At 40.8% G+C, this 282,249-nt stretch overlaps 9 protein-coding genes, 3 long non-coding RNA genes and 1 pseudogene across 27 annotated transcripts; 6 read left to right on the top strand and 7 right to left on the bottom strand.

Annotated features, from left to right (window-relative positions):
* Positions 1 to 4,721: 4,721 nt before the first annotated feature.
* Positions 4,722 to 47,060, bottom strand: st3gal3b (ST3 beta-galactoside alpha-2,3-sialyltransferase 3b). Of its 6 annotated transcripts, none has more exons than XM_061838493.1 (13): positions 46,599 to 47,059; positions 41,758 to 41,905; positions 36,803 to 36,865; positions 36,325 to 36,366; positions 33,703 to 33,745; positions 32,310 to 32,402; positions 28,018 to 28,112; positions 24,218 to 24,281; positions 24,047 to 24,142; positions 23,032 to 23,218; positions 13,072 to 13,218; positions 10,673 to 10,819; positions 4,722 to 8,873 (listed from the first exon to the last, which is right to left on the bottom strand). In XM_061838493.1, the coding sequence occupies exons 2-13, from the start codon at positions 41,864 to 41,866 to the stop codon at positions 8,784 to 8,786; spliced, it is 1,176 nt and encodes a 391-aa protein (XP_061694477.1). In that variant the 5' UTR covers positions 41,867 to 41,905; positions 46,599 to 47,059; the 3' UTR covers positions 4,722 to 8,783. The 6 variants fall into 6 exon arrangements, with proteins under 6 accessions (XP_061694477.1, XP_061694481.1, XP_061694478.1 ...); XM_061838497.1 differs by lacking the exon at positions 46,599 to 47,059 and adding an exon at positions 44,074 to 44,211; XM_061838494.1 differs by lacking the exon at positions 46,599 to 47,059 and adding an exon at positions 44,049 to 44,153.
* Positions 47,061 to 64,032: 16,972 nt separating this feature from the next.
* On the bottom strand, positions 64,033 to 87,845 carry kdm4ab (lysine (K)-specific demethylase 4A, genome duplicate b). Of its 3 annotated transcripts, XM_061839451.1 has the most exons (23): positions 87,805 to 87,845; positions 87,623 to 87,735; positions 83,230 to 83,390; positions 82,894 to 83,069; positions 82,665 to 82,779; positions 81,979 to 82,172; positions 81,778 to 81,827; positions 81,588 to 81,691; positions 81,382 to 81,519; positions 81,072 to 81,295; positions 79,472 to 79,635; positions 78,794 to 79,371; positions 77,157 to 77,274; positions 76,774 to 76,955; positions 73,614 to 73,824; positions 73,279 to 73,358; positions 72,249 to 72,304; positions 71,757 to 71,865; positions 69,941 to 70,132; positions 68,444 to 68,614; positions 68,255 to 68,374; positions 65,363 to 65,455; positions 64,033 to 65,276 (listed from the first exon to the last, which is right to left on the bottom strand). In XM_061839451.1, the coding sequence occupies exons 3-23, from the start codon at positions 83,368 to 83,370 to the stop codon at positions 65,139 to 65,141; spliced, it is 3,354 nt and encodes a 1,117-aa protein (XP_061695435.1). In that variant the 5' UTR covers positions 83,371 to 83,390; positions 87,623 to 87,735; positions 87,805 to 87,845; the 3' UTR covers positions 64,033 to 65,138. The 3 variants fall into 3 exon arrangements, with proteins under 3 accessions (XP_061695435.1, XP_061695436.1, XP_061695434.1); XM_061839452.1 differs by lacking the exon at positions 87,623 to 87,735 and having other exon boundaries at positions 87,764 to 87,845; XM_061839450.1 differs by lacking the exon at positions 87,805 to 87,845 and having other exon boundaries at positions 87,623 to 87,793.
* Positions 87,846 to 89,913: 2,068 nt separating this feature from the next.
* abhd8a (abhydrolase domain containing 8a) lies at positions 89,914 to 99,993 on the bottom strand. The gene is made up of 5 exons (XM_061840393.1): positions 99,834 to 99,993; positions 95,356 to 96,167; positions 94,185 to 94,355; positions 93,863 to 94,079; positions 89,914 to 93,074 (listed from the first exon to the last, which is right to left on the bottom strand). The coding sequence occupies exons 2-5, from the start codon at positions 96,156 to 96,158 to the stop codon at positions 92,862 to 92,864; spliced, it is 1,404 nt and encodes a 467-aa protein (XP_061696377.1). The 5' UTR covers positions 96,159 to 96,167; positions 99,834 to 99,993; the 3' UTR covers positions 89,914 to 92,861.
* Positions 99,994 to 101,023: 1,030 nt separating this feature from the next.
* On the top strand, positions 101,024 to 105,000 carry mrpl34 (mitochondrial ribosomal protein L34). Its single transcript, XM_061839801.1, has 6 exons — positions 101,024 to 101,199; positions 101,761 to 103,849; positions 103,988 to 104,053; positions 104,438 to 104,489; positions 104,582 to 104,634; positions 104,817 to 105,000. The coding sequence occupies exons 1-2, from the start codon at positions 101,144 to 101,146 to the stop codon at positions 102,059 to 102,061; spliced, it is 357 nt and encodes a 118-aa protein (XP_061695785.1). The 5' UTR covers positions 101,024 to 101,143; the 3' UTR covers positions 102,062 to 103,849; positions 103,988 to 104,053; positions 104,438 to 104,489; positions 104,582 to 104,634; positions 104,817 to 105,000.
* Positions 105,001 to 105,074: 74 nt separating this feature from the next.
* On the bottom strand, positions 105,075 to 135,329 carry LOC133511138 (anoctamin-8-like). Of its 2 annotated transcripts, XM_061839799.1 has the most exons (21): positions 134,781 to 135,329; positions 132,726 to 132,806; positions 129,856 to 130,037; positions 126,686 to 126,903; positions 125,844 to 125,954; positions 123,628 to 123,760; positions 121,462 to 121,600; positions 121,066 to 121,162; positions 120,573 to 120,689; positions 120,362 to 120,489; positions 119,419 to 119,580; positions 118,137 to 118,289; positions 117,816 to 117,942; positions 117,669 to 117,724; positions 117,505 to 117,579; positions 116,745 to 117,236; positions 115,491 to 115,667; positions 115,124 to 115,315; positions 114,899 to 115,030; positions 110,836 to 110,946; positions 105,075 to 108,335 (listed from the first exon to the last, which is right to left on the bottom strand). In XM_061839799.1, the coding sequence occupies exons 4-21, from the start codon at positions 126,837 to 126,839 to the stop codon at positions 107,712 to 107,714; spliced, it is 3,180 nt and encodes a 1,059-aa protein (XP_061695783.1). In that variant the 5' UTR covers positions 126,840 to 126,903; positions 129,856 to 130,037; positions 132,726 to 132,806; positions 134,781 to 135,329; the 3' UTR covers positions 105,075 to 107,711. The 2 variants fall into 2 exon arrangements, with proteins under 2 accessions (XP_061695783.1, XP_061695784.1); XM_061839800.1 differs by lacking the exons at positions 129,856 to 130,037; positions 132,726 to 132,806; positions 134,781 to 135,329 and having other exon boundaries at positions 126,686 to 127,017.
* Positions 135,330 to 136,551: 1,222 nt separating this feature from the next.
* On the top strand, positions 136,552 to 139,633 carry LOC133511484 (uncharacterized). The gene is made up of 3 exons (XR_009797921.1): positions 136,552 to 136,632; positions 138,070 to 138,153; positions 138,742 to 139,633. It is a non-coding gene; the product is annotated as an uncharacterized LOC133511484 (long non-coding RNA).
* plvapa (plasmalemma vesicle associated protein a) lies at positions 138,236 to 153,325 on the bottom strand. Of its 4 annotated transcripts, none has more exons than XM_061840442.1 (8): positions 153,185 to 153,325; positions 150,203 to 150,327; positions 142,448 to 142,660; positions 141,862 to 141,931; positions 141,010 to 141,740; positions 139,781 to 140,930; positions 139,640 to 139,700; positions 138,236 to 138,590 (listed from the first exon to the last, which is right to left on the bottom strand). In XM_061840442.1, exons 4-8 carry the CDS (start codon positions 141,905 to 141,907, stop codon positions 138,557 to 138,559), a joined length of 2,022 nt encoding a protein of 673 aa, XP_061696426.1. In that variant the 5' UTR covers positions 141,908 to 141,931; positions 142,448 to 142,660; positions 150,203 to 150,327; positions 153,185 to 153,325; the 3' UTR covers positions 138,236 to 138,556. The 4 variants fall into 4 exon arrangements, with proteins under 4 accessions (XP_061696426.1, XP_061696428.1, XP_061696427.1 ...); XM_061840444.1 differs by lacking the exon at positions 153,185 to 153,325 and adding an exon at positions 152,788 to 152,917; XM_061840443.1 differs by lacking the exons at positions 150,203 to 150,327; positions 153,185 to 153,325 and adding an exon at positions 143,472 to 144,449.
* On the top strand, positions 153,247 to 163,215 carry nr2f6a (nuclear receptor subfamily 2, group F, member 6a). 2 transcript variants are annotated; one of them, XM_061840446.1, is made up of 5 exons: positions 153,247 to 153,515; positions 155,332 to 155,426; positions 157,491 to 157,819; positions 159,399 to 159,645; positions 160,726 to 163,215. In XM_061840446.1, exons 1-5 carry the CDS (start codon positions 153,247 to 153,249, stop codon positions 160,995 to 160,997), a joined length of 1,212 nt encoding a protein of 403 aa, XP_061696430.1. In that variant the 3' UTR covers positions 160,998 to 163,215. The 2 variants fall into 2 exon arrangements, with proteins under 2 accessions (XP_061696430.1, XP_061696429.1); XM_061840445.1 differs by having other exon boundaries at positions 157,488 to 157,819.
* Positions 163,216 to 163,347: 132 nt separating this feature from the next.
* Positions 163,348 to 186,372, bottom strand: LOC133511483 (uncharacterized). The gene is given in 14 exon segments (XM_061840447.1): positions 163,348 to 163,769; positions 164,543 to 164,584; positions 164,814 to 164,985; positions 166,002 to 166,244; positions 167,294 to 167,448; positions 171,413 to 171,574; positions 171,774 to 171,977; positions 172,702 to 173,239; positions 177,735 to 177,835; positions 178,034 to 178,084; positions 180,080 to 180,251; positions 180,340 to 180,539; positions 181,685 to 182,735; positions 186,134 to 186,372. Coding segments are annotated over 13 exon segments (3,168 nt in total). The 5' UTR covers positions 182,711 to 182,735; positions 186,134 to 186,372; the 3' UTR covers positions 163,348 to 163,667.
* Positions 186,373 to 187,620: 1,248 nt separating this feature from the next.
* LOC133511444 (uncharacterized) lies at positions 187,621 to 188,932 on the top strand. The gene is made up of 3 exons (XR_009797907.1): positions 187,621 to 187,834; positions 188,102 to 188,340; positions 188,542 to 188,932. It is a non-coding gene; the product is annotated as an uncharacterized LOC133511444 (long non-coding RNA).
* A 3,963-nt stretch (positions 188,933 to 192,895) lies between these two features.
* Positions 192,896 to 262,580, bottom strand: kcnn1a (potassium intermediate/small conductance calcium-activated channel, subfamily N, member 1a). Of its 4 annotated transcripts, none has more exons than XM_061840359.1 (9): positions 261,336 to 262,580; positions 233,953 to 234,426; positions 230,780 to 230,875; positions 228,574 to 228,992; positions 209,968 to 210,109; positions 208,467 to 208,577; positions 208,004 to 208,131; positions 204,634 to 204,703; positions 192,896 to 199,264 (listed from the first exon to the last, which is right to left on the bottom strand). In XM_061840359.1, exons 1-9 carry the CDS (start codon positions 262,530 to 262,532, stop codon positions 198,959 to 198,961), a joined length of 2,943 nt encoding a protein of 980 aa, XP_061696343.1. In that variant the 5' UTR covers positions 262,533 to 262,580; the 3' UTR covers positions 192,896 to 198,958. The 4 variants fall into 4 exon arrangements, with proteins under 4 accessions (XP_061696343.1, XP_061696345.1, XP_061696346.1 ...); XM_061840361.1 differs by lacking the exon at positions 261,336 to 262,580 and adding an exon at positions 253,082 to 253,372; XM_061840362.1 differs by lacking the exon at positions 261,336 to 262,580 and adding an exon at positions 250,049 to 250,137.
* Positions 210,083 to 275,818, top strand: LOC133511445 (uncharacterized). Its single transcript, XR_009797908.1, has 4 exons — positions 210,083 to 210,147; positions 263,411 to 263,472; positions 274,050 to 274,208; positions 275,772 to 275,818. It is a non-coding gene; the product is annotated as an uncharacterized LOC133511445 (long non-coding RNA).
* Positions 251,944 to 252,062, top strand: LOC133511623 (5S ribosomal RNA; annotated as a pseudogene).
* Positions 275,819 to 282,249: the final 6,431 nt, after the last annotated feature.

Raw genomic sequence — 282,249 nt, 5'->3', positions numbered from 1 at the left:
ATAAAATCAAGATAATAGACCGTTGGAAATAAAAGAATACAATTACATGGAACAAATGTTGAAAATAAGTGTAAATGTAAGTCAGTGCATGTGCTAGTGTTTAGGTCAGCAGAGAGAATGTAGCCAGCCCTGAAGGCGCTCCAGCGTTCTCTGCCTTCCACACAACAACGAGGCACTCCCTACACGGCAAACAGTTGAGGCCTGCCCCGCACAAAGGATGGGTAAACAGTTCTCCGGCGAGAGCCCACTCACCACGCAAAAGGCAGACACAAATGCAGGGAGGATCCCCTTTTCCACGTCTCTATTAATAGTAGCCGAGACAACAATGCGCCGGCTTCGTGTGGGTGACGCGCGGGAATGTACAGTCGGATAATAAGATGGCCTCAAAGGGGAGAGAAACAAGTGATTGATGTTTTGTTTGGTTGAGAAAAAGTCACTTGGGACGTCGCACTACATCGTGTGCGACAAGGACCACCTCAAATATGAATGTAACATCATAATCAGCAACGTTGAAATACAGTAACTGGTCAGTCCAAGTGTTCATCAGAAACGAGGCAGAGGCTTTAGTCCCCCCCCCCCATAAAATAATAATAATTATGTAGCTCGATAAATGTTTGAAAACCAAGATCAAATGCAACTTTATTGTACTTAAAATTTTAATACAAAAAAAATGGCACTTAAAGGACATATGTGGTCTAAATGTTCCACATTTCATTAAGTTCATTTCATGTTTGTTTTTTTTGCTCAAGAAAATGAAACTGACAGTCATTTCCAGTCATAATCATTTTTGGAGCAATATGTACATAACTAGTTGCTTTCGAAACGCGCCCCTTTTTTCCAACATTCGAAAAATTAACATGAACCCCCCACCCCACCCCTCATGTGTTGCTGTGAAGTCAGTGGCAGAAGTGGAGACCACATTCACCGCATAGCTGTTGTGGAAAAACGAATGTACTACATTATATCATATTTAGCTGTACTCTCACATGACCCCGAATGTTTTTGAATTGCTGATTTAAAAAAAAATCTGCCCAAAAAAAAAATCTCACTTATTAAGGTGTCATTAAATAAAATTTTACAAACACAGTGCCAGCTATCCATGGTACCCGTTACATGGTGCCACCGGCCTACAGATAGCTTTTAAAAGCAAAGGGCTGTGTCATGTTAACCTTCCAAATTCTTTTTAAATATTTTAGACACATTTGTGATGCAATCAATAAAATCAGTGTATAAAAATGAATCTCCAAGCAATTACCTCTTACCCACGAGTAGGACCTAAATACCCAAGTTTGTGTAAACAGAGCTCAAAAGTAGCGCAAAACTTTTACTCTTAGTGTGCCTCATTCAGCAATTACTACTAGTGATACAAAAGTATACTTAACATCTTACACCTCGTTAGAAGTATTAGTAGTCTGTCAGTCTACCAGTACCAGTTACCAAACGTTCCGAGAGGTCCGCAGGGTGGTGCTCTACGAACTTAAGCGCGGGGCTAAAAATACGCGCAAAGGAATGGAGGAGTTGTCCAGTTGCTGCAGAGGCAACAAGCGAGTGAGTCAACATCATTTGTCAGCGCGAGCTGTGATGAAGTCGCAAAGTGTTGGTTGAGGATTTGGAGCGGGACAATGTTTGGACAAAGCTGATAGAGAATTGGTGCAAGAATGCAAAACTCTTGCATAACCTCAGAAAGAAATTTCAGGATGCACGAGTTAATATTTTTAATATTTTCACTGAAATAAAAAGCATCACGCTATATAAAGAAACCATAAAACTTAAGAGAATGCAAAGAAGTGAACAGCTTTCGCAAAGACTATTTATTGTGTATACAATGTAGTATTTATTAGTTGTGTATTGAAAAACTGTGAAGTGGGACTGTTAGTCACACTGAGCTAAAGTCCGTTTGGTACTTAATAATAATAAAACATCAGAAATTACTCGCCAGTTGCTCCATACTTGATGTATTTTCTATGCCACTTATCCTCACAATGGTCACTGGTGATTATTGATTTACTTTCGGGAGATCAATAATCTGCTTGATTTCTTCAAAATTTCAGTAAATGTGGAAAAAAAAATTTATATATATATATATATATATATATATATATAGACAAAGTGCCACTTTCGGGAACTTTTTCTCTGGGAACCTTTGTCCATTCATCCAGAGGAACGATTGGGGGGTTGGGGTCAGAGGTAAAATGATGTTGGAGCAGATTGGCTCCCAATCCGTGTTGTAGTTCTTCATAAAAGGCGGTGTTGGATGGTAGTGAGGTCAGGGCTCTGAAGCCCTCCCACAGCGAGTCCATCCAGCCGTGCCTCAATAGTGGTCCATGTACTAGTACTCTTTGTCCCGACTACAGTAGATAGATAATTCAACACACTAGAAGGCTAACTTTACCACTACTACCCCCCCCCCCCCGCCCTCACTACTAGTGCTACATATGGCTTTGAAAACGCAATTAAACCTGATACGTAAACTACTAGTAACATTACTCGGCATGTGTCATACGTTAGTAGCCTGCTGGATCCTATGAGTAGGACCTAAATGCCCACTTGTTTTACTTTACTAGTAACATGCAATTGTCATACTAGAATTCCAAAGTTTTTCTACACGTGTGCAGAAATGCTATGTTGAATAAATGGTCAAGCAGCTCGAGCAGTTATTTGATATCCCTGATATCTTTTCAGCCTAAGGTCCAAGTACAAGTACGCTCTTTGTCCTTACAGAGACTAATAAATGGACCTTAAATTGGATATCAAGAATAGTAATAAATGCTCAAAGAGCTTTTTATTCACGTACGCTTTTCAATTCCACAAGGCTATAACTAAATGAAGCTCCTCCCCCATTTCAACATAGTTCCGCAGTGATCAAATGTCACCAAATCACAATTTTTACATTACAAACATCATTCTCTTGAACATAAAAAATGGAATGCAAATAGAGGATAGCTTCCCACAAAAATCACCACAGAAGAAAAAAGGTTACCAATACAATAGCTCAACTAATGCACAACTGAGGACAAAAAGCATACTAATACATTTTAAGATGGATATAAATGTTGTTGAACTAGTACTCATTGCTTTTAAAGAGGGGATAAAAAGCCTAATGATTGATAAATTAATCTATTAAGAGGTGTGTTTTAATACTTTTGTCCAAAGAGGCTCGAAGATCTTTCAGGATTATGATGGATATACTCAAACACGGTACGTGAATGTGGTTCCACACAGTACCAAGGGTAAACTGACTGAATGAGTGACACGAAAGATGACGCACCGTTTTTTTTTCTTCTTCTCCCCCCCCCCCCCCCCTTTCTGGCCATTCCAGCTCTTTTTACACAGAGTTCAGTTTCAGGCCTGGGGGTCACGGCCTCTCCGTTGGAAGTCTTCAGAGAGTAGGCGGGGCCGGGAATCTGTCGCTGAGAATAAAAGGCCCACCGACTGAAGAGGTGCAGGCTCACCGGTGCGGCCGTTCACTGGACTAACAGTTGGCCGGCCGGCCGACCGCCTCCGGGAGATCCCAGGTGGCGAATATCCTGCTGCCGCGCAATCCCACCTAGTGGAGCTCGGAAAGCTCTGGGAAGTCACTAGGTACAAACGCATTATTACTGCAATGGAGTGGGGATTTTTCAGCTATCTGTATTATTTCTATTTTTTTTTTTTAAATGACTTACTTTTACTCCCTAAATTTGAAAACATCTGTACTTTCTGCCCCTTCCTTTGTCTAAATAGAGCAGTTACTTCTTTCAAGACATTGGCTTTCTCAGTAGCAGCATGATGCCTATCCCTTGGTGAAACTTTACATATTTTGTTTCTTTTTCTTCTTTTCTTAGGCTGTTTTGAATCATCTTGGGTAGAGTTGTTCTCAAACCTTTTACAGCACATATGTCAAACAAGGCCCGGGGGGCAGATCTGTCCCGCCACATGATTTTATGTGCCCTGTGAAGCAAAATCTAGTCAATTTCCATAATGCCATGTAAAAAATCTGTTCCAAACCACCACTATGACCAACATACAAAATCTAGCACAAGAGGTTTTATACTTTAATTACCCAGTTTTACCATTAAAACTACGCTTCAGGAAAATAACACTACTAAACATTGCAATGAAAAACATATTGCACATAGAATAAAAAAAATACTTTCAATATACAAAGAGTTAAAAACTAAGTGCAAATGAACGTGAACATTTATTCAGCAGTTGCAACAACTGCTGAGGATTGATAAACGTTTTTCACCAACACTGGCAAACTTTAGTGTACCTGCTGTATTTTAAACTGTAAAACTAGATTTTATGGAATTATAAAAGTGTTACTTTTATGAATTTTGAAACAAATGAATTGAATCCCTTCTAGTTTTAACTTTTTTTTTCCTTAAACATCTGTACTTAAGACTACAGTATTACTCGTCTATTTTCCACACATATCTGTACTTCTTAAGTAGAGCCCCGTTTTAAAAGGCCCCTCGGGGAGTTGTCCTCACCTCTTGGCGCCGCGGCAAACGCTTGCTCGCAGAGACGCTCCTCTGGTTTGTTTTCGATGTCCACGTATGCATGTAAGACAACTCGACTTTCACGAGTGCAGCTGACAAGTTGTGCATTTATGGTGTGTGTTGTGTGCACGTGTGTGTGTCTGTGTGAGAATGGGGAACAGGTCTCAAATAGGTCCCGCCAGGCCACAACCCTGAAACCAGATCTAGCTCATTGGTCACAACAAAACAAGTCAAACTGGGTCCATTACAAACCTTTTAATAGAGTCGCATAAAGCAATTTACATTTGGATTTAAACAGATAAGTAACACCATTTTTGATCACTTGCCATTGATGATGCAGGAAAAAAAGATAAAATAATCAGCATGATTTGATTGAATACATTCGACTTCAAGGAGATTCGGGCCTGGTCCAGCTGAACGAGAACTGCATGGAGAGGAGAAAAAAAAAAAAAAATTCTAAACCCCCCCCCCAAAAAAACAAAACAGCGCGTCAACTGAAAGTCTGTTTAGTGTCAAACAAGCTGACAGCCCAACTTTGATGTGTGACGATGCCAAAGTGGCACAGCACCAAGACGGAGAACTGCAGATGTCAGAAGGGACCAAACAACTTCTTGCTGGTACGTTCAAGGCCACCAGACGAATCACTCAAAGCTTTGATTTGAAATAAAAATTGAAAAGGAAAAATGTACTTGGGACTGGCCACCGTTTTGCTCCCCATGTGACTCAAACATATTGCCAATATTTCACCTACTCCTCTCTCGAGCTTGTGTTTTATAGAAAATTGACTTATCCCTTTTATACAAATAGCTTAACACCAACCAAAGATATTAAACACCCAAATAAATCTGCCTGTTTCTGCAAATGTGGCTCTGAGCACACACTTCTAAATTTTTCAGAAACTTGTTTGGCGGTGTGTCTGCTGCTTTGGTCACATACAGATGAAGTGTAGTCTTTGCTCTACTATCAGATCGTGATGACAACGCCACTCTCCCCTCACACTGATGAGCAACAGCCTGAAGGTCACGCTGACAACAAACGCTTTAAATACTCACTGCATTTTTTTTCCTACACATCGCTTTCAAAAAAGCCTACGAGAAAACGCACGACAGAACCATTTTCCCTGGTCAGTAGATGAAGTGCTACCTCTGTGAGAAAACGCTTCTTGCTGGGCAAAATAAGGTGGCCCAAAAACTTTTTTGCAAGACATGAAATAGGGGTAAGCATCCTTCTTGATAGAATGACAAAATGTAATTACACCTTGTAACTGTTTCATTAAAACAAATGCATCTAAATGACAATCCTATATTTGATTGAATGAAAAAATGAAGTTCACTTAATAAAAGTGAATATTAGGGAATCATGGCAATGACAGAATAGTTTCAAAAAGTTCAAAATATTGGGCGAAATTTTGCGATGAAGCTAAACTCCACGAGATCAATCACAGGTGAACTTCATCTGATCTTGTCTTGACCCTTTCAAAGTAATTTTTCCTGACACTTCAGGAGCGAATATCAAAGTCACAACATTTGAAAGGACATCCACTTCTATGCCTTTCTGTGACTCTTCCAGTCTCTGTCGTAACCTGCTGATGAGCACCATCCTCTGAGAACATCTGGTCTAAAGGACCCGCAAGGATGTTCCCGAGAGGGAGTATTTGACGTCATCAGCGGGTTGATAAGAGACTGGAGGAGTTACAAAAAGGCCTCCAAGTGGACCTTGTAACTTTTTGTAAGATGGGTATTATGTATTTTACAGCAGTAGCAAGTAGAAAGTGACGATGCAAAAAAAAAAAAAAAAAATACATCCAAGACAACCAGTGTCTTCCTATGTTCCTAAATCGCATCTACATACACACGTGCACACACAACACAGCAGATATGAAATGGACCGGACCCAAATCTCCCACATAACATGCAGCTGACGGCTCATAGTGGCTCAGCGGCGCTTCTCCGCTTTCAGTTTCCAGAAGATGAAAATGTAAGACAGTGTGAGCGCCTGCTAAGAGTTCTCTTAAAGTCGCATCTGATGCAACAATTTCAGAGTAACAATCTGGGATCGAAGCGCGGGTGAGTGAGTACTGCCGGGGAGGAAGGGGGGGAGGCACATACACAATTGAGAGTGAAACAAACAAATCCAGAAATTTCCACAACTATCAAACACGTGGATTACAAAACTGATTGTGTCGCTCATAAATTGGCAAGCAAACATATATTTGGACAATTTTTGGACTATTCCTGTTTTGGAACTGTTGATTGTGTTATATTAATACAGTACACATCGCAGAGTGAAAATACAGCAGTGCCTTGTGATAAGAGCTTAATTTATTCCAAAATCAAGCTCATAACTCCTTCCACCTCAAAAACAAATGTTTTAATTAGGAAAATAGCACTCCATTTTAGCATACTTTATAAAAACAGACTGTAATGGCAAATAGCATTAAAAGGAATTAATCCTTTTGTTAGACTGCATCTATAAGCGGGTTTTAGAGCATACGGAGACAATAATTCACTATTTGCCAAACTCCTGCTTATTGTGAAGTGAGTGGAATTGAGTTCACTATCTCAAAAACTCAAATGTCACTCGCATCTCAAGACTGCACTGCACTTGGAACTTTTCTGCCTTGATATTGTTGATTTGTGTTCTACAGAAATAGTACATGTTGCAGTCGTAAAACACGTGGGAGTCAAAGAGTGTCGTGAAAAGAGAGAGAAAGAGAGAAAGAAAAGAGGGATTTTAGAAACAAATGGATACCCGATTCCCGGATTGTAACGCTGCTTTTGCCGCACAAATTGCTGTAATCTCGGACAAACGAAGCACACAATGATCAAGTCAAACGGATTAATGTTTCCTCAGAACGTGACGAGAAAAGAAAGCAGGCCTGCCTGTGATCCAAACGCTGGGTCTCAGTAACTAAATAAATAATGAAAACAATATACCTCTTTTTGTTTTTTCCTTCAACAATCAAAAAGTGTCACAGATTTCTAGAGCACGATGAGATCTGCAGCAACGGGTAGGATGGCTTCAACATTCAGTCCACCGACAACAGAGAGGGGCAGTGCAGACAGTAAGCGGGCCGTTGAAAAATCGAGTGTGCACATGGAAGTGATTGGGATTTACCTTATAGGGATGCCAAGCTGAAGATTGATCCTCCAAAAGAAAAATAATTTGGTTCTCGTTTTCACTCAGAGCAGCGATTACCAATCACTGTTCCATAAGAAAGTCGCTTAATTGGTCTAAAAATAATTTTACCATAAATGACACCGACATGTTGTAGTGACAGCCAGAACAATCTAATGCTCTGTCATTCATGCAACAAGATTTCACGACAAAGTACATTTGTGGGTCAACTGTGGTGTGTTCAATCACTATTTCAGTATAAAGACTTTTTGTAACATTTCTGTTTGGCCGTGTGGCACGAGATTTTTCAAACGTAACAGAGTCGAAATTAAATTGACTTTACCCTGAATTGACTTAGGTGAGAACTATGCTGCCTGTAAAAATGGGATATTTTTGTCTAGTGGTGTGTGACATTTTTATATGTACTTTTCTTAAATTTAGGGAACACTACGTTGCTAAAAAGAATTGAAGTTTACTTGTTTATTTTTTTTTAAAAAGCCTAAAGAAATTTTATTCACCACCGGATGCCAAATAAAGATCTAAGTGTTTAAGGGGCTTTCGAGAGGATCTGTGGGCATGAGTGCAAATTATAGGATAATGTCAACATACTGCATCATCGGCTTGTGTGAGGAAAATGGACCGCAACAAAATGTGGGGAAACGAGGCAGAGGATGGTCAGAATGTTGCTGCAACAGCTTGTTAAAAAGTAAAAATCTTTTGCTATTTACACTGAGGAAGGTGAATACATTCAGGCAGCAAAAAGGAGAGGAGCGCCACCTCTCCTCTATTCGAGGTACATTTGGCACTGCTAATACTCGGCCCGTCCCTGCACAGTCTCCACTTTTGTTCCACTTCGCCCGACTTCTGCAGGTCACTTCATTGGTGTGGTACCGGATATCAAAGTGATAAACTCTGTAAAATTGTCGGCGCATCTGAAAGGAAGTGGGTGGATCCAGTCGCCCTCCTCCCCGTTACCTCGTTCTTCAATCAATCGGCGTCTTTGGTTCAGAAGGCACGCGTGTGTGCACGTCACCATTAAACTTTTTTTTTTTTTTTAAAGCAATCTCCTTTGATATGAAAACCCTCGTATTGTGGAGGCCACCAGGACATTTGGGGGTTCTTTTGCCCTTTCCTGGGTTCCTCTGTGCGGTAGTCCGTGGGGAAGCAGAATAGATGGCTGTATGATCAGATACCATTGGTGAGGTCGGAGATGACATTGGCTTTCACTAACTTGCGCAGGAACTCCTTCTCCTTCGATATGTTGTGCGTCCAGGACTGCGGGGCAATCAGAGAAACAAATAATTGGTTACACAAAATTCACAGATGTGGATTTAAGCATTAGGCCCGCCGCATACCGAGCAAACTGGCCGAAAATCAATGCTATCTGTTAGCCTGTCAATTGTGTTTTACATTATATGTTAGCATTAGCTACCAGATGCATAATTATCTGTTTCATGTTTAGTTTGATAGTAAATGATGAACCTCAATTGAAATTGAGTAAAATTTAAATGACAATCCAATGATTTGCAAATCTTTTGGAACCTATATTCAACTACACTACAAAGATTTATCTATTTATTTATTTATTTTGCCAATTACTCATTTTAAATTTGATGCTTGCAAAACTAAAGACAGGGGCAGGTTTACATCAACTTTCCTTTTAACAACATTCACTAAGCGTTTGGGAACTGAAATTTTGTTGGTGGAATTCTTTCCCATTCTTGCTTGATGTACGTATATCTTCAGTTGCTCAACAGTCCACCGAGTCCGACTTCCATTGCATTTTGTAACCAATAATGCACCATAGATTTTTAATTGGAGACAGTTGGTGGCAGGTTTGTCGAGTTCTCCCCACATTACGTTGAAGCCACGGTGTTGCAACATACAGAACGTAGTTTGGCACAGTCATAATGAAATAAGCAGGGATGTCTTCTATGGCAGCATAGTAGGTTGATGCATTCAAAATGATTAAGTCTTACTAAATGGCCTCATTATTATTAGTTTCTGCACAAAAGTGAATTTGTTCCCGTCTGTGGCACCTTTAGAAACACTCCGTTAACATCAGCGCATCTGCAGAAGTGTCTGCTTATTTCTTATTTTTGTGATAATGAGATTTCTCCTTCGAAGGTCTTTTTGTCAGTGGTAGAACATTACCTTTGTGTCTGACACACTGTGTGTCAAGATTATTGGAGCACCATAGATAGATAGATAGATAGATAGATAATGTGTAGAGTCTGTCATGATTAAAACACCTTTAAGATTTGAAATATCCTTCCGTGTATGACACCCAAGTCAAGGTACCACTGTAAAAGTAAACCCTTCATATGAAGAAAATATTTTGATTAAACAAAAATAATTGAGAAAATTTGCCAAACTGCACAAAAATTAATGGACAGGTGGCAAGAAGTTTCGAAACACATCCACCCAGATGAGAAACTTTAACTTCATTATCTGGTCTCAGAAGGCCACACGACAGCAACAGTCAAGTGCTCCACATGGCCAACAATGAATGGCTGATAATGAACGCATTGATGAACATGATAAATGCCAGCGGCTCACTGGGAGTTTAGAGGAAGGTTATCATCAGTGTTCATGGTTTACACATCAGTGCTCGAGTGACATTGCTGCTTGCAATGGTTTTTAGTGTAAACAGTGAGGACGGGCATAGGTGATTTAAAGAGGCCAGACAATGAGCGATAGTCAAGGGAATTCAATGAGGAAAATGTGGATACGTATATAAACTCACCATCTATTTTTTTTTTCTTCCATTTTTCCAAATGTTCCCAAACATTGACAAAAGAATTTATACTTTACTGACTAATAAGTTAATTGTCAAATGCAGCTTCAAAGCACTCCCAAATGTAATAAACCATGCAGACAAAAACATGGATCATGGAGGATAGAAGGGGAAAAGGCACATGAAGTTTAGTAAATTAACACTAATAAAATGGCGCTGACTTGTAAATGAGCGTATGTGGTTTTTGACCGTTTACTACTGCAATCAATAGGAGGTTCTTGTATGTGAAGGTACCACTGCATTTTGGATGTATGCATTTTAACAAAATGCCACTCACCTCTTTGATGGCAGACATCTTGACGGCCTCGTAATAGTGGAGGGGTGCGTGAGGTGCGTTCATGTCATAGCCAAACCCGGCCACCGCCACCTCGTCACAGTTATGCAGCGCCATTGTTATGGCAACCGTGCCTAAAGTTGGAATGTTCTGTCACAAATGAGATACAGAAGTTCAGGATCAATTTCAACTCATTTTGAATTTTCCTCACTTGTTGTCCAGTCCGACTTCCTTTCCTGCCCTTATCCCCTTCCTTACTTGTCTCCGGCACGACTAACTGACTTTGAAGACTTGGTGATTAACCGTTACCTGGAAGACGTGACCCCTTGTACGACACAGTGATCTGCAGGCTTGAACTGTGCTTCCTAATCGCCTTGGGCTGCATCAGCACGGGGGTGGTTGCGGGTGGGGGTGTATTGATTCTGTGTGTGTTTTGTTTAAAGAAGAAAGAGTGGAAGGGAGGCCCCATTTAAATCATTACTCTGATTTGCAGCCCTCGGGGTACGTGGACCTGAACAAGCAGATGGCCAACCCCCTACTGTGTGCTCTAATACAGATTAATTTACACACACACACACCGGTACAACCAATCAAGCTACTCATTCATTTCCACATACATAAACATACAGTATGATGCTCAAAAAGACATGGTGAAAGAGGGCTGAAGGGCCGAAAAAAAGACCAGAGGATAAAACTGCAGCGTGGGACAACAGCACAATGATACACAGAAATACTAATGTGCTAATACCAAATGAGGAAAAACACTCCCCACCAGATGCCCACATGTTGAACACATGTTGGGTTCATTGAAGAGGTGTTCGGAGAGCCGCAGAGCATTGCACCCGGGTGATGTTCACTTATAGCAGTCCCGTTTTACTTTCTAGCTACACACGTAAACATAAACCAACACACACGCATACAAGCGGCTGATGCAGGGCTCAAAAACACAATTCAATGGGTCAGAGTGACTAGAGAGACGTGGAGATTCATTGCGTCAACACGAGAGAATGGATTTCAATTAAAGTAAAGTGAAGTGAGATTTAAGACATTCATTGTGTAGTGGTGCACACGCCTGACTTTGGTGCAGGCAGTGAGGGATCAATTCCCAAATCCTGCGACTAACTGGCGACCAGTTCAGGGTCTAGTCTGCCTTTCGCCTAAAGTTAGCTTGGATACGGTCCAGGACTCCTTTGTCCCTTGTGATGATAAGCAACTTGGAAAATAGATGGCTGGAAGTAAGATTTGTTCCAAAATACATAAGTTTGACGATAATTGCTGAAAACAAGGACTGCAAGTACTGAGAACTATGTAGTACTGAACTGGGTAGCTCCAGCATTAAACTGTTTCAGCACATTAGTTTGCCTGATTTTTTTTGGGTGTGGCTAAAACAGCGCCAAGTCAGGCACTCTGGAGTCCAGCTTGACTGAGACAGCAAGCAACTGGTCAGGGGCTTCATGCTGGCGTAATTGCTTTTGAATGCCTCGTCCCGGTGGGATCCAGCCACAGGAGATTTTAAGCGGATACAGTATATTTTCACGGGACAAAGGGAGTTATGTAAGTGTAAGAAAGATGCTATATGGAGCAGCATATCTTTTTCAAGTCCAAGTAGGGGTATTTGATTGACATTTGAGCAAGGCATGTATTCAGCGCATTCAAGGGACACGTCCGCATCAGAGCACAGAGAACAGCGTGATTTTTTAAAATTTTTGACGCCACATTTTATATTACTGCCGATCAACTAATACTTCGAATATGGCCGGATTGTTAACACTCTTCTGATGTGTCAAAATTAGACATTTTCACTTGTGAGCTGAAATGTGTTCAAATACGGTATTGATTACTCGCAACTTATCCTTGTTGATAAACTAAAGTGTCATGGGTAAAGTGATGTGCGGTAATTTCTCTTACACTAATTTCTTGTAACAATTAGCTACAATTATGACCTTCTGAGGTGCCTGTAAAAAGTAAAGAGCAAATCACTTAGAGCTGCAAAGGAAAACCAGAAATATTTGGCCATGTGACAAACATTATACCATTTCCATACATGTAAGCAAAGGGGAAATATTGATCTGCAGCTTTCCTGATGAATGAATGAATGAATAAAAACTTGCAGCTTGATTCATTCCCGTCTATTCCTTCCCCTTTTATTTATTTATTTTTTTCCTCTCTTCAAAGATATCTTCCACACCAGGTGGGAGCATTTTGTGTTCTGCTGACTGCCAACTCTCGATCACTTTTAGACGGTGGATACTTTGTCTCTTCTCTGTGATCCTAGACAAATTCCTGATTCTGGCTTTCCCCACAAATTAGGAAATTATAAGGCAATTTCCAATCTTAATGTTGGTAATTCTTGACTGCTGGCTCATCATGAAGCTGCAAGTGTGTGCCTCCATGTGACTTACCCCTTTTCCCATGATGCCATTGTTAAAGGGCAGGCCTATGAACTGGAAGGCAGCCTCCTGGATGAAGTAGGGGTTGAGGATTCTCATCTCACTGGGCTCACGAGGGACATGCTGGGCCACGGACTTCCAAAAACCCTCTGTGCCTCGCTGGGGTGAGCCGGACATAATAAAGAGGGAAAAAAAGACATGTATGTCATGTCAAAGTGAAAGCCTTACAATGAAAACGACTCAAATCCAAGATGTTAAAATAAAATGGAAGCAGAGTAGTTTCCCAGTCTTGAAACATCAAAGTCAACCAGGAAGTGGATTCCTTCAAACACTATGTGAATATGAATATTTATTTTAATGTCTTTGAAGTTAGGTTGAGGGGCTGTACACCAACTTCATTTGTGGGAGAAGGGTATTACTGCATAAATTGTGAGCAAAGCAAAACTCTTATCTGCAGTGCATTTTAAATGTTTCTTGGGGTCCATCCATATACAGCACTGGGGTCTGGCACTTGCAAAACCACATGCTTGCAGGTTTGCACTATTAATATGGGCAACACTTTTTCCATTTCTATCAGCATCACTTTTAACGATGCAGTAAATATTCAGAAATATTTGCGGTCAGACAGTCTCTTACTATGTTAGTTTTTTTTAGTCAAAATTCTCATGAATTGAACGTATTCTAAATTTCAGTGAGCAGAGTAACAACCGTTTAAAAAAACTAATATTCTTTCACCTCAACCATGGAAGTCATTGAAATCCATTTTTTTTTCTTTATATACAGTATAACTTCCTGACTGTAGTTTTCCCCCTTTTTTCTAATCCTCGCACCAAATCGGTAGGTATTTTCCCAAGGATATTAATGTGTTTCTGTAGCATGCATGTTCCAAATCAAAAACTGTTGTGACAAATTCAAATCGATCTGGATATAGTGACTGTAGTCAATGAATAAGGCTGTCTTTTAAACTCCTTCCCATGTATAACATGGAGTGCCAACATATTTATATTGATAAATTTAAATATAAAATCTACCCCCCTGACTTCTCCCGAGATTGCAATCCTGAAACCTGAGCCTGAACTGACATCACAGGTTGAATATGACATTCCAAAGGAAGTAATTCCAATCACATCTTGACTCAAGGGCACTGTAGAGATCAAGACTTTGTTTTTTGTTTTTTTAAACTTCACATAAAAGGAATCATCATTGGGTGCTTGGTAAGCCTGTTGGACAGTCAGCAACACCTAAACTGAATAACTCGACTTAATAAAATGTACTCACTCGGACAAAACAACACGGAAGCTTCCACAAAAATAGTCATTAGCCTTTCCTGACAACAGCTTCATGCCTCCAATGATAATAACCTTCCTTAAGGCCATTACCACGTCAGATGATAAACCAAATACCCAGGAAACAAACCCGCTACGTGTCATTGAATTGGCCAATAGTGTGACTTCCTAAAAGGAATAAAGCCAGCCAGATCAGAAGATGTAAATGGGAATCACCTGTTCAAATAGCGCTTACTTAACTACCTTTGATACATCCAAGCATGACTGTGTGCTTGTCGTGCGTGTGTGCATGTGTGCATTGGCAGAGGCAAACAAGTCTGCTGGATTCAACAACAGTGGCGGCTCTTTTTGAACACAGCCCCAGCTCTGGGCTTTTGGCAAGCTGTAACAGGAACAGCTCATCTCTCCTGTCAACACAGCTTGTGTTTGCCAAAAATCTATTTAGTAATGTGTGGATGTGTATACTTCTTGGGTGCGCTGAATAAAGACGAACCCATATTTTTCTTTACTTTAAGACAGCGACAACCCAAATGACACACAAACACAATACACACCCTCACTTTGCACACTATTCACCCGACATGTACAGAATGAATGGTGACCAAGTGAAGAGCTCTTTGATGAGCTTCACAAACTCTCTCCAAAGTTATTCCCGCGAGCCATTTCTGGCCTGCAACTAGGTTAATGGAAGGTAGGGGTCGCCAACCTTTCTGAAATCGGGACCAATGATGATCAAATCATCCAAATAGACATTATTGTTCTTTTGGAAACTCTTTTATCCCATTTTTTTTTTTTTTTTTTGGTCAGATTATTTGAGTTGTTCGAAATCATTTAAGCTGTCCTTGATATAGAGCTTTGGAAATACTCAGGTGCTTCAAAAAGTAATCTTAAAAAAATAAATTTAAACTGGAAGAAGTAATTCATGTAAACTGAACTGTGCCAAACATTCATCTTCATTTCATAAAATTTAACATTATTATGTAATCTAGAACTATAAAGTAGGAACAAAATGCATTCACTATGGCGCTAGAAATATTCATTAATTTTCTGGACCGCTTATCCTGACGAAAGTGACGGGCACGCTGGACCCGACCCCAGATATCTTTGGGCGAGAGGCGGGGTACAATCCGTATGGTTTGCCAGGTAATTGCAGGGTAGATATACATTTCATAAATTGAAGCTTGAAATATGCCCTTCGACTGACTGGCAACCAGTTCAGCTTGAAGTCCTCCTTTCTCATAAACTTAACTAACTGGGAAAGGCTCCTGCACTCCAGCGACTCTTGTGAGGCTAAGCGGCTTGCGAAATGGGTGGATAGTTTTATGGCGGCGGCATGGTGGACGACTCTTTTGCGCATCTGCCTCATAGTTCTGTTAACCTGGCATCAAATACGGCCCTGCCTGTGTGGATTTTGCATGTCAAGTGAATGCTCAACAGCTCATGAAGTGGTTTTTCAATTTCAGAAGTCACTTAGGCATGACGGATTGTGAAAGTGATTGGTGGGAAACAAGAAAGTGTGTGTGTGTGTGTGTGTACACAAGTAGAAAATGAATGTGGTGAGTGAAGCTCAAGAATTACTGCGGTAGGCTGAAAGAGATTAGTGTTGTGGTAGGTTACGCGGTTGATGGAACTTGTGGTCAGGTAATAAACCTAAAAAGCATCAGTGTCAGTGCACGAATTTGGAGACTTATCTCCCCGCCAAAAAACAGCTGAGTGGTGTTTATGTCATTTGTTCTTTTTCGATGGGAATAAAAGTGGTGGGGTGGGTGTCAATCTTTTCCCTTTTAGAGAGGGACTGTCATTTCGAGTAACTCTCAGAAGGATTTTCCTACACCCAGACAATGAGATGAAACATTTTATGGCGGTGGTGATGGCATTTTTGTCAGTAAACCCCCAAAAAGAAGCCATGTACAATGGAAAGTGAGCCCAACATCACAGAAGTGATTGTATTCTGTTTAAGGTTTTGTGATGGTTTTTTTGTTTTTTTTAAGAGCCCCACATGACTGCCTTTCTCGTGTGAAAATGTGCAGTATAATACAGCATAGTCGTGCCTCGACTTCCAAGTGAGTCAACGTACACGTTGAGATAGGAGCTATCGCTCTGCCAATTATTTGTCTTGGGCTGTAAGCAAAAATTTGAGTGATGAGTACTAAATGGTGGCAGCAAACCTCACGCCAAGCAGCAGAAAGTCAAACAATGTCTAAAAGAGGCCAAGTGCTTACGTCAACCTTTTTATTACCATTCTTAAAAGATTAAACAGAATCGCGTTTAAACGGCAGCTATTTTTAACAAAAATGGCATCGCACCACAACACATAGAAAAAAATGTGACAATACTAACAGGGATATATTCCTTATCCTCTGTGAAAAACAACAATACTACTGCAGCTTACCAAGTCACTAATTGTTAAACACTTTAGAATCCTGCATTATGATTGCCTGTATTACACTGCACCCTGTTGGCCATGGCATAGAGACCAAAAGCAGCACAATGTCAAATGGCATTAAAGCACAAAATCGTCCCGTATAAACTGTTTAAATAATCACATATTTAAAAATAAAAACAAAGAAATAATATAATACAGTACTGCTCCCCTCCTCAAAAACACTTTCGCTGGTGTTTTCTGGGAAGATGGAACAAATTAATGTCATATCCATTAATTTTAATGGAAAAGAGGACTTGAGATACAAGTGCTTTAATTGACAAGCATGGTCCTGGAGCGAATTAAACTTGTAAAGTCAATGGACCACTCTACTATTAAGAGTTCGGTTAGCAACATTGAAAAAGGTTAAATGCGAGCTGTGAGTTAGGGTTAGAATGAATGGAAATAGCGAGGCCAGCAGCAGCAGTCAAAAAGCTTTTGCAAACACCCTCAAGGGAACAGGATGTTGCCTCCACTTGGCCTGACTGCTTACCCATGTGTGAGTGTCAGACAAGAGAAACACTACTGCACCGGTGGCATTTGAAAACAGACAGAACAGGAAGCCGCAGAAGTGGTCCTAGACCACTCAACTCTTAACAGACCAGCTCTAAACATGGACTGCGTAGCTTGAGTCGTTGCTTGGGATGTCATCAAACTTGTGTTTGAGATAAAATTGTTTTCTCTCTTATCCTGCGACTTTTTATTGTTAAATAAGTCGTAGTCCTTGAAAAAGAATAGTATGTGGTGTTTGTCTGCTTTTCAGTGAAGCACCTGTTAAAACAAGCTTTAACTGGGAATTGAAAAATAAGATGCAAAAATTGCAAAATGAGCTCTGCAGAATTACATGGCAAAATTAGCATTATTAAACAACACATATATACAAAGTTGGCTGGCTGTTTAGCTAAGCTGTAACGCTCAAACATTGACGCATTTCCGTGTCTTGGTGATTGTAAAAGTGATATTGTGGTACACATTGCCTTTTATCTTCCTTGTTAAGTGCAAGATAATCCAAAAATTTGGATAGTCTTTTACAGACTCCTCTTGGCTCACAGATGTCACGCAAACTCGTTTCTTCATGGGGTAGTGCGTGCAGTCTATTTGGAAAAATGATTCCTCTGAAGAGCCACAGCAGAAATTCTTTGGGACGATTTATTTATTTATTTTTTAAATTGGAAAAATGAAAACTTATTGGATTAATGATTGCAACCCTAATTTTGGCATTTTAATACTACTCTTCTATTGTATTCAATATTTTAAATGAAAGACGCTTGTCTTTTTTCCTTGTATATAACACATTGGCCACCATCGGATGACTTTAGTTAATTTGTTCTCAGTGGTCGTGGTAGGGTATTAAAAAAACAACAACAAAAAACAGGCATTATAAAGAAAAGTGGACTCGCATCCGTTTCCAATTTGAACTTTCCATACTTGAAATTTAAGCAGCAATGTTACTGAAAAATTAAATAATGTCAACAAAGCTTCTCGTCAGCACAGCATTGTTTGTCCTTGTCAAAGCAACCCTAAATCATCCACTTAATTGGTCCATGTTGGTACTTTAAAATGGCTATTTGTCTAGTCTTAGTTCTTTTTGTCGTTGTGGAAATACAACCTAATTGGACTCAACCCCTCTTTAACACAATTCCAGGCTTCAGTCTTTCCATGCCAACTAGAAAACAGGCTTTACAAATCTCAAGTTTAACTTCTGAGGAAAATCACAGCCATAGAAATCATCACTAAAGATCTTAATGCTCGGGATTAGCGCAAGACACTGACTGTCAAAGGGCAAGGAGACTTCTCATAAGATGAGAGAAACGGGGGATCAAACATGTTATGAGAATGAAGACAAGTGTGTGAGTACTAAAATGGAAAAGGAGCAGCAATGCATAATGGGAAGATGATTCCTTTTGAATTCCACTATAACAAATTCACATTCTACAAAATGTCACATTACCTAACAGTGGCTGTCAAACTTTTTCCTTAAGTACCACCTCAATACAGTCCCACCAAAACGACATTAAAACATTGTAATGATGGAACCCTGTTTATCAAAAACAACTTAAATTCACTGCACATAAGTTAAATAAAAAAAAAAAACTCCACATGAGTACAATTCCCAAAACTGTTTTTAATAATTGAATGCAAATGTACTTAAAGCAAATATAGCTAATCTGTTTTTATGAGCCATGTGCTTGAAATGTCCGTGTGTGTGTGTGCGTGTGGGGTGGGAGTGGGTGTTAAAAGTAAAAGTGTCATTATCATCACAGTTTTCATGTGCAAACATCCAAAGCATCTTGGCCCCAAATACACGAGGGATTTAGAAGTTTTGGAATTCCCCAAATCATTTTACGTATTACCCAATCAACGTTGGGTTAGACCACAGCAGAATGAAAAGTGTATAGACCATTGGAATGCAATGGAAAAATCTGATTGTTTAAAAAAGTGAAAAAAAAATTTAAAAAGCATCATGGATGAGTAATTCTTTATAGTAATTTCTTCTAAATATCCTAATGTATAGTGCATGAATATGATTGTAAGGGTTGGCCAGAGGAGGCCCATTGAATAAAAGATGATAATTGCCTCAGAAACTCTCATTTTGGTCAGCAAACTGAGATAAAGCCACAAAAGCACAGCAAAGTCAAGCCCACTAACCAGCGGCAAAGTGAGATAATAGAGGACGCTGTCTTCTATACACTATCCTTAAAATGAAAGCATAAATGGGCCCTACGTTAGCTTTCATACGCACTGTAGAGATTGAAAAGGCTCAACACATCCCCTCTAGCTGTTATTGTAAAGGTTTTACAAAGAAAATCCTTGATGAAAACCCCCCAGCCTCACCCTTTGAACACTAAGATCTTTTATTGGTATTAATATAAAATAGTCCATAGTATGCCAAGTCCAGTGCAGATCGTGCAATCAGGCCTGAGTGGAACATTGCGAAAAAAGTTAAGTTGGTATACAGTGACCAAACACTAAGCGATTGAGCACTGTAAATTTAACATTGCGCTGCAAAAAAAAAAAAAAAAAAAAGAAAGATCCTGAATCGTGTTTAGAGGTTCCACAAAGAATATACTGTATTGCATTACTATTATTGATAATTTACTATTCAACTGCAAAAACATGGCAACATTAAGGACGCAGCTTGCCATTGGTAAGACTGGGGTTTGCGAACGCTTAAAATCCAGACGTTTAGTAAAAGCTAATACACTTTTGATTGCCTGTTATAACTGAATGTTGCAAAGACACTTGCTGGCGATTCAGAATTAAAGCAAAACCAGCAGCCGCCGGTCAATAACTTCTGAAAACTAGTTGCACAATCCTACACAAACTACATAATTCAGTTTCGGCCACGTTGCTCAGTGTGCAGTGGGCCTAAAGAGTTCTGCATCACTGCTAGAAATGTGTGAATGACAACACACAGGACACGTGCATACAAACTGAAGAATACCCTCGTGTTTATGTTTGCAATGTATTAGCCAGTGCTGGGTGTGAGTAAGATTAAATAAAGCCAGGATAAAAGTCTTTTAACAAAACTACAGTTCTTTTCAAGCTAGGGCTAAGACTGAAAAACAGGTTTTTGTCAAACAGATTGTTGCCTTGGCAACAAGCTTTGTTTTGGAAAGTCACAGTATTTTTTTTCCCCCCCCATTTGTTCCGCTAAAACGTACTTCGCACATGTGACAAAAATTTGAATAAGTTTTATGATTTGACGGGACGCTGTACGTGCAGTTTTAAGAACTGCTGCTCATTAAAAAGGTGAGATGTTAATTTGATTTACATCAGTTAAATAGGTAAGTGATCATTTTAGAATTTGGAAGCACTCACTGCTATGACTCAGAACTACAAATTGAGGTCATTAAATAAATAAAGGAAAAAAAAATACTGCAACCTAACCCTGAAAAAGGGGCTTGAAGTATATTGCACAAGAAACAAAGTTCCATCTCTCAAGTTTTTTTATAATTCCATCATAATCATCGGAAGAGAAACATTGTTCAGCATCAGACTCCAGAGTTGAATGCAAGATGCGGCATTCCCGCTGTCCTACCACAAAAGTCAAAACAACCAACAAAGCTATGTTCTCTGATCTCTCTTAAAGTGCCACTGACACGTAAAGCATGATTTTTAGAATGTTTTAATGAAAAAAAAAAGCAGCCGGAATGGACACATCAGTTTTTTTCGCCACACGTCATGATGTTGTCGTATATGGATTTTTGTATTTCTCACCATGAAAATCCTCTCGAGGTATTCGCTTTGGAGAAGAAGCAGGAAGTGACGTTATTTCCCCCCAGACACCCACACTGGCGGGTTCGTGTGTTTATACCAGTTCACCGACAGGAAAGTAGCTCTTTTTTCTTGCGTGTTAGACAAAATCCCGGCTCGTTCTATTGCTGGATTTTGCTCGAACACTAGGGAGGATGGATTCACTCTTCACACATTTCCAAAAGACCAGGTACGTCGTGAAAAATGGATTAAGGGAGAGAGCTTCGTGTGTTCCAAATGACAGGTAGGTGTGTATAGAGTGGGGAAAAAAAAATAGCTGAGGATGGGGGGCGAGGACGACATAATCCTCTCAGAAGTAACAAAAGATCCGCGTCATAACTCAAAATACGGAAGCTAGCGGTGATAAATGCGTCGGAGTTTGCGGTCGGCGGTGTTGTTCATCGCTCGCTGGCGGCATTCATCATTGCCGTGGAGGTTGATCGGGCGGGGAGGTGGTTTGACCGCGTGTGGGAGGAAAAAGGAGCTCTCCCCTCCACCGGCCAGTTACTTCTCCTGGCATGGGTCCTCCTGTGTACTCTACATGCTGTCATACATATTGTCGAGGAGTCTGTTGTTAGTTAGAAGTGATCCGCTTATCATCTAAATTATCATCTAAATATGGCTTGAAACGATCGGGTAATATTGCCCAGTTACTTCACTAGATTGTGAGATCTTTTCCTCAAAAACGGCTTCTGTGTCAGAAGGGGCGTCGAAAAAAATCCAAAAATCTCTGTTGTTCGTCTCCCATAGCAGGTGGCACAGCATCTTCTCAATGGCGACTGTCCCTGTGTGAGAGCTGTAAATGATGTAGCAGGCAATATGGCTACCACTGGGATGTCAAGTGAGACTTCCACAACTTTGTGCATGAATGACAACTCTCTGCCCATTTTTCCCCCCCGTATAGACATTGAAGTGAATAATTTTATATGTGGTTTTCATAACATTTTAAAATGTATATAGGCATGTTGGTGGCACTTTATCACAATACACTCGAGCGTTCCCCACTATTATCTCGACACTCTTTTTCAGTACAACCCCTTTATTTAACTTCACGTTCAATGCCTTTCCATTTTAGTGGTAATTCTTTTAATGCTACATTTACTGCACATGTATTTTTTGGTCTATTCCTGACTCATGATCATTGTAAGCAACGCTCAAAATCACATTTTTTATGAAGGTGAAATTGTGTTTCTATAAATGTGGCTACCAGAAACAAAGAGGTTCCAGAGTATTCTTTTTGAATGCACATAATTTACATCTGTGGATGAATTAGGTATATATTTTATGCATATGTATATTTATTTGTTACATTAATTCCCAATTATTTTTTTTTCATTGAACAGCATCATTGTTTCAGTCTTTTTGGTGACTCAGTGTGTATATATATTTGAAAAAAGCTTTAATAAACATCTCATTGACCACTGAGGGGCCTTGAAATAATCTCCGTTGTAGAGACATTTGGAATGTTCCTGAGAACTTTTGATTGACCATGAATAGGGAGAAAATAGCGATAAGGACAAAATGGTCAGCCAGACCTTGTTGATTTGGAGCTTTTCACTAGCTCAAATAACTCGCATTTCAGAGAGAATAATAAAGCCAGAGAAAAGCAAAAGACATAGAAGCTAGACAATGCCCTGCCACCTTTCCCCAACCAATCTTCCTTAAGAATTTAAACCATCTCAAACCTCTCCACCTTAAGAGTTGACATTCATGATGTCCTCTTAAGGACTTCCTGGTTAAGGACTGTACAGAATGTAATCAAACGTTAGGCTGCTATATTTAGCTCAAAAAAGAAATAACTCAAATAGTCGAACTTATAATTTTGTGGAATCCCGGTTAAACGTGTGAAATAACCCCAGTGAAAAACAAGCGCTTCATATTTTTCAAGTTAAGTCATCTGGCGTTCAATTCCAATTTAGTTAGGTGTACCTCTGTGTCTAAAGCCCTAATTAATTTGCCCATCTAATGGTGGGACATGGTGATGAAAAGGGGTAAATTTGTTCTTACCAATCTCTCTTTCAAGACCATCTGTCTTAACCACTTGAAGTCCAGTGGTTTAAAAGCTGAAAATACAAAAAGTGAATCCTTTTCGTAGTGTTCAGGCTTCTGAATAGCTCCCTCTGGGTAGGTAATTCTCATTGTAGTTTTGGTCCCAACATCCTTCCCGTAACCAGCTATTGGGGCTTCATTCAACCTAGAAGAAAAAACGAGTGAATGAGCTTCCATTTTTTGCAGCATAATTGCTAAATGCTGCTTCACCATGTTTGCTTTGGACTCTTCACTCCATTATTAGACCTGAGTCAGTTGATCTCAGAGCCCTCTGGTTTGTATTCCATTAGCATTCCTTTCACGCATTCAGGACCTAAACAATTTAGTGAGTGATGGACCAATAGAGGAACTTTAAAATCTATTCTATGTTATATGCTGTGACCGCTTCGTTCTGGTCACAACCCGAGCTGCATCATTCTGAATGAGCAGCAGTTGTTTAATCCTCTTTTTGGGGAGTCCAGTCAGAAGACATTTACAATAGTCAAATCTACTTGAGATAAAACCAAGGATAAGGTTCTCCTGGTCTGCTTGACACATGCAAGGCTTCACTCTACATGTGTTCTTCAGATGGTAAAAACAAGTTTTAGTAATGGTTGATATGACTGTTGAAGGTCTGGTCAAAATCTATCAGAACACAGTTTAGATATTAATCCAGATATTTACAAAAGGTGAATCCAGGTATTTACAAACACCAATCTTTTTTTTATTGCCAAAAACAATTCTCAGTTTTGTTGAAGGAAATTTTGGCTCATCCAGTTATTTATCTGCTTTAGACAGTGGCACAACACCTCAATTGAATTATTGACATCTGGAGACACTGCTTCATATAACTGTGTCATCTGCATGGCTATGATAGTCAAAACTAAAGTTATGGAATATTTGGGCCAGCAGCTCAATTGTTTGCCTATTTCTAAATAAACAGCTTTTTACACAAATTGCAGTGCACTATAGTGACTTAAGATGAATGTCTCACCTGACCACAACATCATAGTCATCTATACGGGATCCCAGAGACTTGTTGGACAAGATACCTCCGTTGCCCACAATGATGCATTTTTTACAGTTGAGACTGAAAGGTAGCAGAAAAGGATTAGTAGAATAAATTAAAGAATACTTCTTTTGTGACATCGGGAGTACCATTTACCTGTCCAGTTCATCTCCTAATCCAAAGTTTTTGGTAGTAGCTAAAATGCTGTCTATGATTCTCTCTGTGGAGGAAAGACATGACTACTATGAATATAAAAACAAAACCTGTATATATCATCTGGGTCAGCATCCACAAGTGTTTTATAGTGAAATTTAGTTAGCTGCTTTAAAGGACCCTGAAAACTGCCAATAGGACTTCACATACTAGTACAGGTAGAGTAAACTACAGTAAGTGGTCTAAAGCTCAGTTGGAGCAGAGAACTCATCTCTCTATTTATTCAGTTAACATAAGGAGTGACCAAATAAATCCTCACAAATAAAGATGGAGCTATTAAGAGTAGTGAACCCAGAAGACAACATGCATGGCTCAGAAAGGTATTTGGGTGCATGGAGAAAGTCTCCAGAAAAGCACTCCGAGAGGAATGCCGTGTTCAAACAAACACGAGTCAAGTGGGCGATATTGAGTTCATCTTCCTGCATGGCAGGAACCCCCGTGATCACAGGGTGAAGAAGCGAGATGTTTAGTCATACCACACATTCCTGCCATGTTCCACAGCGTTTTCAGCAAGTGTCACGCTTTGAGCATTAGACGCTCAATAGATTACTCCTCTCCTGAGCGTGTTTAGGCCACTCATGCTTGAAATTCTTCCACCCGCAATATACATGGATTCAAGTTTAAATTGCAGTATACAATATAAAAGTGCAAGAAAGGATAGCTTGGACGGTACTGCCATAATGGAATTCAACTTTAGCAGTGAAAAAACAAGGAAAATTCAAATGAATACATTGGGCAATTTCCATACTCCAATTTGATCAATGGTGTTTTGTCATATGATTGGGGGCCACAATAAACAGAAAGATTTAAAGTGAGCCTAATATAGCAAGGTAGACAATATACAACCCCATTTGGAAGAGGAGATGAAATGATTAACCTGTTGAAGGAGAGAGAAAAGCAACAGCCCATTGTTTGGATGTGGTGCCGATGTCTGCTGTCAAGCATCACCCTGAGCAGCATAAACACATGGCTCAGGACCACACCTGGATTCAAGCGAGTCAAACTGACAAATCTCAAAGGGTAGGACTCACATTTTTAGATGATGACATGATAGCTAATCATTAAGAGTACCTAAATGTAAATATTTCTGTCGAGTATGTTCTGACACAGACCAAAATCTGTGGGGTCGTAAATGGTCACAACACTACTCTTGAATGACAAAAATGTTAAATGATGACAGAGGAAGGTTGGAAGTATCAGACAACATGTAAACACAGAGTCCTTGCTGGGAATGGTGCAGCCTAAACAGTACAAAGCATTTAGTGAAGAAAGAATGGTATTTTGGCCCACACTTTTGTAAGCCTATGTGATACAACTTGAAAGGCGACAACAGAAATTATTGTTTTATCAATTCATCAATTTTCCAAACCGATCAGCCTCACACAAGGGTCGCGAGAGTGCTGGAACCTATCACAGCTATCTTCGGGCAGGAGGCAAGATACACCCTGAACTGGTTGTCAGCCAATCACAGGGCACACAGAAAACCATTTGCACTCACAATCAGACCAAAAGGCAATTTAGAACCTCCAATTAATGCACGTTTTTGAGATGGAGGAGGAAACCAGTGTGCCTGGAAAAAAACAACGCAGGCATGGGGACAACATGCTACTCACAGGCAGGTCCGGGATTTGAACTCCAGTCCTCAGAACTGTTTAATACCCACATCAATCCATGTTCTATCCTGCTTATCTTCACAAGGATCGGGGGTAAGGTTAACCATATCTCAGCTGATTAAGTGTGAGAGGCAGGATACACCCTTGACTGGTCGCCCACCAAACACAGGTCACAATCAAACCATGTTAGTTATATGGAATGAATTGATATTATATTATATATGATAAAATATCCAATCATAGCTGTTTTCTGCAAGCTCTGCACATCACATTTGTGCTTGCAATTATATACTATAAATAACCTATAATCTCACCTGTTGTGGGGTGATTCTAGGAATTAACAAAGAGTTCAGGTCAGTGATGTATCCAATAAATACAAGCATGACATAATGCTACTGCTACATCCTGCTTTGAGAGCCAAAAACAGCATGCGAGCGAGTGTATTCCATATGGCTAAATTATCCAACACCCATGATAATGCAGCCCCTTTTGTATAAGTAATATGAAATGCAGGTAATTTATTGTTGGAACTGCTTATTTTAACGTCATCAGGAGAATGCCCAGACATTCCGTCAAACTGCATATGTACAAGATGAGGTCATAGACACAAGTGAACCACATTTTGAGGTGTCTTGCACACTCAAAACACAGTAAATTTGGCCCACTTACCACTTCCGCAATAGACTATTTTCTTGAGGATGTGCATGCACGAACTTCCTAGTTGGAAAGTAACGGATGCAACAAATATACGCAAAGCAGTCAAAGAAATGATTTATGCCCCAGTTTTTGAATGATTCGTATTTGTCGTACATTTTGTCCCAGTTTTTGTACAGTTTTTTTTTGTATTCTAAGAAGTCAAATTAATAATGAAAAAGAGGTCCCACTGAACAAAAAACTAAAAATAAATGAAATTAATGTGTCTATGTCATTCATTTTCTCGCATGAGGGAGTGTTCGTCTAAAAAATGTATAAGTTGTGTATAAAGGGTTCAACAAATTCCACAGTGCAAGCTTTGATTAACAACTGAAGGCAATAACTCTTCCAGTCTGCTCTGCAGAACACTCATGCACCCATGTAACACATCCTGTCGAAAGTCAGAACTTCACAAAAAAAAAAAAAAAAAAAAAAAAAAAAAAAAAAGCAGCATGCAGTATAACAGTTTTACCGATCCACGAAAGCTTAAGTCATTCTCTAAACACATTTGGCACACAGACAGTTTGGTGTCAGGAAGGGATTATGTAGATATACGTTATTTTCCAGGCGAAATAATGTTTTCGATTTGATATAATTTGGTTTTCATCAAACTGAATGATAATGACAACTGAGGTTCTACTTTCCAACAAATGGGGGAAATGTATTTTTTTTTGTGCACATTTAAAACAAAGCATCAGATTTTGAGACTAAAGACCATACAGAACATTTTGTTTGCTGTGAATATCTTAACTGATAATAGGCTGACGTCATCTCACAGTGCAAAGAACAGTTGGTAAAGCATCTTGGTGAGATAAAACTATGACTCCCGATTTAGAATACGTGTTGGCATTCTATTCAAGACACATTCACATCCAATCGCCACATACGAGTAAACACTATATAAAAAGGGAATCCTGATGGCCTGGGCGGTCCAGAGGGAAAAGAAAATACAGGTGTAAAGCTTACACAGTATGCACAATTGACAACCAGTGTGACAGTGAGGGCATGTGTGTTGTGTTACAAAAATACCCTGAGAACACAAAGATAACATTCATTGTAACAAAGCTTAGAAGTACAGTAACATCATTGAAGCCCGTATAAAATGTCTCCTACAGTCAGATGTCATTGTAAAGTGGTTTGTATCAGGTTTGTTTCATGTATGTAAAGTCTCATTATCAAACTGCAATCGGTGTGTAGATAGGCAGCGGATGAGCTCAACCCTTCTTTTGAATGTGCAATAGTTAAATTTATCGAGGTCACTGACATGGTTAGGAAAAATAAACAGCAGCACCAACACTGAAGGGGCATGACTACATCATCTGGGACCAGCTCTGAGAACAAACAATTCATGGGCTACACAAAAAAGATGAAAGGTGGTTAAAAAAAAAAAAAAAAAAAAAAATATATATATATATATATATATATATATATCCTTACCTTGTGTTTTGAATCCAAATGGAGGCAAATAATTGCTGACTTTTGCGAGACGTTTGAAGTTTTGGTCAAGAAACATGGGTGCTGCTTTCCTGAACCTTTAAATGAGAAAGGGGATGGAAGGAAAGGACAGGAGAAGTGTTTACTTGTCCAGAAAAACTTAAACTGATTGCATAAAGAAACATTCTACCTGCATAATTGAATAGAAAGAGAGCCATAAAAGTGAACAAATAATTGTAAAACTAAGATACTTGAGGCTGATGTTTTTAATTAACTACGCAAGCTGTAAATTCTAATTCTGCCTTATCTGGTGTCTCTCTATTTGTCCCTCTATGACAAATTGATGTTGGAATATCAAAGAAAGTCATTTCCTGAAAGTCACACCCGAAAAGAGTGCAGAGATATGGGTGACCTCTTTCATTGGGACCGCAGGATAGATGTGTGTTTATTTGACCTACTGCTAGCGTGGGGAAATCAGAAGAGGAAGACACTGAATTTGCTGCAACTCTTTCCAGGTTTTACCACGGATAGCACTCTAATGGTTTTCTTCAACAGTAGAGAAGATATCAAAATGACATTTACAACATATGTTTTTTAAATTTCTGGCTAGTTTTGCATTTTTTTTTCTTTTGCGATAGAAACACTAAGAACACTGATGGAGTCGTACAAATATATTTGCAGTAGTGTATGATTCTGCCAAAACTGTCAGAAAGAAACCACAGACTGTCCAGCTGATTGACGATACAGGAAGGATGAAACGCCCCAGAAGACCCACTGTCATCAGAACCATGCCCAGAGATTGTAGGGACTTTATACAAGTATGTAGAGCTAAAACACACTTATGTGCCAGATGAGTTGTGAGGACATGTATAGATAAATAAGCCAATGAACCTCTAATTTTAAAAAAAAAAAAAAAAAAAAAAAAAATCCTAATCTGTAAAGTGAAAACAAGTAAGTCTTCTAAAGTGTCAAAAATCCTGTTAAATTTGAATAATTAAGAACAAAATTATCAAGTGTATATAATGAGGATTGAATGTATTAAAAAAAGGGGGGGCACTTTAGTTATTTACACCAAGTTTTCTTTTACCATAAGATCACTGTAATATTCAAATTTTCAATTTGAAAACCTAATTAACAAAAAGTTAAATACTTCTTCATTCCAAAGTGACAGTCAACACCAGAGGGATGAAAGTCACATGGCGCTCGCTGTGGAGCCACAGGTGTGAGAACCCTGGTCTAGCATACCATAATGTTAATAACTATCCTATCAATATCACTGTGTGTGCGTTTGTTTTTATCCCATGAACCCCTAAATGTAATTGGTATACTTCAAAGAAATTTTACTCACATTTTTTAAAAAATGATTCAAGTTCTTAAATTTTTCTTGCGTCACAAATTGTGTACCACCTCAGTGGAATGACCCATCTATGATTTTAATCTACAGGGACTTTAAATGTTGCAGTATATACATTAGTTATGCATTGATGTTCACTTTAAAAAAAAAAAAAAAAAAAAGCACCAGGAACCTCATTTGCGTGTGTATAATATTCCATAAAAGATTGGAGATGGCTTTTCTAACAGGAATCTGAATCTGGATAGCTTGTTGTGAGAACACTGGGGTTCAGAAGAACTATGTGGAGCTCAACAGCACAATGACCAAAAATGGTAGAAATTAGGCAAAAGCCTCGTAATGTCTACAAAGTCTATTTTCCATGCACCCTAATCTGTCTTTAGCTAACTTCATTATGTTCCGGCTTCAAAGCGTGCAACCCTGAGAGGTCGACTTGCAGAGGACAAGCAATGGCCCTCTCGACGTTTCCAGACGCCAAGACATTCATGTGAGAATTGTGTCGTAGTACAACAAATGAGGTTTAATGAACCCACAGACCTCTAAATAAAACAGGACCAGCACAAATCACTAAAACAAGGAACAAGCATTCTGTCAGTGACAAGCAGAGACAGGGGGGGCTACTTGTTGTTAAAATGTGAGGGCTCTCAAAACAGTCAAGGGGCTACATCACATTGTCTTCATTTCCTTTGCAGAAGCAATCTCTCATTGGCAATATTTTCATAACCGTGCCATTTCAAGTTTACTGGCATTATTTGATTAAGTTCTCCAGTCCAAACGGTGTGTGAAAAAACTGAGACGAAGAGGGAAGAGCTGAAAAATAATTGGATTGAAGAGGGCATGAGTGTCAGAAGACAAAAATGGAGGAAACAAAAGAAGATTAGACAGAAGCCATGGACCGGCCTATTAGAGGGTATGCTTTATTTTCCCCCCTCTAACATCTAAACTACTCACCACACCTATTTACACAATACACGGGAACGTTAAGACTAATTTCAACACCCCTCTCCCTCAAAAAAAAAAAAAAAAAAGAAAAATTAAACATCATTGTTTTTCTACCTTTCAAATAATACAGTCATCAAAATGCATACATGTAAATTGATCCACGGATAATTCTGCATGGAAATGTAGACAACATGTGGGTTTGGAGTAATTGTGCTAATTGACCCATGTGTAGATCACTTGAATGTTGTAATCAATGAGCTCCCATTGGGGGTTCTGTGCTGTACAGAATTTTGATGCGAATTGGCAGATGGAACCAAGCTATCATTTACCTTCAGCACTGCATCTGATGGAGTCATTTAGCTCCAAATAGGTGAATAATCCCCCCACTATAAGGAGTTTCTGATTGCACATTAATACCAAAAGATGGTGACAGAGCTCTTAAAAAGACAAGCACCAACAACATTAACCACCTTCACAAGTCTCATCACTAGTGTTGGTTATTATACTAGGCTACATAAGACTATCACAAATCAAGGTTGCCAAACATATGCTTACCACCACTTTATAGAAATGTCAGAAATGTACCTTTTGGCATTCAAACATGATTACCATAATTTCCAGACGATAAGGCGCGACTATTTTCACACGCTTTCAACCCTGCGGTTTATGTGGAGATGCGGCTAATTTGTTAATTTTTCTAACGGCCGCAAGGGGGCACTTGAGCGGAAAAGTAAGAGAGACCAGTGGAATATGTGCCGAGGAAGTGACTTTTACCAGTTCGGCCCTGTTAGCGCTGCGTTAAGAGTGTTACTGCCGTGTCTTAGTGATTTTTACCGGTATGTTTTTTTTTTTTTAACTCGCCCTGTTAGCGCGGCGGCGGCGCTAGCGTTAAACTCTGTGTACCATCTTTCTTTGAAAATATCTCGTGTTTCAGTGTGGGCACTTGGGGCTTTTACACAGCTGTGACACATGTATGTACCAAATGGTATTTCCTTTACAAATGTACTGCGTGAGGCTTATAACCAGGTGCGCTCAATACGGCGGGAATTAGGGTAATAGGAAATACAGAAACTAACAGCGTTACAGGCTAAAGTAGCGGCAGTTTAAAGGTAAGCGACACAATCGCACCATTCCACCAGATGTCAAAGTATTATTTAAACTCCTTTGCCTAAGCAAAAAACAATGTAGATGAGAAGTTTTTGCGAATGCTGAAGCAACACCATGCATGGGTACGGCCTGTTAAAATGTGTTGGTAAAGTAAAATACATATCTCACTGAACAACATTGAATCCATAAAACTGAATGGCGTGTCTTGAAAATTGCTCCTGTAGGTGATGTATTGACGTGACGATCCACAAGCCTAGAAAACATGCCGTTTAATAGCCTAGCACCAAGAATCTGAAAGAGACAATGTCCTACAGATTAAACTGTGATGGGCAACAAATAAGACCGCCAAGATATCAAAAGAGCCCAACGACATCACAGAAAGTTGTACTGTAGAGGATTTTCTAGCCTGTGTGGGTAGGATACAAGGAAGCGGGTGATGACTCATGGTACGATAGACAGGAAGTTAGTTAGTGTAGTTCACAGAGAAAGTCTGTGAAGATCCAGGATTTGATAGGGAAAAGATGGGGGACCTTGTGTTAAAATTACAAAGGTTCTTTTGTGTCAAAGAAGGACCGTGAGGACACCAGTAAAGTTCTGTGGTTGGGAACAAGATGATAGAACCATGACTGAAACTGAAGAAGATTGCGGAGGAATGTGGGGGTTTCTCTGTTTTTCTCAAAAGCCTTCAGGCACAGTTGGCGACAAGTGACATCTTACATCATGGCATGCATGAAGACCAATTTTTATAGTTTCACTTCGGTGATATTCAATCATGGTTTATATGGAGAGCTCTTCAAATTTTAATCAGTTGTTACACATTTCTAATGGTCTAGACTTTTCACTTGGTTAAAATAAATTGAAATTGCATGTAAATGAAAAACACAATCCCCCTCACTTTGGATAGATGTTTGTCATTTTGGCTGCTGCATATCCTGGCTTGCACACGCCTTCGCTCAGATTGCCATACTTGTATGCCAACTCCTGTGGCCTGTAAATAAAAAGAGCAGAAGCAAAGATTCATCACTCCTACAATGATCAACCATTATTAATTATAGTGACACATTTCCAACCCTCAAAACCAAACCTGTCAAACAAAACACTTGAATGATGCTTAGGAAGTTGAAAGAATTCCCCAACGGCTCAGCTTGTCACACATATGGCAAGACAAAGCAGAGAAGCCTTGTACAAATAATCACGATGGCAGTGCTAAAAATAAAACCTCCAGATTAGCAGCAGAATCATAACGATGTATTTTGTGAATCCTGTCCAAATAAACGGGGAGAAGCAAGAGGGGCCCAACCTGCCACAGTTGGCCGATGCAGCAGCAACTGTTTGGATAAAAGTCTACAAATCCTCAGTAAAAAAAAATGACTAGAAGGTTCATAATCAACTTGGTAAACATACACCGCCATTATACACTCTATGGAGACATAACTAATTGTCATTATCAATAGGACGTGAGTAACATAATGAGCCCACTTGATAACACTTGATAGTGTGATGAAAAAGTGTTTTTACTACGTGGAGGGTGTTGACAGATATGGTCTCAAAGAGCGATGGTGATAACCGCTTACGATTATAGTTTGTTTGCTCATTGCAACGTAGAGATGGATTATTAAACCTAATGAGGTATATCAGATGAGTGTCTATGTAACAAACAGTGGCACCTTTACAGCCACTCAAATAAAGGTCCAATATAAATCTTTATTTTCAATAGTTTAAACATTTACTGATTGGAATGATAAATACTGTGCCGTGAAAAAGTATTCACGCCCTTCCTAGTTTCTTTTGTTTTTCCTATCACACACAAATGATTCAAATCATCAAACTAATATTAATACTCATAGACAACCCTGGGGGAAGGGTCGTTTCAGCCCCCCAGCCACCTGACTAACTTTCAATCCTCCCCGTTTCCAATTTTCTGCACTATCACCTGCCCCCGGTTTTACCATTTTTAGCCACCGGGCAACAAGCCAACAATTTCAAGCAGCATGGGGGTTTGAAAACTACTACCTTATCCTAAAGTCTAATGTATTTGAATGCAAATGGTGGAAGCAACACATGCAAACGGATACAAAATTCATACAGACAAATTTCCTTTATCTGTGAAAAATGCAGCTTACTGTCAAGCCTACAAGCATCTTAGTATTTCTCTATATTATGCTGGCAAAGGCGTGCATATCAGGAGCAAAACAATTTCCATTGAAACTGAAGGAGGGGTGTGGGGGAGTCCAAAAACTGTTTAATTCTTTACAGTTTATTCATAAATAGTAAAAAGTGGTACTCACAATTTTGTGTCTAACTGCAGCAAAAAGCCCTGCTTGTCATACACTGAAAGAGAAAGACAAAAAGATGGAAAATGTACCTTTTATTAGAGTGAGACAGAGAGTAACATATTGGGTTAGTTAGAACTGGTTCATCTGTGACGGTGCACATAGTCTACCAGCAGTTGTTGTAGTTGGAGACCAACACTGTCTTACACAAAAGCACTAGAATTAAAGGATCGAGACGAATAAGCAAGGTTAGGGAGAAGCCAGCCAAAACAATCTGTTGAGTCCAAAAATAAAGTGAGAAGGGAAAAAAAAAAAGTTTGCGATCACCTATGGACAACCAAATCGGGAGCCAGTAGGTGCCTACTATGGTATTGAGGGGAAAATCCAAATAGAAGACAGAAAACAATGTAAATATAAGGGTGTCCCAAAAATGTATTCAGTCTCAAGTATTCAAACACTGTACAACTCATTTTCAAAATGCAATAGAATCTTCAGAGATTGTTACATTTCAAACAAACTGTTTCAGTTATTTCCAATTTCTGGGATGGCCAACTCTTCTGAACTGACTGTATACGAGTGCATTTATAAACTTCCAGTAGAATTTGAGGATACATTTTGTTTGTTCAAAGCTAAGTCGAGCTGCCATTGCTATTTCACAATGGTTTAAGCCTACAAAAACATTCAGTGCTAAATGGTCTAAGTATGTGCACATTTTCTGGACACCCTATTTTTTAATGATGTGATGAGAACAGATACTGTACATAGACTACAGAGGCAAGGTCTAAAGACTGCAATAAATGGGGTGACGTGGCCGAAAGCGACTGAACTTGACAATGGTGGGGGGGCGGGCTGTCGTCGACTCCCTGACGAACACTAGGCCCTTGCACATCTTGATGCAATGTAAAAATTAAAAGAAACAACATTTTAAAATGGCACATTAACTGTTCCTTTTTCTTTTAGTTTTAATAGACTCAAAAACAGAAGGGCACAGTTGTCCATGAAGGAGCGTATTGTAGTGAACGCTGTCACTACATTCTAATAATAATACTAAGATTCTTTTTGCGACTGGCTGGGTACTATGTGAGGGTGTACCCTCCCTGTCGGCCAAAAGCAGCTAAGAAAGGCAGCAGCTCACCCGTGACCCTCATTAGGATGAACAGTATATTAAAAAAAAAAAATGGGATGGTTGTAAGTTGGTTCCATTGGTTGGTTCCATGCTTCCACTCAGGCAATTCAGCTTGCAGTTTCCATACTGGCAGTTTTCCATCCACAGATATACATGATATTCTAAATAAGAAAGTATTATTGTAAAACATACTGTATTCTTACATCTTGGCTGCAAGAGGCTGGATATCATCTCTACCTGAAAATGTAATTTTTGCTGGACTATATAAATCTCTCTGTCTCTCTCTCTCTCTCTCTCTCTCTCTCTCTCTCATACACACAATTGGTACAGCTTGGCGATCGGTCAGTTGAATTTTGCATATAGACATTTTTCTTAAGGAAGCTCGTGTGATATATATATATATATATATATATATATATATATGCATTTACATGCAATTCAAAATTTTAACCGTAGGAAAACTAATGGCTGACGGTCAGCCACTCGTGAAAACTAGTCACCAAATCCCATATATTGGTTCAGCCGAGTTCGGCCACATTGCTCAGTGTGCGAAGGGCCTTATATACCACAATGTATCCCACCGTGCATTGTTCTGTTTATGATACCGCTTGTGCCACAAAAGAACGTAGTTAAACAATCGGGTTCTATGAATGTCAGCTAAAACAAAACGTCTTCACATGTAATCAAAATCATAATTTCAAGTACTGTTACAAACAAGTAATACAAGTATAACTGTCACCGATGTTTTGCATGTGTGGTGTGGTGATTGACAGATGACTGAAACAAATGAATACGCTGGGTTAACTTCGGTGGGATAAAAATACTATGCAATCATATAATCCTATACAAACTAGGAGTATACTTTCTTGTGACAGTTCTGTAGCATACTGTACTTCTTTTAACCAGATAAGCATTAGTGGAAAGAAGAAAGAGCATAGTATTACGCCTGCGGTTGTGGAGCTCGTCTTCACAGAAAAGCTGAAGGAGAAAGATAAAGACAAGCAAAATGGGAATGCATGACAGCTCATTAGGGAAGGATCCAGGCACTGCCCTGGAGGATGAGGACTTCTACCAATGCAGCCAGGACGACAAGAGTGTGTGTGCGCACAGGGTCAAGTCCCCCGGCCGGATATTACAATGGGGAAAGGTAAAAGCTGTGGAGTTGTACAAAAGAAGTACAATTGTAAACACAATGTACTGAATGAACCGTCATTTAGCAGACTGGATTTTACAGCTTCGTAGGCAAGACAGCAGAGGGCAGTATTTCATTACAATGCAACTCATGAAGGGAAGAAATGCCACACAGCACATTTCCACGATTCACAATTTAATTAAATACTGACAAAAAAAAATCTCTGATTTTGGAAAGTTTGTACTTTTAAATTTGTTTGGGAACATTTTAGGAGGGTATGTGACTGAATTTTTCAATGAGGGTTCTTTCACTGGTATTTAAATGGGGGCAAAAGAAGGAGAAAGGGTAAAAGGTTCACTTGGTAGAGCCACAGATGTACCTGAGCCTACTATTCGTCCCACGGAGATATCAGTTTCCAGCTCTGAAAGACAAAAGGTTCAGTTAGGAGCATTTGAGGCCAGTCTTTGTCAGAAGAATTTGACTTGAAAAGAAAGCTAAGGGAACCGACCAAGCGTACAGGAAAGAGAAATATGGATTAGTAGATTTATTCCCAGGAGGCTAAATTGTGAAAGCCCCATGATTTATTCAAATGCTGGATGAAATGGAAACAGCATTCAATCCCAAAGCACACTCACTGTGCTAAGGATATTATTGCAGATTTATGTTGAGGCGCTCGTGAGGATGGAATGAACACAACACTTTAACTAAGACAAATAAAAGATAGATGAAAGTGAAAGACAGAGCTTCAGCTATTCAGTTAGCATTGATTCGTATTCCATGAAAAATCAACCACCACCACCTAGCAGCCGAAAGGTTGACAGTCACCCAGTATAAATGGGCAGTCCCAGGCCCACTACCTGCAATTCTTTTCACTTCATTGCCGTTAGTGAGGACTACAGTTGTCACTTCAGCACCAAGCTCTGAAAACAAAAGGGGGTTAAAATACTGATAAAAATAATATAAATGCAACTGCTGATCTATGAGCAACTATTGCCATCCAAGTTTATTCACAAGAGGCATGGGGACACTTTAAGGGAGGAGCCTCGCTGGCCGCACACATCTGGTGACTCGCACCCGGACACTAAATGATTAAGCGTCATATCTATCATACACATAAGGTGCAGACTGTATTACAGTTGAACTGCAACCAACCTTACTGCTGTGTAAGCACTAATAAATGACAAAAGGAAAATCCTATTGGAAAATAGGTCAGTTACTGAAAAGGATGAATCTATATTTTAATTCGTCAGAGGAAGTGGAACCACTTGTTTACGGTCTTGACTTGTGTAGAGCCGTTTGACATGCACAGCAGCAATAACAGCACACACACAAGCCACATACGGCACTTGTAAATGTAGTAGTGCAATTTACGTTCATCTTGAGATTGCACCCAGAAGCCAAATATTCTAAAATTTTTCCAACAGACTTATAAACTCGGTATTTAACTTAACACCAGATGTGTGTGGGCTCAACTTAAACTTGGAAAGGGGATAAAGTAAAGAAATTGACAGTTATTAGACCACCACCAATAATTTTGCACTACATACTTCCAGTCCTGTAGCACACCAATAGTTAACACCAGTTTTTAGCAGTGACGCAACAATCTTTGCTTCATTCATTTCTTTACGCTTCGTACCAGCTCTACTATGATTTCAGACCTGAATTAATTGTACAAGCAAACTTTTGCCTGTCAGCCAAAACCATTCTTGGTAACATCAACTAAGAGCATGCATATCCACAAAAAACACTATTATATACAGTATATACACATAGATATATAGTGTATACACATATACACATGCATAAATACTGTATATATAGATATTTATGCAGCATATGTATACTGTACATATATTTCTACTGTACGTGTATTGTAGAAGCCACATGAATGGCAGCAGTCTCAAAATATACAAAATTGGGCAACCACAATAGTTCAGAGTTTTTAAAGTGTTAAGAATGAGAATAAGAAATGTAAACTATACCTTATAAAACAAATGCATTTTATTTATTCATCTTTAAGACGGGGAGTTAAAATAAATGTTTGCACAAGTGTGCACATCCCTAACTGGGATGTGGCTGTGTTCAAATTTAGCAGACCCCATGCAAACTCGTGATGAGTCAGCACACACCTCACAGCGTTTCAAGTGCCTCTGGTTTATCCCAAATAAAGTTCAACTGTTCCTGACATTTTTTTGTATTGCTGCGACGAGCCCAAGTTTTAGCTAAACAGCTTCAAAGCATGACGCAGGCACAACTATTCTTCAATGTAGATGTGTTATAATATATTATTTTGTTGTCTGATGAGTAGTGTTGTGTTTGTAGCAAATATGTCTTTTGGAATTATGGTCAAAGAGTTCAACCTTGGGAGATTTTGTTAAGGTCCTATGAAACCAGAGACTGGCTTGTGTTTGGAAAGCTGGTTGCGGTACCGATCCCAGTGTATACATGCAGTAGAATTTCAAAACAAGGAGACTGCGTGTTAATCTAACCTCGTAAAGTCCAACACTGTCACATTAAGCCTTAACCATTAAAATTCTAATTAAATTCAGTACGTTTTTTTTTTTTTTGGGGGGGGGGGGGGCAAACCTTGAAGAAACAGATTAAACTAATTGAACTAGTGAGCTAAAAAACATATATTCCATCCATCCTTTTCCCTGTGTCGCTTTGCCTCACTGGGGTCACGGGCGTGCTGGAGCCTACCCCAGCTATATTCAGCTGAGAGGCAGGGTACACCCTGAACTCGTCGCCAGCCAATCGCAGTCCACATATAAACGGCCATTCACACTCGCATTTAAAACCTATGGGCAATTTAGTTCATTCAACGTACCTTGCATGTTTTTGAGATGTGGGAGGAAACTGGAGTGCCCGGTGAAAACCCACACAGACACGGGGAGAACACGGGATTTGAATCACTGTCCTTGAAACTGTAACCCTAACCCCAAACAACATCCAGTAACAGGAGATTCAAAAAAGACTCTTAAGCTCATTAAACATGGTATTTGAGTATTAATCAAAATGTACAGGCAAGTTGTCTGCATTAATTACATAACAGTTACTTGACAAGTAAAAGAAAACATGGCAGCACACCCGTGGTGACCATCTGGCTGATCATCATAAAGCAGCTGGCTGATTACATCTTTATCACTGCCAACTACTCTGTTGACTCAACTATCATCATTGCAAGTGTACTGGTATGGATTACAGATCTGATGGATTTTCATAACCTACAGCAAGATAATAAAATAACTAAACATTCAGTCACTCCAACAAGGTGTGAGGACGTCAACAGTCTGATGAGCAGGATATCATCCGCCGTATCTATCCAGAACATTTTCACTGTGATAATTGACGATGGCATTTCAAGTCAATATTGAATAAGTATGATTTTTTTTAGATTCTCAGTCATCTAGCTCATGGCAAAATACATCAAATGAATCAAGACAACTAAACAGTTTTTGGAGAATGTTTTTTTTTTCCGCTTTGTTTTCTTAATTTATTCAAAAATGAACAGTAACTATGCTGTTAGGCGTGCAATATTTTTACTGCTAATACAAAAGATGCCAGAAAACACACGGTGGCAGTTGGGTGGAAAAAAGAATACTCCATTGTATCAGTTGTAGTTATACAGTACACAAATAATCTCTCTCAATTAAAATCTCTCCGCAGAGTTGCACATGAGAACATTTTGACATCATACTACATGTAGCTACATGGAGTAAAGCAATTAATTGAGCCATAATTTTAAAATTCATCCAAAGTCGTACAAATGTGGAGGAAAACTTTGAGTCAATAAGACAAAGGCAAAATCTGATTGAAACGGGCAGTAAAAAAAAAAAAAAAAAAAAATCTATATTTAGAATGCCACATTTTAATAATGGGGTTCAAGAGAAATCCTGTAGCCCCCTCTGGTGGTATGCAATATCGGTACCTTGAGGAAGCTCCCAGGGATCCCGAATCTTGCGTGATTGGACTGGGCTCTACCAGTTGAATCGTCTTTCAAGACGATGTCAATCAACATAGGGGCAAGATAAAGTTGACGTTATGAGTGTCCATTACAAAAACATTTTTCTGATGAATGAAACACAAATCTTTCAAAATGGGCTATGAAGCAAAAATTTCTGAAAATGGCAGAGGCATTATTACCACTGAAAAAACAACTTTTTGAAAATGGTTAACTTGCACATTGATTTATTAATGAACGGCTGGACACAGGACTATTGTTGCACGTACCCAATGCAACCACAGGCTATTTGCTGGCATTTGTTCGTTAAAGTTGTGCAAATGTCCACCAATAAATTTTCACCAGCCGCCACAATGGCCATCAAATAATGTGCTAGTGACTGACATCATGTCTCATTTTAGCGGGCTTTGGGAGGCTCATCCAAGCTTCACATTCATGAAATGCAACTCAACGCTTACAACCACTATACAAATAATTAAACGTTACTATTTTTATTTTGTGTTTTGGTCCACACTTGCTTTCCATGTTTAGCAATTTGTTTTGGTGGTTTTAGGCTTTTGACATTTGTCACATTTTGAAGAGTGTTAACTTTGGAAAAATGCTTTTTTTACCAGTGACAAAAAGTTGCTTTGTGTACTACAGTGGTTTTTAAGATTGTTGAAGCTATCAAAGCCCTCAAGTTTCCTACGTGCATTCACCGAACCCCCATCATTGGAAAGATAAAATGTGATTGTTTAAAATTCAAAACAGAGTAACACTAAATGAACCATGTATCAATGCACCCAAAATCAATGTTCAAAGAACAGAGCCAACAAATCATGGGTTACACCCAAAATTCTAAATCCTAACTAAATGGATATTTACTGCAAATCTGTGTAACTTATGTTATTCCTCACACATGAGTTCAGGAATGCTCAGTTTCACCAATGTAAGTGTTGCTCATATCAATTTCGCAGTAAAGTTCCTTTTCCTTGTTTTTATTTCTACCGTCCTCAAAAACAATTGACCGCAAGAGTCACCGTGAAACATTTGGCAGGGGTTGAACGGAAGAGACATACACGCTGTGTAATGTTTCTTTACCTCCACTCAACCTCTGAAACTGAGTCACAAAACCCCTGAAGTTCAATCCAGCCCAGATTAAGAACCACGAACTGAGCCTTTTATTTTGAAGTCTAAAGTGTCCAAGCATGTTCCCGATCTTTCAATCATTGAAGAGGAAAAAAAAAAAAAAACAGCCTGTCTTCGTCAAATCAAAGGAATATCATGTAACACTACCCTATCATAACCTGAAGTATTAATTCTAATTCTTAGATTCGCAACATATCAATATGTGGTATTGCAAAGATATAATTCTGAATCATAACCAAAGACTCAAACCTACAAGAAGCCCATTTCAGCAGAAAAGCAATTCAGAATCTGGTGTCTGAAAAGTGCATTTTAAACTGGCTAGTTGGCAAGATGCATAAGTATACTTTGAAAGTGGAAATATCAATATGTAATTTCATGGTGGTGGTTTCAGAATTACAGGCAACTCAAATTGTTATCATTCTTGCACAATTTATTGGAGTGGATCTGGTGATTTTAACATGGCAGTGATGGCCACGCACAAGGAGCTCTCATTTCAAGTTTTCTCCACAACATCCACGGCACTGGGCTACAAAACTGACACAGTAATGAGTTGAAAGAAAATGGAATAAATTAAGACGCCACCAGACCGAAACAGACAATTGTGAGAAATCAGCATAGAGTGGAAAATAGAAATGCAAAACAAAATAAAACAGAAGAAAAATGGGGCACAGGTCTCAGTGACAAAGGGGGTAATGAATAAGTCAGACCAGGCTTGTGACTTACGTGGCTTCTGGCCCCATACGTTTAGATGTAGCTTTCCTGATGAGTAGTAAATAAAGCCTAGGACCAGCATGGGGCACAGGACGAACAGCAGCTTGTGTGTGGGCTTCATGGTCTTCAGTCATTCACATGGCACTATCCAGGTCATCACCTGCATAACAAGCAGAGCAGGGTATTTAATTTCTAATACTTGTTGGGAAAGTCATTCAATGGTCGCAGGAAATCTGACGACACGTCAGATACAATTAGTGAGTATTAGGGTCTATTATTACAGGAAGGAGTGAGGAGGGTGCAGGGGTCCTACATGAACGTTTGCACTAATAGCACATTTGATCACATCATTTGTTGAGGAGGTATAAAATGATCATGGCGCGCCAGTTTCATATGTAAACATTGACAGTGACTGGAAATATGATATCTGCAAAATATTTCGCTGTGAATAAATCCATCTGCAACAAGCAGGAGCAGACAAAATTGTTCAATTCAATTTATAAGATCAAACAAATAAAGTCTTTACTTTGATCATATGTCCGACTCACAAAGGCCAGTTCTTGTTATGAGGCTTCCTAACTTTCTTCCTTTGAGAAAACCACGACCATGGTTGACTATAAATTCAAAAATAATTGCATAGGCACTCCGCCACCATATAAAATTATCATTTATGATTATGGATACTATTTTAAAATGTACTTAGAGGCAACAAATCATATCCATGTGTATGCGACAGTGCATAGGCAGGGTTACTGGGTCACCACTTCCATGTATGAATACATCTAAAATGCCTCACTTACGAAAATGCAGCTGATTATTGGCGGAAGCCAGAATAAACCTATAACATATTGACACATCGATTTTGGCCAGTAAACTGAAAATGTGACACAATGTCCCTTGAATAATTGTTAGCTAAAACATAGAAGTGAATTCAGAATAGTTAACACCAGGCTCTTGCCTGGGGGAAAAAAAAAAAAGTATTGCATGATGCAAAATGTACACAAGGTCTAGGTATTGTTTTTGCCCAACTAGGGTAACCATCCTCACATTGTAAATTGTAGTATCTGACTCTGAAAGTGATTGCCTTTGAAGACGGGGCCTGGCCCAGTGAGTGCTGTATGCATCAGCGAATGAGAATGAAGTTGGCTGTTGTTAGCTCAGGTTAGTCAGTTTTAGCGTTCCATGTTTGGGCATCACGTGTGACCAGTGTAGCTTGTCTACGAATGTGTCACTGTTTTTATTGTCTCGTTTGTTCAATACAACAAATACTGTATTGCCAGTGTGACGGTCTGAGCGCTTTCCCGTGCTGAAAAGTCCCCTTGTGATGAATGCGCATGTGTTATTAACAGGGAAACTCTGGGTAGATAGTGGACGCTTACTGGAAAATCCCCCGCTCTCAGTTCCCCTTCTTCTACATAGAGCGAGCTAACATAAGTTATATCCTAACCGTAAAACAAAAGTATATATATATACACACACACACACACACACACATCTGTACGTTTGCTGTGTTCGTCTTTCTCCATAGCGAACATGAACACTCTACGACAAATTGTCGAATGGCACACGTTGAGGCATGGATGCACATGTTTCAGTTTACAAAATATGCGCGCATGCGCATTAATCACAAGAAGGCTTTTCAGCACCGGGAGCGTTCAGACCATCACACCAGCTGGACATATCCTTGATGACTTGGTTACATTATGTTCCAACTCGCGGGAGTAGGCTGTGTTGAATGATCTATCATTGCTAGATAACCTTGTATTATGATCATCGGTGCTGTGGTAAACAAGTTCTGATTTGCAATACACACAAGGCACTTTATTTCTTTTTTTGATGATCCCAAACTTTGAACATATTTGGTTTTGATAGACTCCCCAATGCGTGGTGCATGGATCGCCAATTTGGAAAAACAATCAGTGGGAAGCTTTTGAGGCAGATTTCGCTAGCTTTTTTGATGTTTTGTCTTGGAATAATACATTTTTTTTTCAGCCCTACTCATGATCCATCTAGAATCAATTGGTTATCCAACCTGAAAGTAAGTTGCTTTATGAATAATTTTCTTAGTAGGTTACAGGAAACTGCATCCTAACCCTTTCAGAAAACTGACAGCTATATTTAACAAGTTTGACCCCTCCTATGATTTATAGCTGAATCTACTTACCTTCTTTAAGTAAACAAGACAATTTAATCAAATCCAAACTCACATGGCCTTGACTAGTCATTCAAGCCCTCAAATTAACACATTGACTCAGTTAAATAAGATGCAAGTTAGGCAAGATGTAATTTGACTGCAAACAAACCTGTGTAGCGGAATGGTCAACCCACCGTTTTAAACACCTAAGTCCAGCCTGCATCATAAAAGTGTTTTCCTTGACAGCCTAAATGTCATTGTAACCATTAAAGCGACTGTGATATCAAGACTGACATCGCGGGTGGGGGCAATCATTCTTCTACACATCATGAAAACCGCCTATTCACAACATAATTTTAATCCAAGTGTTGCATTGAGATGAATGATCATTTATTTTAACAAAGACATACTTTTGTTCGCTGCCCCCGTTGGGCACAAGCACATCTTTGTGTATGTGCTTTGTTGGTTTTTGCCGCTTTCTTCTTCACAGCTGGTGGACTCTAGGCTTAGAAACTGGGAATCGAGGTGTTTTTTTTTAATTTGAACAATATGAGGAAAACCAGAATGTTAGTCCCGCTGCCAATCAGTTCTCAATTGTCAATGCCCAACCCTGTGCTTGGCCCGCTGTAAGTTTCTGTTTGCCTTTCATAACAAAACATCTCACATTGGTGGTACACAAAATCTTTTAAATATATTTTTGTATGGCACTTGCAAAAGACTGACAATGTGGCTGCCTGATTTGATAGGTTTCCTCATAGAAGACCTTTGAAATAGCTTACTTTAACTAGGAGCCCTTGTCGTACCTTGGCGAAAGCTACACCCCCTGTTGGTTTTGTGTCGGTCAGTGCCGTAAATACTTGCTGAATGGAACTAGCTTGTTAGCTAGCTGTTGATGCACTGTGATGGACGAACTTTCTCCTATTTAATTTGCTGCGGTCACCTCCTCCAGCGTTGGCTTCTTTGGTTGTGGGAGTGCCATGAATACCCGTGCAGCTTCTAAGACAGGGCTGTCACAGACCTAATTCTGTCGAGACCATGGTCTCGGTGGATGGTTATAGACTTTATCACCATCCCCACTGTGGCCACCGAGGCCAAATGCACAGAAACTGTGTGTAGTAAGTCAAAATGGCCTCTGCCATAAACAACGTGAAAACAGTAACATTTTGTATTTTTTTAACTGAATTTTGAATCAGACTTGTTTACGTTAATTTTTTTAAATACCTGTAATGTCATACATGAAAAAAAATTAAAACAAACGGAGTAGGCCTGAGCCTCAAAAAGGTTGACGACCACTGCTTTAGAGGACACAAAACAAAAACGAATCAAAATTTTCAGTTTTGAATTGCAACATATCAAAGAATAACAACGCTAATACTTTATTCAGACAAGTGCTTCAACGGTTAAGGTAAAGAAAGCCCAGTGATCATAAAAGACTGGATGTGGTAATATCAGAATACAAGATTTTATTGCAGTAGACTGACTTTGTGCCATCATGAAAGACTAAATTTGTTTTGTAGTCTAGTTAACGCCTTACACATTTGTCCCAGACTGCCGCCATGTTTTTTTTTTACCTGTACTGGTTTTCAGATATTTAAACTACTGCATCAAAAGAGACGTAATGAGGCTAAAAGGATTTTTTTTTTTTTTTTAATTCAAAGACGGTGACGCAGAGTAAATGTCTTTGGCGGTGCCGATGAAAAAGGTTATTGACGACTGGCATCTTATGACATTAAAGCCGATCAGCATGAAATCCTAACTATCAGCTGATACTGATCACTTCAATGACAAATGTGTAAAATCTACACTTTGACAGATTACACTTACGATCAATTAGTTGTGAATTTATTAGTTATGAAACCTCTAAAAGACCATGTATTTCGGCTGTGCCGTTTTTTTATTTTTTTTTTTCTTACATATTGCTTTAGAGCAATTTTTACGGGCAGTATTTAACTGCTATAAACCAGATGTGACCCACAATTTACTGAGTTCTTGAGTCGGTTTTTTTTTTCTCTCCAGTGAATACTTATTTGAAGAAGAACTTTTTACATGTACTTGAGTGATATTCTAAAGTAACAGCACTCTCACTTAAGTAAATTTTTTGCCAACACTACCGGCCTCTCTTACTCTCAATTATCCAAATTAGCTTCCCAAACCAGAAGAAACGCGCACAGCTGCTAGCTAAACAAATATAACGGAACTTTGCAGTCCCGAACTATACACGTCAGCCTCGCTCCATACAACGGCTGAATGGGGAAGAATTGTGGCATTAATGGCCCAATACATGACTTGAAAAGCGAATTGACAAACGTCACGGTTATTGGCTCGTTTTAGTCGCAAATGTGAAGGAGCGTCTTGACCACCGAAAACGTTCAAACGTTAGCTTCGCTAAGCTAACGGACCGGGGTATTTAGCATCCGTGTAGTCGCCAGGCCTGCGGTAACAATACGAGACTTGGTCTTGCTAAATGTGGCCGGAACATTTGTCTCACTGACGGGAAGATACACGAAGAAGCGAAATGAGACGAGATTATTAAGATTATAGTAACAAAAGGAGCGCAGTGGCGATGTTCACCTAAGAAGAGCCCCAATATGAACACCCCCCCCCCCCAAAAAAAAAAAATTATATATATATATCCCCATTATCGACTCGTAAAAAGAAGGGACGGTCTGCGATAGTTTCAAAAATAATGAGGAAACAAAACAAAAAAAAATAGTATTACCTTATCTTCTCTCCGGGGCCTCTTGCTTCACTCCTAATTGATGTAATGGATGGAGTGATAAAAGGAGCGTGTTCTTGCTCCCCTCCCGGCCATGACGGCGAAACCCGAGAAAGTAACCCGAGGGCTCGGCAGAACGAAGAAAAAGACGAAGACTGCGTGTTGGTTCCACCGCTCGAACGTGCATACATCAAGCCAGCCAAGAGTGAACGAACTGAGGGGGGGAAACAAGTACGTCCTCCACGCCAGGGGAAGCTGCAAGACTGTCACAGTTGGGTCACATGAGGCGTCTCTGTAAATTAGGAGTTACCAACACTACCACGTCCTGCTCCCCTCCTTCTTCCAACCCCTTCCCCTTCCTTCTCCTTTTCCTCCTCCAATGAATGCGCCTCTTCATCCGTGGAGGGGTGCTCACATGGTTGCAGCCCCCTGCAAGCCAGCTCCCCCTGGATGCTCACATTGACGAGGCCGCTCTACCTTTTACAAGCCGGGTGGGTGCACGTCCTGTGCTAATGAGGCAACTTCAGAAAAATAATAAAAATAAGACAATCCATGCACATAAAACAGTCTATTTGACGCCCCCGCATTTTGCAAATATCTCGTAATGGTATGTGCGTCGTAAGCTTTTTTTCGTTGTTGTTGTTTGTTTTTACGAGTCTGGAACACAGACACACAGGTAAGATACACGCTACCATCTTTAATAAGCACATTCAGAAGATATACAGTACTATGTTGTAAATGTTTCCATACACACGTGTATGGGTTTCCAGTATGTAGCATTAAATCCTCCGTTTATCTGTTTATTCATGTATTTGGCATATATAACGTCAGTAAGTCAATAATGACTTGTTTTTGGCTGAGGCTGCGTGTGATTTCTCGTTTGCAATATCATCTGAGATGAGGACTGAGATGCGTGGCTCTTTAAATATTTTCATAGAAGTGGGTGATGTACAGTGACAATGAGGACATCAAACTATGCGATTAATGCACATTTGTGCTCTGTTATTGTAATAATCAGTTTGAGTACCATTTTAAAAAAGCAGATGGTGACATTGTACATAAGTGTTCAGCGAGTCCTGGTGTTGCAGAAAGTGGTGCTGAACAGGAAAATATCTTTCTGGGAAGGACAGGGCCTTGCAGAATCATACACCCCGATTAGGTTCTAATTATTAAAAAGATATGAAATCTGTGGTGATGATGAGCTATTTGACACACAAGTAAAAGCATTAGGTGACACGTTAAAATGCATTAAAGTGATGTCCTAACTTATTAGTTTTTGTTATTGTTTCCGTGCTTGTATCCCAAACCACTTCTCCCCATGTAAATAAAAGGAAACGCCATTAATGCATTTCAAAACCGTCCAAAAACGGGACCATTTTTTCATTGCGTTTAAAAGGTTGTTAGAGGAAAAAGCATCCAAGGATCAGACTTGGAAATAAATTAATGCGATTTCACGGAACAAATACGAGAATTTATGTTGTGCTGTAAATGTAGGCCAGTGTTTCTGATCATGTTTAGGCCAGCAAAGGAGTCCAAACTGGCCCAGAACTCCCACAATTGATATTGACAGAAAACCTTTACCACTATCAAACCTCTCTGCCTTAAATGCCAATTGAACACGTTACACTTAACACTTTTGTCCGTTGGGCTTTTTACGGTATCGTGTGGCAGATTCCTCCACAGAAGCAAATCCAGACTGCTATTTCTCACACCTTGAATTACTCGCTTAACTCAATTTTTCTCTGTTTAATTCATATTAATGCCTCCGTCATTCAAAGGGCTCACATCCCACGTAAACAGTTTTCAGGCAAAGGACTGAGTTACCAGAGCCCAAGGGGCACGAGGGAGATGGGAGACCGTCTTCCACTTTTGCCATGTGTGTGGGAGGGTATACAAGCTGATCTATAAATATTCAATCAAGCAGGAAACACAATCTGCTCAGCCATTGTTCTCCGTTTGGTGGCCAGTCCATCAGCAGAAGCCAGAAGAACAAGCAGCACATGCAAACACTGATGTACTACATGGACACATGAGTGCTGGGAAGTAACAAATACTTCACTACTGCGCTTAAGTAGATTTTTCAGCTATCTGAACTATTTATTTATTTTTGTGAGGACTTTTTACCTTTACTACGCTTTATAAGATCAGGATTTTTGTGGCTGATCAACGAGATTAAGAAAAACGACAACCGATTACACATCCAATCACAAGATGGAGAAATGTGTCTATTTAAATGACTTGTCTAAACAAGTCAACAACAACATTGTGAGCGGTATCATATTAAAAGTACGTGAACATACAGTGAAGAAAATAAGTACTTGAACATCCTGCTATATTGCAAGTTCTCCCACTTAGAAATCATGGAGGGGTCTGAAATTTTCATCGTAGGTGTATGTCCACTGTGAGAGAGACAATCTAAAAAGAAAAATCCAGAAATCACAATGTATGAAAAATGTTGTGATTTCTGGATTTTTATCCTGAATCAAATGCACCTGTGTGATGTCATTAGCTGCATAAAGACACCTGTCCACCCCATACAATCAGTAAGACCAAAGAGCCGTCCAAAGACACCAGAGACAAAATTGTACAACTCCACACGCTGGAAAGGGCTACGGATAAATTGCCAAGCAGCTTGGTGAATAAAGGTCCACTATTGGAGCTAAACACGATGGGCAATCTCAATCAAAGTGGAGCCCCATACAAGGTATCACCTCGTGGGGTCTCAATGGTCCTTAAAAAGGTGAGGAATCAGCTCAGGAATACACGACAGGACTTGGTCAATGACCTGAAAAGAGCAGGGACCACCATTTCCAAGGTGACTGCTGGTAATACACTAAGACATCATGGTTTGAAATCATGCATGTCATGGAACGTTCCCCTGCTTAAACCAGCACATGTCAAGGCCCGTCTCAAGTTTGGCAATGACCATCTGGATTATACAGAGGAGTCATGGGAGAAAGTTTTGTAATCAGATGAGACCAAAATGGAACTCTTTGGTCGTAATTCCACTAACCGTGTCTGGAGGAAGACGAACTATGAGTTCCATCCCAAGAACACCTTCCCAACTGTGAAGCATGGAGGTGGTAGCATCATGCTTTGGGGGTGTGTCTCTGCACATGGGACAGGACGACTGCACTGTATTAAGGAGAGGATGACCGCAGCCATGTATTGTGAGATTTTGGGCAACCACCACTTTCCCTCAGCCAGAGCATTGAAGGTGGGTCGTGGCTGGGTCTTTCAACATGACAGTAACCCGAAGCACACAGCCTGGAAAACCAAGGAGTGGCTTCGTAAGGAGCATGTCAAGGTTCTGGCGTGGCCTAGCCAGTCTCCAGACCTAAACCCAATAGAAAATCTTTGGAGGGAGTTTAAACTCCGCGTTTGTCAGCGACAACCCAGAAACCTGTCTGATCTAGAGAAGATATGTGTGGAGGAGTAGACCATAATCCCTCCTGCAGATGTTTAAATACTTATTTGCAGCTGTATCACACAAATAAATTGTTAAAAAAAAAAAAGCTTACATTGTGATTTCTGGATTTTTCTTTTTAGATCCTCTCTCACAGTGAACATGCACCTACAATGAACATTTCAGACCCCTCCATAATTTCTAAGTGGGAGAACTTGCAATATAGGAGGGTGATCAAATACTTATTTTCTTCACTGTACCTCAAGCAATAATTGAATCAAAGATGTCTCCCGAGTACCGGTGAACATCAGCATGTTCCCACCCATTTTATTCTTCTAATACGACGCAATCCATTGTTTTTTTTTTTGTCGCCACGGTAAGAAACTAAACGCCGTTGATCGTAAAAGACGGGATGTGGTATCAAAATACAAGATTGCAATCGTGAAAGACCACATTTTTGCTGGTCTCACCCACACATTACATTTTTTGTGTGTAAGTTGTGCTGTCAGTGACTCACCGCCGCCATGTTTTTTTTTTATTTCAGGTTTAATGTTAGGTATTTACAATACGACATCAAAAAATACGTGCAACAGGGCTAGAAATTAGTTTTTGGATTCAAATATACTACACATGATGGCAACGCGGAGGAAATGTCTTTTGTGGAGCTGATCAATGACATTATCGATCGATTGGTGAGTTATGACTACGAATTATGATTTATCCATAAAATGCTATTAATCGTCCGATAACAATGAGGTACTTCCTACATTAGAGTAAGGACCAAGGTCTGCTGCAGATGGTACAAATCCACAGGTAAGCCCTGAAATGTTCATAGTTGTCTATTGATACGTCAAGACAGACTGCCACAAAGAACTATGTTTGTTTAAATGAAACTGCTCAACACACTTCAATATTTCATTGGCACAAACATCCAACAAGGAAGGAATGAAGACAAATCATTACTTTTGTCTAATGAAGCACCTCAACTCTCTTGAATATAGTTCATTTGTACCAAGATGCTACAAGATAGCAGCTAAGCACTATTTATATCTAAATGAAGCGTTTCAACTCACTTCACTTTAGTTTCTTGGCAACAAGATGCCACAGGATGGTGGTGAAGCATTACTTTTGTGTAATTGGAGCTCCTGAACTTGCTTCAACATACAGAAGTTCCTTGGGACAAAGACACCACTAGATGGTGATAAGCACTACTTAGGCCTAAATGAAATTCCTCACCTCACATCACCGTAGTTCCATGGCAACAAAGCAATACATTAATTGCTTTTGCCTGAGCACAAAAACAGTGAATAGGTCAGTTTTTAGGGAATAACGGAGGACACATTTTTCCAAAAATAGAACAATTTGCAAGTGCTGAACCATAAATCTATGGATGTTCACTATACTGTATAAAAGTACAAGTACACAGGCTACCTTGAAATGCTGTTAAGCGCAGAGCCCAAAAGTACTTTTTAAAAATAATACCCATTTTATTTTTAAAAAGTACTTTTGAGCTCTGCGCTTAAAAGCATTTCAAGGTAGCCTGTGGACTTTTTAACTATATTTAGCTACAGGAGTTGAATTACTATTTGTACTTATAGCACAGTAGTAACTACTGTGTGTGTTCTTCTAAATAACTTGGTGTTAGTACATATGATACACATACAAGTTGAAACCTTCATGACCTGTAGCACATCCATCGTTTGTTTACAATAGAGCCCCGCCCCCCGGAACCAATGACATACCTGCGAGGCACAAAGCTACATGCCGTGCCTCGCAGGGAACTGTTTGAGGCACGGCAAGCTCTCTTTCTTTCAATTGTCTTTGCTCAACGGATATCCGAAGTCAAGATGTCGAAAGCAGGCTCGCTTCTGGAAGTCTCACTTCTCTTCAGTTTTCTATGTTCTGTCTGTCTTCTAATATCGTTGCCACTAGAGGCAATTCAGCAGCTGCTTTAAAAACAAATTTGGCCTTCCCGACTTTCTAATACCATGCATTACATCAGTCGAAGTCTTCGAGGAAAAACAAAACATTTTTAAGTGCTTACATATTCATACAAAGTGACTATTCATGTGGATATTTGCGGGAAATTTCAGGGTGAACCTAAAAGGACCTTTAACCTTTACACTGGACTTAATTTGACCTCGAAACTTGCGTGGCTTCAAAATGCGCAGAGGTAAATAGCTACCGAACTTATGATGTCACAAAGTGCCATTAATATGTGCCAACAACGATACAAAGAGACCGAAATGTTCACAGAAAGGGACTGAAGTGGACACTCGGTTCTGTTCCAGCAAACAGGAGCCACTTGCTTGACTGCTTAATCCCATAGCTCCGCCCCCGGTTGTCATGGTAATGAAATCGGTACTGTCCGGTCTCTCACTTGAATGGCACAGGGCTAATTCAAATGGATTGATTTTTCTGTGTGTGCTTGCTCAAAAACTAACAAAACCCAATCCAACACAAACCAAACGTAATTGCTTTAAAATGTTGTGTGTGTGGGTGGGGGGGTGTCTGTTAATTGTAGATAATCCTGTTCTGTAGCTACGACAGAGCTGTACAGACTGTTCAGTCGATTACACGGTAAGTAGTGGCTACTGTAACCGCCATCTACTATCACAAAGGCTGATTAAAGAAAAACATTCCCCTTCACAGCCATGTCGTATATCAGTACGATACTGCACGACATTGAAGAAAACTCCAATGAGTTTATGACAACTGTTCACTTAGCTACTGATGTCAAGTGGTGTTAGTTTTAGCAGGAGGGTATTTGTCCTTGCCTAGCTGTTGTGGCATTTCTGTAATTAGAGGCTAGGTGTGGTCACGTGCGCTGGTGTTTATCTGGAGAAGCCGAGGGGCAGCTGGTTTTTATTCTTGCATCCTTGTTTGTCAGGATAGAAGTGTTTGGTCGAGGCTTAGGGTTACCACTGAAGTAGGCCTGTGTACACGTACAGTTGGAGTCAGAAGTTTACATACACTGTGCTAAAACACAAATTTAATTTTTTTGTCTCAGTCTGAAGTCAAATCAGACTATGCCTCCCCTGTTTCAGGTGACTTAAGATCAGCAAAAGGATTTAAGTTTGTTAAATGCCACAATAATGAGAGAGAATTTCTATTTTCTTTGAGGTCAAAAGTTTACATACACAAAAAAGTACTACCGGTATGTATTTTAAAGAACACGGAGAAGCCCAGATGATGAGCTCATGGCTTTGGAAGCTCCTGATAGGTAAGGTAACAACATGTGAGTTAATTCACGGCACACCTGGGGATGTTTTTTAGGCTACACCTCAAACACTCTACTTCCTTGTTTGAAATCATAGGAAAGTCAATAGATTGGCCAGGAAATCAGAAAAAGAATTGTGGCACTCCACAAGACTGGCTCATCCTTGGGTGCAATTTCCAGATCCTCGAAAGTTCCATGTTCATCTGTTCAAACAATTACAGTATATGCAAGTATAAAAATCATGAAAATGTTAACACCACTCAGGAAGCACACATCCCAAAGATGAACGTATTTCGGTCTGAAATGTGCGAATCAACCCCAGGACAAAAGCTAAGACCTTGTGAAGATACTGGACGAAGCTGATAAGAAGGGTTTGCGAGTGAAATGAGTCCTGCGCTGACTTTGTTTGGGAAAAATAAAAACTGAAAGAGGTTTGAAATTTATAAAAGACCACATCAATGTTCGACAGCGATCCTTGAAAAGTGTTGCATAGCCAGATGAAACCAAACTGGAGTTTTTTGGAAGGAAGATACACCACCATCAATAACTTTATTATCGCTGTGAAGTGTGAAGGAGGTGGCATTTTAGTTTGGAACCGATTTGCGAATTCAGGGCCTGGACATATTACTACTACCAACAGAAAAATGAAGTGTAATGAAGACATTTCGCAGAAGAATTTGAAACTGCCAATTTGAAGCCCCAAAGAAGATGGGTGATTAAACAGGACAACAGTCGGGAATACAGAACAGCAGGATGGGAAAATATAGGCCTTTTATATAAATTTGAACTGAAGCATTGTAGTATTGCGATTCAAAGAGAAAAACGACAACAGCAAAAGCAGTAAAACGGATGCAGTGTATTGTCTTATTGCAACACAATTTGGTTAGCCTTTGCTGATTTGGCAATATCTCAAGCATGAGGAAGTCAAAATGATGATCTTGTTTTAAAATGGAAAGTGAGAGACAATCATGTTCTCAAGAGTCTAAATTGTGCATTTGGCACTATTAATAATTGGAAAATAATCAAACGCAAAATGGGTGCAAGAGTCACATAACCGTGACAGGCCAGGAAGTTAACTTGAAGCTCCCTCAAGGACTTTGATTCATTTGTTGGCTCCAAAATAATTCCTGTTTTTGTTTGAGGACTTTATCTGTGACCCTGGTGATACTGTTTCTTGGCAGACATATTTTTAGGAGCCAAACATTCCCACATTCAACATTCTTGCGCACGTCAATGCTAGCTGAGACTACCGCCTTGGGTTGTTTATTGACCACGTCGAATGAGACGTTCCCTTAAATAAATGTACTCTGGCAATGTTCAAATAAGAGATGTGACTTGTGCATCAAGGTCACGGTTCCTTATCCACACACACACACACACACAAACGAGTCAATTAGTAACAGACAACACAACACAGCATGTACTGTACAGTAATCAAAAACAGTAAGCAGGTTTAAACCTTAGTTCCAGTACATCAGTTACACATTGTAAATTTGTATGGAAGAATGATTACCAGCGGTTATTCATATTCTTGCCCTAACATACAGTGAAGAAAATGAGTATTTGGACACCCTGCTATATTACAAGTTCTCCCTCTTACAAATCATGGAGGGGTCTGAAATTTTCATCGTAGGTGTATGTCCACTGTGAGAGAGACAATCTAAAAAGAAAAATCCAGAAATCACAATGTATGAAAAATGTTGTGATTTCTGGATTTTTCTTTTCACATTATCTCTGTGGACATACACCTACGATGAAACTTGCGGACCCCTCCATGATTTCTAAGTGGGAGAACTTGCAATATAGCAGGGTGTTCAAATACTTATTTTCTTCACTGTAGTTATGCATCGGCAGAAGATAAATGGAGTAGCATCCATTTTCCACATCCTAGTAGAGCTATTTGATTGATAGTTGACAGTTGAGTGGGACCTGGTTTCAGTGCATTTAGTGGCTTGATTTTTTTCAAAATTTTGCATATGTGATTTGTTTTTTAATTCAAATTGGGTAGCCTTGTTAACAGCACACATCTCTGTCTGTCAAATTTATGAAACAATTATTTTCACTTTACAGGGTCTTTCATTTTTACATGTTAAATATTTGTGATATGAACTATAATTCCTCATCGAATTGCACGGGAAATACGTCAACACTGGTAAAATTCGTTTTAAGATGTCTAATTCTGGAGAACCTTATCTGTGCTCCAAGTCAACGCGCGGCTATGAGTTGTGATCTGTTTGCAGAAATATCTGACATTTTGTTCACATTCCTAAGTCCTTGGAGCCAGGCCGAGAGAATTCCATGGCCCGCAAAGCACAGCAGCAACATGTCTAAGGTCAAAGATGTGTTTCATCATCCTCACAGTATCGCCACAAATTATCAGTGCCTGTTGATGTTTTCCTTCAGGTTGATGGGTTTTTTTTTTTTCAGCCAAGCAAAAGCACAAGCTTGTTTTTTGGGGAGGCCAGCGAACGGGAGACATTCTTGCAGACACGAGACGGCTCAGATGATTATGGGCTCGATGCGTCATGTGATGTGTCGACTATAAAGCCTTTGGGGGACCTTTATGTTGCTGCTCTCTGCATCGTAATGAGGTGGCAACAACAGGAAGCCCTGTTTGGATTGGGAGGACTGTTGTTATATACTCCGTCTCACGCTTGTCATTTATGTGTTGTGAGTGGTATTGGGTCAAGTCAAAATTTTCAAGGAGACCTCATAATATGCCAGGTCCACATAACTATCATGTTAACCTCTAATTGCTATGGGGTTTAATATATTTAATATAGCAACCTTAATAGAGTGAAAATTTTACCTTTAGATTTTTTTCTTTGCTCAAAGATGACACCAGATGACTCCAAAAGCCCTGGTTTACATCCCTCCATCCATCCATCCATCCATTTTCCTAGCCGCTTATCCTCACAAGGGTCGCAGGAGTGCTGGAGCCTATGCTGTCAACTGGCAGTAGGCGGGGTACACCCTGAACTGGTTGCCAGCCAATCGCAAGGCACATCGAGACAAACAGCCGCGCTCACAATCACACCTATGGGCAATTTAGAGTGTCGAATTGATGTTGCATGTTTTTGTGAAGTGGGAGGAAAATTGAGTGCCCGGAGAAAACCCCCCATAGGCACGGGGAGAACTTGCAAACTCCACACGGGGAGGGTGGAATTAAACCCAGGTCCTCAGAACTGTAAGGCCAATGCTTTCCGGCTGAGGTACTATGCCGCCCTCTGGTTTATCGTAATTGGTGTAAAGGAAATATTGTCAAAGTGATGCATCTTGATTGAGACATAAGATTTTTGTACGTTAGGGAGGAGCTAAATTTAACCTGGATTTTTAGGAAGCTCGAGAGCCATATGTGCATGTACTATAGATACATATTTATTTTCATTATAAAATCATCTGTAAGGTTTATATTTTTAAGGGAAATGTAATGAGAGTTAGCAATGATATTAAAATACTGGTATTTAAACTATTAATGCAGGCAATTAAAAAGATTAACTTTCCACATGAATACGTAGGGTTTACTGTATTCATTACCTGTGTAATAAAAAGGAAGCAAATTCAACCACTGGGGCCTCCACTCCCTGAGAAGGGTTGCGTCAGGAAGGGCATCCGGCGTAAAAATTGTGCCAAACATATGTGCGTTCATCTGAGATGACACGCTGTGGCGACCCCGAAAGGGACAAGCCGAAAGAAACTTACTTTTACTGTATTCATTGTCGCATGCTGACAAACACTACTTCCACTAACAATGTGACAGCAACGATAGAAAAGCAGTCAGTTGCCAACTTTGCCATTTAGCCGCTAGAATTACTGACTTTTACAACCACTCCGGCAACAAATTAAAAAAAAGAAATATAACTAGCGAATTTATTTACCGCTAAGACACAAAATGTAAGTGGAATCATATTGTTTCATGTTGTTTTCTATTTGCCAAGAAAGGAATCTAGTGGAAGGCAATCATGGAGTCATTTGTGCTGAGCACTGACAAGATTTGGGCATTTATAGACGACAAAAGTATCTATCATTTATCAACGTGATGGAAATTCTTGACCCAAGGTATGTGCGTCCAAGCCACAGATATTTCACATAGCTCACCTCGATAACTTGTACATGAGAAAAATAGTGAGAGATAGCTAGAAATACTGCAAACATGCTAAAATGTCACGTTTACGGATGCCATGTCGAACTCGCAACTCCAGTAGGAAGGGCTATTTAGTATGTTTGGGTTTTAGGTTTTGTTTTTTTTTAACTGATACAACATTGGAACCTCTTGAAATTCATTTTGTGGGCCCTGAAGTTACAGCTCACAAGTGTCTACGTGTCAAGGAAGAACGTCGGCTTAGCAAAGAGACAATTTCCTGCACACCTGCCTCTCCCAGCTTTTGTAACACAAAAAGCAAGAATGCATTTCATTTCCACCCAAAAGAAAAAGGGGAACTCCTGAAATCACCAAAGAACCTCTGAAGTCGAAGACGATCCGTTCTGGAATTCTTTTTTTCTTTCAATTTTCCCCCACAGGACGTAACGTGAAGGCGGGACGATGGTCAAGTGGTGAGCGCAATCGAATCGCAGTTCTGAGTTTTAGGGTTCAAAACTGGGCTCCAGCACTTCCTGTGTGGAGTTTGCATATTTTCCCCAACGCTTGTGTGGGTTCTCTCCAGATATTCTGACTCCCTTTCACTTTCCAAAAACATGCATTTGGTTAATTGATTATTTTGGTTTTTCTATGTGTGCCAGTTATATTTCAAACTCATCCTCAGAGGGCCAATGAACTGGGCCTTGGTGATGTCAGCGTGTTTCCTTCTGATTGGTTCAACGAGCAAAACATGATCTTCACGCAATCCGTTTAATAATCAGCATTTCTGGTGAGATGTGCAGTATTTTATCATATTGTTACATTATTAGATATCGATTGTGAAGTGGTCCCAATAATGTACATACTGTAGCACAACTGCAGGCTGATTAAATATTAAATACTTGTACAGTGTTGATGGTTTCTGTAGTCGCAATGGGCCTGCCACTGAATGAGGGACACACACGCGTATCTTGCGGTTAACGTACAGTAAATTGAACACAGTGGGATTGATACAGTGGTAATGATTGTGAGCTCAAGTCCTCATCTTTATGTGGAAAATCTACGTGGATGCAGGAAGAGTCTTAGTGGTGGTGTATTATTATTTTTTTTTTAAACAAATGATACAAGAACTTTCATTTCCGTCACACAACTACACCACAAGCCTCAGTAAAACATTAGCCTGTAATGAAGCAGCCACAACAGGGATGCTAATGTCCCACTTTGACAGGTGTTAGATTCCCATGTCTGTTAATCCGTCCTTGAGACGATCAAGTTTCCCCAAGGAAGTGTATGTTTCCTGTTTTTCATGCACCAACTTGTCTCGACGTCTGCGTGTGTGTTGAAAAAGATAGCGCCGTGTCTCTACCATGGTAGCACTCGTATCACCCAGAAAGTGCACCAGTAATACATTTTTTATTACACGTTTTTTTTGACAAACGAATGCTATTTTACAGGTATCATATATAATGTACATTGTTGGTTCACCCGTGCTTTGATCGGACAGAACAAAATCTCCCAAGCACATGAAAAATGTATGTTTGGTGCGAAGAACACTGCTCATTACCAAAAGAAAACTGTGCCTATGTGGAAGTATTCATACTGATGACAGTGTCATGTGTTGGCCTCTTTTTTTTTTTCTTTTTTCAAATGGACTTGAAGGTTCATACTCAGTGGAAGCACAAAGTGTTAGAATAAAACCCACAGGCTTCTGTCAGAAAGCAAATATCAGGAAAAGCCCAACATAAGAGCTGCACTTTTGGGGGGTAAATCAAAGGCACTTTCTATGGCTGCGTGGCCGTCCTGACAAGCCATTTAGGATAACTTTGAAGGTGATAAAATATACGCAGACGTATCTGAGTTATAAAAGCATATACCGTAATTTCCAGCCTATAAGCTGCGACTTTTTTTTCCCACACGCTTTTGATTTTGCGGTGATGCATTTTATATGTGCATTTTTTCTAACGGCTGCAAGGGGGCAATCGAGCGGAAAAGGTAAGAGTGACACCGGTCGAATATATGTGCCGAGGAAGTGACTTTTACCGGTCCGGCCCTGTTAGCGCTGCGCCAGCGTGTAACTGCCGTGTCTCGGTGAATTTTACTGGTATGTTTTTTTAACCGGCCCTGTTAGTGCGGCGCTAGCGTTAACCGGGCGTTAATGTTAGCGCTAGCGTTAAACTCTCTATGTACCGTCTTTGTAAATATCTCGTGTTTCAATGTGGGGACTTGCGGCTTTTACACAGCTGGGGCGTGTGTATGTACCAAATGTTATTTCCTTTACAAATGTACTGGGTGAGGCTTATAACCAGGTGCCCGCTGTTGGCCAAGAATTACGGTAACCACATTATTTCAATAACTTTTACTTCTCTGTTCATAAGTGCCACATTAATGGTGCAAACAAGTTTTGAAATTATTTATCTTGGTCTCATTTGCAAAAATATGCCATTTGAACAGGGGTGTGTAGACTTTTTTCGTTTCACAGTACATTTTCTTTCCATATTAGAGAATGTTGGAGCCCATGTTGATTCATTCTTGGAACCAACATCAAAGGCCACAGAAGCATTATCAGACACTCAATATTCTAAACAGGGGAACTTGCGCAGCTGCTTGTGGGTATATAACATTTCATTGTCAAACGTTTGTACCATTGTGTGCTTCGTTCAAAAAAAACAATACTGGAGCCCTTTCAAATCAGGCATTATGAGCACAATGTAACGTGAGCTGTGTAACTCGAGCACCATGCGACTGGCGTCAGACTGTTGCGGACACAGAATGTTAAAAGTGATACGGCGCACCTGTGTTGTCTTTGACAGGCCTGAGGGAATATGCAAGTTTAGATGTGCTGCGTGGACAGGGGCGGCATATTGTACCTACATCCCAGATTATAGTCCATCATGAACCAAGTCCAGTTTGATGGGTAAAACCAAACAAATTGGCACTGCCTCAGGTGACTGTTTTATAATATAATAATAAACCACCGTGTACACCAGGGGTGCTCAATGTGTTGATCGCAATCAACAGGCACTTTTGGTCGATCACGACGGCGTGCCGAGAGAAAAAAAAAAATTCTATTCATTCTATTTCATCCCATCCCCGGTAATGGGGCAAGGCTGGCTGCTTGAAAAGTAGATGTCGGGGTAAAAAAAAAGTCTGGGCATACCTGGTGTAATCAGCTTGGACTAGAACAATTTAGGGTTTTCTACAATGGCTTCCAAGTTATGCAATTGAATTATTATTGAAGTGTAGACTTTCATCTTAACTTTAAAAGATTTTAAAAATACAGTACAGATTGTTCAGACATTATTATACTTCCCTTATCCACGGCAAGTTTTTCCAAAACATGTTCTGTTCTTCACAAACCCAGGAGTGAAAGGCCAGCAGCTACCACCACTGTTGAAAACACCTTGAAGCAGGTGTTCACGCAATGGGTTGTTTTCATGTGATGTAAAGTGTTGAGTTGCCTCGGGCAAATAGCTTACGAAATACCACCAAGACCCCAATTTTCGTTAGCTACAACAACATAACTATAAAAAAATAAGACTGAAGTAAACATTTACAGACAAGTGAAAAATATGGTTAGCCGTTAGCTATTTGCCCGAGTATGTACTACGGGTGACGTCACGTGAAAACAACCCATACTGGACTAGGGAAACCTTTACCATTTCAGGCATATTAGGGACATGTTGTGTTGGGCCATCAGTACAATTTTTGTAAGAATATCATTGTCTTGCCCATAGCTCGCTAAATTAGTCCGTCCCAGACTGCAGTTCACCGCCAGTTTGCAATTTATAGTAGTGAAATTGCTTAGTGCAGTTCATGCTATTCACGGCATGTCTCTCAAAACAAACTATTCTTGACAAACCAGGCAGTGGAAGGTCTGTTACTACGGTCTGTTGGGTCGCTGATGAAAATACCACACTGCTCGACCAGGTGTCAGCGCCTGTTATGGGTTATCTGGAAGCCAACCTGTATATGACAAGTTATCAGTTGATGCAGAGGACCTCTATTTTCAGTAGTCCAAAAATGAATTGCATTTCAATAAATTAAATAAAAATGTTCATTTATTTCAGTTGTTCAATTCAAAAAGTTCAACTCGTAATACACACGCAAATACACTTTTCAGGTGGCCAATTCCTCTCATCTTTATAGTAATAATGTCAGCCACAATCATGTTGAAAGTGCTTAGCGGAAGAATCAGATATAGCTTACTTTTTGAAGTAAACTATCGAACAGTTTTCTAAAAGCGCTTAAAAGCCAAAAGTCTATGATTGAATTACGTTTTGATTGACCTATTTCAAATTGTTTGAGGTGGTGTGTAAAGGCAAACGGAAAAACTCTGGCTATGATGTCAGAATGCTGACGTTGTTGACATTGATGTGAAATTCCGCACCGACAATAGCAGGATTCTTTCAAAAATGTGATTACAAAATGGACTTTATGTGAACATTGAATGTTTACTCTAGATTACGAGCATCCTGCTATTGCCGTAGAGCAACTGTGTGTGCTTTTGTGATGTGTTTTAGTGATAAGTCATCCACATCAGCCACACATTTTCCAGTGCAGAAAACACTGATGCATCACTAAGTAAATATTTAAAAAAAAAAAACATGGGGAAAAAAAAAGGAAATTTCAGTGTTATACACAGTAAAAATATGCAATACAAAATATTAAATGAGGATTAAGGCAAAAGAGGAAGGGCTAGAGGTGTTCTTTTTTTTTTTTAACTGAAAAGATCCACAAACTAGTGGCTGAAGACCCACTCATCCATGGTTTGGAGCGTGGTTCTTTGTGACATTATTGTTCGCTGATGTATTGCGAGATTTTTATGTTCTAAACAAATTGTAATTTTTGCCTTGGCATGATTAAGAATGGGAAACGGTGCTATTGAGGAGCCAGAAAGTTGCGAGGTAATATTTTTAATATTATTTTGATCTTTTTTAAATCTCCAAACATATCGATGTACTCTGATCTATTTTTTTTTTTATGTTATAAGAACACAAGTTTCCAGAAGAATCGATTGAACGTCAACAAATATGTTACGCTCTGGGAAGTGTGATGACATTAAAAGGAAAGCAGACGTTCATGAAAGCCTACACATGGCACCAGTAAAATCAAGCGCCTCACATGGAGCCAATTAGTCATGCTTATGGCACTATTAAAGAAAATAAATCTAGACAGATTGACCACATATCAGAATTATGACACCTTTAGAACTCCGTCCAGGATTGACCAATCAAAGGGGTTGTCACAAACGACATTTTGTGTAAATACGTAGTTTTTTTCCTCATTGTCTTTAATCTCTTCTACAGGAGATTCATGAATTTGTTCTTCTACCTCATCCATTCATCTATTTTCTTTGCCGCTTATCCTCACGAGGAGCTTATCACAGCTGTCAACGGGCAGGAGGCGGGGTACACCCAGAACTGGTCGCCAGCCAATCCCAAGGCACTTGGAGACAGTCGAATTCACAATCACACCTCGGGGCAATTTAGAGTGTCCAATTAATGTTGCATGCTTTTGGGATGTGGGAGGAAACCGGAGTACCCGGAAAAAACCCATGCAGGGACGGGGAGAACATGCAAACTCCACACAGGCGGGGCCGGGATCGAACCCGGGTCCTCAGAACTGAGGCCAACGCTTTACAGGCTGATCCACTGTGCCGCCTGTTTTTCTACCTTTGAAAATAAATTTACTCCATATTAGTTTTTTTCCCCCTGTTAAAGTTTTGACAATTTTTCAGTTCCAAAGACCCACTTTTGGGTAAAGCTCCAATACAATGCTGGACACAATAGTTGGGAAAGGGCTCTGACATCATCCGTCACTGTCACCTCACTTTCAGCAAATTTCCCAACATTACTGGCAATGATGCCCTTGCTCCTCCCCCAGTAGTCGTCATCACGCAAGTTGTAATCGGCGCTTGCATAAGACACAAATATCCTGCCAAAACAATGAATTCAACCAGTGTGAGTCACATCTGTTGCAGTGATCCCTCCATCTTCAAGTTCCCCTTGGCTAAGTTTAGCTTGGGTTATTATGGAGAGTCTCTACAGCATTTCCGTGTCTGGTGATTCTTTTTTTTTTTCAAAATTAAATCACCTGTAAGCCATTTCTTTTTTTAAGGTTAATGTTGACAGATGAGTTCGAAATGTTATGTGTTTTGGAATCACAGTTTGTGGTATATTTTTGTTTGAAACCATTAATACATGCAAATGAACTCACAAATGCTGTGAGGAATTACGGAAAATCCCGTCTTACAAAGCGCACCTGGTTGTAAGCCTCACCCAGTACATTTGTAAAGGAAATACCATTTGGTACATACATACGCCGCGGCTGTGGAATAGCCGCAAGTGACCACATTAAAATCCACATTCAAACACGAGATATTTAAAAAGAAAGATGGTACACAGAGAGTTTAACCGCTAGCGTTGCAGCGCTAACAGTATTGCCGACGTGCTAACGCCAGCACCGCGCTAACAGGACCAGTTAAAAAAAAAAACAATCACTGAGAGACGGCAGTAACGTGCTAGCACATCGCTCACAGGGCTGGACCGGTAAAAGTCACTTCCTCAGCACATATATTCCGCTGGTCTCACTTAACTTTTCCGCTCGAGTGCCCCCTTCCGGCCGTTTAGAAAAAAAATGCACAAATTAGCCGCATCACCGCATAAACGACAGGATTGAAAGTGTGTATTAAAAAAAAAAAAAGGTGCGCTTTATTGGCCGGAAATTACGGTACATAAATCTTTAGCCTCTGTTTTGATAAAATGTCAAAGCTTTTATTAAGACACCTTTTTACATTTGTGTGGGAAAAAATATGCACGGGATAAAAATGAAAAACTGCTGCAACGTTCTGATTTCTAATAAATGATTTCATGAAAATCACTGACATATAAACAGTTTTTCTTATCCCAAACTTTACTCAAACAGTTGAAGGTTTACAAAGACAGACACAATGGTACCTTCACTCAAAGACCTAACAGTGACCAATAGCTACGCGGTAAAGATAATTGTATACTTAAAGTAGTTGACCCTAATTGAAGGTCATCCATGCTGTGTTCGTGAGGGATTAAACTACTACTTTCTTATTTGAATCGTACTCGCAGTCGCCAGACAAAAAGAAGGGAAGCACAGGTCTTGGCCATGTGTCGTCAACGGGGACATTGTTCAGACAGATGCACATCCAACGAAAGAACTGGAAAACTATTAACAGTGTGTCTGAAAACCTGCCATTATAATAAATATAAATACATCTGAAGTTTTCTACAGATTTCAAAAAAGGACAAAAATAGTTTCTTTCCTTCAACATAAGTCACCCACATAAATTATTTCTCAAGATAGTCAAAATAATCCGTAAACTTTACGGGGCTGGGGAAATAAGGCTTGAGCGCTTTTCTTCATTTTTCACAGCATATGGCTGATGGCCAAAAAAATTGTAATTGTGGGATGGGATGGAAATTTCAGGTTTGTTGACACTCTGCCTGGATTGTTAAAATTATTTGGGCAAATGCGACTTGACAGGTCAGTAACTGGAGTGATCTGGGACAAGCTCAGCACCTCCACAGTTCATAGCACTCTCTTTAAAAATGAAAAAATGGTTTCTGAGCTGCATGTAGGTGACATGGAGTAGAACCCACGTTGCCTCCAAAAGTAGTCCAACCTCTGCCCGACTTGATTTCTGGCTAATGGCTTCTTACCGCTTTAAAAAATAAATTAAGGATAAGGAAATCTACAGAGAATGATATGAAAGAGTTATTCAAAGCACATCAAATTCTTTTGAAGTCCCAGCCGTACTTTATAAATATGAAGCCTGGCAGGCCTTGGAAGTGAACGAACCAACCAACGTCACTCCATGATGGCCCGATAAATGACGGGCTCGATGTAGTCCTCTCTGTAACGAGAGTTGATGACGCGTTGTCGTTTGGAGTTCTGTTTGACGTCGTTCTGAGCGAAGAGCTCAAAGCGCATGTCTGACGCCACTGACTGTGGAGGGAAAACAGGGCCGTTGTAGTTGTTGTCTCGTCTGTACGCGAGACGAACGAAGCAGTCCCAAGAGGACTGAAACTTACCAGTCGTGACTTAACCCGTTTTGGAAGATCTTCATCTAAGGTGTACACGTCTTCGCGTTTGACGGAAATTTGAGATTCATCTTCAAATTCCACCTGAAAGGCAGCAGACGGCCATGTAAACGTTTTGAACGACAGTTTGAGAACACTATAACATTCACAAAGTCATGCCTTGAAATTTTGGAATGAATGCTAAAATGTGATTCCGATATTCATCGCCGCTGACAGATTTAGAACTCAAATATGCATGTTAACTGGGAGGGCTGACAGTGAATGAATTTTAATAAGAAAAATAACATTTAACAGTACAATATCGTGCTTTCCAACAACACAATCCAAACATAAATAAAACGTAAAGAATTATACAGTTTGCATATCAATTTGATTTACTTTGTGCTGATCCCTCTGTGAGTCGTCCTTGCCAATTGACCCCTCCGTGGATATTGCGCAATCCGCGTCATTGACCAATCAGAGGCCAGAGATCTGCATAAACCAAAGCCCGTTTTTGTGTCCGCCATTTTCTCAGACAACATTGCATGGTCCAGTATAGGTTTAGTTAGTGTTTTATCGCGTATTTGGGTTATTTAACAAAAAATATGGTTAAGAGGTGTAGTCACGGACTTTGTAATAGTGACGACAGGTATCCTGAAAGGCTGGTTGGTGGAGTTCGATTCGTACCCTTTCCAAAACCGAAGACCCAGTACGAAAAATGCCTTCGATGGATCAAACTTTGTGGAAGACCGCATCATCAACTAAATCCATCTCATATCAACCGGAACACATGTTTGCACGAAGGTATGCCCTATATTTGATTTTCAATAGATGTCTCGTATAAATGAATTCGAAGTTCTTCGCAAGCATAACACTGCTGCGTGTGAACAATTGACACACTTATTCTTTGTTGAGCGATATTTAGCGATCGGACTGCACAAACGTATTGATTTCTTGCTGGCTCGCGGCCGAAGCTTAACCAGACTGTGTTTGCACGAAGATTTGCCCTAAATTTGATTTTTAATACACGTCTCGTATAAATGAATGAGACGTTCTCCGCTAGCATAACACCGCTACGTGTGAACGATTGACACACTTATTCTTTGTTGAGCGATATTTAGCGATGATCGGACTGCACAAACATATTGATTTCTTGCTGGCTCGCGGCCGAAGCTTAACCAGACTGTGTTTGCACGAAGATATGCCCTAAATTTGATTTTTAATACACGTCTCGTATAAATGAACGAGAAGTTCTCCGCTAGTATAACACCCCTACGTGTGAACGATTGACACACTTATTCTTTGTTGAGCGATATTTAGCGATGATCGGACTGCACAAACATATTGATTTCTTGCTGGCTCGCGGCCGAAGCTTAACCAGACTGTGTTTGCACGAAGATTTGCCCTAAATTTGATTTTTAATACACGTCTCGTATAAATGAATGAGACGTTCTCCGCTAGCATAACACCGCTACGTGTGAACGATTGACACACTTATTCTTTGTTGAGCGATATTTAGCGATGATCGGACTGCACAAACATATTGATTTCTTGCTGGCTCGCGGCCGAAGCTTAACCAGACTGTGTTTGCACGAAGATATGCCCTAAATTTGATTTTTAATACACGTCTCGTATAAATGAACGAGAAGTTCTCCGCTAGTATAACACCCCTACGTGTGAACGATTGACACACTTATTCTTTGTTGAGCGATATTTAGCGATGATCGGACTGCATAAACGTATTGATTTCTTGCTGGCTCGCGGCTGAAGCTTAACCAGACTGTTTGCACGAAGATATGCCCTAAATTTGATTTTTAATACACGTCTCGTATAAATGAATGAGACGTTCTCCGCTAGCATAACATTGCTACGTGTGAATGATTGAATGAAATCAGAAGCATGGCGTCTCTCTCAGTTAAGAATGTATTGTATTTAGAATCTATAATATATCGTTGATTTGAATGAAATCAGAAGCATGGAGTCTGTCTCAGTTCAGAATGTATTGTATTGTATTTGCCATTTTTACTGTTTGTCTTACGTCAGCGCATGTGGCGTGACGTCACTTCAGGAGGCGTGGTTAAGTGCCCTGTACGGAGGGGTCAATGGAAAATACGCATTCAGCCATAAGTCACAGTAATACAGGTCATTTTTAACAGAGTATAAAAAATAGATGCCAGTCAGCATCATTATATCATCTCGCTATATATGTTGCTTCACCATTTGTGTTCAAATAACAGTTGCTTAAAAGGCTGATAACTACCACAACAATGATGCATGTATTGTTACTTCATCTCTGGCGTTCTGTGTTAGTATTAAGCAGACATGTGCAAGACCAAGTTGTTTGATTAAATACACAATATGTTTTGTTATGCATTTAATTTTACAGGAATCTTCAACTTGCAGCTTGTTGTGAAGTTTGATGCCACAAAATAAAATAAAAAATTCCAACATTTTGTGGTTGTGCGACTTGTTAGAGCGTTAGCCTCACAGTTCTGAGGACCGGGGTACAAATCCTGGCCCTGCCTTTGTGGAGTTTGCATGTTTTCTCCAGGCACTCCGGTTTCCTCCCACATCCCAAAAACATGCATTAATAGGAGACTGTAAATTGCCCTTGGGTGTGATTTTGTGAATGGTTGTTTGCTTCTATGTGGCCTGTGATTGGCTGGAAACCAGTTCAGGGTGCACCCCACTTCCTGCTCAAAGATTGCTGGGATGTGCTCCAGCACTCCCACAGTCTTTGTGAAGATAAGCGGCTCAGAAAATAAATGGATGGATGCATGCAGATTATCTAAGGCAATGCTAGTGTTTTGTCATTGATATGGGCCAATATCAGCAGTCTTTTGGGCCCCCATTCTGGTCATTCTACGACGTGGTGAGACCAAAAAAGGGATCCTGGTGACCTACCAGGTACATAGGGATGGAGTGGGACGCCACAAACTTGCCCCCGTACAGCAACCCGTCAGTCCATCGCACTGACACAGCAGTGCCCTCCGCAGGGGGCCCCAGTCGAATGCAATCCCGGTTCTGGAGAGATGAGAAGGCCAAGGACTGATGAAACGAGGCCCGGTGGAATAATGTCTGACGGTTACTGACCTCAATATCTTCTGGGAAGAGGTTGTCACTGTACGAGCCATCGTCGAACGCAACCTCGTAGAAGGTGGCCGTGGTCAGTCCCACAACCTCACTGTGGTAGTAACGACCATTTCTGTATTTACAAATCACCCTCTGTCCTACCGCCAGCTCTCTCATGGAGTCCTTATTGCGCTGTGGACCACAATAAGATGTCAGCCTGAAAAAACCGTTCATTTGATCTTGACCACAGTCTTTAACACTTTCACTTAATTGCAGCAAGGCTCATCTTTTAGACGAAAGAAAAAAATATATAGCCCCTGCTCTACGTTGAAGTTATGGATCAGACCCACCTGCAATAAGTCCAAATCCATGAAATAAAAACACCATAGTCACCTGTGATACTGCTTTACCCCCAGAGTAATGTTATGAGACTTGAGATCATAGTAGACAGTACATTTACAGTGTAAACTACTAACATGAAAAGTTTATAGTTTTCAGGAGAGATGTCAAAGCCATGAATATTATTAAGACCAGGGTTATGTACTCCTTTTGAAACGCTATTTTTTCTTTTCTTTGTATTAGAAATATTGTGGCGTCACGGTGGAACAATTGGCTAGAGCGTTGGCGTCACGGTTCAAACCGGGGTTCAAATCCCGGCCAGGCCTGTGTGGAGTTTACATGTTCTCCCCGTGCCTGCGTGGGTTTTCTCCGGGACTCCGGTTTCCTCCCACATCCCAAAAACAGACATTCTAAATTCACGCTAGGTATGATTATGAGTGTGACTAACATGTGCCCTGCAACTGGTTGGCAACCAGTTCCGGTTGTACCCTGCCTCCTGCCCGATGATAGATCGGATAGGCTCCAGCACTTCCACGACACTTGAGGATGCAAGATACTTCGATAATGGATGGAAATCGTTTTCTTGTTTTGATGTGTGAATAACGATACCCGCCTCCCAAGTGAAAATGTGACATGAGTGTTAGGGAGGTGGAGACAAAAGTTGAAGCTTCAGCCTTTTGATTATGGTTATTGTTTTAAACATCCATCCATTTTATTTGCCGCTTATCCTCATGAGGGTCGCGGATGAGTGCTGGAGCCTATCCCTGCTGTCAGGAGGCGGTTACACCCTGAACTGGTTGCCAGCCAATTGCAGGGCACATGGAGACAAACAGCCGCACTCACAATAACACCTAGAGGCAATTTAGAGTGTCCAATTAATGACCGTTTTTGGGATGTGGGAGGAACCCAGAGTGCCCGGAGAAAACCCACGCAGGCACGGGGAGAACATGCATGTTTTTAACTTGTGGGGTGACAAACACACATTATGACTCATCAGCCATACATAATAAGTCTAAAAATGAGCAACAAGTAACCAGAGTTCCGTTTTTACATGAGTTTGACTTAAAATGAACAAATAAAGAGAGGCTTTGAGACTATGTGAGCTTTGGGAAACTTTAGCGTTAACATTCTGGAAAGTATCCACTAATGTTCCCGCTAGTTAGCTAAAGGAGCAGTTACCTCAGCTATGGCAGCCGCTCTATGCCTGTGACAGGTGATGAAGACAATGAATGGCCAGTCATCCGGGTGCATAAGTATGCCAGCGGCCTGAGCGCAGCTCGCGTGGAACGCTGTGGAGCAGCGACCGTGGGAGCACTGGACGCAGCAGCCAGTCGACTCTCTCTTCATCCGTTTCCTGCAGAAAACGCATTTCTGCCACAGACAAAAGAGTCATGTCGAGCAGGGTTGTCGAGAGGAAAGGTTATAAGTGGTGCGATAGAGTAAGGGAAGTGCAACAGGGAAGAGGAAGGAAAGGAGGAGAAAGGAAACAAGTGGGAGAAAGATTAAAAAAAGTTTCAAAGGAAATATTGGACCCAGCCCCGCAAAGGAACACAATATTTTGTGGGACACCGCACAGTTTCCTTCTGAAATGAGACTGACATCATGTGCAATTTTTACTAACGATTGTACCATTTAGAAAGATGACTAAAGCTCCATTGAGATTAAAAACAATGACAATGGAGACAAGGCTGACTATTGAGGCCAAAGTCCAAATTCCTTCCCAGACATTTGTTTGCTAAATGATTCACAGTCATTCAAACATAACCCATCCGTATGAATGAAATTGAGTGTCAGACCCACCTAGGGATGCAATGATTAATCAAATAACTTGAATAATTTCATTCACCCTCAAAAACAAAGCTTCGCAGGCATAATTTTTTACTCAACTTCCTTCAAAAATGCCATCACTTCTTGTTTGTAATACGCAACCCAAAGTTGACCTAAAAATTCAGCAAAACCATTCTCCCCATTTATAATGGATTTTCACACCACTTTATTTTGCTTTGACCCATATGATCAAAATATGAAGTGCCATCTGTATTTTGTTCGTTTTTTTCAGATAATTTCTCTGAAGTTAAGTTTGAACACTTAACACTTTCTATTTTGTTGCTCTTATTTTGAAACTCACACTCCTACCTTTATTTATTTAAATGAGAGAACACACAGATGTGCTCAAATGTTGCATTACCCAGGCAGACTTTGTAAGATGGGTACAATTCAAAGAAATATTGATGGGCCAGGCCACAGACATTTAATTTTATTTTAATGGAATTCAAATTAAACTGTCAAACATTTCAGAAAAGCAGTACCATGAAACAAACATTACCATAAAGAAATTAAGGGCAACTGTTCTCAGTCTTATTTAAAAAAAAAAAAAAAAAAAAAAATTCCACAAATTCTGCCACGGTATGTAAATTTATGAACACAACTGTACATATATGAAGACATACATACCTCTGTCATTTTGAAAGTATAAGCTACACCTCTTACCATAACCTGTAATTGGTGGTGGTGTACGCCTTTCTCATAGCCTCTAAGTGGCTGTGGTATATAAGAATAAAAATGTGCAGCTCTAGATGATGATATATATTTACAGTATAAAATGTGAAAAATTTTAATTCTAGCCAGTTAACAGCTAGCCAATTCAAAATGTTCAATTGCTGACACTCACTTCACACACCAGGCCATGCCTTATCAAGAAATACAACCTATATAATAATCAAATCTAAAAATATTCAATGACTGCAGCGCTAAATCTTAATCACTACTCGACCACATGAAACTCTCAGAGTATCTTCTGGTTAAAGGAAGCCCAATGAAATATTTCAGAGCTTGATAATGTAACAGACAAAATAAACAAAAAAAAAGCACCATCATTTGTACAATAGATTTTAGGTTTAAGAGTGCCATTGTAAGGATCGACAGACACTCCTGTCAACATTTTTCTTGGGACATCACTAATGATCTGTGTGATCTCATGCATTGGGAATCTTACCAGTCTGAAACGAGGCAGTGGGATTGCAGACAGATCGATGGGACGCCGCTCTGTGATGTTTACAAAGCGAGCTTCGAGCACAGTGATGGCGCACAGCACATGGACCCACCTGCCGGAGAGACAAACATGACATTGACTCAAACCAAACAGGACAATGTCCAGGGTGCAAGATACCTACAATATTTAGACAACCCGACAATCCATGAATTCTGTTTTTACTGCAATACCAACTGGAACTTCGACCCAAGTGGGGGAAAAAAATACACTACAGTAAAAAAACGTTATATCCATTTCAAATACAATTGCAGTTCATTTAGCTTTGTGACAACATCCATGTAAACAATGCCGTTTGAAGAAGGGGGTTTGGGGGAGGCATAACTCAAAAGGTAAACTTGACTAATGGCTTGTTACCAAAGAACACTGCAGCGTTAACGACCAGTAGATGTGTGTTGAATGTGCTGTTTCGAGATAGGGATTATTAGGATTACGTACTTGTCATTGTTGGCTCTCTGCAGAGCTCCACCTCGGAGAGAACAAAGACAGCAATCCTGGCACAAGAAAAAGTGTTGAAATATTGATAACAGGATATTTTAAAAAAGTGTATACTATTCTCCTTCTTCTTTTCCTTTCGGCTTGTCCTGTTAGGAGTCGCCACATTGTGTCATCTTTTTCCATCTAAGCCTATCTCGTGCATCTTTCTAACAGCCACTGTCCTCATGTCCTCCCTTCACAACATCCATCAACCTTTTCTTTGGTCAGCTCCATCCTCAGCACCCTTCTTCCAATATACTCACTCTCTCCCCTCACCCCAGTTTTATACACTTTTCCCTTCATCCTAGCAGAGACTCTTCTGTTGCATAGAACACCGGACACCTTCCGCCAGCTGTTCCACCCTGCTTGGACCCGTTTCTTCATTTCCTTACCACACTCACCGTTGCTCTGTATTGTTGACCCCAAGTATTTGAAGTCATCCACTCTTAATATATAATGTTATTAATATAACAAGTAAAATTTAAATAAATGTGAAATTGTTCACCTCACACATTCTAAAAGTGAAAATTCCAGATACCGTAATTGAAAACCTACTCCACTTGCATTGAAAGACATACACGGTACTGCCCACTGGTGGTCATACCTGTTCATTAGTGTGCAAATATTGGGCAATATTCCCAGATTGTTCTACAAAAGTCAAGCAGGAATCCTGATAACAACAGATGCACAAAATGAGAAACAATGTATTCCACAAACAATAACACACAAAGGAAGGGAACAATCCTGGCAGGACTAAAAAGGAGGCACATAGCCAAGAACACTTTTAAAGTGACAAAAATGAAAGTGCTAGGACAAATGCGTCCCATTTAGAGTTGATTACTATTTCTTTTGACAACTTCAGGAGGCAGCAGTTTAAAATATGGTAAGCAGTATGGGTTTCTTTAAAACCTTCATTGTGGAACCTTCCTGTATTTGAGTGAAGCTAATCAACCTACAATAATTGACAAATAATTGAAAATAGCGCACAAACCTCAGAAGTAGCCTCAGCTTTGCAGCGAGCACACAGCCAGTCATCCTGCTCTGCTTCTTCTCTGGTTACACCATAGCAACCTGAGCCAAACAGGAACAAGTTTCTTCCATTACATTTTATTTAGTGGTATTAAAAAAAAAATGAAAAACATTTTTTAAAAAGTCTTTTGTCATCAACAATACCTGTTTTTCTCTGTATAAACAGTATGGTGAGTAGTTCAGTATGCTTTTTGCACATATTACTTACGTTTTAGCATTGCTTACATTTCTTTTCATGATTAAATGTAATATAATTAAGTCATTGACAAAAAGGAAGTGTAGATGAAAAGAGCTTACTGCTGTGGACACGGACGCAGCACTGAGAACAGCTGACCAGCCGGCTAGTCCCGTCCTCTGTGATGTGAGGGTTAGACAGCTGGCCTTCCCCGCTTTCGCTGGCCTTGTTGGTGTGCGTGTTGAAACACATCTCAGGAATGAGAGGTTTGGACCACTGGCAACCTTGGCGGTTCACCAATGTCACGCTGGAATCCCCGTCACTGGCCTCAGACTAAAAGAGAAAAGTCTTCTTTTTAATTTATGAATCCTTTAACATACATGATCAGAATTTTTCCAAAGGCTCACTTCGATCAGGAAAAGGCTCCCCGGAAAATTTTTGTCACTAGTTACAAAAGAAATTCAGGATACAAAAGGAAAAAAAATGGCGCTGGATTCCACCAAACGTAAACATTCTGTACTGTATCTTGGTTTGAAGGGAGAACACTAGAGCTGCTCTCCCATTGGCCACTGCCAGAGCATTTTCCTGGCATCACACTGGCTAGGAGCGATGTCAATCTTTAGCCAAGACGCACACCCTGTGTCTGGTTTGTGTGGCAAAATAAAGCAAAAAATAAATAATTTGGGTGATCTTGACTGACTTGAAACAGGAGAGGTTTTGTTTGATTTGACTTCAGAGAGTGAAACAAAAAATGAAACGTTAGTTTCTGTACAGTGTATGTAACCTTCTGGCTTCAACTGTAATTTCCTCTACAAAAGAAATTTGATTGGGCGCCTAAAGAATGTACAAGTTGATTGGATGAGGTCCTTCACCTCCACGTTGCACACACAGTAATTATAGGACATTCCTGTCGGTCTTTTTTCATCCGCAGTGGTGTGCACAGACCTCTGGGATTCTTTCACTGGGTATGGGACTACTCACTTATTGCAATAAATAACTTATATACACCAGAGGTGCTTACGTATCACCCCACTTGTTCTATAGACTTCTTTAATTCACTAGGCCAGTCCCACCACATTCCAGTTGTATAGGCGCATTCAGAATCCTGGTCTTGCATGCTTCTTCTCCTGTACTTGTCCTATCGTATCTTGTCCTGTTCTTCCTTCACAAGGTGTAGCACTATGGTTTCATGCAACATCCATTGTTACGTTTCTTTATTGTAAATAATGAATAATTTACTTTTCTCATTCTGTTTACACTTGTTGCTTTGTCCTTTTTGTTTTTTTTTTCTCCCACCCATCAAGAATTTCTATTCTGTTCGACTGACAATCAATAAAATTTCAAGACTTAAAAACGAAGAAATCACAGATGAAGCTCAAAAACTGTGACATAGTAAAACTGTTCCGGCACCAAAGGGATGAAGATTCTCCATACTGCTTGATGTCACAGTTGAACAGGACACAAAAAAAACAATTAAAAAAAGGAGGATCCTGTGTTCAAGCATCTAATCTTAATGGAAAGCAGGAATAAATTTCTCGCAGCTCATGAAAGTGACCTGTCTTGACTTACCACGACTGTCAACATCAAGCACATCTGTGTGATAAGGTGGGGTAAAATGTAAAACTAACATTTTGAAACTTTTTTCATATTCATTTACAACATCTTGTACAGTACTGGGCATTTTAGGCCAAAAAGTACAAAACATTTTGTACTGAACAGTAATTTGTTAACATATGGCCACATTAAAAAAAATAAACTCCTTCAATATTACGGATAAGCAATCGAAACCCCCATGCCAACATTTGACCACTAAATCAAGCTTCCACTGTATTTTATTTTGTCTAGGTTTTAATTTTCCAGTATATAAATGAAACTTCTGTCTTCCGACAGCCTATCCTATTTTATTTGACTTTCTTGTAATTAATTCATGCCTGCTGTTTTTTTTTTTTTTTAAATTAGGTGCTCAGTATACAGCAATATTACAGTACAAGAAGGTAAGTACAAAACAGGAAAGTAGCATGGGGTCTAAATTTAGAGTTCCGGTAAACATAGAAAACTCCTTCCTCTTACAGTAAACTATAAATCATGGCTGTTCCCCTGTATGCATATCTTCGTGCTAGACACCGTATCCTAGTTAGGTTCCACTGACCCTGGCAGCGGCTTGGCTGGCAGGAGTCGCGAATGTGAATGTGTTTTTGAATGGGTCAATGTGAGGCTTTGTAATGTGCTTTGGGCACTGTAATAGTGTAGATGAAGCACTATAGAAATTAAGTTCATTTACCATTTAATCCATTCCATATAGTGACATCTAAAAAGGGAAGGCATGTACAATAAAAACACCAAATATCATAATCTATAGGATATTCTATCAAATATGTAGGCTACCCTTACTATACAATCATCCATTTCCTGCACCATTTATCCTTACTAGACAAAGTAATACACTGTGGTACCTCTATTTACAAAACTAATTCGTTCCAGAAGTCGTTTCCTAACGTGATTATTTTGTAAGTTCAAGCTTTTTTTTTTTTAAACATGTAAATAGCCTAATCCATTCCAAGACCACCCTCCCCTAAGCATTCAAAGTACATAATGTAAAGAATATTAACAATTATGTAAATTAACTTTTGACGTTGGGCTACTATGCGAAGAGAAGGGTGAGTAAGAAGCGAAACGCACGGTAAGGGACAGAGGAGGCAGAAGTTTGACAGCTGAGAGAAAACATACGTATGAAAGTATCATTGCACACAACTTAATTCCACTAACGTTTCTTAACGCCCATAGTGAAGAAAGATGCATAAACATGCAATTAACACGAACGAAAAACTCACCAAAAAGTTGTACTTTATCAATGTGCGTGGGACAGAGCGCGTGAAAGCGCTAGCGTGTGATTGGGTGATGCTCGAGTGCCGAAGGGAAACGAAAAGCATCACGGGGAAAGATTGAAGTCCCTCCAAGCCAATGGGATGCCAGGAAGATGCTAGGTGATAGCCAATGGGAGAGCAGCTCTATTGCACCACACAAACCAAGATACAGGATGTTTACGTTCACTGGAATTTGGGGGCTTCGAATAGCTGCGTCTATTTTTGCCTTTCGTATCCTGAATTTTCCTTCTTAACAAAAGGAATATTTTTTCAAAGAGCCATTTCGTAACCTGAATTTTTCATTACTAGAGATGTTCGTAAGTAGAGGTACGACTGTAATCTTATCCCTCCCTTGACATCCCAGGTAACAGTGAGCATTTAATGAGAGACTTGCAAAAAATGAACTCATCTCTCTCACCTGATGGTGGGTGTAGAAAAGTAGGCAGATGGAGCAGTATGGAGCCTGTTCGCCCATTCTCTTATTGTACTCCCACTCTACCTGGGGATTTATTGGCCAACACTGCCACAGCTTCCTTAGTGGCTTAGCCCATTCCTCTTTTTCTTCTTGCTCTACCGTCACCGTCACATTGCCGAACATTTCTAAATAGTGGATTGTAAGACAGTGACAAAAGTGCATAAAAAAACTGTTGATGAGACTGTACGCTCAGCGGTCACGTTCCTTTAAAAACAGCCTGTCTGCAGCTTCCCAGGATGTTTTCAGAGTAAAGTGGCAACTGAGCAGAAGGTGTGTCATCAATAGAGGTCCAGAAGGACTAGAAGCATCACTTATATCAGGCTTACCATCATCGCTGTGTATCTCTCTGAAGAGAGGGTGGTGGCGTGGAAGTTTTCTGAGTTGGTGTTGCTGCTGCTGCTGCCTGGTGGGCACTGACATACAGTAGGACTGCTCTTCTGACACCTGGTGGTAAATATGATTATATCCGTGAATTAAACCATGTATCGTACCATAATTAAGTATTTACAACCCTTCACACGGTTTCCACATTTTGCTATGTTACAAACTTTGTCTAAAGCTGATGTGAGTATAGTTTTCTTTAAAAAAAATAATCTCCATATCCCACATTTACAAAGTAAAACCTTATTTTCAGACATTTGTGCAAAATCTGAACATCATTGAGATGCTTCTTCAAGTTAAACGGAGTCCACCTTTGGTAAATTCAGTCGATTGAACATCATTTGGAATGCCACGCACCTGTCTATATAAGGTCTCATAGCAGTTTATATTAGAGCAGAAGCCAAGCAAAAAATCTAAGCAATTGTCTGCAGATCTCAGAAACAGAATGGTGCCAAGGCATAAACCTGGGAAAGGAAACAAAAGAATTTCAGCAGGACTGAAATTCCCGAAAAGCACCGTGGTCTTGTATAACCGGAAATGCAAGATGTTTGAAACCGCCAGGACGTTTCGTAAGTATAGCTGTCCGACCAAAATGAGTAAGAGGGAAAGATGTGCCTTGGTCAGAAAAGTGACACAAGAACCCTAATGTACTAAGGCAGGCATCTCCGGAAAGACCTAAAAATGGCTGTCCACTGACCACACCCATCCTACTTGACTGATTTTCTGAGGGTCTGTGGAGAAGAATGGGAGAAAATGCCCCAAAACACATGTGCCAAGCTCAATGAAGCATACCCAAGAAGATTTGAGGTTATGATTACCGAATGTGATTCAACAAAATATAAACCCGAGGGCGTGAATGCTAATGTACCCATTATTGTTTAAATGTTTACATTTTCAATACATTTGCACAACTGTCTGAAAATATGTTTTTGTCCTTATGAGATATTTCCTACTGATTTTTTTTTAAACTATGCCCAAATCAAACAAGTTATTGTTTTAATTTTGGCCATGTTTTATTCGGACAAATTTAACCTAAATCAGTCAGTCACGGTGTAATCAAAACAATATTGAGGGCTTGGTACTGGTAATATAATATCCTTAAATACACAATTTTCAGTCCAGTTCTAAGTACATATTAACAATATGGGTGAGAAATACACTTGGATGTTTGACAGAAAAATTGTCTCTTTCATGACGATAATGCCACTAATCCATAGAGGATATTGGCTATTCTGTTTGGAACAGGATGTATACAATTCAATACACTTCTGATTTTAGCAAACTGTTAACGTCACATTTAGTTGGGAATATTGCGTTCCTGTTCTTCCATGTAGTCAATTGGCAACTATTACAAACGCTATAGATGAGCAGAATATTGATAGAGCCAGTACAGAACCACCATTAGTATTCAATATGTCAATCACCAAGACTCGTAGATTAAATTAATTTTCCAGACTTTAAAAAACTGTCTCACATTGGTCTTCCATGCAAGTCCACAGAAAGCATTAGTGTACAAAGAAGACAACTGTTAATCACTATGCATCCCCTACATTGCGATAGGAATTAATTAAAAAAAACAGACCTTTCTTTTGTTTTGGTTCTTGGTGCTCTCCATTTTGATGACCTCGGTGGGCTGTGTAAGGCAGGTGGGCTCAGCAATGGTTGCATTCTGAAAATCATTGGGAATCGAAACACTGGGTGTATGCTCCTGTTCCGCAGAATGTTCTGTTTGACTGAGTACCACTTTGGTGACAGATATTCTAGATTCTACCCTCGATTCAGTGTTTCCACTGGTCGGTGACCGAGATGGTGACACTGTGGCGCTTCCGTGTGGGAGATGACAGGGCTTCTGCTCCCTGGCGTAACTGTGCACCTGCAGCATCGTGTGCGTCTGCGTTTTTTCTCGAGGGTAACTGTGCACTTGTAAGATGTCTTTTTGAGTGAGTGTCCGATGGAAGAGCAAGCTGGCCACGCCCATTTTGCGGGAAGGTGTCCATGCCGGCGTCAATGTAGCAGACAGGTGACCGTTTTGGGACGAAAACGCAGGGGGACGAGTCTTTGTGTAGTGAGGCGTGTGTCCTGAATCACTTGTGTTTAAACCCCTGTGAAATGGATCCAACAATGTGAGCTTCGTCGGTGTGACGACCAACTTTGGCGGACCTGTCAATAAAATGAGTCCTTAATTAGTAAAGGAGATGGAAAAAATAAATTGTTTCTAGATTAAAAAAATACTACGTTTAAGAATTGTCAATAATAATACCTTTATTTCGCTTGCCGTCCTGTGGTGTCATACGTGGTGGTAAAAGATTTAGTCTTGGCCGCTTCGCATACAGCATCATTTCCTCATCTGTATCTTCGGAAACAACCTCTTCCGGCAGCTCCAGGCACACCCGGTGTCTCTTGGTCTCAATTCTTTGAAGTGGACTAAAGACCCCACAAAAAAAGAGAGAGCTGATTATTCTAATCAGAAGGTCAGGCATTTAAAGTAAGGCACTAAGAAAATCGTATCCTCACAATTTGGGATACTCCATATGTAAATTCTAGGTCCTCAAAAAAACATGTTTTGTTCAAGTACAGATGTTTCAAGTCATAGCTCTGTAGACAGTGATACCTTTCCCTCACGTAAGATGTGTTTTACACACAGGTGTCAAGGCTTAATCACAGGTATCAAAGTGGTGGCTCGGCCTGGCCCATTTTAATATTTATTCGTTGAACTATTTTAACTGAAGAAAAATCAGGCATTAAGTCCAACCAAGAACACAAAATGTAAATGAAAATGAGCCCGAGAGATGAAAACTATTTCCTGCTAGCCCACTTTAAATAAATTTGCTACAATCTTCTCAGTGATTGTTGTTTGTCACAGACCACTATCTTAATTATTGCATTATTAAATACACTTCACTTAATGAACTTCTTAAATATTAATTGACCTTGACTATTTTTTCTTTGTTGAAGTAGTTCCAAAATGTTACACCTTTAACTACTGCATTCATTTCCATCACTTTACTTTTAAACCTCCAAATTTGAAAGACATCTCCTCTTTTCAAACTTAAAGTTTCTTACCCCCCCCCAAATATTTTTCAATATGGAATTTGTGATACATTTTTACACGCATCAGCTTCATATCAACTCATGGAATCTCTATCTATAGTTTATAAATACAAACCATAATAAATTAGAATGAAACATTTCTGTAGTTCATTTCACATCATAGCATTATAACAAATTATTGTATGAATGTTATGATTTTTCACTTACATTATACTATCTTCAAGGAATTAGAATGTTACAAGGGAAACAGTCAAACAGATGTGAACATGAAAATTAGGCTGGAATTGGACTTCTAAAGTATTTTCTTGTACTGGATTAATTTGTATAAGTTTCACTCTACGAATGTCAATTCTGAAATAAACTCTTCTAAAGTAATTTATTGAGATGCTCCTGTAATGGGTTGGAGGGATCGCTACAATATTTGATGTGGCCCACCAATGATAAATTCATATTTCTTACTAAAAGGATTATTCTTTTGAATTTGTAAGAAAAAAAACCTGTACCAAAATGTAAGCCTTTAACAGATATTGCATGTATTTTTTTTTTCTTCCACCAAATTTCTTCTAATGAGCAACAGGGCGTACTTAAATATTTGGTTAGCCATATTTTCCATAACTTCTAATTTGATTTCTTTTTAAATATATGCAGTACATGCCAATAATCATTGAAGTTTTATTTTTCCATAAGTAATACCATAACGTGATTTTCACAGAACACGAAATTTTTCCCACAAAAAAAATAAGTTTGATACCCCTGCAGTGTAAGCAAATTTGATTGAATACAATATTCATAAATGGCATGTGACATACCTCTTCCGCCCTAAATCATCCCGATCGCTATCCACAGAGCAGCTGCTACTATTGTAAAAGGTGTTAAAAGAATCGCCCAGGAACTCCTTAGCTTCTGGAGTGGGTCGAGAGTGGTCGATAGGGGCTGTATCTCGCCCAGCCAGCCACTGTTCGTAGCGATCTGGCTGGAATTTTTTGACAAACACATCCATGGAGATTTTTACCATATCCTTGCGGCACGAGCACTGACAGGGAGGAGCACAAGGAGAATATGAATTGAATAATCCACAGTGTCCATTTAGCAACAGCTGTAACGTTTATTAATACTCACCAAAATAGCTTGCTTCCCATACTCAATCCACCGCTGTGTGGCAAAGTTGGTAGATTCAGCACAGTTGAAACCATGGTTGAAGCCAGCATGATAAGCATACGGGAAAGTGACCATGAACTCGCCGGCATATTGGGTTATCTGAGGGGTGAGGTGCAAAAACATAATTTAAAATTGTTTTAGCAAGATGAAATAAGCCCCTCTGATACCTTTTCAAATGGAATGCCGTATTTCTTCAGTATAGAAGGTGATATTAGGGTCATCTTGTGCCGCAAAAAGGCCTCACAAGTTTGAGCACTGCCAGAAAAGAAACCTACAGACGACATGCTGTATGTGAGGACCATACCATGTCAACAGCTTTCATTTTAAATGCGTAATAAGATTCCATTGATCTCAAACCTTGAGCCAGACGCTCAAATCTTCTCCCATGCTCTGGAGGCACGCAGTACCTGCAAAAATTCAAATGTGTCTTGAGTTTCAAATGTAGTTACTACGTTCAATTGTAGTCGTTTCAAGAAGCACGATTTATCTCATTTATGTGTATAATATTTGGAAATATATCTAAACTCCCTTTCTTTCTTTTCTTTTTTTAATAATTACCAGGATTTGGGCTCTCCGAAGTGCAAGTAGTTGATGCTATAGAGGTCCATGTCCTCAGTGTGCCATGCAAAGGTGGTCTTCCACATCCCAAAATACAAGTAGGGTGTATTCACACCCTCAATGGTGATGCCGCTTTCAGATTCCACCGTGTCTAAAATGGTATTTAGATGGCAAATGTTCCACTCTTTCACTTCCTGGAAGAGCGCAGAATATCACAAGATGTAAGGTTAAGATGAACACAGGAAGAATTCTTGAAATGCGTCATGTTAGTATCACACCATCTGATTTGAATCAAAACATATGTAGACATACTTTACAACCAGAAAACCTAACTATACAAACTGTCCCAATTCAATTTTCACTTCCCTTTTTCTACTTTGTTCTAGGTATCATTCAAACGGATCTGAGGCCATCAGCATATGACCTCTTAAACTGCACTTTTTATGTAAAAATATCAACCCCCTTGCTCATGGCTTACCATAGAACATCTCAAACTAACGTTGAATTGTGGTCAGGGAAAAAAACCCATTTTGCCATACGGGAATTTTACAATAACAAAAACTCCAAAGCCAGAGCTGTCAAACCCAAATGGCCTTATGTCTATCAAAATAATGTCTTAAACGAAATAAAAAAGGAAGTGTATTGTACGTAACTTTTTGGAGACTATTATAATAATATTAACTCACCGGATTGTACAGACTGCCACCGACGTCAGCTCCATATATAGGAGGATTAAATGTCACATTTTTCCAGTACTTCCTTTCCAGTTCATCAAAATCATCATAGTGAGGGCTACAGAACCTGCAAAACGGGCAGAAGAAACATAATCTAGTACAAAAAAAAAAGAGATAATCATATTTAAAGCAAGAAAAAATTGGAAAGGTGAAGGGTTTTTTTTGGGGAGGGGGGACTTACTTGTCACTGTTTGCAATCTTACGGAACTCTTTAACAGACATCGATTTCTTCTGAATGTTGTATTGAGTGAAAAGGCCCGACTGGCCTGTCACCACCTGCTGAATGGGTGCAGGGATAACCAAATCGTCAATATCGTCATATGAATGTCTTGGCTTCCATTCTTTTGGTGGGACCACCTTGGAAGGGGAAGGAGGGAAGATTACAGTCTCGTCCTTAAAACTGATTAGCTGGTCATTTTGTTTGGATACTATGTGAAAGTCGAGTTTTTGATTGAAATTCGTCACTGTCACTTTATGAAAAATTGTTGCACAAAGTTAGTCACCATCAAGTACATACTTTGGCCAGGCCTGCTTTGTGTGCTCCCTGTGACTCCATGTAGGCGACATAGCGGCTGAAGTTTTTGAACTCCTCAACAGTGGGATAAAAGGTCATAATCCCTTTGGAGGCATGGCTTTGGGGGGCTATGTCCGACGCCATTCCAAAATCGATGATGATTCCTATGGATTGAAAACAGAGCATTGGTCAAACCCTTAAATGTATGTGAGCGCGCGTGTTTTTGTTTGTGGGGGGAGGGGGGGGGGGGAGGACATGTTTTGTGGTCCCACTACTTTGCAGATTTTGATAACAGCTGTTAAACTATTGATTTATACTATTTTTATAATATTTGTTGTTCATGCTGTCGCTTAATAAATTAGCTGTCTAAATGTGTTTGTATAGCTTTAGTTGTTTATAGGCCTTTCAAAAACATTTAAGTACCACCACACAAAATGCAACAAAAATATGCCTAGGGTGTGAAATTGGGTATTTCTATTTCACTGATTTTGCCTTTTGAGGAAGTGGACTGGAATTGAATTCCCCAATGGAGGGGGATTACTACATGATACACAAAGTGTTTAGAAATTGGCTAACCAGCAAATGAAAAAAATTACCTGGTTGTTCATACATTTACACAAATGACTTTATAAAGGTCAAGTGTCATCCCTATAGACAACTAAAATAGATACTGTACTGAAAAATACACATACCGTTATTCACTTCAATGTCTATACGAAAAAATAAATGAGCGGAGAGCACGTCATCCATGCGCAAAGTTGCAGAAGTCTCATTCGACATCCGAGTGGTCACCATATTGGCTGCATCTTCTTTCTGTGACATCACACTGGGACATTCGCCACTGAAAACATGCTGTGCCACCTTACTATGGGACACGGCCGTTCAGACACGGAAGCTCTTTTCGAAGAAGAGAACATCTCACAACCGACTAAAGTAACTGGGGCAATATTAGCCCATCGTTTCAAGCCATATTTAGATGATATGTGGATCACCGTCAAACCGCCTGCGGCCAAACCACCTCCCTGCCTGATCCACCTCCGGCCAACGGTGATAAAAACAACGCCGCCCACGAGCAACGACGCCGCGGCCAAACCGCCTCCCGTTCGATCTACCTCCGCACAGTGGTGATAAAAACAACCCCGCCCACGAGCGACGACAACGCCTCCCTGCCCCGGCTTGGTGCCACAATAAGCCACCTCAGCTTGGTGCCGGAATGAGCCACCCCGGCCGGAGCCGAGGCATGGCCTGGGCAGCGGCTCGTCCGAAGCTGTGCTTAGCGCCGACGAGTACATCGACACATTTAGCACGCCTGACTTAGGTGCGCGGATCTTTTGTTACATTCTGAGAGGATTATGTCCCCCCCCCCCCCCCCAAACTATAATTTTTTTTAGTAGCTGTATACACACTTACCTGTCATTTGGAACCCACGAAGCTCTCATCTTTTGCACCCGTGCAATCCATTTTTCACGACGAACCCGGTCTTTTCGAAAAGTATGAAGAATGAATCCATCCTCCCGAGTGTTCGAGCAATATCCAGCAATTCAATGAACCGGCATTTTGGCTAACATGAAGGAACAACGAGCCACCTTCCAGCAGATAAAACTAGTGTAAACCGCTTGAGTGAGCTACTGCCCTATACGTCACTTCCTGCTTCTTCTTGAAAACAAATCTCTCGAGAGGATTTTCATGGCGGGAGTTAAAAAAAGCCATGTACGTCAAAATCATGTTTTGTGGTGAAAAAAAACGGATGGGTCCATACCAGCTGCCGTTCTTTTATTAATAACATACTAAAAAAAAATCGTGCATTTCATGACAGTGGCACTTTAAGGAGGGCAGCACTGTGTTGCAACCTGTTAAGCTGTTGCCTTCACACTTCTGAGGACCAGGGTTGAAATTCTGGCCCCACCTGTGGGGGAGTTTGCATGTTCTCCCCATGCCTTTCTGGGTTTTCTCCAGGCACTCCGGTTTCCTCCCACATCGCAAAAACATGCATTAATATTGCCCTTATATGTGATTGTGAGTGCGACTGTCGTCTGTCTCTGTGTACCCTGCAATTGGCTAGCAACCAGTTCATGGTGTAGCCTATCTCCTGCCCAATGACAGCTCGGATAGGCTCCAGCATTCCCACAACCCTTGTGAGGATAAGCAGCTCAGAAAAATGGATTGATGGACTTTAAGGGCTTTATTGAGCTCCGGAGATAAGATAATTCACACTTTTAATTTGATAGTCAACATTAACATTGCAAATTTTGTGTGGTAAGTATTATTTACTACACAGCAGAAGAATGTTATGTACAGTAACTTAAGATGTCAGGTAATTTTAACAATTTTGACCTACTTTACGTACAGTACTCATTTTTGTCCAAATTAAAGTACAATACTAGAGCTCATGTGGCTCTGAAAGGCTGGGTTGGACTGGGTTTGCTTTGGACCACACCACTGTACTTAGCCAGTCCGCTTAACTGTGACAGTGTGATGGATCACTCGCTTGTGCTTTGATCAAGAAGACAACTAACCAGTTAGTTAGCCCGCTAGCCACAGGATGGTTTGGGCACTCCAACCATACTTTGCGGTAATATGTTTCAGTTTGACAACAAGCGGCGACCTGACCTTAATATTCGTAGACCTGCGGCAAGCAAAGGCAGAGTCCCTCAGCCTTGCAGGATTTTCTGTACAGATCGATTGTGAGGCCCATGGTTGCGAGGCTCCCCACGTAACCCACACAAGTGCCCCCCCCAACACCTCAACGCTGTTAAAAAAAAAAAAATTAAAAAACCCTCACGTTTATATAGGGTTAGTCTCTTCAAAAAGAAAAAAGTAAATCATACTTGATGTTTCTGGCCAGAGTCTTATAAGCCATGCACTCTTCTTTTAAAATTGAAATGCCTTGTTTTTCCAGGCTACATATCAGTAACGTGCAGCAAGACTGGTAGGCGACATGCAGTTGAGTGTTAAAATGTCAGTAATGACAAGTTGTTACTCTAAAAGTATTTTATTAGTATGAAAATTATTTCTTGGGCAAAAAAGTATATGTTTGGGGTGTTTATTTTATTGTATATTTTATTTAATCCCAACTGCAACATGTAATGACATTTTCAAGTATCGGTGAGTATTCAAATGTAAGTACTCATACTTCTTCAGGAAAATAAGTGGTCCGTCCTTATTCAAAATACAGGTCTCAACCTAAAGTTTATATGGCCCCAAAAGCAAATGATGAATGTATGGTTTGTTTCTTGCTGAAAACTTTACCAAAACTGCAATCTATTTAGCTTGTAATAGATATTTAAGGTTTTTTTTTAACTAAACCCTTTTTTTTTTTTTCTCGAGTTTAGGGTATATATTGGCCTATTGTAAACTTTTCATTAGTTTTTTTTCTGCATCTATGAAATAGAAAGTCAATCATTCAATAGTAAAATTCAGTTCTTCTGTAGATATTTTCAACAAGCTGTTGAAAACATTTGCTTAGGGAGGTATTCAAATAAAACAGTTTTTTGCTTTTCTCACTGTCTAAAGTCTGTGACTGTATTTTCCCCTTGTGAAAAACTTTGCGAGTTGTGCTACAGGAATAAAAGGTACTTACTAGTGTTTAGCAGTCATAAGTTACAAAAAAAAAAAACAAATACAACAACTCTTGCCTGTTGTAAGAAACTTTTATTTAAATATAACAATATAAATTATATTCGTTATTATTAACTACGTATTAAATATATGCTATCGTAACGATGTTTTATTTTCTATTCAATGCAAAAGTATAAAACAGTGTTGGATTAATAACTATCTGAGGCGGTTTGATTTAAAAATAAGGTTGTTATTATGAGTTTTATTATTATGCAGAGCGTCTCCGATTGGTTAGATCAGTGTCTCTTTAAATCGACCAGTCAGCTAGCGTTAGCACACATCCTAAATTGTCAGAACGCATCCCCTACATATTGCAATAAGATCGTCCTCTGGCGGAAATGAACATTTACTTTCAAGGTTACTTCAGCGTACCACACATTATCATCAGTTATTCATGCACTGAAATAATTCGCAACGCTGTAAAGAAACAGCTAGTAGATTGGACATTGGATACGACTAGTTCCCGCTACTCAATTTACTTCCACTATCATAACATTTAACCAGTAAACTAGGAGGACATGGAAAGCCAATATTTGATGATTCAAACAGAATGTCTTTCCTAATTGTCAAAATACACCTATCCAACTCCCAAAGTGTCGTTTGATGACTTTGGGGCAAGTGTGTATTTCTCAATAAGTCGCAAGTGTTCCAGGAATTATACAGTACCCCATCCGCGACTAAAGCCGTTAGCAGTCGTTGCTAAAGGATTAGCATTTAGACTTCACGAGTGTCACCGATCTGGCGAAGTCAAGACCAGCCGCGACGTTCGCTTGCTCACCTTACTCTCCCGCGGATGAAATGGTCGTCACCTGTGATGTTTATACTCCGATAACCCAAATTACACGCGGTGACAGACATACAGGAAAGTGGCCAGTTTGGCAACAGAGAAGGCTGCGAGAAGAGCACAAGCCTCCATTACCTCAGTTACGCACGCACGACGCATGCACGACGGATGTTTACCGCAGCACGCACGGAGGACGTTCAGCCAATCGGAGCACGAGTCCACGGATTGTCGGCGGAGGGCGCTACGCAGCCTTTTATCTAGAAAATGTATTCATGTTAATGTGTTGTATTTGGTTATCGTCGCTGTCGTAAATATCTGTCCGTCTATCTACAGTGAAGAAAATATGTATTTCAATACCCTGCTATATTGCAAGTTCTCCCACTTAGAAATCATGGAGGGGTCTGAAATTTTCAATGTAGGTGCATGTCAACTGTGAGAGAGATAATTTAAATAGAACAATCTAGAAATCACAAAGTATGCTTTACGATTTATTTGTGTGATAAAGCTGCAAATAAGTATTTGAACACCTGAGAAAACAAATGTTAATATTTGGTACAGTAGCCTTCGTTTACCATTACAATGTCAGTCAAACATTTCCTGTAGTTGTTCACCAGGTTTGCACACACTGCAGGAGGGATTTAGGCCCACTCCTCCACACAGATCTTTTCTAGATCAAACAGGTTTCTGGGGTGTCGCTGAGAAACACGGAGTTTCAGTTCCCTCCAAATATTTTCTATTGGGTTTAGGTCTGGAGACTGGCTAGGCCACGAAAGAACCTTGATATGCTTCTTACGGAGCCACTCCTTGGTTTTCCTGGTTGTGTGCTTCGGGTCATTGTCATGTTTAAAGACCCAGCCAGGACCCATCTTTAATGTTCTGACTGAGGGAAAGAGGTTGGTCCCCAAAATCTCACAATACATGGCATCCTCTCCTTAATACAGTGAAGTCGTCCCGTCCCATGTTCAGAAAAACACCCCCAATGCATGATGCCACCACTATGCTTCACAGTAGGGATGGTGTTTTTGGGATGGAACTCATTATTCGTCTTCCTCCAAACACGATTAGTGGAATTACGACCAAAAAGTTCAATTTTGGTCTCATCTGAACACAAAACTTTCTCCCATGACTCCTCTGTATCATCCAAAGGGTCATTGGCAAACTTAAAACGGGCCTGACATGTACTGGTTTAAGCAGGGGGGGGGGGGACCTCCCGTACCATGCATGATTTAAAACCATGACGTATTATATTACCAACAGTCACCTTGGAAACGGTGGTCCCAGCTCTTTTCAGGTCATTGACCAAGTCCTGTCGTGTAGTCCTGGGTTGATTCCTCACCTTTCTAAGGATCATTGAGACCCCATGAGGTGATATCTTGGATGGGGCTCCACTCCGATTGAGAATGACCGTCATGTTTAGCTTCTTCCATTTTCTAATGATTGCTCCAACAGTGGACATATTTTGTCACCAAGCTACTTGGCAATTTCTCTGTAGCCCTTTCCAGCTGGAGTTGTACAATTTTGTCTCTGGTGTCTTTGGACAGCTCATTGGTCTTGTCCATGTTACAAGTTTGAGTCTTACTGATTGTATGGGGTGGACAGGTGTCTATGCAGCTAACGACCTCACACAGGTGCATCTGATTTAGGATCAAACATGGAGTGGAGGCGGACTTTTAAAGGCGGACTAACAAGTCTTTGAGGGTCAAAATTCTAGCTGATACACAAGTGCTCAAATCCTCATTTGCAGTTGTATCACACAAATAAATCATTGAAAAAAAAATCATACATTGTGATTTCTGGATTTTTCTTTTTAGATTATCTCTCTCACAGTGGACATGCACATATGATGAAAATTTCAGCCCCCTCCAGGATTTCTAAGTGGGAGAACTTGTAATATAGCAGGGGTCTTATTTTGTTCACTCTATCTATCTATCTATCTATCTATCTATCTATCTATCTATCTATCTATCTATCTATCTATCTATCTATCTATCTATCTATCTATCTATCTATCTATCTATCTATCTATCTATCTATCTATCTATCTATATCTATCTATCTATCTATCTATCTATCTATCTATCTATCTATCTATCTATCTATCTATCTATCTATCTATCTATCTATCTATCTATCTATCTATCTATCTATCTATCTATCTATCTATCTATCTATCTATCACCATTCTAGCCACCATTCTAATCACAGCCACACAAAAGCGATGTAACACAAACAGCCCTTACTTTGAATATCACTTTTTATTTCATGCCAGAAAAGGCGCATTCATACAGTGACTCGGACTTGTGTGGAATTGCTATATGCTGTTATATGCATCCACATTCAAGCAGTGCATATCTTATGACTCTCATGAATAAATGCAATAATACCATTGACACATTTTGTTAATCGCAAGAAGATAGCGCACACTGAATCACTTGACAATAAGTATGCACACTTGTAGCAGAGGATGAAATACATGTGCACCCTGTAGTCCATAGAGTTTTACTGACCTTTAACATCAAAATAGACATATAGCACAGAACATTACATGAGTAGCATTGTTGTTTTTGGGGGGAAGTCCATATAGAAATGATGTAATATTTAGAGGCATCAATGCTGGGTTAATTTAGTTCCTCTCAACTCGATTTTACTCTGGTTTTATAAAACTATCCTTGTTGCATCCACTCTCTTTCAAAATACTGCACATATACTGTACTGTACTGTACAACAAAGCAGCATTGTGTTCGTCCATCTTTTAAAGAGAACCAAGTTCTGTTTTGGTTGACTTGGATTTGATCTGAAGCACTGTACAACCAGTTTCAACGCCATCATTTCACACCTTCTGTCATACTGTAACTCTGGTCAGAGATGTTAAAAGACTGTGCTTTAACTCGTACTTAAGTGTCCCACTATGAGACAAAGCAACACCCATGAATGAATGTCTTTGAGTGAGTAAAATGCTGAGATCATTCTTTCTGCTTGCCACCAACTGGGCGGACTGGAGAGTTTGCATTCATGCCCGAAAAGACATAAAAGCTTTAAGCGATCGTTGCGATTACAAATTATTCAACCACGGCATCTTGTGATATTTTAGAATAAATTCAAAAATACAGTGGTGCCTTGAGATGTGACCTTAATATGTTCCGTTAATCCCAAACATGGGTATCTCAAATCACTTTCCACTTGAAATAAATGGAATTATGAGTATTTTTTTCCAGATTATTTGCAATGTGTTCTAAAAAGGAAAACAACAGTCTGCAACATTTTACTTTTTAAAAACATAAACGAATAACGAAACGAATTATAATTTAAAGAATCAAACAGTTTGTATGTCATAACTAATTATTTGCGGCTCAATCATTTTTTGTTTTTTCTTTGCAGAGGATAAAGACTATACTGCATGCCCATGAGTATTGTTATATTGTTCCTCCAGTGTATTCTGAATATTCTCGTAATTTTGGTGCATCGGCCCTGGGGGAATAGGAACATCCCACATTTCTTCAACAATACATACACAGAGACAGTCAGGTACTCTGTAAAATACAGTAATATCAGTTGTTCGGCGCAGAGGATAAAGAATATGTGTCCTTCAGTATCATTATATTGCTGCTCCATTTGGTGTGCACGGCTCGGCCAGATGGCTGCTGCATATTACAAACATACAGATATACATGGAGAAGGTTACAGTCTTTCAGCAAGTCCCAGTAGTATTAGTTGTTCTTCGCAGAGGATAAAGAATATATGTCAATGAGTATTATTTATCTGCCTGTGTGGGTTGATGAACTGTTTGAGTTTAAACACAGTAGCTGATGTGTACAACATTGCAAGAGCATTTATCCTGCTGTCCATTTGTTAAATACCCAACATGTACTTCTCTTTGTTTTGGTTAGTTGGACAGTAAATGGGGGACTGGCATTAAACTGCTTGAAACTTCTTCTTTTTTTTTTTTTTAAGTACTATATAGTGTATCTCCCAAACTTCTGCTTGTGAAGTGAATTGCGTTCACTGCCACCATACAGTGCTCGTATCTCAAATTATTGCTTGTAAGTCAAAGCATAAAAAAAAAGAAAGAAAAAGCAAACAGCTGAAAAACAACAGGTTGTGTCTCGAAAAACTCGGGTCACTCGTTATCTCAAGGCACAACTGTACATTTATACAGAGGGACTCGGTCTGATTCCAGAGGAAACCCACTCTAATCCAGTTATTGTGTTCTGTACTTTCCTTTAGATTCTTTGGATATCCTGTTGTATCATACAAAATACTGAAGAAATTAAGATTTATATTTGTTTATGTATATACAGCATGTTTTGTAGATGCCTGCTAAATATTCATGCAACTTTGTGGTCAATACCATATACACATAGCTTTTTGGTTTTGGCTGTCAGACATAATCCTTGCAAAACCATGTTTTTTTTTCCAGGACATTAAAAAAAAGAGCATATTTTATTTTAATTATTAAACACCATAAGAGAGCACGCTGTTTTCAACACTTTATATTGGTTAATATTTTGTAAAAATAACAGACCCACATGAGGACTGACCAGTAATATCCATTTTTTTGGAAAAATATGAAATTGATCATATTTAGTTTCCACCCAACAGTGTCGATATGTGGAAATAAGACCAATTTAAACAGCAACAGCTGTGAGTCTTGGATTAAAAAATATGATACATTGTTTAGTATATGAGTTATAATATATGTCTGCGTTTGTGTGTACGATAAGTGTTGCATATCTTTCAGTCCCAATCCCAAAATCGTTCATCCAGGAATTTCACTGGACATACTGCAAATGTAAATTTGAGTGAGTCGATAATATTTGCATTTGCAGCATTTCACGCATTATAAAAGATGCAGGCAAGGAAATCCACACATTTCATGACTTTTTGCATGTCGTCGTTCTTTCTGAGGAACACAACACACGTTCATGACTTGCAGTAGTGGTCCTGACCTTTGCTTGTGTGCACAAAAGTAGGAATAAGTAAAAATGCACATCGAGTCCATATTTGCATCGGTTCATCTCAACTTGATGCGCAGTTATGGTTCTCCGGTTGGCAGCGTGCCAGTATTCCAGCTTTTATCTCAGAGCACCAGCGGCCGCCCTCATCCTCGAGACGTGGCCTTTTATGTAACAGCTCTCAGCCCGGAAGCAGCCTGAAGAACATTTTGATGACAGCCACAAAAAAAAAAAAGGCTGTTCTGCTGAATTCTGTGACCAGAACCTCAAATCCTTGCTGGTTATTTGTCCACGGACTTGTTGATTCTCAGCGTGTGAAGTGCGTCACTGAATGCGGTGGACTTCTCGGTCTCTGTCTTGCTGGTGACTTTTGCGGACACGTCGGGCTCCCATAGAAAGAACTCGTGAAGGAGCGTGTTGACAGTGTCGGGACACTCCATCATCACCATGTGACTTCCTTCCTCGATGACTTTGAGGAAGGCAAACAGGAGGATCTAAAAAGGGAGACAAGGTTAATAGTTATCAAGGTTATTTTGCGTGCAAATAATACACTACTCACAAAAAGTTAAAACGATTTTAGAGAAGGTCAAATTAAGTTCACCTGGAAATGTTCCAGTGCATTTTAGATTCATTTTGAAACATCCCATTATCCCAATAACAATATCGCAATAGAGTGAGGAGATCGACAGACGGATGAGTGTAGCGTCTGCAGTGATGGGGACTTTGTATAAGAGGGAGCTAACCCCAAAGGTAAAGCTCTTGATTTACCAGTCGATCTACGTTCCTACGCTCACCTACGGGCACGAGCTGTGCATCGTGACCGAAAGAACAAGATCCCGGATACAAGCGGCTGAAATGAGTTTCCTCCACAGGGTGTCCGGGCTCTCCTTTAGAGATAGCGTGAGAAGCACGGTCATCCGGTAGGGGCTCAGTGTCGAGCCACTGCTCCTCCGCATTGAGAGGAGCCAGATGAGGTGTTTGGGGCATCTGATTCGGATGCTTCCTGGACACCCCCCTGGTGAGGTGTTCCGGGCATGTGCCACTGGAAAGAGACCCCGGGGATGACCCAGGACATGCTGGAGAGACTATGTCTCTCGACTGTCTTGGGAACGCGTCGGGATCCCTCTGGAAGAGCTGGAAGAAGGAGCTGGGGAAAGGGAAGTCTGGGTATCCCTCCTGAAGCTACTTCCCCCGCGACCCGACCCGGAGAAGCGGTAGAAAATGGATTGATGGATGGCTAATATCTCAATAATACTAGTGTACATAGACACAATTTATTTACCTCCGCCATGCGCTGATCCTCGTCCATGGGCACAAACTTGTCGCACATGCCATGCACCAGAAGAATGGGCACGGTGAGCTCAGCGTGGTAAACCTCATCGCCCTCAGGCCAGTATTGGCCGCTCATCATGGCGCGCAGTACAAATGGAGACACGTTGAAGGCGTTGCCCTGCTTCAACAGCTGCTTTTCTTTGGCACCCTGATGGGCAAATCCAGCTCTGGGATTTGAAAAAAAAAATGGAATAACATTTGTTGACTGAAATAATAGACTGAAGCATTCGCTGATTTGCAATCTTGTCCAATGTTGGTGCCTACGGACTTACTTGAGGAAACTCCAGGCCAGACAAGGGGACAGACAGTGGAGGACACATGATGGCAGTTGGAAAATGGAACAGAGGCTGGGCTCCAAGGCTGTAGGACCTCCTCCATTGATCATGACCACCTTGTGGACCAGGTCAGGATATTCGTGGGCCAGAAAGGTGCAAAACGACACTCTGCAGGACAAAGCGTCGAGATGTTAACGACTGAAATCAATCTGCTTTGAAGTGGAGGATAGTGATCACGTTCAGTTGTCAGACGCCTTCACCAAGGTCACATTTCATGGTTCTATTTTCAAACTTTTCCATCACCCTTTATATTTGACTTCATCTTATTAACTCAAGCACAGTGGATGATTGGTTAAAGCAGGGGTGTCAAAGTCATATTTGTCGCGAGCCACATTGTAGTTAGCGTTTCCCTCAAAGGGCCATTAGACTGAAACCATAAAAATCTTTAATCACTTCATCATATTTCCACTTCAAATTTAGGAACTAGTTTTGGCATCACAAATCATGGGTAGTTGGTGATCCAACTATTGTTGATGTTTGGTAACACAAAACTGTTTGCAATATCTCAATGCTTTCATTTATGATATGACAATTAGAAATTCCTGTCCAGATTTTGACAAGACTCATCAAAGTAGACACACATGATTTGCCTTCCCGGGCCACATAAAATCATGTGTCGGGCTGGATGAGGCCCCCAGGCCTTGAGTTTGACACCTGTCGGTCAAAGCGTCTCCCTCACACTTCTGAGAATCGGGGTTCAAATCCCTCCCCCACCTGTGTGGAGTTTGCACATTCTCTCCGTGCCCACGTGGGTTTTCGCGGAGCACTCCAGTTTCCTCCAACTTCCCCAAAACATGCATTCACTGGAGATTTTACTGTAAATTTCCCTTTGGTGTGATTGTGGGTGCGACAGGTTGTTTGTCTCGATGTGCCCTGCGATTGGTTGGCAACCTGTTTAGGGTGTACCCCGCCTCCTGCCCGAAGATTGCTGGCATAGGCTGCAGCACCCTGGCGACCCTCGAGAGGATAAGCGGCTCAGATAAAGGATGGATGGGTATTTACTAATTCACTGTCGTCGATGTTTGTATTCATCAACTGGAGCCAACCATTTACTGCCGACCTTGATTGTTCTTCATTCTACGTTGGTTCAAAATCGTCAATCACTCACCCGTAAGAGTGACCAATGAGAATGTTGCGTTTACGAGCATATCTCTTGAAGATGGCACGCAGGTCCTCTGCCAAGGCGTAAAACGTGTAGGCTGCTGCAATCTGCGGGGCTGTGCTGGCTCCATGCCCCGCCAAGTCCGGTGCGATGACCTCATAGCCCAGTCGAGAGAAGAAGTCCAACTGGCTGCTCCATATGTCCAACGAGCCTCCGACACCGTGCACGAAGAACAGCGCCACGTCCGAGTGGGTCCCCTTGCAGCTGGAGATCACCCTCTTGGAGTCGATCAGCACGGTGCGCTTGGGCTTCCGGCGTCGGCGGCGAGGAGGCGGGGCGGGCTTTTGCTCACCAGGAGTTGGAGGGACAGGAGGGGGAACCGGGTTTGGGTCTGGAGAAGAGGCCAATTCTTTATAGTCAGCTAGCTCCACCTCTACAGTACTGCATGGTTCCAAATCGCCATCCTGACACTGAAGGATTTCAGAGTGCAAAACGTCGCCAAGATTCTCAATCACCAGTTGGCCATTCCGATACACCGTGATCTTTCTTTTGCAGTGGACACCGCCGCCGCTGCTGTCATTTTTATTCTCGTCGTGATCAGCGGCTTTCTGCTCCCCGGCCGCGGTGTGCTCGTCGTCTGCGACAGGCTGGCGCTCGGGGACGATGTGCCGCACTCTCAAGACTCGTCCGGGTTTCACCTCCACAAACTCAAAACCATCGGAGGGCTCTGTCGACTCCAAGGGCAAAACTAGACGGGCGGCTTTCCCGGTTAAGCAACAAAGAATTCCTTCTGTTATGGTGGTCAGCATAGCGACTCCCTGCAAATACGACAAAATACACACGATTCCAGTGAAAAACACTGAATAGAAACTGAAACTAATACAAAGAGTTCATAGAAATAAACTGGTTTTGTTAAGTGCTATTTATGATTGTGTTAGAGTTTTAAATTAATCTCACAGATTTAATTTTGAAGAAAAATGCCCATGCTCCATGTCTACATCCACATCGGGTGAAGATTCTCTCTAACTTCTACTAACAACCCAAGCTAAACTCAGCTCTTCCCAGACAATCAAAGACCTTACAGTCCCAAAATCGAGTCATTACAACAATAATTCCATGACACCAATTACTACAGTCAATCAATAAAAATGAGACTAAATTCAAGTCAAAGAAGAAGAAAAATTTGAGTGTTGCAATACTGCTTTAAAGGGCTCTAAACATTACATAAAGTAATGTCAGACTTGGAAGGATGATGTACAAATTTATTATGGGGAAATAGAACCATGTGAGTTAAAGCTATTTTTAGTGCATTTTTGCATAAATGGTTTTTGACTGGCAGCACGGTGGAGCTGTAAAGTGCCTCACATTTTTGAGGATCCAGGTTCAATCTGGGTCCTGCCTGTGTGGATTTTGCATGTTCTCCCCATGCCTGGATGGGTTTCCTCTGGGTGCTCCGTTTGCTTCCCACTTCACAAAGACACGCAACATTAATTGGACACTCTAAATTGCCCCAAGGTATTATTGTGAGTACGACTGTTGTCCATCTCGATGTGGCCTGCGATTGGCTGGCAACCAGTTCAGGGTCTACCCTGCCTCCTGACCGTTGACAGTTGGGATAAGCTCCAGCACTCCCACGACCCTTGTGAGGATAAACAACTAAGAAAATGGATGGATGCATGGTTTTGAGCCTCCAAAATTCTCCACAAAATGTTGCCCAGCGTCCAAAAGGCTCATTGGGTACCCTCACCATGGGATAAAAATCTTCTCAACTGGCAAAGAAGCAACAGTTCCACACGACTTGTTTGCAGATGCCAAATATCATCAGTGTACTGTATTTACTATTTAGTTTGGGTTGCGTGTCTATTTAGTTGTGCATTCATAACAAGTAAAACTACATAGAGGGAAAAGGATAGACATAGGTTTATTGCTCAATTAACATTTCATTGTTGAGAAACGTTGTAAAGAGATTCTAACAGGCCGTAAAAGATTGTAGGGGTCGAAGCATCTGTTCATGGGCAAACATGTGTGTTTGTTTTCAGGAACAGCATTTAAAGGCGTGGAGGTCACCCAAAGGCACACAAGCTGAGCCAACAAAGATTAAAAAGAAAACAGTCTGAAGATCTTCACCCGAACATGATATGGACTACGCGCTCAAGACCCTCGCCATACCTTAGTCATATACTGTATATTTATATTTTTTAATCTCAGTTAATACATCGAGGACTGAAAATACAAAATCTGACCATACTCCGCAGTCATTACAGTCGTAACGGACACGTGTCGACCCTTCTAAATTTAATGAAAAAGTTACCCTAGCTCTTAGGCGACAACAATGGATTGGATATGCTATTCTTGGACCATGCGTACAGTATGTAGAGGCACACAATAAGACCAGAGTTTCCATAGTTTCGGTTGGTGAAGAGGGATCAATAGCTGACTACAACTCGGTATGTGTAGATGTACACGCATGTAAGGCACGGCTTTCACGTATTACATAAACACTCTTCCGGTCTCTAGGAAACAGCAAGAAGTCACATGTTTTGTTTCCAAGTAACCGAATCAGAGAAGGGAAACTCTAATAGAACACCTTCATTGAAATTGCCATCAGTATAAAACACAAAATAGAATTGTATATTCATTTCCGATACTATACTCATTATGATTGTGCTGAACTGAATTGTAGAAACTATTGAAACAATACAGAAAATGCAGTACAACAGCATGCAATAACACCAAGTACTGTAAATCATCCCGAGTGGTTCACAATCATTTTTTTTCATCCAAGAGTATAACAAAAACAAACAAAACAAGTATTATTATAATCATCATTATTCACTAGATATTCCAATGACATAGCTAACATATTAATGTCTGCAGATCGCTACGGGCATGTTTCGCTAATTAAACTTATCTGTAATTAGTTTTGCTCTGACTAGCCAATCAGAGGGCTAAAAAATTGCTGGAGTCATTGTTGGTCAGATAGTTGGCACTGGGACCAAGGGAAAGCATAAATATGCAATAATTGGAGTTATATTGAGATAAAACAGAATGCAATGATTTGCAAATCATTTTGAACCTATTACCTCTTTGACCGAGAGGATATGATGTCCATGATTTTCAAAAACAATTAGAAATGCGGCGGCACAGTGGCCGACTGGTTAAAACATAGCGTAAGGCAACAAAGGTCAAAGGCATTCAATGTTGTTTTTTGGCCTTGCATCTTGCATGCTGGCAGTTCTCCAGATTCTCTGGATCGTTTGACGATATCGATAAAATCCCTAAAATAGTGCATTCAATTAAATATAGGTTGAAAGGATTTAGAAATCATTAGTGAGGATAAGCGGCATGGTCTGGGTAACCACGGGCCACATAATACAGTCATGCTGTCACAAATGAAACGTTTCAAAACTACTGTTCCTAAATAATCTGCTGTAATATTGGTCATTTTCTCTGAGGATGAAGATTATATCCTCGTGCAAACTTTACTCTATTTAGTTGTATTTTTTACGTTCAGAGACTGGAACAGAAATAATGGGATTTTCATGCATTTCAACAAGGAAAGATGATTGAAGATACATTTGAGTTACGGCTGTGGTCACAGAACATATTAAACTTGTATCTCAAGTCGCCCACGTTTGTAAATGTCACTGCTCATTTGTATTGCGTACCTTTCACTGATCAGTATATGTGTGAGGCTCAATGTGATTCAGGATTATGCAGACTGCCACGAATAATGCATAAGCGACAAAATATGCATGCATTATTGTTTTGTGATTCCACTTCTATTATTTGAGACATGCACAGAAGGAGGTCCTGTTGTCTGCAGTGTGTCACGTCAGATCTCCTTCAAAATGCACCCAAGGGGCAACAAAATGTCATCGAAATGCGACTACCCCGCTGACCTACTCTCAATAATCCCGAATCCCACTCATCAACCCTCAAAACAAACACGACTGATCGATGCGCTGTGCGCACCGCATGATGTCTGCCAGCTGGTACACCGTGTGCTGTTCTCCTTCAACATATAAAAAATGTATCTACGTATACATTATTCCAGCGAGGATGGAATCACACGCTGCAGCGCGGCACATTTCGACGCCAATTTTGTGGACTTCCAGTCGAATGCGTAACCTACTTCTTTGTGGTGCCAGAAATCTTGCAGCAATTGCGTTCAACGTGGACAGCAATGATGACTCAACAACAACAACACCTCCGAGCCGTATCCAACGACCGCGGGCACGCGTTTATTTCTTTCATTTCGCTGCGCTTTGCATGGGAGCGCTGAATTATGAAGATTTAAAGGTAACATTCTTCATCACAGCGTGCAGGCCGTTATTTTACTTTTTACATATGTATTTTTTTTTTTTTTTTTTTGCCACTACAGAGAAAATGTCTGCACTGTTTATTGTTGCAGGAAACATTTACTGCACGAAATTGGAAAATTTTATTATTATACGTGACGATATGATATAATGTGATCTTACCGGCTGCACAGCTTGATGATGGTGTTTACAAGTCAACCAGATGACCGCCGAGGTCCGACAAAACCACGCATTTGACGCTGCAAAACAGTCAAAAAAGCCCCCATCAGCACCTGAGCAAGACTATAAGACGACGAGGAAGAACGAAAGCGCGCCCATGCATAAAAAGGTCCAGTGGGAACTGGGATAAAATGCCCATCACGACCCCCCCCCCAAAAAAAAACAGTAAATATCTATTTATTTATTTATTTTTCGCTCTCAGCATCAGTCACTGCGCACCAAGGCAGAAGAAGTACCACCCAGCCTTGTTGCCCTTCTCGACGCAGGGCCGGCTTCACTCCCGAGTGGCAGCTAAAAGAGCCAATAAAAGCGATAGAGGCGCTCTGCTGCGGCCAATGGGATAGCGTCGTGTCCTTGTTGCCAAGGGCGGCCAAAGCGGCACAGGAACCCTCCTTGCGGGTCTCAGAAAAAGGACTCGGAGGAAATACCAAAGCCGCCATGAGCCTTGTGCTGTGGGAAATGTACAAATGAGCACCCGATCGATTCGAAATGATCATTCTTGTGTCTAATGTATAAATTTTAGTTCAATATCCGTAACACTTAAAGTACCTTAAGCGATAACTTCATACGCTGTCTCAACTCCAACGGAGGGAAGTCATGATGTACAAATACTTTGTTACCGTACTTAACTAGACTTTTCTGGTATTTGTACTTTATCGAGAAACCGCAATAGAATACGTAATATAATACAGGAAAAAGAGACTCGTGAAAGTAGAAGTAGGCCGACTTATTCGACTCCATCAGAGGTAGCAAAAAAGTATTCACGTTTTGTACATAAGTAGAAATACAGGTACTTGCTTAAAGAGGAGAAAGCAAAATTTGACTTTATAAGGTGGCAAAAGACCACAAATACATTGTGCTCACTTGCACAAGGTGGGAAATGTACTCAAATAGAGTACACATAATAATACAGATATTGATAAACATTTTTTAAAGACTACTAAAAGTAGAAGTAACGATTCAAGTCCCTAAACTAAGTAAACTCAAGTGGGACTCAAAGTGAACTCAACGAGTCCTTTTATAATTTTTATGTTTGTACTTGATATATAGCTTCCAATTTATTTATTTATTTACAATAAACAGGTACAGTATTTATTGAGGAGCTGTTGCTACTGCAGGTGCAGTGGTGCATCCGGAACAGCAGGTGTCGCCCTCGTTATCAATAACGTGAATACTCCCTTCCGCAAAGCACAGCCCAAAGTCGAAGAAGAGGAGTGACTTTCAACCTTCTGCACGGCCACAACTTTACCACAATGAATATTATTCTTACGTCTTTTTCCCGCTTGCGCGGAATACATCTCTTAAACAGGTAACTAAACTCTCTTTTCCCCCCTGTAATTGTCGGAGATCAGCGTTTTAACTTGACGAGTCATCTTAGTTTGTGGCTTGCAGCGTGGCTAGTTGCATTTCTGTAACCATTGTGTCTATTATTGTGGTTGGAGTGAAAGCTATTTTTTGGATAAATACATATAAATTAAACGCTTATTAGGATTTACTGTAATACAGTTCTACATTGTTGTACATAATCGAAATTAACTTACATTTTAATCCTGCAAAACCTGATACTGTGTTAATGCAAATGTCATGAAATCTCCCTTTTTTCCCCCAGAATATTATTTTCCCAATCTGTAAATAAAAACTAGCAATAATTAAACAATATACTGTATACATCACCGTTTTTCTAGCATTTCTTGAAATCTTGAAAGTCAACCTCTTGAACAAAGCATTCGGTTTAAATGTGCAAGCTTGCATTATATTTGTATAGTTTGCTTCTCAGTGTATAAACCAAAACAATGATTCCACACAAATGTGACAAAATGGTGTTGACAACAAAGAATATTCATTGATTTTCTTCTTTCGCCACTACTAGAGTCCCAACTGCCAACGCGGCAGTAAATGGGACGTCTCACCTCCGATCCTTTAGCGACTGGCTCGTCTCAAGATCTCCTCCGGATCGTCATATTTCTTCCCAGGCCGAGGGTGCGGGGGTCTTCCGGCAGCTTCCGTGGCAATATCAGCAAGTGCGGACGAGGAAAAGAGGAATTGAGTATCAGCCCAAAAACCTGAAACGTAAGAGGACCCACGGCTGGATCAAGAGGCTCAGCACACGAGGCGGAATTGAAGTGATCTTGCGGCGGATGTTGAAGGGACGCAAATCGCTCTCGCACTGAACATCGTTACTGGAAAGCAAGACTTTGAGGACTTTCTGGATATGAAATCCTAAACTCTTTCAGAAAGCCCTTCAGAACTTGTGTATTGTGTGGAGAAGTGATACTCGCTGTGGAGCTGGGCAGTCATGAGCGATGGGTGGGAGGGTTGAAACTGGCCTTCACAAAACAAGTACTGTGGGCGGGTTCTTTCACCAAGTTATAAGTCTCCCTATATGAATAAACGATTTCTTAAATTACACTCTAAAAACACTCTTTTGTTTTAAAATGAACCATTCATCAATTTTCTTTCGTGCTTATTGACCAGTGGGCCTGTATTGCTCATTGACAATCTCCCTGAAGTCTCTCAAATCTACCTACAACACTGGTGAGGACAAGCAGCACGGAAATTTGATTATCGAGATTAGCTTTGCTTCTTGATTACCACTCAAAATTTCACAAATCCTTTCCAATGGAATTAGATGGGCAACTTTTGTTCTTATCAACTGTGACTGTCAGGAATATATATTTAGTTGAACACAGGGGCTCTAGTTCAACTCACATACCCTTTCATAAATATTTGCTCTTGTACCATATATTCTACTCAGAAAATAAAAAACCAAACAAAAAAACCCCAAGTATAATCTTAAATGTCGACCTAAAAGAATGTTTGCATAGTATTCATGGCCCCTGTGTGGAAGAGTATGTCATTGTGTATCAATTTAACAGTCAGCAAGTTTAGTGTTAGCTGAACACACCTGGGGAGCTCACTGGGTGTCAAATTCAAGGCCTGGGCCCCAGATCTGGCCCACCAAATCAATTTATGTGGCCCAACTCATGCGTATCCACTTCCATGATTCTTGCAATATTAGGTAACCCAAAAATGATCGTATGTAATAAGTAATAACTGAGATATTGGAAGTATTATTTTGTTACCAAATATTCTGGACTTCTGATTTCAAAACGAATTCAGAAATGCATAGTCTAATACCATAACGAGGCAATCAAAATAATTTTTTGGACTCACAGTCACAATATCTCTGAGGGGAAACAACAATGTGGCCGTTACAAAAAATATTTTGGCAGTGTTACGGTAGGTGTTTGTTATTCCTGACTATTGTGTGACATTCAATATCATTATTAGGTGTACATGGGAATATTGTCTGACAATTATATGCATTTATCTAACTGTGCCTATTTAACAATTTGTAGCTGGAAATGTGATAAGATTACTGCATGTATTGTACAGATGTAAGCACATTTGTGTTTGTGCTTGTGTCCTTTTGTTTCCATTGCTACATATGTTTGCTTGTCACTCAAATCATTTTCTTGCTTATAATGTCTTATACGATAATCTTTTCTCATCCAAGTCATCATGGCTGCTCGGTATACAACAACAAAATAGGTCCTACGGATACTATTTAAATATTGAGCGAGAGGATTGAAATATTGGACAATGGGAACAGTCTATTAAACGAATATTAAAAAAAAAAAAAAAAGACTTGTGTGGACCACAATGTGATTTCATAAAAAAGATATGGAAAAGTATATGGACTTGTCACTCGTATTTAGCTGTCGTGGAGGTTTTTGTCTTGAAAAAAAAAAAAAGTTAACGCCTTCGTGATTTACAACACAATGGAAAGAAAGAAAAATAATTTGTTTATGTGAATTAAAAAGACGTCATTTGACGACATTCCGGACAGCCAATGGCGACTTGCTTTACGCGTACTAGTCACTTCAAAGACATGAGCGAGCCTTTCAAATCCTCATCAAACATGTCCAGTAAATTCTGCTCACAAAGAGAAGAACACGGTAGGTTCAATGTGTCCTTTTTTTTATTTCACCCCATTATTTTATTTGATCAAGCCCAAAGTTTCAGCTCGCAAAAAGGCAGCGGAGACTCCCTCGCTTTGGAGTTTGGATTACACGTCTCTTCATTTGTCTTTCCAGATGGACCTCTTGAAGGATCTACCCGTTTTTAACAAAAACAATTTCAGCAGATTTCAAGCAGACTCTGTAAGTAAACACGTTAGCTTGAAGTTCAGCGATTCGAAACCTTTTACTGATTTGACGGATTTTACACGATTGAAATCTAATCTTAACCCTCACCAAACTAAAATGTCACATTAGGTTTGGCTAGCTAGTTGTACCTTCTCCCATGGAGCGGGAAAGCCTGCCACTGTCAATCCTTGCAAAATATATATATATAACAAATATACATTATTTGTACTAAATAAATATACTTATTTATATATATTTCTGAGCAATTAGTGAAACTTTTTTCTTGCCACAACACTGTCGAGAATCACTTAAGCATTTATAAGTCACCTTAAATCTCATTTAAATAATTCTTTATTTAAAAAATGTTTTTTTAATAAGTAAGTATTTTTTGCATTGCAGAATTTTCAGATGGATGTTTATATTCTCACTGAGGACTTTCCATCAGAGCAAAGTAAGTGCTAAGTATCTCATCACACCACCCAAGTTCTGTCACAAAACCTTAGCGTTGCCCGTTGGCTTAATTTTGTTTTCATTTTTCTCTAGTCATTGTTCAGGAGAAGAAAGCTACGCTCTCGCAATTTTGTGAAAACTGCAAGGTAAGAGTTAAATTGTTCACATCAACTTCATTCCTCTTGAAATTGTGGTTCATCATAACTATAACCAATAACTCATCCCCATTCAGAAGCTCAATTTTGAATGGACTGGCTACACTAACATGCAGTTAAATCATTTATTATTATGTATGTATGTGTGTGTGTCTTTTTTTAAAACATCGCAGCACACTTTGAACAGAGGGAACGTGTTCAAGAGCAGGAACATGCGGAAGGAGAGAACGCAGGGCTTCCTTGGAATGGTACCAGGACAGAGAGAGGAATGAAGGGGTTTTTTTTGGTACGGGTTGGGGGAAAAAAAAATGTAATGTAGATTGTAAATCTATTAATAAATAATAACGTTCATGAACACTTGCCGAGTCTTACTTTATAGGAAACCCGTGATTTGTTCATATGGTCAGGACAAATCTAAAATCACTAATCAGCGCAGCGAGATGTTTTTATTTTTTTAAATCTATAATGTTTATCAATTGTGTAAACACAAACACCTTTGACTTGATTCAAGTGTGGTTCATTTGCATTAGGAATACATTCACTAATTCATGTAGTAAAATAATTAATAAAAAAAAAAATCAAATTTGAGAAAAATAGATACTTTTCATGGTCACAGTGACTAGAATGTGGGCTATTGCAGAAGAATACAATGGCTTTTTAAAGTGCTAAATAACACATCATGAACAGGTGACTCGTGCACAATATGCATTCAGTGCAGGCTTGACAAAGAAGAACCAAACCTGGAATGGGACACAACCATGCAATAGTTACATCTCAAGAGAAAAGGATTCATTCAGTCACATTCACAGTACTATACATGTATTTACATGGAAGCTGTGAGAACTTACATAGTTAGTTGCTTTGTGCAAAGTAAGGTGCATTTAACTGTTGACCTTACATGTGGTCTGCCAGTATGGAAACCATTTTGAGGGTTTATTCCATATACTTGATGTCCAGGTAAAAGTCCGTCACATGAACTAGTACATCCTTTGCCGTCACAAATAACAGTAGTCGAAAGCTGTGCTACGTGTATTACATCTGGCGTTAAACTAATGCAGCATTTCATAAAAACTTCCTGCCTACATTCAAATATGTTGGTGGCTGTGCGATGGTCTGGGGATGCTTAGCTTCTTTGGGACCTGGACGACACGCTGGGATTAATGGAACGGTGAATTCTGCTATCTATCATAAAATCCCTGTGCTGCCCATCTAGCCGTCGTTTTGTGCACTCATGCCCACGCGGTCATTAGTTATGCACAAGGATAATGACGCTACAGGTATCAGCAAGTTAAGCCCTCCCACAACTACTGAAAATCCGTAAGTGATCAACACCCACCCAAAATTATTTGTAATTACCTATGGAAGCCATCTGATGGTGCCAAAGCACCTTTTTTCTATTAGACAAGGCTATAGAGCTCGGCACGTGACGTCGCCATTTTCACGGCGCCATATTGTCGGTCTAATAGAGCTGTTCAACTTTGTGGGAGAGGAATTATCCTTCTCGATCTCAAATTACCAAAAAGTATTTATAATTCCAAATTGGCTCATTTGAGAACAATGCGGATTAAAAAAAAACATCAGTCACAGAGGTCTACAGAGGTTAAGTGCAGCCGCAATCGCTTCCATGTACGTTCCACGGAGACGACTCCTTCCTCTTTTTTTTTTTTTTAAAATCATAGTTAATGAATGCAAGTTTGTGTAAAACCAGGGGTCATTTATTTAAATATTGATATTTGTATTGAATACTAGCGGAAAAGTTTGATGGATTCCGGCAAAGGTCAACGTGTCGCTGAACACACTTCTGCATTCACGAGCCTTCAAACCGTCGTCTTTTTTTCAATCAAAGTTAATGAATGCGAGTTTGTGTAAAACAGGGGTCACCAACCCGGTACCCGCGGGCGAATGGTAGCCCGGGAGGAGCATATAAGGCCCCCGCGAGGTATGTTCTAAAAATACCACAGGCCACAAATTGTTACTGTTATTTGTGCTTTAAATTCTGAATCTGACTTGCTTACGTGATTTAAAATTTTAAAATACCTGTAATGTCATTTCCTACAATAAATTAAGACAAAAATATTTTATGTACGTGTAATGAACTGAGTCTGAAATTTGCTGCAAAGAGGTCACGTAGCCCTTCACACGATTGGTGCTCACAAAGTAGCCCTCAGCCTCAAAAAGGTTGCTGATTCCCTGATGTAAAACCAGGGGTTATTTATTTGAATATTGTTATTTGTATTGAATACTAGCGGAAAAGATCACTGGATTATGGCAAAGGTTAACGTGTCACCGAACAGACTTCTGCGTTCACGAGCCGTCATTTATTCCAGATGAGAACAGATCCAGCAACAAAGTATTTGTGTGCGTCCAGACTTTTGTACGCTTTCAAACTCGACGACTTACTCACCAGATCCGTGTGTAGATCCAGTTGTCCAAGAAAAGCAGAAGTGAATTAACAGTCCAATTTCTTCTCGGCGAACACATCGACTTTGCCATTAAATATGGGTCCTCCATGCAGAGTTTATCTAATTTTTCCACGTACCGTCGTTTATTTTCACCTTCTAAATGTCTGACTGTTTCGGACAAGACTCTGGGCGTCGTGCTTCAAGACATATTTCCGTGTCGTCTCCAACCGACTTAGCATTGAGCAATGCCGAGCTTGACCGGCAATGGGCCAAGTAAACAAAAGTCACATGATTTTATGACGTAGGTGCACGAGCTCTATAGCCTGACTAATTGAAGCTCTTCACCTCACTTCAACATAATTCCTCGGCCCCAATATACTACAAGATGGTGCCACTTCCAACAGAACCAAAAAGAATTGGTGACTTTTTCAGCAAAGAACATAGTATCGATTCTGCTCCAAAATTAACTGCGAATGTTCTGTGATGACTGTACCTTACCTTACTCCGGATATCAAGCATATGGAACAAATGCTCAAATGGCTTTCAATATGCCAGACTTCACGTTTGTTCACCACTCTACGGGTGTCTGTCAGGGTTTCACTTGGTCATTACCATTGCAAGTAGTGAGTCTTTTTTGTTGTTGTTTTTTTACACTTGAAATGTGCATTAATTCTTCAAGCCTGAGCTTTCCGAATCCCCGTCTCCTTTATCAGACTCATTTGACGGTAACTCCTCATGAGTTAAGTTGAGGTCAGCCCTGTTGGCATGACAACTCTCCGTCTGGCTGGGCGGCTGTGTCCCGTTAGCACACACCACAGTTCCCTCCGTCTTGCTGAAACTGAACAGCTTACCCGGACTGAATGTCCTGTTGGGAGATTGATTTCGCTCCTGGCCACCAGGCGTGGTCGAAGAGCTCCCCGTCGATCCGGGTGAACCCGCAGCCGTCGCGGGCTCTTTTTTCACCTCTGTTGACTTCAAAAACTTGAGAAATCCCGGCAGCTTGGCCTCTCCCCCGGTGGGCGACTGAGCCGGGGAGCGGGAGCTGCCGGAGGAGAACTTACCCTGAAGTGGGATGATCTGCTTCAGCTTCATCACGTTGTTGTTCCCGAGCAGAGAGCTGGGCCTTTTGGGCTTGCCGCCCGCAGCCTTCTCCTGGTGGTGCTGGTGAGTGGCGTCCGACTTGTGGCACTCGCTCTCCTGCCGTGCCTCGGCCTGACGCTGAAGTTCCTCCTCTTCCCGGCGACGTCTCAGCTGCTGCTGGAAATGTTGCTGCACCTGTAGCTCATGCCTCTGATTGGGGGTGGAAGAAGGGAAGAAGACGTTCAGTTCACCTCCATGTGATGCGTTATGTCAGGCAGTTAGGGCAGCCTATATTCACAATCTAAATTCTACTATTTCCACGGAAATCCATCAATTTATTCCCAAAAGTCTTTATTTTGTAGTTTTTTTCTTGACTGAGCTGCTTCCAGTACCTTTGTGATTTCAGTATCACTTTCATGAGTTGGCATGTAAAGCTAATTTGCACTGATGTTAAACTATATTAGCGTTTTCTGAACCAGTCGATTTTCAAATTTGGTGCTGAGGGCCAGCTAGCCGGTCAACACCAACATTGGCAGTTGTCTGGGAGAAATATGTGTTAGAGCCGAGTCCGACCTTCAAAACAAGTTTGTACCGATCGGCACACTTTAAAGGTGAATATATGCAACCCCCCCCCGCGCCCCCCAATCACTTATCACTTTTCATATTTGTTAAAACAGTCATTACGATTTAACAGCATTATATGTTAAATATAATCTGTTTAAAAAAAATCTGCATTCTCTGGCCCCACCATGTCTTCAATTTGATATAAAAGAAACCGGCAGAGCCGAGGAAAAACAACCAGAGGACAGAAGGCGGGACTTACAACATGTCAATCACTTGTTTGACACCTGTTAATGATTTGACCCCAGAAAAACCCTTTATTCATAATAGAATCTGACTATTTGAGTAAAGGGAGTTCTCTGGTTAAGACCGTCTTGACCTAAGATGTTTCGACTTTACAACGGCCGTCCCCCGTCCGCCATCTTTGATACTTGTCAAGATGGAGAGGAGTGAGGACCAGGTTCCTTCGCAATAGCTAAGCACAACCTCCCCTTCTTCTTCTCCATCCTCCTTTCAGCAGTAATGCTAAGTACATCATCTTGTTTATTTCAATGTATTTGTTTTTTATACAAAGTATTTTGTTGTAAATTCTGACTTTAATGGTGGAATCCGACTTAAGTCGAAATTTGAGTTAAGTCGCTACTATAGGAACGGATCTCAGTCGTACACCGCGGACTCCCTGCATTTGAGTAAATGTTAGCAAACTTCCTCCTGTCCCCACGAAGAGTGCCCCCACATCATCTCTTCTGTCTGTCTCTGATTGGTTGGTTTTCCTTGACACAGTCGGTTCTTGTATATTAAATTGGGGCCAAAGATTTTTTTTCTCCCAACAGATCAAATCTAACATACTACAAAGTCAAGATGGCTGTTTTAACAAATATGACAAAAAGTGATTTACAGTATTTTGAAAATTGCTAATTGCCCTTTACATTTATACATTTGCTGTGATTAATTTAAAAAGTCGAGTATCATATTGGAGTGATTCCCAACCAATGCTTGATATTTAAATCGGGGATGCAATTGGAAATGACTGAATTTGACTTGTTTTTACATAATGTTTGCCAAAAAAAAAATTATTTAAGGTAATTTCCAGCCTATAAGCTGTGACTTTTTTTCACACGCTTTCAACCCTGCAGATTATGCGGTGATGCGGCTAATTTGTGCATTTTTTCTAACGACAACTCGATCAGAAAAGCTAAGAGTGAGACCGGTGGAATAGATGTGCCGGCCCTGTTAGCGCTGCGCTAGCGTGAGTGCTGTGGCTGCATGTTGCTGCTTTGGTTCTGCCAGGTCTCAGAGATTTTTACCGGTATGTTTTTTTTTTTTAACCGTCCCTGTTAGTGCTGTGCTACCGTGATGCTGCTGTGTAGCTGCCGCAGCTGTTTTTTTTTTGTTTGTTTTTTTTTTACTGGTGGTTTTTTTTGTTTTTGTTTTTTTTTTTTTTTTTAACCAGCCCTGTTTGTGCTACCGTTTTGTTGCAATGTTAAGCTAAGCTAAGGTATTAAAACTTTGAAAAGTCTTTCTGTGTACCGCCTTTCTTTGTACATATTTCGTGTTTCAATGAGGATTTCAATGTGGGCACTTGCGGCTTTTACACAGGTGCGGGTTATGTATGTACCAAATGGTATTTCCTTTACAAATGTACTGGGTGAGGCCTTTAATCAGGTGCGCTCTGTAGGCCGTAAATTACAGTGCTACAAATTGGTTCTTTTGATCTGTATGCCAGTGACGACACGCAGAACAATTAAAGGCTCTTCCATAAGATAGCAATTAACCATAAAAGGAATAATAGCTTTGTGTCCAATCAAATAGGCAAGTAAGTAAATTTGTGTGGGTCTATTGAGATATTATTTCAGCATACTCCATGTACTTTTTGTGCCATTTTTGGTCAGTGGTGTGCCATGAGATTTTTCTCATGTAAAATATGTGCTTTGATTCAACAAAGGTTGAGAATCACGGCGCAAACGTAAGCTAATTTTGCACGCTTTTCTTAATGCATCTCCTCTCAAATGTGGAGCTACAAAATGCTCCAGTGGCATCTAAAGCACACCAAGGAAGGACACATTACACAATTATGACATCACATATTTGAAATCAGAAGCAAGCCTTGTGATGGCCGAAGGTCTTTCAAGTTATATCGCAACTATACCTTGAAAGCTTCCCTTCGTCGGTATTCTAGCTTGGCCATCTCTTCTGCTACCCAACCGGGGATATCAGGGATGGCAACATGGATGATGTACTTTAGGAGGATGGCAAAGTGCTGTAAACCACGAGACCACAGAGGGACAGGCACAACACATCACACATCAAGGTCCATATTTTGCATTCTATTCTCTATACTCGTGCAAAACCTCCTGTGAGATTTTGTCTTCACTAAGGCATCATGATGCACAACAACAACAAATAGCAAACCATGCACTTTGAGTATTGAAGTATCTCGTGATGAAACACACATTGGTTTATTCCACTGCTGCTCAGGAATGGCAAATACAGAAAATTTTTCATCCATTCACAGCTTCATCCTTCATCCTTGGTTCGAGGGTTTCTCTGGACCCTGTCAGCCAATTTAGGCAAGAGGAGTGGTACACCCCGGACTGGTCGGAAACTAATCTCAGGAGATACACATCCAAACAAATACGATTGTATTTTATCAATATGAAAAGTCTGAAGTAACTGTCAAGACAACAAGAGATTTATGACCACGAGAGGCTGACATCAAACATTGTATTGCTTCAAATAGTGAATTCTGCAGTAACAGATGCTGAGCCCCTCATTAAAGGGAAATTCTGGTGGTTTGGGTCAACAATGACTCCAGTAGGTCAAGTAATATGTACTGTATCTTGACAATGTCATGTTAATCCTCTCTCATTTGAGGTGTTTTGGCGGGTCACATGACCTACATGATGGATGCGACGTGTGAGGTGCTGCACCAAAGGCTTGATTACATGGGACACCATTAGCTCCATCGAGTGGCAAGTCTGGCGAGGGACGTGAGCGAACTCCCCAAGCCCCAGCGCCAGAGCTTGCTCGTCAGACTCCCCGTCATTCCGCTCGTAGAACCATCCAAATATTCAACATTACTTACAGCCAAAGCTCGCTCCCAGCCCCGCCGCTCGGCAGAGCTCGCTTGTCAGACCCTGCACTCGCCGGAGCTTGCTCGTCAGACCCCGTGTCATTCTGCCCGAAAAACCATCCGAATGTTCAACATTACTTACAGCCAGAGCTCGCTCGAGGCCCTGTTGCTCGGCGGAGCTCACTTGCAGACACCGTGTCATTCCCATCGAAGAACCATCCGAATATTCAACATTATTTACAGCCACAGGTTCAAATCTGTATGGAAGTATTCCTTCGTCTTCCCGATCAACCAATAATGATATTTCTTCATCAGATGAGGATTAATCTGAGAAATCACCGCTAGGCATAATGGTGTCCCGTGTAATCGAGCCTTTGGTGCGGCACCTCATACGTCACATCTGCGCATGTTGGTCTTGTGACTCGCCAAAATGGCGGCGCCCCTGAAAATTCGTAATTGTCGATAAAAATCTTCTCAAAACACCATTAAATGAGAGACGGTTAACATTACATTATCTAGATACAGTACATATTACATGACCTATTGGATACATTGTTGATCCAAACCACCGAAATTTCCCTTTAAATAACAGGTCAGTCATCCAAATGAACAAAATAGATGCCTCTTTTTTTCTCCTATCAGGTAAACAAGAAGGTGTCAATATCCCGTAAACCACCATCAAGAAAATATGGTACTGTATCTGAGGGAATTGATAGCTCACCCTAGCTGAACCTAACGATGAAAAATGCTATATAAAATTGATGGCAGATGCATTGAAATTTTTAGCCTAAAATGAATCCAAGCACTTCTAAAGCTCTGATTTAATATCGCCTCGGTTTGAACCGAGCTACCTCAAGCTTTTTTGATCTGTGTCTGAGTCATTTCACTCTTGACATTTTAAAGATGGATTGGATATTGTAATAATGTGCTAATTTTCAATCCCATTTCTCAGCTACCAACAACAACCTGTCTTAGACTGGATTGAATGGGCGTCTTGTTTTGACACAAAGGAATAATTGATGAAAGTTTCTCAGTTGAATGTTCTATTATTCATAGAGCACATAGAGACAAAAGCAGACAGACGCCAAATGCTATGTAGTCCCAGACAGACTACAATAACTAATTTGGGCCATAAACTCCTAAAATCTGTGAGGCTGCTCCTTTGACTATTAAAACAAACAAATAATAAAATACTCCTTAAGCGCAATGCCTTTACCAGAAGCCTACATAAAGTAATATGAATACACACTCATGCGCACACATATTTTTAGTCACTTACTGTAAAAATATCTTTTTTTTTATAAAGAAAACCACAAGTATGTGGTAGTATATAAATATTAGTATGACGCCCTCCCCCCAAAAAATAAAGAAACAATAAACACGATGTCTGACTGCCCATTGCTCATGTATTTTTTGTTCAGACTATCCTTTGACACCATTAAATCATCTTAAATTGAACATAATTTTCTTTACTTTTACTCATTAGACTTCTATATACAATATGTCAATAAACACCTAAAACAAAATGAGTAACGGTCAGTCAAAGAGTGTTAATTTTTTGGGCCGGATACCTTATTTAGATACAGTGTATATGATCCTGTTCAAAAGTTTGAGGTCAGTTAGCAATGCCTTCATTATTGAAAGAAAAACAGTTATTTTCAATAATTATAATATTAAATTAATCAGCAATAAAGTCCAATAAACTATTCCTAAATTCTTGTATTTTAAAGAAAAGCACTTTTTTCAGATAGTGTAGTCTATGCATGGGTTTTAGTTTACCACATTAATAATGTCGAGGCTTTACACGATCAGGATTTTTGGGCCCGTTCACCCATCAGCGGGTTTAAAAATAATAACTTATCCGAACACAACATGGACCCATTTGTCCATTTAAATAGGATTTGAACGGTCCACAGAACTGTGAGGCCAACGCTCTAATCAATTGCTTCACTGTGCTGCTGGGTCAAACTTACTGTAATTAAATTACTTTATTGTAATTAAATTACTTCACCCACACCGAAACTTTAGACCATGATTCAGCCGAATGGCACCATGTTAACATACAACCACTAGTAAGAGCGCTAGCACTAGCTTGTTAGGCTACATATATTTTGTTGCCTGTTTACAAGTCGTATCGTATTAAAAGTATGTGAACACACCTCAAGCAGACTTTCCACAAATGTCCTCCCCTGTCCAGAGCAGCGATAACCACCAATACACGTTTTTCCTAATTTTGTCCTCATGAAACAGTCAACGCGATCCACTCTTGTCGTTGTCGCGACGGCAAATTAGTCTATCTGGTCGCATCTGAGTTGACAAGATAAAGCCCACTGATCGTAAAAAACAGGATGCCTTGCTATCAGAATAGAAGAAGACTTTATTGCAGTAGTCTGAGTGCAATTGTGAAAGAGCAAATTTGTTTTGTAGTCTGATCTGGGCATTACATGTAGTTTGTCTCAGATGTGTTATCTGTCTGATGGCACTGACATGTTTTTTTTTAAATAACTATCGGCCATCAGATATTTACAGAATTACGTCAAAAGACAAACAAAAGTATAAATACTACTATGTATAAATAAACTAGCTTTTGGATTCAGATATAATGTGCACAATTACAATGCTGAGTAAATGTCTTTTGGGGAGCCGATTAAGGCAAAGTATGACATTAAAACCAATCAGCATAAAATGCCAATTATCTTACGATTCCGATCAGATCGATAAAATTGGCGTGACGTCTAATAATGTCTAGACTCTATTTCATATTAATTTATTATCTATCACATGTTATGTTTTTCCTCCAAAATAAGTAATGAGAAATGGGATTTTTTTCACAAGCTAAAAATAAATTAACCTGAAAATTTTGTCTAGAAAGACATTAAAACACATTAACAATAAATAACCTTTATTTCTGATAAGTTTAATTCTTTACTGAGCGATAAAAGTAATTCTCTCCCCCTAAAAATAGAATAAAAAATAAATCAATCAGAAATAGTTAAGTCTTTTTTTGACCACATTAACAATGTTTAAACTTCATTTTTGATCCTTAATGAACAATATACAAGATTGGCGTTACCATGGAAAACATGAAATTGTTTGGTGTTCAGACTGTATCTCGCGTGACAGTTTTTTTTTTGCTTACCTCCAGCAAAACAATGGAGACGACGGTCATCTCAGGACTCAGCCAGGGGAAAAGGCGCTGCAGTTGACCACACTGACCAATAAGGTAACAGTTAACAATAATGGCTATCAAACCCATGGCCTCCATTGCAGTCTAGGGGTTGAGAGAGAAGTACAGAATTTTTGCACAGGCTAACATGGACCCCAATACAAAACAGTAAACCCTCAAGGCTTTTAAACCACTGACCTGCCATTGCCCAATGTTCTCCACCCTCTGGCCAAAGGGCCTCTGCAGGCCCGTGCAGAGCTTGAGGGCATCGCTGCGGATCTCGATGATATTGTTGATGAGCGCGCACATGGCTGCCAGCGGGAACGCAGAGGAGAAGAGAACCACGTAGCCGAACTGAATGAACATCTCTTGGTAGTCCTGAAGTGTATCCTGTATTGCCCAACAACATTTTGCTCAGCACTTAATGAATGTAAATGATAGCCCTCCTGCATATACACTACTCATGAAAAGTGTGGGATGTTGGGCTTTTAGGTGACACTTCAGGTTGGACCCGCAACGCTCTATAACCTTTACATTTTGTGAGTAATATTTCTGGGTAACCCACCTCATAGGTCTGCATGCAGCTTTCAATTTCAGCCTGCGCGAGAGTGACAGTTTGGGGTTCTTCTGGTGGATCAATCCAGGACTTTTTATCCCCTTTGGCCTCATCCACAGTTTTTCTTCTTTGTCGTAGACCGTTTGATTCTCTTGAGGAGTACCCAGTGGCGTTCTCTTTGACCTCCTGTCAATGCAAATAATTTGCACACTTTGTACAGTTGTAGTATTTTCTGTATGTAGATAATATCATCTTTTACTGCAAAGTAAAAAAAAAAAAAAAACTTGACTAATGAAAATTATTCTTATAACACTTGCAAACGCACTCTTGGAGGAAGCTTTCAGGAAAGGACTTTGATAAAGCCTTGTTACATTTAAATACTGCATAGTGAACCACTGCCTTCTTGCCGTTTGCCACAAGATGGTGCCAAGGGCCAGGCTAATAGGAAAGTAGTAATTGAGCAAGAAGTTTTGCTGAAGTGACATATCTCGAGAGACAGACACCGGGTACTCCAGTTTCCTTCCACATCCCAAGATTATGCATTAACTGGAGACTCTAAATTGCCCCTAGGTGTGATTGTGAGTACAACTGTTGACTGTATGTGCCTTGTCATTAGCTAGCAACCATTCCAGGGTGTACCCTGCCTCCTGCCCGATGATAGCTGGGATAGGCTCCGGCACTCCCATGGCCCTTGTGAGGATAAGCGGCTGAGAAAATGGATGGATAGATATTTATTCAACATCTTCATGAGGCCGTCCATTACTCAGTTATTACCTAGACTCCATTTATCCAATTCCTGTCCCAATTATCCCCACTAGGGTCATGGGTGGGCTGGCGTCTCTCCCAAATGACTTCGGGCGAGAGATGGGGTCCACCCTGAATGATCAATTCGGCCTACGGACAATTTAGAGTCTTCAGTTACATGCCTGCGTGGTTTTTCTCCGGGTACTCCAGTTTCCTCCCACATCCCAAAAACATGCAAAATTAATTGGACACTCTACATTTCCCCTAAGTGTGATTGTGAGTGCGACTGTTGCCTGTCTCGATGTGCCCTGCAATTGGCTGGCAACCAGTTCAGGGTGTACCCCGGCTCCTGCCCATTGACAGCTGGGATAGGCTCCAGCACTCCCTGCGACCCTCGTGAGGATCAGTGGCAAAGAAAATGGATGGAAGGGTGGGTACATTGAAAATAGCAGGGCTTTACTATTTGGAAACAGTAATAAAGCACATGAAAAAAAGAGAATTAATAAGAGGACTATTTACCAGCAATTCAAGATCGCTGTCCTCATCGCAACTATCAAAAATACTAGATGGATCCATTCCGTCCTCTACTAGAGTGGGGCTGTCCTCAGGGAAGTTGTCATCCGCCGTCTGCGTTTCTGCTGCGACATCCTGGTAGTCGACTTTCTCCGTAAAGCTGACTTTCCGTTGCTTCAGGGCACTATCATTCATATCCCACTCTTCTTCCGACAGTCTGAAACCAGCTTTCAAATCCCCTCTTGCCTTTGGCTGTGAGTCCGTGCCTGTGCTGTCACTGGCTGGGAGTCCCCTGGGCCCCAGGAAGGAGTACGCTGTCATTGACGCTTGGGCCTTTCCCAGAGCCAGGCGGCCGTACTTGAGGATGATAGCTTGCAGGAGTTCCCACAGCACCTTGGGGGTGAAGACACCCAGCTTGTTTTGTTCATAGAGGTAAGGCTGGAGGACCTCTTTAATGTTCTGGAGGAACTGACGGAAAATTAGCAGTGTAGCAAGCATCTGCGAAGAAACATGAAACATCTTATCCGAAAAACAAAGCTTGCATGGCTTTGCGCGAAAGTGTCAGAATAAAAGATCATTATTAGATATTGTACAGTAACTGTTTTGCTGTAAAATAGGTTGTTTCTTTGATTTTTTCCCCCGGTTACTTGGCTATTTTTTTTATGTATCTCTATGTATATATATATATATATATATATATATATATATATATTTATATGTGCCATAGTAGCAGCTTTTATTCAGCATGATGGCATTCTTATCTCACCTCCTTTAGTCGCTCCATATCCTTGAGGTAGAATCCAATGTAGAAAAGACTTAGATAAGAATTGATGAATTCAAACTGCGTGACACAAAACCCAAGACTAGTCACACGCCTTCAATGGCCATCATTGCATGACTAAAAGAGAAGTGGAAGGAAGAGTCACTTACGAAAACCATCTTGATAATGAGGTTATTGTCGTAGGCACTCTGAAGTCTGTAGTTTTCTGGAAAAAAAAATTGGTCATCAAGTCATTAAAGCAAATAATGTGTATATGTTTATGTACAAAAAAAGGGTGATTTGTTATTCTTACTTACCCATGTCATTGAGCCAGTAGGCAATCTTCTTATAAACCTCATCACATATGGTTACAGTAATGGCCAGCAGGATTTTGGGAATAAATCTTGTGATCCCAGGTAGCTCCTGAATCTCCATCACCACTTCCTATAACACATATTTAATATGTGCTATTCATTTATATTTTCTCATTCAATCCCTGCAGCGCTACAAAGACCTTGAGCATAAATTATACAGAATATTTGAATCTGTTTAACCTTCGATGGAGCAAGGTATAATTGTCCAAATAGACGACACTATAAATACACACACGGGTTCTAAGTCCGTTTTCTGGTCCAAACCTGCAGTTCCAAACAGAGGAGCATGATCAGGAAGACAAAACAGAGACAGAGGAGGCAGATGGGGAGGCTGACCAGCCATCTGAACACAGCCCTCTTCCATGGAGGATAGTAGAATTCTTCACACCCTGTTATGGGACTGCAGCGTTTTACACCCTGCGTGTAGAACAAGGACAGAAGAATTCCACTGAATGATGAAATGACTACTGATGTCTTGAAAATGTGGATTGCAAATCTTTTATAATGTTGAGTAGGCGAGTTGTCATTTCAAAGTTTGGCTCAACTGCAACCCTTTTATGCACAACATGGATTCTGGCTCGGTTTTATTTCGACATAAGAATGAATCTGTAACCCTTTGTTTTTCATGGTTAATGAGGACCATAATCCCCCCATAAAATGTGAAAAACCGCGAAGTAGGACTTTTTCTTTTTGATGTACTGTTCACTTAGGAATCGATTCTTTTTCCTTTGCCTTGTCTAGGTCATGTTACCTTCAAGGTAGTGGCTGAGTATGAATTCAATAGTGTGTTCTGCACAACACATTTCAGCAATTGGTGCGGGAAAAAAAAGAACTCAATAAAAAAAGTACAGCTAGGTTGAAAAATTTTCAGAATCCATATGAGATAAGTCAGCGGTTCGTAATTTTTCTTTTTTTTTTTTTTGGGACCAAGGAGCACCACCTAAATAGTATTTAGTTCTACAAATATTAAGGGCCACCTCCATGACAACCATTGAAATACAGTCGCAGAGCATGTCTTCATCAAAAATGATACAGAGGTTTTAGTTCTAGAAGCTATATTTAAATTTATTTATTTTTTATTTATATATTCAAAATTGCAATTTAAACTTTTACTACTATGCTTGAATATTTTAAAATGAAAAAAACTGTATTGATGTCATCAGTCAATAAAAATAAAGGATTAAATGCACATGCATTGAACCTAAAAGTTAAATACAGCTAAACTGCACTTAACAAATATACTGTACTGGATTAAAATGAAATATTAAGACACCGTAACAAGAGGGAAGGTGGACCTTGGACTCATGATTCCTGATTTAGTACAAAGAATCAAATTATTAGCCTGAATGACTCAGGAATTTATGAGCTCAAAACGTTTGACCACACTAAATTCTGGCCAGAGACTAATGGTAGTATTGCATTACCTCAAATCATCCCTTGAGCTGAAAGCACGTACAGAAAGATTCATGACACACTTGATAGGCACTTTCACAAATGAATAGAAAAAAATGGGGCGCAGGCTCCCGCATTCATTCGTGACGCCTACCCTGAACTGTGGTCTCGGCTCCTCCAACGACTCTGCTGGGCTGTCAAGGGTTCCCCACCTGTACGCCAGCTCTGCTTCTCGCCTCTTCCAACGCTCGAGAAACAAGGTGGCCCACACAACGTTGAAGAGTGCAAATACCACACAGCATATATCCTGACTGGTCTAGATAAAACACAGACACGCAGATACTATCTTAAAATCCTTCTAAATTAACACACTGCTGTGAATTGGGCTGTTAAAAACCAAGTGAAATTTGAATGATTTAAAAAAAAAAAAATCAGGAAGAAAATAAAATGAGATTTCAAAATTGTGGAAAATCAGTTTTCTGCGCTTTCAAATTTTTGAATTTAAACCATGTCAGCTTTCCTCCATTTTCAACAGTCCATCACCAATTACCAGTACAGTGGATCCCCGTTATTTGAAGGCAATATGAACCAAACTGTGAATAGCAAAACCTTTAACCATTAAAAACAGCACTTTAAGTTGACCTGGGTTATATTTGACAATCTTTCCATTTGTTTCGTGAACTTAAAAAGTAAAGCGGGCAAGCAATGCAAAAACACGAGAAATACTGCAGTAGAGACAACTCATGCCAGATCTCAAATTTCACTTCACGGGGTCTTTAATCTGGATAGCAAGGCTGTGAATAAATGCTCAATGATTCCATAAGAGCATTCTCGCTTCTATATTGCTCTGACACGACCTCCATTTATTACCGGCTGTACATAAGGAGCTGCATACAGCAGAAAGTGTCAATATTCACATCCACATTATTCACACCTCCGGGCAATTTAATCTTCATTTGTCAAAGGACAAAACCCACATAAGCACAAAGAGCACAAGCAAATGCAACGCAGAAAGATTCCTGCACAGACTTGATAGCCCACACTTGCATTCCTAAGCCTACTCTGCCAAGCACATACTCCGCTTTGCTTTAAGGTACCTGATCGGCTTCTGCAAGTATCCATAGAAGAAAGCCGATGACGGCAGGGTAAAGCATGGAGTTGGTGTAGAAACCGAGCCAGGCAAAGTACATGCCAATCTTCACTCCGAAGTAGTCGCAGATATCATCTGCATCACACAGGAAAACAGACTTACCGATTAAAGTTGGAAGCAACCACTGACATTTATCGTCCTAATGACCAGTTCCATACCAAGGGGCTGTCTTTCACAAACAGCCTGGACCCAAGATGTCATCAGCTGATTAAGGATCCTCTGCTCATGGAGAGGAAACATCTGATGGATTACACCACGAGCCACCAATTCTGGAACTAGAAAACATACAGGCATTTAATTTGTGGTGCCTGCATTCAAAAAAAAAAAAAAAAAACCCAGTACATTACAGAAGAGTGCCGAGTAGAAGAACTCTAAACATTTATAATGTATCATAGAATTGATGAAGGTTCCCTCGCGCTCTTGTGTTACATTAATAGTCACCACGCTATAGTGATTTATTGATGGGTTTTTATGTTTATACACAGACATTATAATACATGCAGTATTTGCCGTGCATTTTGTGCTCGCTTTGTGTTCAGTGGTTTTAAAAAGTGTCTCTAAATGTGTAAATATGGGTTCGCTCTATTTCCCAGATGAATACAGGCAATTGGACAGGATGGAAAAAGTGAGAAACAATATAAATGAGTTTACTGATAGGTTGACCCTCCAAAAAGTGAATGTTGTGAAGCGCTTCCCCCTGTTTGGCTCGCAGGTTGTCGAGCCAATACTTGATGATGCTCTGACGTTCCTGAAAAAAAGAATCCTAATATTCAGGTTTTCTTTTCCAAAAGAAACATTTTAGATACCTTTTCAGAGTTTTCCTTACATCACAGATATGGTTAATATATTTGTAAGATATGGTAAGGTATGGTAAAGATATAGTATGCCATAGAAAACCTACATTTTTACTGAATTTAATCCTCTAACAAGCTTCTCAGCAATTAAGATATCACTTTCTTATGAAGAAGATATTACATCCCTATTATCAAAAATGAATCAATACAATAATAAAAAAAGAAGAATATTACCATCAGACCAGCATCTAACCTGTGACGTAAAAAAGCACAGCTCGCTTTCTATGTTCTCATAGATGTTGTCCTCTTCACAGGAGAAGCGTCGCATGCCGCCGCCAAACTGCGGCTTGACGGCCTTGTGCATGCTCATCTGTTCTGCTCCCTGCAGTAAACTGAGGGCAAAAGTTCAGCCGGATTCAAACAGATGAGAAAAAAGAACTGCACGGGAGCTAGACGGTGTCTGCTTTGAGTTAGTGAGTTCATTAAGGGCGTGTACAAAACAAATTTTTCTTCATTACAGAATGTAATCCACAAGACTGGGAGGGTTAAATGTTGTCTTTTCTGTGAAATATATATAATTAATTAACGCTCTTTCACTCCCTAGTCATTTCTCGAAAATAACGTGCAATTTTTTCCCCAAAATATTTTCAAAAAGTCAATAGAGAACATTATATTTAGATATGGATGAAAAATAAAAAATACAATCACATTGTATTGTATACACATTGTATACAGGTACATAGAGTGGTTAAAAAAAGGTATACATATAAATTTTAATATGATATTCGATGTTTTATGTTACAGATTTATATATATTATGGTAATGTGCGCCACCAATCTGAACTCTGACCTCCTGGGCGGGGGGGGCTTTGCATTTTATGATCGTTAGCGTATATTAGTTGCTACTGCACCAAACCGCAGAAACGACTGCACCTGAGTTTGTTTTAACTTAAATGAAGACAAAAAAAAATGTCGACTACAAGGGCTAGTTGTGCAGCCGCTTTTAAAAGAAATGTTTCACTCCGGCCGATGATGCGACCAAACCGGAAGCAAAACAATGTGAGCTGAAACTGTGTAGTATGATTGTACGATAATAAAAAAAAAAAAAATGGGGTAGCGCGCACAATTGAAATGCTCGCTTTTTTTAAGTGCCCATTATGTTCATTTCTACGTAACTTGAGCTTTCGTTTTGATCGTGACCTGACACTATGAAGATTGCAGCCAAACGGGGGCAGGAGGCTGCGCTGGTAGGACGGTGGACCTTCCCCTCAAAGTGTTGACAATAATGAGGAATAAAGGGAACAAGACTCTTAGGATTCAAAACATGTTTCCTCACAAACGCCATGGATGGCATAGAAGATCACATGGTGTGGGAGCAAGATGGGATCACTGTTCATGAATGCAGGAAGCACCAGAACTGAACCAATTCATCAATGATCAGTTTGACAGTGATGCACCAAAGGTAGCTACGATGGATATTTTTCAGATTGGAGATGAGTCAGATGCTTCTTTTGAAGTCTTGGCCAAGGATGTGTAATGTAGAATATAAACTGCGCTATGCACAAATGTTTTATGCACAAATATTTAATGCAATTTTTTTTTATTAAACAGTGCTAAATAGTTCGTTTATTTAAGAATGTAATATATGTTATCAAATGTATTAATAAAAAGTTATGCCATCGTTGAGCATTTACTTGAATTGGTTTAAGGATTCTGTTCTGATAATTGGAGGGACCAGGACAAGTGTGTCCTGTGGCCTGTCCCCAGACATACTATATTTTACCACTCCATCAGTATACGCACAAAGATTATTATTAATAATTGTTGTACAGAGTTGTACAGAGTTTTTTTTTTAAACAATACAAGTAAAAACAATAAAAGTACAACACTAGCAAAATAGAAATACAAGTAAGTCCCAATATTTTGAGCATATAAGTAGCAGCAAATTGGTGGTAACTCATTGTATAGTATCGTACTGATTTTTTAGGTCAACTTTGGGGGTGCGCATTATACTTCAGGACGCATTATATTCGAGAAATTACGGTACCTGTGTATAATGTTGTAGTGGTACACAGTCAGTCAAAAACACTTTTGAATAGAGAAGTGTTTCAAAACCTTTGACTGATAGTTACGTTCTTGGGAATAAAAGGTCTCATATTTGATGAAGACTTTGGACTACAACACTACTGTTTTTTAATGTTGGTCATAACGCTGGTAGATAAAGAGCTAACAAATTTTTGGGGGGTTGTTACTAAGTGCAGAATGTTTGAAAATCAAGAAACCAATGGAAGACAGCTCTTCAGGTAATAAGACATTGTAGTCGTACTAGATGTGCAGCAACACCAAAATATTTTATTCTAGCAACAAACATCCGACTAACCACACACACACACACTGCGTGTTCCGACAGGAGTCTTACTTTTCAAACGTCGTGGTGATGAAGAAGGCATAAGCCTGAGTATGTTTATGCTGCCGAACTTGAATGCTGACTTGTGGAATTCCAACACGGATCTGATTAAGGAGCCACAGCAGAGTGTGGTCATCTATTGAATCTAAAAGGAGAGAGACCAATTATATAATGCCATTGTTTCATCAGTTATAGAAAAAAAAGGGTAAAATTATAAAGGTACAATTCTGGAGTGATCATTCCCACCAAGCGGCCCAGTTTGAGAGCCATTGATGGATTTGTTATATTAGCACTGCGTCCATTTTCGACCGCTTGTCCTGTTTAGGATTACATTTAAGATAGAGCCTTTCCCAGACACAATGAGAGGGAGGATAGAATAATGTATGTCAATAAAAGGGCTTACATAGAGACATGATTTTAAACTCTTTTCACACAAACGGACATGGGCAAGTCTTCCATTAAGATAACATCTGTGATTTTCGACTGTGTTAGTAAGCAAGAGTACCAAGAGATTCCCCATGCGAGAGCAGGAAAAAGCAGATTTGAATTCAGAACCTGTCGGGTTGCAAAGCTAACCAGTCATTTACTTTGATGCCTTTGCAAGTTCAGTCTGAAGAAAATATATCTTGACACTCTTGTTCCCAAAACTGCAGTTTCTTTACAGCAAGGGTTGGCAATCCCAGGTAGTACGCAATTTTAACTCTACTAGACAGATTTGGTCAAAAAAAAAAAAAAAAAGGAAATACAATAAAGGGTTATGTCTGACACTCGTAGCCACAACCATTGGTTTGAAATACTAAGACTGAGAATAGTTTTATATTGCAGATGCGCATCGTTGTGTATATGCTCTACCTTTAAATCTTGAATGTAAGATATTGAGTGTGATGCAAGGTTGTGGAAATCTTTTCAGGACGAGGTGGACAAGGTTGAATAAATTAAGCTACCTTGTTTCATTGCAACAGAAGGACAGCCACTCACTGTGTAGTAGAGACGCACTCCTGCTGCTCCATTTTCAAGTGGAAATATTATGCATTCTTTTTATGGTCGACAACAGTTGGTAGGTATCTGAATAAGATTGTCGTGACATGCTTTCGCGGTTTGCTTGAGTTTATTATGGTTGTTACGGGTATTGTGACAACAATCCCAGTTTATGTGTGCATTGTATGTCGCTGTGTGAGTGAGACGGTACTGCTCAGCAGGAGGGCGAAAATGAAAAAAGGGGAAGAGTGGTTTTACTGTTCCCGCCACCCAGCTCAGGTGTGAAACGATAGAAGGAAGATTTAACCCCGAACAGGACAACCTCGGCACGGAGAATACCTCTCCCCTGCGTTTCCCGACCATGGTCACATGACCGCAGCAGGAACGGTTAGCACGGTATTTTCGCAAAACTGGCTTTCACATTGAATTAAAATAGCTCAAAGTTTCACAGACTAATGGTGATGTTTGGAGAAAATAATCTGTCAATTTTGCTCACGAAATGTCTTGGAAAAATGCACAGTCAGACGAAAATATGTGGATGAACACAGGATGTTTTTAAGAGGGTGGAAGAGCTGTTTTTGTTTTTTGGGTTGAGCCGAAGAGGAAACCACCGTCTGGCCTTTGGATCAGACGTCTATCGCGTTTCACATCTTCAAAGCTTCACTTCAGCTCACTCAATGCTAACATCGACCTGGAATTTCCAAAAGGGACTAAAGTTCTCGGTCACAAGTGGCTCACTTTGAAAAATCTCACAGAAAGCAGATACTGTTTTTAGAAAAAATAAGAATCCAGAGACGAATACTTGCATCAAATCAAGTGGCTTGGAACAGTAGAAGGGCCAAAAAGTAACACATTGAAGGGCAATTTATTTAAAAAAGGCCTCAGTGTTGTTGCTGAAATCATGTATCATGAAAACAAAAATCGTAAACAAATGGTATCAGGCCTTGAACTGTCCCAGCATACTGTTGAACAGAGAATATCGGACATTAGCATGGGTACTGATTCGCAGTTGCACTCAGACCTCCAATCATGTGAGTATTTTAGTGTTGAATTAAATGAGAATTCTGCCATACAAGACAAGACTCGGTTGAACTGGTAGTTTGTCTGTGTGAGAGAGCAGACAATTTACATTTTTTAAAATTACTGGTCTATGGTCTTGTATGATGTGGGTCTTTGCTGTAAAGATGTAAAAAATGTGGCCCTTCATCTCTGACTGGTTGGCCTCCCATGGTCTAGACGGTTTACAATACCTGGGAATGTCATCAGGATATCACAGTTTTCTGTGGGAACCATCTTCAGCCAGGACTTTCGTGACAATATGTAGTGTCTGGCTTGCAGAAGCCTCTTTCCAAATAGTTTATCTAGAGAGGAGACGGTACAATGTTAAGATGCATTTGTTATTATAAGTACTCTATATAAACATCCAATTAAAATTTTAGCAATGAAACAATCTTGCAGTGTATACACTCAGGGAAATGATTTCTTCCCACAAGGTGTTACTGCACTGAATACAGCAATGCGACCACACTGAATCCTCACATTAAATAAGCATCTATGCCATAGATTCTATGGTGAGGGTATATATTTTAATTTTGTGGTTTTTTTTTTCATGTTCAATACTGATTCAGAACTATTCCAGATGATGTTTTGTTTTGTATAGCACTGATGGTATGGAGTGGCAGTATTAAGTCCCCATAAAGACCAAGCAACAAAATGTACAAATGCATGCATAACCACTGTTATTAACTCGCTCTATCTTATTGTCTTGTAAATTTGCAAATAAAAACTAGGGTCTGCACCCCAAATTTCTCCCCATACAATGAGACTATTGCAATGGCTGTTCCTGCATGGGCCCCGTTTGAAGCTTTAACATGTACCAGGTAGCATAACAGCCAACAATATATTCATTAGACCACATCAGGTCCCATTGGGACTCATTCAGTAACGTTAATTGCACCACATTGCAGCCCCCCCCCCCCACCCCCCCTTCATTTTAATCCCCACCTATACATAACCCAGCTTCCTACTCCCATCTCTACTTGACTTAAAGCACGTCTATCCCATTTCAATCGTGTCGCTTTCGTCCATTTACCGAGCACGCCGTGTGCTGCCGAAGAGGGTCCCTGGTGCTGGTCTTCGGTCCGACGCTGCACGTCCACCGCGGGCGTCCTCTCCATCCTCTCCGCTGCACCGTGCTGGTTGTCTGCAGCATCGGCTTCCGCCGCTCCGCCGCACGTCGCATGCATGCTGCTGTTGCCGCTTCACATGTATCCAGGTACGCAGGGATCGGCGGGACGGGGGAGACCTTGGCTGTGCCCACACACGACTAGCATTTAGTGCACGACCATTGCACGAGATGGATAAACCCGCGTGACACGGAGGAGGAGGTGGGGGAGGAAGAAGAACATGGTCATGGAAATGACACGTTCAGGAGTCCCAGTCGTGACTGGTGGCTGACGCCGGAGGAGGGGGAATTGCCTTTACATGCCTGGAAACAAATGCTGCAAATTTAGGAAGCAGAGCAGCAACTCAGCAGCCGTACACCAAATCCATATCACATTGTAAACGCACAGATTTATTTTTTTTTTAATTGCCGAAGCGTGGTTAATCAACTGTTTAATTAGACCTTCTGCCATCTAGTGGCGCATAGGGCATTGAATTGCATACCTATCACTATGTCGCTGGTACAGACAAGTAAATAAAGATACATAGGTGCCATAAATCCAGGCCCCACCCGACCCCTCCCACAAAAAAAAAAAACCGTAATGTGCTTTTAATGAAAATTTAAAAATTACAGTTTTAATTGCCATCTCCTCCAATGCATATTGTGAAGCTCATTCTGGTGTACATGCCTTGGCCAACTGGGGGCAGTATTGGTAAGAAAGACATGGATATAATGATTTTGTTTTGTGTTTTAATCAGGTTAGGGTTGGAAAGGCTTGAAAACAGTTTCTCTTTTACGTTGCCAACCTCGAGGCAATTTAGAGTTCCGTGCCACATGCCAAGGACACTTGGACAGCCGACAGGCAGGCAGTTGGACCTGGAATTGGAACTGCCGATTCCTGTTGTGCCAAATGAGTCAGTCATCCAATGTATAGGTTGTGTTCAGCATGCCGTTTTGGACGCATGGCAGGATTATCAGTCATTCTTCACAGAAAATAAAGAAAAAGTATATGCCTACAAGTATTGTTGTATGTCTTTTCGCCGTTTGTGCAATATCCATCCATTTTCTGAGCTGCTTATCCTCACAAGAGTTGCGTGAGTGCCGGAATCTATGCCAGCTATTATCAGGCAGGAGCCCGGGTACGCTGGTTGCCTGCCAATCGCTGGGCACATGGACGACAGACAACAGTCACACAATCACACCTAAGTTGTAATTTAGAGTTTCCAATGAATGTTTGTTTTTTGGGGATGTGGGAGGAAACCGCAGTGCTCGGACAAAACCAACGCAGGCACGGGGAGGCCAACACTCTTAATCAGTTGCGCCACCGTGCCACTGTTTGTGTGATATTTATTGCTCAAATGGAAACACCACCACCACCACAAATGGCCGTGTGTCTAAGGTGTTTTCCAGTGTATATTGGCTTTGAACGGTCCCCTTCTATTATTTTTTTCGATTCAATTTTATTTGTTCTTGATCTCCCTGTATTGTGTTTGCGTGACAATTTTTTTTATTCCAAATGTCCAAAATATGCTTTTTCAAACTATTGCAGTTTTTTGCCTGCCATTTAACATGGTTGGTTTTCTCATTATTATGCGACACATAAATCAGCTTTATTTTGATTGGATATCTCATCTTCCTCAATCTCTAAATGGAAAAGCGTTTGGATCTGGTCCATATCACAGTGTCTACAAGCATAGACACTTGGGGCATTTATAATGACGTTACGTACCTCGCATGAGTTTGATGAGGGTATTATTTATAAACAATAAGTATGCAGCCACTTCATTTGCACCACATTGATGTGCATGTGAAGGTTTGCTCCAGTTTCCTCCCACTTCCCTAAAACATGCATTGGAGGTCAATTGTAGACACTTAATTGGCCATGGGTGTCAATATAAGAGTGAATGTTTGATTATATGTGCCCTGTGATTGGCTGGCAACCAGTTCCGCGTGTACCCCACCTCTCACCTGAAGATAGGTGGGGTAGGGTCCAGTTTGCCTGTGACCCGACTTGGAAGTGGCATGGAAAATGGATTTGGGCCTTTGTGGCATTTGGCGACTTCTGCATTCAATTGACAATCCCATGTGATAGTCATTTTTACTTATGTATACAACGGTTCAAAAAATTGGATTGTGATGAAAGGGGACCTTTATGATTGTGGAAGTTATGCAGTTGTTGTTTTAAATAGCCATGAAATTCTCTTTGTTTTATCTTTAGTTTGATAGTAATCACTTGATAATGGCAAACAACAGCTTTAAGCCTAAACTTGCAAGTCGGGTCACTAATATGTCGTATTGCAACATACTGTATATCTCTATTATTTGCTGTCAGTTAATAATCATTTAAAGACAAATTAAATGAAATGAGATCATTAGAGGTGGCACAGTGGCTGAGGAAAAACTGGATAAGAGTGACATTTTTCACAACCCATCTGAAGTCTGAAGACATAAAGACATTTTGTTTTGCAGTCCACAGCTCCAAAGTCTTTCTGTGCCTGCAGAAAAATATAAATCAAAATACAGTTATGTTTCCACTTTCATGCTTGAGATGACTTGAAGCCTCAACTTTGGTTTCATCTGACCAACTTCATCTTGCTATATGAATTACTTCTCATCATTGCTGTATTCATCAAATGTATTTTTTTTTAATGAAGTTGCAATCGTAATGTGGCTTGCACTGGGGTAAATTTAGTTTGTTCTACTGCTAGTTTACACATTGCATCAAATCTATATTAAAAAAGGTTGTGTAAATGGGAACGTCAACGAGTCACATTGAACACCAGAGGGCGCAACAATATGACTCAAGGCCAACTTGGAATATGCCTGCAATTACTATGATCCGACATTATGTTGCACAAGTTATTTTATTTAACTTCATAAGCCATTCTGAACGTAAAGCCAAATTGCCATATTATAACCTGTCCAAATTGAATGAGCAAGAATGTACTTGCATACGCTGTCCCATTTCAGAAAAGGAGAGTTGAATTGCTCCAGACTTTTTATTAGCCCCCAGCAAATGAACGCCCTTGAAGATTTCATTTCAATTCTCGCATGAACTAATTGCGATGGAGACTGACAACATACAATGATATACGTACTCTCCTCTGAGACGACTGTGTCTGTCAGGTTGATATAAGCTTTCAGAAGTCAAACCTCATGGCTCCAGTGCAGAAAGTAAGTTTCTTTCGGCTTGTCCCTTTTGGGGTCGCCACAGCGTGTCATCTCAGAAAAACATTTGCTTAGTAAACCTCTGTAGATTTCTGCTTGTGGTGAAAGTTTCCTAGAAAGTGGGGAGTAATCAACGACACAGATAAAAAAAAAGTAGTGTATTAAAGGACCTGACCAGCAGTTTGCACAGTAACAATAAATCACACTGATAATGTACACCTCACTAAAAGCCTTGTGCAGTCCATATTACATTTTAAGAACACATCACCGGATTAGGGAGGCATCTTTACAATGAAATCTCCATTATAGCGAAATACAGTGTGCCGTCGGGTTATGTCTTCGACCTACGACATTCCGACTTTACGGCACCTGTGTCTCATCCGACATTTTGTCCCCAGCAGCAGTTTCTTCTAGTGTTTCTGCTTAGCTAATGTGTATTGCTTAGCTTTGTTTGTCCGGCGGGAGGATAGTTGCCTTTTTTGCCCACCTTTTTACACATTATAGTCCAAAAGTAGAAAGCTGTTATTTTGGTTTTTTTTTTAGCAATGCTGGTCCAGCCAAAAGAAAAGCAATTCCCATGGAAATGAAGCTTAATATCAACTTCATTAGCTACGACGGTAGTAGCTAGCTAATCATGTAATTGGTCCTTTGTCACTCAACAAAATGCATATTCCTGTCATGTCGGTGTACGTATTAAATATTCCAGACATCACATCTCTGTTTGTAATACTGCTTGTCTTTGTAGATTTTCAGTCATCAAGGTCACGGTAATCTGAACTCTTGTCCATTTGAAATGACTTGCACAATATGTTTCACCTGTAATCCAAAAGGCTTCTTTGGCTCTAAAATTTGAGGTATGGACTGTGGAATCTCATTTTGCTTCCATGGGTGTGTTCCTTTTTCTGGGAACGTAGTCTTTCATTTCAACCTTGTTTGTGTGGCCCAGTGAGAAACTGAACTTACTGTTCTAATAGTTTGTCACAACAACCACTGCAGATGCTAAAGTACAGAAGTGAACACTAACGTATTATGATAATAAAAATTTCAAACTGAGGACCAAATTGTTTGCTTGAAATTTACTCTGTGGTGCACAAACTTAAAATCTATATGTAAAATAAGTCTTAGTTGGATAATTTTAATAAAAGAGTTGATTCTCCTTATTCATTATCAACCAATTATATGATGCAATTGAAAAAAATGGAAATAGTATAGTTTCATTTTATTATTTTTTTTTTGTATTTTATGTGCTATTTACAACAATAGCACTTCTGCCTGCCAGTTCTGCGCACCGGAGTTGAAATCTGGTCTCGCCTGTGCTGAGTCAGCATGTTTTCCACTTGCCTGGATGAGCTTCCTCAGGGTACTCCAGTTTCCTCAGACATCCCCAAAAAACATGCGTGTTAGGTTGATTGAAGACTAAATTGCTCTTTGGCATGAATGTGAATGCCACCGGTTGTTTGTCCATATGCGGCCTGTGATTGGGTGACCAGCAGTTGAGCATGTACCCTGCCTCTCGCCACGGCGATTGAGGAACTCCCCAGGTCTAATTTTTTGACCTCAGTAATAGTGTGCATGAACTAATGGCTGAGATAGGCGGCAGCACACCCACATGACGCTAGTTAGGACAAGCGGTATGGAAATCGAATGGATGGATTTGCAATAAACCAAAGTTTTAATGAGATAAATGAGTAAGTATGAAGAAACAGTGGCTAAATTAATGCAACAAATGTTAAACAGCCCAAGTTAGGGTTAAAAGGCAAGTCAGGTGATTTCCAACCTAATAAATAAAAAAAATATTTTTATTCAGATTTTTTTTCCATTTCTGAGTCATCAGTTAGGATTAGGTATTTATTTATTGATTTTTTATTGCCATTACACTTTTGGTATTGACTTGGCATGAAGCCTGCAGTCATAATTAACAGCTGCCTGAAACTTGTCTAGATCATGTTTCTTTCAAGGAGCGTAGGTACTGAGAACACTGAATCAACGTGTTCTACTTGACACATTTCAAAGATTGGTGGTTTAAAAAAATAAAATAAAATCACTGTCCCCAAAAAAGTACAGTAATTTCTGAAAGATAAAATGAAAATCACTTGTCAGGATTCATATGATCTAGGTCAACGGTTCTCAAGCTTTTTACACCAAGGAATACTCTCTAAAAAGTACTTAGCGCTCCAAATATTAAGCATGACTTCAATGACCAACATTAAAATATAGTTGCGGAGCAGGCCCTGTGTTCAACAAAAATGAGGTAGAGGCTTTAGTCCCAAAAATTATATTTAAAATTATTGTAAGCCACTTAACATTATGCAGTCTGAGCATTACCATTTCACTTGAATATAGGAAAATAGAGAACTGTACTTGTGATATGATTTAACAAAAAATTATTTTCAAATAAAAATAAAATTTTCAAAAAGATAAAATGCAAATGTATTGTACTTAAATACACTGTACTGGATTAAAATAAATTCAAGAACATGCAAACTCCACACAGGGGGCTATGGGATCGAACCCGGGACCTCAGAACTGTGAGACTAACGCTTTCCAGCTGTCCCACCGTTCTGCCTGATTTAGTATGAAGAATCCATTTAATAAGCACGGCGATTGAGGAACTCCCCAGGTCTAATCTTTTGACCTCAGTAATAGTGTGCACGCACTAATGGTAGCGTTGCATGACCTCAAATCGTGACTTGAACTGACAGGCAGATACATGACAGTGTTGACAAACACATTCACAGATGAATAGGGGGGAAGAAAAAAAAATATGGCACAGGGTCCTGGACTCAATAGTGACACTTACCCTGAACTGTGATCTCGACTCCTTCAATAACTCTGCAGGGTTGTCGAGGATGCCCCCGCCAGCTCGACTTGTCGCTTCTTCCTCCGCTCGGGAAACAAGAAGGCCCACACAGCATTAAAGAGTGCAAACATCACGCACGCAGTCTGTACACCGATTGGTTGAAATAAAACAGAGGCACACAGATACTGTCTTGAATTCCCTGTAAAATTCAAACAAATGTCTTCTGAATTCGAACAGCATTGAAGAGAGCATAAAGTGAAAAACCGTGCGAAACTTGAATGTTGAAAAAGGTCAAGGTCACTGACTGTGACATAAGAGGAAGCCCACTGCTCGGGGTATATATTTACTTTCCCAGCTCAATGGCTTTACCAGGCTGAGCCTTGAGACGGAGAGACAGTGCAAGCAAAGAGGAAATGCAATTAGAAGTCCCAGTAACGGGGACCATTACCAACCGCAGACAAAAGAGGTCAGAGTCGTACAATCCCAGGTGAGGAAGGACGTTGCAATCAGAAGCATCCATTCCCTTTCCTGTACCAGGAGGGACTAGGGGGTGGTCAGCCAGGTTGCGACACAATGGACAGCGCGATGTTCGTCATGCCGTGTGCCACTGCTGAGGAGCGACATCCCTTTTTCACAGCCGGACACGAGTCAGATGGTTTTGAAATAGTTCTGTCCCTTGGAGGACTGCTGCCCAACCTTTTTTTTTTTTTTTGAGCCAAGGTACATATTTTGGATAAGGGAAATCCCACAGGAGACCACCAAACTGAAATGTCACAAAAAGTATATGTACACTGAAAGAATGATCTCGTCTCAAATTACTGCACACATTTACTCACTCAATAAGAATTCTCAGCCCATTTTGAACACAAAGGTTCTTTTCCGTTCTATGAATGGCAACAGGTGGCTACTCTGGTTAATTGTACCTTCTGTCATGTCGAGTTAGAGCATCCTCAGCACCCTTCCACCAATATACTCACTCTCTCGCCTCTGAACATGTCCAAACCATCCAAGTCTGCTCTCTCGAACCATGTCTCCAAAACATCCAACTTTGGCTGTCCCTCTAATGAACTCATTTCTAATACGAGCCAACCTGCTCACTCCGGGCAAGAACCTCAACATCTTCATTTCTGTTACCTCCAGTTCTGCTTCCTGTTGTTTCTTCAGTGCCACAGTCCCTAATCCATACATCATGGCCGGCCTCACCACTGTTTTATACACTTTACCCTTTATCCTGGCAGATACTCTTCTGTCACATATAACACCAGACACCTTCCGCCAACTGTTCCACCCCGCTTGGAGCCGTTTCTTCACTTCTTTACCACACTCTCGATTGCTCCGTATTGTTGACACCAAGTATTTGAAGTTGTCCACCCTCGCTATCTCTTCTCCCTGAGACGTCACTCTTCCCCCACCGCCCCCCTCATTCATGCACATATACTCTGTTTTACTTCGGCTAATCTTCATTCCTCTCCTTTCCAGTGCGTGCCTCCATCTTTCTAATTGTTCCATCACCTGCTCCCTGCCTTCACTGCAGATCACAATATCATCTGCGAACATCATGGTCCAAGGGGAATCCAGTCTAACCTCGTCTGTCAGCCTATCCATTACTACCGCAAACAGGAAGGGGCTCAGCGCGGAACCCTGATGCAGTCCCACCTCCACCTTAAATTCTTCTGTCACACCAACGGCACATCTCACCGCTGTTCTGCTGCCCTCATACATGTTCTGTACTATTCTAACATATTTACACCAGACTTGCGCATGCAGTACCACAGTTCCTCTCTTGATACGCTGTCATAGGCTTTCTCTAGGTGAAGATATAATGTAGCTCCTTCTGACCTTCTCTGTACTGTACTAGTACTCTGTACTACTCTTTACTTTTAGTACTTTTCTGTACTAATAATGAATGTTTTCAATATTTAATATTTCAATATTAATGACCAAAGCGTTTTATTTGTGTGGGTAAGACCGACTTCTTCTGAGTTGTGACGCAGAAAAGGATGATGTGAAACAATGTAGCCAATTACAGAACTGATGAAAACGGAAATATTTTACCTGATGTCGTATAGAAAAAGTGGCTTCCCCAGATGGGAAGAACTATTTCCCAAAACAAGTTGTTGGTTTTTTCAACAATATCACCATTTTACAAGGCTCTCTCTCTCTCTCATGTTCTGAGTTTTGGTTGGGTTGTATTTGTTTTTCCTGTGTTCCATGTGTTGTGTGCTGATTTGCTGGTTCTGTCCACCTGTTGGTGTTTGCCCTTCTCGCTCGTGTTGACCAGGGTTAGCTCCCTCTAGCCACTTATGTCCTTTCCACGTGTTTGTCATTGTCTCGTTAGTCTCTGTGTATTTAACTCTGTGTTTTCTTTAATTTCTTGTTGGTGCATTGTCCTTGTCATGGGTTGCTTGTCACTTTGTTCCTCATTGCGATTTTGAAAGTCATGCCAAGTTGCTAGTTTAAATTTATACTTTGACTATTTTTGGTTGTTACTTTATGTTGTTTTTAGACATTCCTCTACTCCTGTCTTGCCCCCCCTCCTTCCCTGCATTTTGGTCCTCCACACCTTGCTGTGCTGTCCTTGCTCTTCACTAGCCCCGACCATGACGCGCTCTCTGCTTGGGCAACAATCAGGAAACATCCGTGCATATCGGGAAGTGTTTCTTCTTCTTTGGTTTTGTGAGATTACGTGTGATCATGAGAGACTACGAGATAATCGATGCGACAGAATTATGTTTGTGGTCTGCTGTGTTGGAATTCTAAGACCACACCACACATGATCGCCGAAACTTTTTTTTTTTTTTTTTTAAATCAATCTTTTTATGAAGGGTCTGTAGCAGATCTTAGATCAGGTCAGAGCAGGTCTTAAATTACATGCTTTAACATGTCCCTTGGTGGAAATGAGAATATTCTCTCATACATCATTTATCAATACAGTGGTAGATTTGTTCTGTGACCCTGCTCCCAACTCAAATGATCTTTTTCTATTGAAATGAATGAAGATGCCCTTACGCTTCTCCAGCCTCATCGATGTTTGTTTTTACAAAGGAAAAAACTCTGTAATATTGTATTTAATTAAAAAAAAAAAACTGAATGTAAAGAAATAAAATGGTTGTGGATCAAATGTTTGCTGCAATCCAATTCATTGTGTTTATCCTTCTGGTTTGTCTGCCTAGGGGAATGGGAGGGAGTACAAAACTGAACAGTCATGGTGACACAAAACCTTTCTTTTTCTAAATTACAGTGAATCAGCAAGATGTAAGGAGGTGTGAATGTTCACCTTTTGATTGACCAGGCCAGGGTGACCGGTCCTTGGTTGAAATCATCTCATGGGCACCAGCACACATGTGACCCTTGTGAGGATAAGCAGTTCAGTAAATGAATGAATTATAGAGTGCTATTTTACTTGTTGAAAAACACATTTCACAGTTTTTTGCTGATTTTTTGGGGGCAGGCTACAACAGATCCATGTCAATTCCATTCATTTCAACGGGGGTACAGGATTTGCATGACTAGCATAGTCATGGAACAACTTAAACTCGTCATAAACAAGTGAATTTCTTGGAGTTTTCCGTGCATCTTCTTGCCATTACATAGTAAGTAAGTAAGGAAAGAAGTCTTGAATTTATTGCACATAAACATTGAACTGCTGTGACGATTTGTACACAATTAACACTTAAACAGTGAATATTGCTTTTTCCAGTCTTGCGGACGGCAGGTGTCTGTCATGAGCAAAGCCGTGAGGGGCGTGACCAGGCCATTGCTCTGGGCGGTAACCTCGGACACCTGTCAAACCTGTTTCGCATTCGGCACTCTAATTGACTAGGCATTTAGGTTTAGAATTTGGCACTGGCATTTGCTAGTTCGTCGCGCATGTTTCAATGCATTCTGGGATACTCTGCTACTGTGTGTAAGTTAGAGCAATCCTTAGTCACAGCGATTCTGTGCCCTTTAGTTTGACCACGTCTTGTCACTTGTCACATCGGGGCTCGTTTCATGCTTTTTGGATCCTGCCGAGACTAGCGCTTTTGTGCCTCTGCCTTGTTTTGGAATGCCTTTTGGTTTCAACCGTTTCTTGGAATAGTCACTTTGAATATTATGTCGTTGCCTGGAACTCCTGCATTTGGGTCCCTCCCTGTGCTGCTGGATCATGACAGTGTCTAGCTCCAGGGGCACAAATGGCACATTGAATAAGAGCTCCAGTTGAACTTCACGTTGTGATGAAACATATTTGTTGCCTACAGGAAAATTAATACATCATAACACCCCCCGAGTAAAATACATCCTTTGAGGTTAAAGTCCTTCCATAACATTAGTTAATTTGTTCTTAAGAGGAATATATACTGAGATGAGCTGACAATGCAGGAAAATATTTTGAGATAAGAGTGAATCATGTTTGCACATTGACTATCTTGGTCAACAAATTAGCTGCGACTTTTAAAATCATGACCGCAGACTCTCAGGCTGGGCGCTCTACAGTCTATAAGTGGCAAACTACTTGATATTATACAAAGGAAATCCTTTTGACGAGAGCTCTCTATTCAGCCGCATCCAAGCATTAATTGGCACTACAATACACACTGGGATTTACAGAAGGCTCCAAACATCCTCTCACAGTAGAACAGACAGGATGTTTGTGTGTTCCTATAGTGACGTTTTGCTTGTCTGTGGAAATCCAATTGAAGGCAGATCATTCATTTCATTTGACTGTCTTTACGTGCGCTAAATGTCATGATTCTCGAGCAACAGTCGTGATCCAAGATTTTATTCATGAAAGCTCATCGCACTCATTTGATTCTCACGGTTAACTTAAGAGCATAATTGGCAGTCATTTGTGAATGTTTTGGGGGAAACAAAGCAACATAAAATCAAGGAAATAAGAAAAAAAATGTCAAAATATCATTAAAAAAATCAACGTGCTTGCTAAAAATCTTCTTTGTGTGTATGGATTGATAATGATAATAATCATGGTAATCTGCAAAGGCTGGCTGAAAGCAACTGGATACTTATTTTTTTTTCATTCCCAAAAAAACTTTTAAACATGACATCGGCAATTATGCTGTTGCTAACAATATGTAATATCCTTAGCCAAATAGCACAGGTGCCCAAGTCACATCTGAATATTTCATGCAAACTATCTTAATTTTTTTCCAGCAACAGTCGTGATACCTTTTATTATGAAAGGTCATGACACTCGTTTGATTCAAAAATAGCCAACCCTGTAAACATTTGCTTGATCTATTTGGATTTTGTTTATCTCATGGATTTCCATGTTCTTTTTACAGTCAAGTACAGGGTATTGTTTTGGTTAATAATATTAGAGGCGGTTACTCCCATCTGCTGACAGGTTGGCAGGTGAATGTAAACACGGTGGATGGATTTCATCATGGAGCCAGTAAATGTGTTCTTCATCTTGGGGTGGAGGAGGCAAGTAAGGTGTTGTTTGGAAACCATTAGCGACACAATAGGCGAAGCACACAAGGACAAACAGCTACTTCCGGGTGGGAATGGAATAATATCTCAAGTACATTTGTTTATTAAAAAGAGAGAGGCACAAATAAACAAAGACTTCTGTATTTACAAGTTTAAAAATACCACATAGGCTTCTTCTCATGGTTGTACACACTTCGAGATACATGTGATTAAAATACACATTTCCCATTCTGCGTAAAAAAAAAAAGTGCTTAAGTTTGTATATTCTTTTGAATGTGCATACTTTAGTATTCAGCATCTTCAAGAGAGCATATTATAAAGCACATTTATGAATAGCATGGTAAATTTTATGAGCTGGCATTGATAAATCCATTGCAGTTTTCAGTCTTCTTTGCGATAGACTAACCCATCATTCTGGACAGCTCTTGTCGCTCTCTGAAAAGACACAATAAGAAATTTGATACAAGTTATACTTGTGTGACGTAAATACATTCAACACATCTATCATGACACTTTGAAAAATATATGAGAAATTTTAAGCAACAAAAAAAGATTTTCATTTTTATCCATTTTGATTGTTGGACAGGTTATAGGCCAGTGATTCCTAAACAGTGTGCCGGGGTACATTAGCCTGCCGTGAGCGCTCTTCAGGTGTGACGTGGTAAGTTATACAATTTTATGTAATTGCAAAAAAAAAAAAAAAAAAAAAAATATTTCCAAGAAATAATGTATCTTTATTCATCAGTGAGGCACAATGACAGACAGAACAAAAAAAATCCTCTTCTATTAGATGGCAGGAAGTACATACATTAATTAATCTATCCATTTTTGGTGACATTTACTTTTGTTGGTGTGCCGTGGGATTTTTCAATTGTGAAATATGTGCCTTGGCTCTATAAAGGTTGGAAATCACTGTTATAGGCCATGTTCATGGTGGAAAAATATTTTAAATTGTTTAATTTAGCCTCTTGATACAAGTTATTGTTGTGTGACGTAAATACATTAAACACATCTATCATGACACCTTGAAAAAAATGTGAGAAATTTTAAGCAATAAAAAAAGATTTTCATTTTTTTTCATTTTGATTGTTGGACAGGTTATAAAGCCATGTTCGTGGTGGATAAAGATTTTAAATTGTTTAATTTAGCCTCATATTTTTATACCACAAAAACCTGACATTGAAACGGGTGGCGTAATTATTTTTATTACCACTTATTCTTTTGGCCCTGTAATAAAGTAATAAAACAAATTCTGATTATATCTGACTCTTATAGGGAATAGTTCCTATCAACAGAAATGTCTCTTGTTCTTTGTTGTTGTTACTTTGTTGTTATTTGTTCTGAATCTCAGACCAGGGAAGCACCGACTGCCGGAAAAAAATTCCTTGTGTTTTTACAATACAATGGCCAATAAAGATGATTTTGATATTCTAATAGACTCAAGAGCTTGACTACAAATAACAGCTTTAGTACTTCATACTCACTCATTGGAATAGGAGGGGTTGATGATACGTTGCAGAGCTTCAAGGTGCTGAGCAACGCTGACTGTGGAAGAAGAATAACATAAATTCATCTGCCAACACTCGCTGACACAACGGTGTAATTAATGGAGCATTTTTCCTCACGTGATCCACCTCCCAGACCACCAGTCCGTCCTGTTCCAACTGAAGATCCACTTGATGTTCCTCTTCCTGTTCCACTTCCTGGTTTACTTTGTCCTGTGTTACTGTTGCTTGGCGCAAGCCCGAACCAGGAAAATACAGAACTAGACGACCCACTTGACCCAGGACCAGAGCTTTTAAGACTTGATGTTGATTTATTTGATCCAGTTGAGCTAAGACTTGAAGTGCCCAAACCAGTTGATCCTTGGCTGTTTAATCCTGACCCAGTTGAACCAAGACCAGAGGATCCTAACCCTGTTGAGCTTGGTTTGTTCAGTCCTGACCCAGTTGAGCCAAGGCCAGAAGAACCTAACACTGTTGAACCTGGTTTGTTTAATGCTGACCCAATTGAGCCAAGAGTTGAAGATCCCAAACCAGTTGATCCTAATCGATTTAATCTTGACCCAGTTGTCCCAAGGCTTGAAGAGCCCAACCCCGTTGACCCTGGTTTGGTTAATGCGGTCCCATTTGAGCCAAGACTTGAGGAGCCTAACATAGTTGAGCCTGGTTTATTTATTCCTGACCCAGCTGAGCCAAGACCAGAGGTACCTAAACCTGTTGAGCCTGGTTTATTTATTCCTGACCCAGTGGAGCCAAAACCATAGGAACCTGAAGCTGTTGAGACTGGTTTATTTATTCCTGACCCAGCTGCGCCAAGACCAGAGGAGCCCAACCCTGTTGAACCTGGTTTGTTTAATCCACTTGAGGAACCCAACAATGTTGAGCCTGGTTTGTTTAACCCAAGCCCAGTTGAGCCAGTACCAGAGGAACGTGACACTGGTGAGACTGGTTTGTTTAATCTTGACCCAACTGAACCAAGACTAGAGCCCAACCCCGTTGATCCGTATTTGTTTAATCCCGACCCAGTTGAACTTGGATTTGAGGAGCCCAACCCAGTTGACCCTAACCTATTTAATCCTGAGCCAGTTGAGCCAAGACTTGGATTTAATGCAGTTGACCCAGAATTTGAGGAGCCCAACGCAGTTGATCCTAACCTATTTAATCCTGACCCAGTTGAGCCAAGACTTGGATTTAATGCCGTTGACCCAAAATTTGAGGAACCTCCCCTCCCTAACTGTCCCATGCCAGTTCCTGGTAAACCACCAAGTCCAATCTGAAATAAAATGAAAGTAATGTAACATATGAAAAAAAAAATGTTATGAATACATACAGACACACATACACAAATATACCTTAGCAATGCAGGAAATGTTGAGCTGCCGAAGTTGCTCTGTGAGGTATTGTATGTCTTTATTTTTGTAATTGATGTCCTTTTCCAGGACTTCAATATCTCTGCTGAGCCTGCTTTTTTCCAAAAGAAGCCCCTCATAGTCCTTGTCGTATTTCATCTGAAGCTTCTCTAGGGTTTGTCTGTGCTCTATGATTAGACCAGAGCGGTTTTGACTGCATACACGGTAGTCATCAGACCGTCGCAGGTTCTCAGCCTTCAAGCGGCTGTTCTGAGACTGGATCTCAGACATCTTATCGCCTACATTATTCAGGTACCTCTGGAACCGGTCCTCCACCGCTCTAGACAAACTGGTGCAGTTGGTGCGGATCTGCTCCAAGTGCTCTCTCTGTTTCTCACAGGTGACCTGGAAGGCAATGTGCTCCGGGAAGAGAGATTCAATCTTCAGTAGAAAAGCTCTTGAGACATTGGAGAGACCACTCAGGGACTGAACAAAGTCTTCTTTGCTACTTTGTATGCAAAATTCAATCTCCTTTAGATGGAGGGTCTTCTCTCTTCTTAGACGGATGGCTTCCAGGTTAAAGTTGTCCCTGTCTTTGGTAATCTGGTCCATGTCCATTCTCATCTTCTGTATTGTTTGCGTAAAGTTGGATTCCACAAGTTCGAGTTTTGAAGTCACACGCTCCATCTGCAGGTTACAGTTACAACCTCCAATCTGAGACACTGTTGCCAATTCTTTAAATGAAGAGGATGACACATTTTAGCAAAACTTCAGAGAGTACATCAGGAGAAAAGTCGAGGATACATGTTACATAAAAAGTGATTTGGTGTTTCCACTAAAAAATTTTCTACTTACGAGGTCGTAGGCAGTTTTGTTGCAAACGCGCCTGGTTCCTGCACATCACCAGTTCAAGATTTGTCTCTTGCTGTAAAAAACAAACAAACAAATAAATAAATGAATAAAATTGTGAAAATAATTGACATTGAGTCACTATTAGCAATCTGCCCATGATATTCTTGACTGTGGTTAATGAAAATGTGACAGCCTGGTTTAGAATATGTAACAATACAAATATTACAAAAAAAGTCAATTTTGATTGAATGTAAATTGTATTTTCTGTGGATTACGTTCTGGCACTACATCCTTTTTTTTTTCTTTTTTTTTTTAATTCTACCCGGTAGCTGGACAAAATATTTAGGTATGTTGAGGTGCATTTCTACACCACTGGAAACAATACCCATAATACAATGCACATTATTAAATCGGCAATTTTCTGACAACAACAAAAAAAAAAAGAATCTAATCTGTAGAGGCAGATTTCTGCCTCCATGTTTTCATGAATATAGATTACAGAAATATATCAGTCAAATTGGTATTGTTCTTTTAACTTTTCTCCCCTAAATTTGCATTAGTGAAAAACATTTGCTCTTTAGTTCCTCACCAGTTTCTTGTCCAGGTCTTGAATAAACGTGACAGAGATGTTTGACAACCGTCGAATTCTCAACAGGTCCCAGTCGTTGCGGGTCTTCTCGGTCAGGGTGACGTTGAGTAGTGTTGTCAGGTTCCTCCTCTGCTGCCGGAGAGCGACATTCTCAATGGAGAGCCGACTGAAGCTCTCCTCCAAGTCTTGTATGCGTGTTGTTGAAGCGGAGTCCTGTGTTTTACCATAGACCAAGAAGAGAACCAGGCTCACTATGATGAGTGACTGAATCAGTGAGGAGAAGAAGAAGATGATCCTCAAGTAGTAGCCGCAGCTCTTGCTCTTTGACCGATACTGCATCTTCTTTTGGGCCTGTGGTCTGCCCTTGGACACCTGGGAGTAGCCGCTGCTATACATCACCGCTGGTGGACCAAAGAAAGTCAGAGAGAAAGAAGCACAAGTTCCGCCTACGCACTCTGGAATCCAGATAACATGAGGGCAGCTTGGAGGCTACGCTCACGTATTGTATGGCTGGTGCTCGTTTGTCTGACAAAGCCCAACACACTACAAAAGTGGACCAGACGTTTCCTTTGTATAGCGATGAAAACATAAGAATCGATCAGATTGTGGGTGAGGTGTAAACATGGGTAGGAATTTATAAACTGCTTTGGCCACACACTTCCCATGGTGGGAAGTTAGTTTTTCAGACCCCGCCCACCATCACTCTCAACCTACTCTACAGGGTGGCCCATCTTTCTGGGATGTCAAATGTGGCCTCTATGCAAACATGTGCAGTATGCATAGTGTTAAATCACAAAACAATGTCTATGGGCTTTTAATTTATCTGAATTAACCATACAGTATTTGTTGTGACTGACTAAAGATCTGGAGTCTGCAAACCAGCATTAAAGTTGACATTCCGCAAAAAACAGCCTCGGTTTCTCGTCTCTTCATAAAGCCATCCATCTCACTGTGCGAAACATGCCCTTATCCGTGTGCCAAAAACATTTTTATGGGATCATGAACAGTGTTTTCCGGTGCATACCCGCCAGGAGGACAATGGTTCAGGTTGTTCTCTATGGGAGGCTCTTTGATGCACTGAGTCTCAGTCCAACATGATGACGTGGGTAAGCTGCCCTCTGTCTCACAGGACGTGCACACACACACACACACATTCAAAATGAGAAGTACTGGCTTGACAGTAACAGTCATCACTTTTTTTTTCCTGCCAGGCATTGTTGATCCGCCAGGCCTCATCTTGACAGGAAGCACTAAGTCATAGAGATGTTGATGGCCAAAGGTTTCTAATGTCCTGGCTTGTAGATAGAAAGGCGCCAACAAACGCAGGATATTAGAGAAAATGCAAGACATAAACATAGGGACATTTGGGAGAAATTGAATTTGAAGTGGGTCATTTTTTATTCTCCTGTGAAAACATCGGGACGGGAAGATGTGCAGCGCAACATTCCTCCCTTTTTGAGATCTATTCAAGGATTGTTTGGCTGCACAGTGTAACTCACTTTGAAAGACGTAGTGTTTGTTCCAATGTGTATATTCCAGTATATGAGAGATCAGCAGGCTTTTTCCATTTGTTATATCAAAACCAAGACATTTAAACCATCAGTTAATTTGTAAGTTCTCAGTAATAACCAATAAAATAATTTTAGGTTTCAAGTTGGGGAGTGGGTTTGAACTGTTTATTTGTAAGTCATACGAGGTGCACAGTAACATCCAAATAATTATATGTAATTAATTAAAAGTGGACAGCACGGTTGACGACTGGTAAGCACATCTGCCTGATAGTTTTGAGGAACAAAACCTTAAAACCTTAAACCGACGACTCCCATTAATGTCTTGAAAACCCTTTAGACAAGTGTTATATAATATCGATAATTAGAATCCACTTACCAGGAATATTTCATGCTGTTGAGTTGCAAAACACATGCTGTAATCATATACTTATATGCCTAAATGTGTATTCAGTGTTTGTGCTTGCAATCTTTTTGTCGCCCCCCCCCCAACTAGATATTGCGTAATTCAAAAGATCCATTGTTCCATGATCTGAGCTACTTATCCTCACAAGGGGCACGGGAGTGCCGCAGCCTATCCCAGCTCTCTTTGGGCAGGAGGCGGGGTACCCCCTGAACTGGTTGCCAGCCAATCGCAGGGCGTATATAAAGTAACAACCATTCTCACTCACATTCACATTCATGTCCAATTAATGCATGTTTTTAGGATGTGGGAGGAAACCAGAATGCCCAGAAAACTCCCACGCAGGCACGGGTAGACCATGCAAACGCCACACAGGCGGGTACAGGATTTGAACCACGGTCCTCGGAACTGTGAGCCAGTCTACCACCATGCCATTTAATTCAAAATAATACAATTATATTGAGAACAAATCTGTATTTAGGACAGAACTGCTTGGCTCAAGTCGAATATATAGATTTGTTTGTTCTTCCACTAAGTCTTCTGAACCTAACTGTATACCAGAGAATGGTAATTACAGCCATGTACAACTAAGCAGTCATGACTGCACTGCCACTCAGTGGACAAGTCAGACAATTACAGTTGGACAACATCATAGGCGAGGGAAACGTAAACCAGAACCTTCTGGGTGAGGTAAGTTTTTGGGGAAGAGACTATTAGTAACAGAGAAAACAATAAATGTTATATACTATAATGATGTCAATGTTTTTTTTTATTTATTGTGGGCCATCATTTTTTTGCCCCAAAGAAATGTAGAAAATGCCTTTTCTCACAAATTGTTCCACTAACTGCAACGCGATTACGCTCACATAACTCTCCATAATGAATTTGAAAAGCAATGACGATAAACCTGCGTGTTGGGATCACATGGGGTTCCCTCCATTGGGTTTGGCTAATTGTTAACTTGCTCTGAAAGGTCTGGCTACTAATATCAAAGAAACATTCTGCATCATGTGACTGCCCTGGAGAAAGAGCTCTCTGTACCGAGCACGATAGGGAGAGGGAGCAGGACTGCAGGGGAAGTGATAAATACTTCCCATGCCTCTCTGTTGGCCCACAAATAAACAAAAGAGTGCTAAACAGTTTAATGTGCACTAATAGAGTGTGAAGATATTCTTAATCTGCTGTTTCAAAATAGATTCATAAATCACTCAGTTAAAATAAGACTCACCAAGATTTTAGGAAACTAAAACTTCAAACCATTGAATCATCTTTATTCTTGACCTCAGCATATAGTGGAAGGTGTTACTGACAACATTATCTAAAGCGGGGAAGACGTGCAAATTTTTAAAATGGAAAATATTTGAAATGAAAGAAAATTGGTACGTCTGTGTTTATTGTTTTTGTAGTGTGTGGTCCACTAGAGGTGACAAAACACGGGACAGCATACCCTACACATAATCTCCTCCTCTGACAATTGCAAGCTTCTTCCCCCAAACCATAAATCTGTTGCAGTAAAAAGGGCCGACATGTGAAAGGCATCATGGTGCCACATGGTATCCAAATTGCTGAAATTCCACCCCCACCCAACCAAAAAAAAAATGCAGTAAAAGAAATAGAAGCTGCTCAGCTAGCTTTTAGCTTATCTGGTCCATTATGGTTGCCCTTGTCATTTTATTGTGGTACAAAGACTCAAACGAGTTGCTTCCCTACATGTGGCCGGCAACAACAGAAGCTTTAGGTCACTTCCAAATTGGCTATCATTCTGTTTCTTATCACAATCACAAAGTACTGTATGTGGCTCAACCAAATGCTGTCACCCACATAAGGATTTGTGATTGTAGATATTGAGCACAAAAGCCAGTAAGTCATACAGTTTTTGTTTCCAGTGATGGCTGGACTCCCGTTTGTCTCCAATTCTGTTGAAAACCTTGGTGGACAGAATTTTTAGGCACAGTCGAGGTTCCAATTTAGTGGCTTCAGGATTTTGGCTTTTGCAGATGATGCAGTTCAACTGGCTCTGGCTGGAGCGTTCTCAACGGAATGTGAAATGGTTACGATGAAAAGCATGGTTCAGTAAAATAATAGAAGGTGGCACTTCAAAACACTGTTATTCAATCCTCGCATGGGTCAAATTTGTTTGTTGCAATAAGTTCCTGATTGTCGGTAGTTGTGCAAGGGATTAATAATTTGCTAATTTATCAGTTCACGATTGACCAAGTCATTAAGTAGGAAAGTGTCGTTGAATGTTAAGGCTCAGATACGTTGAACTTCAAATTGCAAGTACAATTAAGACATACAGCAGCAGAAGTCATATTTCAAAGAAATTTTCCCTCAATCGTATTTAAGTTTTTTATTATGTATTTTTGTTCACGCAATACCAAGAAGAACTGCTATGAATTAACAGTAGGTGGGGAAAAAAAGGATTTGTGCGTCAATGGTGTGATGTAACTCTTCTCAGAGTTGGCTTTAAAGACAAAATGTTGAATGGCCAATAGTTGATCCCCTCTTCTATCTCTGTCCTGGGCTCAGCAGATGTTTTCCCTTTGACCTGCACAAAAGGCTTCTGTTTTGGATTTTAGGCTCATCCATTCTTCAAAGGTCACAGGTCACTCTGGTCTCAGGGAGTAGCTGTCACGACAAGTCTAAAAAGTGACGGGCATTGGGGCGTAATGAAAACGGCGTCCGTTTGAGAAGGACGCACAGACGTCTCGTGATTACTTTAAGTAAAGACCGACTTTCCATATGTTGATGTGGTTAAGGCAATGCCGCTCACACCCTGAGATTGAATTACATGTGTGGATGCCTCAGGGAGAGAGCTGGCCTAACTTAAGACATCCAGTCATGTGGTGGGTGGGTGTGATCGCATTTGCTTGGGGGACGGGCTTCCATACGGCCCTTAAAGGTTAACTCAAATGTTAAGTGAATCAATAGCTGACTTGAGAAGGGCTTGGCCTGCCCTGAAATGCCACATGATGAGGTTAAACGTCAAACAATTTTGTAGCTTTGAGCCACCAGACCAGCCCACAAGAAACACGTGAACGCATACATTATATTTACATGGTATATAAAGGCAAACTTGTAAAGGGATGTCTGCGCAACTACTTTAACTAAGACAACAACCGTCTGTTGATCAGAAATTTAATGCAAAGAAAGAAGTATAAAAGACAAACTGCTTTACAGCTTAAAAAAAAAAGATTCAATGTGATATATTGTTATAATACAGAATACACTGCAACTGTCTGTGGTCGCAACATTTATGTCGACAAATATTTTGCTTCTTCAACAGGAGAAGCAAGTTGGTTCAAAGGTCATGTCACTGCTGCCTCCCCCGTGGTATCCATCACAGTCCCACTGGATGGGGGATGACAGACACAGAGAGCATTTCCTTGCTAAAAAGCTGTCCACATTTGATGACTTTGAAATGGTCAAAATATAGACCGTTTGTTCAGGTCTTTGTGTTTCAACTCAGTTGCCACAATATTAGCTAAAGGTTATGGTTGTAAAACTACAGTGGCATCTAAAATGTAACCTGGGCCAAACATTTTGGTTATTTAGTGTCCTTCCTGATTCCAAAATACTGTAGTAATCTCTACCTTTGACAGGGTTGCCACTGGGTCACCAACCTTCTGCGCCAATGTGCCTAAACTGTATAAAAATCGCCTAGCAACATCTGTTCATTTGGCTAAACCAGTCCTCGTTCCTTACAAGCCGATAAGGTTGTAACGATGCGGACTGAATCAAAGCTACCTTGTTATCAATCAGGACTAGGGCTGAATGATTTGGGAATATACAGTAATTCCCGGCCAACAGAGCGCACCTGGTTATAACTCTCACTGAGTACATTTGTAAAGAATATACCATTTGGTACATATATACGCCATAGCTGTGTAAAAGCCACAAGTGCCCACATTGAAACATGAGATATTTACAAAGAAAGACGGTACACAGAGAGTTTAATGCTAGCACCGCCGCGCTAACCCTAATGCCGCTGCACTAATAGGGCCGGTTAAAAATAAAAAAACATACCGGTAAAAATCACTGAGACATAGCAGTTACACGCTAGCGCAGCACTAACAGGGCCGGACCGGTAAAAGTCACTTCCTTGGCACATACATTCCACCGGTCTCACTCTTACCTTTTCCGCTCGAGTGCCCCCTTGCGGCCCGTTAGAAAAATGCACACATAGCCGCATCACTGCATAACTCGCAGGGTTGAAAGTGTGTGAAAAAAGTCGCAGTTTATAGGCCAGAAATTTCAGCACTCTTAATTGTGACGTTGCTTTTATTTTTTTTAAGCAAACATTGAGATTCAGCATTTCAAATTTAACTTCAGCATGATTCACTAAACACAAGCAATAACTTTCTTTCGGCTTGTCCCGTTATGGGTCACCACAGCGTGTCATCTCAGATGTACGCTCATATTTGTTTGGCACACTTTTTACGCTGGATGCCCTTCCTGATGCGACACCTTTTGGGGAGTGGAGGCCCCACTGAGAAACGAACTCATGACCAAACCAATGCTCTACCCATATATATATATATATATATATATATATATATATATATATATATATATATATAAAGTACTACCAACATTACATTGGATACAACCTACAAACAACTCTTTTCTGTTGGCCAGCACTAAATGTTATTATCAATTGATATGAATCACAAATTATTTCCCCATTGAAGTATAAAAGAAAAACCTTCCATCAATGATTTCACACCTTGTAAAAATGTAATGATGATCTTTCCAATAGCACTGGTGTCAGTCAAGTATAAAGATGAATTAAAAACTTTTCATCACTAAGGTGTGATGAGAATAGCATATTAAATGTTGATTAATGTTCCTATTGATTACAGTGCAGTATTATTATTAAGAAGCTCAAGGACTTTATCCAGGTCAAGGAAAAAGAAGAATAGCAAACTGCGACACTTATGCTATTTGTTAGCCCATCTATGCTGTTTTCTACTGTTTGTTAGCATTAAGCTAAGCAGGTGTTGTTTAAAATACAGATACAATTGTCTTTTTTTTATGTTAAACCACAAACTTCATCTGGGAGCAGCAATATATTGCCTGCAGCCTCTTTTCAGAATCACTATATGGCAAATTGCTGCTTGTTGTGATGCGAGATGAGTTCACTGTCACAATGCAGTGCTCATATCTCAATATTTTGCTCGCAAGTAAAAAACAAACAAACAAACAAACGGTTCAATCATTGCTCATACCCTGAAAAAAGTCAGTTCATCTGTACATGCCATTGTACTTGACAACCACTGTCATTGAGTTAAATTTTCTTACAAAACAAACTTGTACTGGTTTGTTTTGCTGTTTAGTGTTTTTGGCTACAAAACTACAGATTGGCATTTTCGTTCGCAGGCACTAAGTACCATACTGGCGCCTTCCGAGGACCCTTCATCCACTGACAAGCCATATTTTGCAAACCGCACACGAGAATAGACAACAAGGAGGCAAACAGTGGCCTAATTAAGGGGACTTTTATTCAAATTAACGCACACACACACTCACTCCTCCCCCCAACACACCCATCTGATGACCTATTAGCTGCACAAAGGCTAGGAGTCTAGGACAATGCTTCCCTGTGACACACACACTGTGGTCTCCAGGGGGTAAGCTTGGTTTTGCTTTAGGATTTCCATAAATGTGTCTGTGAAGGGCAGAATGACTTAAAATCCTTCATCGCACTGTGTAGATAAGACAAAAGGTTGCATATAGACTGTCTTCCAGGGTGCTTTCATATGTCCGTATCTGTGAGACTGTGAAAGCACCCCCAGCCCACCCCACACACACAAAGAGCATAACATTTACAAGAAGATTCATTACTTATCTCTTATCCGAGGTTGTTCTGGGTGCTGTCCTCCTTTTTATCTGCATTTGACCTCAGGCTTTTTACCGTGGCAAGGGTGCCAAAGTCTGTTTGACCTCTCACTGTGTGCTCCACTAAGCGCCTGAGAAATGAGCAATGACCATAAAATGTTAACCTTTTATTCGCAGCACAATATACATGAAAAGAGTGGAGGGTTTCGTGTTGGAAATTAAATACATTGTGCCTTATTAGAATTTTTTATTTAACTTTCATTTAAGCAGATGAGGCAATGGAGAACAGTTTCTCAAAGACAATGCCGACCTGATCGCTTACAACAGGTCAAAACAAGGAAATATATAACTTTAAAAAAAGTGTACAGTAATCCAACATAAAACATTACATGAAACATACACAGTAAAATGTGTTTACAAATAACCAGACAAAATCTTCCTCTCCAATCAATACAAGTGACTGACACTTGACATACGAGCTTTTCGAAATACGAGCTGCTGTTACAATTTTTTTTTTTTGCTTTGACTAGTGAGCGGAAACTTTAGATACAACCTGTGTACGGTGGCAGTGAACTTAATTCACTTCACCACAAGGAGTTTGGCATATAAACATGCATCCGTTTTCTTTGCCGCTTATAATCACAATGTTCTCCCTGTGCCTGCATGGGTTTTCTCCGGCCACTCCAGTTTCCTCCCACACCCCAAAACGTGCAACATTAATTGGACACTCTAAATTGCCCCGAGGTGTGATTGTGAGTGCGGCTGTTTGTCTCGATGTGCCCTGTGATTGGCTGGCAACCAGTCCAAGACGTGCCCTACCTACTACCCAATGACGGCTGGGACAGGCTCTAGCACTCCTGTGACCCTTGTGAGGATAAGCAGCTGAGAAAATGGATTGCTGGATACACTGTTTTTAAAACAGCTACATAGCCTTAGCCTTTATGTATGCTCCATTAATGCTAACAGATGCAAAATGTAACCCTTTTGGGAAGCTGAGGCAATATTTGAACACAAACAGTGATGGAACATATAGACAATATAACAATACACACACACACACACACACACACACACACACACACTAATATTACTACTGAGGAGTTGTGACACTTCTCTATGTACTGTATATCCAGTTGTCTGTATTATACCAGGAGCAGAATGATGGCCACTGAATTGAAGCAAAAAAAGTGAAGACAAAATTTGTTTCATTATTAAGATTTTGTGTCAGTTCTGTATATTTTTATGAAGTATGATACATTGTTTTCCTAGTGAAAATATGCACCACAGTTGTTTGTCAAAGGCTGGAACGGATTAATAGCATTTGCATTCATTTCAATGAGGAAAGACGATTTTAAATACGAGGGGTTTGTCTTACGACCACGGTCAGTGAACAAATTAAACTCATACGTCAAGGCACCACTGTACATTGGGAAAGTTCCCATCGTTGCCATTTGGTTAACCGCGAATAGCTTTCTGTGTGACAAAAGGCCAACATGCTTGTATTTGTAGCAGAGTGTAATCTGGTATTGTGTGGATGTGTGTGTGTGCTTGTGTGTTTTAAGGCCTTGGGGTCACCTCTTTGCATCTCAGCAGATATCCTCCACATTCTTGTTGTGTGTGTGCCCCACACTGCCCACTCTCTTTGCTCTTTGACTCCAATGGCCATATAAGGCAGCCAGCTCCATGGCAACCACAGGGTTTGAATAGTGTCAAATCCCTCAGAACAAGTATACACACACACCCCTCCCCCTCTGCACACACTCCACCTCCCTTCCCTATGCCTTTCGCCCTCTCCTGCTTGCTTCTCTCTCTCTCTCTCTCTAGCACTCAAAAACACTGAGGTGGGGGGAGGAATATATAGCGAGAGGAAGACGTAGAGCCTAATTCAAATGGTCTGTAGCTCTGGATTTTCTCTTGAATGCGATGTGTAGACGCCTGGGAAGCGAAAGAGTAAGCACACTCCTGCTTTCCACCCCCACCTCTTCTTGCCACAGGGGAAGGCGCACGCACACACAGACACACACACACATGAAAAGCAGCGGCTAGGCCGCACATCATTAGTTCTTGGTGGCCAAGCACCAACAAAAGGCTTGCAAAGGAGAAGCTCGGAGCACAGCTAAGGCTTCTGGGAAGGAGCGAGGAAAGGACGACACTTCCTCGTCTTGAACCCACACCGCCCTGTGTGCGCGTGTGTGTGAGGGGGTGAGCGCAATTTGGAGGTCAACTTGACAGCGCACACATTTTTTTCCTTTTTGGTGGAGCCTTGAAGAGAAGCCTACGGCCACATGAGCAAATGACGTGGAATAGCTTCACTTTGTGGGTCACGATGGTACCGCTGAGAGGATTACAGCAGAGTAGGAAAGCCGCACTCGCTCTCGGGATGGAGGACGCGAAGATCTAGCGGCAGAGGATTTAGAGATACGGATATATTCATGCTCAATCGGAGGTAAGCATCGAAAGATTTATATTCAGTGGGAGGGAATTAAGTGTTAAAGCCCGCACGGGCTTGCGCTCGCGTTCGTTTCCCATTTCAGTCATTAGCTAAACACTGGGCTGTGGATGTGTGTCTCTGCGGTTCATTTTTTTTTCACCTCAGGTCATTTACAAGAGCTTTCTCATCTCTCCACAGTCGCGAAAAACGACTGACTGTTGACAAGTGAGGACCACCTTCGGTCGGCTTGGCTCGAGTCCGGATTCGACGGCGACAACAACAAAACCAGACTGCGGGGTGGGACACGAAGAAAAGACAAATTGACATTTACATGCATTGCAAAGCTTTAAAAAAAAGTTACAGCACTCCGACTGTTTCCAGGTCATAGTGCAGTAGGAGGAGACTGCGCTTGTTTTTTCCTACTAAACACCCTCCCTCTTTTTTAACCCTCTATCATTACCATCTGCCTTCTATAAACATCTGGACATTTTATAGGCTTTTTTATTATTACTTTTTTTTTTTAACTAAAAGAAGCGGTCTGCTTATATTCATGTTACCTTGACGAATCTCGGCTGCCAGACTGTGGCGTGCTCTTCTTCGGTGGTTCGGTAACCAAGCGATGGCCATGGTGAGTGGGGGGTGGGGAGATCCCAATGGCGGCACCAACGGCCTCGGGGAAAAGGGCTACCTGAAGCGGGAGGATGAGGACGGCTCCCCACAAGCGGGGGGCAGCGACATGGAGGCCGGGGAGGACGACAAGGCCTGCGTGTTGGACTGTGTGGTGTGCGGGGACAAGTCGAGTGGGAAACATTACGGCGTGTTCACCTGCGAGGGATGTAAAAGCTTCTTCAAGAGAAGCGTTCGACGTAACCTCAGCTACACGTGCAGGTGAGTGGGGCACGATGGGAAATGTGTGCTGGTGTGCCAACCCGCCGACATGTTTGTAGTTCTGTCACTAGGTGAGTTAACCACGTCACATAGGTAAGCATAATTTCAGATACACAATCATACAGAGTAATTAATTGATCATGATATATAGAGTATATTTAGTGTAGGTGACGTAAACGTTTCCAAACATTTTACACCAATTACTAGCAAAAAAATATTTGTAACTTTTGATTATTTTGTTACTTCGCCACCTTTAATATGTCAGAAAATTAATACAACCAATCTTTTTCACCCTATTCTGATTAGCTGAAAACCACGATTGACCCCCATTTTCAATCACGTGATTGGATCGGGTGATCCCAAATACAGTAAATATTGTTATGAAGAATGCACATTTGTTTGTTGACCCACTTTTGGCTCCCCTCCAACCAGTTGACAATCACTGTTGTACACTTTCGGGATTTGACCTTGAATGGCAATGTAAATTTATTAAAACCAAAAAAACCCAAAACAAAGCAGACATTGCAACTTTGAATCGTTGATTGTTAAGCAATAATGACTCTTCCATTGCTGGTTATCTTCTGTTTTTAATTACCCAGTCAGCAAAGCAAGGACATAAAAATGTGGCAATGCCACTTTCTACCAACAAAAACTAACCTTAGCTAACCCCTTAAATACATCAATCTTCAAACAACAGAGATGTCTTACTTCCTTGACATCAAGAGCCTCTTACCTCAGGGTTTATCCGCAAAATCTTGGAAGACCCCTTATATTTTCTTAAATTGATGCAAATTCTGCACACAATCTGTAGGGATTACATCATGACGCCAGGAGAAAAGCATTTTTTTCCACACATACATCATCTGCAGCAGTTCAGAATCAATGTTTTTTTAAAAACATGACAAAAACATTCAGTTATTTAAGTAAACTATATCACCAGATATGTTTACTAAATAAATGTATGTGTTAATGTGTTCAGATAACTGCATATGTGTTGTGCTGAAACAAGTTTTGCTCTGACAAACCAATGAGGTTTTGGAAAAAATGTTAATCCTAAAATGTTAGTCTATGTAATTGTTAGCTGGGGTTTGTGTGGCAATGTTGTTTTAACAGCTAATTCTATGATGTTAACTGTCAGTGAAACCAAAATAACACAAGATAGAATCAGAGCACTTTCACTTTATAGATTGTAACACTGACATCTTCTAATTTATTTTTCCAATCATCATTGATTTTTATAAAAGGATTTTTTAAAAAGTACTATGTGGACTATGTGACAGAAGAGTCTCCGCTAGGATGAAGCGCAAAGTTTATGAAACAGTGGTGAGGCCGGCCGGATTAGAGACGGTGGCACTGCAGAAACAACAGGAAGCAGAACCTGAGGTAGCAGAAATGAAGATCCTGAGGTTCTCGGTTGGTGTGAGCAGGTTGGATAGGATTAGAAATGAGCTGAACAGAGGGACAGCCACAGTTGGATGTTTTGGAGACAAGATTCGAGAAAGCAGACTGAGATGGTTTGGACATGTTCACAGGCGAAGAGAGTGAGTATGTTGGTAGAAGGGTGCTGAGGATGGAGCTGCCAGGCAAAAGAGCGAGAGGAAGACTGAAGAAAAGGTTGATGGATTTGGTGAGGGAAGACAAGAGGACAGTAGGTGTTAAAGAAGATGCACGAGATAGGCTTGGATGGAAAAAGATGACAGGCTGTGGTGACCCCTAACAGGATGAGCCAAAAGGAAAATAAGACTATGTGGGCTATTATTAATCAGTACATGACGTCCCAGGAGCCCGAGCCAATGATTATTTCTTTGTTTTTCAGGTCTAATCGAGAGTGTCAGATTGACCAGCACCACCGCAACCAATGCCAGTACTGTCGCCTCAAGAAGTGTTTCCGAGTGGGAATGCGCAAAGAAGGTAACTGCGATCACTTGAGTTCTTTATGTAAAACATTTGTATGCCACTTAAACCCTAGGACTGAGCCTTGCATCTCTTGAAACAATCCTTTATAAACATTTTTAAGATACATTTCTTGTCTGTCTGGGCCCCGTAGTAGTTGATTTAACTTCGTATACATGTCAGGTCCGTGGCGTGTTTTAGCAGCCTTAATCTAGCTTGTGTCGTGGTGACAGAGATAAATGCTTTGCTAAGATACTCAATTCCCTGAGCACTAAGCCTGTGGTTGACGCTGGACCAACCCTTTAAGCACAATCCAATACGGAAATTCACTTAATGTGGTGATGCTCAAGTTACCCGTCGAAGGTGTTGCTTGTCGTGGAAGCAGTTAAAATGTATTGGCACAGATGCCAGACTTTGGTGTGGGCAGCATGAGTTCAATTCCCACTCAGTAATGGTGTCGATATTTGACCTGCGACTGACTGGCAACCGGTTCAGGGTGTACTCCGCCTTTCTCCCAAAGTCGAGGCTATTTTATACTCCTGCATTTGCACGGCCGACAACGCCTGCTTTGCATCACGTGGTTTTCACATTGCCCCATGCAGCACCTCTGCATAGCTTGCTGCACGCACGTCAGAAAATGTTTCTGTGTAGGGTAAGCCGCGGAGCTCATCTCTCACCGTTGGCCCGTTTTAGTCACGTGCTGTGATGACGTACACACCGCCCCTCCCGGCTCAACATAACCTTCTTGATCAATTTTGCAGCGTAATTAAATGTATTGTCTGGTCATTTAGGTTCATTTGTTCAAGCAGACACGCTTCCATGGTCGCCGTGGTTGTTGCTTTGTTCCTTGTTACGGAAAGGGAAATAAAAATGGGAAAAAGAAATGAACAATATGAGCTGAGGAAACCCCACAGTGTGGCGTCCTAGCCAATACTAGCCATAGCGACACATCCAACTTGGAGAAAAACTGCTGTACTATTTCAAAAAAATGTGACAGAAGAAATTACATGATACATTATGAGACAAGTACATTTTTTGTTTTATGATAGAACCCCCCCCCAACCCTCCAAGTATGAGTACATATGTAAAGGATTGGCACTAATTCTAATGCTGGTCTCATTGCATCCCTACTGTACACACTGCATTTATTTAGTGTATGATTTGAACCAATTAAATTTTCTTTCCAATCAAGTTTAAAATTAATCTCTTACCAATTTTTTCCTGTTGTTAATATCAATGTTTGTACAAATTCAAATATGAGCAATACATGTAACAGCAAAACCTGATCATGAAAATTAGGTGCTCCTTGCAGACACTGTCGGACCACTGGACAAGATTATAAAGTACTTTTAGTAACATTACTGTTCGTGGAGTATGATTTGGCATTGCTAAGAGTTTCTCTTTTGTATTATAAGGAGTACCTCTTGCTGTTGCAAAAATACATTCTTAAATATTTTGTTTCAAGTAAATTAATTTTAGTTGAGCTTGATTTAAATCTTTTTTTTTTGTGGGGAAGAGGGTGATTTAAAGTCAGATGTGGCAGGACTGGACTGTACCTGACATGTCTGTGTTGTTTACCTCGCATAGAACATAAACAGAACATAAAGCATGTTAATGAGACACATTATTGCTCCCTGTGGAGGAATTTTCTTTGCCCGGGTGCACTTTAGGGGAGGTCGGAGGTCAGGGTCGGCCACAGAGCGGCATTCCTGAGGATAATAGGGATTCCCCGTGTTGCTTTGTGGACAGCTGTTACCATGGTCACAGTGCAAGCGTCGTATCATTCTCTTGATAACCTTTTATCCAGCAGTGATGAGAAGACGAATACTCTCATTGAGGAGGTCTAATTTGCATGCCTTTAATCGTGAAGAAAAGACGGTTAATCGGCTCAATCCCGTCTGCCTGTAATCTGACATACAGCGCTGGTTGAACCCAGTTTTAACTTTTCCCCCCTTTTCGTTTCCTTTCCCAAATCCCCTCCTTCACCCGCCCCTTCATCTTTATCTGCCCCACTCTCTTATCCGCCAACCCACCTACCCTGTTGTATCCCTCCCCCTTGGTCCCCCAACCAAACTACAGCAGTTCAACGCGGTCGCATCCCACCGCAGCCTAGTCTCAGCCCAAGCCTCACGCCTATAGGGGGCGCCAGCGGCCTGGGAGGCGGTGAATTCTACAACAACAACAACAATGGAGGAAATGGCGGTCAGCCGGTTTCTGAGCTTATCTCGCAGCTGCTGAGAGCTGAGCCGTACCCCAACAGCCGCTACGGGCACCAGTACAACCAGCAGGCCGGTCCTGATAATTCCATGGGCATCGATAACATCTGCGAGCTGGCCGCTCGGCTACTCTTCAGCACGGTGGAATGGGCCAGAAATATCCCTTATTTTCCTGAGCTGCCAGTGTCAGATCAGGTTGGTACAATTTATTTCACAACATCTATTTTTACTGCAATTGAAAATATAATACCAGTGATTCCGACTCAGTCTGTTCTCCACTAACCTGTGGTTGCAGGCAGAACAATTATCTACCTGTTGCATTTCATACAGCATAACAACAACTTTTTGTACAAGTTGCTGTTGAAATAATAATAATAATAACAATAATGCATTACACTTATCGTGCTTTCTTGCCACTCAAAGACACTTTATAATTTCACACAATATTCACTCAATCTTCAATCACACCCGTTGGTGGTGAGCTGCTCTGAGGGATTCTGATTGAAGCGGGCGGGGCTGCCTTTCTCCGCCTACAGCGACACCGACCAACACCAGACATCCATTCATTCATCGTCTTGTTCAGGGAAGCAGTGATGACACGCTCAGGGATACAAACCGGTGACCCTTTAGTTACATGGCATACTCTTAACAGAGCGTAATCTACATCACGGCTAATATAGTTTTTATATGCAGTATACAGTAATCATGTATGAGAGACCACAAGTTTTAAGAATTACAGATTACAATTACTATCTTAATGCTAACAATGCAAAACTCCATCAATGTGCTAATGAATAGTAATGGTGTTGTAAACCTTTAAGCAACTGATATTTGAACACAAATGGTATATCAACACATGTAGCAAAACAATATAACCATACAGGCACATTTTTGTTTATCTTCTGTGTAAAAAAAAAAAAAAAAAATGAGTGTTACTTACATTTGTGAAAGTCTGTCTTCATAATTGTAATATACTGCCCTCCGTAGCCACATCGCTCACACACAGAGAAGTCGCAATAAAGTAAATATTTTTTTGTGAGGATCAGCGGCACAGATTATGATTTGATGGATACTATTACTGTATGTGTGGTGGCAAGGTGGACAACTGGCTACCACATCTCTTTGCCAAGGCTGAGGACCTGGTTTCAAATCCACCCTCCCCTGTGCAAAGTTTGCATGTTCCTGCCTGTGTGGGTTTTCGCCGGGTACTCCGGTGTCCTCCCAAGTCCCAAAATTATGCATGTGGTCCAGCAAGGTTGTGACCCAAGTGAGGTTAAGTGGTATGGAAAATACATGGATGGATTCTAAATGTTTTAGAACTAAAAGTGACCAAATATTTTAGAGTGCTATTTTCTGTGTTGAAAAAAAAAAAACCTTTTTTTGGGGTGTCGGTGAATGATTTGAGTTTTATATATATATTTTTTTTGTTACGGAACAAATTGAACTGATATCAGAAGACATCACTGTATATTTTAGACCTTAGTTTGGTCGTGAGCTTTGAGATTTTACAATATATGCCAGGATTTAGACATCTTTGGGAAACACCATATTGCATATTGCAAATTAATAGGAACTGGAATACAGCACTTTATTTGGCCTTGTTTGATTGAAGAAACACTCATCAATAAACAGTTCTTCACAATGGACCATATTATGAATATTTCCTTCCTTATTCCTCGACGCCCCTTCCCTTACACAAGCTGTAAAAAAAAAAAAAAAAAAAAAAAAAGACACAGTAAAAGTTTACTGATTTACCATACTAACATCATCCCAGGTGGCTCTGCTGAGGCTGAGCTGGAGCGAATTATTCATCCTCAACGCAGCCCAGTCGGCCTTGCCACTCCACATGGCGCCCTTGTTGGCCGCGGCGGGCTTCCATTCGTCACCCATGTCAGCAGAGCGTGTGGTGTCCTTCATGGACCAAGTGAGGGTGTTCCAGGACCAGGTTGACAAGCTGACCCGACTGCAGGTGGACTCCGCTGAGTACAGCTGTCTCAAGGCCATCGCACTGTTCTCACCAGGTGACCGCCCTTCTTCATTCATTTTCATTACATATTAGAATGTGACACCCACCACAATTAACGAAGAACCTCTGCCACCTACTGGATGTTCATAGTCAGGTCAAGTAACCCTGGGAGGTTTATTACTTACACCTAGTCACACTTCTTCTTTTCCTTTTGGCTTGTCCCGTTAGGGGTCGCCACAGCGTGTCATCTTTTTCCATCTAAGCCCATCTTGTGCATCCTCCTCTCTATCACCCACTGTCCTCATGTCCTCCCTCACAACATCAATCAACCTTTTCTTGTTAATATAATTTAAGGTCCAGTGCTACTGATTCTGTGAGCCCTATGCAGATTAGATTGACGTGAATACACAAAAGATGAAATCAGATTTAAAAAAAAAAAAAAAAAAACATCCTGGAAATAGAGAAGAGAAACACTACAAAAGGAAGTGACTGTTCTGAATTCATTAATATAATTTCATGGAACAAATATCAGAATTGAAGTTATAAATCACTTTTGGTCAGTGTTTTAGGACAGTTGGACCAAAGTTTTTTTTTTTTTTTTTTCCATAAATTGGTACTATTGGTCAGTCCCCATGTGGGCGTGTTATTTTTTACAAATTATTAACAACTGATGCGTTCATGGATGGATGGATGGATGTTATCTCTTTACTCCAGCTGACACCTTGACTGTCTGGCAAGTCTCCTAACGTCACCTCCGCTTTGCCGTATGGCTTTTGTATCTTCTCAATATCATAAGTGGATAACCGTTTTTTTTTTTTTTTTTTTTTTGAGACGATAACGAATGCAAATAGGATCAGTTCATTGAGGCACGACGGCAAGTGTGTGTGCGCAGATTAATCTCTGCAATTTAGATAAAACCAAGTCTGCTCATTGTTTTTTGTAATGCATCACTCTTAACCTTTAAAAGAAAGTTTCGGCTGTATGTACCCACATTCATTGGCCCACCATTGGTAATCTATTGTTCCCAACATTGATTAAAGTCAAACCCTCCGCAGTCCGTCACAACTCTTGTATGTAACAAGCCCGCCAGCATTAATTAAGTACCTCCTCCATCTCTCTTTCTCTCTCTGCCTAGATGCCTGTGGCCTGACAGACGCAGTCCACGTGGAATCCCTGCAAGAGAAGGCTCAAGTGGCTCTGACCGAGTACGAAAGGATGCAGTACCCGAGTCAACCTCAGCGCTTCGGCCGCTTACTCCTGCGCCTCCCTGCTCTCCGCGCCGTACCCGCCAGCCTCATCTCCCAGCTCTTTTTCATGCGCCTGGTGGGGAAGACCCCTATTGAGACGCTCATCCGTGACATGCAGCTCTCTGGAAGCTCCATCAGCTGGCCTTATGTGCCTATGTGATAAGATTTATTTTTATTTTGTTGGCAGTGCTGAGAACATGAAAATGCGGCACTGTTGATACAGTTAAGAACAATAAGGATGGTAGTGATGAAGAGAGCACATGGTCCTCTGCGTGGGTTTTGTCGTTGGAAGACTTGGAAATAATTTTGGGGGGGGGGGGGGGTAAATTGAAACGGCTCAAGGCTCACAAAATGAAGAAAAACCAAGGAAAATTAACCAAAGTTAATCCTCGGATTGATGCACAAAAACAGAGTAGACCACTTTTATAGACTCTTGTGACTGCTTGAACGTCATATGGGCTCGTGGTTGCTATATTTGCTAGCAGTTACAAGAGACTAATACCTCATCAGACATCAGAATGCGTTCATCTGATATTAAAAAAAGGTAACATAAAAAAAAAACCTAAATGTTCCTCACCACAAACCGCCTTCTTTTTGACAACACCCTTGTTATTGGGTATAAATTTAGGACTTGTACAAGTATCACAAACATTCATCTTTTGTTGCTTCTTTTCCAGAATACAGTGGTGTCGTGAGATATGAGTTATTGTAAGGACATTTTTTTCCTGCTTTGTTTTGTGAGCGCAGGCTTGGGATATACAGTGGCAGTCAGTCAACTGACTTCACAATAAGCAAAACTTTGGTAAATTGTTAAGCTTTAAAAAAAAAAAAATGGCTTCAAGCTGTTTATTGCCTTTCCCATTTGAAGACTTCATGCAAACACTAAATAACATCTATGTTGTAGTGTTGTAACCCTTTAAGCAATGGATTGAAGAGAAATAGTGCAGCAAGTAGACAATATGAGCATACTCAGTCATGTATTCTTCCTCCTCTGTGAAGAATGACAAAAGTGACGTACTGATAATGTGAAGACTTGAGATGTCTCAATGAACAGTATATCTTATACTGCCCCCTATGTGCTCTTTCAGGCACAATGGCTATTTAACTTTAATTCTTTTTAATCATGTCATTACTGTGTAGTTTTATAATAGTACTATATTATGGAGTGCTATTCCTCATTATGATACACATTACAAGACCTGTTATTTTTGGTAAGGCTGGTATATATTAATGTCATTTCCATTCTGTGATGATTTGCGGTACGAGTATTTTGTGTTAAGAGCGTGGCCGCGGAATGAAGGAACCTAATATCTGAAGGCACCACTGTATTTCGAAATGTACATTCACAGCTCTTTTCTGGGAAAAAAATCAATTTTACCAATTAGCTTAGTGAGTCTCATTTATGTTTTTATAAGAAACACTAAAGCTTACGTCAAAGATGTGTTGGGCGGCTCTGTAAATATATCGAGGCTAACTTTGATTTCCCTTTTGCATGTTCAAATGTTTTTTTTAATCCTTTCGTGTAATTCATTTCAACATCGAAGCTTTCTCTGTTAGCTCCTCAATGTGTTTCTATGTGTCGACATGAAATACCTCTCTAAAGACCCACATGTTATTGCTAAGGACTTGAGTGCTGTTGTACTTTGTATAAATGACGTGAGGCGACATGATGATTAGAAACTGCACAAGAAGAATTTTTGAATACCAAAATTTGACACGTGGGCAAAAGAAGGCCCCTGATTCACCACCAGGACTTACCTCACGCTCGTAGTCTAAGACGGTTTGTTGTTTTATAGAATCACAAATATTTTAGAACAGAGAACACGAATCAATCGTAAGCCTTTGCCTCTTGCTTTGACCCCAAAAGAGATCTGGAGGAGGTTCTTTTTGTCAAAGTCCTAAATCCATGTCATTCACCAAGGTTAGTACCACATTACACTACTCTTAATGGTTTCTTACTTTTGTGTTCCTGAGTTCTTACGCTTGAGTTTTACGTGAATGGCAAGCATTTTAAAAGAATCAAAAGATGGCATGTGTGTCTTTTGTTATGTATGTTTGTTTTTTCCAAACTTGCTGAAAAAAAGTGTTGTAATTACAGCTGTATGAAGAATGCCAAATAAACTACAACATGCACCAAAGATGTCTAATTTTATGTACAGTACATGCTGCAGAGGGCCTCAATTCAATTCCATACAATTAACGACTTGTTTTTTTATGTTAAATATCCACACATGCCCATGTTCAAATGCTTACTTTTTGTGATGTGAAAATAAAACCAAGATAAATAATTTAAAAACTTTTTCCACCAAAATTAACACGTTCAACTCAAGTGAATTTCCCGAGATGTCTCGGGTAGAAAGCTTAAAAAAAAAAAAGACAGAAAAAGCATACTAGAACATCTAAAATTGATATTTGCTTAACTGTAGTAACTTTCAAATGGTGACAGGTGTGAGCTGACTCCCACTTACAATGAAGCTGAATGTGATTGCTTAAGAACACCTTACAGTATATTCCCTATAAGAGGGTGTGCACACTTGTGCAACTACATTATTTCAGTGTGCTTCTTAATTCCCTCTTTACAGATTATGTCACTTTACTGGAAAAAGTTTTGAAATGATTCACCTTGGTCTAATTTTTCTACATTATAAGAAGGTGGAATTTTGAACAGGGGTGTGTAGACTTTTTATCTGCACATTCAGGTATTTTTTTCACAAGCCACGCTCATAGCCTCAGTGCTACATGCTTAATGTAAACAGCAAGCAACGTGTTTGATCCCGTTTTAAAGTCCTGTGTGAGTGCATCCTTATTTCTTCAACTTCAGACCGAAATGCTAACAAAGACCTTGGTCAAAGTTTTTCACCAGGCGTTTGATGTGAAACAGTTTTTGCCGAAGTTCTTTGCTCTCCCTCTTTTTGGCCTGATAATCTGGTCCCTGAAAGAGAAAGATTTGAAAACATTATTCATATGTTCAACATTATCTTTCAAATAATGTGTGTTGACCAGCTGCAGAAAAACGGTGGCGTTTTTATTAGGTAACAAATTAAGGAGTATCACTGGAACCAATACAAATATTTTATGCAGGAAAGTACTGCAGATTACACTAAAAGAACTGCAAGAAAAATAAAAGGAAATTCATCATTATCAAAGAATAACATCCATCCATCCATCCATCCATTTTCTTAGCCACTTATCCTCACAAGGGTCGTGGTCAAAGGGAGTGCTTGGACCCTATCCCAGCTGTCAACGGGGAGGAGGCAGGGTACAACCTGAACTGGTTGCCAGCCAATCGCAGGGTACAGGGAGAGAGACAACAGTTGCACTCACAATCACACCTAGGGGCAATTTAGAGTGTCCAATTAATGTTGCACCTTCTTGAGATTTGGGAGGAAACCGGAGTGCCCGGAGAAAAGCTACGCAGGTACGGGGATAACATGCAAACTCCACACAGCGAGGATGGGATTGAAACTGGGACCTCAAAACTGTGAGGCCAACGCTTTCCAGCTGCCCCACCGTGCCGCCAGAATAACATAAATTATATTAAAATGAGATTTTTAAGATTACGGACTAAATACAGATCTCTACCTGATTTATTGGCTGTAGCAGCGGACTATCAAATGATTACGTTCTTCTTGATCGTGTGTTATGATTTCAAATGTTTGCTATACTATAACTACGTATATCAAATGCACATCTATTTCCACTCACCCTTTTTAGAGCCTTCAGTCTGTTATATTCATCAGCCACACCCTGAGAATAGAAGCAGAATAATGTTATATACATTATACGGTTAAACTCATCAGTATATTTGAATGGTTTAATTGTTCAAACGCAGAGGTTCCACAGTATTCTGCTTTATGAATGGCAACAGGTGGATACAGTTATGGATCGTTCCTTCTACCTGTGAGTATACGTTGCTGACCAAGATAGATGAACAAAGATGTGCTCTAAAACCAAATGTTCTCCAATGAGATTCTACCTGGTACTTCACAGAATCCTTGTCCAGGGAGTCGAGTTCTCGACTCAGCTCGTGGATCTGTTCACTGATGTCCTCCATTTCTTCACACAGCTTTTTATAGCGAACGAGGGCGAGATTGAAATCTTGCCTGTACTCCTGGCGCTGCTGGTCTGTAATGATCTCTGGGTACCGTCTGCACAGGGGAGAAAATATCATAAACACTTTACATACTTCATATTTAAAGAATTGGCAAGAGACAAACAACATACATAAATGAAACAGTCATTAAACACTTTTTTTTAACATAATTGCCGTGCTTATTTTTTTGTCCTCGTAGCAAATAATTGACACCCCCTGTTCAAATGTGTAATGTTTTCTATATTTACGGGAACCACAAACTATGATACAAAATACACAGGAATTATTAAAAAATATATCTAATGGGTACATTTATGAATCCTGAACCTGGAATTTACAGTGGATTACTGTCTAAAATGATATCATCATTGTCTGGTTTTCATTTGATGTGCAGGAAAAGGTGCTTAACACACACAACTGGGTGGTACCAACTTGGCACCAAGATGCCTCAAGACGGTAGTGAAGTACTCCATTAGCACCAAAATACAACAAAATGGGGAGAAACCAATCCATTCATTCATCCATTTTCTTTGCCGCTTATCCTCACAAGGGTCGCAGGGAGTGCTTGACCCTATCCCAGCTGTCAAGGGGCAGGAGGCGGGTTACACCCTGCTGGTTGCCAGCTAATTGCAGGGCACATCGAGACAGTCGCACTCACAATCACACCTAGGGGCAATTTAGAGTTTACAATTAATGTGTGTTTTTGGGATGTGGGAGGAAACCAGAGTGCCCGAAGAAAACCCACGCAGGCATGGGGAGAACATGCAAACTCCACACAGGCGGGGCCGGGAATGAACCTGAGTCCTCAGAGCTTTGAGGCCAACTCTTTACTATCTGATCTACTGTACCTAATAATGTTATTAATTTCAGCTGAGCACAAGCAAAGTTGTTTTAGTGAATATTGGAAGATAGACCCCCCCCCCAATAAAACCCAGTGCATTCACAAAAGCCGAACCTCAAACATTGAAGCGCTTCAGTGTGCACTGAAATAATGATAAGCCTGTCTCATTTTGTACCAATGTAGCAACAAAAATACTACATTTATTCTGTAGCAGCAGAGGATGAAGTCACCTGAAGAGCTCTTGGTCTTGGTTTTGGTCCAGCTCATCAGCAGTGTCTCCTCCGGTGGTGTAAGGAATTTCATTTCGGAGCTCCGCCGTCTCTCGAGTAGCTCGATTTCTGTGGTTGCTCTGTTCCCTTGAGCCGGGTTTCCAGCTGCTGTCGGTGTTACCGGACGAGTTGCTATGGACTCCGGGCCTGCCGTTCTGGTCCGGAAGCTCAGCCTCTTGACGCTTGCTACTCTCCGTACAGAAGCTAGAAAAATACACAATGAAGCACATTTGGCGAATACACTGCTACCTCGAGATACTAGTTTAATTTATTTCTTAACCACATCGCAAATTGTCTTTCCCCTTTGAAATGAATGGAAATGACATCAATCTATTGCAGCCTCGCAACAAAAAAAGTAATTATTTTTTATGAAAACAAAGCACTATAATATTGTACTTTGTTAAAACATCAATCTGTTTTGTGAGCCACTTATCCTCACAAGTCATCAGCCAGGATGCAGGGTACAACCTAAACTGGTTGTCAGCCAATCACAGGGCACATAGAGAACATGCAAACTCCACACAGGTAGGGCCGGGATTGAACACTGAACCTCAGAACTGTGAGGCCAATGCTTTACAGGTGCGCCACCGTACCATCACTCTTAAGTCAAAGAAAAAAAATTTCCTGGATGACGTCTGACATTGGCGGCACAGTGCATCAGCTGGGAAAGTGTTGGCCTCACAGTTCAATCCCGGACCCGCCTGTGTGGAGTTTGCATGTTCTCCCGTGCCTGCATGGGTTTTCTCCGGGCACTCCGGTTTCCTCCCACATCCTAAAAATATGTAAGACATTAATTTGAGACTCTAAATAACCCCTAGGTGTGATTGTGAGTGCGGCTGTTTGTCTCGATGTGCCCTGCGATTGGCTGGAAACCAGTTCAGGGTGTACCCCGCCTCCTGCCCGTTGACAGCTGGGATAGTTTCCAGCACTTCCTACGACCCTCGTGAGGATAAGCGGCAAAAGAAAATGGATGGATGGATGGATGAACATCCGGTATTTTAAAAAGTCACGCATCTCTCACAGCACCACGGGAGCAATACACAAAATGAAAAGAAAAAAAAATAAAACTAACCTGACTGCAAGACTTATATACCCTATTTAAAACATACCTTTGTGATTTAAACCAAAAAAATTATTATTATACATTATTAGGCTGTTAATTCATACTTAACGTGTGGCCGCACATGGCGCACCTGCCATGAACCAACAGTGAATTTGGTTAACGAACGAATCAAAATGAATTGTCGTCATACCTGCTGCTGTTCAAATTTCCCTGGCTGCGACTGAGGCCTGGATCATTGCAATACAACGCCACACTGTTTCCCTCACGTAGGTCAGGAGCTCCTTTCTCTGATATAACAACAGTCGGTGCCAGATGGGTGCTGCGTCCCTCTCCAGCATGGTTGACCTAAACGCACAGGTGGCAAAAGTAAGTAGCAGAAGTATAGATACTTGTGTGTACAGTGACTCTGGCTAAAGGAGAGGCACTCACTGAACTCCTGCACTATCTGAAATGGACTCAAATTTTCATAATTACACCAGACCAGGTGTAACTGTGGATGCTGCATTTACAGTGAAGAAAATAAGTATTTGAACACCCTGCTATATTGCAAGTTCTCCTCCTTAGAAATCATGGGTCTGAAATTTTCATCGTAAGTGCATGTCCACAGTGAGAAACATCATACATGGCACAGAAGGTTCCCCTGCTTAAACCAGCACATGTCGAGGCCCGTCTTAAGTTTGTCAATGACCATTTGGATGATACAGAGGAGTCATGGAAGAAGGTTTTGTGATTAGATGAGACCACAATTGAACTTTTTGGTCATAATTCCACTGACCGTGTTTGAAGAAGACGAATGATGAGTTCCATCCCAAGAACACCATCTCGACTGTGAAGCGTGGGGGTGATAGCATCATGCTTATGGGGGTGTTTTTCTGCACATGGGACAGGACAACTGTACTGTATTAAGGTGGGGATGACCGGGCCATGTTTCTCAGCGACAGCCCAGAAGCCTGTCTGATCTAGAGAAGATTTCTGTGGAGAAGTGGGCCAAAATCCCTCCTGCAATGTGTGCAAACCTGGTGAACAACTACAGGAAACGTTTGACCTCTGTAATTGCAAACAAAGGCTACTGTACCAAATATTAACATTGGTTTTCTCGCGTGTTAAAATATTTATTTGCAGCTCTATCGCACAAATAAATCGTTTAAAAAAAAAAATCATACATTGTGATTTATGGATTTTTCTTTTTAGATTATCTCTCTCACAGTAGACATGCACCTACGATGAAAATTTCAGACCCCTCCACGATTTCTAAGTGGGAGAACTTGCAATATAGCAGGGTCTTCAAATACTTATTTTCTTCACTGTAGGAGTCAGCACATCATATGGATCTGGCGCAACAAAACAAAGCAGTGGATCTGCAGTAATCTGCTGTCATGTGGCGTAATACATCTTTAATGTCTTTGACCTACATTTGGATGAAAAAGAAAAGAGGACAGTAAAAAAAAAAAAGTGGCAGGTGAAATAGATCTCATGAAGGATGCAAGTGGAGATGAGCTTAGTGAGGGCTTTCTCTGGTTTGTTAGTCTTGTAATCCACTTTGTAAAAATTAAGGACACAAAGACGCACATTAAATTCATCCATTATAATACGGATTCTCCAATTTAAAAGGTGACTTTGGTGGGGGCTGCGTAGGTTCAGTTCCGACTCGGTGAAGGTGTGAATGGGAGTGAAAATGGTCAGTTGATGTGCACTGCGATAGGTTGCCGATGAGTTCAGCGTGTACCCACCTCTCACGCGAACATAGCTGGGATAGGACACACACACATACCCGTGACCACAGTGAGGATAAGCAGTACAGAAAATGGATGGATGGATATTTTCAATCCAAGTAATTGCCTGCATTTCAACCTGATAGCGTAATTTTCCGTGAGTTGGTAACGTGAGTCATAATTTTGCAACATTCCACTTTCAAAACTACAGTGTTGTACATTGTGATTTGTACGGTATTGGGTATTTGATGACATATTATACAGTTCTTGCATTCTTATTCGACAAGAAGGTAACTTTTAGCTTGGTTTGTGAAGCAGCCCGGACTGAATCATTTACAGCCGCCACTCCGTGGGGAATCATACAGCAGCACAGTGGCAACCCGAGTCTTTTATATATTATACATGCACGGCCATACATTAAAAATGCCTCCTTGCAAGGGAAAGCAACCTCACCGCTGTGGTACACGAATGGACCAGAACAGGGACCACTTTCAAATGAAGCCGCCTCACAATCACTGAGAGAATGTAGGCCAAGGCAGTCTGGATAAACTAATTGTGTTCCTTCTTTCCTCATAATGAGTCAAACCAGAGAGGATACATTCCTGCGACACTGCTGAAGGCAACAAGATGCCCCGGCTAGCATGTACAAGCAGTGTAGTAGTGAAAGGGCTCGGTGCCTGCCTGCCTGCCTGTATGCTAAATCGTAAAGCAACCAATGTTACATTTTGACTTTATTCACATAGGAGATATAGGAGATATGAATGACCTAACTTCAAATTTTTCAAGATACAACCTGTCGTTCATGCAGTTATCGACTTTGACTGGAGAGCAAAAACTCGAGATCTGAACGGTGTTTGGTGGGCTTTGAACTCACTTACAAAAAAAAAAAGAAAGAAAATCAACATAGAGGCTTCAATGTTCTTATACCACTCCAAATTAGTTTACTGCCAAACTAAACATAAAACAAAGATACAAGGCTTATCCTCAATAGGTTCGCAGGCATGCCGCACCCTATCCGAGCTATCATCAGGCAAGAGGCGGAATAAGAGAGTAAGACCAAAATTTGTGTACATTTAAAACAACTACATACCTTTTTCTTTGGAAAGTCTGCTTAAAGTAATACTCACAAACAATGTAAAATGCCATAGACAGGTTAAAAAATTGCGACAGTGTCAGTGATACAATGCTTTAAACATTTGAACACCAATGGTAGAGTAACACGTGTAAACTGATAATATGACAATCGTCTCAAGGATATGTTCTTTGTCCTTCGCGAAGAACGACTAATATGACTGCAGCGTACTGAGGAGCTGAGACGTCTCCATGTATATTTCTATTTCTGTATTATACTGGGCTGCAGCTGGTAAAGCGTTGGCCTCACAGTTCTGAGGTCCCGGGTTCAATCCCGAACCCGCCTGTGTGGAGTTTGCATGTTCTCCTCATGCCTGCGTGGGTTTCCTCCGGGCATTACGGTTTCCTCCCACATTCCAAAAACATCCAACATTAATTGGACACACGAAATTGTCCCTAGGCGTGATTGCGGCTGTTTGTCTCTATGTGCCCTGGGATTGGTTGGCAACCAGTTAAGGTGTAACCTGCCTCCTGCCTGTTGACAGCTAGGATAGGCTCCAGCACTCCCCGCAACCCTCGTGAGGATAAGCGGCAAAGAAAATGGATGGATGGATGGATGTATTATACTGACCCAGGTGGCCAAAGCACCCGCACCAATAGGAGCACCACACTGTCCATTGAATTGAAGCAAAAATAGGATAAAAATTTAATCGTGAATCATTAATTAAATTTTTTTACATCGTCTTGAATTGAATCAACATATGTTATGATAAAGTGCAATATTTAGAGTATTTTGTCTTATTAAAAAAACAAAACGCAAACATTTTAGTTTTTTTGTGAGGGCCGGAAGGAATTCATGGCATTTCCAGATTTGCCATCTTGCGGCATCTTGATGCCGAGGACCTTTGACGAAGTGAAGTGAGGAGGAGTGGCAGCCGTTGAGACAGCTTCATCCAAGACACCTGGTGCCTTGGTAGGTGCTGCTGTTTTGGTTGGCAACTAGGTTAGCAACAAAGTTCTGTTGGGTTCAGAAGTTACTGTCAATGCTCGATTAGTAATAATAGCAAATCTCAGGCAAAAATATGTCAACTGTTCTGATTTAGAGTCAAAATGAAAGCGCTTATTTTATATTCAGTCCGAGCCAGCAATGATCATCTCTAATTCTGTTCAACCGAGTTTAAAGAATAAAAATCTTCAGTCACGAGATGACTTACCAAGAATCTTACGACTTCTTTACTGTCATGAGAAATACTACAATGTGTGTCGTTATTGCCGCTATCACGAGTTAATGATCAGACAGAGTGAAACCTGGGTGCGCCTTAGATAACGACAACGCTATCTCAAAGTCAACAGCAGCTTGTGTGATATACAAGACTTGGTCGTCGTGGTCAGTTTTGAGAAAAACATATTGGGATTATTGATCTATGCGTGATGGCCTCAACAGTTTCTTTCTTCGAATAGAAGCCTACAAACACAACCCAGATGGTATCCAAATAAATCACCACCAAAAAACAACAAGTACTCACCCAATCTTGACCATGCTGCGACTCTGAGTGCCTGACCAGTGGCTCATCCCAGTAGATGTTCGCTTTTCCATGGCGCCATATTTTGCTCCGAGTCTTCCAGGAGTAGTAAGCAGCCAGTGACAGGGCCAGCACCACCATCAGACCCAAAGCTAACGCGACCGCCTGAGAAAAACGCATTTCATGGAATTCAATTGAGACCTCCCTGTTGTCATGTACATGCGTACAGAAAATTTGACTGATACACTGGAGCAGTGGGCAAAACACACAACCGGAATGTACTACTAGTTTAATTTTTATATCTGCTCGTGCATTCTCTGCTCTTAAATGACCATTGCAAGATTTTAAGAATTGTCTTACTGACCTCCTCTGGGTCCATGAAGCAGTAATGGTACAGGTACTGGCTGTACATAGGGAACCCCCCAGGAAAGCCAGCTCCGATGCTACCGCTAAGGCTGGGTCTGTCTGGAATGTTCTGGCACATCATTAGGATCGGATTGTACAGCATGCTCTGTGAGCTCTGAGACATCGGGTTGACCCCCATCACAAAAATGATGTCAATGATGCCCTGCAATTTAAAAAAAAAAAAAAGTCAATCACAGTCAATTCTTTGGGTTCAAATGACCGGAACTGCAACGTAACTGATTTATTTGCCCTTGCTGATATATTGTGGTTTTCGAAAACTAAGGACATGGGTTCGAATCCCAGCCCCGACCCGTGTGGATGCCTGTTTGGATGCCCTCCCTTGTGCCTGTGTGGGTTTGGGAGTCTGTTGTTAGTAAGCAGTGATCCGCATATCATCTAAAGATGTCTCAAAACAATAGGGTAATATTGACCCGGACACTTCACTCGATTGTGAGATGTTCTCTTCTTCGAAAAGAGATTCCGTGTCTGAAGGGGCGTGTCCCATAGTAGGGGCCACAGCGTGTTTTCAATGGCGAATGTCCGGGGTGACGTCACGGACAGTAAATGCAGCCAATATGGCGACCACTTGGATGTCGAATGACACATCTGCAACTTTGCGCATGGATGACGCGCTCTCCGCTCATATTTATTTTTTTGTACGCACATGTTTTGTTTATAGGGATGACACTTGACCTTTAAGTGAAGACTCTAAGTTGTCCGTAGGTGTGAATGTGAGTGTGAATGGTTGTTTGCCTTTATGCGCTCTCTGATTTGCTACTCCCCTTTACCCAAAGCTTCGCTTTGTCTTATTTTGTGCTCCAGCTCACTTGCAACCCAAAAGGGGACCAGCTAAATACAAAATGGATGTTTACATGTGCATGGATCACCTGCAGGACAGCTAAGATGGTGTCACAGATGAACACAGCGAGGTAGAAGCTACATCCTCTTATGGCCCGTGACCGGGAAAAACTCCCCACCAGGAACCCCAGCGAAAGCACAAAGTTGATGGCGGCCATGGAGATCATGGCGGCCTTGGCGGATTGCGGGGTCATGTAGGAGCTGCTGTATCCATAGCTGCCTCCGTAGTACCCTTGCCCAGTACCCGCAAAACTCCCTGCGCCAGCAACACTGGAGCCAAATCCGTTTATGTCCCAAACCAATGTTGACGCCACACAGGCAAAGATGAGGAAGCACATGAGCGCTGTGGCTCCTTGGAAGATTTTGACGAAGCCAGGCGGTGAAAACCATCGGAAGAACTCTTGCGGCGTCCCCTCCGCATATTGGTGGTCTCCGAGGGGTTTAGAGGTGTAGCTGACGTAGTGGCTATATGGGGAGTGCAAGCTTCTTTCGGGATCGAAGCTGTGCGAAGTGGTGCTGCAAGGCGGGCTGTCATAGTGCCCAGGTTCCAACATGGTTTACGACCACGTTTACCTCAAGTTTTACCTGGAGGAAGTGTATAAAAAAAAAGTTTATTTGCAGCATCTTTGCTGATTTGGAAATGTAGTTTGGACACTGATAACTTTGCAATCCCTCCACAGGGGTCACACATCTTTTTGAAACAGAACTATTTTTTAGGTACTCATTAACCAGCTTGAATCAATCTTCTGAATATAAAAATCCCAACTCTGAACTTTTTTTTAAAATTCCTACTTAAACTCAAAAGTCAAATTATTATGTTTACCATTTTTAAAAATCAATAACACTAGAGAAAAAAAAAATTCTAGTTTTATTTTGGTGACTCAAACGCAAATAGGCAGGCCGATCCCAAAATTGTTGGTTTTTTTCTAGCATGTCGAGGTTTTTCTCCACCTGCAGATAAGCAAAATTCTACCGAGTAGCTGTCGTAAAACTTGCCATCTGATTACAATTGGACATCTACATGTGCGGTAAGATGTGTGTGCAGCTCGCACTAAGTCAGTACTAATACTGTATCTGTTAATCAATTGTGTGTACTTCTATACAAAGACTGAATGCTTTTGCCCCCCTTTTTTTTTCTATGTGCGGCACTGTGGATTCAGTCAGGTGCCACCAGTGAAACTCAAACCAAGAGGCTTTAATAATTCAGACCGAAGACAACTGAGAGCGGCTGTGTTTGGTGTCCACAGTGACGACGACCAACTTCGTTCCTTCCTCGGGTGTTGCTCAATTGCAGGAGTGGCAATTCCTCACCACCTCATTGACCGGATCTGATTAAAACTGTAACAGTTACAATGCAATTTGATTGCTGCTATTAACGTTGCAACCAAGATCGATGCGCATTTTTAAAAAAAATTAATTTCAAGTGACCACTCACAACAGCTTTTTCCCCCAGTGGAACCTATTCACTGGAAAACTCATATACACAATTTAGATATTTTTGTGCTTTGTCTATAGCACCAGAAGATACCACAGGATGGCACCAAAGCCCTTATAGGAAGCGAGTAATTAGTGTCAAGGAAGTATGTTGAAATGATACTAACGTCTCTTTGCCGCATGTGCTTGTAAATGTGCACTTCAGTAGCATTTTTTTAAAAAATAAATAAGCCATTAACTTTGAAGATAATTGTGTAAAATGTGTTTGAAATTATCTTAGTGTTTTAAGATTAGAGTCTGTTGTATATTTAACTGTAAACCACAGTGGGGTTTTTTTTCAATTTTGTTTTCTCATTGTAATTTACATATGCTGTTTTAGCTATTGAATAATACATTGATTTCTAGAGTGCTTTTTAAAGGTTGGCAAATACACTGCACAGGCTATTCCCCTTGGACACAGGTACCTTTAATAAATTAAATTTGAAATGGAAACGATTTGTCTGTGAGGAGAAGAGGTGCTTCTTTTAACAAGAGGCCAAATTAAAAACCCAATCCATAATATTATATATATATATATATATATATATATATATATATATATATATATTATATATATATATATATACATATACATATACTGTACAATATACTGAAAGGCACTTGCTTTTGTTTAAAATGATCAAACCACAATTGCTCAATATTCGGTGTACTCGCATGGTATTTATCCACACCTTACATTGAGTTTTGATGACTTCGACAATATTTGTATGATTAATCTTGTGGTTTGCGTTTAACGGCTGTCTCGAAGTGGTAGCAAAAAAAACAAAAAACAAAAAACAAAAACACCTTTCAGTTACTCCGACATGAAACCTGCAAACACAGCAGAGCAACTTACCCGAACTTTCAATTTTGGCCGCCTGACACTTGAGATTATGCTAAATCCACGCCACCCACGAAGACCCCCTTTCGGCCCCTTTTTGTCATGATTCGCCGGCAGAAAACACCCCAGGGAAGAAACAACTCCGTGTTATTTTCTTCCAGTCACCGCCGTGGAGTCGTCGTCTCGTCGGACGGTAGACTGTGAGCCCACGGCCCAACCCGCGTCCACGAGCACGTAGAAAGTCTGCTCGGGAAATGGCTGCCCTTTAACGAAATTACAGGAAAGAAAAAAAAAAAAAAAATCATAATAAGTAATAATTTGTGCAGGCTGGAGCAGCGGTGTGCAAATATTTGTGCTCAAGGGCCACATTTATTTTTGCTATACAAAAAGGACAGATAGGTAGATGATCCGCCCCCCCCCCAAAAGGTATGTCAAATATGTAATAAAATAAAAAAGTTCATTCTATTAATAGGTATTCAAGCAATTAGAATGTATTTTTTCATTTTTGTGATTTTTTTTTTAATTTTAGCTCCAGAAAATCTATTAGCCAAATACAAATAAAATAACGTTTTGATAAATAAATTCTAAGGAGCTAATTTAAGTTGAAACTGCTAAATCAATTAAACGAATATTACAAAACTCTTGTCATAAATAATTGTCCATTTTTTTTAAATAATATATATATTTAAATATACATTTACTAATATTTGCACTTTATAAATACAATGCACAAATTAAATACTTACAGTATGTCATGACAGATTAGAATAAAAGATTTAAGAAATGTTAAAAATGGCATAATTAACACATTTTAATCTGTTATTTAGTTGATGGGTGACACAGCTAGTAAGTCATTGGCCTCACAGTTCTGAGGACCCAGGTTCAATCCCGGCCCCGCCTGTGTGGAATTTGCATGCTCTCCCTGTGCCTGCGTGGGTTTCCTCCCACATCCCAAAAACATGCAACATAAATCGGATACTCTAAATTGCCCCTAGGTGTGATTGTGAGTGCGATTGTTTATGTTTATGTGACCTGCGATTGGCTGGCAACCAGTTCAGGGTGTAACCTGCTTCCTGCCCGTTGACAGCTGGGATAGGCTCCAGCGACCATCATGAGGATAAGCAGCAAAGAAAATGGATGGATGGATTTAGTTGAGAGCGGCATGGTGCCGCAGCTGTAAAGCATTGGTTTCACAGTTGTAAGGACCACGCCTATTGTTGAAGGAAATTTTGGCTCATCCAGTTATTATTTCTATTATCTATCTAGTCTATTATCTTTATTGCAGAGTAACCTTAAAGAAAATGACTTTGACAGACCTACTATAACACGATACATAAAGATAGCAGCATACCAACGTCAAGATCATAAAAAGAACAAAAGAGAAGCCAAAGGCAATCCAAGAAGCCAACAAACCCAACTAAGACCAAGAAGGTTAACGTGGAAATCAAAAATAGATTGGTACACGACATATATTTAAAAACTAGGTCCCAATAATAAAATTAATTACAAAAAAAATATAGAGAGAGGAATAGGTATGTAAAGACCCTATCATAAAAGCCACTCAAAATATTTCTTAAGGTATTTAACAATATTTAGAAATGATACACATTTTTCAATGGAACTACTGAAATAAATGAGCAAGAATAGTCAAACTTTTTAAGATGCACTTGGGATACTGTACAGGAGGTATAGGAACCACATATATGATGCACTAAACCAACACTTTCTGTTCAGTTCTGGCATTGTCAAAGTAGCATCCAGTCCTTTAGAATCTGAATGCAGTATAGTTATGAACTCTCCTTTTGTTTATCTGCAGCATAAAAAGACCAAAATGATCAGAAAGGGGGGAGCTGGATGAAATTGTGGATGCAATCATGTAGTGTACTGTATACTGTACGTATGGTGTGAAGCGGTTCTGGGTTCAAATCCCGGCTCAGCCTTCCTGTGTTTGCTTTGCATTTCCTTCCCGTCTTTCTCCACATCCACAAAATCATCCACATCAGTTAACTGTAGACTCTAAATTGTTCATAGGTGTGAAAGTGACTGTTCATTTTTCTACATGTCCCTTATGATTGGCTGGCAACCAGTCAAGGGTGTACCTCGCCTCTAGCCCAAAGTCAGATAGGATTCAAGTCCCTGGTGACTCTAATGAGGAAAAACAGTCCAGAAAATGGGCGGATGGATACATTTAAGTCAACAGAAGTAAGGCCGTTTATACTAAAAGAGGTCAAATCATTGAAAAAATATAGTCATCTATTACTCTATTTCTATATACGATTAATTTTGGTGCCATGTGTGTGAAAGGTTCAATTATTAAGACTTACAATATGTTTATTTCACTAATAAATTAACAGCTTCTCATTTTCAGTACCTTTTAGAGTAAAGTGCAAGTGTATTGTTTCACAGATATAACAGAGTAATGAAAAAAAACAAGTAAAAGACACAGATCACTTTAAAAATGATTGTAAAGGCAGATAGTGGCAGTGCGTACAAAACATTTTTAGAAAAAGATAATGTACATTGTATCAATCATCAATATACAATCATGTAGTGTTTGTAAAAATGAAAATAAATGAAACCCGGAAGCCATCACATTAACATATGATTGTGTTGACAATAATATGATGCAATAATGCAAACGCATTGCAAAAGCTTCACGCCTGTGAGGATGACCCACGATAGAAATATCACGTGATATAATAAGAATTTAACATTTGCATAAAATAAAAGTGATGCTATCTGTTCAATATGGCTGTGTCCTGATCAAAAACACGGATTCTGTCTTTTATGTGGCTCAGTTTGGCTTTCAAGTAGTCACATCGTTGCTTTTTCTCCAAAAAAGCAGGATCCTGTAACAGAAAAGAAAAAAAAAAGAAGCGACAATCATTCTTGATCCAATTCTTCTCTCTCGTCACCTTCATTTGTTACGTAATGGCAGGAAGAAATTCCACAGCCTCGGTGGACAGAATCGTGGACTCTTTGCACAACGTTATTGTACTGTAGTAGTATTTGTGACATAATGTTTTGTCAATAAAAGGATCACTTACGCTCTTTTTCTGCTCATACTGCTTCAAGATGTTTCGAATCCTGTTTTGGTCCTGGAAAAACAAATGGTTCAACCGTTTCACGAAGTACATACAGTATTGGACACATCAACACCACCAGCCGACTCTGCAGTGCACATTTCACGGCGTATAGTTTTGTAAACTTTCCCCAGAGCCAACATGGCTTGGTGGCTAAAGTGAGCTCAGGCCATCTCACTACCTCGGCTACATCTTAACATCCTGCTGTTGTCAGGCGCCGTGTTTGTCTGTCACCAACAACGAGGGTAAGTTGACTTGTGCCTACTTTTATGATGACAGTCCACAATAACTATTCACTTGTGCCTCTTAAGCCCCCCAATGTGATTTTACTTCGTACTGTATAAGCTTTCGCCCCCGCAGTATGTTTGGCACATCCATTCGACACGGCAACAGTATCTGAGAGCTGAAAGGGCGCTCTTATTATTTGAATTTGGAAGCCTGATTTTAAATACTAACATTTTTTTTATCCATTCAAATTTGGCAGGCTTGTTAACATTACTCTTCTCTGCAGTGTGGCGAATTTACATGGCATTTTTTGGGCCTGTTTAGTGCAGATTACACAACATGCCAACCGTGGCTGAGATCTTGATTGAGAATTTGGGATTTATAGTGGAGATCAAAATTCTATTAAAAGTTTGCACACCTCTGTGTCAAATACCACATTTTGTTACATCGAGGTGCATCAGTACAACTCAATTGAATTTATTTTAATAAATCATTTTGAGTGTTGGCCTCACAGTTCTGAGGTCCCGGGTTCAATCCTGGCCCGCCTGTGTAGAGTTTGCGAGTTCTCCCCGTGCCTGCGTGGGTTTTCATCTGGCACTCCGGTTTCATCCAACATCCCAAAAACATGCATTAATTGGAGACACTTAATTGCCTTAAGGTGTGATTGTGAGTGCGGCTGTTTGTCTCCATGTGCCCTGCGATTGGCTGGCAACCAGTTCAGGGTGTACCCCGCCTCCTGCCCGTTGACAGCTGGGATAGGCTCCAGCACTCCCCGATACCCTTGTGAGGATAAGCGGCTAAGAAAATTGATGAATGGATGGATTTCCATTTGATTGATTTACCATCAATAAGTAAAACAAAAAACTCACATTCAAACGTGAAATGAGGGTCAACCTGCCACCATTTAAAGAGCCTGTGATTGACTGTAAAGAGCTTCAGGCCGCAGTAGGCTTTTGCTGACATTATTGTTGGTTGGTAGCCTAGGTCCAAAAGGTGGATGCTAAAACTGACTACTGTCCATAATCCCTCCATTTTGTCCTAGGCCCCAACTACAGCTGAAGAAAACAACCTAACAGCATAATGCAGCCACCATCATGCTTCACAGTGGGTGTACGGCATTATTTTGGAGATGAGTAATGTTGTGTTTGCAACAAACATATATTTTGGAATTACTGTAAAGCCATTAGGTTCAACCATGGTTTCACCGGACATAACTTGCCTTTTGAAGATTTTGTGTTAAACATGATTTCAAATGCTCCGTCAGTCCCATCCTATTCTTAAGAGGGTGTGCACAGTTACGCAATCACATGATTCCAGTTGTTTATCTTTACTTCTCTCAGAAAGGGTTTATCAGGTTATAGGTCTCGATCACGCCGGAAAAACTTTTGAAATCATTTATCTAGAGCCCATTGTTTTACCACACAAAAACCTAGCATTTGAGCAGGGGTGTGGAGACTTTTTATATTGAAGAAGGCTTTGTGGCAAATGTGTTGTCTTGTGACAGCCTAGAAATCAGTAGCTTCTAGTGTAAAAACAAATTCTCTGTTTAAAGATGAAAGTACCTCAAGTATGCAGGCTTTTGTTATCATGACCTAATTTAGCAGTTTTTGTTCTTCAGTTCTCATCATAAAGGGAAACAATTTAGCATCTATATTAGTTATCAAAACAGGTATTGTATGTCATAAGACAGTATAAAAAAAAGAAAACCCATTTCTATTTTTGCCACCTGATTTTGTGCAATCGCAACAAATGATTGACTTAACGCGGGTCATTAGAGTGCCGTACCTCTCTGCTTTTTCCATCTGTGATGAGTTGCGCGATGACAGCGTCCAGCTCACTGAACTTCTTCAGCGTGGCGGTGATGTCTTTGTAAAGCTCTTTGTACTCCTGATACTGGTCATTGAACACAGCTTTGTATTTCTCCCTTTCTTCCACACTGTTGATCTCAGGGTATTTCCTGGAAAAAACAAAACAAAAGAACACTTAACTTGTCACACGGGCTCATGCTGACCGTTTATGCAGATGTTTCAAAATTATTTACTCACAGGATATAGTCTGCAATGATCTGCACTTTCGGGATGGGCGCCGGAGCCTCGTAGTTTTTCTGACTCATCTGGATGGTGGAGGTGAGCCCATGCATGTTGTTTGGATCCAAGTTCTCTCTGCCATCTACTTCTGTCATGAATGCGATGTGCTTTGCTTTTGGTGGGGCCAGGAGGTTGGAGCGAGGGTTCTCCCCAGGATACTGAACATTAAAAAAAAAAAGTATCACTTTTGTTAGCTAGTATCTGAAATATCCATCCATTTCCTTCGCTGCTTATCCTCACGAGGGTCACGGGGAGTGCTGGAGCCTAGCCCACCTGTCAAGGGGCATGAGGCGGGGTACACCCTGAACTGGTTGCCAGCCAATCGCAGGGAACACAGAGACAAACAGCCGTACTAACAATCACACCTACGGGCAATTTAGAGTGTCTGACTAATGTTGCATGTTTCTGGGATGTGGGAGGAAACCGGAGTGCCTGGAGGAAATCCACGCAGGCACGGGGAGACATGCAAACTCCACACAGGCGGGTCCGGGATTGAATCCAGGACCTCAGAACTGTGAGGCCAACGCCAGGTGAGCCACCGTGCAGCCTGAAATATACTACTCAGAAAAAAAACAGATTTATTTGGGTTTGGGGTGAAAGTTCAGGAAGAACCTAAAATGCACCCTGTTTACAGAGGAGTTTGATTTTTTTTCTTTTCACAACACGTTTAACCCCACTAATTGTGTGGGCAGAATCCCTCCAATTCCCGTAAAACACGTGTGAAAGCAGAATTTACTACACGTTGTCTTTTTGTCACATATTGAATACACTAAAACTAGTCCACAGTAAAATGAGTTATGTTAAAATGTTTAGCAGCAAAAAATAAACAGATAAAAGCAAACACTGCAGATTAGATTGACTGACATTAAATTACAACAATTTGTTTTCCCTTCTTTTGTTCTGCTGCAGATTTTGGCTTGCGTGCCTTTCATTAGTGGGATTGCTGATGTCACTCATTGTAAATCTGTAGCTTGAAAAAAGATCCAATTAAAATAAGTTGGCAGACATTTCAACGATGTGTTGCAGGAGTGGCATTTTAACGTTTGGATTTGCTGAGTGCAAAATGAAACGCAGGAGATTAAAAAAGGGGCGGATAAATGTTTACAGTAGAGTAGAGCAAGAGATGATGTAATTCAAGTTACCGGAAATTACTACCTTTGTATTTCATGCATCAATCATTTATTGTGTCGAGTTATTTTGAGGTGTTTGTAACTGTGTTCGACGCTATCGAGCATGCTCGCCCTTCAAGAACATGTGTGACTATGGACTCAGGACAGCATCGTGTTTGTCCCGTTTTCCTCACCGTTGTCTTGTCCTCAAAGTCCACTCTGTCTCTTCGTCTGGCTTCGTGTCGCCACATCTTCAGACTGACCAGGAAACTCCCCAGATACATAATCATGTTGATGAAGAGAAAAGCAGTTCCCGCCATCTGGCCCCCCTCGACTCGGCACATGCCGGCCAAGATGGGGTTGATGCCCATGGTCATGTAGCACAGGCCCCCGCGGTTCAAGTCGTTAAGGTATACGATGGCTGCTGCCATGTAGAGTAAAAACATCGTGACATTAATCACGGCTTCTGTTAGGGGCCACCAGGGTGCATCGAGGAGGATGGTACGGTAATACATTGTCATTCCCAACACCAGGATGATCACTGTCAAAATCCAACACACCCCTACCACAGACACAACGAAGGGGGTCATAGGCCCCTCGTAGCTGTATCCCATCAGGCCAAACCCGTTGCTGTAGACCCCACTATTCACCCCGTACGTGTTGGACCATTCACTGTCTTTGTGAAGGTAGCCGATGACACAGGCAACCGCCATAGCCCCCAAGAGAAGTTCAATGCCGCCCAGAAGTCGGAGCAGGCCTGGCCACGACTTCAAGTAAGAGTACTTCTGGTTGTACACCTCCAACTTCTCGGCGTAGTACTCCGCAGGATGGATGCTTGTGAGTAGCGAGTCCTCATTGGGGTTTGGGAAGGTTTCTTTTGAATACGTTTTTTCCGACATTTCATCCCATTTCCTGCGCTCCACAAACGGACTTACAGGTGGACTCACTCTGGTTCCGTTAGGTAGAATCTTGATCGGACCACTACTGGCTTCAGAGTCATCCGTACTCTCTCTCCCCCGCTTCCAGTAATTCTTCATGCTGCCCAGTGAATTGGGGATGATGGACTTCATCTTAATGAAGCTCCCTTTTGTGTCATTACCGTCCTTCTGTACATCATGCGGAGAGCTAGATCTGTTACTTGAGGAGTCGTCATCACCGTTACTTGTTTCTGGGATTGGTGTATGATTGACCCACACAGGCACTCCGGTGGAATTGTTCATAGTGTGTACTAATTTGAATGATTCACTGTAAAAAGAGGAGTGAGAGAATCATTCTGTGAGAACAGAAGCCACTTGAAATTAGCATTTTTGTGTATACATAATAATAACAAAAAAACTGAGTAATTGATGCCAACTTTTTCCTTGTTAACATTACACCAGGTAACCCTAAACTTTTGCCTTGGTATTTGGGAGATTCGTATTGCCCGATGAAACCTAGGTTGAAATTTTGGCGTATGTTTGCACTAACACAACACTGTTCATCACTGGGCGGCGCGGTGGCGATCAGCTGGTAAAGCGTTGGCCTCACAGTTCTGCGGTCCCAGGTTCGGTCCTGGCCCCGCCTGTGTGGAGTTTACATGTTCTCCTCGTGCTTGCGTGGGTTTTCTCCGGGCACTCATGTTTCCTCCCACATTCCAAAAACATGCAACATTAATTGGACACTCTAAATTGTCCCTAGGTGCAATTGTGAGTGCGACTGTTGTCTGTCTCCATGTGCCCTGTGATTGGTTGGCAACCAGTTCAGGGTGTACCCTGCCTCCTGCCCGTTGACAGCTGGGATAGGCTCCAGCACACCCCGCGACCCCTGTTAAGATAAGCGTCAAAGAAAATGTATGGATGGATGTTTTGGGGATGTGGGAGAAAACCCACCCAGGCACGGGGAGAACATGCAAACTCCACACAGGCAGGGCTGGGATTTGAACCCTGGTCCTCAGAACTGTAAGGTCAACACTCCAACGAGTTGCTCCACTGTGTCACCCCGAAGAGAATATCAGAAACTTTATTTGGTCTCAATCAGAGGTACTCCAATCTAAATGAAAGCAGGTATGTGCCGAGTCTGAATTAATGTGATTTTGAAGGTGATTGGTTAATTCTAAGCACTGTCGCACCCCTGTTATAAGAGGGTGTGCACACTAGTGCAACCACAGTTATTTCACTTGTTTATTTTCAGTTGCCTTCTAGAAAATACTGGTGGTTATAGAACACAGGAACCTTGGGAAAAGTTTTGAAATAACTCATCTTGGTCTCATTTTTTTATATCACAAAAAAACAGCCATTTCAACAGGGTTGTTGTAGACTTCTTAATAACAACTTTATATCTAATAAATTGTATTTAAAAACCAGCTAGCCTTACCCCTTGACTGAGAAGCAAAAGAATCACAACCCCCACATTCAAAAGCAAAACAAGAGCATTCTGTGCTAAACAGACCTTGACATGTCAAGCACATTATTGTGATTTGCTGTTGGAAATGAATCATCTTTCTTTTCATCGGGCTGTTGTGAAAAGAAAATTTGGACAAAAAGTCTTTCCTCGCCTAATGACCCAGTGTAGAAAGTAAGTAGTAAAATGTAGGCAAATGACACGGAGTCAAATGTTCATTTCAGTATACGTCGCAGGTGCAGTAAAACAGATGAGACTGTAAATGGCCCACCTGTTGTCGCTTGGACACCCCTTGTTTAAACCTTAAATAGACCACAAATTATGATACCTAAAAATTATACACTGTACGGTATTTTCCTGCATGTTTGCGATTGGCTACACTACTCTCCTACTATTTGTGGAACTGAAACGTCAGCTAGTGGAGAGGTAGAAATGCAATGGTTAAATGTTTTACAGCAACCCCTAGAAAAAATACTCAACCCTCCACGTACTAAATTAAATTACCTAGCACAGCCTGAGTGTTAATCAGAAAATGTGACAGAGGTTTTAGTCCTAAAAATTACATTTATTTCTGTAAGCCCATGTAAATTTAATAGTTTAAGCATCAACACTGTTCTAAAAAATATAGAAAAACAGACAAAAAAAATGTGAATAATTAAATTCAATTACAACATAATGTATATTAAAAATTGTTTCTAAATAAATGTTAAGAAAAGTAAATCAAAATGTAGTGTCCTAAAGTTAAATACAACCGAACTGTACATGACTAATATTCTGTACTGGATGTTTAAGTGTCTGAAAATGTATATAATTACATTATTTCATGTACCACAAGAGGGTGCATGTGTACAACATTTTGAGAAATACTGTCGTCGTGACTGGTAAAATAGTCATTCGATTACCGTTAAAAAAAAAAAAAAAAAAAAAAACAACAACAAAACAAAACATAAAAAGCGAATAAGTCGCATGACTTGACAATGGATTTACCTTCAGGTCTTCCCCATGAAGGATTGCTCCGGTCATGGAGGTGTTTGGTTTCTGCCCTAGAACTGATATGGGCTGCAAAATGGCTACTCTGCCCACCAGGTCCACAAGGCCCGACCTTTCTCAATCGCTCTCAAGTGACTCACTGTCGGCTTTTGATATTCACTGAAAAAAAAAACCACACACACACACAGACGTGTGCACACTGGGCAAAAAGGTGGGAGGTGCAGTTTAAATATTAAACCTGAACTGCTTGTGCTGACTGGTATGTGTGGGTTAATCTGTGTGAAGGTGTGAGAGATTATTAGTTATTCATCATTAAGTGGTATCCCAACCCACTCCATTCCATTCAATTCCATTTTGCATGCCTCCTATCCTCACAAGGGTTGGATCCTATCCCAGCGACTCACGATGTACCCAATTTAGATTTTTAAATTAAACATTTATTCAACTTTATCTATGACTAACCTCCCCCATCAATCCTTTAAAGAAAATGAAATCACAAAGGTTTGCTCACCGCTGCACCCATAGCACCAACTGTTAAACTGTACATTTCAATTTATGATTCATTTTAATTTCAGCTCCACAATTTACCACCAGAGAGCAGCAGACTCTTTACCTCTTTAGACCTGCAAAGGCTCTCTCCGTTTAATCGCACACACATTTAAATATATCTCTCTATATGATACAATAACGATTTTATTTTATTATTCAACATAGAAGTATAAAACTGTATTGCGTCAACAACCGTACGAGACGGTTTGATTAGGGCATCTCTGATTGGTTGGATCTGTGTCTCTTTAAAGTGACCAATCTGCTCGCGTTAGCACACATGCTAATTTGTCAGAACGTATCCCTCACGCATTGGAATAAGATCGTCCACTGACGGCGTTGAACATTTACTTTCAAGGTTATTTCAGCGTATCACAAATTATCATAAATTATTCATGCACTGAAATAATTCGCAACGGTTCGAAGGAACAGCTAGTAGATACCTTACATTGGCTACGACTAGTTTCTGCGAGTCAATTTCCTTCCACGATCATAACATTTAAACAGTAGACAAGGAGGACATGGTGAGCCAATATTTGATAATTCCAACAAAATGTCTCTCCTCAAAATACACCAACCCAACTCCCAAAGTGCCATTTTATCACTTTCTGGCGGGTGTGCATTTCGCAAGTGTTCCAGGAAGTGTTGCGCTAAGGGTTAGCATTTAGACTTCACGAGTGTCACCGATCTGGCGAAGTCAAGACCAGCCGCGACGTTCGCTTGCTCACCTTACTCTCCCGCGGATGAAATGGTCGTCACCTGCGATGTTTATACTCCGATAACCCAAATTACACGCGGTGACAGACGTACAGGAAAGTGGCCAGTTTGGCAACAGAGAAGGCTGCGAGAAGAGCACAAACCTCCATTACCTCCGTGACGTATGCACGACGGATGTTTACCACCTTACGCACGGGGCAGGTTCAGCCAATCGGAGCACGAGTCCACGGATTGTCGGCGGAGGGCGCTAGGCAGCCTTTTAACTGGAAAACAATTCATGTGTTGTACTTTGTTATTGTCGCTGTAGTAAATATCTATCTATCTATCTATCTATCTATCTATCTATCTATCTATCTATCTATCTATCTATCTATCTATCTATCTATCTATCTATCTATCTATCTATCTATCTATCTATCTATCTATCTATCTATCTATCTATCTATCTATCTATCTATCTATCTAATCTAAAGTAAAATAGAACCATATCTCAAGTGTGGTTCCGTTGTATTTATTTATTCTTTAAGAATTGTTGGTTGTCCACTTTTATGTGAAATATAATCTAATGGAATCATTTACTTAACTAGGGGTGGCATGGTGGCTCACCTGGTAAAGGGTTGGCCTCACAGTTCTGAGGTCCCGGGTTCAATCCTGGACCCGGCTGTCTAGAGATTGCATGTTCTCCGCGTGTCTGCGTGGGTTTCCTCCGGGCACTCCGGTTTCCTCCCACATCCCAATAACATGCAACATTAATTAGACACACTAAATTGCCCCTCGGTGTGATTGTGAGTGCGACTGTTGTCTGTCTCCATGTGCTCTGCGATTGGCCGGCAACCAGTTCAGGGTGTATCCCGCCTCCTGCCCGTTGACAGCTGGGATAGGCTCCAGTACTCCCCGTGACCCTCGTGAGGATAAGCGGCAAAAGAAAATGGATGGATGGATTTACTTACTACAGTTTTTTTTCTTTTACTTTAATCAAGCTCAGCGTAATATTAACATTTTACATGATATAAAAGTGGCTTTATATAATATTAAATAAATTTTCAAGAGTCCAACCTCCACATTGAACTGACCATCACGATGGGTCTACTTGGTGTGCAAAATTATTTTTTTTCAGGTTGCACTTGTTGTAAAAAGTTTGATAACCGCTGATTTATTTTTGTTTGTTTTATTGGTTATGTACGTATGACATGTAATTTTTAAAATGATCCAAATTACCAATTTATTGCAAACTCCCCACCTACTTATCTACTTTATCAACGCTGCTCCCTCAATGATCTGCAAACTTCTAAATTCTTCCGTGATATTAAAATCATTTGAGCCCGAGCCTTCATATTACAGTATGTCTTTACAGTCACGTGTAACCATTAAAGTAATCATTGTAGCTGCAACATCTCTGTGTGACTGCATTGTTGATTTTCATGTGGAGACAGCTCACGGCAAGGACATCTGGAGTTACCCCCCCTCCGTTCTCCACCCACGCGCATATGCACTCAGCAGTACTGGTAACCAATCGGGAAGCGTAAGCACATACAGTAACACAACCCACTACCTCAAGTGAATAGCGAGTCCCAGCAGTGGCCCTGGCTTGCCTGGGGCTACCTCATCTGCTGCCTGCCGCATTTCATGTCCTCCACGCCGCGGCACAAGTAGTCATAAGTAATGTGGACAGGGATGGAATAGTCACACAGAGAGGCTATAGGCGATAACATGTGAGTAAGTAGAAGAACCCATTATGAATGTCTCAGATTGCCGCAATGAATATTGGAAATATGTTGTAAATCTTAAAATTATACTTTGCTTTGAGATCTGTTGTGCAGTGTTTCCAAAAAGATGAAAAACACACACACAACACCACCACAATAAAATGTCACAATGAGTAGACAATATACAGTGGTACCTTAAATTTTTTTCAAATGTGTCTTTTGGAAATACACTCACAAATAAAGCTCGTGCACGTGATGTCACCTTTTTCACAGCGCCATATTGCCTGTCATTGAATTGTGGGAGACATTGAACCGGAGGAGAATATTTACAATACCCAAGACCTGTTGTGCTGTTGGTTGTCACAAGAGACAAGACAGATATTCAAAGAGATCATTCTATGGAATACCAGCTGAAAAAAACTAAAAATATCGATGGATTTCAGCAATTAAACGTGATGGATGATGCCCAACCAAAATACACACACGCCTCCGTAGTGATCGCTTCTTTTCAGGTAAGAATTATTATCAATCTCAAATAACCAAGAAGTATCTATGATGCAAAGTTGACTCATTTGAGAACAATGCGTATTTAAAAAAAAAAAAAAAAAACGTCATTGATTGAGAACAGCTCCAGCAAAGAAGTATTTGTATGCGTCCAGACTTTTCTACACTTTCAAACTCTTCTGTGTAAATCTCGACAATTTACTCACCAGATCCATGTCCAGCTCCAGTTGTGCAAGACGAGCGAAAGTGAGTTAACAGGCAAATTTCTTATTGGGTAAAACATCGACTTCAGCATTAAATATGGGTCCTCTATGCCAAGTGTTTCCCATTTTTCTACATTTCTTCATATATTATCACCTTCATTGTGCTGTAAGACATGTTTTCGTTTCGTGTCAATGGACTTAGCATTGAACAATGCTCTGTTATATGTTATGTTATATGGCCAGTCATGTGATTTCGGTGAGATACTGTAGGTGCACGAGCTCTATACGTTTTCTATAAGCTATAGTGAATATCTTTACATACAAAATCCTAATCCACCGGAACTATGGTTCACAATTAATCCATTCCATAAAGTCAGATGAAATTCAAAGCAGTGTCTCTCATGGGAATTAATAAAAAGTCAATCGATCTGGTAACAACACCTAAAAACATGAACACTTTTTTTTTTTAATATATAAAGAATAACTATAGCTTAGGTACAAAACAATGTGATACAAATATGAAAGCATGTTATAAGTAAATAAAAAAACATTTAACATCACTTTTACTTTGATTGACAATGCTTGATGGGATGCAAGAGAACCCCTTTTCCAAGATCTTTCTTGAATTTTATCATTTTTCTTAGGTTCTTCGTCAAATAGCTGGCACTCAGAACTTTCTGTCGTACTGTGTAAAAAAAAGTCTCAACAGATGGCAAGATGCACACGATGCAAGCTTTTATGAAAAACACAAGGCAATAACAAGCCTTCTGGTCTGCTGGGCAACACTCAAATAAGTTGGCATGACATCCGTTTCTCTGTTTTTTGCATGCGAGAGCAACTCCTACACGTGCTATGTACAGTACAGTGTACTCTATGTTTGAATCTGAGCATGTAGTTTTCTGATGCTTCCAGTCCTGGCACATGGCTGGAGGGTTTAAGGCAAGAAAAGGCTCTTTTCTTCCTTCGCGGCTAAATGAAGCGGGCGGACGCCACAGTGCAGGAGTCACCTCCTTTGTATCTGTTCACTCTGTCTTCGTTCTTGACTGAAGAGAAATGAGACACACGGCGACGGAACCGAGGAGAGGGAAATAATAACGGAAGCTGAAATAAATGACACTCAAAAAAACATTTAGTGGAATGAATTGGCCCTTCGCAAGCACTCTGCACCTCTAGCTCAGTGCGCATTAGAGGGAAAAAAAAGGCTGGAAAGCGAGATCAATACTTGTATTTTCTCGGATTTCTCAAGTGTGCAGCAAAGCCCGTTGGCTGCTCGTGATAGACAGGGCGTGAAGCATTATTCAGGTCCGTGCTACATGACTGTGTGCGGACATACAGGCAGAAGAGAAGGCCGGGCGTAGATTTATTAAACGACTTGCTCTGCCTGCTGCTGAGTTGTCCCCAAAGGACCCCTCGGACAACCTGGAATGATCCTCGACACTGCAAGAAGGTCTTTCCTCCATCCTTTCCCATGTGTGAGGGTCAAATGCAGTACTCTGGTCTTGTGGGCCAAAGGAAGGGCCACACAATAAATATATGACACCTAAACACAAAATTCGGAATACCAAATTGAGGGGAATCTAATATTTTCTTCTATGTTGAATTATTTTATTCCCTACAGTCTATTCTCTTTGTTTCATGGCATTTCTCTTGACTGCATTGTTTCCAGTACTTGTGTCACATTTTTGTTCGATCAGATTGCAGCATCTACGTGTCAGTGTTATGTCAATCTAATGTTCATGGTGCTGGCCCATGTCACACAGATTACATTAGCAGTGGGACTGTTTCCTTAACCAATCAAATTTCAATTTTGCCTCAGAAGTTCGGCTAAAAAAAGAAACAAACAAAGAAAAAAAACCAAGTATATCAACATATGTCTGTCTTATACTACCCCAAGGAGCAAGACACCTCACTAGTAGGATGTCCACTATATTAATTAATTCTTTACATGACGCATAATTTTATGTATTTTCTTCTGTACTGCACAGAAGTATTTTTCTCATTAAAAACAATTGATTACATTATTTTCCTTGGTGTTTCTTGAATGAATTAATGTCATTTCCATTCATTCCAGTGGGGAATGACAATTTCAGATGGGGGTGTTTTTAATTATAAACGTGGTTTCAGAACAGATTAAAGTTATAAGTCAAAGCATCCATCCATTTCTTTGCCGCTTATCCTCATGAGGGTCGCGGGGCATGCTGGACCCTATCCCAGCTGTCAACGGGCAGGAGGCGGGGTCCACCCTGAACTTGTTAGCAGCCAATTGCAGGGCACATGGAGACAGGCAGCATTTGCACTCACAATCACACCCAGGGGCAATTTAGAGTGTCCATTTCATGTTCACTGTTTTGGGGATGTGGGAGGAAACCGGAGTGCCCAGAGGAAACCCACGCAGATATGGGGAGAACATGCAAACTCCACACAGGCATGTCCAGGATCAAACCGGGGACCTCAGAACTGTGAGACCAACGCTTTTACAGCTGAACCACCAAAGTCAAAGCACCACTATTCAAATATAGATATATGCTGACAAAGTCTATCTCTGTCTGAGGTCAGTTTTCTGCATGACAGACTTAAATGATAAAAAAAAGCTTAAATTATGAAAAAAAAGACAAATCATGCAATTATACTGTTATGGGGCATGCGGACCTTTGGGGTTGTGTAGCAACATGGACAGGGTGACTGACTCCGCCACTCTGGGATATCGGCCAACTCCCTCCTGATTTGGCTGTAATTAACCACGCTGAGCCCTGTTTGTCCATGTAGACATGAATAGACACTCGTTGTTTGACTGTGCGTGTGCTACGTGCTTCACCTTGGAACCAGGCCCCAGCAGCTGTGTGTCCTCAGAAGCCCCGTTGCAATTGTGTTACGTTAGCGGTAGCACGTCGACTTGATAACCCGAGTGCTGTGCGTATTAATGCGGGCTACCGATATTGAGCCTTTTTGTACACTTGCGCATGTTAAGACGCTTTGTACCTATCTTCATTAATTGGGTGAAATACTAACCCGTTTGTGCTCGGGCCGAAGCCACATCTTGTGGTGGTTTCTGGTATGTGCAATATGTGAGGCCGCACAAGGTGGCAACAAAATATTACATGTGGACTGGTTCTCTTTTGGCATCATGAAATCTCAATCTGTATAAGGAATTTGTGCCCCCTTGTGGTGATTTTGATAATGTTGAAGTGAGAGGCGCCAAAGGGAGGTCTCATACAGAGAGCCATTTAAGCTAGGACCTTGCCAAATGCCCTGTCTAACATAAAAGTATTGCTTTGGCACCATCTTGGTGCCAAGTTATTGTGTTGAAGTGAGGTAAGGAGTTTCATTTACACAAGACATCCCCCTGGCTGATAGAAAAGTAATGCTTTGCTGCCAACCAATGGCATTGTTAGGTAATTATAAAACCTTTAAACATCACAAACTCTGATCCCAAAACACGTTATAATAATTACAAACTCAGTTTGCAACATCCTTTTATTCATTATCTGAGCTGCTTATCCTCACGAGGGTCACAGGAATTCTGGACCCTATCCCAGCTGTCATTGGGCACAAGGCATGGTACACCCTGAACTGGTTGTCAGCCAATTGCAACCCAACCATAATTTGTATTACCGCAATTTCCAGCCTACAAGCCGCGACTTTTTTCACACGCTTTCAACCCTGCGGTTTATGCGGCGATGCAGTTAATTTGTGCATTTTTCCTAACGGCCGCAAGGGGGCACTCGATCAGAAAAGGTAAGAATGAGACCGATGGAATACATGCGCGAGGGAGTGACTTTTACCGGCCCTGTTAACCCTGCGCTAGCGTTAGTGCTTTGCTCGTGTGTTGCTGCTGTGTTACTGGGGTGTCTCAGTGATATTTACCGGTAAGTTTCATTTTAATCGGCCCTGTTATTGCTAGCATTAGCACCAGCGTTAGCGCAAGCTTTAGCTCGGTGTTAGTGCTCGGGTTTAGAGCTTGTATTAAATTCTTTTTGTGTAGCATCTTTGTAAATATCTCGTGTTTGAATGTGGGTTTCAATGGGGGCACTTGCGGCTTCTACACAGCTGGGGCATATGTATGTACCAAATGGGATTTTTTTTACAAATGTAACCAGGTGGGCTCTGTAGGTCAGGAATTACGGTAATAGTTTAATTCACAATTATAACACACAAACTATGATCTCAAAACAATTTTAGACGCTCAAAGAACTTACAATGATAACATATATACTGTGTACTTCATGTATCTTATTCTTATGATATTTATATTTTTTCTCTTAACAGTGTGGCCATAATTTTCTTTCGGTAACTCATATCAGAAGTGTGTTTGTCAGTATAATGGAAGATAAAGAAATTAACTCAGATGTTTTTTGTCTCACCCCGACCCTTAAAAAAAAAAAAAAAAAAGAAGAGCTCTATACAAATGTATTAATGGGGAAAGTCTTTAATGTTATGACCTTTGTGTCTCTCCTTGCTAGGACAACAGTTGACCTGCGAAAATAAAAAAAATCAGCACAGTGCATACAGAGAACATGTTCAACCTTTTGCCGTCACTGAACGTTGTTGATTTATTCCAGTGCTACCACGTACATTATGTACCATGAGGCAATGTACACAGAACAATGGATGGGTTACATCTGATTTTGGCGAGGACTATTGTTCAATCAAGGTGTGTTGCGTTCTTTCCAGGGTGATAAAAGACTGGGATCTCTTACCTAAAACAATTAAAATACCATAAAACAAGTCCATCAGCTTCACAATGAGATTTTTGCTGTTTTCAAGAGGATAAAATTGGCCAACTATTGAATTTTGAAATAATGTTTTGGCGGGTTTTTGTTTGTCATACAGGGGAAGAAGTCTACACAGCCCTGTTCAAATGCAAGATATCTATGATATAAAATATGAAACTAAGATAGTTTAAATAAAAAAAAAACATCTCTTTGAGGAGAATTTATTTATTTTTTTTAGATAATATGGATACCCTGTTGGATCTGGCTGTGTTGAGAAATAACCGAGCACATTCAATCTAATGTTAAGTGGAAGTCAGCACACACTTGCCAAAACTTAAAGTGCATTGATTTGTACCAAATAAAGTTCAGTGGTTCTAGTAGGATTTCCCAGACATTTTCAAAATCACATCTTATAGCACAAGCTCTGTTCCCCAGAGAGCTTCCACAGCATCAAAAGGATATCATTGTTCAAAGGTATCAATCAGGAGAGCGGTCCAAAAGTATTTCCAAATCAATAAATACCGTATACCAAGGAACACAGTAATGACGGTCATGTGATACTACCAAGAACTGGACATGCCTCCCACATTGACAAGACTGGAAGAAAACAGGCAAAGAACGTTGCCAAGAGGCCAATGACAACGTTGAAACGTCTGCAGGAATTTTTGAAAATTACGTGAGTGGCAACATCTTCTTCATATATCTCAGCTATGTGGTAATGTGGCAAGACGTGAGCCTTTTCGTACAAAGAAAAAAAAACACAATTAAAATCCAATTGTGGAAAAATGTGTTATCCTCCGACGAAAGCAGGTTGGCCACATAAGTCATTGGCGCAAAACCACATCAGTGTGCATTACTAAACAAACACCGTACATACAGCGAAGGATGGTGGTGGCAGGTTGAGACGTTTTTTTTTTTCTTCAGCCGGAAGTTGGGCCTTTTTCAAGGTAGAGATCACTCTAAACAGCTCCAAATAATATTAACGAACAAATTGAGCACAAAAGCTTCAGGTTTGTGTTAAAAAGCAAAAAAGGAAAGCCTACTAGAACATCTTAACTTAGTTAATCGGAAGCACGAACTGGTGAGAGGTGTGCTGACTTCTATTAACCATGAATTTGAAAGTGATTCTGAACAAAGTCACGTCCCCACTGATGAGGGAAGTGCCGACTTGTGCAACTGCTTCACCTCAGAGTATCATTTCTGTCGTACAGGTTATAGGCCACATTAATGGTGGAAAAATGACATTTTGAAAAGAATGATCTATGTTTTGTTTTGAATTATTACAAAAACCTGGCATTTGGACAGGGGTGTGTAAACATTTTATATCCAATGTATGTAACAAAGAGAAGAGTGCAAGACAACAGAAGCTGGCTCATACTTTCATCAATAGATCAACATAAATTAGTATTATTGAAAACAATTTTGTTTTTGTATATGAAAAAGTGAACCTCATATATGATATGTATTCATGTTGTATGAAATGAAATATAATGAGTGATTTTTATAATTTTAGCCAATGAACCTCCCACGGCCCACAAAAAAAATAAATCTCAAGAATTTTTAATATGGAACTTATTTAACTATTGGCCTGTGTGTTTTATGAACCTATATACTATATGATTCACAAATAATGTGAATTAAATGAGCTTCTCTAGTATTCTAATTCATAGAAATGCAAATACAAATGTTCAAAATGGAATAGGTTCCCAAATTTCACATTTTTGTTTAGCAATTATTTCTCATTAGTCACATTTAAAATCTGCCCTCTTCTGCCGGACAAATTATGAATCACGTCTCCGTTCTATGTGTTCCCTCTTCAGTGCGATGACACCATCAGACCATCCTACCCTGTGGAACCAAATATTACACACTCACCGAGCACGACCCGAGTGTTACCCTGCTGTTGTAGTTATCTTTTTATATTCAAGGTTTTTTGCCATAGGCCATTTTGGAAGCCTCTGACTCATATTCCTAATGATGACAGATGACAAACATGAGGCTAGACCTCACGACATAATCAAGAGATTGAACCGTGAGACACGAACAGGCATACTAGGTCACATCAAGGCGCCTGCCATTAACCGTCATAAGTAATTGGATGACATTGATTGAAAATGGAGGCCGTAATGACGGGATGGAGATCTGTCATACGGAATCGGTCAGAGGAGGGTAGCACTGTACAAGATGGAGGGGGAGGTTATGGGGGGGGACTCAGGAAAAATATAAGTCATGCTCAATAAACTGAAGGTGGGCAGGAAAATAAAAAAGCAAATATTCATGCTTGCACTCATAGAGGACAGAATATATTCTGAAATGATTGTGGGTCCAAAATGACTCATTGGACTAAATCGAAGAGGGGTACTGCTCAATCATGGCCGAAATAAAAGTCACAAAATAATAAACAATGAGCTGAAATGCCACACTGACAATTTTATCAGCAAAATCCTTTTTTTTTTTTCAAGATGACGTAGCGTTCAAAGGACACCAAACTTGGCCCCAACCAACTAACTCTCTTTACTAGCTCTTCAAATAGTAGAACATCCAAAGTTGAACCCTGAAATTGGCGCAATTCGGAGCTCAACCCCAAAAGATAAAATTCGGCCTTCAAGCCATCGTGATTTGTTTTGTCACATGAGGTTTCAGCTAGGTGAGCAGCGAAAAGATTTGAAGTTTTTTTGATGTCATCACTTAAACTATTAATTTCTGAGTTGGAAGCTTTTCCATGGAAATTAATGTGAATGTGTGGTACTACACAGGAATAATCCAAACTTTGAATGTTGGCTGCGAATACAAGACTTTTGGGGAAAATGCCAGTATTTGAGTATTGAGTGCCCAAATCTGAGTTTTTTATGAGCTGTTGCTTGCTCTTTTTTTTTTTTTTTTTTTGCTTTGTGTTGCGTACCTAAATTTGAAATACTGTATCAGCAAGATGGAGATATGCCACCCCTTGAGTAAAGGGGGGAGGGAGAAAATGAAGCACTTACTTTACCGTACCTATATTGCGTGGCTGTCTGCTGATGACCACAAAAACAAAATCTTAATTCCCATAAAACGTTTACATTTTTGAATATTTTGACAATTCCCCATCTTAACTTCCCATGGGAATTTTCCATGAATCTTCTGGAAAGATACTATAATAAAGATCACCTCATAAGGGTAACATTACGTTAAAAAAAATCTACAGTACTTGACCTCGCTGATGCCACATAAGCACATTTTATATTATATACAGTGGCTATAAAAAGTCTCCAATCTTCAAATGCCAGGTTTTTCTGTTATGAAAAAAATGATGCCCTGATAAATCATCAAAAATACCAAATTCTGTTTTGAAATCATTTATCTTGGTATCATATTATTTAAAAACAAATGCAGCATTTGAACAGAGCTGTGTTGACTTTTTACATCCAGAGTACCAATGGGGGGGAACTGCTCAAGAGGTGGCTATCTGATGGTGCTGGTATGAAATTGGGGGAAAAAAAATACAACAACAACAGGGGAAATTTGGTTTGAGGTGACTGCAGTACTTGGAAGTTCAACTTTGAAGGTTCGTTCTATTCTGTGTCCAATAGAAAACATTAATAAAAAGCTTACCATTTTTTTTCCACTCGAAAACTAGTCATTTCAAATAGAACTTGCATCAAACCATGCCTTTTAAAGTAATTTCAATTGGAGTAAATATTTTCGAAGGATTTTAAAAACAGCAGTGTGCCACTGAGCAATGTAAAAAAAAAAAGAAAAAAACGTTTTTGACTTGATAAATAAAACAACGGATGTTGGAATTTTGCCTTGTGGTACCACATTATTTTTCTCATGTTAATTTAATTAATTCCAATGGGAATCCTTTCTTACGAGGACTGTGTGGTTGCTAGGCAACCAGCAAGCCTCCCAATACTAAACAGAGCTAGGTCGAGAAATACAAATAGAATTATTCTTGTCACTCTTAAAATATGATCTTGTTGCCCTTTTGAAATATAAAAGCAAGAATAAAAAAAATTCTCTAAGTTTATACAAGGTCGCTATTTTAAATTTAGCAGTGCTAAGATCTCATTTCTTAGTTGGTGTCAATGTACTCATTTGAATTCCTGGCAAAGCAGCGCATATTTGTTTAGATTTTCAGTGTTCACTCATCAAAGTTCCTTAATGATTTTAATTTGCATCCTTTCAGAAGAGTTTTTTTTTTGTGTAATCATGGTTTTACTCCACCTCATCATTTTAATCGGGGAATGCATTACAGAATCACATTTACTGCAACTCTGTAGTTGTTATAAAAAAAAAAAAGATTTCAACGGAAAATAACAGAAAAGTGACAAAAAGAATCCAAATCTGAGATCAGCAAGCCATCCGAGGAACATTCCATTCATCTGTCATTTTTGCACAGAACAATGCACAGGGACAGGGTGGGAGTTTTTTTTCTCCTCTTCTTTTCTCACTTTAGCCCATTTACACCAGCAGCCCTCAAGACATGCCATTATCTGGAGAGCACAGGGTGCTCTAATTAGTGGTACCGTGGAAGGTTCGCCACATTTTCCCACTCTTGTGTATGGGTGGGCAGCAGCAAGCTAAAAAGTGAACTCATATTCATACAAACACACATAAAGCACACGTTCGCTCGCTCTCTGAACATTCTCCTTTACCCCCACACTGTGTTAGTATAAGTAGAAAAGAAAAAAATGGTTTTCAAAACAAGGTTGGTTAATGGAGGCAATGTTATGCATCGTTTTAGGACGTTTTCTTTTGATATTTGGGGAGGAATGTATCTGAAAAGGGAATGCAATGCTTTAGTCAGACTGTTAACATCGTAAAAAAGCTCTGAAATTAGTAATTAAATAACCCTCTACTATTTATACATTCAGGCACTGAAAAATCACGTCAATATGTAACTAAAAAAGATAGTCGCTCTTATTTTTTTTCTTAAGAACAAGGAAGCTGAAACCTTGAAGTTGGCAATTGTGTAAATTTTTCCTACCCAGTAGTAATGCCATAGCGCCCCCCCCCCCCCCGCCTCTCCCCTTCACTCCGCTTGTGTGCAACACTTTCGTCCTCCTCTCCGCTTTAGTGCAGTCTCCAACATCGACTGAGCTCCAGTCGGCACGTTCGGCCTCTCCGACAGCTTTTGCCCTAACCTACGGGAAAGAATCCAAGACACGAGTCTTTTGAAAGGGAAATCCAAAATTTTGTCTCATACTCCTCACCGGATACCAGCAGATGACCTCTGGCTGGCAGGCCACACTGATCCCCTCTGGTGCCCCCCCTCCCGGTGGTTAAGGACTCTCCGGTGTGATAGCCAGCTCTCACCCCAGCGACCCTGAACTCAGTCAATTTTTAAGGGCTTTTACAAAAAAGCTAACTTGAACAGCCATACAATGGCTAAAACATAAACCATATCTCTACTTTATCTCGTTTTTTCAGTCTATTTCTTTTGTTTCTTTTTTTGTTTTTCAAATGCATTTGTATTTTTTTCTAGATTTCTTTTTTGTGTGTGTGTTTGTTATCCTCTGCTGGGAGTTGCTCTAATCCAGTCCTGCGCTGAAACACAGTCACAGTGGGAGAGAAATTGGTTTTTGGATTTCATTGGTGTTAAGAGGGTAGAGAGGGGTAGGGGGGGTAGAGGGAGGTCAGGATATGGACTCATCATCAGTCCAGCGATGGACTCTTTGAGAAGGAGACGAATGAAGTGATGAGATGGATTTTGGTAAGGTGTGTCTTGGAGGTTATCCACTGTCGGAGGAGGTGTGTGGTGCAGTGGACGGCGAGCGCCGCCTGCGGGTAGTCGACGTCCAGGATCGCTCGGAGCGTTCGGAGCGCTCCGAAGCTAGCGACGCGGGCCGGAAGCGGTGAACAAAGCCGTCCAGGAAGTCCTGCTGCTGCTGGGTTATGGCTTGGGAGATGAGGCAGGGCAGCGCCTGCAGGCTGCCCGTCACCGAGTCCAGCTTGTCCTCCAGTGTGCCGATTCGCTTGTCCAGCTCCTCGCTGCGCTCCTGGAGTTCTGACACCAGGTCATACATCACATTCTGGGTCTAAGTATGGACAGACAGGAAAACAATATCGGATAATTGCTCTTTATCTGAATAGCTGTGAATATTTTCATTTATCCATGTCACTGTAATCTCAAGCCATTGAATCGATCGCAACCAGACTGTTGAGGTTGTCTGAGAAGATGTCATAACACAGACATGCTAACTCGTCAGGTCAACACTCAACTGTCACTTTTTGAGGACAAAGTGTCCAGAACAGAGAAAGACGGATGGTTTGAACGAGCAGTGAAGGAGGCCATCTATGACAATGTTGAGAAACCATCTCTGATCAATACTGGCAGAGGCATCAATCCACTGTCTCTTTAACAACTGTTGCTTTACATCTCAAAAGAGTGAAGCCCTCCTCGGTTGGGCCATGCCTCTACCTTAAGGCCGTTGCAAACCGATGCCCATAAATTGATGTTGAATCCAGTAACTACTCAACCAGATGACCTTCTCGTCAAGCGTGAGAAATATTAGCGCTCCATACCATTGGTGGTGGTGATCAGTTTTCCGCATTCCCCCAAAAAGGTAAAGGGAACCTCGATGGCCAGAATATCAATAGCATACTAAAAAAAAAAAAAAAAAAAAAACACAAAAAACCCCAAAACAAAACTTATTTGCTTCATTTTCACTCTTCCTAACACAGACTCAACCAAAAACTGAGTGAGATGATGGCAGACTTGTCCTGACCATGGTGACGTATGCTGACCCACGCTGCCTTTCTGTGTCTCAGCCTTTAGAGATTAAATACTTGGATCCCATACCAGGTCTTCAAATCCTTGAGGATTAATTGATGAAGGCTCCTCACATGAGAGGTGAAACCTCTCACAAAACCTTAACATGCCACATGTGATTGATCGTCATCCGAATTGACCTTTTCAACACGACATCACAAATGCTTCGAGCTGGCAAAATCTCACGCGAGCTCGGATGGCACCACCAGTAAACGAATGTCATTTGATCAAGGCCCACTTTAACGCGGACATCACGGTCTCTTGCCTTGCAGCTTGGAATGTAGTCTGTCAGTTCAAATACTGTTTCCAGTGACAGCTCGGCTGGACCTAAGTGCCCAAGTCCTATTTAATGCCTATATCAGATTTGGCCTTTTTTTTTTTTTCATGTATACTCAAGTGACCGTAATATTTAGGTTTATATTGAATTTTATTGACATATATTTGTTCTGTTTAAGAAATTAAGAAAACAGGGTGAACGGCTCAATCTCAAATTCTGATTGTAGGCTTCTTCGCTGTGATGGTAGTTCGAAAAGAATAAGCTGTGACATGAGGTAAACTGTTTAGATGTTAAATGGAATGCCAGTCGCAATCTACATTTCAACAGGAAAATAATTCGAAAATAGATTTAGTGGAAATATGGACATAGTGAACATGATCATTGAAATACAGGCTAATCAATTCAGTTTACTGTTGTACAGATTAGTGGCGCAAATGTGCCCTTTTGATGTTGAAATTGTTAGCATGTTACAGCACTGACGTAAGCCAGCACGTTTGCCATTATGTTTTGCTCTATTAGTCAAAGACAACCCAACTAAACATTGCGAATTTAAAAATACCTAAAAATTTTAGTTGGCTATAGATTAATTGTTAGCGCAATCCAAAATACAAGTTTTTATCATAGTTTTCAGTAGTAGTCATTTACTTTCCGCCACCCGGAGTTTTCGCCGGGCCTGTAATTCACAACTAATATTTAAATACAGGCTTTTTTCTAAGACAGCAGGTTAGCATTGCAAGAAACTTGTGAGCCCAAATATGATCTTAGGGTTTTGTGTGCAGAAATGTTTTTCCTAGACTCAAGTCGCCAGGTCAGCTACTAGTTTGGACGCTAGCATGTATCGAGTAAATCTGGAATTGTCTGAGTGGAAAGAGGGAAACAAGTAAAGCGGAAGAAATAAAAAAAAAACCACTTTTATACGCAGTAGATGCAACAAAGTAACACAAGTCTGATTCAAACAAAATGACGCAACAATGAACATGAAGACATTAAAATACTAAAGGTCCTTTGTCAAATTCAAATAACAGTAGTGGCTTAGGGTCGTTCAATAAGAATTTTCCATAAATTACAAATCGAGATGAAAGTTTTTTTTTGTTTTTTTTTAATTCTAGATGTGATTCTGCAAGAGGAGATGGAAATGTTAGCAGGGAGATTGAGAGAAGAGAAGAGCATTGCGGTTTCAGCAAGTCAGCAAAGATTTTTATCTATCTGCCAATTTAACAACCGCCTTCTCCATTTATAGCCAGAGATGCTCTTTAATGCCTCAAGTATTAACTTCATGCTGCTCGTTCACGCAATGAGAGACTTTTTACAGTCAACGTGGGAGCTGCCAATGCCGATGCTTCTTTCTACATACGGGAGCAGTATACGTTCAAAAACAATATGCTATATAATGATTTGGATAGTACACGACTATCGTTTGGGGCACTCTGCACGAGACAGTATACCATTATGGACTGTGTTTTTTGTTTTTGTTTTTGGAGGGGTTGGGGGTCTGGTACGACAGTCAAGTGACTTGAATAGGTAATCGCGAGGCTGTGTTGGAAATCGTTCACTGACTCCCGACTCCCCGTGTAGTTTTTGGCTTTATAATGGGCTGTCTATTAAGAATACTGTTGAAGACACAAAACACAAGAAAATATCCTAAGCAATAGGAATATTTATTGTTGAAGATTTTTTGCACTTTTTGTGGTTTGGATCCATGCGTAAACCAACTGGTACACAAGGAATACGCCATACCATGAGTCACCTGTATAATTCCACCTGTACTACAGAATAGTCTGTATTTTCCGCCATTTTTCTATTGCAGCAGTGGTTCTCAAACATTTTGGGTCGAGGAATTTTTTTTTCTTCCAAGGTCAAATCTTACAGCACACTGCCAAACAAAATAACATCACAAAAAAAAGCATAGATACTGAATTATTGATAATCTGGTTTTACTCACCAATGTACTGACATAATCTCTTGCATCCTGCTTTTTAACAGCAACGTACCTCATGTTTTTCATCACTACTTTTATATATGATTTGTCTTAAGTAAATGAAAAAATTTCAGTTCAATTATCTTAAATTGGATAATATTCCGAAGCACATCATTGGTTGGGAATGACACGTTTATGTTGGCTTTATTGGTTTGTCAGTCCACAATTGTACGTAGGTATTCAAATTTTTTAAAATGACGAAACATAAAAATTTATTGCAAATTTGACCCGCCATTTGAGAACCGCTGCTTGAGAGCATTACTGTATTTTATGATGTTGGATATTGGAGAGTAGCTTCAAAAAGAGGCACTGAACTACGAGCACAGTGCACCCAGATGGAATGCGATGGAGGAGCAGAGGCGGGGCAAGTAAACACACATTAAAGGAGGTGGCCTTGTGACCTTTGAAAACACACACGGGAGTGGAAATGCCAGCCACATCAAATGATGCTGCAGGATGGCACCTCTCTTTGAACCGTGGCCCCGCTCTGCCGCCTCGCCTCATGTCTGCAGCAGGACGGAGGCTGCCGGAGCTTGATGCGGTTCCGCTATCGGCCCTCAATCCGCCTTCCAGGATCAAGACGCCTTGTCTTTGCTCTTTAACGCCGACATCACGGTCTCTTGCCTTGCAGCTCGGAATGTACTCTTGTCAGTTCAAATACTGTTTCCAGTGACAGTTAGGATGGATCCAAGTGCCCAAGTCCTATTTAACGCCTATATCCAATTCAGTCCTGTTTTTTTTTTTTTTACATGTATTCTCAAGTGACCGCAATCTTTGGGTTTATATGAACTTCAATGACATCTATTTGTTGTGCTTAAGTGCCTCAAACCTGCACGGTTATTACTATTCATGGCTTTTCAGTCACCATTGAGGCAATCGTTGGGTAAACAACAGCACCACTGCATGGTTGTAATGTCACTCAATATGTGTACAGGTAAATCAATACAATCAGGAACCCAGCTGCTACTTAAAGACCCTGTAAATGGAATTCAGAAATTTGTTTGTAAATACATTGTACATGTTTGAAGATTGTTTCTTAAAACATGCAAAGAGTGGGAACTACCGTATTTCCCGCACTATAAGGCGCAGCGTCAATGTATGGCCTATTTTATTTTATTTTATATATATATATATATATATATATATATAGACGTACCTCATTGTAAGGCACACAGAATAGATTCTACAGTAGAGGCTGGGGATACGTTATGCATCCGTTAGATGGAGCTGCACTAAATGCTCAATAGCGATCCATATATAAGGCGCACCGGATTATAAGGCACACCAATGGCTTTTGAGAAAATTAAAGGCTTTTAGGTCCGCCTTATAATGCAGAAAATACGGGACTTCATGCTCAATCGTGGGGATGAAGTGTTAAACTATTTTTGATCATTTCCTGTATTTTTTTTTCGGGGGGGCATGGCTAAAACGGCCCATAGTAACACACTTCTGAGGCCTTGTTTCTCCCCTGTGTAAGGTGCGCGCCTTCTTTCGCATCAGTATTTATCCAGCACAATTGTGGTTAACTTGCCTATTAATACAAGGCCCAAGCCTGCCAGCTCACAAATTAGCTGGTGGCTCGCACCTGTCAACATGGTGTGGAAAGTCCCATGAAGAACTGGGCTACATTCCAGTCACCAGAGGCCTTAAACGGTTATATTTATACAGCTCAAACATGTATGGGTGTTTAGGCATAAGAAAGATGCTAGGTGAAGTAGCACCTACAGTAATTTTCAGCAGGGTTTCATGCATTCAGCAGAAAGTCCCCAAACATTTTAGAGCATAGACAACGGCTTGATTTTTCATGATTTTGAAGTGTCATTTTATATAGGTGGTGTTTTTAAATAAATCAGAGAAATCAGTGCTGGGCATAAAGGTGTCCCATGTAATTGAGCATTTGGAACGGCACGTAACACGTCACATCCGCCCACGTAGGTGCGAAAATGGCAGTGCTCCTGAAAATTCGTAATTGTCAATAAAAATCTTCTCAAAACACTATTAAACGAGAGCGGATTTAACATCACATTGTCAAGATAGAGTACATATTACATGACCTTTTGGATACAGTGTTAATGCAAACCACTGGATTTCCCCTTTAACTGTCATAAATCCATCTGCAACTCTTCTTGATATACTTTAATTTAGAATTTGTTTTTCCTGTTTTAGGGAGTTATCTTATTTGACCAAAGTACGTAGATAACTAGTCTCGATGTGTGTATCTGCTTTCCCACTACTTTTATTTTCCACTTAGCCATACTTAGTCACAAATTTCTCATTTAATACTAATAAGCGACTAAGACTAAGCATAAATTCTGAAATGTCAACGCACTCTATGTAATGTGCAAACGGGTGTGAAAAAGACTAAATCAATGGAACTTGCCTTCGCCAGGTCCACCAACGTGTTGGCCTGATCATTGAGTTTCCTCTGCTCCATCTTCACACTGCGCAGTCTGGGTGCAGATGGGGGAAGGGGGGAGGGGAGGGAAAGAGGAGACAAAAGAGATGGGGAGAGGAAGCCAAAAAGAGAAGAAGGTAGCAGGTTGTTTGGGGTCATGAAAAGGGCCGATAGAAAAGAAAAGAGGAGGAGGAGGAGGAGGAACAATACATTTTGTTATCAGGAGCGTTCTCTCACTTAATAACACCCAGTGGAAACTAAAAACATCACTGCGCATGCATCATAATTACAGGCTTGAAACGTATTAATTATACATACATATATAATGAATAAATATATATGTATAGAAATTCAAGCTCTTCCTGGTCTTTATCGATTCAATAGCAAACCAATACATGCAAAAATGACGGAAGCATATTACATTTGTGGCTCGTGTTTACGGCTTCTTTTTTTTTTTCCCGTGGTTAAAACGAGATGATGTAGCATTTGCTTGTGTCAGGGAAAACACAGTCAAGTTGAGTACATTACTATCATTGTTGTTTCACTCTAATAGCTGCAGGAAGTGTTAGCTAAACTCGCCAAGTAAGCATCAGATAACTCACGGCGCTACTGTGGCTAATGTAATGAATTCAATAAAGTGCGACCACTTCGCTCAGTGGCAAATGAGAACATAATCCTATTGTGAAATGAAAATTACATTTGAGCTAATATGGACACACAAATCAGTACGGTGTTTAACACGGGGCGTGTTATTGTTAACACTTTAACGCTTTGCATCAGAGCATGTAGTGAGCGGAAAGCTTTTATTTGTGTTATTAAAGTTGGATGTATCTGTCAGCAAGAATGCAATATGCTTCCATTCGAGAGCAGCCTTCAAATCCGTTTCAAATCAAAACATTCTCATCAGTTATCACCCAAAAAACAAGAGATTAAAGAAAAGGACGGCATGCCCATTCTCACGGCTACACGCAATCCAGTGCCAGGAATAAAAATAATTGAAAAAAAAAACCATTTGTTTTCTGCAAGCGTGCAGTGACTGTGAGTGGTGTGCACACAATGAAATGTGTGTCTTTGTACATGACGTGTTTTTGCGTGGATGCCACAAATGGGGCCTGAAATGAGATGTCAAATGTTATTGCTTTGCCTCCATACTGTACATACAGTACTTTTTGCCGTGACACACAAGTTGACGTCCGTGCCAAATTAGCATGTATCACTGTTGCCGCCGATTTGAATAGTGTGTCGTTGTTGGCTGTGGCGCTATTTTGCCGTCACCTGGACGTGTGAGGGGAGGAATTTCCCTGTTCAGCAAATTACGAGACAAGATGGCATTCAGCGGCTTTTATTCATGTGCAAATCGCTTCATGGGAGCTGCGCGCGACTGCTCCAACGTCTTGAATGGCTTTCAGATTTTACACTGTGCGGACAAACGTATGGGGACACCTGGCCAAGTGAAAATATGGAGATGGACTCTCAGCAAGAGCATGTCTGTGTGAGGACCTTTGCCCATTCTAAATATTTATGAGATCTACTGTTACTAGACATTGAACACATTAATCCACTAGTCACCTTTACTATTCCGTAAGATGATAATCGCTAATCATTTGTTTTTAACATCTATTAGCCAATTTACTGAGGACTTAAAATATCAAATTCTATCAACAAAACAAAATAAATAACAAGTGGAATAGAAACAGACAGAAATGCATATTGCTTTTTTTTTTTTTTATAGCCAGGCTACAATGTCCTGTCTTACAATGCATTACATTTTAAATCCAGGTTGAAAACTCTTCTTTTTTCTCATACTTTTCAGAATATATCCACTTTTTGATCATATTACTTGCACTGTATGTGGTTTTAATTATCTTTTTTATTAATATTTGTATTGTTTTTATGGCGTTTTAAATGTTGTATTTCTTTGTTTTCAAATGTCTTTAATCATGTAAAGCACATTGAATTACCTTGTGTATGAAATGTGCTATACAAATAAATATGCTTTGCTTCGCTACATTAAGGAAGACACGATGAGACCGCCTGGTTGGAGAGAAAAACATCCTCAATACTCCCACTAATTACAACAATGACATTCAGTATAATGGTGATTTTCTTTGTCAGAAACTGCTCCCTGAGCACAAAGGAGCTTCCCTTGGTACTGTAGCAAAAAAAAAAAAAATGTCAATGACATCATCCACGTTCATTACATTGTAATCTGCCGCACAAAACATTTTCGTACTATGTATTTTGGTACATACTCCATTTTTTTTAGGGATGCAGATCTTAGAAAAGCCCAAAAGGACTCCGGGCAAAATAAATTGTGAGTCAAAGGGAATACTGCTTATCGTAAATTTGTAAATGTCTTTTGTGTGTGTGTGGACATAAAAAAAAAAAATTCCAATGGTTTGTTGTATGATTGTACTAGTACTAATGACATTGACAACGTCGGAAGTAAAAGAATGTTAACCATAACACAACAGAAACCATTTCACCATCATTAGAATTAGAGCATATGTGTGTTGCTGTGTTTGTTTGCGTATGTTGACAAATCAATGGGCGTGCACAATGATTCTGTTGATGCAGGTTAATATAGTCTCCAGAGGAGCTATATTAATCATGGGCAAACATAGTACAGGACAAACAAAGCTCAAGCTCATTCTCTGCAAGATGCTTTTTTTTTTTCTTTCTTTCTGTCTTTCACACCCTCCCCCCAGGCGAGCCTCCACTATCGACACCGGCTGCAAAACGCGGGCGCTCATTTTTGTCTCATTACGTTCAAGAGACCACGGCGGCGAGAGCGTCGTCAATGCAGCACCGACTTCAGCAAAACCAAAAAAAAAAAAGAACAATCCCGGCGTATTTGTTTTCTTCTGTTTTGTGATGGTTCTTATTTTGGCAACACGCACTCTGTTCATGCATGTCAAAGGCAGACATGGAGGAGAGAGGAGGATGTTGAGGAGACAGAAGGAGGAAACATAGAAGACTCAACTTACTTCTGAGCTCTGTGGTGATAGAGCAAAACAAAGACAGAACACAGTTTTAACCCCACGACATTCACCAAACGACTGATACCTTCACACTTCTCACTGTAAGCACAAGGTCAAAGGGGGGTTGGTGGGAAAAAGGACCAGAGGAAGAAGGGTGGGGACGGGGGGTGGGGATTTCACGATATTGTACTGTTTGTGTGTGTGTATGCACCTGAAAATCACAGGAAATGGGTAATGTAGTGCAGCTATTTAGAATCTATCTTAAATAGTCTCTACCACTAAGATTTTAACATTATATGGTGGCACGTTGAGCGAGTCTCATTTGGTGGTTGCTGGCTGTCAATATTATTTCACGATCTGAACGCGGGACTTACTGGTGAATGGCTTGGAGAAACTTGCGCTGGTGTTTCCGCACCTTGGCGTGATCAATCTTCTTGACCAACTTGGTGTGTTTGTAGATGAGCCATGTTTCCCTGAGTACATTGGCAGCTGTGTTCTTCACCTGCGAAATGAGGAAACACACTGTGACGCAACACACTGACTGACTGTTATGAAATGTTGTGGTTCATTTAAAAATAAAATAAAGCAGCACATGAGGCGCCTCAAAATGCTGTTTCCATGGCAGCAAGTTGCTTCAAATACGCATGGGTCAATCACCTGCTCTGTGGGCGTCGGTCTCCAACAGTATTTTATTTTTGCAATTGTCCACTTCCCGATGTATGACTACAATACAGCTTTTAAATGCTTTTATTCATGTAAAGCGCAGTGTATAAAATACGGCGTGTAAAAATTGTACGTTTGCTTTGCTTAACGGCCGCCGGTTGATGGATCACTCACTCGTTTGCAGAGTTGCGTATCCATCATGAAGTTGTGGACGTGCTTCTCCGCCTTGGTCAGCTCCAGCTTCCTGGCTACCACTGCAACTACAAGTGCAGTGCAGCCAGCTCCCTGTTCCACAAAAGATACGCTCAGCCTCACAACATGCACCGGGGAACGTGTTTGAGGGATTTAATAACCTCACCACACTCACAAGCGATCGCAATCAAACATTTTGACAGAAGGTATAACTGGGCCCTTAAAGGCTTGCAAAATCCCCGTCAAAACAATAACAAATGACTAAGTCGGAGAGCTTAAGCGTACTTTGTGGCAAATGGCATTGTGGAACGGCACAACGATGCATATGGAGGGCTATATGGGACAATTAGTTAGTTTCGACCACAATAGTCATGTGACAAAACTGTCACGGTATTATATCAAAATCGTGGGGTGATGAATGATTGTCTAAACACAAAAATGCAGTATTATACAATTTTTCCATGAAATATTATGACTTTATGCTCATCGTACAGTAAGTAAAACAACTGACAATATTTCTGTGTAGCACTAGAAGTTTTCCTCTTAATATTTTGTTGATTCTTATAGCACTTTAAGACCAAGCAACTTTTTTGACGTCATCCTTGTAAAAATGTCTCCTGTGACTTAGTCCTAGGCGGCACGGTGAATCAACTGGTAAAGTGTTGGCCTCACAGTTCTGAGGACCCGGGTTCGATCCCGGCCCCACCTGTGTCGAGTTTGCATGTCTCCCCATGCCTGCGTGGGTTTTCTCCGGGCACTCCGGTTTCCTCCCACATCCCAAAAACATGCAACATTAATTGGACATTCTAAATTGCCCCTAGGTGCGATTGTGAGTGCGGCTGTTTATCTTGATGTGCCCTGCCATTGGCTGGCAACCAGTTCAGGGTGTACCCTGCCTCCTGCCCGTTGACAGCTGGGTTAGGCTCCAGCACTCTCTGCGAACCTTGTGAGGATAAGCGGTGGAGAAAATGGATGGATGGATGTATGGATGGATGGAAATTGCCCCTAGGTGTAATTGTGAGTGCAGCTGTTTGTCTCAATGTGCCCTGACCCCGCATCCTGCCCGTTGACAGCTGGGATATGCTCCAGCGCTCCCCGCTACCCTCGTGAGGATAAGCGGCGAATAAAATGGGAGGATGGATGGATGGATGGATGGATTTAGTCATATTTAATACTTTGGATAGCGAAAATTAACCCAACCTATTGTGACCCGTACAAAATATTACATTCTTGTACTTAGTCAATGTGGGAATACCGTATGAAAAATGAAATATATTCAGACACTTTCAGGACACTTTAGTGTAAACAAACCAAACAGATTTACAGTATTTAATGTTTCCGTAAAGTAAATACAGCACCACATTGAGTTCTATGTGGTTTTGCAGTGATTCATCCAACGTTAAACCTGGAGAGAGAACAAGCTGAACTTCTATAATGAGAAAATAATGACTGTATGAGTATAATAGAAAAAAGGGGAACCTACCATAATCCCTGTAAGCAGACACACGCCTTTCCCACAGTACGTGTGCGGTACCATGTCCCCGTAACCAATGGAGAGGAAGGTAATTGAGATGAGCCACATAGCGCCCAGGAAGTTACTGGTCACTTCCTGTTTGTCATGATACCTGAAGTAAGAAAGACGAGCAGAGGTGGGAGACATCAAGTGAGTAAGACCGCAGACATTTTGGTCGGAGGAGGGCATGCTGGATAAATGTGTTTGGGAGGTGCTTGGTGGGGGAAGTCGAGGAGGTGTCATGGGATTCTGTGTTACCCAAACGATGTGAAAATGCATGAAAAGGTTGACGGAGAAACACGTTTAAAAGTAGTAGAGATGCGCCAATCGGATCCCGGTACCAGTAATGGGTGGCCTACTCGTACAAATTCTCAGATACTGTACTTACCGATGCCACATCACGAGCACGTAATCCATTCTCGGTAAGAGCCGTGTGTGGAGGAAGAAGACGCTTTTAGGACACCGTAAATTATGCTCTGCAAAGTGGATGATGAACATTGCGCCCCCCTGTCTAATTAATGCTCGCTTGCTGTTGAGCGCCGCCGCCATTCATGTTTACATTAGCTGTCATGGCTGCGTGAGCTGCATTTGTACATTTGTACATTCAAAATCTTTTTGCACATTATTATAATATTGATTACTATGGGAATTATATTTTGTGTTGGAATGCTTTTGTTGACACACTCAACGACCGCACCCTGCTAAAAATTTTAAATAGAAATTTTATAGAAATCTATGGAATTCTATAGAATTTGTACTGAACAACTTGTTCTGTAGAACTTTTGCCGTGATTTTGTATGGAATTTCTGCAGAACAACAATGTTTCTATAGAAATTCTATAGGACTCGGATCCTAAAGTTCTATAGTTCTTTAGAAATTCTTTAGAAATGTTCTACAGAAAATATTTAGCAGGGCAGCACTGATTCCTTTTGTTTTCATCAGTTTTGTAATGTGGGATTTATTAGGTTAGTGTTGTCATGTTTAAATGGCAAATTGTTACATGACAAAGTGTTGAGTTTGAGTTAAACATGTGACATGTTCAGTACAAGCTACTGTATTTGATGAAAATAATACATCGCCGCATTTGTAAGATGTAATGGCATCAGCTAGTACTCGAGAGTAGTTGTCCTTGTACAGAAAGAAACTTAAAATGACACGTACCCGGTCATGTGATGTGATGAAATGAGCGAAAACAAAAGCACCAAACATATTTCATGTTCAGCGACTGTTGGTGAGATGAATGAAACCAGGGAGCATTCAGAAATAGGCCGAATGACTAAAGCGCTAAAAATGTAAAAGAATCAGTGAAATGACAAACGATACGAGAATGTTGCAGTAAAATGAGTAACACCACAGGTCAAACTGGAATATCCCAAAAATGAATGTATTTCTGCCTCCAATTAGACACCTGCCATAGTCACACCTTTCTTATGAATCTACCAACGTGGGGTTTATGCTGCCCCCAGCAAGGTTTGAAAATGGAAATGATCACTCCTGATTTTGTTGTTTGCTGAAAATAGGTGACAGTCATGCTTGAATTGACAGTCCAAAGGCCCACTGCGAAGATCCAAAGATATTTTAGAAAAAAAAAAAACACACCGTACAAAGCTCCATTGATGATGACAATCCCATAGCTTTTACTGAGGCAAATCTGCCTAATCCGCCCGCCCGCATTCAACTCGTCTGATTATTCCCAATGGGCTGTCTAGGAGGAGATCAGATATGATTCAATTTGGAATAGAAAATTAAATATTTATGAAACACTTTGGGACAATGGCTACCTAACATCCTCCTGACAAGACAATGTATGTCAATCTAATTTCTTGGGATTTGCCTGAAGATGTTCTAAAAGCAATTCAGCCCAGACTGATAATGAATTGCAAATTCAAACTCAGGCAGTGACCCAGCACTTGCACTAAAAAATGGTCCAAATAATTAGCCCCGACACACACTCTCTTAATTAGCTGACAACACAAGCACTGACCAGAATACAACCTATAAAAATCTATCGGACATCAAATTTGTGTTGTTGTTTTTTTTCTCTCCTCCCAGGCACCGCATTGCAATCAGGTAACATCAACCCATCTGTTCGCCTGTTCTTAAAATGACCAATCTCCCTGTTTCCTTTCATGCTCCAAAACGAAAGATGAGCACTTTTGTTTTTCGCAGAATGACAAAAAAGTACAGTCCATGGGATTCGAGGTCCATTGATGACATGCAGAGAAGCAGTCCTTTTGACAACATGCAAGAGTTTAAAAAAAATAATAATAATTTGCATCCTGCATGGTTCAGAGGCAGTATATTGAGAGCAGGTGGGGATCTGTTTGGAGAGAGCACCTCTAAGAAATACTGCAGTACTACTGTTGGAAGCGAGTAATGTGTTTGTTTGTACGTAAAAAGTGGCACAGTATTGGATGTGCTCGCTAAGTATGACACCACTGACTCTTTTACCCGCATCTCAACATGTCACCATTTTTCCTTTGATAGCTGCCAGGGGGCTTAACTTGATCGCGCGTATGTTCATTTCATTCATCTTGCCATCAAGGCGAGCTGAGAGGGAGTCAAACGCAAACTTACTCTAATACAGCTGGGAAAATCATAGACAGTGGAACCTCTAAAGTCGAATACATGGTGGAAATTAGCATAACATATCCAACCAAGCAGTCCAACCGGGGTCATGGAGGACATCGGGTGAGACGTCAGCCATATTGATGGGGATTCAAGCTCACTTCAGTGAGGATGACGTGAAAAAAAAAATAGACGGCCGTGCCTTGACTCATGAGTGGAGCTGCAACTATTAAAACTATTTCGAAACTAGCATTGTATCGATGACCTCATCGACATTATCCGAAAAAAAATCTAATTTTGCATCATTAAACCTGATAAACATTATATTTGTGGTGGCCATCCTCACGTTCTACTGTAGTATCTGTGACTTTGGTAGAACTTTAAAAGGCGCGTCAAACAAACTGGCTGGCTGTTCACATGCTAACCTTTCACTCAAATCTGTGTGTTGAGTGAGTTGAGTTGTGGGCATCGGCAGCTTGTGCATGAATGTGCTTATTATTATTATTATTATTATTATTATTGTGAAATGATTCCAAGCTCTTGATATTCTCAGACTCTATTCCAGACTTGTGTCTACATACAGTGGCGCATGGAACCGCAGTAGAAAAGTGTGGAAAAATGGTACCTCCGAAGCTTCAAGTTATAGATTTTGTATCAACCTTTTTTAAAATCATCAAACTATTTGAGTTGTCCTATATCTGTTGCCGCCGTACCTCCGACTTTAATTCTTTTTAGTCAGCTCAATTTACTTGTATCTAAACTTGCAAGATGCGGGATGCTGCGTGGGTGTTGCGACACTCGCTGTCACCATCTCGCTGCAGAGTATCTGAAGCTTGCTGGTACCTCAGAATTTGACTCACAACATAAATATTTATTAAATAAATCAATAAATAGTCAGACCAATGATTCGTGACTCGGAAAACTTAGAAGATAGTGCTCTAGTAAGCCTACAAGAGTACAGCAAACCCAATGTAAGTGGAAATTCAAAGAAGTAAAACTCAAGCCCCATCTAAGAAGTGATTCAGCTTTTAAAGTTGAGATTGATTGTTTAATAGTTCTAATTTAATGAATTAATTATTTGTCTTTTATTTCAAATAATTTAAAAAATGATTTCATAACATTTCTAAATGTTAAAATGTTACTTAAAACCCTATCATCAGAGCTCATAAAGGTTTTACCGTTACGATTATTGCCAAGATGAAAAAGTTTACAAATCTAAATACATCATTGTACCGAAATGAACCGGAATGAAATATGTTTGACCCTAAAGGTTCCACTGTATTACACTACCGCAGGGAATAATAGGAAACAAAATTAGATGTCATTTTTATTCTAATAATTGCCTTACTTGTATATAGAGCAGCATACTGTGTAAAGAGAGAAATAGAGCAAAGGAAAGTCGTTTGGGAATAGAGACAGGGGCGGAACAGGTGCTGATCGGAAGTATTTTAAGGCTCTCAATATACTGTGTTAACGTTAGGAACAGCACGGAAAAGAGCTGGCACCACTTCAGACCTACTCAAGGACAAGAGCTTAGTCCCCCCCACCCAACTAATAAAATCTTCCTCACAGACACTTTGTAAGCATAATGACACACGCTATAATCTCACACTTTAGTCATTTGAAATCAAGCACCAAAAAATTTCCTTCAACTGTGGATAAGGGACACAAATATGAGAATATGTCACGTATCCATTCAAATAGTCAACATCATAAAAGCAACATATTTGGGAAAAACAATAAACTGACCGAATGAATCCAGTCGTTTGTCCCCATCACACACAAAAATTATTTCTCGTATCACTTGTACCCATTTCATAAAAAGTGCAAATTTCCTCTGTCGGTGTGTGTAATAAAGGGACCGAAAGCTTGAATAAACGTAGTAAAGATGGAGGGTGTGAGACAATCAGACAGTATGTATGTACAACATTCACACAAACCAGCAGCAGAGAGCCTCTTTCCAAAAAGATTCTTCAATAATCTTCTAATTTTACATAAACTTATTTCCAGATGGCTTTTAAGATGTAATGAACTTATTTTGGTGATAGGATTGGTTCAAAATGATGGCTTGCTTTCAAAAGGTTGTCTTTCATTGGGCTAATTCATTTAATCTGTTAAACCCCCGTGACACGGTAATTTAGAATCATTAGCCTATTTCCAAACGGAGGCATTTAGAGCGATACTTGAAACTCGGATTCCAAACTTCATCCTTCTTTATGTTTCAAGCACTTGACTTCAGCCGCATTCGCACGTTTTTCTGCTTTAACATTCTGTTGCCACTGTCTGCGGCAATCACCGCCACTTTCCCCAATCTTCCAGCACTTTGGATTCACATCAACAAAAACAAATTCTGTTTCAACAAGTGTGAGTCTCACTCGCATACGTACATTTGAGCGCTGACTGACATCACCCGGCAAAACGTGACGCGATGCCGCTTGTGCTGATTGTATGAGCGGTTTCAACACATAAAAAAACATAATTGCAAGGATGCAAACATCACAGCTGCAGGCAAAGCGAGCATTTTGCAGCACGTACAATGAGGACTGGCCCATTTAATGACACATGCATTTCATGATGAATTTAACACAGTACGTGGTAAGAGAAAAAATGGCAAAATAATTTCCTTGATGAAGTTTCACAATATCAATAAACACCCATAATATTCTGGAGAAGGTTGATCTAGAGCAGAAATCAAATAATTCAAATAACTGAATTACGAAAAAAAAAATAGCAAACTCTGCCTCAAAATTTTACTGGGATTAATGTTCCATTACTGCAGACGCACTCACTACTATGTGTCAAAATAAATTGGGGATATGGTCGCAGGCCAAGAGGAAAGACTCTAAAAGGAAGAGAGTATCCAAAGCTTGGGATCGTCCCACAGTCAAAAAATGTATAAAATGTGTGCATCTACCTCAAAGTAGAACTTGCATACCACACCCGCACATCTAAAGTCTTCAACACGCCAACATATCAATGTTAACTAATTGAATATAGGCTACCACCGCTAGTTTGAATGTATTGTAATACATATATATTGTAATAATACCAGAACTGATCAAGGATAGACGCAGCTGTTTAATCGCTTTACTGAAAAAAAGGAAAGAAACGGGTAATCCATTTATACATGAGCTGCTGTGGCTGCAACTGATGCCCAGCCGTAGCAAATACTGACTGAGATAGCAACAGCTAACTACGTTCTCGTTTGCTGAAACACGTCACTCACCAGGCCAGGCCTTTTAAAGCCATACACTCTCTAAGTCAAAGATACTAAATACATCATGAGGACGGCGACAAGTGGACAAAAATAATACCTGCACCTCACGTGCACAATTTGGATGTATGCTGTTCTTTAATAATGCAAAAATCCATTTTCATTCATTATTGCAGCTTCAGTTTAGTGTATGGTTCAAACCATTGGTTACGTTCAAAAAAAGGAAAACCATATTACATAAACAATATTGCCATAATTTTCGGCCTATAAGCCGCGACTTTTTTCACACGCTTTCAACCCTGCGGTTTATGCGGTGATGTGGCTAATTTGTGCATTTTTTCTTTCGGTCGCAAGGGGGCACTCGAGCGGAAAAGGTAAGAGTGAGACTTGTGGAATATGTGTGCCGAGGAAGTGACTTTTACCGGTCTGGCCCTGTCCGCGCTGCACTAGCGTGTTACTCCCGTGTCTCAGTGATTTTTACCAGTGTTTTTTTTTTTTTAACCGGCCCTGTTAGCACAGCACTAGCGTTAGCGTTAGTGCGGCGGCGCTACCGTTAAACTCTCTGTGTACCGTCTTCCTTTGTAAATATCTTGTGTTTCAATGTGGGTTTCAATGTGAGCACTTGTGGCTTTTACACAGCTGAGGCTTATGTATGTACCAAATGGTATTGCCTTTACAAATGTACTGGGTGAGGCTTATAACCAGGAGCGATCTGTAGGCCGGGAATTACGGTAGATAAGTGAGTCACATGGTTTGTCCAACATGGTGGAGCAGTTATGCCATATAGCAGGCAGTGAATGCGACGAGCCTACTGATGTTGATTCAGAATGTGACATCTGGCAGAAGCCACAAGATGACCTGCAAAAGTTATAGGTTGACATATCACTATCCTGATGAATAATGACTGATCCCCAAAATTGCTTCTACTCAAGATTTGATAAAGCCAAATAAAGGGCGTATTTTCCGATGTGCAAGTCACTAACCTGACCTTAACCCAATAGAGAAGGCTCTTCACTTAATGAAGGCCAGACAAAGCATCTCCAGCGAGGAAACTGTGATATAGTGACGTTCACGGTTTCCAGATTTCAGAATTAAAAATGATATTGATATTCTGTATGCAGTTACATAGCCATAACCTTGAAAAACGGCTGTGAAAGGCATTTTTTTGTGAAGTCTTCCTATACCTTGTTCCTACACTTCTGTACATAACCACTGAACACAACTTGTTTTGGTCAACAGTCTTCTCATGGTCATGTGTGTATTTGTCATTTGTACAATTTAGGAATGCAACACTCCAAAAGTTGCAGGGACCGTACGTACATGTCTACCAGCTACTTCGCTTCTCCCATGCTCTTTCCAGAGCTACACACAAACAGTAATTAAATGGAAATCACATTAAGCTATTGCCGTCTCACCTTCATCACACGCCATTTCCTTGACTTTGAATCGTTTTTCACATTCAGAGACCACCCCGCTACCAAGAGACTTTACAGACATGACTGAAGACCCGATGCTTCTATGAAGCTGTAAGAATTGCAGCACACTTCAATGTCATAACTGATTTTCTGCGTATATAACTGTCAACTTGAAGAGAAGTGTCTATGTCAAATGTTTACTGGGCTTTACACGGTCAGGATTTTTGGGGCCGATCAATGAGTTTAAAAAATGTTGCACTATACATTGCACTTTATAGCATACTTCCTCTAAACTGACATTGGTGAAAGTTATCAGTCAGGAAACAGGTACACATGGATTTCCAAGATATTAAACATTCCATGGAACACAGTCATTATTAAGTGCAGAAAATCCCAATCAGTCCAAGTTTAGTAGCTACAATGCAATTTCTTTTTCAAAGTCAAATGTCACTGGACTGTCATACCGCAGCAGTAAATTTCCGTTTTGTCCACTCCGTATATTTATGCATGTTGTACCTGTCAAACTGCCTCAGTGTCATGTTGACCATAATTTGAAATCCTTGGAGGTGGTACAGTTTCTCACAACATTGACAAGACATTGTTTCGTGATCTAGAATGTTCCCTTATGTCTTACCCTCATCAACATTTAATTCATCGAGGAAAATGATACTGACAGCACTTTAGGGAATGATTATGTATAATACTGTATATTGCTATCAATCACCTGAATAACTAAACTGAAAGTAAATCCTTTGTTTGGATGATGGATTTCTACCATGCGTGTGAAGAAATTCCGGGATGGGATGCGGCAGTCTACATGCATTAATTCATCCAAATTTAAGTATCAAGCTTGACAAAATTGTTTTGTTATTATTTGGCTCAGAGACCATGCTGCATTCTCGGTCCTCTGTCTATAGTTTCCGATTTTCAACAGCAATCACAAAATTTCAGACTGAATTAATCTGTTTATGCCCTGATTTGAACCTCGGTGGGCTTTCGGGAAAGTCAGAAATTAAAATAATCAACTAATAAAACATTTTACTTGTTCAGGAATGTAAGGGAAATAACTATAATATGACAGAACTTAATCTGAAAAGGAAAAAATGTGCTTCAAATCATGGATGGTTTTCAGACCTACTATCCATTAGTCCACTTTACTGTGAACACAGTAAAACCGTGGTTGTCAATCATGGCCTAAAAATACTTGGCTCTCCAAACAACACATTAAAATATGGTGACGTATACTAAGCGTTCAAAAAAATGATGTTTTTGTGATGCCTCAAACAGTGAAACAACAAAAAGAAGACCAATAAAGGGCTCTTAATGGCAAAATGCTAATTAATTTTACAGACAGAGGACTATTAAATGCGCCGTGAGCAATGCTGACTCACCGCATGGCTTGAGTTGAACGTCAGTTGCTTTTCTCCACTGTGTTCGCCATTCACTCACTCCATTAAGAGCCTAATCTTCTCACAATCATGACACATTATTTTGACTTCCTACCATGACGCATACTATTATACTATACGCACACATTGAGTGTGAGGTGCCTGAACCTGTCCAGCTCCGAATGATTTGACAGTTCTCTTGCACCTCATTAATGTGACAAGCCAAGATTCACCCACTTATCTTTATCAACTACTCAAAAGCTGTGCTGAACTCGAATCCAAAGTGACGCAACACCAGCACCTAAAGGGATCTTTTAGTCATTGCAGTGATTTACAATAATAAATTTCATAGACAACCTGTGTGAAAACCCTCTTCCAAACTTACCAATTGAAAAATGTTCTTGATGAATACATGCATTAGTTGATGTACAAGGCTGGATTAGACTTGACACATGTTTTTAACTTAAAAGTTAAACACAACTGAACTGTATTGTATATGGGCACTGACTCTTACTCACTACTGGTACTTGTACCGAACTGGAGGTAGAACAATATTTTGGTAATTACCAATGTGCTTAATTTCCAGTAGCTGTAGAACAAGGCCTCCATTGGAGGGTGGACTAATAAATCATTTAATCACTTTACATTTTCTTAACACTGCAGTCGGTCTTGTCAACAGATGCAGCCACTCTTCCACCTGCTAAAAGTGCAAGTATTCCTTGATCCAGCAGACCTCCACCACAATGCACTGTTCACGAAGCCCTTCATTTTAATATTTCAGTGTTGTGTCTCTGGGGTTATCAGATATCAAGCACTCCATTACAGTCTCTCTGAACAGTTCTTCTGAGTGCTCGCGTGTCACGGTGTGCCAGTTTGTCTCGGCAGGGCCGATCTGACATGAAAGGAAACTGTGAACAAAGCTCGTGAAACTTCACAACAACGCTGTGCACATTTAAACAATGCATTCTACAAGTAGCCTTGTGCTGCTTTTGTTTTTGCAAAGTGACCATCCAACCTTCAGGGATGGGGGGGACAGATAAGCTTTTAAGGACAATCCCAGTGTGATGAGAATTTAAGTATGCATTGCTATTTTTACGTACACTGTCAATGACCTCAAAAATACATCTGATTTACTCAAGCCACAACATCATTCCATCCGGACTAAGACGCATTAGCTTTAACCTTGCCAACTTTTACGCAGAAGTTGAATTAACAACACAAGCGTCCACCGTCCTCACATAAAGTGAATATTTTGTACCGCAGTGGTGGGTATTAAGTAACAAAGTGCAAATACTCGTGACAGAAATATAAAGAAAACCTTAAATGACTGGAACATTAAAATTATTAATATGAACACAAGACCAGAGATACGCCAGCACGTGGTAGCAGCCCGGCTAATGGATGTGTTACTGCGGGCCCCAGAATACTTGTACATTGAAGTCAAAACCTGCTTATTTCTCAACAGATTTTATTAAGGTTTAGTTTTTTGGGGGTCAATGCTTGTACCATCTATTCAAGGCATCTGAGAATAAGACAAATATTTGGACCTTGTAAAGGTTATTCTCTGTTTCCAGCACAGGCATCCTTGTTATTTGGGATGCCTTTGCCCTCACTTTACCAGTGAGTCATAGGCATGCAGCTCAAAAGGGGCGTGTCTTATAGTTCCTGCTGTTCATTTCTATGATTCCAACCTAAAGCTATCTGGAACCAACTTTACAGCTGAAATTTATGTAATTTCATGTTCAGAGTGTATTTTAAAATGCATCCTACTGCAATAATTAAATTGTTTGCTGGTTGTGAGAAGAAAATAAATTTTGTTGGTGGTGTGTAGCATTAGACCGAGTATGGGTGACATCTTTTAAATTATTGTTTATATTTCAAGTCTTGTTTCCAAGAGTGTGAGGTATTTTAATTTTCAGATGTTGAGTAGTATTTGCCTATGCTACTTTTAAAAAAGTATTATAGAAGTGAATACTGTATTGACGCACACACCAACATCTTCACAATTTGCATTATTTTGAATTTAAACAACCAGGCTGTTATTTTTTTCATGAATTGGAAAAGAACCAGAAATGTAACCTGTCTTGATTAAGACTCCCATTCCTGACATTTTTCTCATTGTTGTTCCCACCCTTCATAACGCAACATGAAATTATATTTGAAGTCTATTTTTCTCTTGTACAAAGTGTTTTAGCAGATGGCAACACTTGACACATTATTCAGCTTTAGATGGCAACAATGAAGGTCGCTTGCAACATTTTCTCCCAGCTGTGCAGCAGTAAATCACACACCCGATAAAAATGATTAAAAATAGCATTTATGACTGAATCGTATGGGGCAGCCTGTTTCCCCTACTTTGCTCTCAAAACTGCATTAACTCCCCCTTATTTTAGTCATTGCAACCACAAAGATATTGTGCACACAATCCTGAATTCCACCCTCTATCTATCTATATCTATCTATCTATCTATCTATCTATCTATCTATCTATCTATCTATCTATATCTATCTATCTATCTATCTAATCTATCTATCTATCTATCTATCTATCTATCTATCTATCTATCTCTATCTATCTATCTATCTATATCAGTTTGATGTATAAATTACCCTTCTGATTGTAACTAACATTTTTAATGAAAAGCATCCAAATTTAAAATAATGACATTTCTCATAAATCTTTAGAAAATGTTTGGTAGTCTTTTGGTTCCACTCACTAGGGAGCCAAATGAAGTCCCCCAAAAAGTTGTCATCATTTACGTCAAGTCTTGGAAATGTAATAAATATTTAAAGTGGTTTTAGCGACAGCCATTTTTAGTGGGAGAGAGGCAGAGAGAGAGAGAGAGAATAAATGGGATCTTTTGGGGGGAAAAGGTTTGAATAGTTTTTGAGTTCCACATGTTTTGATGTAAGTGAGAATTGATTTTATACATGGTATGTTTTAATTCAGGAGCTTGTGGGCAATTAAAGTATTGTTTTTTTTAAATGTAACAATGAAATACATGGGAAAATTATACATATAGCACATAGTGTGGATTACTGTATGTACAGAGCTCCCTCTCAATATCGTGGTTCAACTATTGGATATTAAGTGTATTTGTAATTGTATTTTTATATTGCTATTGCTCATAATTTACCTTAATGTGGGATTCTGAATCTATGTAGTATTTTTTAGGGGGTCAAATAAATACTTTCTAGTTTCAATGGTTGAGAAACTGTAAAAATGAAAAAATAAAACATTACAAGAAATAAAATGTACATAGTACACAATACTAGTGTGTATGAGTATATGTTTAGGAATTTAAGAGGTGTTTAATAGTACCAAAACTGTTGACAAGAGTCTTGCAGGAGTGTGGGGAAGAATAAGAAGAGCAAATAAATATATATATATATTTTTAAAACTACATTTGGGTATGTAATCCCAAAAATATGTGGTTTCCACTTTGTAGCTTTCACTTATTGCGACTTAGACCCCACGATAAACAAGGGACGGCTGTATTGTTCAGGAAAAAGAAAACATGCTCATCATCAAAACATGTATCTATAACGTGCTAAATATCACTTGTTGTGTGGCAACTAACTAACACACTCGTGCAGTACATTATAAGTAGGCAGATTCTGGCAGGTTCCTTCACACTGAAAAATTAAACTGCAAGACAGCTGCTACTATTTTCATGCAATGGCTTTGGAATAATTGTGGGTGTTTGCTGTTTGGCACTTAGCAGCTGGTGTGCAAAGTGACACTGATAATGTGTCACTTTCACATAAGATCGGCAGAACACGCAGAGGTCATTTGTCCTCAAGGTCGAGACCATTCACATCAAAACGCATCTGTCTTTGTACCTCAAACATCCAAGAAAATTACACGAATATTTCACAGACTATCGAGGTGAAGTCACACTACCACAATCTCTGCTTTTTTTTTTACGTGTGTGTGTTCTTCATTGTCAGCTCTTATTATTGTGTGAATGCTGAGACAAGCAAGACTTGTGGGCAAAAAATGACTTCTTATTACGATTCCACCTGTTTGTGTGTGTAGCGTTAGCATTTCTCAACGGATTAGAACGCATTTAACAAAGGGAAACTGGAGGAAGTGTTCAGTATGCTTCAGCTGACAGACAAGATCAGGGACAGAAAAGCAATAAAGACAAGGCGAGAGGATCATAGTGGCGCCATAGCAGGTTTGCAAATCACTGGTGAAATTTTCACAAAAGACAGTTTATCCAGTTAATCAGTACATTTTTTAAAACAATAGGGAACTAAGGTAATCGCCAAAAACCCGTCAATACCAATACTTGATAATGCCATTACATCTTGCAACGGTGATGAAAATGCGTTTTTGAGCCGAATGTTTAACAACACAAACACAGCATGTCACAAAGTAAACTCAACTATATCACTGTACCTGGAAGGTATTTGTCAGGCTAGTGAAGTGGGATCGGAATTGCAGTATTGGTGAATTTTTAGGAGTTTCAACTGACTATGCATGAAAGCCAAGATTATGTGACACGGTTTTAAAAAAAAATGTTGCTTTTAATAGAATAACATGCATATTTCAAATTTATTTCCAGTATTTCCTGCCACTTCTAATATTGTATTCCTAGGTAGGTACCAAAGACTTCTAAAGAAACCTTTGCAACCTTCCTCTTTAGTGACAAATCAAAAAGTTATGCTTTGCTCTAGGCTTTTTTATTAATTATCCTAGTGTGATGATGAATGCATTCTGAACCATATTGGCTCAGGAATTTAGAATTTTGAAAATCCTAATGTTTGCCTACCCATGTTGGTATCTTTAGGCATCAACGCAGCTGTGTTTTATCCCACACACTATAAAGTGATCGTAATCTACCTAAATGTGTGATGCATATTTTTGAGATGGTGTCTTGAAAGTCAAAGTTGCCTTTCTGGGTGTTTCTTTGGTCTGTCATTCATGTGATGTGGTGTAGTTCTTAGTCTGGGGCTGTTAGTATTTTCTCACTAAGCAATGAAACAATCCGCGTGGAGGTGTTGCTGACTTGAAAGTCAAACCTGATCATCTACAGGGGATGCAGCTATGAGAGAAAGTCACCTAAATGTCTTGAAAGCGTATCTTTCATGTAGCCTATAGGTCTCGTCTCACCTGGAAATGCAGTACTTTGTTTCAGTTAAAAGCGTTAGAGTCAAGCAGGAGAGGGAGAGAATTCGATAATAGATTTTACTGGGATAAAAGAAAACAGCGAGAGAGACCAGGGAGGCAAGCAAAGCATGCATGAGAGTGTGTAACTGAGTTTGGGGTGGATTAAGCCTGTTTGGTTCTGGATGGATACGAAAAGGTAAAGGGACAGGGAATCGGTTGTGGGGAGAGATGAGGCAAAGCATGCCACGTTAGATGGGTACAGTAAGAGATCTGCAGGGGATCAGTCAGGAGTTAGGAGAGGGAAGAGGGGGGGAGGGAGCTGCAGGGGAGTGAGGGAGAATCCAAAGAGCTTAGTTAAGGAGCTTAGTTGAGGTAGGTTAGCTGTGAAGATGGGCCACATCGAGACATAAGGCAAAAGGGGCCCCAGAGTTAAATCCATCTAGCGCAACATTAATATTCCTTCAAACTCCACCCTCCCTTCAAGCCCTCCATCCCTCAGTCTCTCCGCTTTGGTGTCTTTCGTTCCCCTCAGCTAGGCATTTTCCAGACAGACTCCATGCTTGTCCAATCTCACACCGGCTTGCCCTCTGATGGGCTCAGGAGCGCGGTCAAAGTGCAATGGCGCAGTTGACGGAAGATATTCAAACAGCACTTTGGGAAACAAGCGCCTCTTTTACCCCACGCCCTTGTTGTTGTTGTTTCCTACTTTGAAATAAAGAGTTTGAAAAGTAAACATGAAAACCTGCGTGCTGTTTTGATGTTTACTACAAGGAGTAGTGGGCTGAGGGAGATGTTATTTTATGAATAAGTAAGTAAGTTTCTTTCGGCTTGTCCCTTTCGGGGTCGCCACAGCGTGTCATCTCAGATGAACGCATATATGTTTGGCACAATTTTTACACCGGATGCCCTTCCTGACGCAACCCTTCTCAGGGAGTGGAGGCCCCAGTGGGATACGAATGTGAAGGAAAAAAAACAACAACAAAAAAAAAACTGGAGACACTGCAGTCAGCACTCAAACTCCGCTTCAAAAATTTCTCCATTTGGAAGCAACTTACCTTCCCATCATTTTACACTGTTACACTTTCCACACATCATTGCTGCACTCCATCATGAACACACTCACCCCTGACCAGTAGTTAGATTAAAGTGCATTTAATGACTTGACATCTGTCCTTTTCTTGGATGTTCAGACTGTGTCTGGCAACAGACTACTTCCTCTCTAGATATACATTTAAAAAAAAAAATCATTTTGGGTAGAGGCAACGGACAGAAGTCTGAGGGAAGCATTACAGCAGTCTTGAATTAATTTGTGAAAGGAGACACATAATGAGATGGTAATGAAGGAACAGAAAGGTTTTTGCTCCTCATACAAATCTTGGCGTTGGTGCTAAAACGACTTTTGTGCAATATGGATCTATAACAATTGCATCAAGAAAGGGAGGGAAAAAAAGAGAAGCGACAGAATTCCCTGCGACCAACTTGGGAAGGTGGCTTGAAGGACAAATCTCCACCTCTCGTCCTCCCCAATTGGCCTCACACGACACAAAATAGTTAGCGAAGAGACGCTTGCTTCAAAGTGCTGCTCCTAGATCCTAAAAACTGGGAGGGATCCTTTTGAAGGATGGTGCCACCTTCAAACCAACTCCACAGGTCCTCCCTATTTCTATGTATATCTCTGCTGTCTGCACACTAAATTTGGGAGGGCTCATCAATTAATTGTTTCAGAAGGGGCTCGCCCCCTCGTCACCACTAAAACCTTGCCCACCCAAAACCCGACTCAGGGTAGCAGTGGCGCCAGCTCGGTGCAAAATATGATTTTGATTTGTTTGTTTCCACGACTAGAGAGCGAGGACTCACATGGTATCCCTATGGAGCAGCATAGTGGGGAATAGAAAGTACAACAAAACATTATACAAACACATGCACTCACTCGCACGTATATGTGCATGCTTGCACCCATCCATACAATCACATCCCCATCTAGACACGCATGTTATTCCAACACTGAAACCAGACGACATGCACTAGTCATGGGAGGTGTCAGAGTGTGTTTATGTATGTGTGAGAGCAAACCAATCAGCATTTTTGTTCGGCATTCTGGGCTCGTGAGACAATTGTACAACTATATTTAAATCTTGTGTTCAGGGTCCACAGCTTTTGATATCGGAGATCAAATTACTTCTGGATAGGCTAGGACATTATAATCATAGGGTAGCAATAACCATGTAAAAAAAGATCTTACCGTATGTTTACATGACAACGATCTAGTAGAAACAGATAAAGAAAAAGGTTGTATTGCCAGGCCTGTAGTTGGCGATTCATTTTGTAAAGACATTTCCACCAACTGCTTGTCCTCCCATAAAAAAAGATCTTTTGTTGGTGTTGGGCATGGGCAGGTATTAGATTCTGACAACATGACAACCATGAGCAAAATAATTGTGGTTTAATGCTATCGCGGTATCAAGCAATGACAGCTCTAAAATGTATATTAGTAAAAATGAAAATTAAACAATTGCATTTTACCAAATAAAATCCAAATGTAGTACAACAGTAAATGTACTCATTTCTCAGAAGAGTAGCTACTTCTCTGGTTTTCACTAATCTGGGAACAGGCATAAAGCGACATCAAAGAGGAAACTGATATTAGTCACGCTAGTTATCTGCTTCGGTTGTGATCGCCAGACACGATAACTCTCGAAGATTTAAGTTATAGTAAACCATAAACGCTCCACTGGAATAGTAAGATGTAAATGCTACACTGGATTTGTTGAAGAGTGACTGGCAGCGCTCTCGTTAATGTGATACGGTATTGAAAGTGTTGCCACTCTCCGTCAGCACGTATTGCATGTTCTTTCCCTAAAAAGCAAAGGTAAACAAAAAAAGACGACTTTCATTCTGCAAATGGAATGTTTTAGAGGTTTTAAAAGTGTCACTTTTGGAAAAACATCACTTTTTAAAAACGCGGTAACACGGTGAGACCAGTTGCCCCTTCTTAGTTAATGTGATGTATTAAAGGAAGACTTTTATTAGTAATGTTACACAACTGGTCACAGTACTGAGCGTAACTGGATAAGCATTTTACGCATAAACAAGCCCACAGCTCTGTATTGCTCAGTTACCGTTTTGTTAGTGATGTGCAACGTGAACAGATTACATATTTCTAGCAGACAGACGACTGTTATAGCCTTTACACAGGACTCTCCAAACGAGCTCAAAAACCGCTGCAGCACAACCAGAATGCTGCTTGGGTCTAGAGTAGAACCAGGAAGTAGGACCCTATCAGTTGTGTGCTTGGGTCTTTTCACTGAATTCCCGTTGTTCAGAGAATAGACTTAAAAACCGGTTAGTCTCTCCATGGCTTAGCACTAAAATAGAGCTCTGACATGTTGGTCCCACATGGTCTCATCCTGGACCATGAAAACATTAGGGACAGGTCTTCTGCTGGTACCCAGAGTCAGAATGAATCCCGTCAAAAATACATTTCAGAACTAACTGAAAGATCAAGTCTAATCTAATGTGCACTCTGATTTTATTATGATTAATTATGTGTTATTTAATATGATTTGAATTAGGATTGTGTGTTTTTAAGATTTTTCTCATTATTTACTAAAGCACTGTGAAGTGTCTTATGGATTAATGCAATTACGAATAAATCTCACCTGTCTATTCTGTAAAAAGTAAAATCAAAGATGTTTGCATTTTCACGTTCCTAAACACCGTTGTCATGTAAACAAATGGCCAAATGACACAGTTATTTCCAGATGTGTATTTCCAGATGTAAAATGGCCTGTTGAGGAAACAGCCTCTTAATTTTCTATTGCCACGTTTTTTCTTTAAACGTACTGTATCTCAAGCTTGAGCTGGACTGTGATGTTGGTAACTCCTCACTCTCAGAGGAGCTCAAACATCCTGTGATCTTTCCACTGCCGGCTTCCCAACTGAGGTTTTAAACCGGCTCTCCAGCATTGGCAGGTTTCGGGGATCTAGGGTTGGACGTGCGAGGGGTGGTGGTTAGTTCGCGGTGTGAAGTCAGTTGACTTGTGAAGAGGAACGGTTGGGAACGAGACGGGAGTAGAAGCAGGCAAGGTGGGCTGCAGGGGTTCGCTGAGCATCAATAATCAGGGTATGGTTGAAGAAAAGTGATAGCAAGCTTTTCTCTTAGCTGATTCTTAAGTTTTTCAGTGCTTCACTGCATCACATGGTTCTACCAAGACCTGCTGCGATGGAGCTCGCAGCCTCCTCCCCCAACCCTCACCCCTCCCATTCTACTGACTCCCCTTCCCTCCAACTATGCAAAGATGACTTAATAACATCAAAGCTGGCATTAACGTCTCATTTCCCTATGTAAATGCCAAATGAGGAAGGAACGAAAAGCTTTTTCCTTCCTCCCTGCCTCTTTCATTTTCAGCGAGAAACGTCGCTGCCCCCCTTGAGACAGTTGTGCAGTTTAGGGCACAAAAGAGGTTAGGGAATCCAGGGGGGCTCCTCTGTATTACCAAAACAAATCATTCAGCAAACAAACAATTAGACACTCATGAATTATGGACAAGCCATATAGCAATAAACACAAGGAGTGGGGAGTTGTGCAGCGATTGCTCAGCTAATGAATCGTGTGTCAGGGTGTTGTAATTGTCGACTTTTAAAACAGGCAGTGTCGTGAGCGAGCTGCTTGTGCATGTGTGTGCCTTCCTGGCCACGTGTTCATCATCACAATTCCACACACATTTCTGTGGATTAAAGTGCAAATTAGAGATGGAAAACCAGGAAACACTGACAGGTGCAGGACACAGCAGGGCTAGTGAAGGAAGGAAGGAAGGAAGAAAGGTGTTTCAACTTGACCCCAGCATTATCCAATATTCATCAGCCTGTGTTTACCTCTCGCAGACGCGCACAGTCCATGCAGCAATGATCCAGGACGATATACTGAACACGAGCAGAACTGTTCCTGGGCAGATGGTCATGAGCGTTTTCATGACAAAGCGTGTGTTGAAGTTGATCTTGTTTAGGGCGCCGATGCTGCGAGACGAAGCATCCGTGAACAGCTTGCTATGAAGTAGCATGACCCTGCCGATCAGGTAAAGTCTCAGGAACATGGGGATGGAGAGGATGATGTCCACGTCGGCATCTGCCACGGATGGCGCGTACGTAAAAGCCAGCCGGGCCTTCCATGTGAAGACGTACTGGCCGGGGATGGGATGGATGGCACACACCAGCAGCTCCAGCACGATGAAGAAGATCCGCTCATAGGTCATGGCTATCCTCCAGTCATCTGCACCGTTGTCGACCATAAACAGCTGAGGAAAAGTAGACAACAAGACCTTCATGAGGATTGTCCCTCTTTCTTTTCACCACGGGTTTTAAGCATTGCTTCCAAATCCTCTTTGGCATCAACACAACACAAATATGGGCATTCATACATAGAACAAAACATGAGCAGGCTTGATACAAAGCATTATTTGATATTCATTCATCCATTTTTTTGAGCTGCTTATCCTCACAAGGCTTGTGGGAGTGCTGGAGCTTATCCCAGCTATCATCAGGCAGGAGGCTGGCTGGCAACCAATCACAGGGCACATAGAGACAGAACAGTCGCAGTCACAATCACACTTAAGAGCAATGTACAGTCTCCAATTGATGCATCTTTTTGCGAAAACAAATGTCAAGTAGAACAGTGACTTTGATGCTAGTATTTTTTAGTTTTGGGAGTTTGTTATTTACTGACTGAATAATATTTTTCCCATGCAACACACACTTACTCCCCTTTAGAGTGACACATATTCTGTGCACACCATACATAAACATACTTTAAGTGTGAGGTCCCTACACTTGTTTACTGTCTAATGCCCCTCATACTTGATGTGACAAGCGGAGATTCACGCCCTAATCTTTATCTTCTACTCAAAAGCTGTGCTGATCAAAAATAATACAGGGATCTGTTATAGTAGTTAGAAACCTAAATTTCACAGAAAAGATGTGCAAGACCTAGTTCTGCACCAATCCACTGAAATATATACTTGATGTATAGTTTGAGTATGTTGGTGGCAGTTAAAGGCTTGATACTAGTAAACAAAAGCAAACCTCTTTAGGGTTTAGGTTTAGGACTGGTGTAACAAAAGATATATTTCAAGCTCAAACTACAAACTTGAGTTCTCCCCTTCAGTGTGGACCAGACAATCAACCAGCATGTCTACAAAGCGATAGACCATATCAATGCTGAAATAAGCAGGGACAATTCCTAAAAAAAAAAAAAAAAAAAAAAAAAAAAAAAGTTGCTTGGATGGCAGCATGTGTTGCTCCAAAACCAGTACTGACCTTCCAGCATAAAGGGCGCTTTCAAGTTAACCATACCTTGAGCATTAACACCGCCCCAAACCATCACAAATGGTGGGTCTTGAACTTTGTGCTGATAACAAACTGGATGGACGTTGTTCTCATTGGCTTGTAGGTCGCAATGACCATGATTAGAACTCAGCTGCCTGTATACCGATGAAACTCAGAGGCTGGGACCGCATCGCATTGGTTTTAAGATCACTGAACTGGCTCCCTGTGTGTTTCAGGATAAATTTGAAGGTTCCTTTACTAGGTTTTAAATGTCTTAACAGTCTTGGGTCATCATATCAATATTATATGCTTTAAAAAAAAAATCAACCTTTGCAGGTTCTGCGGCCCGACTAGTACTTCAAGTGAGAAAAATTCACGAATGTGTGTCACAAAAGATATACTTCAAACCTAAACTACAAAAGAAAGTTTTCCCTTTCAGAGTGCACCAGGTCAAACTAGCAAGACTACAAAGAGATAGACAGACCATGTCCCTGTGCCATTCAGCATACCAAGGACCCAGTCATAAGCCGTATTCTCAACCATTTTCCCACGTGTGTCTCTTTGTTTGGCAAAGTAAAAGTGCTTTTAATTAGTACAACACAACACCACGAAGCAATTACCTAATTTCAACATTCTACATGCACTTTATAATTGTCTCAGTCATACAAATCACACCACAACAATGTAGAGTTTTTTGGTAAAAAGAAATAAAGGTGTTTTCGCTGTCATTTTCATTCCTACGAGGATGATTTTGACTCACCTGGATTTCCCGTGCGTGGTACATTATTATAAGACCAAGCAGTATAACAGTGGAAAGGCTGATAAGGCATTTCAGTGCAAATGAGTATGAAGATTCCTGAAAAGGAGAGAAAAAAAAACCATCATAATCACTGTTAGACATTGCACACAAAATTACTATAGCATGTATAACCTTTAGTTGTACTCACGCTAAGTGTCATGCATCAATTCTCAATGGATAATTTGCATTTTCTTAGTAGATGCAATTGTTGCATATTGCTGCTTAACAACACAGACACGTGCGGCAGTTCAGTAAATGACAAATTCAAAAGCCGAGCATATTCACTGCCAGGTACCATGTAGATTAAAAAAAAAAAAAACTGGGGGTGGGGAGGGGAATGGAAACAAATGGCTCCATTACTGGTTTAGACAAGGAGAATAAATGTCCCTATATAAATGCACATAAGTACAAGAGGCTGAGAAAATGGGCAATACACAGCTACAAGCCCACACACATGCACTACACACGCTACTTATTAGCTTAAAAGTCTAAGTGAGGCCAGATAAATGGGTTTACACACAAGCCCCACGGACAGGCCGTCGCTAAACAATGAAGCTGCAGGTGTAGGTGCAGCCTGATATTATCCACGGACGCAGTCCGCCGCCATCTAAACGAGCAATTAATCAAAGCACAGCACTAACAGGGGGACTTTCCATTTAATGGCAGGTGCAGAAAAGGCAAGGCTAGCATTAGCAGAGCCCCACCACAGAGAGCGTCACTGGTGATAAATACAGCAGCTGGATGCCAGAGCTGCAGTGTTTTTGTGTGCGTGTGTGTGCGTGCGTGCACATTAGGGCCATAGATCTAGGAAATGAGAGAGTGCATAAGACCAGTCCGTGCCATTTGATAAATCTCTTAAACAGCTGCCCAGCTATGACAGGACAGTGATCATGCGGTTGTTATTACAACGACGACACAGCCTGACAAGGAACAACAAAAACAACAGCTGAAGAAATATTGGTCCAAATTGTCAGCGGGTGCGGCTCATTTTCACGTCTCCTTCCGTGGTCTTGATTGCAAAATGTATTTTTAGCCATCAACTATATCACTTTGCCCTTCAGCTCGGCAACATGTTCTCAAGACATTTAAATGTCTCAAATTGTTTCAAGCAGTCCCTGGTGGAATAACATTGGGTAAATCAATTAATCCACCTGCCAGGGGTTCAAGGAGTTTTCAATCCCAGAAGTCAGAGTCTCTACACGTCGTTCTCCTTGTCAATCGTATCCAATGTAACGTGGGATGGAAAATACTGTCCCCAGCATGTGTTACTTGGCAGCGGCCATATTTAATCAGTCTCAAGAGTTTTCTGTAAACACGGAATTGTTTCCAAAAACGTTTGTGTCAACATGAAGACACTGAAATGCTGAAGTTTATATGCCCGTCCCGAAGTGGTGCTCTATTGCTGCCAAAGAAAGTCACGCAAAACGGAGAATAAGAAATCCATGTGACATACTATACTAACAACAATGGCGGGGGAATAAGAAGCGACCAAGAAAGAGAAACTTCAGACAACTGAAGATAAAGTAGAACTTTCATTTATTCATCTTCAGGTACACTTATTCTCACTCGTGTGGCTGAAATGTAAAACTTCTGGCTCATAATGAAAGCCCAGCTAACAACCAGGGTAAAGGACATCCAAGATATTGGTGCACCATTGTTATTATTGTTGTTGGCAGTGTTAGCATTTGGTTGTATGAGAACTGGCACAACCGTGTCGTTGGCACAAGAAAGATGCGTATGTGTGGTACACACGGAAACGCGAGGGCAACATTTTGAGACCTAGCCTCTCTTTGAAAAAAATGATCATTTTTCTGGGTCCCAAATGGAACCATGTGGTGAAAACGCGGAAAAGATTTTAAAAAAATAATATAAAAACTCCAATTCGCTGAAACACACGTTTACGTGGATGGAGCAAAACGACTGAATAAATAAATATGTAAACTGTATAAGTTTGTGGTTTGTCCAGCTGCAGACCAAGAATATTTTAAACAATGGAAACATTAAACAAACCCCAATACCGATCAAGTTGGGATGAATTAAAAATTTGAAAAACAAAAACAGACTGGTTTGCAAGTCTTTTTTAACCTACCGTATTTTCCGCACTATAAGACGGACCAAAAGCCTTCACTTTTCTCGAAAGCCGACGGCGAGCCTTATAATCTGGTGCGCCTTATATGTGGATCGATATTGATCCTTTAGTGCAGCTCCATCTAATGGATGCGCAACGTAACCCCAGCCTTGACTGTAGCGTGTATTCTATGCGCCTTATAGTGCGTAAAATATGGTACATTCAATTGATTACACTACTAATACAAGCTATTTGACTTGTTTTTTATCCATCCATCCATTTTTTGAGCTGCTTATCCTCACAAGGGTCGCGAGAGTGCTGGAGCCTATCCTGGCTCTCAACGGGCAGGAAGCAGGTTACACCTTGAACTGGTTGCGAGCCAATCGCAGGGCACATGGAGACAGGCAATGGTCGCACTCAGTCACACTTAGAGTCTCCAATTAATGCATGTTTTTGGGGTGTGGGAGGACGGGGAGAACATGCAAACTCCACACAGGCGGGGCCGGTCCTCAGAACCGTGTGGGAGATGCTCTGAGACTTTTGTCGACAACCACCTACACTAAAATCAAATATATGTACAGTCAGCGTGAGAAAATCTCTTTCTCTTTTAAAGTTACTATGGAACTAAACACCTACCATTGGCTTCATTCACCCATCTCAAATGTCATCCATCTCGTTCTCAATGATGGCCACTCTCTGCCATTCTTCGTTATTGGTTTTGCCCTCTTCTTCCCATCCATTCCCCAACCCTGAGATAATATCAATTTCAAGCCAAGCCTCAATGGCACATGTCTGAATCCAATTATCGGCGAGCATGTGTGAAAGCGTGGACGAAAGGCCCAAAATCAATAGAAATGTTGAAAAGGAAAATGTTCTTATTCCTCACAAAGCATTTGACATGTCCTTGAATTTGTTTGTGTAGTTTTTGCAACTCTTTATCAACGGGAATACGTAAGTGTTGATGAACTCTTGTAGACGTGGGAGCTTCCAACGGAAGTATAAAAAGTAGCCATGACAACACACAATTCGGCGATTCATGCTTCACATGCACACTCGAACAACATACCTTAGTGTAAACCCCCCATGACAATTCAGTCTCCGTCACCATGACTACAATCCCAAACATTCCAAAGATGAGCGCGTAGTCGCTGAGCCGCTTTCGCTTCTCGAACAGTGCCCTCCGGTGGCCGAGCTTGTAGCCAATGTCCCTGTTTTTCTTTTGTGGCGCCCTGCCTCTGCCACGCCCACTGCCCTCCCTGACCAGGCTCTCATTGGACGCCTTACTGGGGTCTTCGCCGCCATTACCCTTAGACACCACCACCTCCAGGCCAGAGCTGTGCAGCGTCTGTAGGGGCTGCGTTTCCGAGTCGAGCTCCGCGAGGTTGCGGCGCGACGACGACGCCAGACTGCCCACGAGTGGTCTCACCACGCCGCCATTGTACTTGCAGGTGTTCATGGCTATCTGAGGGAGTCGGCCGCTGCTCTCGGAGAGGGAGGGCTTGGATCCAGCATGGCTCAGCTTCTTCTTCTCAGTTGTGGCCTGTAAATGGGATGAAGCGTTAAAACGGATAGCCAGATTGAACAGAGATACAATTTAAAATGTTAATGAACAAAAGCCATTGTTACTGGCCAAGTATCTCAAAACAGACGAGAATTTGTCTCTACTACATGGAGCCACTCGGACAACCCAAGCCTGAAGACACGACAGTGAATCCCTGCTTGTGCAGTACGTGAATCAGCATTCACGAATTATTCCATTGTGTGAATTTTTGTGACGAACTCATTCTCCACCTCTTTGTTGCATTTATCCTCTGGACAAAGCAGTAAAAGTGCTACTTTGTTGCCATGTTCTAGCATCTCAATGCCAAGCAACTATGTTGAAGTGAGTTGAAGGATTTAATTTCGACAAAGGTAGTGCTTTGCTACCATCTTGTGGTACCTAGATTATAGACATACCGAAATACATTTTAAATGTTTGAAGATAATAAAGACAAAAACGGGCATCGACCAGAACTACGTAGTATTAAATCATGGAAATATACTGTTGAACTCTTTCTGATTTTGGTAGGGAGCCAGCAAAAATTAGGCCTCGTGATGCAGTAGGATCCATTTTTGAGACATTTTTGATTGACAGTTCACAGCTGTGCACATCATGGTTTCATCACATTCGGCGGGCACACCCACAGGCTTTAAGAGCGGAGATGTTGAATTATTTTTTTTATATTATTTTGCTTTTATATGTAGATGGCAAGGGGAAAGAAATGTGGAATTTCTGCTGCTTTTGGTGAGTATTTGACAACAGGGGAAGGCGCCGGAAAAGATGGTGTCCACGCTGGGATAAGCAGAACGTGTTCAACCGTACAGCGCAAATCATAAATAAATTCTCCTTTCAAGATTCAAGCTAATGTTAAAAAAACGTGTTCAGTGTTAAACATCAGTTAGTTTAGTCCAACTTTCTGAAGTTGGGTTGCGTGGCGGATGTAAATAGCCATCAGAGTTGGGCCTAAAACAAATCAATAATAGATGTACCTTTATGTATAAATAAAAATACTGTAGATAACCAATAGTGGAGACTAAAGTGCAGAAAATTGAATCTTTGCGGTGCACAAATTTTGATATGAAAGATTGATGCTGGCCATGACCCCGTTTCCTGTCTTTCCCTGCTGAGATGAGCAGCAGGCTGCCTTATCCAGAGGAAAGGATCTTCTCAAACCAGGCATGCTGTGGGGGACCCGATGCGGGATCCCGGCCATTTCTCTGCAAACATAACTGAATAACAGGATCAGAGATCTTCCAATAATCTGATTAGGGATTTTTTTGTTAATCTAGCACTGTAAATCCCGAGTACAACACAATTTTGCCTTATCTAGATAACAAGGCTCACATTAAGCGTAATGTTTGTCTCCTGAAAGATTTTTCTATCCTTACAAAGGTCAGGACTGCATCTATTGTCTTAGGTAGATTATCTAAATGGGTTATGAAAACTTCCCATGCAACAATGTCTTTTCTGAAACAAGTTGGGGTGTGTGTGTGTGTGTTGTGTGTGTGTGTGTGTGGTGTGTGTGTGTGTGTGTGTGTGTGTGTGTGTGTGTGTGTGTGATGGCACCGCTGGCCCCCTTTATTAGCCCTGACAGAGCATCCCTAATGCCTTTAAATGTGCTGCTGGGAATAAAGAAGGGCGGCCCTAATGGAAATGTACTAACTCCGGTCCTGCGATGCTATCGTCGTGTGCATATTGTGGCTCTATGAGAACAGGACTGAAGGTTAAGGATTAGTGCAGCCCATAGTATATCTAATCCCCTTTTCTGTATTAAATTGCCTTTTAATCTGTGCCATGAGCACCCTTGTACACAGTGAAAACCATACAGTAAGTGAACTATGGCTTTTGATGAGCGGAAATATAGAAATTGATGCGCTGGATGGCAATGGGATGGAACTATGTTTGGGAAATTTCAGCACGTCTGTTGTTCATAAGCAAAGGCCCAAGTAGCTAAACCTCATTGAAAGTTTGGCGTGGTTGACAAAGAGGAGAGGGATATTGATGGGAAAATTAAACTGCTATTGAAAACAATTGGGGAAGGCCCTAAAAATCAATTTTGCATGAATATTTAAAATGCCTCTCAAAGCGCATCAACTGATGTACAGTACCTCAGCCCGTCAGTCTATTAAAATGTGTCACATCTACCATGTAAGCTTCACTTTTTCCTTTTGTTGTACACTTCCAAGACTTTATTGCTGAAGGGTAGGGTGTAAATATTTCTGTCGTACCACCTGGTGTATTTTTAGTCACAGTCAAACATTTTCTCCCTCCCGATTCTCTTGATATGTAAATGTGTGTCGGATTGTTCTAGACTTTGACAGAAAGCCCAACTTTAAAGCAGACAGAACTGCTTTTGACAGAGGACCGTTATAGCCATCAAAATGAGAGATTTGGACAGAGTGAAACACTGTTAACGTTTCGCAGCATTGTAGTTGGGTCTTAGTTAAACTGCAATCCCTGAAGACTTCAAAATACCAGATCCAAATGAGTTGACATAACTGCTGTCTCATTTGAAAGTTATTTTTTATTTTGCTCAGACAACTAGTCTAGATCATTTGATCGTGCATAAACTAAAATGACATTGTAAGTATTCATGCAGTCACTCGACACAATTAAGTTCAGTCACATCTGGATCTATTTCCTTCTGATTGAGGGGTTGTTGTTATTTCAGTTTTTCTCGCTTACAACTTAGTGTCAAACAAGTGGCATGCGTTGCCATTAACTTGTGTAAATGTAAAATATGCTCTTGACATCTTCAAGTGAAACACTCTGCCCAGAAATCAATATCCCTAATAGTATTTAGTGGCGATTGCGGATCGACATTGACTGATTTGTGCGTGTAAAATAGATTGCCGTATGTCTCTTAGATAGGCGACTGGATGGCAGCCACAAACTACCGTTCCTAATGTGAGTTTGTCATAGTTTAAACAGGACTTCTAAACAGTATTTTTCAATACCATCTGCTGCAATGTGATGAATGCAAATGTGTCTCTCTAAACCAGGCTATACACGTCCTTAAAAATCTCCCTGCTTTGGGATCAAAGTCAGACTGGATCGTTAGATGTCTGTGAAAGATTATCCTGAGTGATTATCCTGCGATCACGTGGTATGTTGAGGGTAATTTTTTTTCACACTGAATTGTTCTGCCAACAAGTGTAGTAATTCTACAACAACTACTATGGGTTGTTTTCACATGTCGTCACCGTTGTGCTGCCTCGAACGGCGGACATTTTCGATCCCTGAGCTCCGTGACTCATACAGACGCAAGGTGGACGACATTATGCTTCTAACTGCATTTATTGAAGACGCGACCGATAGCACATTAAGCCCAGACCAACTACTAGGCTAACTGGCACACACATCATGGGACTCAGGATTGCGTCACAAAGGCGCAGTATTGTGCCCTTGATCTTTTACTCTATGCGACAGAAATCACGAAGGAGGAGCAGTGGGATGGACACTTGTCTGCTCAATCCACTTCGTAAATGGTTAGTTCAGTCTTATTTTTTATAGTTCGGTTGTTGTAGCTAATGAAAATTGCAGCAGTGTGTGCTGAGCTCTGTAAAGTCCGTGGACCATTCCTCATTGATATATATGGGCACTTACCTGTATGCTAACATGGAAAACGAAAGGCGGTGAAATATTATTTTTTATAATATCGAAGCAAACTCCATTTATTCAATTTTTTTTCAAAAAATAAAAACTGTATATTAGTTCAAATGTTTATTATTTGTTTAAAATTTGATGACATTGGCAGAAAGAAAAAAGAATAAACAAATCCAGTATTTCACAAAATTCTTGAATCTTTTTAAGTGACTAACAAAAAACGATCTTAACTCTGTTATGTTGGCCTTCTGAAAAGAGTATCGATTAAGCTTGTTAGCTCGGCGACACAATCAGCGGGATGGAGGTTGAAGGTGGGCAGTGTGATAGCAGCATGACGCACTCGTCGGGGACTTGTCCACAAAGGTAAGTCTCCGTGAAGCACAGAGCCGCAGAACGTCCAAAGTATTACGTCGGAAACGTTAGACAATGTCCACGGTTATGCAGGCTATCGCGAGGCTTCGAAGAGCACGCCGACTGTCAACTCTGTAAAAAGCTTCAGTGAATTGGCGAGAGTTGTATAAGAAAAGTCAGAAGAAGGCTCTCTGATGGTTAGCAAATCCTCTCTTGTGAACTTGAGACCCAAGACACCCGTGAAACGCAAAAACACAAACAGTAACGGAGAGCATTCCGGAGTCTACAACACTGGTATGCGTTAGGTAGAGAGGTTAAATGGCGGCGCGCAGTGGTGTATGGGTAATTCAGTAAAAAATGTGGCGTCAGTGAAAACAACCCATTACCCTTTCTTTGTGCCGGCGTTTTCCAGCAGGGTAGGTTTTTGAGGCACGATGCTGCCTCCCACAGGTCCGTCTTATAACTATGACATACATCGTTAGGTGTGTGCTGTGCTATGCTGTCATCTTGACACACTGAGAACAGATTTGTGGTGGGTCTCTCATATCGTTAGAAATCGTTGAGTGTAGCCCTCCTAAGACAACTGGGAAGCTTGTTGACCTTGTCTTGTTTGAATTTGAAAAACAAGGATTTCTTTGTTTCTGATGGGAAACAATGGAAATAGAAACAGTGCCATCCAGGGTCAAACTGTCAGCATCATAATTTTATGTTGTAAGTAGAATTTTAACATTCTTAATTTTCATGCGTTGGAAAACAATCAATATACGTAAAGGATCAAGGGGTAGAAATCTATCTATCTTGTGAAACCACTGCGGGACACGCCTCCCACATAAATTTAATTTAGCCTGGATTGCAAATTGTACGCATTCATCTTTATAAGCTTAACTGAATGTCAAACAACGGAAATTCATTTGAGCGAGAGGATAACGATATTTTGAGGTGCCGTCTGAAGGGGGTCTATGGGTCAGTCCTTCCATAATGTTAATTGTTAGTTAGCATTACTGACTGCTAACGGCTGCGCAGTAAAAGAAAAACTTTTTCCAAACACAATAATGTGGTTTCCAAGGACCAATTCCTTGACGATAGTTGAGCGTAAAAAGGCCATGTTGTGACAGTTGCGGGCTAAAATGGGAGCTGGATATGTAAAGAGAGAGTTTTTCCAGGAAGGTCAAGGTAAATAAATGTACACGGGGTCAGGGTTGCTGTTACATTCTTGGCTTTATTTACCGCTTGCCAATGGTCATTTATCATTGAACCAGGTCAAGTCTGTCTGGAATATGATGACTAATATTGTCTATTTTCATCTTTCTTTGAACGGTTACAATCGGAGATGACATATATTTAGAATGGATTTTCTTTTAAGTAACAAGATAGTTACAGTGGTGCGTTAAGGTATTAGTTTAACGTTTAAACAATTTACAGCACCCCTAAAAATATATCGTATTGTAATGCACTTTTTTAAAATTAAGAAAACCGCACTTTATAATACTATGCTTTATAAGAACAACTGTTAGGGTTAGAATTTTTAAAAATTAAATGCCTAGTGCGTCACAATTTCATGAGGCTCTTTCTTTTATGCATGACTTGGCCACTGAGCGGCCGTATAATACACTCATGCAGACAAACAACGACAAATTTTACTCGACCGCAAGTAAATCAGTAATTTTCAGGGATTTTTTTTTTTTTTACAGAAGATAAAGAATATACACTTGGGAGTATAGTAATATTAAGATAAGTTGCCATTCTGAAGGTAAAGCTGGGTGATTGTTTTAACACACAGTATGTAATTCTATTAGTTTGATGTTTAGTTGGACGGTGAGCAAACTGGGAGCGACAATAAAGAGTTTTAATACTTTTTATGCTGATTACGGTGAAGTCACCTGACTTGATTGTCATTGTCAGCAAAAAGTGCTCTATCTTAAATTTCTGCTCGCATGTCAAAGGAAAAAGTGGGCAAAACGACAGCTCGCATCTTGAAAAACTCGGGAGTCAGGTCACTCGTATCTCAAGGCACCACTGTACTGAGATTCTGTCAATAACAATGACAAAGAGTCCTTGACAGACATTGCAGCTGAAGCCCTCATATCACATTCCAAAGCGGTAAGCCGCTTCCATTCCATCACTTTGCATTTCCCCTGAAACCCAACTAAACGGGCAGCAGAAGGGCACCGCAGGCCGGCGTCGCCCCTGTTGCTGCCACAGCGGAGAGAGAGAGGGAGCTTGCTCGTCCGGCCGACCAATGGCTCAATCTCATTCTGAATGGCACGCGGCATCCAGCCTCTATGAAATGGAGCCTCATAATCAAATTGAAAAGCCTCAGTGCAGAACAGTTTAAATGAAGGCAACTCTCTGCCTCACTCTTCCCTCTGAGCCTCTCTCCTGCCAGCTCAGATCTAATAGAAAACCCTCATTGTTTAGTGATGTATGGGGTTGCTGTGCTGCGATTTAGAAGGCTTATGCACCCCCCACCACACCCCACCCACCCACTCCCCCAAAAAAGGGTATGTTTGAGAGTCTGGTTGGATTTATGTGGATGTCTATTTGGTTGGGTGCATGCGCGAGAGTTTCTCTGGTGGGTTAAAAAAAAATATCCATGACTTTTTAAGATACTTTTTAAGTATCTGAAAAATGACTAAGTTTAATTTTTACGATTTGTTTTTTTTTGCTTTGAGTTCTGAACACAGACTTGAGATTCAAAGCTTGTATGGTGGCAGCGAAGTCAACTTAGTTCACTTCACAAAATGTAGCACTTTGGCAGATAGTCAATAATTCTTCAAGCTGTTTATTGACACCCTAGGTGGAAGTTCACTGTCAACCTAAGAACTAAATACTGTATGTATTTAAAACAATCACATAGCTTTGCTTTTATTAAATCAGTTTAGCTGAATGCTAGCACACAATGCAAAATGCCAAAGATGAGCAAACAGTTACCAGTTGTGTGGTGGTGTTATAATCCTTTATGGAACAGATTTTGGAGCAACAAAACGTCTTTATCCTCTGCAAAGAATGACATCTATTACTGGATCTTACTAAGGATCTGTGACCAGCTCCATGTCTATCCACCCATCCCTCCATTTTTAGTATTTTTGTCCTCACTATGGTTGCGAGCGTCCTGCAACATTTCTCTGCTAGCACTGGGTGAGACTCTGAGTCCACCCTCAACTGGGTGGCATCCTTATGACCCTATACTGCCCCCAGTTGGCCAACATGTGCACACCAGAAGGAGCAACACACTGTGTATTGGGGGAAAAAAAAGTGGTAATAGGTGTTTAATTCTTTACATATTGTTTAATGATGCTATTAGTGTATATTTTTATAAAGTACAATATTGTAGTACTATTTTCTTAACAAACATTTCTCCTACTAATTCTTTATTACAAGGTTGCAACCCTTTTCCATTCATTTCACCTGGGAAAGATGATTTGCAATGAGAGTGATTTGAACGATCATCTCGCAAGGCATCAGTCTGTTCCATTTATATTGTGGTTTTCTTTTCTGTCATCCATCCATTATCCAAGCCGCTTATCCTCACAAAGGTCACATGGGAGCCGTAGCTTATCCCAGCTAGCTTCGGGCGAAAGGCAGACTACACCCTGAACTGCACGCCAGTCAGTCGCAGGGCAGATAGCGACACCATTACTGAGCAGGATACGATCCCACGCTGCCCTCACCAAAGTCAGGCATGTGCACCACTAGACCATTAGTGAGTCTCTATTTTGTCATCTTATTGGATAAATATTAATTCTAAACTGCAACACTGAATGGAGATGGCAGTGTTGTGAAGCTCTTTATATTTTGCTTTTTTTTTTATTATAGTACGGATGATTTCTATAATTCTTTAAAACTGGTGCTCTTAAAAGATGTAATAAGTCCTGCAAGACCCTACTGAAGGCTCAGGGACCGAAAGCTCGATCCTCCACATTACAGTATGTGTCCTAGCTGAGGCTCAACCTGACTCTGGGTTTTGTTAAATATTGATACCAACATTGTTCAGAAACAACATAGCCAGTATTGTTGGAGAAGATTCATGTGCATGTGTGAGTGTACTTGACATGATCCATTAACATTAGATGTGGTTGACATGAAAGGATCATCTGAAAAGGGAAAAGGAGCATCACACTAAGATTGAGATCAAGGAGTGAAGGGGGCATTAAATAGAGACAAAGGAAAAAGAGGCTCAATAAAAGGGAAGGAACATGGCTCTCCGTGGAGGTCTTTGCCAGGGCCACCCCCACGTCCCTCTTGGCAGTGGCCAAGCCTTGCTCATGACACACACGTTCATGAACTCACATGATAACCTATGGGCAATTCAGAGTCTTCAATTCACCTACCATGGATGTTTTGGGATGTGAGAGGAAACCGGAGTGCCTGGAGAAACCCGCCTCAGATATGAGGAGAGCGTGGAAGAGCCACACATGTGGGGCCGGAATTTGAACCCCGGTCCTCAGAACTGAGAGGCAGACGCACTAATCAGCCAGTCGTCCACCGTGAAATTTAACAACCACATACATTTTACTCCCCTAAGAGGGGTTGCGTCAGGGAGGGCATCCGGTGTAAAATCTGTGCCGAACAAATAGGAGCGTTCATCTGAGATGACACGCTGTGGCGACCCCTAATGGGACAAGCCGAAAGAAACTCTATACATTTTTTTGTCTGTAATGCAAGGTTTCTATGAACTGTTCTGAATTTTACCAACGTGGGATGAAACAATTCTGCCAATTTACATAATACCATCCCATCACACTGATTTGCTTCGCACATGCGTGAAATCTAGACTGGATGAAGACCTTCCATTTTCAAGCCACGACTCCCGTCAGCACCAGAAGGAGCAGCACGCTGTCCACTGAATGGAAGTGAAAAATATGGCAAAAACTGTTTACATTTTTTTACCTTATTTTGTCATGACTGCACGTTCGTATACAGTCCAATACTAGAGTGCTATTTTGTTTATCAAAATGCATTACAAAAACAACACATAATTTGTAATGAACTGCTGAAAGTGCATCAGTGATTGTGGCTCCCCCCTTTGGTCTCAACACCAAGCGATGGCTCATAATTCAAAAAAACTCTTAAATTGGGCCAGTTGTAAGTCAAGGTTGCACTGTATGTAAAAATTGAATAATACTTTCCTTGAAAATGAATCCCAGTCTGCTCAAACCCACAGCCTCTCAAACGTCTTTTGCTTGCTTGACTTTAAAGTGGAGATTAAAAAGTTGCTAAAAACAAGCGCAATCCTCTGAAGAGAAAAGGACGGAGGCACATGCCTTTGGGAATGTGTTCTTGTCAGGACTAATAACACAGTGTACTCGACAGAGACTCAATGCTATAATAATTAGCTTCCCGAAAGGTTATTGCGCATGTTAGAGTGTCTTCAAAAGTAGGTCCTGGAGAAGAATGGGGCTTGAAGTGATGGGGGGGGGGGTTGCACGAGCACTTTTCCTGCGGGACACCCACCACCTCATTAGGAACAATTTCAATTTCCTGCAAATTACAGGGGAGTGTCATTAGAAACTTCACCTGTAGATTGGGGCCGTAAAAAGGTGAAGTGTACTTGATGAAATTATGTGCAAATTGGACCTGCGCGTTGTCACCATCATCAGAACCACATGCGCTTCACATCAAATCTGTGTGTTTACTTGGGGGGGGGGGGGAGAAGCATTTTGACATGTGTGATTAATCTGTCTTGAAATAAATGAAAACAAATCCCTCCATTCATAAAATTGTCAAAGTGAAGGTATTAACAGTACAAAATTGCAAGTAAAAAACTCAGCATCAACAATGCAAAAGTAAAAAAACTAATCAAAAGCATACCGTTAATTTGACTCTTCCCATATCCAGACAGGTAATTTTTTTTTTTTTTATATTTAACTCTTAATTTCACCATAGAGTGGGTTTGTTTGAATAGATACTGTTCATACTGTAGGGCTTAAATGCTTACTAATCATAAAAAAAACGTTTATTTATTTCTGTTTGCAGCTGGGGTCGGTCAGTGTTCGCCATGATTAGCAGGGAAACTCTGTACTCAAATGCCGAAGATTAGCCGAACCAACAATGAGAAATAAAATATTGTCGATGTGAATCCGAAAGACTGAAACATGTTCATTAGTTGACTGCTCCCCTGGGAGCTGTTTGACATCCCAGCAGGATCACGGCCACCATTATTATCACCCTTGTGTGCTCCATAACCCTCATTGTAGCCTTAAGCTGTTATGCTTTATCAGTCGCCAAAACAGGACGGCGGTATCGGCGCAACCTTGTGTCAAGTTTTGTGTTTATTGTGAGGGGACTCAAGTTCATGAGAGAGCAAGCCTAAAGTAGTCAGGCAGAGGCACTTTGTTTGTTTTTTGTTTTTTTCCCAGGTGGGAACACGTCGATAGTATAGAAAGAAGCTAGGAGGACTTACAGGACAGAACTAATCAATAGCGCAACAAACTAGGTAAAGAATAACTTGGGAGTAACCGGGATAGAGCCTGGTTGATATTTATGACGAGGACGCCAAAATCCTGATGGAAGAAGAAGGACCCGGGTTCAAATCCACCCTCGCCGGGGTGAACATTGCTTGTTCTTCCCACGCCTGGGTGGATTTGCTCCTGGTACTCCGGTTTCCTCCCACATCCCGAAAACTTGCATTGTGGCTTCATTGAAGACTATAAATTGTTCGTAGGTATGAACGTGAGTTTGAATTGTTTGTTAGTTTCTATGTGGCCTGCGATTGGCTGACGACAGGTTCAGGGAGCACCCCAGCTCTGGTCCAGAGTCAACTGGTATAGGTGGCAGCAAGCCCGTGGACTTTGTGAGGACAACTAATACGGAAGATGGATGGATGAATATACTTTTTAACTCTTCGAAAAGTACAAATGTAAGACTGATGTGTAGGGAACAACTACTGTAATTCAAATGAAAGCTGTCAGTTCCTAAATCTGCATTTTTTTTTTATCATCAACCTTCAGGGTCCTGCTCGCAACATATGGTAACAGTTCACACACACAAAAAAAAAAGGAATTCAGGCATGTGATTTCTAAACTAATAAAGACAACAACAGGGAGTCAAACAAAACCTCACCAACTTTTGAGCTTGGCAGAGGTAATAAAGTGATGTGTCCCCTGGGCCGTGTCAGTCGGCCAAATGTTTAGCACTATATTTTACACTGTCACCTAACATTAATTGCACTTCACACCTATTAGGGAGGGAAGGGCGCAAAAGCACATGTTCTGTAGGCAGCCTTGGAATATCAGTAATAATAATTCTTACAAGCTATGATTACAGTTAAATCTCAAAACGTTATTTACAATGTTTAATACACCCTGTCGGTATTTAAGTAATCAACCGTTTGTTTCCCCTTGAACGATGAACTCTGACTGACACCAGAGCATCCATTCATCCATTCACTTAGCCCGCTTATCCTCACAAGGGTCGCAGGAGTGCTGGAGCCTATCCTAGCTGTCAATGTGTAGGAGGCAGGGTGCACCATGAACTGGTTGCCAGCCAATCGCAGGGTAACAACAGAGCATTTGAAATGATATATATTAGACATTTCAATAGAAAACTCAGCAAACGGGTGACGAGATGAAATAAGACGATATCACGTTTCTTTCGCCTCCCCGCAAAGAAAGAACTCTTGCCACGTGTCCCCGGCTCCAGCGTAATGTCTGCCGTAGCCGTCCGTCTTCCATAGAGTCGACCTAATTGAATATTCTTATCTCCTCTGAACCACCCCATTTTCTTTGGCTAAAGTCAAACGCAGGCCAGCTGGAAAAGCAGCACACACGCACACACGTCGGTGTTTTGTACTTTACGGCACTGGAAGTAATCTCGGTGCTAGATGAACCGAAACCGCACACTGTACTTTACAACAGTCAACCGCAGGCCTCTCTTCACGGGCTTTCTTTCATGGCCCGCTATTAAATCTCACATGATAAAAGTTCAGAAAATTGTACTAATGGCCCCAAGCTACATTTTCCCGACACGACTTTTTGTTACGGAGAACCGCATTTGCCTAACGCCCCCTGGGCCCTTTCGTGTAAATTGCTTCTCTGTAAAAGAAGAGACGCTGAAAATACACTTGCTGTAAAAAAAAAAAAAAAAAAAAAAAAGGCACAGATAGATGGCGGCATGGTTTGTGAAAGGGTTAAGGAGAAAATGCCGGTGACAAAAGGGATAGCGTGCACACACCAGAGGCCTACTAAGGGGTTAACAGTCAGTGGGAGACTGATAATGGAGGCCGGAGCAGCTGTACGGGAACTGCACAGCGAGACCAAAACCATAGAAACCAGTGAGGCAAACAGAGGCACAAAGGGGCAAATACAAGGGAAGAAGATCTCGTGCCAGGATTGGGTGAAAAAACTTTCTCAATTTTGATCCAAAATGCACAAACATTACTACAGCGTACTTTAGATTAGTATATCATTTAATATTGAGATTTTACAAGGGAACTTTCTTCTTCTATCTTTACCAGCAGTGTGAATTTGGAAAGTACAGTGGACCGCTGGGTTTCCTGATTCATTTGTTCCAAAATGGCTAAAACCAACTCGGACGAAGATAAAAACCAATTGCCCCCTTGGGAAATAATGTGCGTTAGTTTTCTTGAATTCCCTGCTGTTTCTCGTCCTCTTTACCAAAGGGCAGGAACTTTGAATTTTAGTTCGAAACTCAAAAGCAGGATGCGTTCGACCAGTAATATAAAGACTGGTCATTTCGAAATCAGGCAGGCAGGCAGGCAGGTGAGTTTGGTAAAGTTGTCGCAAACCGAATATTACACAGATCATTATGTTCCTTTTGGGAAGATTATAGTCCAATACTGTACATGAAGTGATCACGCACTATGTGATTTATTAAACTTAAGATGAATTGCGATGAGTGATTTTGCTTCCCGAAATACCAGAAAAGGCAGGTAGATGCCATCAAGCAAAGCGGTGTCACGGCGAAATGCTGTAAGAGGCAGTGGGGAGAACGTTTCCACTCCAGTAAACATTTTATAAAAAACACAAAAAAGAGAGAGGATAAAAAAAAAACAATTATTGCATTCAGTGATGCAATTATGACGCTTCTGAATGATTTCAGGGCTGACTTCACCAGTGCAAAGAAGCAGTCGTGCTGTAGCAACAATGGCAAAACTCTTTTAACACTTCATTTCAGCGCATCATGAAAACTGGCGCTTCCTTTCGCTTAACCCAGTTTTCCCGATGTGCTGTCCCAAGTTTTCCATTCACTGTTACACAGGATAGCCCAATGCATCCATTTCCCCAAAATTTGTGTTGGCATCCCCCAAATTATGGAACTGATCCATTTCTTTGCTGTAACTCAGTAATGTTTGTTTGTACTCCACTAACACTTCCAATTCCATCACTTCAGACTTAACGTCGCGCTTGTGGCGCTCTCCCAAATGTTGCATGGTGATAAACATTAGCACTACCTAAAGTGCAGCGGGTTTCACCACTTTTTACACATTGCCAAAAGTGAAAATCCAATATGGCGCCTTCTATTTGGAATCTTAGTAAACAGCTTCTGAGAAACTGACAAAAATCGAGAAAAAAATACAAGCAAAACATTGAATGTTTGCTAATAAGCCTACATTATCAGCACAGTTTGTTTACACTATGTATTTCATGGCCAATGGCCATTATATTTGTGGAATGTGCTGTTGTACAACTGAATATTTTTGGTGATTGTGTCATATTTCTTGTCCAATGAGCTTTCACAGGCATGATGAAGTTGTTTTGTGCAAATTCGGACTTCTGTAATGTGTCATTGGGATTGCAAATTGAATATTCTGTGCACACATCACATAAACTCCATAACCAAAGTAGAGTCCAATTTAGAAAAAAGATCAATATTCTGATTAGAGTTATCTATGCAAACCTAGCAACAGTTCCATAGAGTCAAGATAATGAGAAAGTTAATGGTGAGGCTAGTATAAGGTCAAAATGACACAAACTCAGATTTAAAAAAAAAAAAAAAACATACCATTTTCGTTAACTAATACCACACAAACATTTATGTTTCCATGTTTTTACTAAACATCCCATTTAAATGGAAAAAGTATGTGAATCTCCTTAATGTTGGTTTGTTTTTAAGTGTCTGCTCTAGAATTTGTCTTCTGAAATTTGATCCATTTTCAATTAGCAATTTTAAAAAAATGTTTATCTGTTATTTCTATGTAATGTGAAAAAATGCAAACGCCATCTTTGAATTTTAGGCTCAGATATAAATACTGATGGGAAAATTATGCATGGACACGTCAGGAATTATGAGTATATATTATGGTAGCGGGCGGTATGGTAGAGCAGCTGGAAAGCTTTGGCCTCACAGTTCTGAGGTCCCGGGTTCAATCCCGGACCCGCCTGTGTGGAGTTTGCATGTTCCCCCCGTGCCTGCGTGGGCTTTCTCCGGCCACTCCGGTTTCCTCCCACATCCCAAAAACAAGCAACATTAATTGTAAACTCTAAATTGCCCCTAGGTGTGACTGTGACTGCGGCTGTTTGTCTCGATGTGCCCTGCGATTGGCTGGCAACCAGTTCGGGGTGTACCCCGCCTCCTGCCCGATGACAGATGGGATAGGCTCCAGCACTCCCCGCGACCCTTGTGAGGATAAGCGGCTAAGAAAATGGATGGGTGGATTATGGTAGCTAACCTAAGCAAGTGTAGCTTTCTTTTCTGGTCTTACAAACATAAGCAATTATCATAGTGGCTTTGATCTGATCCTACAATTTAAAGACTTGCATTAACAACAAAATAACCACTACTATTTTAATTTACCCCCCATGGTCAAAAAACGGGAGTCAAAACACAACACAAAAGGCATAAAGAAGCCTGAGTCATTTGCAAAAAGTAGACTGAGTAGAATCTTCCACACTGATAAATGTGCATGATGTGATCTATCCACGTCCGCTCGGCCAGGTAATTTTTGGGACTAATGAATTAAAGCGGTTTCATTCAGCTTGTCTTCCGTTTGTTTCGCCTCCATGTTGGAACGGCGCCACTATGCTTGGCAACAGACAAGTGCACTCACTGGCGCACACTGTTTTGCATATTTAAACACATATAGTTCACAAGCCTCTGATCGGCGACTGGAGGATTTTGTTTATACTGTAGTCCCATTGAATCATTTTTGTTAGTAAGAATGCAACTTGCCATTTTCTCTCAAGGCAAAGAGTTGTTAGTGGATGTGGCTCAGCTTTATTCTGCGTGAATATTTAGCAGTAGCTAGAGGAGGGTGCGACTGAGTTTTACAAGGCAATAGTTGAGTATCATGTGCTCTAAATGAAGCCGCGCAACAGCTTAAGGGATGTGCAGACAAACTCTGACCTCAGGGTGCAAGGATCTGATGATGAAAGAAGCCTTATCCAATAAGAGCCTGCTCGCAGAAAATGGAGTTAGTGTGCAAAACGCACAGCGAGTGCGCACACTCGACCTCACAAGGCAAACACACTTTCACTACGGCAAAGAAAAAGCTTTTCAAAAGGCGGCTTATTGGGCACCGGCGAGCAAGATGGATGTCGATAGTGTGAGCAAAATATGATGAAACGACACATTGCTTCATGCGCCGCGCACTCCCCCCCACAAATGCCGCATCACGCCAACATTCACGAATAACTGGCAGACAATATTGAAATGACTCAATAATCTCACACAGCGGCAGATTCAGGAAATATGCACACATACGCACCTGCACTTTGACGCACACGCATACACAGCAATCATTGTACAGCTGAATCTCTCCAGGTCCCTTGCCTCTCACAGAGTGACAATATCTGTTTACAGCGGCATAACTCACACTCACTGAGGTTTTTTTTTTTTGGTTTTGCTTTTGTGTCTGTGTGTGTGTGTGTGTGTGTGTCCTGATCACGCCTTAATTCAGGAACAACCACAGATCAATTAGATAATTATCCATAAATCATGCACTGTGGTGATACATTATATGCCTGGCATCCCTTGGCCAACATCTCTCAGGAAAATCCCTATAAATAAACAATAACCATTTATTAAAGTTTCTTTAAAGTGCTGTCATATATTTGTTTCTACATGCTGTCAACTATTTACGACCCAAGAGTGGAGATATAGCATTTAAAGGGATATTACGGTGGTTTGGAGTAACAATGTATCCAATAGCTCAAGTAATATGTACTCTATCTTGATAATGTGATGTCAAATCTTCTCTCATTTAATTGGTTTTTGAAAAGATTTTTATTGACAATTACGAATTTTCAGGGGCGCCACCATTTTCGCGAGTCACATGACCTACGTGCACGGATGTGACCTGTTACGTGCCGCAAGAAAGGCTCGATTGCATGGGAGACCATTATGCCCAGCGCTGATTTCTCGGATTCTATCCTCATCTGATGAAGAAATAGCTCGGTGGAGCTCGCTCGTCAGACTCCGTGTCATTCTGCCCAAAGAACCATGCGAATATTCAACATTATTTACAGCCACAAGTTCAAATCTTTATGGAAGTATTCCTCCGTCAACCCTATCAACCGTTACTGCTATTTCTTTATCAGATGAGGATAAATCAGAGAAATCATGTGACTCGCAAAAATAGCGACGCACCTGAAAATTCATAATTGTCGATACAAATCTTCTTAAAACACTATTAAATGAGAGAGGATTTAACACCTCCCATTATCAAGATAGAGTACATATTACATGACCGATTGGATACATTGTTACTCCAAACCACCGGAATTTCCCTTTAATTATTTTTCACCATTTCCTGGTTGTTTGCATCAGTGGCAGAATTGTGAAGGAGCAGTTACCTAGCTAGCGAGTGAGCTCTACCTAATGCCTGCAATTACAAGGAACGATGAATCATTTGGAGTGCCTCGTTGTTGGCCATAAGTGCACACACGGCACACAGAGCAAGATGTCTTAAGTGGCAACCAATGTGTGGACCAGGGTTTCTGGCTTTAAGCCCTTTAGATCACCTCGTTGTTGCATCATGAAAAAGCTTGAGGATGTCCTGCTAAGATATATTTCAGACATCAGAGACTTTAAAGGGCCTATATTTTGCCAAACCAACATTTTCCAATATTTGGAATGTCATATTAGCTCTCGATGCGTCAGTAAACATGGGAAATCTGAAAACAAATCATTCACACCTTCCTTAGTTCCAGATGTTTCTCTGACAAAAGGCCTGAAATCAGGTCATTCAAATTTCTCGATCTTAGCGATGTCACTAGCGAAGATCTCCCACATACTTCTCCACTCCCAAGGCAGCGCTGTCAACATGACAAATATGTGTGATGGTTGTGTCGTCCACACGGAGGCAACTAATTAGAAGAAAGGGGGCGGTCTTAACCAATTATGGACAACGCAGATACAAAACTGGGTCAAACAGAAGTAGCTGTCAGAGGGGCCTTTTCTGCACACTCGTATGACAAAACCAATGTGTTTTCTGAAATGAAATTGACACTGAATCCATGTTAGAAAGTCATTCTATGGGGGTCTGAATTGCCAAAATATACAATGTTTAGGCAGATATATTTTTCAGCTCAAACTTATAAAATGATGCTGGACAAAGGAGCATCCATTTTTTTTTCAGGTTGTAGTCAAGGCTTTTGATTGGCTTACAGCCATGCTACCCTGAGAATCCCCGATCTCGTCGGATCTCGTAAGCTAAGCGGGTTTGGCCCTGGTTAGAATTTGGATGGGAGACCGTCTGGGAATACCAGGTGCTGTAAGGTTCTCTCGCTGGCTAAAATGCAGTCAGGAAGGGCTTCCGATGTAAAACTGTGCCAAACAAATGTGATGAGAGATGAGATGACACGCTGTGGCGATCCCTAACGGGACAAGCCGAAAGGACAAGAAGAAGTAGTCAACGTTTTTGATTGAGAGTTGAGTAGCGTTGTGGTTTCAACCCAGTCAGGAACACAGCCACAGTACCTGTGAGCTGACAGAAAGTCTTGATTTTTTTTTTTTTTTTTTAATGATTTTGAAAGCCTCAATTTTTATACCAAGCGATTTATCATTTCATAATCATTCAAATTTGGATGGTGGTGTTTACAACACTCTTTTCTGTGGTTGGTCAAATTTTGAAGACATTTCTTTTAATTTTAAGCAATGAGGCCCCCCTACAGAGTTAAAAAAAAAAACAAAAAAAAACAACCATGTAAATAAATAATATGTACATTCAAACACATGTTCCGAAAGTGGCTGGTGTACAAATTGCACTGCAGAGAAAAACCGTTCCGTGTTGTGACTCAGACAGTGAGTAAGCAGCGAGGCTGATGGCGACTGAGGAAACCCCGAACGCGCTTTCTTTCCAGTCTTTGTATTCAACTGGACTGCAAGTAATTCAATATGCCTCTCCTTGTGCCAGCTCACTCAAATGAAACGCAAAGCGAATGAACTCTATCGAGTGGAGCAGCGTTTGAACACCGGCCGTCGGATGGTCCTTTTTGTGTGCGGGTGAGCGTACGTTGCGCGCGCGAGCGACGCGTACACGTGTGCGGGCGTGATAAACGAGGGGCGAGAAATGACTTGTAAAGCCCAAAACACAATCTCGCTCGCAAACGCTTGACCAAACTCTATACCCCGAGAGACGCCGCTACACAACACCGGGCCGGGCTCTCCATAGCAACACACAGGGTAACGCAGCTATTTCGGAGCGGCAGCCCGGCAAAGCACTTAAACACACACCAAAAGAAATAAATAACTAAAAAACACCCATCAATTATTAAGCGAGTTTCACGTTCATACTTACTGCGCGCGCGCGTGTGTGTGCGCATTCGTGGAGCCAGCTGCAGCCGAAAACCAAGAGCCACACGACCCAGCTCCCTCGTTTCGTACAGTTGTTATCAGTTTTCTACAGCGGGCCTCGTCACACACAGAGGACGTGAACTAGGATCTGCCCTCCGCCTGACATTTAATTGTTCAGCGCGGCGTGTTTACTTTCAAGGTGTTGGCTGCCCTCACAGGCACAAACGTGGAAAAGTCGGTGGAATTGCGGGCGCCTGATGAGAAGAAAAACAAAAAGCAGGCCCTGTAATAACACAGAGTGGCGCGATAGAGAAAGTTCTAATCAACGTCAGGTTTAGCAAGGCATTTATCTTCTAGGAATGAACAATGGAATGTGTTCACATCAGTTGTCCCTGGCTTGAACATTACACGGCACTTTGGCTCCAGATTACGTCAAAGGCAACACACACTCATACTGCTTTGACAAATATCCTGAGAGTTTTTCATTCTCTGTATGAGAAAACTTCTGACGTTATGTATGCGTGCGCCCGAATAAAAACTAATCTGTCTCCCGGTTTACGGCTTTTTGCAACTAGCTTTCCTGGGTGGCCATTATGTGAAAAGGTCACTCGCGAGGTGTGATTCGACAACTGTATTCTTTTTTTTTTTTTCTTTTCCAATTCCGTTGTACACGACACATCGGTCAGCGTGCGGTGGGGTTGGAACTTTGGTCGCTGTGCTTTTGGTTGTATGTACTTTTAAGTTTGTGGAAGCAAACGTTGAAAAAAAAAATCGAAAGATTTTGATTAACTTTAGTGGACTGATGGACAATCATCCAAAGAACAATCCATTACATTTTGGAGTTAATCCAGAATTTTTTTTTTTTTTTTGTAGAATATTAGACAAACTCTCATTTACTTACTTCTGTGATACATTGTTGGAAAACACTCATTACACTTTGTACAGATTCACGTACAAGTGCTGATTCAGTAACTATATCGCTCTCTGGGATTTCTTGATTTATCAGGGAATAACACCTTTATTTTAATTATACAATTTGGACATCTGCATCATGGGTGGGTGGGGGTGTCTATGAAGGCGTATTGAAACATTTGATGTTGGTCATAGCATGACTTATTATGACTGCGTTATCCCTTAACACTCAAGAGTGAACTGCGCGAAAGCCACACTTGCTTTAATTAGATTACAAGGAGGTGGCAGCCATGTCTGTACAGAACCTGGCAGCACCTGCTATGGTGTGAAAAATCACGGGAGGGAAAAAAAAATTACATCTCTTGAAACCTCCCTTGATGGCATCTGTGTGGTGCCATGTTCTACCTTCCTATTCTGATTTCTTCATTTCTTTTTCACTACCAACATTCCCTTTACCGTTATTTATTCGATACGTAAATTTGTAAGACAACAAATATTTTACCTGTGCAGGTGATGACGGCACAGCGAGTACGCCGATTGATTGACACTCGGCTATTCGTGGGATGTTTATAATTTTCTGCCAGTTAAATGCAGGATACTGTCGCCACCAGAATGTATATGTTTTATTGATTGTACCGTTCAGGGCTTATTTACAACATCCTCTCCTTGCCGCGTTGAGGTGTTCCTACTGATCACTGTCAAAAATCAAAACGTGGAATACGTATCACTGGCACTCTAAATTTCCCCTAGGTGTAATTGTGAGTGCGACTGTTTGTCTCCATGTGCCCTGCGATTGGCTGGCGACCCGGTCAGGGTGTACCCCGCCTCCTGCGTGATGACAACTGGGATTGGCTCCAGCACCCCTGCGACCCTCGTGAGGATAAGGGGCTAACGAAACGGATGGACGGACGCATCACGGGTGTCAATGAGTGCGGTCGTGAACACAGTTTTGCTTAAGAATGAAGCAGTAGGCACGTCATCATCAACGGAGTGACTTTTAATGCCCTATCTGCTACCTACGAAGGTTGTGTTCATATTTGGAGTGTGACATATTTTCCAAGTGAATTTTAATGGCATTCACATGTGTCTGGAAATATGACCCTCGCGCGGACGTTAATGAGTCACGCCTCTCAATCAGCCAAGTTTGCCGGGAGGGGGTTTAGCAGAAGGTGTCGCGGAAGAGTCCGTTCACCTTGAGGACGCACTAGCCAGGCGCGTAAAACGAGACTTATGCACAGCAGCATTCACACAACACTTTACAGCCCTTTTGTCATCCATCCGTTCTGCAGTGACATGACCTTGGATTCTTGGGGTCAGAGGCTCGTTACGCTTCTAACACAACGCGACCGGCCAACCAAAAGTGCAGGAGTACACCACGGGATCGATCAGTGCTTGATGTGTTATTCAACACAGTCGGAATCAAATATTTGATTATTAGTAGAAGTCTTTGAGTAAGTCTCACATACGGTATGTGCTAGTCATAAATAAGTCTCAAATCCCCCCCAAAAAATCTGTAGTTTCCTAAACGGATTAATATTGATGCATCATTCCTTCTTTACTTGCACAAAGAAGAGAAAAAACTAATCCATGATGCAGGTGGTTTGTTCAAAGAAAACGGCTTACTCGAATTCAAACGACCACAAAAATAAAGTAAATAAAATTGCTTCCCCATCGAATGGGCACACCAAATCCAGGTCAATGAACAAACAAAATGATGAGGATTGGCGGATGATGATGATGATGATGATGATCAAAAAACTATTATGCCCAACCGTCCATATTTCCACTGTCTGTCAAACCTTCGTTCTTCTTCCGGTTCATTACGTCATCTCAACGTATCAAGTATGTAGCAAACCTCAAATCCTCATTTTAAATACCACAGAATGCGATATCGTCATCATCCACAGCATACATATCATAAACAATTTGTGAATACTCGATACTACATAATTAAAACTCAAAAGCATCATCCTGGAATAAAATTGGAGTAATCTGCAGAGTTTCCGCTGTGATACCTCCTTCAAAGGGTGGGCACTGTACTCTACATTGTAACATACCGATAGGTTGTCAGGTAAACAGGAAATGGAGGGCACTACTTGGATACTGTCATGAGCAAGGCATGGCTACTACCAAGAGGGGCGGTGACACCTGTCAACGGTCACAGCTGTTTCACACACGGACTGTAATTAGACAGGCATTTAAGTTGGAATTTTTGTCACTGGCATTTGCCAGTTCGTCGCTTTGTGTTAGTGAGTTGCATTCACTGCCTGGGGGATTCTCCGCTTCTATGCAAAAGTTAGAGCAACCCTAGTCACAGCGATTCTGTGCCCTTTTGTTTGATCCTGTCCCGTTGAGTTTATTAGTTTGCCCCAGATTCATCGGACCTTGCTGTATGTCTTTTGGATCCTGCCTAGCCTAGCGTTTCTGCGCGTCTGCCTTGTCGGACTGCTACACCGTGTATGACCCACTTTCCGGAATAAACCACATTGAACATTATGCCTCTGCCTCGAAGTCCTGCATTAGGGTCCGCCCTTGTACCGGAGGTTCTCGACAGATACAATCAGTGGATGTGTTGTTGATTCCGTTTCAAATAGTTGGAGCACCATGACGCCTCCTAAGGGATTTAATCTGCATCAACACAGAACTCCAGCATCCACAAATCCACAGGTTTCGGTGCACCACAGTGTCCTTGCAGGGGATATCGCCATAGCAGTAACTGGCAGGCATTGGAGTACTTACAGTACACAGCCTACCACAATGGACGCAGTAATGCATCTTTCAAAGCACAATGTTATTGAGGCAGGACACAATATCGCGCTACCCCCCACCGGCTCAGTGGGCTAGCTATTAAGTTTCAGGGTGTGCTGTGGAATACTGTAATCGTATACACTTTATCAGGCTTGTTCTGTCACAAGTGTTTTGTTTATAGGATTTCAAACAGGGGCTGGGGAGGTATGGGCTGCCTCGTTAACAGCAGGTCGATAACATGTAACCACCGTCCCCCACATTATTTAGCTTGGATAAGCTTGTCATATTGGAATACTGGGCTTATCGCAGCATGCGGAAACGCTTCGATGCTGGAGCAGAGCTTGTTATGGGAGGATTCCAAAATGGAATTAGCCAATACGTAGTTGGGAAATCACTGTGCATAGACAATAGTGTGCTGTTTGGGTTCCTGCTGAAAATGTTGTGGTAAGAATTAGTTCTTGGAGATTGTAATATGTAAAATAATCACAAAATTGTAAGTATGCAACTTGCCTCTCACTGTGATTAGCTCACAACCAGTCCAGAGTCTTTCTACTCTCACTTAAAGTCACCTGGGATAAACTTGAGCGTGCCCTCGACAATAATTCGACAAATGGATGAATAGAACCTGCTTCCTATTACCTAACTTTAAATGTACAATCGTCAGCGCAATCATATTTTTTATTTACGCAGAACTGTATTGCTTCACTAGTTTCCCTCTCCCGGTTAAATTTGTAAATCATGCCCAAGCTCGCATTCCTACATGGCTCACATTGAGAATTTAGGGATGACCCATCCCCCTTAATCCGGCTACCGCGGTGATTTCCCCAATACTGCGTTGTGTGAGATCATTCAGTGTGCCCTGGGAAATTTTCTGATTTCACTTACTTGGTTAGTACAAATTAGTTTTTGTTCATACATCTACGCCAACATCGTACATTGACAGGTCTAGTAAATCCTCTTCCAGTAGACGGTAGAGAGTAGAGTTTACATGTGTTTCCATCATTACTGTACGTATTCTTTTATTTGTGTGTATCTGGAGTTGAGTTGGCCCAATTCAGCCGGTTAGTCCGCCTCTGAGCATCTGGCCGTGAGTTGTGGCTGACGGCAACTCCTTGTGAGTGTTCCCATTTTGTATTTGCGTGTTTGACTGTCCCGTTCAATTAATGACTGGAAAGTGATCTCGGCGACTATGGCTCTTCTTGGACGTTCCAATCCCCTAATTGTTCAGCGGTGACAATTCTAAAAACTAGCTTTTAACACAAATTCTGGCTCACAACACAAAGTACAAAAAATAAAATAAAATTCACACAAGTTATGACTTGGGGCACTCATACTTGGCAACAAAGACTCTCTAGAGGAGGTACTAATAGTCAAAGTCAAACAGAATGTTGACTAACTAATAAGGAAGGCTACTTTCGATTCAGTCTTCTCATCATTTCAGTCTTCTGCTGATCCTCCAAAATGGAGCCAAGTACAGGAGAGTCGTGTCAAGGTGGCCTGATATGGCACCTTTTTTGTTACTGGGGGCCAGCTCAGGTCCTCACAGCAGCTGCAGCATCTTAAAAAGGAGCCTGATGCATTTATTTGGAGGCTGCCTTCTGTTCTTGTCTCGACTCCCTTGTCATGTAAAAAAATTGACCTCACCAGCACCTTGAACAAACGCTGAGGGACGGCAGATTTAAGGCTTTTGCTTATCATTTTAATATGCACCCCATTGGACGTCTTGAGAATGTTCTCGTCCGGGAAAATACACAAATTGATCTGAAAGCTCAATTAATGTAGTTACTATAGCGAGTGAGGAATTTGGGAGATAATTGTTTCATCAACCCACAGATAAAAATGGAAATATGTCAAAACCAATTAAGGACAAAAAGTACTATTGTTAGCCTGTGTTGAGATCTGATGTGTTACAAGATCCATCCGTTCCTTTTCGAGAGCACTTGGCCTCATTGCAGTCGTGGGTGAGCTGGAGTGTATAGCGACTGAACTTCGGCGACTGACTGCTCGCCAGCCAATCACCGAGCGCACAGATTAACACATGAGGACAATTTAGAGTCTTCAGTTCACCGACTATGCATGTTTTTCGAAAGCGGATATAGTAAGTAAGCCTGGCGCACAGATTTTAAAAATGGACAAAATTCCCAGTCAGATGTACTAACCACTTAAGACCACTGTGCAGCTACATTGTGATTCAATTCAATTTGATTTATACAGCAGAGGGTAGTCTCAGGACACCTGTTATTGTTATTACACAGTGCTGTGCCTCTGCTTGAGTTTTTCAAGATGCAAGCCATCACTTGGCCGATTTTTGGTTTCGAGTTAAATAAGAGCAAATATTTGAGATACAAATGCGCTTCAGACAGCCAGATGGCGAAAGGCAAATTAAACACATTGGGTCTCACATACACACACACGTTAAAAAAATGACTTTAGTTCATTTTTTAAAGTTCTCTTCTGCATATAAATATCTTTCCATTTCAAACACGTGTTACACAAAATAACGTGGCTGCCAAACAAGGCCAGTGCCTTAAATAAATAAATACTGAGCCAATCAAGCACATGCCAATTAAGACAACTCTTGCATCAAATGGTAACTCTAGTGCCATTTTTCTTGGGAATAATGTTACATTTTGCCATTTTGTTGCCACATCTCGCCCTTTCGTCGAACGGCTGAATACACGAAAATAGGTGCACCGACTAATCTTGGCAGTATACGTATCCCACATTCCCTGGGCCTATGATTTACTGCCCTGCAAGAATTTATTTTAGGAGTCCTGTCTGACATAATTTACTTCGGATGTCTATATTCATGTTGTTGTTATTTAGAATCTCTCAAGCAAGAAAGGTAGCCCCCCCCCCCTGACACATTCATTGCCGTGTGTTTAAAAATGGCCCAAATAAACCCTCTGAGTTTCACAGTCTCTTTTGTTGTTGTATGTTTTAACCATCATTCTATAATGTTCATGTTGTATCTAATATGCACTGTAGTACCCTTGGAAACGGTGCAATGGTCACAATAAGCCCCCACCCACGAAATTTCAAATAATACTTGTGCAAAGTACAGAAACATGCACTTGTGTGATTTATACTTGCTCTGAGATAAAATGTAATTGTAGCTGTGATATACATGATTCCTAAATATTGATTTTGATTTGAATTATATCGCTGAGTTTGTTTTTGACCTGTTAGCATAGAACTGGGGTGTCAAACTCATTTTTATTGCGGACCACATTGTAGTTAAGATTTCCGTCAGAGGGCCGTTATGACTGCAAAACCAAAACTTTCACCTCATCATATTACACATGAAATTTATGAACTCGATTTGGAATCAGATATCAAGTGTTATGGGTTTTTCAACCATTGTTCATGTTTGGAACCACAAAAATGCTTATAATATCACAATGTTATCATGTAGGATATATAACAACTTGAAATTTGAATCACAGACGTTTACAGATGATTTGTCTTCGATGGCCACATAAAAATCTTGTGGTGGGCCAGCTCTGGCCCACGGACCTTAAATTTGACACTTGTGGCATAGTAGCTCACACAGTTGTGTCTGTGTACAGTACTGTTTTCTACATCTGCATGCCAGTGTTATACTGCCCCCGGTGGCCAAGTCGTAATAATAATAATAATAGAGTCCATGAAATATTTGCGCTCTAGTTAATTATGTTATTGTGATGTGTTTTTTAAGTACTTTATTATAGAGTACTAGTTAAACATTTTTTGGTGGAGAGGGGCATTTCCATTCATGGCTTTGAGTTATAAAGAAAACTCATATCCCAATGCACCATTGTATTCAAATTAAATCAGTAGTCAAAGAAAATGTAACTTTGTCAGGTTGTTTAGGATTTAGTAGGCCATATATTGAAAGTGTGTCTTTAACAAACAATATGAGAAATAAACTCACTCATCAGAGGTGTTAAACTGAAAGAATCCTTTTAATAACTGATAGGATTGTGAAAATTCTTGGTGCCTAAATTCCTCCCCGATTCTGGAAAGAGCCAAAAACCGTTACCATGGAGTCCAAAAGGCTTTGACAAAAAATAAAAGGGCCTCCTTCTGTAGCCCACTTTCTCCACGCATGCAGTGCATTATGCTGCACCTTGTACGTGCAACAACAATCTGTCCGCACTCTGTGGAGTGACTTGGGAGGAATGTGGCCCAGACCTGGCCACGTAGCGCCAGGTGCGGGGCAGGTCTAAAGGCAAGGCTGCACGGCCACATCCAAGGCGACACTGCGCCGAAAAAATGCTTCCCGTTCTGGGCCGGGGGAACAACAGGCGCTTTTGTTTGCGAAATCACCTGCCATGGGAGCCTCATTTGAATATTTCAGTGGGCTGTGCTCTGTGTGCGATAGAAAAACAACACCGCGACACGGAACAGGTGTGCGTGCGGAGCCAGCTGAAACATTACGTGAAGAGACCGTTTCGTTTTAGATAAGCCACATGACGTCTTCACAAAAAAAAAAAAAAAAAACATTCGGTTATTGTGCCTTGGCATTTACTGAAACAGCTGCAAATCATAGGCCAGGCGTGGTCATTGAGTACAAACGTGTGCATGTGATTGCGTGTGCCACATGTGCGGCGGTCTACCTTGTGGAGCTCGATGCGTATCCTCTCCTCTCCCGGCTTGTGCGGGCTCTCGGGCCACAGGTGATAGCTGGAGCCGTAGTTGGGGCTCTCTCTGCTACTGCTGTTACTGCTGTTGTTGCTGCCGCCTGCAGTCGCGCTCGACTTGGCCGCGTCCGCCTGCTGTGTCGCCGGGGGCGTTGCGCCGTGCGGCTGCGCCTGCGGGTCGCCCGGCGCGGGGGTCCTCGCGGACTTTTTGCGCTCTCGGGCTTCACAGTGCTGCCCCGGTGCGCTGTTCTGATGCTGCTGCTTCTGCTGCTGCTGCTGCTGCTGCTGTTGATGCTGCTGCTGTTGATGCAGCAGTGGAGCCTGGTGAGTCCTACATAGCTCACCGGAGCCGCTGGCGCAGTGGTTGATAGGCAAGCTGCTCCCCACCAGGAGCTGCTGCCGAGCTCTTAATTGAGGAATCTGTTGCTCCTGCGCCTGGGGCTCGAATGCTCGTCTGTCTGTGCACCTTTTCTGTGAGTTTGCACCGATTCCTTCAGGGGAGGAGTCCCTCGGTAGGAGTCTTGGATGACAGTGTTGCTGCTGCTGCTGCTGCTGCTGCAACTGCCTGTAGTCTCGTTGCCCTCCTGCTCCTCCTCCTCCCCTGCAGCGTTCCACGTTGCTCGCCTGTTGGTAATTATTGGCGCTCCTTCCCAGACGATCCCCTCGTTTGGATTCCCGAGAAAACAGCAGTGAGGAGGAGGAGGAGGAGGTTGTGGCGGTGGTGGTCGGCGGCGGAGGTATAGGCGGGGGGAAAGGTGGGGAGGGCTGCGGTGGTGCGACGCGATGGTGTGGCTGGTTTTGTGAATGGTTCGCCTCCTGCGTGGAAAAGCTGCAGTGGCAGCTCGGAAAAACCGGGGCCGGGGCCCAGGGATCCTGCTGCAAGGTGGCCGGCGCACCGGTAACGCCGCCTTCGGCGTTGCAGGAGCTCGCCGAAGGTGGCGTATCCCCACCTTGCGGGGCTCGCCGTGCAGGCTGGCTCACGCACGGGAGCTCCTGGAGGCTCCGGCGGTGAGCGTCGGTAGTCGAAGCGCGGTCTCGGTGGTGAGAAGAAGAGGGCGGGGGCGGCAGGCTGAAAACAGGCGCGTCTGCTGGCTCCCCGCTCGGCTTGCTACTGGCTCGCTTTTGCTGGGGGTTCTGGTGCTGATAGACAGCTCCCGCGTACCGATGCCGCATCCCCTTGATGGCCGATCAGTCTCGCTGTGCTTGCTCCTTTGCGGTGCACTGCTCCGACGCCCGTTCATTGCGACCAGCCCGGCGGAATAGGAGTGACTTGTATCATTGGTAGCTGTGGCCGGGACCTGCCTTAAAACGTCACACTTGTGCCAAAACACCGCCTTCGACTGGAGATGGTGGGTCCGTCCGTGCCCCTGCTATGCGCACAGGTTGCAGCGGAGCAATCGCCTTTGCAGGAAGATGAAGAAAGCTGTTGGAATCCTGCAATTTTTGGATGCTCATCTCAATCCAATAGGATCCGAGAGATCCACATTGTCCATTGATTAGCATTGTCAGACATCACTTTTACTGCCGCGTCACCACAGGCCTGCACGTCAAACATTAACATTTCCCCCTCAAATCTCAATAAAAATTTTTTTTAATTTAGACTACGCAACCACCTGTTGGTCCGCATACATGCATGCACATGCTTCTGAAATCAATGAACGCTGGTTTTGGATTACGTGGTTGATGGGGGTGGGGGTGAAAATAAATTCGAGGCCACAAAGTAGTGATAACCTGTGGACAAAATACCGAGCTGTGGCTTAGTTTGGTCAGCAAATGAAGTTCAGCTTCTCAAAACACCGTTGAAGGAGAAGCAGAGGCCAGGGCTCAAGCTACAATATGGACATGGATGGTTTGATGCACGTTTTGGGCCCCAGACAGGATACAGTGGAAAGAATGCACAAAATACTCATTTGTGGCCATGACAACTCTCAATAGACATTTTTTAATGGAGCGTATCAATCCACTTGTCGATTTGCGTAAATGTATGGACGTGTGTTTTGCATCCTGCTTTTGAACAAATCATTTAACACTGGTTTTGTGTTTCCTCACAGGAATATTTGAAGTGCCTGAAGCATGTTGACCAGTGGAGAGCTCATCCATCACCTTCCATCGGGTAGGCACTACCGATTAAAGCATATCAAAATGAGCTGGCATTCCAAGTTTCTTCCCTCTTGCAATTAAGTTATTAAATTCTTGAAGAGCTAACCTACAATTCCACTGCAATATGCTGCCAGTTTTCTGCCTTGAGTTGTTGTTGTTGTCACACCCTGCTGGCCCAATCAGTATTCATAATATATACGACAGACTGTCACACGACTGGTCACTTTAAACTGCGTACACTCCTTAAATCTTGACACCCTTTGCATGACTCTCATTGCAGTGGACTGTCGCTCTAATGGGCGCTCTAATTGCTCTAAATGCTAGAAGACTCTGCAAGCTTGCACAACTTTGCACAACTGTGAGTTCTTATAATTAACGGTCTATAGTCCTTTGTTCTTGTTAGTTATGTTTGTACTGCACCACTACCGAAGATAAATTCCTTGTGTGTTGTGACGTGCTTGGCCAATAAAGCTGTTTCTGATTCTGACGTTCATGCTTGATGAGGCACTGATATTCAGTGAGACTTACAAACTTATGAGACGAACACAATGGCATATATTGGCGTTTAGGAAGAATATCTGGTGGATTTAATTGAAAGAACAGTTTTGGGATGTTTTGAAGGTCATGAAGAATATTAACCACCATGTTTGGCTTTCATTTGAAGCCAAAATTTAAAACAGGCGTGACCACAAGTGCCACTTCATTGCCCTCATTGCTACTTTCCTGAGTCATGTCTGTTAATTGTAGACAAATTGTTGTTACGAGGCCGTCAAGATGAAGAGTTTGTAATCCATCTGACACGATTGATCATCTCAGTCCACCACGATCCGATTGATCAATTTTGTCACTATAGCTACAATCACCCCTGCATTGTCAGATATCACTTACTAGAAATTTTGTAATGTCAGTCGTAGTAGTAGCACGCAGTTTTCAACTAGTGCACAGTTTTGCCTCGCTAGTAACTTGTACTAATTGCTAAAGTTGTCCTACTGATATCCAGAAATGTCATGTTAAAGAAAAGTTCTTGCTTGTTGTATTTATTTGAACATGAGTAATGTTTGATTGTATGCTAGTAGTGGGGCATGGGGCGAAGGGGGGATGGCAGTGCCCCAGAAAAAAACTCTTGTATCATTTTAATTAGCACATAATGTGCTGACTTGAAACACTTTGCCCTAGAATGTAGTAAACTCATGTACTGAATACAATGAAACATCAGTTTTGCCTCACTGGTAACATGTACTGTTGTTGTAGGACTAGTGTGCTCAGTTACTTTACTCTTGCGGATAAAGATCATACTAGAACGTGAACTTTCAGCATGGATATTGAAGATCATTTTTAAAAATGCTCAAATACCTTTCTATAGGTCTTTTGAGCACATACTAGAAGTGGAAAAACATCCTTTGTAAGATAGAATCTTTCTACTAGTGTGTTGAATTGTCTTAGTAGCGAGGACAAAGAGCGTACTAGTATAAACAAAGATGTCGAAGAAATGCACAAATGGCTTCTTTTTTTCCCTAATGCACAATTTCACTGATCAGGATGGATCACATCTGTCTCTGGTGGGCCAAAACACGGACATTTCCTTGTGATGTTGATGCATTTTCTTGCACCTTACTCCATTACTGTTTATGCTTACAGAAATGATTGTAACGACACAGTCGCATCATATATCACGTCACATCACATCTACTTAAGTAATCCCTTAAACTAAGGCATATGGAGTCCGCGAGGGCTCCAAAGACTGCAACGGCGGCACACTTTGCCTTAACGCTGAGGTCCATTCTGTTTTATGGCTGCAGGGATCCAAAGCCCACCCACCCCCCACCCCCAAGCCAGGGCCCCATTAGAAACCTGATCATTTTCATTAAGTAATTGGCTGCTGTGACCTGTGCGACTTCCTTGGCAAGATGAAGTTTCATTTGTTAGTTTGGGCAGCAATGTTTCTGTTTCCGCATGAATAATTGAATCTAACTTTACAACTCCTGGACACTCAAATAAACCCTCTTTCACTGACTAGCCAAAGCCCCCCCCCCCACCCTTCCCGTTTTGCTTATTCCACTTTTTTCTCAGTGCGCCAAACCCGGTTGCGTGCTTTCACCATCTTAGTTTTTCTTTTTTTTTTTTTTTAAACAAACGTGACTAATCCAGACTTGATTAAAATTATATATATATTTATATATAAAGTGAGTTTTTTCCTGTGGGTTCTTGCAGGAAGAGCTCTGTGACATCAAAATAGTAGATGAGGGAACACGGAGGAGGCCAACATGGTGAAAGTAGATAAGAAACCCGTAATTACCAAGTAAGAACAGACCAGGATGAAACAGTGACATCTACAAGAAAATGTGTGTTCGTGTGTGTGGGGGGGGGTGCATGTGTGTGCGTGTGAACACACAGAAAGAAACCGACAGTGTGCACGCGGGCTACGCAGATCTCTAAAAAAGGAGCAGACCCAATAGCAAGCATGAATCCAAAGAGTTCACTGGAAAAGAAAAGCAAGCGTTAGAAACCGGGAGGTAAAGCAGAAATAATCACACAGTGTTGCCGGGGATTTTCCTCTTATCTTAGTACACAATCTTTCAGATAGGAGACCTCCCTGCTATTAGCATCTCTCGTCCCGGTGATATTTGTATAGTGGCCTTTGTATACAGTCTTCCTGATATCGCAAACTTTTGAGTGTGCGGGATTTACAGTATCGAGGCAAGTCCCAATTGAAAATGATCACATTGTGTGTGTGTTTTGGATTTAGATTTTGACCTATTATAGGTGGGTCAGAAATGTATTCTCCCCCCCCCCCCCCCCCAAGATAAACGCGATGTCGTTGCCTTTTATGCTTTGGACTATCTTCTTGTAATTTGTGCAGCCATGTTTGCCAGATGTCCTTTAAACACCATCCGTCATTTTACCTCGCCAGCATTAAATGGGTGATTTAATAGGCGTTACATCTCGGAGCTCAGTGCCTCGGCCAAACTCGTTGACACTGAAAAAGCCTTTTTGGACATGGAACTGGTAGGGGTGTCTCTTTTATGATATTCTCTCAAACCACCAGATCATCAAAGTGTCATAATATCATCCGGATAAACGTCCGCGTCCCTCCGGCAGTGAACTGCAGTTCGACATTTGTTTGCTTAAGCTGAGTTTTATCCCACCTGAGTGCACGCAGTAATGTAAGTAATATAATGTCCTGCTGCAGTGATCCAAGTGCCCGGAGGGTCTCAGTGTCGGCAAAGACGAGCTTATTTTCATTACGTAAAAAAAAAAAAAAAAAAAAAAAATCCCTTCATGGTTGGGATGATGATGAACACCTATGATATTGTCATATTTAGAACTACGCGGATAAAAGAACTTTTCTTCACTAGACACCGCTAAACTAATGTGTACATGGTGTGAAATGAATGCCAAACTACTAAAGATGTACATTCATGGTGGACTACTGAGCAAGTACCAGAAAAATGTAAAGATATATTGTGCATTCACAAAATGTGAGGGATTTTTGGGCTCTTTTGGGGTGAACCTACAATGCAGTACAACGTTTACAGGCAGACTTAATTTGAACTTTAAATCTGTTTTTTGAAGTTGAGAATTTTGAACATATCTTTGTTTACTCGAGTGGAGTGAAGCTGAAAGTTGTCAAAAATATAAATAATGAGGTAAAGTGTAGGCATGTCAAAGTTCTGTTTAACTCCAGTGACTAAGATTAGAACTCCGTTGCATTACAAGACTCCTTCCGGGGCTTGTAAACCCCACCAATTAAATATTCAAAACAAATTCATTCCTGAAGCCTGATTTTGCTATTTTCTACTTTTTATACATGCCTACTTTTTGCTCATTATCATAAGAGACGAATAACAAAATACTTGTTAAAAAATGTAGAGAAAGACAGTACATTGATTGAAAAGCTTTATTATTATTATTATTAGGATTATTATTAGATTTTCTGTGTCTTGCCATTGCCATCTTCTGTTTTCCCCTGTCAATTCTGAGCATTCCAAAACTTTCTGACCAACTGACTTGATGCCTCTAGAAAATACTTCGGGGGGGCAATCAATATTTCGACTGGCGAAAACCAAATTGACACATTCTGGTCGAGAGGGACGGAGAAAGAAAGAAAGAAAGAAAGAGAGAGAGAGAGAGAGAGAGAGTGACGCCTTGCCTGTGTAAACGCCGATGTTCCGTCCGCATGTGACGAACAACCTGCGATCGGAGCGATAAGAGTCGAGTCGTGACTCGAAGCCCGCCGCTGCATCACGGTGCTGGACGCAGCTGCTACGTGGTGATACCGAGGACAGGCTGGAGACGGCAAATCTGGGAAATCGGTGCTGCCGGCCGCGGTACCGGGAGCACCAGGGCTCTCTGCCCAATGCCGGAATTTATCTCTGACAGCCAAGATCATTAGTTTGATTTGCTCCGGCTACTCAAATGACTAAGCAGCTTCAGCATCCTTCAAGAAGGGGCAGGTACTGTGAGAGCCAGTGGTGGGCCTGGCCTTCGGGGGAGGCTTACCCAACTCTTAATGCCACCATTATCATGTCACAATTGGAGAAACCATAAATACCGTACAAAAAACGCAGGATGAAAAACAAAACATTGAAGTAATTGATATCAAACTCACCAAAAATGCTCAACAGAAGAAAAACAGTACAAAATGGGGAGACTAGACTGTTGGGAATATCCCTCCATCCATTTTGCCAGCCAATCGCAGGGGACATGGAGACAGACAACATTGGGGCAATTTAGAGTCTCCAAAAAATGTTGCATGATTTTGGGACGTGGGAGGAAATAGGAGTGCCTGGAGAAAACCCACACGGGCACGGGAAGAACATGCAAACTCCACACAGGGAGAACTGGGATCGAACCCAGGTCCTCAGGACTCAGAGGCCAATGCCCTAGAGCTGCTCCACCGTGCTGCCCAGTTGGGAATAATCATATTTTGTGGATCAAATATTCAAATTTATGTTGTGAATATAGTGTAGGTCAGTGGTTCTAATAGTGTCTAGACAAGCACAAAAAGCTTAAATAAATGTTCTACAACCACTGACGCCTGAAATCAAACGGTGAAAGAACCAAGTAAGAGCAGACAAATGTTGAGCTTTATAGTTTATATTTTGAGAATTGTTATTTCAATTTTTGTTCTTCTAACAATGCTGAAAAGTGTGTTGTTCAGCCAGCGACACGCACTGCCATGCCAGGGGAACGTTGTGAGATCCACGTTACGTGTGGTGACTCAAAAAGCAGCCTCCGTATTCATGGAGAAGCCATAAGCTCTGACAAAAGTCTTCTCCTTCGTCTCAGGGGATGAATAAGGAGGCAATTAGTCAACACACACTCGTGCACACACAGCACACACACACACACAACACACCGACACACTTCCTGGTAGCCTCACCTCACCACACTATTCATTTACAAAAATATTACTTTTGCCTCACTGTTTAATTATGAGCTCACGATTCAGAATCAGTAGCTTTTTTTCAATCGGGGTCCATTTCATATTGACAAAATAAAATCATACAAGCACAGAAATACTCTATAGTAGCGTTTCTCCATTCATTTTAAAGAAATATATGGATACGCTCTTGTTTAAAAGTTGGGGTCACTTGGAATTTTTTTTTTTTTTCAAATCTGAAATTCATTAGTTAATGTGGTAAATGTGAAACTGGGTTTTTCACCAAGAAAGCTAAAGAACATTTTCAAATGAACCACAAATGTTTGAACAATTGTGTGTATAATTATAGTATATGTGTTTTCATTATTTTTTGGGACATTTTGACCAGACATTCCAGATGCCGACTCAATTATACACTTTCTCAATATGGATATGCTCAATGTTGTAAATTAACATTTGACTGGAATGTTAATTCCACCTAAAAGACTCAACAAATTCCCTTCAATGTAAACTTCATCCTGAATATGAAAACTGTAATCTTGGGCTGAACTGTATGATATAGTGCTTCCCATTTATGACAACAGTTCCATCCACAACATCATGACCACATCCATCTATCCATCCATCCATCCATCCATCCATTTTCTACCGCTTTTCCTGGTCGGGTGGCGGAGGCAGCAGCTTCATCCGGGATACCCAGATTTCCCTTTCCCCAGCCACTTCTTCCAGCTCTTCCGGAGGGATGGGTGAGGTTTTGTTATGTTTTATGTTCAGATCCAAGCCAAAACATTCTGTCAACTGGATTTGGATCTTTATTAGAGCGAATCACGTCATAAATCGTGTATGGGAATGCATCACGCTCCCAACCCCCCAGCAATGGAGAATGCTTCCATGATTTTCCGTGCGCAATTGGCTTTTCTTATTCCGTTCTCATAACTTTGGGCCGCATCTCTTGCAGGAGACATCAGTGCTGCCTGGCGTGTTGTGGCACAACCGTGGTACTACACAAAAGGCTCGCTACTTTTAAATTTGAACTTGCCACTACGCTGTAAAAAGCTGTAAAAAAATATTGCAATAAATAAATAAATATAGTGGGGGAACACGTTAAAAGCCCTTTTATAAGTACAGCTATTGTAGTAGATCTCATTAGATAGTGCAGGTTGTCATAATTTTGCACCCGCAGTGCTTTTCATTCACTTCTCCATTTGCGGTTAATTTCCCCGGCAGCATCTGAGACGTGATCTCACCAGTCTTGTGGTCCGTCTCTCTTATGTCTGGGTGTGGTGACGCGAGCCGGTCTGCAGCAGCAGCCGCTCGCATAAAAGCCCGAGCGGACACCTGCTTGCTTTGACGCGAGCGCTGGACCATCAAGTCCCCTTTCACTCGTGATGTCACGCCACTCCCTAATCAGAACATGGGTCAATTTAAACAGTGAGCTACACGATATTAAGCGTCAGTCTGTGCTGAGAACATGTGACAGGGGAAGGGGCCGTGAGTTGGGAGGGGGAGGTTAGGGGGGCACAGATGTGAACACACGTATGGGTGGATGAGCCCGGACCAGCTTGTTCGGTTTGTTAAAGATGGCGATGGGAAATAAACCAAGGAGAGGGCTCATCGCTCATGCAAAGGTTCAAAGAGTCGGTCCGTGTCTCATCATCAGAGCGATGGACACAAAGGAGAAGACCAACTGAACCCACCACTCCCTCCCATCTATATTACACACAGCCAAGTAAAAAGTAGGAGAGCACCTTTTGCAAACAAGTGCGTACGACATTGGAGTTATCTCGTCTTAACCATCTAGGCTCAATCCACAGCATCCTTTAATATCATAATAAACCTCACAATAGCTCACATTCACTAGTGAAAATATGAGATATACATGCAAAATATACAGTAATGAGCTCCAGTAACATGAGGAATGTATTCTATGGCATTTGTAATGAGTACAACACTTACACTGTTTTCTTTTAGGAGGGTCAAGGGGCACATTAGATTTTTGAATTGGGCAGATGAGCCAAGTCGTATCCTCATCCCCCAAAACATCCCTTCTCATGTTTTAAATGTAATACTTTTATTAAATGTAATTATTTTTTTCCAATTGTTTCATAAATTTGGTTGGCCCCCAAATGTTCTTTATTTCACTTTTATTTGTAATAAATATCTTAACCAATTATTTAAAAAAATCCTTCTCATGTTTTAAATGTAGTTTTTATAAATGAACAAATTATTTAATAAAATAAGTTTTCCAAAATATCAATGTAAACAAGCATTTTTGTGTATTTTACTTTTCTTTTCCAATGATGAATTAATTATCAATTAGATTAATCAATAATATATTATTATCAATAACAGAAATAATTAAGATAAATAAGATATAATGTAATAAAATGAATAGATAAAATAATGAATAATAAAATAAAATACAATAATTAATTATCCAATTATTCACAAAATACTGTAAATATAGAAATGAATGTTAAATGCATACATAAAATGGGTTCTTTTACTTTTTATTATCAATACATAAATAAGCAAATTAGTTAAGATCAATGAACAAAAAGCCAAATGAGTCAGTACATATGAACCACTTTTAGGGGGAAAAAAGTGAATTAATGCAACAGATTACAATTTTTTTCAATTAAAAAAATAATAATTTGTGCTAAGCGTCTAATGCTACTTAGCATTTTTTATTAATATTCATACATTTTAGGTCATATTTACATGGAAAATGTCTCCATTAATAGCTAAATTACTTCAACTAAAGTATATCAACACAGCAAATATTACTGGAAATCTTCAAAATGCAAACATCCTGTCCCCAGTTTTTTAAATACGTTTTAAATTTGAATATAACTTTTATTTATCCATGGTAAGGCAATCAATGCCCAATTGTCATTTTATTTCCATCCGTTTTTTCAGCATAATTCTGCACGTCGTTTGTAAACCCGAAACCTGTGCACTCTTGGTCCGCATTAGTATCACAGTTTAATACGATAATATAAAAACTACAGCACGCTAGTAGAACGGCAACACATTTTCCACTATGGTCAAATGCTGTCTGACATTTCAGCACACTTGAAGCACAACTACGTGTTACTAGTAAAACAAAACTTTGCATTACTTCAGATCTGCGTGCAACTAGCATTCTCAGTCAAGTGCTCGATGTCACCTAGTAGTTCACTAGCACTTGTCAACAAGTGGCTCATTTCACCTAATAGCATATGCAGAATGGGGTGGGAAACAATGGCATTAGAAATTGCTAATGGAATTTTTAGTATCAATAAAGTGATTTTTTTTAAACAGGCATCACTAATTGGAAGTTCTTATTGTCTTAGATGTTGTTGTCCTTGTCACATGACTGTTGGTTGTTTGCCACCCCTGTAAGTAGTGAGGACAAAATGCATACTAATACCTTAAACTGGATAGCATGCATATTGGATTAATGTGCAAACGACTTTATGGGACAGCCGACTGAGCATTGATTCTGGATATCAAGGATACCGAAGCCTTTGGTTGGACTAAGAGTCCAAAAGTGGCACCGGTAATTGGAAATAAAAATAGACAATAAAACCAGCACTCTACTAGTATGTTAAATTGTCTTACTCATGAGGATGGGCAAGATTTATTGACCTTAAGGAAGATATCAAATAAATGCTCCGACGGCTTGCAGCCATCCGTTTGCTTCTAAAACATAATGTTTCAAAAATATTGGCCCTGACCCCACATTTCAGCACTGCCGCCTCTCGGTATGATGCTCCCGTTTCACACCACTGCCAAGTACGAGCACAATTTAAAACATTTTGCCAATGAATATCTTTATGACATGGATTTGAGAAGACCTGCCTCAAGAATCACATCTCACTGCCTTGGTAATAAAGTCAATCCACAGGATTTCAAATCAATCCAAAAGTCGTGCACTGGCGCTGCTGTGGTGTGTAAATGCAAATGTAGTCGGTTTTAAAAGAAAAGGGGGAAAAAAAATCAATATTACCTGCAGAAATGGAAGGGAATTGGAAAGGACCTACCTTCTCTTTTCATTCTTTTTCTTTTTGAGATTTGTGTCGCTCGGTCTCTCGCTCTCTCTTTGGAAATGTCGGGGAGAGGTAAAAATAAAATAAAATAAATCAACAGTCTCCGATAGGAGCAGCGCCTCCTGCTTCTGTCCTCGTGTCGCGTGGAATATTTGGGAATGCACGCGCAGTATTTCCTCGCCTTATTGTTGCAGCCGACCGGCTCGACTTCTCTTCTCCACCTGTTAGTGCGTCGGCCAGACACATCAGATTTTTTTTTTTTTCTTGCTTTGTGATGAAATATTTACAGGAGGGCGTTTAATGTGATTTTTAGTATCGTTTTTTATTATTATTAGTTGAAGACGGTGATGTGATTTCTGCAATGTCGTGAATCTCTCCCGGGGACAAAAAGCTTTGACAAATCAAAGATAGGAAGCGGCAACTGACGGGATCTGGTTCGGGGGGCGGGGGGGATTTTATGACCTTGTCTCTGCCGACGTCCCCCCTCTTGTTCCCCCTTCCTCTGAATTGATGCGGGGATTCCTGATGCTATTTTTAGACTCGTGGAGAGCCGTGCGAGCGTGGGCGGAGAAGAGAAATAGACGAGGAAGAGAGGAGAAGCCGGGTGGGGGGAGGGGAGGCAGAGGAGGAGATGCGGGGAGAGAAGAGGAGGGGGGTTCCCATGCCGACTTCATATGCAGCGCACACACATTTTCATGCACTCACACACACATGCCCGCTGTGAAAGCTTTGAATCGTGACCAGACGAGAAATTGTGAAAGGCTTCGCACAACAGCACCGTTTCCCTTTTCCACCGGCCCTAATTTCATTTTGAAAACACAGTAATGCTGTGCTGTGAGAGGAAGAATATTGCCAAACAGATGAGGATGACAGTGGCCTATGTGGCCTTTTCCCAAGTGAGGTTTTGCAATCATCTAATGAAATGTGCATGCAGTATATACAGTTCATGTATCGAGTATGCTTTGTATATGCATATTAAATATATAAGGTGGCACGGGTGGAGCAGCTGGAAAGGCTTGGCCTCACAATTCTGAGGACCTGGGTTCAATCCCAGACCTCCCTGTGTGCAGTTTGCATGTTCTCCCGATGTCTGCGTGGGTTTCCTCCAGGCACTCCGGTTTCCTCCCACATCCCAAAAACATGCAACATTAATTAAATGCTCCAAATTCCCCCTAGGTGTGATAGTGAGCGCGGCTGTCTCCGTGGGCCCTGCGATGAGCTGGCAACCTTTTAAGGGGGTTGACAGCTGGGATAGGCTCCAACACTCCCGCGGCCCTTGTGAGGATAAGCGGCTAAGAAGATGGATGGATGGATGAATGGATTAATTGAGCATATGTAAGTAGTTTTAACATCAGTTGTATTTTCTTCATAGTATAAAAAATATACACGTGTTTTGTTATATTGTTTGTATATATGTGTTATTGTACCATTTGTGTTCAAATATGTGTTGCTTAAACTGTTAGAACACCGCCACGTGGATGCTACAGTATTTGTTACCCTATCAATGGCATTTCCTATTATGCATTAGTATTAAAGGCAGAGTTATGTGGTTGATTTGAATACACAAGTAATGGACCTTTCTGACTGGCGATCTTAATATATTAAGCTACAATTGCCATAGCCCATAAGCTTCCAAAATGGCGACTGAACAGAACAGGTTTGAAGTGGATTCTCTATCGCGTATTCCTGATAATATTGGGGTATGTTTTTTGCCAAACGCGTCAGACATGTCCAAGAGAGTTCTACAGAGAGGTCTCAAATATTTCACACAAGGATATGTACACCGAAGTAAGATTTCGGACGGAGCAGGAGGCAATGTCAGAGTTACAGCGAAATGTTGGCGATCGATGCAAAACAGTTTGACGCCTCACAAACTTCATATTGAAATCCAACAGGATAAAATTGTGCAATCGTACTGCGCATGTAAAGCAGGGTGAGTACTTTTTGCTTGGAAAGATCACGAGTAATAGCATTGTAGTCTTTATAAGCGAGTGGGTGTCTTTATTTGACATGGCCTGTAATCGAACCCAGTGCTCTGTCTTAAAGATCTGATGTGATACAAATAAGCAAATGGACATTTCTCTCGCACGACATCACGCATTTAGTACCACTAACCCAGCTCTTCAGCATAAAACATCGCAGACTTCATTCAGCAGGTCAGTGACACACTAACAAAGTGAAAGTTGCTCTCCTGTTATGTATAAAGCACTGATAATAATGAAATCAAACTCAGAGAAGTTACTTCTCCCTCACTTACCTTCGAACATACAGCCTTGTGTTTGTTAATATTGTCAACATTTAGTTGTACGTGCGGTCTTCCATAAGCCTTTATCCATCGTCGCCACTTCGTCAACTGTGTTTTAGGATTTGGAAAATGAATCAACCGGGCCCCTTGTAACCTAGCAGGATATCTTTCATCAGAATTGCACGTTCCCCGAGCGCATCTGAGGTCCATTTTCTTCATAACATTAAGTTTTCCAAGCGCACGCTACTGACAACCAGCAATGCTTGTGGGACATGACGACAAGAGGGGCGTGTCAAGCCAGAGGTTAAGACAATGCGGCTATCTGATTGGCTACTATTGTACGGGTGATTGACACGTCGTAAAGGTCCATTATCTTTGTTTTGTGTTTAGTTGAACTTCAAGTGGGAGTGACATTCAAGTGGTTGAAGTCTCTTTTTCACAATCTGTCAAAGCCTGTGGCACGAGCTGAGTTTACTGCCACTGTTCGGCGGTCATATCTCTAATTTTAGTTGACATTTAAGTCAAAGCAAAAAGTCGCCTGAACGACAGCTTGTATCTTGAGAAACTTGTAAGTTGGGTCGCTGGTATTTCAAGGCGCCGCTGTAACGTTCACCTTTAAAACGTACCATCACGTAACGTCTTTCTATTGACAGAGGCCCTCTTCGATGGCCACAAAATGAAGCCGTAAATCTGAAATGTGAAGGTAAGTGGAGGGATGCTTGGCTTGCAGGGAACGCTTTTATTATTTATCACCGGGCTGCTATTTTTAGCTGCGGCTGCCGTGTTGGCGTCAGGGGTTTCTGGGCGCACGGATGGTAGGTTTCCCCATCACCCGCAGGTCACACGGCGGGGGGAGGCCCAGGCGTAACAACCACGGGGGTGAGGGGAGGGATTAGAATTGCCTCCGAATGAGGGATTTATCTTAATTCAAGGCATGTTTCGAATGGAAAGCTGCATTATTATTTGCATTGGTGGGTGTGGAAAGTGTGAAATGATTATATTCATTTTGATATTGTGATTCAGACCTTTCTGGACAAATAATTGCTCGATAGTGAGCAACTGAGAATAATATAATAATATGTTATATAGTTTCATTTAGCATTTTATTTTTTTCCTGTATGCAGCCAAAAAGGTGTCACCTGACCAAGGCCATTATTTTGCAATCTTGACAAAAATCCATTCCACACTAAAAGTCTACACACCCCTGATATTTGTGCCGTAAAAATGCAATGAGACAAGCATAAATAATCCTAATTTTGCTCCACCATTAATGTGATTTATGACATGTACATCTCAATGTCTTAATTTTTTTTTTTTTAAATGAACAACATGTGCATACCCTTTAATAACGTGGATGTGGCCATGATGTTAGTTGTCGAAAATCCCACTTGACAGGTGGCCAATTCTTTTTAGCCAGAATAAATAGCCCGTGTCTGGAATTTTAATTCTATTACAAACTTTTACCGATCTTCACTAAAGTTTTCAATGACAATATGGGTTGTGGATTGTTCTGTCTCATTTTCCAGTATCACCTTTCTTCTGGGACATGTCCACTAACAAAGAATTATCACCTTTTCACAATGCAAGCGTTTGACCTATTTGAAGTTAAAAAAATAATCAAAAAACATTGCCAAAAGGTTGTTACAAACACAAAGTTAATTAGTTTCTCCTCCAAAAAGGTGAGGGATAACAGGGGAATAAAGACAAAGGCTTGGAGTGCAAAAGATAAAAAATGCAAACAAAGGAAGAGGCTGATGCGGGGAAGGACACAAACAGCCTTGTCTGATTGAGTGGGAGACGGGCGAGTGGGGGGGGGGAGTTCGGGGGTGAGCTAGGTAGAGGGCGTGCAGGGAGACAGAGCGCATTAGAAATGATTGCAGAGCAGTGATAGAAGAAGCGTGCTGGATGGGCTAAATTCTGATGTTCTGGCTGATAATGCTGCCTTGTGTCCTAATGAAAAAATTCAGATGCTATCGCTTTCTGTGTCTCCCTTTGGAAAATGCCAGACCTGCTCCTCCTCTCGTCGAGTCCTCCTTGGTGCCACTCTCTTTGCTCTTGAGAGCCCTGTTGGCCGGGGGGCGGGGGGTGGCGGTGGGAGGGGTAGCTTCTCCTTAGACCCGAAGTGTCCTTGAGGTGTTGAGAGGATGCAGGTCCAATAATCCACTTCTTGCCCTGAGTATGTCCTCTGTCTGTCTGTCAGTCTGTTTGTCTGTCTGCCTGTCTGCTTGCATTATTTGTATTCTATATGTACTATTTTGTTGGTGTCTTTGATTATTTTTTTTTTTTGGTCTTCCTCCACCCACAACTTGCTCTTTATGTGAGAGTTGTTGAACTTTTATTTTTATTTTCATAACAGTTCATCAAATGTATAATGAGCTCATCATTTTATAACATCTACAATAAATTTTGCATTTGCTAGTTTTTATAAATCAATCCATCCATCCAATTTCTCAATCGCTTATCCTCACGAGGGTCGTGGGAAGGCTGGAGCCTATCCCAGCTGTCAACGGGCTGGAGGCGGGGTAGACCCTGAACTGGTTTCCAGCCAATCGCAGGGCACATAGAGACAAACAGCCGCACTCCCAATGACACCGAGGGGCAATTTAGAATGGACAATTAATGTTGCATGTTTTTGGGATGTGGCAGGAAACCAGAGTGCCCGGAAGAAACCCACGCAGGCACGGGGAGAACATGCAAACTCCATACAGGCGGGCTAGGATTGAACCCGGGTCCTCAGAACTGTGAGGCCAACGCTTTACCAGCTGATCCACTGTGCCACCCTGCACAAGAATGGATTTTTGAAAAAATAATTCCTTTAACATCTGAAAATGTGAAGAGACCTCCTTTTGCTACAGATTCCCAGCACTAGTGTCCACTGTGCTTTTTGCTCCACATCTTGGTTGCTTTCTTGCTCTCCCTCCAACCTGCTGACTCTGACGGCAAACATTTAAAATGCAGGGATCGAAGCGGCCATCTTAAAAAGCAAGTGCAACTTTTAAGGTGTGTGACTTGGGCGTGTGCAGAGTGAGGCCAACTGAAAAGGGAGCCGGAGAAAACAGTGGCACAGCCGCAGTCCTATTTAAGGAATTAACACTTTTTATATGTGCTAGTCCGAGCCATTTCATTGCTTGAAACGGCTGTTGGAGGGTGAAGCTCTTACTCACAGATGACATCATCTTAATCATCTTTAATGGAAGGCCACGATTTTATCATTTTGGGAAGCACAATGAAAAGTCTTTTTTTCTTTCACAGTAAAGCACACCACAGGCCGACTGTCATCTGTAAAATTAAATCTCTGCCGTGTTTTATAGCGAAGAACCAGAAGTTATCGTATTGACATGTTTACGACATCCCGTTAAGTTGGAGTCCATCCAAGCTGACTTTGTGTGAGAAGCAGGGTACATACACGCTAGTCCAGTCCTCAGTCAATCACTAGGGACATGTATACAAGGCATTCCCCTATGAACAATTTTGAAGCTTCCATGGACAAAACGTGTACGTTTTTGGAACCTCGAACAAAGCTGGAGCACTACAAAGAAAATTCTAACACTAGAACCCTTACAGGGAGTACGTACTCCCTTTTTAGCCAGCAGTTTAGACAACGGCGATGCCTGTCAACTCGTACGGTTTAGCCGTAGTTCATACGGATTTTATGGGGAATGTTACGTATACGGCCGTATATCACAAATCATACGGATTCTGAAAATTTCCGTTTGCTTTTGCCCAGAATGGTGCTAGTCTACTCTATTGTGGGGAAAACCCAAATCTGGGGAATTCCAAACGTAGCTTGCATCAAAGATTTTTGTGGCAGCAGGCATAATGTTTAGCAGAGTGGCAAATGTTGATTTAGATTAGCAAAATATTTTCATTTCCGATAACTTTGCATTAAATCCTTGGCCCGGATGGAGTACCGCCGAGCCGGACACCTCACCACGGGTAACATGGAGGCTGCGGCCGAGGAGCTGCCGGCCAGCTCTCGGCTACTTGTCACAATCGATCAAATTGTTAACGATATGCTATTGGTGAAGCTGACCTATCGAGATAGGTGCTATACTGGGATATTACTTGACTGCAACAAAAAGTGAGTATCATTTTTTTATCTTGACTTTGATCATTTGTGGCTCAAATTCATTTGACTTCGCTCGTAGCTAATGTAGCGTGTATGATCGCTAGTTAGCCACCTGGGTCTCATTACAAATACATGGGATTATTGTAGCTGACATTGCAGCTCTCTTGCTAGTATTCTAGCTCATGGTCGTGTTTTTATAACAGCTCCCAAAATAATGTAATTGAACGCTGTGTTTTCACCACAAGGGTGTCATATGTATGTCGTGATAGACGTTCCATTTACTAAAATTGAGAATGGCTTCATAGGAACAATAGCAGATGTCAGTGAGTTCATCTATAGCTTATTGTTAGCCTTATCATACAGATCTGCTCCGTCCTTATTCACTAAAAATAAGGAATTGATCATCCGCATTCAGTAGATATGTAATCCTTCAAAACATTTTCTTTTCCCATCACTGATTCTCTTTGGTGAATCTCTCTTACAAATATCTGAGGTATTGTAGCCTGGCTGATAAATAGCCATCTTTTTTTATCATTCTACTTAGTAGAATTAGACATTAACTTTAGATATTATCAATATGGAGGTCTACGATAAAAATGATTGAAAAACGTGTTTTTTCCCTCCGTTATTTTGACATCTAATTTGCTTCGGTATGTTATAAGGATTTTTTTCTCTCTATAAGGATTTTTTTGGTAGTTTATACAGGTTGGCGCTCCGAAAAGTTGACAGGTATGAATGACCGTGTTGAGTAATTTTAGGCGACACTACATGTACACTGCTATTCACGCTTTACACTGACAGAATTTTTTATTTTCTTCAATGTTGTCCCACGAAACAATGTAATGAGATATTTACAAGAATGTGAACGGTGCACTCACGATCTGACATACTGATTTAGTGTATCTACTGTGCCAATTAAAACAAAATCTCCAACAAACGTACAGCTATTGATCATACAGCTAGTGCAAGAGATTTAGTCATTGAATATGAAGTTATTTACAAAATAAAGAGGCCCAGTTTCAAACATGTGTGATGTGAAAGCAAAAAAAAAAAAGAAAGTAAATACTGTACTGGGTCACTTTCAAATGTTTGTCAAAAATAAAAAGTAAAAAAAGAAATAATTAAAATATCTGCAGAAAAAGGACGTCTGAGGTCTATTTTTCAACTCCGAAACAGCATGCTTTCAAATGAAAGCGAGTCTTTTAAGAAGTCTTTCCGGACACAAAAGCACAGCAAGGCGCTTTCGCTCGACTGAAGAGTAGCAGCTTCACGCCGTCGCTTCATGGGCCTGATGTTGCTGGTTGGTAATGGGCCAGACAGATGCTCGCCATCCATCAGTCCACTGCATCCTCCGTGTGTCACTAACGGTCTATTCCCCCCTCGGCGCTGCCTCGCTTTAAAATGTGTCATTTTATTGTTCTGATTTCTCTCTGCTACTCCCCTGGGGAGTGGAATATGATTTCACAGAACATTAAGTGGATGGGATCTAAGGGAATAGTGATGGTGGTCATGGTGGTGGAGGACTGGGATCTGGCCTAATTAAGTAGTTCTCCACCTTCACCCGTCCTCCCTCCTCCAGTGTTCCTTGATAGGTTAGTGACTTTCGCTGTGGAGTGTGAAGGGCGAAGACGACTCATAATCCTCCTAATTTGAGGAGAAAGAAAAATATTAGTGGATCAGTAGCCTGTATATCCATGCGAGGGTACGTCTGCATCTTTTGTTGGTTTAGCCGAACCTTGCAATACCTCAAATATGTGTAGAGAATACTGCAGTGGTGGGGAGTAACCGGATAAAAATACTACATGACTGTGGTCATCTCCTTCCATGGACGTTTACGTTCGTCAACAAGAAGTCAACTGTTTGCCACCAACATATATATTCATCAAGTATGTTTTTAAAAGGTAATCGTCCATTAGGCGGATGACTAACAGATCCCACTAGATGTCGGCGTTGGAGAGCTAATGAATTGAACTCAGCACAATTTTTGAGTAGAAGGTTAAGAGTTGGCGGCGAATCTCGACTAGTCCTGTTAAAATATTAGCGAGAGAAATATGAATGTGTTGGAAGTCAAGCACGTTTTGGTAGCTTGAACACACTTCAACAGATTATGGACATGCATGGGATCAACCTTTTGGACAGAATACAGTACAGTGAAGAAAACAAGTATTTGAACACCCTGCTATATTGCAAGTTCTCCCACTTAGAAATCATTGAGGGGTCTGAGATTTTCCTCGTAGGTGCATGTCCACTGTGAGAGAGATAATCTAAAAAGAAAAATCCAGAAATCACAATTATTGATACTTTTAATGATTTATTTGTGTGATACAGCTGCACATACGTATTTGAACACCTGTCTATCAGCTAGAATTCTGAATTTTGCATGGGGCTCCACTCCGATTGAGCTTGACCGTCATGTTTAGCTTCTTCCATTTTCTAATGATCGCTCCAACAGTGGACCTTTTTTCACCAAGCTGCTCGGCAATTTCTCCGTAGCCCTTTCCATCCGCGTGGAGTTGTCCAAGTTTGTCTCTGGCGTCTTTGGACAGCTCTTTGGTCTTGGCCATGTTACAAGTTTGAGTTTTACTGATTGTATGGGGTGGTAGGTGCCTTTATGCAGTCTCACACAGGTGCATCTGATTCAGGATAATACATGGAGTGGAGGTGGACTCTTAAAGGCGGACTAACAGAGGGTCAGAATTCTAGCTGATAGTCAGGTGTTCAAATACTTATTTGCAGCTGTACCACACAAATAAATTGTTGAAAAAAATCATACATTGTGATTTCTGGATTTTTCTTTTTAGATTATCTCTCTCACAGTGAACATGCACCTACGATGGAAATTTCAGCCCCCTCCATGATTTCTAAGTGGGAGAACCTGCACTATATCAGGGTGTTCAAATACTTATTTTCTTCACTGTATGTTTGGTGAAACCAACCCATGTTCCATTGCTGCCTACGAAAGAATGTAATAAAGCTAGCCACAAATGTTATCCGGTGGATTTGGCGTTTATATTGTCGCAGGACAAAATATTCTGTGAGTCTTGAAAGATTAGTTAAAATGA

Source organism: Syngnathoides biaculeatus, chromosome 13 (genome assembly GCF_019802595.1).
Source record: "Syngnathoides biaculeatus isolate LvHL_M chromosome 13, ASM1980259v1, whole genome shotgun sequence".
In the NCBI taxonomy this organism is placed as follows: domain Eukaryota; kingdom Metazoa; phylum Chordata; class Actinopteri; order Syngnathiformes; family Syngnathidae; genus Syngnathoides; species Syngnathoides biaculeatus.
The sequence above is the reverse complement of the archived record's forward strand: the minus strand, read 5'-3'. Positions and strand labels throughout refer to the sequence as shown.

Coding starts and splice junctions, on each gene's coding strand:
- st3gal3b (XM_061838493.1), bottom strand. CDS start 41,866: ATGAAGCCCACACACAAGCTGCTGTTCGTCCTGTGCCCCATGCTGGTC. Junction 24,282..28,017: donor ATTTGGATTCAAAACACAAG/GTAAGGATATAT, acceptor TTTCCTCCACAG/AGAGAATCATAGACAGCATT. Junction 24,143..24,217: donor TTAGGAGATGAACTGGACAG/GTAAATGGTACT, acceptor GCTACCTTTCAG/TCTCAACTGTAAAAAATGCA.
- kdm4ab (XM_061839452.1), bottom strand. CDS start 83,370: ATGGCGTCGGACATAGCCCCCCAAAGCCATGCCTCCAAAGGGATTATG. Junction 83,070..83,229: donor ACAAAGCAGGCCTGGCCAAA/GTATGTACTTGA, acceptor TCCCCTTCCAAG/GTGGTCCCACCAAAAGAATG. Junction 81,520..81,587: donor ACGGCATTCCATTTGAAAAG/GTATCAGAGGGG, acceptor CTCACCCCTCAG/ATAACCCAATATGCCGGCGA.
- abhd8a (XM_061840393.1), bottom strand. CDS start 96,158: ATGCTGACCACCATAACAGAAGGAATTCTTTGTTGCTTAACCGGGAAA. Junction 94,356..95,355: donor CTCATTGGTCACTCTTACGG/GTGAGTGATTGA, acceptor TTTGTCCTGCAG/AGTGTCGTTTTGCACCTTTC. Junction 94,080..94,184: donor CTGGCCTGGAGTTTCCTCAA/GTAAGTCCGTAG, acceptor TTCAAATCCCAG/AGCTGGATTTGCCCATCAGG.
- mrpl34 (XM_061839801.1), top strand. CDS start 101,144: ATGAATATTATTCTTACGTCTTTTTCCCGCTTGCGCGGAATACATCTC. Junction 101,200..101,760: donor GGAATACATCTCTTAAACAG/GTAACTAAACTC, acceptor CGCCACTACTAG/AGTCCCAACTGCCAACGCGG.
- LOC133511138 (XM_061839799.1), bottom strand. CDS start 126,839: ATGCATGCGACGTGCGGCGGAGCGGCGGAAGCCGATGCTGCAGACAAC. Junction 119,581..120,361: donor TACTTGCAGAAGCCGATCAG/GTACCTTAAAGC, acceptor TGTTTTATCTAG/ACCAGTCAGGATATATGCTG. Junction 117,725..117,815: donor CTACTGGCTCAATGACATGG/GTAAGTAAGAAT, acceptor TTTTTTTTCCAG/AAAACTACAGACTTCAGAGT.
- plvapa (XM_061840441.1), bottom strand. CDS start 142,843: ATGTATAGCAGCGGCTACTCCCAGGTGTCCAAGGGCAGACCACAGGCC. Junction 141,932..142,447: donor AAGACCTGGACAAGAAACTG/GTGAGGAACTAA, acceptor TGTTTTTTACAG/CAAGAGACAAATCTTGAACT. Junction 138,591..139,639: donor AACCCCTCCTATTCCAATGA/GTGAGTATGAAG, acceptor GTGTCTTTTCAG/AGAGCGACAAGAGCTGTCCA.
- nr2f6a (XM_061840445.1), top strand. CDS start 153,247: ATGGCCATGGTGAGTGGGGGGTGGGGAGATCCCAATGGCGGCACCAAC. Junction 157,820..159,398: donor AGCTGCCAGTGTCAGATCAG/GTTGGTACAATT, acceptor ACATCATCCCAG/GTGGCTCTGCTGAGGCTGAG. Junction 159,646..160,725: donor CATCGCACTGTTCTCACCAG/GTGACCGCCCTT, acceptor CTCTCTGCCTAG/ATGCCTGTGGCCTGACAGAC.
- kcnn1a (XM_061840359.1), bottom strand. CDS start 262,532: ATGCGGCATCGGTACGCGGGAGCTGTCTATCAGCACCAGAACCCCCAG. Junction 228,993..230,779: donor ACCACGCACGGGAAATCCAG/GTGAGTCAAAAT, acceptor ACTTTTCCTCAG/CTGTTTATGGTCGACAACGG. Junction 204,704..208,003: donor TTTCTCCAAGCCATTCACCA/GTAAGTCCCGCG, acceptor ATCTGCACCCAG/ACTGCGCAGTGTGAAGATGG.